This window comes from Archocentrus centrarchus, chromosome 1, assembly GCF_007364275.1.
Source record: "Archocentrus centrarchus isolate MPI-CPG fArcCen1 chromosome 1, fArcCen1, whole genome shotgun sequence".
In the NCBI taxonomy this organism is placed as follows: domain Eukaryota; kingdom Metazoa; phylum Chordata; class Actinopteri; order Cichliformes; family Cichlidae; genus Archocentrus; species Archocentrus centrarchus.
In genome coordinates, this window is record NC_044346.1 from 28,008,677 (window position 1) to 28,297,034 (window position 288,358).

General features: G+C 39.4%; 2 protein-coding genes across 4 annotated transcripts; one reads left to right on the top strand and one right to left on the bottom strand.

Moving 5' to 3' along the window:
- Positions 1-7,540: 7,540 nt before the first annotated feature.
- sgcz (sarcoglycan zeta) lies at positions 7,541-188,462 on the top strand. Of its 3 annotated transcripts, XM_030738415.1 has the most exons (8): positions 7,541-7,585; positions 11,115-11,324; positions 66,046-66,147; positions 100,679-100,766; positions 127,036-127,158; positions 129,559-129,631; positions 161,985-162,108; positions 188,244-188,462. In XM_030738415.1, the coding sequence occupies exons 1-8, from the start codon at positions 7,541-7,543 to the stop codon at positions 188,448-188,450; spliced, it is 972 nt and encodes a 323-aa protein (XP_030594275.1). In that variant the 3' UTR covers positions 188,451-188,462. The 3 variants fall into 3 exon arrangements, with proteins under 3 accessions (XP_030594275.1, XP_030594291.1, XP_030594282.1); XM_030738431.1 differs by lacking the exon at positions 127,036-127,158; XM_030738422.1 differs by lacking the exon at positions 66,046-66,147.
- A 56,379-nt stretch (positions 188,463-244,841) lies between these two features.
- LOC115778244 (intraflagellar transport protein 140 homolog) lies at positions 244,842-247,275 on the bottom strand. Its single transcript, XM_030726307.1, is given in 3 exon segments — positions 244,842-246,393; positions 246,395-246,944; positions 247,215-247,275. Coding segments are annotated over 3 exon segments (2,163 nt in total).
- Between the last annotated feature and the right edge of the window lie 41,083 nt (positions 247,276-288,358).

Sequence of the window (288,358 nt, forward strand, 5' to 3'; positions counted from 1 at the left end):
TGTCACCAGAAGATTTACACACACACACACACACACACACACACGTGATGCACTTACAGCAGGCGTCCATCACATCTTTCACAGTATGACTGCCCTTGGAAATTGTCTTTCTCTCCCTCTTGTTATTGTTATTCCTCCTTGTATTTCCTTCTCTAAGTGTTGCTATCTCATTCACACAGAGTGGTCTACACCATTGTTATACCCCCTCTTAGAAATAACACAGTGGGAAACAGAAACAGTTTGTTTTTTTTCTTGTCCCTTTCTCAAAGTCACAGTGATTATCTTCCCGGCTGTAATGCCACACACAGAGACATGCACACAGGATCCTTAGCCTAAACTTACCATGTTACTGATGTTACTGAAATATGACATCCCTTTTTTAAGCACTGGGGCAACATCACTAGCTTTTACAGTGACTTACAAAAGTGAAGATTTTAGTGTGCCAAGTGTTTTGTAATTGACTAATGAGACATGAGAGTTGACCGTGTGTGACAGTGATGATGTGAGTTGACATGCTTTTGTGGCGTTTCTGAATGGGTTGTATAACTAGGATGACAAGTAAGTCCATTTGCTTGCAAGTTAGATGTCTAATCGCTAATGCAATTAAATTGCATTGTCATATAAAAAGAGATTTTTTTTTTCATTTGTTAATGTGTTTTTCAACAAATTAATATTTTAGTTCCTTCAAAAGGAACTTAATTTAACGCTTACTGTTCATATTTCATGCCTTCACAGTATGGTCTGGGTTGAGATGTGTGTGCTTCTTGAACTCTGTGAAGCATTCAGGTGGGCTCTTATCTGGGGTGCTGTTAACTTGCGGTTTCTGAGGCTGGTAACTCTGATGAACTGATTCTGTGCAACAGAGGGAACTCTTGGTCTTCCTTTCCTGGGGCGGTCCTGATGAGAGCCAGTTTCATCATAACGTTTGATGGTCTTTGCGACTGCACTTGAGGAGACGTTCAAAGTTCTTGAAATTTTTTGGATTGACTGACCTTCATTTTTAAAGTAATGATGGACTTTACTTAGTTTTTGCCGTAATATGGATTAGAACATTACTCAAACAGGGCTATTCACTGTATACCAACTCTACCTCTTCACAACACAACTGATGGTCTCAAACACATTAAGAGGGCAAGAAATTAACTCTTGAGAAGGCACAGCTGTTAACTGAAAATCATTCCAGGTGGCTACCTCATAAAGCTGACTGAGAAAATGCCCAGATGTGCAAAGCTATTATCTAAGCAAGAGGTGCCCACTTTGAAGAATCTAAAATATAAAACATATTCTGGTTTGTTTAACACTTTTCTGTTTACTAAATAATGCCATATGCATTTCTAGTTTGGATGACTTTAGTATTAATCTACAATACACCTTTAAATAATGAAAAACCACTGAATTAGAAGGTGTGTCCAAACCTCTGACTGGTACTGTACATTTTTTTAATATTTTCATTTTTATGTGTTTTGAGACACCTTACGAAAAAGTCATGAAATTTCAGGCTTAAAGAATGAAATGTTGGGTATTTGTACTACTGTAAAATGTCAAAATGGGTCAAACCTAACAGAATGTAAGGGTTAGATTATCTGTAGAAGTAGGTGTTCTACATTGTCCATGGCACAATTGAAGTAAATCATTCAAAACTTAATAATAATAATACAATGATATAGTAGTACCCACAGTTTCAAGTTTTCCTATAGTAACTGTATTTTACTGTAATCACTGAAGAGAAAATGTACACTTGTGATCATTTAATAAAAATAGTGTTAAATTGACATTTAGTTGAAAAATTGTGCGAAACTGAAATCAAGAATTGGTGAATCATGCCTAGACTGTGTAAGTGTGATCATTTCTTCACATTTATTTTATGTGATGAGCTACTGAGCTAAAAAGCAGAACCAAAAAAAAAAAAAAGCAGTATAGTCACTCATAACCTATTTTGTGGATTTCAAAGAGCTTTAATAAAAGAGGCCACATTGCCAGCAAAGTCTCTTTCCAGGAAGCTTTCCATCTATCGCCTCATGAAGAGAGAGAGGGGAAAAAAAAAAAAGATCGAGTTGAGGTCGGCTGTTGGTGTTGGCGGTGTTTAACAGTGTTCGGCTTCTTGATTGACAGATACTGACTCAGCAGGAGGCAGCATGCCAGAGCGAGGGGGAAAATAAGGGAGGGAGGAAAAAAGAAATCAACAATATATTGGAAGAGCAAGAATGGGGCTGGAAGACAATTTAAGTGGAGAGAGGCAAACATAATGACAGAAAGAAACAAAAGGAAAACAACAGTGTGCTTTGCAGATCTTACTCACAAAATGACAACCAAAATAACATTACTCTTATTTTACAGAGCACTGCATTCACGCATGCACGCATGTACACATGTGTATACAGTCTCAGTGCTGGACTGAGCTTCCAAATAACTACATAAACAGGTTTTGATGAGCAGATCTGTCACTTTATGTACCTGTATGTTATAAACAAATCATCACAATATGAGAATAGGATATTCTATTTCAGCATTATGGCGAGGTCTTTTCTGTCTAGCACTACATGAAACTGCAGAGCTGTTCATGCCTCTGAAATAACTGCTACACAGACTCTACAGTATTCTGTGTTGACAATGTTTTGGCCAGGGTTTTCACAGTTTATTTATTTATTTTTGATACAGAAACTATACTGCAATAATAAATATTGTTCAGCGTGAATGCTCAGCATCTGAAAAGTCATGGTGTGTCATGATGAATCAGTGTGAGGGGAAACTTTACCAGCTGCCACTGAGTAAGAGAGGAAATGATGATCGTTGAGCCTCTAAACTACAATTCACAGGTATTGTCTAACCAGCTATCAGTCTTACTTTGTTCCTAATATTATTACAAAACTGTCATTAATAATTTACAGATACTGGAGGCTAGAGCAGATACTGCAGAACAGACAGCATTAAGTCAATTTATAAGGCTTTAAATGTAAGGATATCATTATTTGCAGTATGCAGAAAAAAAGTATGCTATATCCTTTCAAATATTTAACTCAAAATGTCTTTTTAATAAAGATGATAAGTTAGTGGGCACCTTAGCTCCTATGTCTAAGAATGCTATATTTTAAAGCTTGTGTAATTTTGTCTCTGTCTTAGCTCTGCTGCTTTAATGAAACTAAGATTGATTCTAAAACATCACCCTACTGTGCATCTTCTGTTAAACGTTTTTGGTGCAAGCTCGCAGTTAAGTCTGCTGTGAGTATGAGGCAAAAGATAAAAAGAATTTTAACCATTAATTTAACAATTTTGAGTACCCAAACATTCATTCAGCTCCCTGCTAATGCAAATAGTCTTACACCACGAGAGGACACCTGTTCCGCAGTGGGGAAACATCCCACACAATCAGGATTTTTTTTTCTTATTCTCTACATGCTCTTCTTACCTCTCTTTTTTCAAAATATCTAACTTTTTTTTCTCTCCAGTTTCTCCCATTTTCCTTCTCCATTTTAATCATCCACTAATTAGTCTCGTGGGTCCTGAACAAATGAAAGACATCATTCGAGGCAGATAAATCTAGACAGAGACAAATCTCTGTCTAGAGACACTTTTGCTTCTATAAATAGAGACGACAGTAAAGCATCCCTTTAGCTCCAAAGCAGGGTTTCAAAAAGCATAAACATCAGAACAACAGGAAAAGCAATAATGAAGGAGACTAGGGGGGAAGAAAGAAAAGGATGGTTTCTCTAGAGTTGATAATCCAATGTTGTTATGAACTGTGGCACTAAATGAAAACTTAAGTGTTTTAATTTGGTGCCAAATGGTGAAGCCAAACGAACATGGTGGTGGGGGTGGGTTAATGTGTGTGTAAAGCATTCACCTTCAAAACAGACTGGGCTCTGAGCCCATGGAGTAGGTGCCTTTTTTTTAGGAAGTGCACTTCTCCCCAATGGTGCTATCATGGTGTCCTGTTCCTCTGTCCATCACAAGTAGGTTACATGGGGACAGCTGTTTGTGTGTGAGAAAGACGAGAGCAAGACTTCTCCTTTTAATTCTTCTCTTTTTACACTAGGCCTGTAGTAGCACCTCGTAAATCTGCTGGAATACTGAACAGCTCACTGCAAAAGAGCCCTGTTTGTGTGTCTGAATATATTTAGGTGTGAACACATTGTTTATATTTGAAAACATCCCTTTGTGTTTGCTGGTGCATGTGGCTGCAGTGTGATTTTGTGATTGTCTGCCCAAATGTGTTTACTTTTTTGGTCTTTATATGTGTGTGTGTATGCGTGTGTGTGTGTGTGTGTGTATGCGTGTGTGTGTGCGTGTGTGTGTGTGTGTATGCGTGTGTGTGTGTGCGTGTGTGTGTGTGTGTGTGTGTGTTATCCATTCCAGTGGCTGAACACCTGAATGCCCACAGTGACAGAGAAGAATAACAGGCTGTCCAAACCAACAGCCAACAGAAAGTGCTCCCAATTCAGTTGGCTTAGTGTTTTATTACACTGGTGCAAACACGCTCGGACAAACACATGAAAATAAAAACAAAGCAAAAAAAAACAAAAAGCAAAAACAAAACAAACACAGAGCACCGTAACTCCAACAGTTTGTTGCATGTGTAAGCATTCAACATGAATCCCCCGTGATGTTTCCGCCACACATCATAACAACTGATGCCTACTGTGTTGCTAGTGATTTTATTTGTGTCTTTAGTAAACCGAGAGAATTGACCCTGCACACTACACAGTGACATTACACTGCATGTCATTTTTTTAAAGGTAAACGAGTCTGAGATTTTTAAATCATTGTAGTAGATGATATTATGATAATGGTGCACCCAAACAGATTGCAATAGATTGAAGAAATATATACATGTTTTTTAAAATTTAAATATTTATTTTTAATGGGCAACAATTTTCCCCACCATTTATCACAAAAAGAAAAAAAAAAATCTGAAAACCAAACACTGTTTTTGCTCAAATTGTGAGGTCTTTTCAACTTTTATCATTGTTTAGACAGATAGTGCTACCATACCATGCCATGCCATACTACACCATACTATTTCCATATTCAATGGAGTGCCTGAGAAGATTGCGATAATTATACGGGAGCTATACCATGGTTTTACCTGTAAGGCTATTCATGATAGGAGATTGTTGCAGGGGTTCCAGGTGTTTGACGAAGGCATCAAAGCCAGAATCAAGAAAGCTCAGCAAGTTTTTGCTGTCCTTCACCTGGTGTGGAGGTCAAGGGCCATCTCTACAAAGACAGAACTTCAGCTGTTAAACTCCAATTTGAAAGCAGTATGCTTTGAAACCTTGTTGTTGTACGGCTTAGAAACCTGGAGAGTGACAAAGTCCAGCTCCAAACGCATCCAGGTCTTTATCAGTAAGTGCCTTAGACAACTCCTCCACCTGAAGTGGTTTGACAAAGTGCCAAATGAAGCCCTTTGGATGCAAACAAAACAACAGCTGATGGACATCCAGATTCAAAAGCGAAAATGGCAATGGATTGGGCATACTCTGCAGAGAGAGTCTTCCAGCATCACCAGGCAAGCACTTAAATGGAACCCCTCGAGGGAAACACAAGCAAGGCCACCCAAGGGAGACCTGGAGATGCAGTTTGATGAAGGAACTGGGGACGTCAGGACCGACCTGGGACGAAGTCGCACAGACTGCCAAGGATCTCAAGAGGTGAAAGACGACAGTGGAGGTCCTATGCTCCACCAGGGGCAAAGCAGAATAACAAACCATATTCAATTTACACTTAAAGGATTCATTCTCAGAAATGCAGTGCTGGATCTTTGAACTTAAATGTCAAGTGTTGAGTGATATTGAAGCTGAGGTACTGTTGATTCTAAGCTCATGGGTTGCTCTCTGACAGATACTCTAGATTGCCCACAGCACTTGACATTGCACAGCAGCAGCACCAATCAGCTATGCACGCATGTTAAATTATGCTTTGATCTGGATTTCAGCTGTGAAACAAAATTCCCATGTTTCCTGATTTTCCTTCGGCAAGTCCATCCATTCACCCTTCTGTTCATTATCCACACTTGCACCCCCATCAAATCCATCTATATGCACTTGTCTATCTGCACAGCTTTCCCATACAGTTTATAATCAGGATGCACACATCTATTCCCAGTCTCTGCCTTCACATGCACAGTGTAGTAAAGTGTTCCTGACTTGAATTTACATTCCACATGCATTAAAATAATTTAATTACATAATAGCAGAGCTTGGCACTGCACATTTGTGTTCATTTCCTTTGAAATTACTGGACATTCAGAAAGGCTTTATAAAAAAAAAAGAGTGAAATTTAGCCAGAAGTGTACAGGAAGGAACAATAAAAAAAAAAAAAAACTTATAGTGAAAGCTATTTTTGCTATTATTAAAATTACATTTTCCATCATATTGCTTTCAGTCTGAACTAAACTATGATCTGTTATCTGCAAGGGGCCCATAAGACCTCCATATGAAGACAAATTTGTGATTGTCTATTTGTCATAATGGATTGTGAAAGTCTTTTTTTATGCAAAATGTCACTGTTTGAAAGATGAAATACAATATCATAGGAAGATTTTTTCAAGTACTATCTCCTGTCCTCTAATTCTTATTATTAGCTTTTTGTAAACTAATGTTGTTTATTTTGAGATTCTTCTTCTGGGAGGTTGTGGGGGTGGAGATGTCACATGGATGGATCACAATCATATTTTTCTCTTCTTCATTTCTCTCATTTGTCTCCTCTTCTCCCCACTGTTCCTATCCATGTCTCATCTCCTGTCAGCTTTCTCTTGTATTTTCTGTTCTATTCCCTAAAAAGCGGGGCTTCATGATGAGATAATATAAGGGTTATTGTAGACTGATCTTACTGTAGGTTTGTCATATACACCAAATCAACCACACCAACCCCATCATGCCGGCAATTTTGTTCATTAGCGTGCTCCCTCTAATAGCTGTAGATGAACTTGTATTAGTGAATATTTGTCAATAATAAAAGTCAACGTTTAGAAACCTCAACACCACATACAACATAGTGAAAATTAAGCAGACTAACTGAACTGATTGAACTCACTAATGGTATGCTGTAATGTATCAACAGTGATGTGGCTATAGTACTTTTTTGTTTTTACAGCTGTCATGGCATTATGATATTAATAAAGTTAGGTCACACTGCGCAGGGTCTCTAGGCTGTGGTGCACTATAGGATTGATTGATGGCTCTCTTGTCAGTTCAATCTACGAAATGCATTAGAAGAGAAAGGGAAGGATGGATGAGTGTAGAGCAGAAGAAGTGAGGGAGAGAAAAGGAGAGAATAAAATTGATTGGTTAGCAACAATGAGAATAAAACAAGAAAAACAATGAAGTGAGCAAGAAAAGGAGGAAAATAATGTGTGAAATTTATTTTTTAATAATAATAATCTATTTTAATAAATATATAGAGCATTTTAATAGGTTTATATATGTCATAAGCTTAATTTATGCTGTTTTGCTTCAAATTATTTACTAAAGCAGGAAAAGCACATTTAGCTAGGATAATACAAAAGTATGAGTGAAGGAGAGGTGAAGAGGAGAATAAGGGCATGGACAGAAAAAATAATTTAAAAAATGAAATGGAAGAAACAAAGGCCCAATTTTCTTTTGGATTTTCTGTAACAAAAGGCCGTGTGGGTGGACAAAATATTTTGTCAGAGTTCCGAGTTAGACTGATAACCTTGGACAGCTCTGAGTGAAATGAGCAATAAATACAGCGTAAAGACAATGAGTGAGTCAGTGACAGAGCGTATTGGAGGGCGTTTACAGTAAATCATGCAGTGATAAATTACACAGTCACAAAACTGGCCACACACAATTAAGGAATGACATTGTGCAATTGACTGCCACCTGTTGATTGAAGAAAAAAAAAAACAAAAACCACTGGTTACATTAGTTCTTTTACTAAGTGACAGTGTTGCCCCAGCACGATGAAACACGTGCAAAACTGATACATACACACCCACATTCAAAAATATCTGTGTGCATCTATTGATTCTTATTGTTGATGCATGCAGGAAAATGATAAGCATTCTTTGTCAGCACAGAAACCTTCAGCATATAACAAACATATCAGCACACAGCTACACACATTGTGCTATTGATTAAGTGTGGAATTCAGAGATAAAATGATCAGCAGCCCATTCCTCTCTCCTATTCTACAGCAATGCTCTGCTATTGATTCACATGCATTGTGTCTGCACAGACTGAATAGATGCACCCAAAAAGAGAAACAGCTGAAACTACTAAGGCTGTTGCAGGAGAATTCCTTCACTGGCTAAATATCTTTAATCAATTAGCCCACTTGACAAATATTAAGCCCTCATTGCACTTGGCATTAAAATTTGCATCATACCCAAATTGTGCTCAGATATGAATCAACTGAGTTACATTTTGATAGAAACTTGAATGCTCGTTTTGTATGCACATTCAAAGTAGCTTCAGCTTTCCTTTGCCAAAAAGCAGATTGCAAAAAGTATCACATCCTTTCATCACCTCATTGAAATCTGGTATTCAGTAGTGTTTTTATTATTTTTTTTTTCCTCCATTCTAGCAAATGTTGGCCTTTCAAATAAAAAATAAAAAATCACACATGGAATACCCACTTTAAATCCTTGCTCTGTATTTAATGGTGCCAAAAGCATTTCTGCACATTAGTCTAAATTTTTGTTGAGTTGCTCTTCACTCGATCTTGGGTGCCTTTCCACCTTAATTTGACATGCTTTTGCTCTGTCTTATCACAGTTCATTCATGCAGTATTTTTGTTAATTCAGGTGGAAAAGGAAAACACACATATGAGACAGAATGATGTTGCTGAAGTGACACTATTAGATTTCAGTAAATTACAGCAAGAGTTTAGATCGGATTGGTTAATCTCAGTTTGGTTAAAAAAAATTTTTCAGAGAAAATGATATCCTAAAATTTCACACTAACTATAGGCAGGTTAAATTTCCATTTACGATAATCTCAAAACTCTTACATATCTATTGGATGTACTATTTTTTTTTATGTATAACCTTGGATAGGCTGGAGTTGACTGTGAATCCAATCAAAATGCTATTTAATGAATAATGTAAATTTCCCTTACACTTCATCTTTACCTTTAGTAATCTCTAGCAGCTTGAGAGGCAAGACCATATAGCTCTCTATTAACTGGAGTCTAATCCTTAATGGAAAGGGAAAGAAAATAATGCTGTTTCACAAGACTTCAAAATAAGTCTGAGAAGCTGGAGCCTATCCCAGCTGTCAGAGGGAGCCAGGCTGTCATATGGGGAGAACGTGCAACCTCCACAGAGAAAGGTCCCGGCCAAAGTAGATTCAAACCCATGCCCTTCATGCTGTGAGGCAACAGTGCTAACCACTGCTCCACTGTGCTGCCTATCAATCCCTCTTGAGGCTGATCTGTTAGATTTTAAGTGGTTGCTAAGGTTTTGGGTTTGCCTCTTTGGTGTAAGAAACAGGACCCCTGTGGAGACACCAATAACAAGTTGGTAGTTTTAGACTCCTGCCCCCAAAAATGAAACAATAAAACTTAGATAAGCCAAGCTTGCATTTCCTTTTTTTTTCTGCAGGCGAGGCAAAAGTCAGCATTTTTGTTTATCATCAAGGCTTGTTGGGTGTCATCATGTGAGACCATATAGAAAAAAGGCATTGCAGGGGGGAAGAAAAATCAACAGTCAGTGAGGTGTTAAGGTCATGCAGCCTCAGCAAATAAAGACTTATAATGTGTGTGCATGTAGGTGTGTGTGTGTGTGTGTGCGCGTGCATGTGTGTGTGTATTTGTGTCCATGTGTGTAAAGAGAGAGACTGATAAAGAGGAAGACAGCGATGTGCAAAAGTGAGATAGGAGGTGAATTAGGGAGAAAGTAGGAAGGAACCAAGAGGGAATCTGAGGTATAGAGTGTGGGGTAAAAAGAGTGAGAGAGTTAGAGAGTCAGATGGACAGAGATAATAGTGCCTTGCAGCCAGTGTCCATATCTCTTGCCACCAATGACTCCAATTGCTGCACTACAACTAATGGACTGTCCTCCTGTACCATCTTATCTCCCCTCTCTCTCCATCCTCCCTTTCTATCTTTCAGCACTGAATGCTCTGCTATCTTTCCACTTTACAGCTCCACCTCTATCTCATTTTTATCATGCTTTGGACTTACTCTTTCTCTCCCCTGTTATCTCACTCTCAAAACTCTCAACTGCTTCTATTCTTCTTCTTCTTTCCTGTCTTATGTTTTTCATTTTTTCCCATCATTCCTTCCTCTAAAACCTTGAAAGTTTAGCTTCTCCTCTCCCTGCCTTTTCTTAGATGCCCTACACAAGATGCCCACTTGTGTCCTATTAATATAATACGTAATAACTATTAACATTTTAAATTATTACTTACATTCTTTTCCAGCTTTATTCATAGAGTTTCATAACTTAGGGTAAATTTTTTTAAAACGAGCTGCAGTTACAATCAATACGAAATCTGATGTAGAACATGTGGATAAGCCCAGAATACCTTTATTTTACAGGGTAAACTGTTGAGACCATTTATCTTATATATTTGCTTGATTTGATTGTATTTTAGGGTGCACCTGTACACATGAAATATATGGTTATATGGTGTACTACATAATAGTATGACTGTTGTTAAGTCTTTAATTCTGCCTTTTTTGTTAATCAACAAAGCACTGGGGGTGGGGGTTGGGGGCAGAGTAAATAAAGTGGACATCTGGAATTTTAATGCAACAAAGTAAGTGTCTCTCCAACTGAAGCCATCTGATATATGTGTAGCTTACCTATGCCTTAAAAATGGCCGCAACAGCACTGACTGAAAAAGGGAGGAATATATGATTGCTTCTTTCAGACCATTTCTTCCTACAGTCATATGCTTTCTCTGTAGTGCTTGTCTAGAATCTTTGCAGAGCTGAAGAAATGCAACCTTCACAACAAAAGGAAAAATGTGTACAATATTCTACTGGGGTGTCTTTAGCTGACAAATAGTGGCAATAAAACTTGTGCATTTTCATTCCTTAAAAAAATTGTCAGCATAGAGATAAGCTTCAAATAAAATGTAAGAATGACAGAAATTTCTCATGAAGATGAGTTAATGTAACATGTATTATTAAATTTGTGTCTCTCTCAGATGACCCAGGAGCAGTATATCCTTGCAGCACAGCCCAACCCCCTCCACCAGAGAGGGGCTTCAGTTTGTGGTGCACAGGTTTACCCGGCAGTGGGAATCTATGGCTGGAGGAAGAGATGCTTGTACTTCTTCATCCTCCTCCTCCTCGTCACCATGATTGTTAACCTGGCACTGACCATCTGGATTCTCAAAGTCATGAACTTCACTCCGGTAAGAGGCGTGCGTGTGTTTATATCATTAAAGTGCCAGGATGTTATATGGGCTTGTGTTTATGTGGGGGTTTATGTGAAAAATCTGCCAGAGTTCGTTTGAAAGGCTTGCTGTAATGTATGTAATGTAATGGAACATGGGAGTGATGGTAATTTACAAGAATGTGTGCATATGCGTGTGTATGTGCGGAGTTGTATTGTCTTGTTTTTGCTCTTGACTCTATATGTAGTTTGTTTATTCAGACCTGTACTATATTGGTTATTTATTTCAGTTCTATATTGATTAAATTGAGATTCTCTTTCTCTTCATGTTGCTGTGACCTGTGAATGTATTCAACCATCACCCATTTCTGTGTCAAAAACTGCCAAAGTCTGATCTTACTTTTTCAAATCTGCATCAAATCTGCATCTCGGACAAATCTCGGACAAGTTTGCACTAACACGACATATTTGAGGATGCGCACTCATCCACTCATCCCCTGAACATGAAATCTCCTGGACCCAAAAGAACCCCTGCATACTGGCTAACTCTAAAACTATAACACTTTGGATTTCGTGTTTGAGCAGGGGCTATTATGCCACTGTGGGACAACACAGCAAAGTGATCCAGCATAATTAGTCCAAACATTCAACAAACACTCATCCCCAAACCTGTTTTTATTCATTATTTATTCAGTATAGCTGTTATTATACTTTGCTTTCATTGTGTTTTATTAATCCTGTTAAGATCTAGGTGCCGTTTACACGAGACCGTTTTCATTTTGAAACGGTGTCGTTTTGATGCGTTTCGGCCTTGCGTTTACACGACAACGGTGTCGTTTTGATGCGTTTCGCCCTTCTGTTTACACGACAACAGAGTGAAAACGATGTGTTTCAGAAACGGGGTCCAGAGTGGAGCGTTTCAGAAACGCACCGGCTTGCGTTTTCGTGTAAACACTTGAAACCGGGGTGATTTGAAAACGCTCGACTCGCACATGCGCACTATGGTTGCGACGGCCAGTTTTTCGCGCACGCGCAAACTGATAAACAGTACTCGCGGATTCACGAGTGCTTCTTATGCTCTTCCTGTGTTTTTACCGTTTTGTAATTCAGCGTTGTGTGCAGCAGCGATCCAACCTCATCATCGGTCCACACAAAACCTCTCACATTGGCCGTTTTTTAAGTAATGAACAATTTGCCGCACTACCTACTGTGTCACTCCACGCATGCGCGTCTTGCGTAAACAAACTGCAAAGAGAAAACCAACGCCAACTTGTGGCCTGGCATGGGAACTACATCGTTTTCATCGTTTCACATGTCCTCGTGTAAACGCGGATCGTTTCTGAAACGCCATCGTGTAAACGAAAGGCTGAAACGCATCAAAACGACACCGTTTCCAGTGAAAATGGCTTCGTGTAAACGGCACCCTAGGCTTTGCCTCATGTCTTGCTTTGTAAACACTTTTTCAAGGGCTTACAGCATTCATACATGTAATATCCCTTATTGCCCTAGGGCTGAAGAAACTATACTGTGATAGTAGAATGCAAATGAGGCAGAATTTGACCCCTGTAAACCTCTCATAAAGTCTTTCCACATCATGCCTTATGTTTCAACAAGTAACTTCAGAATATTAAGATGGAGAAAACGGGGACTGGGAGTGCAGAATGGTGAATGGGTAAATGATATGCCTTAGGGTACACAGCAAGCATGAAGCATACAAGAGATGAAGATATGTCATAGGCAATATAGTGTGAAAAAATAAATACATAAATAAAACAGAGGCCGATACAAATACTCTCCCACAGATAATCTCCAAAGACTTCTACTTCAAAATAAATACACATAGTCTCATAGGAAAATAATTGGTTCAACTGCCTAAATCTATGCATTATCAGCTTAGTTAGCACCCATGGTGGGTGCTAAGTAAGCTGATCTCTGATTGGCGTCATCTCAGTGAATCTGAGTCAATGAGCTGGACCCGGGTGGTTAATTATGCTAAAATCCATCCCAGATGGCTGTGCTCCAGTTCCAGTGAGGGAAATTTTTATATTTTGTTTATATGTAGCACTAATTATCGAGTACATGGATATATTGTACTTGAGAAGCTTGCTTAAAATTCACAAAGGAGCAGATGACATCATAGTGGCAGTGTGCATCTTTTATATATCATCTATGAATGATGCATAGGGGTTAAGTGGAGAAGCAGGTTTTCTTGGCTCTGAGTAAGTGAATGTAATACATTAAACACTAATAAGAAAAAAGGTTGTTAAAAGAATTAGAAACATGGATGTTGTGGAAATGGGAACTATAACTGCATTTGCCAGTCTATGAATGTCATGTGAAAATGGAATCTGTGAAATGCATTATGTTTTCTCCAAAATGTGTTTTTTTTTAATTATATTTTTATTTTAAATGCATGATTCTTGAAGGCCCTGGAAACATGTCTATTCCAAAACTCTTGCTGGGGAAGTAGGTGGATGAGTTGACACATAACATCTAGAGTCTGATATTTAGTCACTGATGCAAAATTTGCTACCAAAGTATACACTAACATATACTAGCCTCCAATTCCAATCAGAGACTGAATTCTTTTGGATCAGTTCAGGTCAAATTTTAGCAAAAAGCAGCAAGAGAAGAGCTGAGTAAAGAAGGGACAAATGTGATACTTAAATCTGTAATTAAATAATACAAACATAGGTTTATGCAACATCCAGGCTAAGACGTAGTGTGACTGTGTGCCTCATTAGTGTCTGCTTAAAGAAACAACAGGAGCTAGAGCAACACAGTGCATATACAGTATTTTTCAGAAGTAGCTGCAGTATTTATTATTTTATCCTTTTAAAATTATCACAGTAAACATGAATGTATCATTAAGCAGATTCAGAAAGAGTATATATTAACTTGTTAACCCACTGTTACAATGCATTGGCTGTTGCACTTTTCCTTTACAGAACAGTTCAGTAAGTTTGTGATTGACCTAGAGAGAGCGAGAGCCACGGTGTGACTTCACAGCGAAAAGAGAGGCGCTTTGTAATTGGAGCGGAGGAAGGTTACAGTTAGCAATTTAGACTATGAAGCATCAGTCTAACAGCAGTATGATTTCCCTGTCAGCAGCCAGCTTTAAGCTGGTTTCTTCACTTGATTTAAAGGATATAGATCAACATATGAGTTGGAGCAGAGTAAAGTTACAGTTTACACTGTGAACTGTCAGTATTATCTGCAGTTTTGAAGTACAGTAGAAGACCTCAGGCTCTTGCTAATTTCCTCTAAAAGCATTATAGTATATAAAGGAATGTACAGTGTAGAAGTTGAACTATATAACCAACTAAAAATTCTTGCAGTGGAGAGGATTGTTGTATACTGGAAAAATCAGAATATATTTTTGGAATTTATAATGATTTACTAATTTCCCTGCCAACAGCAGTTGGTTCAGAGATATGGCTCAACATATCAGATTGGAGTGAGCAGTTTGTTAGTTTATAAAATAAAGGAATGATATAATAAAAAAGCAGCAACATGGTCATGCAGCATCATTTTTCATGATGACTATAATTTATTTACAGGAAAATCATTTTCTCTATCTTCAGTTCTGTATCATATTCCGATGCTTACTCGAAGATGGGTATCTACTGTATCACAGTACCTCACTGGAATTCACTGAGCTCCTGAGAATGAACCATTCTTCAACTAATATTTGTAGAAGCAGTCTGCATGGTTTTATACACCTGTCACCGCAGAAGTGATTGGAACACTTGAATTCAGTGATTTGGATGGGTGAGTGAATACTTTTGGCAATATAGCATAAGTTCAGAAATAACTAATACATATCATTCAGCCACACCATTAAAATCACTGGCCCAATCTTGCATAGGTCCCCCTCGTGCTTTTCTGGAGGTGTCCTGTGGTGTCTGGCAATGGGACACTGGCAGCAGACTGTCTGGGGTGTTCAGGTTGCAGGTTGGACCTTCTGAGGATCTAGCTCATTGTTTTTGTTGCAAAACAAAAATAAAATTGTGACTAAAAAGATTTTGGAACCACTGTTTTAAAGAAACTGAAAAAGACCTGTAATATACTAGTATTCAATACAAATTTTAAGTAGCCAAAGTGAATTTCAGACATCTAATTGAGCTTTTTCAGCCCCGGTTGAGTGCTTTTTCATTTCAGATTAGGTCAAAAATCAATTTGAGATGTCATTCATGTGCATCATAGAACATATACATTCACCCTAAACCTTCTTACTATGCTGCTGCTTTGCGTCTTCACACCACTGATGCACAAACCTCTTAGTATAGCATTGTTTCCATCAGAAAGCAGCTCCATTGTGTTTTGGAGCATTTGCACAGCTGAATATTGCAAAGGCTGCTATTATTTTAAAAGGTATATGTGATAATAAAAACTCCTACACTTACAAATTCGGAAAGATCAGTGCACAGCTATATTTCCCTTCATGATTTCAAACTTCAAATCTGGCTACAGGGAGCTGCTTCCTGTGTGGCTCAGTGATTGCCATTTCCACCATCACAATTCAAATCACATCTAAATGGCCACAGTATAATGATGGCCTTTCTCAAACTTTTTGTTTTGTTTGGAGTTGCCAGATGTGACTGTCATTGTCATGTTTTGAGGAGAAAAAAAAAGAGATTTGCTTCCAGAGAGACAGCTTTGGCAGTAAATTGGAGAGCAGGGACTGGTGGGGATAGAAGTTTGTGTGTGTGTGTGTGTGTGTGTGTGTGTGTGTGTGTGTGTGTGTGTGTGTGTGTGTGTGTGTGTGTGTGTGTGTGTGTGTGTGTGTGTGTGCGCAAAAGAGAGAGAGCAAGCAAGGGAAGCTGGGAGAGAAAGAATATGCGCATGTGTTTGAGTGTGTGTGCCAGCAATAATTCAGCAATTGTTCACGCTCATGTGTGTATGTTTGATGTCTGTGCCTTTTCATGCCTGTGTGTGCTGATACTCACATGTGATTGTGTTTATGTTCTCCCCTGAGTCCTTTGAGCCCTCATGGCAGAGAAATTCAATTTCAGTTGTCACTCACCAATCAACCTGCCTAATTCCTGTCTGGACTTGAGTGTGGTGTGTTTGTGTGCCTGTGTCTGTGCTAGAGTGTGCACTGTGTAGAATTTTTTATTAACTCAATACCTGCTAATTCTACAATGCCTTGTCTCAGCATAATGTGATTTGTAGTGTGATGCATTGTGTGTTTCCAATGACATTTTATAATATTTGCATAAATTATTAAAATACTCCAACATGAAGTCATAAACCAGATGTGATTTTGCAACACTGAGAATTGCTTTTTAACTCAGGCCTTTGCTCAGTGTGTATGTTAAAATAACAGAATTTATTGTTATAGTGCAATTGAAGCTCCTGAGCTGAAACATTTCTATGTAACTTTGGGCAGCAGCTTTATTCTTTAAGCACACCGAAGAGATAAATAGCAGATGAATAACTATAAAACTGTCAGTGGTCTCTAGTTTGTTTCAGCATTCATATACACACACAGGTTATAAGCTTTTATGATGGTAAGAGTTTACTGGCAGTGAGTGCAGTGGGCTTTTATTATTTTTAAGTCCTGATTGGCTGCCAATCAGTGGGAGCATAAAATAAAACCGTATTCTTGTGGTACTTCCCAGATTAGTGTCACAAAAGGTTTTAAAACAACAATTGGAAAATCGATAAAAAATAACCAGCATTAATTAGCAATGTGGTTATAGCTGCATAAACAGTTTCAGACAAAAGAATACAACAGGGAATAAAATCGGCCAAAACAGTTCTAGCTTATGAGTATCTCGTAAAACTAAGGGAACAGACAGACTATAGGTCAGGGTTATCAGCTTTCATTGTCTTTGACTGGGCTGATGTGACTCCCAATAATGGCTTAATTTTGTTGTCCACTTAGCCAATTTACTTTAACCCTCTGTCATCCATAAGAGCCCAGCCAGTCACTCTGCAGTTCTCCATAAAGGCCTGCAGCCAGCTGGTAAGTTTCTGGTTTATGTATACACTATATTTTATACCTAAATAATACTTGGCAATAAATCAGGAATTAAAAACAGATACGTGTCAATTAAATATTTTGCAGTAGTTTACATTTTTGCCTCCTATTCACCTCAAATGTTCTGGCTATCATCTGTAGTAAGTGTCCACTGCTGTCAACATGCTAAGTGTGAAGCGTAAATGTTTATTTACTCTTGAGAAGGCTGTAAAACATTGTGAAAGGAGTTTGATGCATGTCGATGAGTTAATTAAGCTCACGTCTGATCAATTACAGTAACACTGAGGTGAGTTGTTGAGGATATCCTGAACTCTTCTGTCAGGAAGTGTTTTTGTCGGTTCTAGCCGCTGTTAGCAGGGCGTTACTGAGACTTTCTATCAGGACACCCATAACCATGCTTATACTAACAGTAATATATGGCAAATATGAAGGCAAAAATGTGAAAGGACAGGGAATGGCATGGTTATTGTTGGAAGCTCACAGGTTTATATGTTTGCAGTTTCTTAATACTGTACTTGCATTAACCTCAAATATATTGCTATGACAGACCTGTCGATGCCCTCGCACTCATTGCATTCTATCAGCATTCTTTCTGCTCTGCTGCTTGCTTATTTTACAAAGCAGTATAAACAATTAATATTTCCTGAATTCAAACTCAGGCTCAGTCACTTTTTCACATTACTTGGACATTGATGAGATTCTGAGTTTTCTGCTCAGTTTTTCATCTGCATTCCAACTCTTCTTTATATATGAGCTCTTTGTATCAGACTCAGAGATTCTCAGCCTTGATGTCACCCTTTCATGAATGTGTGCTGTATACTGCTTTAGCGTGAATTCCAGAGTGAAGATTTGAGCAAGTTTCTTCATTAACTTGAGTTTTAGCTGCATACCAAGAGAAATTGTTTAAGCCCTCATGTTTGATGCTGATATCCGTACAATGAATTAATGTAAGACATTTTCAAAGGGTCTGATGTACAGTCAACATGTATATCAGATTTTCTGAAAGCTTGTGGAATGTAGGATCACCTGTAATGCTTGCAAATACAAATAACTGCACACACTTCACATATCTTTTGCATAATTCCAATTTGTAAAACTGAGTATTTCAAGTCTTACTGGTTTCATATTGTATTATACCAAATTCCCTTGAATTGCATGCTAAATACTGTTTAATGTAAATATAGTAAATAAAATGTTCTCTGTTCAAAATGCATTTCTGTTCGTCTACAGTAAAACACAGCACATGTGTACAGTAGGTGTTTCTCAGTCAAAATACTAATAGAATGCATCACTTGATGCTTTCAGATTTTATTTGTTACATTCAGTCATGTGTATTCATTTTATGTCACCATTATTTCTGAAAAAACTTTATTACTGGCAAATTAAATCTGAAATTTTTACTTAATCCAGAAGTCGAAGTTCCTATTTCCTTGCATGAAAACAAAGGTACCAATGTTGATACGTAAATAAAGATGTGTTGTTCTATGCCAAATGAGATTAAAGGGATGAGAGAGAGTGGAAAGCTTTCTCTGTCTGAAGCATTTAGTCAGTGCTCTTTAGCAGAATGTTTTGAATTTGTCATTTCCTTCAGGCAAACACGGCAATAGGTACATGATCTCAATTAGTGGATGGGTGGATGGATTGCTCTTTGCTGTCACAGCTGCATTGCAATTTATGTTGATCAGGTGTGTGTGTGTGTGTGTGTGTGTGTGTGTGCGCGTGCATGTTTTTTCAGACAAGGGTTGATATTGAAGGCTTAAGTTTCTTTACAAAAAACTAATCTGAGTGATTAGTGTGGTAAAGAGAGAGGAGAGAGGAAAACAAAGGAAGGTTTGAGTGAGAGAGGCAAGAAGGGAAGATGGTGAATGATGTATGGAAGAAGACAGAAAAAGGAAGGAGAGGGAGTGAAAGGAGTAAGCATGGGTTCGTGTGGCTTAAATAGTGTCCCATCATCCATTCTCAGCTTCTTTTTCCTGTCGGCTGCTTCTGAGGTCCTTTGGGACTTGGAGAGGTGTCTGTTTCACTATCTCATAGAATGGAGGGGAGTGGATCATGGGTTGACAAAGACAGATGTGGGAAGCTTGATGGCTGGCTGTTTAGGTGTAGCAATGTTTGATGCTGATATATATATATATATATATATATATATATATATATATATATATATAATATAGTGTGTGTATGTGATCAAAAAGTTCAGAGAACAAGTCCATAAAAAGCAAATGCCTCACCTGATATATACTACATTGCCAAAAGTATTTTCTCATCTGCCTTCACACGCATATGCACTTGAGTGACATCCCATTCTTAATCCATAGGCTTTAATATGATGTTGGGACACCCTTTGCAACTATAACAGCTTCAATCCTTCTGGTAAGGCTTTCCACAAGGCTTAGGAGTGTTTTTATGGAAATTTTTGACCATTCTTCCCAAAGCATATTTGTGAGGTCAGACACTGATGTTGGATGAGAAGGCCTGGCTCGCAGTCTCCACTCTAATTCCTCCCAAAAGTGGTCGAGGTCAGGATTCTGTTCCACACCTAACTCATCCAAGTCTTTATGGACTTTGCTTTGTGTACTGGTGCACAGTCATGTTGGAACAGGAAACCGGCCATCCACAAACGGTTCCAAAACAGTTGGGAGCATGAAATTGTCCAAAATTTCTTGGCATGCTAAAGCATTAAGAGTTTCTTTCAGACAAGTACCATTCTCCTGGCAACTGCCAAACCTAAACTTGTCCATTGGATTGCGAAATGGAGAGGCGTGATCATTACTCCTGAGAAAATGTCTCCACTTCTCTAGAGTCCAGTGGCATCTGACACATTGCATTGCGCTTGGTGATTTAAGGCTTGAATGCAGCTGCTCAGCCATGGAAACACATTCCATGAAGCTCTATATGCACTTTTCTTGAGCTAATCTGAAAGCCACATGAAGTTTGGTGGTCTGTAGTGATTGACTCTGCAGAAAATTGGCGACCTCTCCACACTACGCCTTGTGTATCTCTGGACCATTTTCTGCATAAAATCTATTTTTAAATCTCTTAATGAAAGTCCTGTCATGCCCTCTGATACTTGTGTCTTGGCACTGGCTCTCCTCCACTGTGACAAAACAATGATCCTTCAACTTGAGATGAAACCACAAGGAGGTAAATCTGGAAAATGATGCAGTTGATGAGTGAAGAATGTTTATGTGATTAAAAAACTCCAGTATTTTCAGTGCCCTTGGAGGTGGCACAAGATGGCATGCTGGCATGCACCACAGTTAATATCGTTTACTCTGAATGTTCTCCCTCAAGTCCAGTGTCACCCTAGGAGACCACTTCACGATGCACAACCCAGCAAATGGTGAAAAATATAATGAGTACTCTCCTGGTCTCACTCCTCACCTGAGGCGCTGCCTTTGGCCTTGGAAACTGTGGACTCTGTAAGAGAAAACTGCTGAAAACTGTTTGAGCGGAACCTCCACACAAAAGTCGACTTAGTAGGAAGTTGTTTCTTTTCAGCACAAGTTTAAAGTCTACTGTGAAATTACAGAGTGCACAGTGCAGAGGGAGAGATCTAAAAATGGCAGTTAGGCAGGAATCTGTCTGGACATGTTCAAACAGATGACCATGAATGGGAGATTAGGTACATTTAAAGCAAGTAAAGCTTTACATTTTCACGACCCTCTTGTGTGGGGTAGGTTACAGTTGAACCCACATGAGCCCCCAGACCTGCTGTATTCAGCTCCTTGTTTAGACCACCCACTATCATTGTGGCTCTTCACACCTGCACTCTATGGTCACACACATATAGTCACACATGCATGCACACATTTTTCTCACTTTGTCAGTAACAGTGCAGACCTCAGATAATGGAAGAGTCCAGCATGAAATACCTTGTCATATGGTGTCACAAAAACCTGCACACACAAACAAAGAATAGAGTTAATGTGGCATATCCATCAGACAGCTGCCATACCTGATGTTTATCTCTCAAATGGCCAGTACACACACAAATCCACATACTGTACACATCTCACATACAGAAAACATAAGTAGGGTTTGATAATTTGGCTATTTTTAAGTATATTTTGCCAAAAAAAATCACTGTAAAAAACAATAATCATAATAATCAGATTTTTTCCTGGCTCAAAGTAGGCCTTTGTAGGTAGGTGTAGTAGGTGTAGTAGTGATTGTAGTAGGTGATTACGAACAAATTCATGATTGGCCCTCATAGATAACTCACTTAACAGGGGTCTATGCATTTTTGAGGGGGGATTATTTCTAGCCATTTAATAAATGAACTCTGTGCAACATAATGGTGCAAAACTCCATTTTCCAACTCCAAACTGCTCAGAAACAGCTTGTGAAAGACATCAAAAATCCCTGAGTGTAGACTTACCCTTCAAAATTGCCAGATCCTAATCTGATTAATTATTCTCAGGATGCAGAAGAACAAGACCAGTCCACCAGGGCCCCATCCCTGCAATTTACATAGCCCAAATGATCACCTCTTAACATCCTCGTGCCAGACACCACAGGAATCATGTAAATACCAATCCATTTACAGCAATAGGGAACCTGCACAATATTAGGCAGATGGTTTTAAATGATAAATGAAATTTGTAATGTAAGTGATGAGATTACATGAGCATCGTGAGGCACTGTGAACACAGAATAGTGATACTCAAACTCAAAATTTTAACAGAGCATCTTAGCATTGTCGCCACACAGTTTGACAATTTCTGAGAAAATCACTTCAACAATGAATGCATAGCACCAGGGGGAGGGGGGAAACAAGAGCAAGAAGACAAAAAGAGTCTCCTTGATTACTGCTTTAAATCTCTGTCTGGACAGAACAAAGATATCTTTTTATAGAGTCAGCAACATTTTAAGTTTAAACTCAGAGAAAGGCAAGAAGTTTAACATTGAATCACTGTGATGTGTATTTTTATGCATAGACCCAGGGGCATTTTTGCCTGTTCAAGAAAACCAAGGAGTATCTGGGTGTGTATGTGACATTTCAATGTGAATCAGTCAGCAGTTTAGTCCTGGTATTTCCAGTGGCAATATGTCAGACAATAAAAAAAATAAAGAATATGCACACATAATCACTGGAGACCTCTTGGTTGTCTGTCGAGCTCTATAAGCTCAGTATGTGAGCGTTTGCACAATGAAACGTGATTGTTCCATTTTAGTGTGTAAGTGTGTCTGTATTGTATGTGAAAGCAAAATGCCCATCAGTCAGCAGTTTTAGCCTTGTTATCATAGCTGGCAATCTACCAAAGATATAAACAATGATAAATAATGAACGCACACTCATCTTAATGGACTTTGTTTGAGTGTGTGTGTGTGTGTGTGTGTGTGTGTGTGTGTGTGTGTGTGTGTGTGTGTGTGTGTGTGTGTGTGTGTGTGTGTGTGTGTGTGTGTCAGAAGGAGAGACTGAAATGGCACATTTGTTTGTGTGTATCTTCAGGGAGATAAAGGTTTGCTGTTAACGTTTATGCTGACATGCTAGGTTGTGTGCATAGATGTTTGTACTTTTAATAGCACAAGGAGAGCTGGAAAAGACACTAAAATCTCTACATTCACTGTGAGCATCTTTTCTGTTTCTTTTGTTACTCTTGTTTACATCTGCAATTACAATTTTCCACATGTATATTTTTAATATCTTTCTTATTGTGAGATAAAAGAGTATTTGTGAATTAGGCAATGGGAGCAAGGGGCAGTCACATATAAGAGGGGGAAAATGGCTGAGATCATTTTAGGTTGAATCTCTCTCTCTTGCACATTGTGTTGATAATGATTGCAATAAATGCATAGGCATGCCTGGGCATATTGTACTAGCCTCCAAACTGAGGTTATGGAGAGATGCTACCCAATACACACTTGTAAATAGGCATTTACTGTGGCTGTGGCACTGCTGTTGTACAGCTGTTACTCTGATTCTGCTCCCAGGGTTAAAAATCCCCATCGGACTAAAAGCAGAGAAGTTAAAAAAAAGGCAAAGAATAAGAAAAAAAGAGAAAAAACTCTCAAACTTTTTGAAATAGGTTATATGTTTTGCAGTGGCCTATGACTGTGAAAAAAATCTTAAAACACATAGTAGCTGAAAGTATTAACAACAGACCAATGCATTTATTTGTAAATTAACTGGTGTCATTTTGTTGTATGTAAATGACCCCTCATATTGCTTCTCATTACCTTTTAATGAATTTCCTAACTTAATCAATGACAAAATAAACCAAAAAAGGACATAAACACATTTTTCTCACTTTGTATGTAATGTACGTAAGCACCATACTTTGGTGATTATGACTGATTGTACGCCTCTTCATAGACAGACACAACCTTTGGATGCCTGCGGAGGAGGATTACGCTGTCACTCAAACAGTCCACAGGTTTTGTATGACATTGAAATCAGGGCTCATTGCTCTGGCAGCTTTTCTGGTGGTCCACCCTGCCTCCAGCATTCCAATGGCATGATCCAAGTCAGGTTGCCCTGGTCATGGCATTCTTATAGATGTAATTTTCTCCAAACCTGTGGTGCCTTCTTATAGGGTTGTTTGACAGAGGAGTGGCCATTTGGGATTAACTGGATCAAGGCATTGTGACTTCTTCCCCCAGATTGTGTTTTGAGACATGGGACAATAATCAATCAGGCGTGGCCAAATCCCACATGTTGGGAATTATTATAAAGGCAACCCTACATGCATTTGTACAACAAGTTTTCATAATAGAGAAAAAAAATCCTCTTCCCAAATTGGGCCAAAAATAGAGTAGGTCATTATTAAATCCTCTTTGGCGCGTGGGGGGGCTCTGCCGGGTGTCGGGCTGCTCTCGGGCGCTTGGGGCCTCGGGGGCCGCATGCCTGGCTCGTGCTGGGGGTGCCGGCCTGCCGGGGGGGGTGGGCTGCCCGTCGTCTCTGGCTCTCTGGACTCTAGCCCCTGGATTGTGGGGGTTCCGTCTGTAGCCTCCCTCCTTCCTCTTCTGGGGAGTGTACGCGGTTGCCATCGGGATGTGTGGCCCCAAGTCTTCTGGGCTCCTGTGCTGTGGATAGCCTGGGTCCCCTGGGTCCTTCCCTATCTGCCTCTGGATCGCGGGGGGCATGGTTACAGTTTCTCGCCCTCATTATCGAATACATTGCATGACAAAGGCGCATACACACACATCACTACAAACAATAAACTTGTGTGTATGTGTGTGTGTGTGTGTGTGTATATGTAGGTGCATATGGGTGTGTGTATGGATGTGTGTGTGTGTGTGTGTGTGAGTATATCAACCCCTTTTATTTATTTATTTATTTTTTTTTTTTTTTCTATCTCCTTTCTTCCTTTTCTCCCCCCCCCCCCCTTTTCTCCCCCCCACCTCTTGTTCTTGCCCCTTCCTTGTTGCCTGTCAGACTTGGCATGAATAACTAAATAAAAAGATAAATAAATAAAAATAAAATTGCAAACATTAACAAGAAGAGCCTATAGGAAACATATAGAGCTGTTCTTGTCAAAGCAAATATGTTTGGTACATCAGTGCATTCGGATCATCATTCCGATTGTGAAAGATGCCAGACATGACAGGCTAAAAAAAAAAAAAAAAAAAAAAAAAAAAAAAAAAAATCCCTTAAGTGTATATTAAACAAAATCAGCTCTTTTTGAGATTAGTAATGGATATGGACACCAAGCAGTGCAGGCTGAGGGCCATGAAGATCCTAAAACAGCCCAGCCTCCCCGGACACTCTCTCTTCTCCCTGCTCCCATCAGGCCGGCGTTACCGCTGCCTGAGGACTAAGACTGAAAGGTTGAAGAAGAGTTTTTACCCACAAGCCATCCGTCTGCTCAACTCTGAGCCCTAACTGGACTATTATTGCACAATGTAAATATTATAATCTATAATTCCATGTAATTACTTATTTGTATTTTTATTCTTCTTATTTATATGTGTGTTTTTATGTGTGTATATATGGTTGCAGGTACAAAATACATTTCACTGTGCATTGTACTGTGTATAACTGTGCATGTGACAAATAAACACTATCTTATCTTATCTTATTGAGTCTCAAAACTGAGTGTAAATACACAAACTGTATATCATCACACCAGGTTTAGATTGCCAGTTTTACACCTTTAGGTGGTGGGAAAAAAAAAAAAATTTTTATGAAAATATTTAATTTAGGGAAACATTTAACAGATGACCACATGAAATACTCCTAAGAAATCTGGGTGAGCCTGGTAAGTGAGCTGCACTTTAGCTGTCACTTTGCAGTAAATTCCTGAGCCACTAGTCTGCTCAACCGTCATATGTCTTTCTTTATGCATTAGCAGAAAAGAGATAGATGTGATATGATGGTTAACTGGTATGGCCTTAAAAGCTATCATGAATTGGTGTCAGATGTATTCCACATAGACTGAACAGATGCATTCTCTGTTCCATTGTGCATTAAATGATTTCCAGAGGAGATGAAACTTTAAAAATCCCCAAGGGGAAATTGGATCATTGCAGCGGCAAATGAGATACAGCAAAGGAAAAATAGGGTTATAAATAAGAATAGAGCCAATTACATGATATCAAATATAACATAAGATAAATGCAGTGCCTGAGCATATTCAGCTCTGTCAGGTATAATACAGTAGCAATTATGGTGTTACCAAATATGCCACCACAAAACAAAAAAAACCCAACTAATTTTATATATATATATATATATATATATATATATATATATATATATATATATATATATATATACACACAGTGGGGGAAATAATTACTTGATCCCCTGCTGAATTTGTAAGTTTGCTCACTTGAAAAGAAATAAACAATCTAAGTTTATGGCAGTTTCATTTTAATGGAGGGACAGAGAATATCAACAACAACAAAACATCCAGAAAAACAAATTACATAAAAGTTATAAATCGATTTGCATGTCATTGAGTGAAATATGTATTTGAACTGTGGCACACAAAGATTGGTTGTGTGCTTGTGTGGCACACAGCTATCAATCAATCAATCAATCAATCAATTGTATACAGATACTCCTGATCTCAACTCATTATTTATATACAGTGCACAGAATCAGTTTCTTCCATTCCAACATCTCCACCACCATGGGCAAGACCAAAGAGCTGTCAAAGAAGAAGAAGAAGAAAAAGAAGAAGAAACAGCCTTTATTGTCCCACAGAGGGGAAATTTGGGTGTAACAGCAGCCGCAGTTATTATAAAGGATTACAAAGGATATTACAAAGGATGTCAGGGACAAGACTGTAGACCTGCACAATGGCTGTAATAGGCTATGAGGTCATCATTAAGAAATTTGGTGAGTAGGAGACAATTATTGGTGTGATCATTCAGAAATGGAAGAAATATAAAATGACCATCAATCATCATGAGAAAGGTGGTGGATCAGCCCACAGCTACAGAGGAGCTTGTTAATGATCTGAAGGCACCACACTACGCTCGAATGGATTGAAATCTTCCAGCGCTCGCAAGGTCCCCCTGTTCAAGAACGCACATGTACAGGCCCACTTGCCAATAAACATCTAAACGATTCAGAGAAGGCGTGGAAGAAAATGCTATGGTCAGATGAAACTAAAATTGCGCTTTATTGCATCAGCTCGACTTGCTGTGTTTTGAGGAAGAGAAATGACCCAAAGAACACCATCCTCTTCTGTAAAGAGGAATGGGCCAGAACCCCTCTTGAGATGTATGCAAACCTGGTGACCAATTACAAAGCTTTTACTCCTGTGCTTGCCAACAAAGGTTTCTCAACCGAGTCATGTTTTCGCAAGTCATTTATTTTACTCAATGTTACGCAACTCAATTAATAACTTTTATGTAATTTTTTTTTTTCTGGATTGTTAGTTGATATTCTATCTATGTCTCTACCATAGAAATTAAAGACTATTCATTTCTTTGGAAGTGAGCAAACTTGCAAATTCAGCAGGAGATTAAATAATTATTTCCCCAACTGGATGAAAACATAAGTAAGAACATATACTGGCAGTGTGAAATTTACTTTCCATCTGATAACAAAATCTGTCAAAACATTTCCCACATTGAATATACTGATTAATGCTGCCGAGAGAGACTTCACTTCAATATATGTGATCAAACGTGGTCAAAACATATTAACAGAGTGCTCCAGGGCGAAGGGGGATATTGTGAAAAAGACATGTTTTACTGATCTAGCATTCCAAGTTTTTAATTTGGTCTTTTGACATTTTCATGTTCAGTATTTGCTGACCCTTAAAACAATATACTATTTAAAAGTACATGTCATCGGTATCATCTATTATATTTACTCACCAGTGATGAAAGTCTGGCCAACAAGTTTGTACTTTCAAATGTACTGATTCATACCTTAGGTTTATGGAACCCTTTTCTGCATTTTTACTCTCAATGGTGCTGGTGGAGGATCAAAGTGTGGACTTCGGGATTACTAAAATCAATGCACACGTTAGCTCACATTCTCATGCTGTATTTCTATATTTCTTTCATCACTCACCCTGTATGATTTCTTATTCATGATGTCCTTTGATTTCTCTCTTTGTTCTTGCGCAATAAGGTGACTTAGAATGATCTTTGAAAGAAAAAAAGGTTTGACTTTCTGCCAAGTTTAAATGATTTGTAATCTTTTTTAAACTTTCTTTTTCCTTCTTTTCGTTTTCTAAGAAAACTCGGATGTAGGTGTCTTTTCAATCATGGTGCCTTAATGCCTTAATATTTGGACAGATACACAATACTGTGGCTCTTCAAATGTATACTGGTTTGGCTTTATTTTAAATGGTACTTGTATTTAAAAGCACTGTGCAGAAGTTACATAAACAATAAAATAAGATAAGATGACAAAGCATAACGCAACATAACAAAGTCACATGATGACAGAATCATTTCTGAGTTTTAAAAAAAGCACAAAACTATTTCACATCTAACCAAGTCAAGAACACTGGAGGAGGTAGATGTATCATTGTCAAGGTCTACAATCAAGAGCCTTCAGTAATCCAAATACAGCAATACAGCAAGGTTTACAGCAAGGTTCTGAAAAGTATTTGTTGCTCTGATTAAACCAAAATTAACTTGTACCAGAATGATGGGAAAATCATGGAAAAGGAGAGAAACGGCAAATGATCTGAGGCATGCCACATTATCTGTCAAACATGGTGTAGGCAATGTTATGGCATGGGCATGTATGGCTTCCAATGGAACCAGTTCACTAGTATTTATTGATGATCTGACTGCTGATAGAAGTAGCAGGATGAATTCTGAAGTTCACCGGGCTATACTTTCTGCTCAGATACAGCCAAATGCTGCAAAATTGATCAGATAACACTACACAGTGCAAATGGATAATGACCAACGCATACTGCAGAAGCAACCTGAGAGTTTCTCAGAGAAATGGGATATTCTTAGATGGCCAAGTCAGTCACCTGATCTTAACCCAATAGAGCATGATTTTCAATTATTAAATACAAAACTGAATGTATAAAAACCCATAAACAAGCAACAACTGAAGGCTGCTATAGTAAATGCCTGGCAGAGCATCTCAAAGGAAAATGATGGAATGTGATGTCCATGGGATCTAGACTTCACAGTCATCCAAGTATTAAAAACAATCTTTATATTTAAAATCACATCAGTTTATCTAATTATTTTTGAGCCTCTGTAAATGGGAGCTGTGTATAAAAAGGGTATTATTATTATTGCTGATTTTCTTGGCCAGGACTCCCTTGTAAAAGAGATTTTAAATCTCAGTATTATTTTCCTGGTAAAATAAAGGTTAAATAAAAATAAACAAAATAATTAAAGCTGAAAATCTGCACTTCAGTCACATATAGATTGATTTAAAATTCACTTTGGTGGTATATAGAGGCATGATTGTAGCTTTGTTCAAACACATTATGGACATAACTGTCTGGAAATTATGAAAAACAAACAAACAAAAAATCCAATCCTACTGTGCCGTTTTTAGCTACCCCGGGTTAGTAATAATCAGATTAGAACACCATCTAAATATGAACACCAATTTTCTTTTTTTGTTTTCTTTTTTTTTTGTTTGTTTGTTATGCATCTCGCTCTATGTAGTGCTGACTAGGGGTACATTAGCCATGACTCTTCCCCTAACTATTCATTCAGTCATTTTGCAGTGTTACAGTGGTATGCAAAAGTTTGGGCACCCCTGATAATTTTCATGATTTTCCTTTATAAATCATTGGTTGTTCGGATCAGCAGTTTCAGTTAAATATATCATATAGCAGACGACCACAGTGATATTTGAGAAGTGAAATGAAGTTTATAGGATTTACAGAAAGTATGCAATAATTATTTAAACAAAATTAGGCAGGTGCATAAGTTTGGGCACCCTTGTGATTTTATTGATTTGAATACCTTTAGCACTAATTATTGGAACACAAAATTTGTGTTGTAAGCTCATTGACCCTTGACCAACATACACAGGTGAATCCAATTATGAGAAAGGGTTAAGGTGGCCAATATTATGGTTTCTTGTACACTCTGTGCTGGCGACAAAGTGCTATCTAGCTTCAAAAACACAACATCAAATTTGAATAAACATTTGGAGTTGCAGCACGGCACAGTCAAACTTACAGAGCGAGTCCCACCAGGTGGTGTGAACCCCCCCCCCCCCCCCCCCCAGCACCCACTCTGCCAAAAAGCAATTTTTGGTATTTGCCAAAAAATGATTGCCTGTATTTAAATGGCTGTAAATGACTTGTTGACCTATAAACGCGTCAAACATATCTCTCATGGATGATATTGAGTCATTCTGAGTGAGAAAGCATTTCTATCACGAGGTAGAAGCTGCAATCATTGATATTAAAAATTTATTTTAAATATAAATCTGGTTCAGAAGGCTGCAGAAATTGCAACAAATATAACATCACAGTTCTATAAAGATATTTTAAGTGGCCAAAAAGCACAGGGTAGGTTATAATGTATAAACAATAACACAGACTCCTAAAGATGGTTGAAAAACAGGTTATTTCTTCTTCTTTATATATAAGCCCTTCATAAATCATGCTGATTGCACTCTATTTACCAATGTAAGCAAAGACATTACACATAAAAGCACACAGAAACATCACAATCACTTTATGGCAGATGATCACTTTTTGGCGCAACACCAGCAGCTGTTGAATGTAACTAATAAAGTAACTTGTAATCTAACTTAGTTACTTCAAAAATGAAGTAATCATTAAAGTAACTAGGTTACTTTTTAAAGGAGTAATCAGTAATCTGATTACTTTTTCAAGGTAATTATGCCATCACTGTGCATTATATAGAACACAACTGAAGTACAGTAGCACACATATAGCATTTAATACTATATTAATTCCTACTGGAGAGTGTCCTAATTTTAAATCAATTTCATGTTTAAAATGAGGGAAAAAAATGAAAGGATAGAAAGGATGCAGAGTGACTTATTTTTGAGTGACTTTTACCATCCAAACAAAACTTTTGTTCATTATTTTACTGCTGGACAGACATTTTTGAGTTGTAAATATGAGTCAACAACTCTGAAAACACTTAGTTTTCCCTACTTTTTTGGTGTAGAGTTTAGAGTTGCATAGCTTTAAATACAATAAATTGTTTGTCTAGTCCTGCGCAGCAATGCTTGTCTGGACATTGTTGGTCTGTACACTACTACTACACTACCATCATTTCATTTGTATGTATAAATACAAAACCACATACTGGGTTAATGTTGTTTACATCTATGTAAATTTTTAAAAAATCCTCTGCTGTGGTTCTAATGTTTGAATATGTATTTTTGCTGTCTGTTGTCTTAACTATTAGCCCTATTGATTCCACATCACTCTCCCTTCTCGTCCCTACTTCCCTCCTCTCCTCTGCTACTTCTCCTCTTCTCCTTCTTTTCTGCCTCCTTTCTGGGGCTCTTGATTCCCATCTTTTCCTTTCATGTTTAATCTTTCCTTGTCTTTTATCCATATCCCTAGCTGCCTTTCTCTCCATTTACGTTATTGTCTGTGGAAGCTCCAAAGTCTACCGTCTTTGTGGAAAATCTATCAGTGTGTGTGTGTGTGTGTGTGTGTGTGTGTGTGTGTGTCTATATAGGACAGATTGCCAGACTTCCTGCCTGAAAACAGTGGGGATCAAAATAGATCAGTGATTTTTTTTTCTTTCAGTCCTCCTCCTGTTTTTCCACCGCTACAAAGAAGAAGAAGATTGGAGAGTGTTTTATATTCTTTGTAAGATGCCCTCTTCTGGTAGAAGACAAAAGTGAAAGAAGAGAGAAAACATATGGAGGGTTGATGCTTAAAAGAAAATAAAAAAATCACTGTTATTGAAAAGAGGAAGTAGGGGGAGAGAAGTGAGGAATAAAAATGAGGACACAGGGAACCAGAAGATGATATCAAAAAATAGATATCAAAAAATAGAGAACGGGGAAATGAAAAGAACAAATGATAATTGGTGGTTGAGGAGAGACAAGAGTAGATGAAGTTACAATATAAGATGAAATTATGAGGGGAAGAGGAAAAGTTATAAAAGTGATCTGATTGCATCTGTTGTATCAGCGGAACAAACCCGGTGCGAAGATTTCAAAGCATTTGATTTGAACTGCTTCTGTAGTCAATTTCCTCTGTGCTTCTTTTGTCTTGCACACACGCACGCACACACACAGACACACACACAGACACACACACACACACACACACACACACACACACACACACACACACACACACACACACACACACACACACACACACACACACACAAGCAGCTCCCTCGTTAGATCATTGGTCATGAGTAGCAAATTATTGCCATTATTGTGTTTTCACACTGTGGGAAATTAATTTTTAATGGGAAAGTAGTATTGTATTGGCTACTGTGTAAATCCAATAAATAGTTGCTCAGACACAGACGGCCTTTAACATGTCACTGTTGTTCAAAGCAGAAAGAAGGTATTAAACAGTGCAAACAATACCTCTCCCTAATTTTTGATTATTGTTATTGCGTGCTTCTCTTGAGTATTCTTTATTTATTATAATAAAGAAGACGTGTGTAATACGTCACAGAGGTGGGAGTCACGTAGTCTTGATCTCGAGCGGTTCTTGTTTAAGCTCAGAGAAACGTGGAGCCAAACAAGCTAAACATTTTCCTTGCAAATGTTCACATTTCTGGAAAATTGACCTTATCCAGGTGCTGCATATCGCTTCATTTGCACACCTGTACTGCTAACCATGACCTCCCGCAGAGCTGGAAAGTGTGTGGTGCAGGGTTCCATTTGTGACAAGCATCTCTGGAAAAGTTGCAGCTTCGTTTCAAAGGGTGCACAAATAGTTGGCTCACTACAGCATCTATTCCTTGAAGGCTAACGAAAAAAAAAAAAGAAAATCAAAGTTCTTTGACTTGCCTCCCAGTTGTCTGTTAACATGTGATGATCAATTCTGCGTGCCACAGTTAGCAACGTTAGCAAACTCTGTCTTCGTCTCGGGGCACATGCGTTCTGTGTCATGGTCCTGGGCCACTGTTTTTTGTATGAGGTTCTGTTTTTGTTGTATTTCTAGTTGTGTTTTTTAGTTGAAATTCTTGGTTTGTTCTACTTCTGTATTCTGTTTTTGGTTAAAGTTATTTGCGCTATATTCTGGTTTCACTTTGTTCTTGTCTTCCACGTGTCTGTGTACCTGTGTCTGTTTTGTCCCTGTGTCTTGGCCCTTTTTTTGTGTTTAGTTTCCCTTCCCGTTGTTTCCTTGTGGTGTTTAGGTTTCTTCTCCGGTAGCTTTAGAGTTTAGTTCTCCCTGTGTTTTCCCTTAGTGTCCCTCCCTTATGGTGTGGAGTCTCTTGTGTCTGTTTTCCCCAGTGTGTATGTGATTCCTTGTGTGGTATCAAGTCTGCATTTGTATCTTGCTGGGTCACTTCCTGTTTTATTTTGACAGTCCTGTGTTCCCTGTGCTTTGTGTTTGGTTTTGCTTCCTTTGTGTTATTAGTTTCATTTGGTTCACCTGTTGTTTCCACTCTCCCTAATTTCCTTGTGTGTATTTAAACCCTCAGTTTTTCCTTTGTTTTTTTGCTGTGTTGTCATCTGAGTTTGTCCTAACTGTGTGTTCCCCAGTTTACTGTTTTTCCCCCCTTTTCTCCCAGGCTTGCTATTTTGTTTTCAGTGCCGTGTTTAGCATTCATCATAGCCACTTCATCGCTTGCTTCGATGATGTTTTCATTTCACTCACTGGCCCATTAAGTGTCAAATAAGCAGCGTACACCTGCAGAACACTCTGTGTCATGTATGACCCCCACCTAAGCGGCATCACACAGCTGTGATTGGTCAATTATTCAATCTTCTTCTTTTCCACAACATGAGTTAAAAGAGGAACTCCATGCTGAGTTGTATTCATGATTGTTCTGGCGTGCCAAAAAAACTTTTTTTTGACAAAATACGTAAGGCATATAAAATCCAAGTTTGGCTTTGGACAACCCTGAGCTAAAGTATATGCAAAGTTAAAATGTTATGCAGATTTGTGAGATTAAGCAGTGTTAAACCTGGAAACAAGAAGAGAGCGCCGTGGTTAGGTTAAAAAGGTTTTTAATCTTTAATCTAGTCTTCAAGGCTCAGATTTCTGACATAGATGAAATAATCCACAAGTGTTTTTTTTCCCTTCTGTCCTGCAATCTCCAGAGTGAGTCCCAGTCTCACGCACTGTATCTGTTGCAGGTGTGCTGAAGAGAGGAGAACAGGTGAGCAGCTAAAAACACAATAATCCTTGAATGAGAAAGTTTAGAGGAGCCACAAAGGGCTGGACAGAAGCAGTTTTAGTTGGGAGACGTGTAAGGCATTGTGAATCCTCTTCCTTCTAGGGAGCATAAGGCGTGCAGTTACAGGATTAATGAGTCAATTTCAAAAGGACCGATAAATTTAAGTAACAGTTGTTTCAGTTTTTAATGGAATGTGTTTAGCAGACAACCAGACCTTCTCACCTGGGGCATAATCTGGGGCAGGAGCTTGATGACAGACACCTTTCAGTTCTGTTCTGCCATCAGAGAGAGGGCTGCCTTGGTGGTCCACCACAGCTGACAGCAGCGATGAAGGTGGAGCTGGATGAGGGACCCACTAGTTCCCTCTCCTGGGCTGAAAACAGGGGTGGCTGATACTCTAGGAAGGATTCAAATGGGGACAGGCTAGTAGGAGAGGACATATTCAGCCCATGCCAGGTGTGTGTTCCAAGTCGACTGGTTGAACTGAACCATGCACCTAAGGGCAGACTCCAGCTCTTGACTCGCCCTCTCCATTTGGTCGTTAGTCTGTGGGTGGCTCCGATGGCAGAATAGAACTCCTTCTAAACCAGCAAAGTGAACTGTGGCCCACAGCCTGACAGAATGTCAGTGGGTATCCCATAGAGACGAAACATGTGGTCAGTGGCAAGCTGAGTGGTCTCCAATGCTGAGGGGAGTTTTGGAAGAGCCACAAAATGCACAGCCTTGGAAAAATGGTAATATGGTAGTGTTACCTGCAGATGGAGGAAGGTCCAGCGACGAAGTCCAAGGCAATGTCGGACCAAGGTTGACCTGGAACAGGCAGAGGACTTAAGAGTCCCACATGTGGTGAAGTTGAATACTTCCTCCGAGCACAGACTGGGCAGGCTGAAATGTATTTCCACGTATCCTGGCTAGGTGTGGCCACCAAAATGTCCTCCAAAAGAAGGTGATGGTTTGGTTCTGACCAGGGGGACAGTTAAACTTAACAGTGTGAGCCCAGTGAATTACCTGAGAACGAATGGTGGTCCACCCTTGGGATTGGGTGTTGTTTGCTGAGCCGCTTTGACCAATGAGTCGATCTCCCAAGTACTGCTCCAATGACACAGGTGGGTGGCAAGATGGACACATTTTATACTGTTGAGACAGAATGGCTCCAACCCCTGTGTCTGAAGCATTGACTTCCATGATGAATTGGTTGGATGTTTCAAGTTGGATGAAGATGGCCGATGATGTGAATTGCGTGTTTGAATTAAGTGTTTGACCTGAGCCCACCTGAGGGGTCTGCCCCTCAAAATAATGACAAGGTAATTTTAGCTCCATCAGAAGAGTAAGTGTGGTTAAGTCACCTGAAAACTAAGGAACACTGAGTGAAAAACCCCTGGCACTTCTCCCACTTACCCAAGAAGACTTCCGGAGTTGGTATGAAGTCTCTCAACTGGCCAGCAGAGAAGAGGAAATAGATTCTGTCTTTGTTTGTGATCCTTACAGGATCTGCATCCACTATGTGTATTTCAGGCCAGATCATTCTTTTAAGCTCCACTAAACCTGGACACAAGCGCAGGGCACTGTGGTTATGTTAAAAGGGTTTTTATTGTGAGCCCCAGTCTCACACACTGTCTGCTGATGGCGTGCTGAAGAGAGGACAGAACAGATGAGTAGCTGAAAACACAAAAACTGCATGAGAAAGTTTAGAGGAGCAGAGTTTGCGTTACTGCTTGTGGTGCAACAATCTGACATTGACTTGGGAGAAGCTCGTTTCTTATAGTCAGAAATCAGTCAACTCAACAGCAAACAGATGTGTGACTGAAGTGCAAGTGTACTCAAGTCAAGACCTTCTACATACTCCACTTCTGAAACACAAAACAGTCTCCCATACACTAACACAGACAGGGGAGGAAAGAAAGCGCAAAAGGACACAGGACCCTGACAGAGATGTGATAACGTAAAGAAAAACTCTGTTTTCTGGTCTGTTCACATTGAGAACAGAAGCCTCAACATTATGGATTAGCCTACTTTTGATGCCTTCCAACCAGTACAACCTGAGCTGAGGGTTATCATTTGATTTACAAAATTAAAGTATTGCGCTGCCACTGAAGACGAAAAGATAAGCAAAACACGGATGGGTTTTCCCAAGTGGGCCTTCTGCACGTGAGTGGAATTAACAGAGAAAGATCTGAAAAAATACCCCACCCCCCCCACCCCCACCCCTTTCAAAAAAAAAAAACATGAGAGTGAAACACTACTTTAAAGGCATGCATGGATAGAGTGCCTGACAAAGGATTTGGTCCCAACACAACATCCTGCTGCACCTCAGACCCAACATTTGGACAAAAAAGGTTTACCCCAAGGATAGAAAACCCAAACACAATGTTGTTCATGCAGTCCAATGCAAGGAGTAGTGGGTAGACCTATAGGGAATCTAAATAACTACAAATACATGGCACCACATAGGAGATCCTGTTGAGTACTCAGCAGCCTGCCTACATCTAAAGGATAAGGGGTACTCCTGTGAGGGCAGCAGTGTGAAAGAGGCCAGGCATGTCAAAATTTAAACAAAAAAAAAAAAAAAAAGCGGTGGCATACAGCACTAGCTGTGACCCAGAAGTTGTTTCACCACCATTCTCACCTTGAATCACTGGAGTATTGGATGGTAAAAAGCTTTGATTTACTTTTATTCTTGGAAATATTTTCTAACTCTTAGCCAGCCAGTTAGAACTGAGGAAGCATCAAAGTAACAGAATAAAAACCAAGTTCAGGTGCCTTCTACTTAAACACTTAAGACTATGTCAGGGTAAAAAATAGTATTTTTTATTCAAAGCTCCTCAACGATCACTATATCTGGTATAATGTTTTGCTTCTATATAAGATGAGATAAGAGATAAGAAATGCTTTTTTAGTTTTTCCATATTTGGAAAATTCCTGTGTCTCAGCAGTTGAAAGAATAACGTGTGTTAATATACACTTTAGTTATAAAGTGGCCACTTCTAAAAGTTTCTGTACAGTATTTTTTTCAGCTACCCATAAAAAGTAGCAGTAAAAAGTAACAGTCAAGAAGCAAGCAGACATGTTTTTTTTTTGTTTTTTTTAATGGTGTGAATCATTACAGAGCTAGGCATGAAAATTGCTGTGTTTTGTGAGTTTTTTAACATTATTATTTTATTTAGCTAGAGTATCCTGAAGCAGGTGATTAAATTTCAGTCAGTGTTAATTGTTAAGATATCTGCTTGTTAAAGGGTGATGCGGGGCTGCTATTTCAAGGTCAAAGTCTATATTCTGAGGATTCCATTTTTCTATATGCTGTGTTTTGATCTATGAATCGATGGTATCCCAGAAACAAATAATTTAACTATTTAGAAAAGACCACTCACTGTCTGACCAACTAACATTTTGGTATGTCTCATGTCTCTGTTGATTGGCCGCTTGCAGATGTGCCTCACTGACTCACCCCATATTGAGGGTACTTTTACTGGAAATAATTAAACCCTCAGCCTAAAACTTCGAAACAACACTGGCTGTACTGCTGTGTTTATATTGGTCTACTGACACTTCTGTAGCCTGGCAGATCATTACCAACTAGCATAACTTCAACTTTGTAAGTGCCCATTTCTATGGATGGCTATCCTTCATTATAACACCCAGGACACTTATTGTTGTGTTAAGTGAAATATTTAAGATCTCTTTCAACCATAAAAGGTGACCAATTTTTTATTTTATTTTGAAATTTCAAGGAGTAAACAGCGAATATGTCAGACCTTAGTAATTTATTCCCACAATAATGCAGTAAGTCTAATGACCACATTCTGAGCGATTGTTTCATCTGTGACTGATGGAAAGTGGTACTCTGACTAAGCAGTACAGTATTACCAAAAGTATTGTACAGTATTACCAAAACACAGTCTTTGGTATAGTTTAAAAGTCAGAGGAGCTGAAGAGAGTTTAAAACAGGGGTTTTACAACACGTGGACCATTTGTGAAAATGTTGATCTCTCATTGTGATGATTTACTCCATTCCATTTGAGTCTCAGTTGTATTTATAGAACTTGTAGTTAAATGAAAAAGTAAATTTTCACAAAACTCTGTAGTTAGTTGTAGTTGTGGTGAGTAACAAAGTACACCTTACTGCTTACATAGGAATTAAGAGGGTAAGTAGTAGCAAGGTGCTGTTAATCGAACACTCTAGATTAATTGATCATCAGGTTATGTGACTACTAGTATTAGGTACCTTTGACATTTGAACTGGTAGTGATGGGAATTCCGGCTCTTTTCAGAGAGCTGGCTCTTTAGGCTCGGCTCCCAAAGAAGAGCCGGCTCTTTCAGCTCCCGAGTGGCTCCTCCGATTTTACTGAAAAAAAATGTGTAAAATGAATTACTAATGTAAAAACATACATTATATCAAATGTTTCTTTATATACTCAACATAGAATAGAGTGCTCCAAATACAAATTATAAAACAAAAGACTGACACTCAGAAAAACCAAGGGCCTTTGAGGGGTTGATCCCATTTCTCCTACCTGATATGACCTGCCCTGTTTTGTTCTTCTAATTGCACTGATGGATGAACAGTTCATATATGTCTGTGCAGGTTGTTTGTGGAGCCTGCTTGATATGAAATTTTAAATTTGCAGTCTACACTCTGCCTGTTTATCACATTAAAATATGTCCCAACTTTACTACGTTCTCTGTCACTCATTTTCCTCACCGTTCCCGCGTGTAGCCTCTATGTAAAGCATAACTTCCTCTAGCTCTTTCCTGTCTTCGAGTGAACTTTGCGGGAACCTCTCCCTCTCTGGTGTTTGTGTACTCACTGTGCGGTGTGTCCATGGCCCCTCCCCTCCTGCTCAGTGTAGAGAAGCACAGATGCTGCCACTCATCTTAACCAATCATGTGCGGCTTCCACAAAATTAAAAAAAAAAGAACGAAAAGAAAAAAGAAACTGCTCACAATCAGGAGCCAGCTCCCGTCGTTCACTTCAAAGACTCAGCTCTTAGAGCTGTGTCATTCGTGACCGACCCATCACTATGAACTGATACAGTACCATTACCCAGTGGTAGTTTCTTCTGCACTTTGCTTGCTCCAAGATAATGTATGAAAGATGCTGAATATGGAGGAGCCAGGCAAGAGGAAAAAAAGATCACAGAGAAGATTTATGAATGTAGTGAAGGAGGACATACAGAGGGCTGGTGTACCAGAGGAGGATGCTAGAGAAAGGGGATAGGTTGCAATGGAGGCAGATGATCTACTGTGGTGACCTCTAAAGGGAAAGGCTGAAAGGTGTAGAAGAAGATCTTTTTGTCTCACAAAATAAATATTTGTTTACAATATGTCTGTGATGTTGACATTCCTGTCACAGTGCATGCATACTACAACATTAAATAGTAATGTTAGACTATTATTAACTATAGTTACATACTGTGGCTTCAGATATACTGTCTCATATAATATGTTTGTTTACTGTAAACAGCAAAATGATAAAGAGATTTCAGCAAGTGTAAAAGTGCTAAGGTTAAAACACCAACCTAGTGAAAAAAACTCCATTTATGCAGCAACTTATCCAGCTACCAGTTTAATTGCCTGAAGGTTTCCTCAGATTGAATGTGGTGCCATGGCCAGCCTTACGTTTTGCATTGCAAATGTTGCCTGCACCGACTTTTGAAAAGTTTAACCACACCCAAGACTACTTTCAGCTCTCCACTGCCATTGACCTGGTTGGATGAGTGACATCACATGGCCTTGCACTCTGTTTGGCCGTGATGCACAGTGCCATGTTTGATGAAAAAGAAACAGAGCACATCAGCAGAAACACCTCATACCAGCACAGTAGTGGAGCAGTGATAATGCGGGCCTGCTTTGCAGCTACAGGACCTGGGCACCTTGCACTCAGTGAATCGACCATAAGCTCCTTTCTACATCAAAATATTCTAGTCAAATGTGAGGCCATGTGTGTAACAGCTAAAACTTGGCAGAAACTGGGTCCTGCAACAGGACAATGATCCAAAGCACACCAGGAAATCTACAACTAACTGACTGGGAAAAAAAACAAAAAAAAAAAAAAACATACCAAGGTCAAGAATCAAGGTGTTGCAATGGCTTAGTCAAAATCCAGACCTTAACTAACTGAAATGCCTTAAGACAGAGAGGTGAGCATAAACACATTCCCACAAATCTAAATAAACTGAAGCAATATTGTTAAGAAAAGTCACACAGAAAATGCTTACATCATGTTATTGCTGTCAAAGGTGGTTCTAGAAGCTGGTGACTCATGGGGTGTACTTATTTATTTTTTTTTACAAGACTTTATAGAATCCTGTGAAAAATGTATTTGTCACAGGACCGTAAGTTTCAAGATGTTATAGGTCACATTCATCATAGCTTTAAGAGAATTACTCTCACATAATGTTATTACTTTTACTCAGGGTGAGCTATTGCAACACTGATATTATATAACCTGAATTTGTGGGTGTACTGTGTCATGACAAATGAAAAAAAAAACACATGATTAACCACTGAATGGCATAGCACCTAATGAAACACAGCAAACCATGAATTATTAGTTCTTGGAACAAATGTGTCACCTATCAGATTGCTTGGATGTAACTGTCTAAATTATATTACCAAGTTAAATATGCCTTTATAGATTTGTTTCTGTGATACTGGATGCATAAAGTTAAATGGAAAAACCACTGTTTACATGGGAGGTGCTCATGTATTTAACAGGGATCACAATTGCTTTGTCTTTGTCATAAACAATGAATTGGCAGTTATTGAATAACTGTCTGTTGAGGATTCTCTTCATTTTACCTCCATTCAGCATCGTTACCCATAGTCATGAATTAGAATCCAATGAAGACAAAAGACCACATTCATCTAAAATTCATTTTCTGTTATAGCTGATTTTAGTGTCATATTGTTACAGACACTTGATAGGAAATTTAATAAGAAAAATTGCTCTAACCATGTAAATGCAATACAGAAGGCTACAACGCAATGTAAAGACATTAAAATGAAAAAGTTATTGGCCAAAAGGGGTTCTTTAACACTTAATGGGACATAATAAACAAGCTTAATATTTATTTATTTAATTTTACATGTTACTGGGTAGAAGTCTGTTCTAGTATTTTCAGCTCTTCTCTCACCTCATGAAAATGGAGTTTCTTTTCATCTTGTCTTGAAACATGATAACAAGGAATCCGATTAAATCCTCCAGTGGCGTTCTTGTTAACCCTCCTCAAGTGACACCTTTACTCAAAGGCCTGTTCTCCAACAGTACTCAGTGAATCTACATCAGTGAATCTAAGATAAACTCACTGACTGACTTGATCAACATTTTGATTAGCCTGGTTAAGCCAGTCTGATTTGTTCAGCTCTTCAGAAAGAGAGCATGAGAATTAGTTACAATAGTTGTATTCAAACATCAGAGATGATTCAGTCTTATGGAAGCTTGTTTCTGCCACTCAAAATTTTGAGTTAATAGGTTGAAATTTTGAGAAATAAATTGAAATTTCGAGTTAGGTATGTCAAAGGTTTGAGTTAATACTGTAAGTGGCTTTTTTTTTTTTTTTTTAGTGGCAGAAACATGCTTCCATAAAAACCAGCTACCTGCACTCATGGGCACATGTATGGATACCTGAAACATGATAGAGCAATTCTACAGTTGGAGCAATGACAGGTGGAAGTGCTAAAAATGTCACCCTAGTGGAAGAAGAATTTCTGAGTAGTGGGCTAGGAATTTAGCCAAGGTGTTTTGTAATAAAGGTAATATCACAAAACAACTGACAGATTAAGCATGTATGCAGTCCCCGTGCCATTAAAAAGTAGTTCTTAATTTACTTGTCTTCTACGGCATGGCAATCCGAGATATAACAGAAAAAGTGAACCATATTTCATCAGCACTAAAGTACAGTCATAAAAATCAGAAGACATTAAGGTTGGGCCAGAAAAAGGAAGATGCAGAGGGGACAAGGGGGCTGACTTTTTGTGGGGTAAAAAATAGCTTGGTGCCACATCATGGAGCTTGTGATGTAGCCTAATTTCTTTATTTTGCCCATAAATGTCTGAGTGGTGTTCGAGGAAATGCCACACTTGGCTCATAATATAGTATCATGTTGTCTGTGTAGATTCTCAGTCATCCAGGTCATAGTAGTCTCTAGTAGTAGTAGAATAGTATCATGTTCCTCCCAGATGAAGTCACATCTCTCTTAAAGTAATAAATCAGGTTATGCTAAGGGATTATGATGATTGTGCAATATTCTCTCTATTTGATACACTGTAACTATACATGGACAAATCACAGGTTCCTCTTGCAAGAATGAAGCAGCCGTGGTTGAGTGGTTTCCTAAAACAATGCCATTTAGGTCCATTATCCAGCTAGCTTGCATTGAATTAACCTGCTCCTAGGTTGGTTTGACCTTTTGTCAGATACTTTTAATTCTGTTGAAGTTGTTTTTATTTTTTTCTAATTAGTTTTATCGTTTAGTAGCTTGGATTTGTATCAGAAAAAAAGGTTTGCTTGCCTTTCTTGTATTGTCAAAACCATGTTTGCTTTACTAGGTTCCATAGTGAAAACCACACAATAGGATTATACATCCTGACCAGCCAGTGATGTACTCATATTTCAGCCTCACTGAAACAGCCTCTAGTGTGAGAAGTTTTTGATGTCTTACTGCTTCTAAGTTGCCTGTGCCACTTTGACTGTATTGCAAAACAAAAGAATATATGGCAAACCGTACATTGCATGTCATTTGGAACTCGGCCTAGAGACCAGAAATTCACATTTGACAGATATAGGTGATAAAAAGACATCCCTCTGACATCCAGAAGAGAGCAACTTATCATTATTTTTTTCTCCTTTAGAGAAAGGAAGGAGAATCCTTTTGACATTTACTGGCATCATATTTGTTTGCCTTTATGCCAGATGGAGATGCATCGTAGCAGAGTAATGCAGTGATTGAGGTAGCATAAAAGAAAGACAAAACAAACAAATAAACAGGATTGACACAAACAGTAAGTAGAAGTGTTAGAAACCTTGCAGAAGGCATGTTGCCATGTTGATTTCTTTGAGCCAGAAATGCTTAGTATAGGTGCAACCCACAGACACAGATACACCTACTAATTTAGTACAAGTAAGTTACTAATAAAAACATTGCAATTTTTCTTACCAGAACTGGAGCACAAACTGTATGGACTACACCTCTCACTAATTTTTGTTAGATTATTCTATTTATTTAATTAATTTCTGAATTTCATACCTGAATTTGAGCATTCTAACATGGGAGTCTATTGGAACTGAACCTTTTCTGGAGTCAGTTCTAACACTGGAGGAACCGCAGTTTCTTATACTTCTACATCAGCTTTTTTTTTTTTTTTTTCCTTTTTTCTTTCAGGTGTTACTTAGTGAAAACTCCAACACTTATCATTAGAATCACCAGAGCTCCTGCTGGAATCGACTCAAGTATGCTCAAGTAAACTGTATATAACAGCCCTGTAAGCCTTCAGGGAATTTAATGTTCTTTCCAATCTGCCTGCCATATGCTTGAATAGCTTGAGAAACCCCGTGATTTCGTATTCTACATTTTAAATATTAAGTTTAGCAAAAGATCAGGAAAGTAACAGTCCAACTGCATGAGTTGGGATGCATTTTTTTGCACTAATATGCCATATTCCTGCCGTAATCCATATTCCATATTCCTGCCATATTCAGTGTCCATTGGCAGATGTTTATGTTCTGAACACCTGGACTATGCCTTCTGTTTAGTTTGTATATGTCAAACACCTGTTTGTTTGTCTATACAGACTGTCACAGTTGAATACCATCAGTATTTGAGAGGAACCCAAAAAAAACAATAAACAAAGTAAGACACTAATTTAGATCAACTAGACATTAATTCTTGTGAAAAATAGATCTTTGGCACCTAGGAGGAGTGAGCAGATATAACTCTATTGCCCACATAGTTCTTTGTATGGCATTTGAATATGAATCTTCTTGGTATCGTTTTATTTTCTCAGCCATTCTTCAGTAGCTAGTGAAGAGTGTCAGGAAGAGAGGGATGTTTCACTGCAGAAGTCGTGAATCGCTCTATAAACTTTGGTGTCATCAATCTGTATTATGTGCCTTTTAGGGAAAAAAAATGCAATCCTGCTCAGTCTGACAAAACATTCTGCTAAGCCTGCAAGGCTGAATATTTTTGCTCAGCACCCATTTTAAGCATTTACTGCACATTAATTCTGTATTTTTGTTATGATTTCTTCTGCAGTGCTTGCAATAATCAGCCTAATCAGGAAGTCGTACAAATATTAAAGCAAAGCATTTTTCTTCAATTGTCAGTCAGCCACACATGCTAGAACACATCAAGATACAGGGTTTCTGAATATTTGAATTTCAAAGCTGAATTTGAGCATGGTTGAAATGGTGAAATAGATAATGATAGGTAATGAATGCTGAGGCCAAAGTAATAATACTCTTATTGAGATAGAGAAATCTGGAGGACAGTGAGACTGTGGTGGTTGTTAAGTAAGGCAGATGTGTCCCCAGAACAGTGAAATGAAAGGATGGTGTGTCATGTTTAACATGATCTATTCAGCTTCTGCCCAAGCTTGAAAATGGCCTGGATAATACAAAAGGACACACAGGACAACTATTTTTTTTTCTTTCTTGCCTTTTTTTTTTTTAAATTCCCAGGCATATTTATGGCAGTAGTTGATTATTTGCTTACTTAGTTATTTAATTAGGTTGATGACCTTTAATGAAGGAAAAACATATGCAATAATCTCATTACTCTTAAGATTCCTGTTTTAAATAAAATATACAAACTTATTGTATGTTTATTGTGTGACTTTACTTTAGTGTCACACAGTACACAGCTGATCTGACTTTATCTAAAAGACTTTCATTTCCTTCTTCCTTTCAGATCTTCAGAGTTGGTTTCCCTGTACCTTGGTTTTCAGTTATCTGAGGTTTAACACAACAGTGTGCTTTTAAATGATATAAAATAACAAAAGCATATAAATGCAAAATAAGATAACTGTATTAAGCCCAGAAGAAGCTGAGGGAAATTGCTCTTGAAGATGAGAACAAATTGGCAGCTGAATGACCTGTTTGATAAATGTGCAAAACCAGGTTACGGCAGAACTGGAGACCCCTAGCCTGGTTTAACCTATGATTGAAACTACAGTAGAGTGGTCTGCACTTGTATCTAAAAGTAAGAGGACAGAGCAGTTCCCTGAGTCAACAGCTGGTAGGAGGTCATTACTTACTCCCTGTAATGCACACTCTGCACTGTGAAGAGCTTTGAAGCCAGCTTTACCCATGATGAAAAACAGCTGAGAACAGGACCTCTTTTTTTTTTTTTTTTTCTCCAGAGTTTAGAAAGAAAATGGGATTTAGAGATTGATCTGTATTCAACAGTGAAGGATCTGTTGTCCAAGTGTTTGGACAGCTGCATTTTTGAAAGATTCTGGAACATAGCCAGTTAACAGGGTTTTTGATGATTTGCACAATTCCAGTAATGCCAAAATAGGAATTTAGTTTTAATTATGTTGAGGGAACAGCTGAAGGTCTTAACTCTAGATATAATATGACAAAGTGCAGACAGATTGACGGGGTTAAAGAATTTAGAATTGTAACTTCAGAGGTGATAGACAGACTACTGACCGATGGGATGGGATGAAAAGTACTTTATCTTAAAAGACATGCTTGAATTTGGTTCTGGTTGGAGTTTTATGCTTCTCTCTAACCTGCTGACTGACCCACCTCTAATGCTGATGATTATCATTCATGAAGTTAATGTTAAGTTATTGTGATTATGATATTTTACTAAAAAAGAAAAAAAAATCCTTCTTTATTAGGTACTGATAGGTTTGCAGCTGTATATTTTCCCCATTAAATCAAAGGGAACATTTTTCGTTTGTTTTGTTTGTCCACACACAGGCATAGACAATATGAGGAGGATTACTGCAGGTTAATTGAACATGTAAAGGGCAGGCAGAGCTTATACTTCTGGCAAAAGTATGCTGATAACAGCCATCACTCAGCCAACATGTGTATGTGAACTTGTGCAAGTCTGTAAATGAGAGAAATACAATGACAAATGCAGAAAGAGAAGGCATGTCCTCTCCTGTCACTTCTTTGAACACCCTCCTCATTATTGCTTCAAAGGTCTTTCTGGTTGTTTTGTTGCTTCATTGTCAGTGGAATTGACTCCAGGCTGGATTGAACCAGCCACGGCCTCCAACAGCAAAATTGCATGCTGGCACGATTTTATTTTACAATCACACTGAAGGACAAAAAAAGGAAATTTAATACCATCATCCAATTGGTTTTCGTTTGTCAGAACATCCACAGTGTTACAGCAGATTTACTCATTCTGCAGAATTAGTTGTACTGTAATTTATGTTTAACGACGGTAGAAATGATGAGTTTTCTTTTCTTTTATTGAAATAATGTGAATGCCATTTGTTGTCAAGAAATGATCAATCTTTACATATATTTCTCTTTATTCCACTGGTAGAAAATAAAATGTGAATATATATAAATCATAAGTCAGTCATAAACACTACTGAGTCCAGCTGAAGCTGGGCTGAAGCTATTTCAAGAACTGCCTCTCTTATCTTTATTTCATTTTTTCAAACTCCTATAATAAGTTAATAAGTTATAGTTTAATTTCCCCCTATGGAAATTAATTTATGTCAGAACCTGTTACCCAGCAGCACCTGTGGAACTATTACTGACGTAATAGACAAATCAGTACGTGTGGGGAGAGGGATCAGGCGGTCTTCCTACCAGTTTTATTTGATGCTCCATGTGCCAGTTAATCTCACAAAAGTACTAATCCTGCACTGGACTGAATCCCTCTCCTAAAATTGCTGTTACTTTGTACCTGTTCTGCTTCACTTTATTTTAATCCAGGCATAAGTTCTGTGTAAATTCTCTGTTACATGAAATTCTGACAAAAGGAAACAAACAATTGGGAACATCAGGTCATCCATGCTCATAAATCATTATAGATTTAAAGTGTTTTATATTCATGTGGTCTATATTGAATTATTTAACGGGGTTTATATTGTTTAAAACGTTCTCTTAGTGCGCACTTGTACAAACGCATGTGGCAGCTTTACACTAAAGCTTGCTTCTTGTAAAGTGACAAGTAGACCTTGGGGAAAGAATCTTATAGCACCAAGGTGATGCTACATTTGTATACGTCTGTGTGTGTATGGCTTCAGTGCACATGACTCATCATTTATAATGTACAGAGTGCACACCCTTGAGAAACCCTCCTTCCCACTCTTTCTCTCTCTCTCGACATTTTTGCTGTTGCACTCTTTGCCACTGATGCCCTTTCTTTCTCTCTATTGCTCTCTCCCTGCAGCTCTATCTGTCTCCAACTTCCTTTGTGTCTCAGTTTTTCTTCCTCTTTTCTCCCATGTGTATATCTCCTTGTTTCCTTTCATCTCTTCTTCCTTCCTACCACATCTTTCTGCATCTCTCCCAATTTATCTCTCTTGCGTATTGTTTACCCAGTGGCAGTCTGCAGTGACTGACAGCATACAAACAAGAGTTTTTGGCTGTGGGCTAAAGGCTACACACAACCACAAACAAGCTCACTCACTTAGTCTCACTTACAAAGATGACTATACAAGTCATGTAGGAAATTTGCACAAATCCATCTGCTCACTGACACTTAAATTCACATTCAGAATTTAATACATATCATTGTCACCTCACCGCAAGAATGGTTGGAGTATGAACCTCATGATGTGGGGCATTTTTGCTTGTACTTTGCATGTACTCCCTGTACCTGTTTCCTAGGCACACTGGCTTATTCCCACAGGCTAAAGATATCAGGATTGTAAATTGGCCCTGTTTGATCCTAATTTGAATAAAAGGTTAAGAAAATGGATGGATGAATGTGAGTGCTATGCATTCTGTACAAATGCACACATTTCTCTATCAATCTAAATGCTGCACTGTTGTATTGGCTAGAAGCATACTGTACGCAGACATACACTTATAATGAAAATTACACATGCAGAAGCACACTGTTTCACTATTGGCTGCTACATACACTTTGATGATAAATAGACTTAGATCTGATGACCTCAGCACCTAATTTCAGTTAATGCTCAACAGCTAGGATATTTTTATATGCAACATATTCACTATTACAAAAATAAAGGAATTCAATTTCACATGCATATCTAATAGTTAACCAGGTGCAGTGGAAATCTAACAATCCTTACAATTTTGCTCTAAGGTTTGACTCGCATAAGGTCACTTTTGTTCATTTGTTTTTGCTGCCACCTGTTCTCATTCAAAATAACTTTATTGTAACGTACCATTACTGTGAACATCACATGTTTTTAATCTAATGTCTAATGTTCATTAAATGTTATATTATTCTGTCAAATGTTTCCTAAACAAAAAAAATGCAGAAAACTCCAGATCCAGCTTTGACTCTGTGTGCTGGCTGGAGATTTTAAAGTTGCATTTTTCTTTTTTTTTTTTTTTTTTTTGGACATGCAACTGGGACACACAGGCTGTTGTCAGTTTGCCCATAACACAAGATGAAGGACATGTGCAGAGACAAATAATACATATCTGGATATTAACATGGACAGTAGCACACAAGCATCTACTATAACTTGTCCGTCAGCGGTGAAGCCAGTAATATTTTCCACTCTGTTTGATATTCAGGTCATGTCAGTTCCAGGCAGACAAGTGACCAAGTAGCAGGCATGGGATTTAAGCCATATCAACACTCACTTGTCAAGATAGCCACTGTCAGGCACTATTTTTGTTATGTTGGAGTAGAGACATGTAACATGTTTGACGCACACTGGCTACACGATTACATAGCATGCCATTACTAATAAATGTTTGCTTACAGATAATTTATGCACTGTTATACTTTATTCTGTTGTCTTATCCTCTTCTTCTTATTTTGTTATAGCACCAGTGGTAGACAAAGAAATGTCTCAGACAGTTGGGTTGGGGAAAAAAAAAATAGGCAGTAGCAAAGACTGGGCAGAAAGGAAGGACAGAAATGGATGGGTGATGGATGAAACCAGACATATTTGTCACTTACACACTGTGTCACTCAAAAATGTGATGCATCACAGATAGTAAAATACTTAACTTTGTCCCTTTATTTTCTGCCTGTTTGCCAACAATGGATCAATATAGACTCAGTGGATGAAAGCAGATGTATTTTTGTTATGCTTGTCACTCAGAAAACAATCCCAACAGTGGAAGGAGACATACTCTCTGTGTGGGTGCTCTTTGGAGGCAAATGATTGGCAGACTGGGGAGTTGGTGGCCATAGGATCCAGCAATGATGATCTGTCACCCACAAACCATTAAACCAGTCACATATCTGGTATCCGGGATAGGATGTCTGTAGGGTCACCTAGTTAATTTTTGGTCCTCATGTGAAGAGTATGAAGCAGTATAGACAGACACAGTGGCTCTTCAGACATCATCAGTTGCTAATAATAATTTAAATGAGGTGATGCAGATGTAATGTCATTCATATTCTAGCACCAAAAAAGAAAACGAGAAAAATGTGGTTGGAAAGTTTTTAATCACATTTTCATCCTTTCGGTGGTGGTTGTGTTCTAGTAATGCTTGTCATCTTGTGAAGACTAAAACGCATCACTCAAGCCACATAGGGAAATTACAAAGTGGTTTTACTTTTGAATTCTGCCTCCACTGAAGTGAGTTAGTGACAGATGTGATTAAATATGACACAGTTTTGGCTTTGAGTAGCATATGGCTTTGCAGCTTCAGGCAATGGATAGATGAGGTTTCAGTTTTTGTAATACAATCCACATCATACAACATCACATCACGTGTGCATCAAGTGTAATTCACCAGTGTGTAGTGGATTGCTGCTTAGTCAGTTGTGACATTATATTGACATGATGTGGTTATTGCAGAAATGTATTAACAATTCCCAGTGTTTTGAACTGAACATCTAAGATTTGATGAGAATATCTAACATTACACACATTTTTTGTTCCATATACTCTGAACTGTACAAAAGTTTCATCTGCTGGTAAGCTTGGGCTGGTCAAGGCTATTGACGTGAATAACAAATGACATCTAGCGGCTCAGATCAGGCTAGGATCACCAAACAGGGACTACTGTGTAAAGTATATAAGATAAAAGAGTTTGATCTATAGTCGTAGTGGTGGCTTCTCTCATCTGTACCAGTGAGGGCTACATTTATCATTCCTAGACTTATATAAGGCTTCACTCGACTGCAAGCAAGCTCTCAGCAGTAAGTTGACATGCTTATACCACAAGTTCTACTGGTCTCTGGTTATGTTTTCATTTTGGGATTTTGACTAGCATTCCCTACAGTACTTTGGCCCTCGGGCATGTTTTCTTGAGCAAACTCTGCTGAAAATAGTATTTGTGTCCTCAGGTATTCAGGGAGAAGGATTGAAGTCATGCCAGTAGATTCAATAGTAGGCATCAGCCAGGTACAGTTGTATAGATAGATAGATAGAAAGAAAGAAAGACCTTTGCTGATTTTGTTCAAGTTGAAAATAATTTATGCCTTAGAGATGACTTGTAAGCAGTGCCAACCAGTTGATTCTGGATTTGAATCTGTTGCAGCAGTACAGTACATTTCAGTCTTCTGCAATCTACATGGATGCACTATTGATTAAACATGATTCCTGTATTAAGAAGGGAAATAAGTGACTGCAGTTGTTCTGAATATCAGAAAGTCAATATTAGCAGTCCTTTGCTTCTCACTTGGCACCTTTAAATAGTCCCTGTTCAAACTATTTAGCTAATGCAGTACATGAATATGGGGGCTGAACTGCTGTTGGGATTTGTGTGTTGCTTTCATGATGTAGGCTTTACCCTTGAAACTGAGTCTCTGTGGATTCAGAAAGTACGTGCGTCTACCACTCTCCACCACTCTGGTAACTTCTCATTTGAAATTAAAACAATGTTGGGTTGCCAGTGATTGTGGAAACACCCTCACAGTGACTGCAGTTTTACCTTATACACTATGAATGAATGTATTGAATGTGTTTAACAATTGAGAAGTGAGATAAAACATTATGTCTCTATTATTAATGTCACAGTGTTGGGTCATGCATCTGGTGCCATTTGAGTCCCCATGACAGAACTGAGTGTATTTTGTATAAAAATGAGCCAGTCCTTATTTCTTACTGTCATGTGTGAGCGGTGTGGCGAGCAGGGTGGACCCAAATGCAGAACTCTGAAGGGAGGACTGAATGAAAGTGATGACTTTATTTACAGAAAGTAATCCAAAATATACAAAACTGAGGTTGCCAAGCAGACAGCAAAACAGGAACAGACCCACACCTTCACGAGGGAGGACGCGACAAGGAACAGAGCAAACACAGGGGCTTAAATACACACAGGAGGTAATGTTGGGAAACGAGAAACAGCTGGGGAACACAGGGCACAGGTGAACAGAATCTAACAAATTAAACAGGGGAAGCGAATCTAAACATGATACACAGGGAGCACTGGACTGTCAAATTAAAACAGGAAGTAAACAAAGACACAAATGCAGACTAAGCGCAACATGAGGAAATAACATAGACAAGAGGCCAGTAACTAATAAACGCTGAACACCGAGATGTGGAAAGACAAGAAAAGGATACAAAACCCTAACTAAACTCAAAACCATAACAAACTGAAGACCCACATGAAAGAAACCAAATAATCAGAGATATAACAAAACATAACCAAAAGAACACAAAACACTGGGCCACCGGCCCTGAATCATGACACTTAAAGCATGTCTTACACTATACACTTACACTAATCTCCCCTGCACCACAGAATACAATTACATGTATCCAAAATTATTTATTTCTACAATTATCACAGATTTTTTTAATTAAAAGTATCCTAAAATGCCATGTCCCCAATCATCTTTGTTACCCATGAGTTAGAAACATCCAAATAGTTTTTTTTGTAATTTTGACCATATGGTTGATAAACATGTTAAAAATCATTTTTGTGGTCTTCATGTGTTAGTCTGTTTTGCATCACATGACTAATAATGGCTGATTTAAGCATAAAACCTCTCTGTTAATGTCCACCCGTTACTCTTTTCCACAGTAACAGGGTGGACAGTAAATCACACTGGCAATACAAAATACACTAATGTGGACATGAGACTTAAATAGTGAAATTCAGTCGGTGGACTGGTGTACCTTCCATGTCAAGTAGTATAACCAGTGTAAAATTAGAAAAATATTAACTTATAATAAAAAAAAATCTTTATTTCATTTAAAATTTATATGTACTGTATGCTCATGGTACCAAACCCAAAGGTTAATCCAGGTGGCCATAAAAAATTCAGTTTAAACTGAACATAGGTCATATAAGTCAGAACATGTAGAACTTATAGAACATATAAGTCAGGTGGTACACCTTCAAGAAAAGTCACTTCATGAATTTAATAATGATGAAATCAAATCAAAATTGCACGTTTGCATTGGCTTAGTACAGGGTGGAGTAAGCCTTCACTGGTGTGATGTCACCCTTGTTATTTCCTGTCCACCTTGTATCCTGTGTTTGTGTGTGTGTGTGTTTGCTTGCTTTGTTTTTTTAACTGTTTTATTCAAGATCTGTCTAGTCATTATTTCAATTTAAACACATGCTAGCAGGATGCGTGCAATGCTAGCTGCATGTGTGTAAATATAAGGTTAAAAGTGGTTTAGAATATCTAGGGTGATGTGCAAATATAATAATGGAATGTTAATTAGACATTTGCTCAGATATTGGAGCTTTGTTCTGTAAGGTTAATGCCTGGTTGCAAAGTGAGACATTATGGCAAAAGCAGCAATTTAAAAAGATAACTAAATTCCAAAATTCTTAAGTTTTTCATTAAATAAAGAGAAAGGAGCTGTTGATAACAATTGTGCACATTAAAGTTTATGTTTGTTTCTCTCATGTAAGATTCTGAACCTGCTATATACAACTATAGCAAATAAAATTTTAATAAACAAAGTAAAACAGAGGGATGAGTTAAAACGGGTGATATGATTTGGAACAGTGTTCTCGCACCTGAGTAATTATTAATTAAACAGTGTAATACAGAATAGGCTGCTGTCAGGCCAGATACATTTTCATGGACTGCATTGCTGTGGTCCTTCTATCTGATTTAGTGGAGTCAATTTTTCTCAGTTGCTTTGGTGCAATTCTCTCATCAGAAACGTCATTCTCATTACTCTTAATGGAGTTCTCAAATCAGTAACACATTTACCCCACACACATTAGCCTTTTTTTTTTTAAATTATGTGGATATAGTACATATGTAGCATTCATTTCATTGTTTGATAAAAATTTGTTTAAATGTTTAGTAATAAATATGAAGAGGAAAAAATGTTTTGAATCACAAATTTATTTTGTTTTGCAAAAAATACTTATTCAAGGACTCTGTTATGTAATGCACATAACAAAGTCACATTCAAGTCAAATAGCTCTATATATTATTATCACTTTGACCTTCAGATCAATCTATTGACCTTGAAGAAGATGAAGATGATATTTAAAATCTTTATGCAGAACTTTCTATAAGTTCACAATACACACCACACTTGTAGGAATAATAGTTTCTAAGCTTACAGGGCTTTTTATCAATTTTTGACCAATAAATCATTAAGTTGACCTTGAAGACCTGGTGGATATAAGCCAAATTTTAATGGATTGTTAACATGATCCCACTCTATGCCCCTACAATTTTATCAGAATTCATTCAAAACATTTTGTGCTGTCATGTTTAGACAGACAGAATGACAGAATGCATGCATGCAAACACTGGCAGGCAATAAAGTTACACTGGCAGCACTTAAGCGTCTAGCTAGTTCTACTTAAGTGGAAGAACTTTTTAAGTAGCAAAATAATTTCAAAAGCATCATTTTAAACACAAACTGTTTCTGTGCAGTGCAGCACACAGTCTGTCTGTTATAGATACTGTTACTGTATTTCTCAGGGAGAAAAATCCAGCATACAGATCCAGGCACTGGTTGCCAACGTGATCTTGTTATTTCACAGAGAAATGCATTTGGCAACAAATTAAATGATAATAACTTCACGTTGTTCAAATTTATAGTGGACAGTAAATGCAGGCTAAGCCGGAGAGTTTATGTTACGTCCTGAGTAGCAGCGGAGATATTATAAGAGAGAGACATGCCACTGAAATAATTTGGAATTAAAACTTATTAATCTTGCAACAGTAAAGATGGTGCTAGAAGTGTAACTTTCAAGGGTAAAAGCTTTTAAAATCTTGTCTGTGTTTCTGTCATATGCGATTGGATATTCTGTACATGTAGTTTTTGTGTCATCTTCACCTGAAAGCTAATTTAGATACTGGTTATAAAACAAACAAACAAACAAGTGCCTATATGAGTTTCAATATAGTGACTGTATAATAGGAGTTGCTTCTGCAACTTAATCAATTTAAGCTGATGATGTTCTTTAGTAACATTTGCCTAATTCTGTATTCTGGCTTGGGTAGTTGGAAAGCAGCCATAAGGGCCCATGTAATACCTGCTTATATACTGTAGGATGCATTTGGTTAAATCAACAAAGAGCAGTAAACCTCAGAGCAGCAGTTGGGGCTCAAAGTATAAATTATTAGGTGACTCATTTCTAAATTGAGTCAGATTTTCCATCCTGCACTGCTACACTGGAACATAGGTTTCCCTCACCTGCCAAATTCCCCTTTAACCCATGGGATGGGCATAACAGTCATAACTCTGTTATAATTGAGCTTAGACTGTTATGATTCATGTTCTGTGCTATGAACACTATTCTTTCTTTAAGTTTAGAGGGAATTAAACAAAAAAGATAAGGAGACTTGTTCCGATACTGAAAACAGGTTAACTGATGATTTTCTAAAACTATGAACAAGTTGAGCTCACACTCATTAAACCTCAAAATAATAAATGTGTGCTTTGACTAATGTGTGTTTTAGGTGCTTCAACATTTTGAAGGTCACTGGTAAGCTTTTTGAATTATTTGTCCAATTGAGAGTGGCAAGCATTCATCTAACCACTGAATCTTGCAGGATTACTTCCTGTCTCTCCCCATTGACCTAACACTTTAAATTTATTTTATTTTTTTACAACATAAGTGAGTGGGGTGACAGCAGTGGAGCAAGCAGACAAACAAATCTGAGAAGGCATTAAACCTTTCTTGTCATTTGCCATTCAGACTGTCTCACAGGCTATAGAGGTGAAGTGGTGCACAGCTGTGGGTGAAAGCAAGGTGATGTTAACTGCACTTGTCAGCTTGTCCCTTTGTGATACCGTGTGCAATTTGTGTGGATGAGTGGCTTGTGTGGACTGGGCAAAGCAGCTGGAAACTCTTTCCTGTCATTTGTCAGTCAAAGGTGACTCAGGACACAGGTGGTGGCTCATACAAAGGAGACAAGTGAGTGGATCATGTGTAGCTGTGGTCAACACAACCTAGTAATTTAGAAAAGTTAATATTTATCATCCTGTGTCATGGAGTCTCCCCCCTGTTCAGAAAGTTCACTTGCTAAAGAAAAATTAAAAGCCCCTCCAAATAGTGGGGGATACACTCTGAACAAGCTGACAGTCCATCACATAGAGACAGACAGACAACCACACACATGCATCCACGCTTAAAGCCAACTTAGAATCTAAAACACTTGTCTTCAGGGTGCTGGATGAAACCCATTCAGACACAGGAAGCTGACCAGGAGCTTTGGACCTACAAACCTCTTGCATTGAGGTAACAGTGCTAATCACTGCATCACCATGCATTTAGATTCCAAAACTTGAAAATATGTCTTAATTTAGATGCCATGATTTAAGTTTGTGATACTGCTGAATGAGGGTGGTTGGAACTTTCAGTTCAAAGTTAGTGCAACTATCTGTTTCTATGCTCGGTATTGATCTGGTGCCTTAGGTTATATTAGAAAACTTTCTGTTCCATGTGTGGGTGTGAATGATGTTAAATGGTCAGTTTCAACTCCATCTTCAATATAAAGTACACAACTAATGCAAAACAAACCTGAAAGACAGAATTCATATGCTGAGAAAAACAATGTTAAAAGTCAAGCTGTCTAGCTTGATTCTATAGCCTCTCAAAGCTGCAGAAATGCCAGCATATTTTGAAGGCACTGGCTCTTGAAACAATACCATGTACATATGTATATGTATATGTGCTGTATAGTAAAAAGGCACAAGTGGAAGGAGAGCAAGAGCCAACACTTTATTATTCATTTATTTCTTTTTATGTACAATATGGACAACGATGATTGAATAAGTACTCCTCATTGGCTGCTTGGTTGCTTAGGCATTGTGGACACTACCTGGATGCCTTTGTAACTTATGACATTAAAACTTTATTTTAAACATCTTTTCAGTTCATATATACAAACCATTTTAAATTCTTGGTAAAGGAAACTACTTTGGCTGCACAGCGTCACGTTTTTGGTTTAACCATTTTAAACTCCATCCTTTAATCCAACTCTGGCAGTGTTAGGGCTATGCTGGTGCACCATAAAATCAAGTGAGTTATGTAATATGTGGAAAGAGCAAGAAAGAAAGGTAAGAAGTGCAGTGGAAAAGTGAGAGAAGAGAAAGATAACCAATAAAAATGCTATAAATTCAGAAGTTTTGGCATTCATTCCTGAAGGAGTTCTGAAGCTACTCTCTTTCTGTGTCACATGCCTCATGTGAAAAACTGGAAAAAAAGAAAAAAAAACTGTCAATATTGTGAAATTTTGTAGTTTATATTATATAATTTCCGAATTATACATTAGTCCAAAATTATGACCTAAAATAGAGGAATCAAACAACAGTCACTATAGTTAGTATGGTTTGTTGCTGTTCCAACATTCTAGGGTTAAACTATGAACTTGTACTTATTTTTAACAGTGAAACATTGGCATTAACTAAGCTAAATACATTTATTTGTGTTGGATGTCATCCAATCAAAAAATTTAATTAAAAGTCCCAAATTAACTTCACTACCTTTAAAAAAAAAAAAAAAAAAAAAAAAAACTGGAACCCTCTCACAATGTTCAACAAGCCAAGGAGCAACTAAAGGACCTTTATGGTTTCCCAATTTGTGTATTCCTTAAGCAATATTTCCAGCTTTTTTTTTTTTTTCTTTTTTTCTAACCAAAGGTGACACTGCACCCACTTGCTGTTGCTCTCTCTTTTTCTCTGGGACTATCAGGTGACATAAAAGGTTGTATGAAAAATTACAACACTCCTGAATATTAGAAGTGCCTGCAAAATACTTTCCAGCCTATCCATCATCACAGGGACACATGGGCCTATTATGTGTCTGTGCACGTGCATGTCTGTGTTTGGACACTGAAAAAGTCATGGTGATAATAGTTTGTATATGATTGTTATAGGTGTACTGTCTGCATAACCTTGTATATGGTATGCTTTCATCTAATCAGACAGTTTGCTAGTTAACCTCACCATGATGCCGGAATCCATCATTCTCTCTAAAGGTAGAGAGGACTTCCACTAATGTACACATTCTGTTTGCCTTACACAACAGAAACACAAACGCACTTGACTGCATAGCTGGCATTCAGGTTTACCTTGCATGGATGTCCTTTAGATACAGTATTGAGCTATGCCTGATATATAGTTAGCATTGAATAAATGGTATTGAGGGAGCGAGCTGATTAAGCACAAGGAACACAGTGTGATTTTTTTTTTTTAATGGATTTTACTCCAAAATGATTTTTACAAAAAGTCAAATCATAGTTTGGGGCAATTCAATTCAATTCAATTCAATTTTATTTATATAGCGCCAAATCACAACAAACAGTCGCCTCAAGGTGCTTTGTGTTGCGGGTAAAGACCCTACAATAATACAGAGAAAACCCAACAGTCAAAAACGACCCCCTATGAGCAGCACTTGGCGACAGTGGAAAGGAAAAACTCCCTTTTAACAGGAAGAAACCTCCAGCAGAACCAGGCTCAGGGAGGGGCAGTCATCTGCCGCGACCGGTTGGGCTGAGGGGAGAGAAAGACATGCTGTGGAAGAGAGCCAGAGATTAATAACATTTAATGATTAAATGCAGAGTGAAGTATAAACAAAGTAAATAAGGTGAATGAAAAGAAACAGTCTATTGTGGGAACCCCCTCAGCAGCCTAGGCCTATGGCAGCATAACTAAGGGATGGTTCAGGGTCACCTGATCCAGCCCTAGCTTGATCAAAAAGGAAAGTTTTAAGCCTAATCTTAAAAATAGAGAGGGTGTCTGTCTCCCGAATCCAAGCTGGAAGCTGGTTCCACAGAAGAGGGGCCTGAAAGCTGAAGGCTCTGCCTCCCATTCTACTCTTAAGTATCCTAGGAAACACAAGTAAGCCAGCAGTCTGAGAGCGAAGTGCTCTGTTGGGGTGATATGGGACTATGAGGTCTTTGAGATAAGATGGGGCCTGATTATTCAAGACCTTGTAGGCGAGGAGAAGGATTTTAAATTCTATTCTAGATTTAACAGGGAGCCAATGAAGAGAAGCCAATATGGGAGAAATCTGCTCTCTCTTTCTAGTCCCTGTCAGTACTCTAGCTGCAGCATTTTGGATCAGCTGAAGACTTTTCAGGGAGCTTTTAGGACAGCCTGATAATAACGAATTACAATAGTCCACCCTAGAAGTAATAAATGCATGGATTAGCTTTTCAGCATCACTCTGAGAAAGGATGTTTCTAATTTTAGAAATATTGCGCAAATGCAAAAAAGCGGTCCTACATATTTGTTTAATATGTGCATTGAAGGACATATCCTGGTCAAAAATGACTCCAAGATTTCTCACAGTGTTACTGGAGGCCAAAGTAATGCCATCCAGAGTAAGTATCTGGTTTGACACCATGTTTCTAAGATTTGTGGGGCCGAGAACAAGAATTTCAGTTTTTTCTGAATTTAGAAGCAGGAAATTAGAGATCATCCAGGCCTTAATGTCTTTAAGACATTCCTGCAGTTTAACTAATTGATGTGCGTCATCTGGCTTCATTGATAGGTAAAGCTGAGTATCATCTGCATAACAATGAAAATTGATGCAATGCTTTCTAATAATACTGCCTAAGGGAAGCATGTATAATGTAAATAGAATTGGTCCTAGCACAGAACCCTGTGGAACTCCATAACTGACCTTAGTGTATAAAGAAGACTCCCCATTTACATGAACAAATTGGAGTCTATGAGATAAATATGATTCAAACCACTGCAGTGCAGTACCTTTAATACCTATAGTATGCTCTAATCTCTGTAATAAAATGTTCTGGTCAACAGTATCAAAAGCTGCACTGAGGTCCAACAGGACAAGAACAGAGATGAGTCCACTGTCAGAGGCTCTAAGAAGATCATTTGTAACCTTCACTAATGCTGTTTCTGTACTGTGATGAATTCTGAAACCTGACTGAAACTCTTCAGATAAACCGTTCCTCTGCAGATGATCAGTTAGCTGTTTTACAACTACTCTTTCAAGAATCTTTGAGAGAAAAGGAAGGTTGGAGATTGGCCTATAATTAGCTAAGACAGCTGGGTCAAGTGATGGCTTTTTAAGTAGAGTTTTAATTACAGCCACCTTGAAGGTCTGTGGTACATAGCCAACTAATAAAGACAGATTGATCATTTTTAAGATTGAAGCCTCAATAATTGGAAAGACTTCTTTGAACAGTCTAGTAGGAATGGGATCTAATAAACATGTTGCTGGTTTGGAGGAAGTAAATATTGAAGTTAACTCTGAAAGATCAACTGGAGCGAGAGAGTCTAAACAAATACCAGCAGTGCTGAAAGCAGCCGAACATGAAGATAAATCTTTGAGATAGTTATGAATAATTTTTTCTCGAATGTCTAAAATTTTATTTGTAATCCATGAAGTCACTACTAGTTAAAGTGAAAGGAATACTTGGCTCTACAGAGCTCTGACTCTGTGTCAGCCTGGCTACAGTGCTGAAAAGAAACCTGGGGTTGTTCTTATTTTCTTCAATTAATGATGAGTAGTAAGATGTCCTAGCTTTACGGAGGGCTTTTTTATAGAGCAACAAACTCTTTTTCCAGGCTAAATGAGCATCTTCCAATTTAGTGAGACGCCATTCCCTCTCCAGCTTATGGGTTATCTGCTTTAAGCTGTGCGTTTGCAAATTATACCACGGAGTCAGGCACTTCTGATTTGAAGCTTTCCTTTTCAGAGGAGCCACAGTATCCAAAGTCGTACGCAGTGAGGATGTAAAACTATTGACGAGATAATCGACCTCACTGGGAGCAGAGTTTAGGTAGCTGCTCTGCACTGAGTTGGCACATGGCACTGAAGAGCATAACAATGAAGGAATTAGATCCTTAAACTTAGTTACAGCACTTTCAGAAAGACTTCTACTGTAATAAAACTTATTCCCTACTGCTGTGTAATTCATTAAAGTAAATGTAAATGTTACTAAGAAATGATCAGACAGGAGGGGGCTTTCAGGGAATACTGTTAAGTCTTCAGTTTCTATGCCATATGTCAGGACAAGATCCAGAGTATGATTAAAGTGGTGGGTGAGCTCCTTTACATTTTGAGAGAAGCCAATTGAATCTAACAATAGATTAAATGCAGTGTTCAGGCTGTCATTTTCAGCATCTACATGGATGTTAAAATCACCCACTATAATGATTTTATCTGAACTGAGCACTAAATCAGATAAAAAGTCTGAGAAATCAGACAGAAACTCTGAGTAAGGACCAGGTGGACGATAGATAATAATAAATAAAACAGGTTTTTGAGTTTCCCAATTAGGATGGACAAGACTAAGAGTCAGGCTTTCAAAAGAATTAAAACTTTGTCTGGGTCTCTGATTAATTAATAAGCTGGAATTGAAGATTGCAGCTAATCCTCCTCCTCGACCTGTGCTTCGAGCATTCTGACAGTTACTGTGACTCGTTGGTGTTGATTCATTTAAACTAACATATTCATCCTGCTGTAACCAGGTTTCTGTAAGGCAGAATAAATCAATACGTTGATCAATTATTAAATCATTTATTAAAAGGGACTTTGAAGAGAGAGACTTAATGTTTAATAATCCACATTTAATTGCTTTATTCTTTGGTGCAGTTGATGAAGCTGTATTATTTATTGTTTTTGAATTTTTATGCTTAAATAGTTTTTTGCTGATTTTAGCTTTGTTTTTTGGTGGTCTGGGAGCAGGCACCAACTCTATGGGGATGGGGTTTTGGGGGGATGGCAGGAGGAGAGAAGCTGCAGAGAGGTGTGTAAGACTGCAACTCTGCTTCCTGGTCTCAACCCTGGGTAGTCAAGTAAAATAGGTCAGTTAAGCAGAACTAAATGTAGGTTGTAATGCTAACATAGGACAGCAGAGTAACATGGAAAAACTACAGTAACTGCTCAAACAAAACCAAATTCAAGCAACACTGACCCAAAACTGACTAAAACTGACCAAAAAACAAATGATGAAGTGGTAACACACAGAGGAACATCCATTAACATATTATGTAATAATACAGAAACAAAATCTGCAGCTAAATAGTAAATTTGGTTCCAGTCAGCACTTTCTGTATTTTATTTTACTGCCTTTCACTGCAGCAGGCCGATCTCCAGCTTCTGCTAAAATAAGAAAAAAAAAGAATGAATACAACATAAAGTAACAGTGTTGAATATATGAGAGCTATTGGTGTCGAGAGTGCAACTTCCACATGTTGCATCAACCCCCTAGCAATGCTCTATTAATGTTACAGCTATGTATGGGGTTATGGACAGGATAGATAGTGATTGCAAATGAGGTCATCATCACACATCACACCTCTATTAAACTCTAGTACATCTAGAAATACAGGTTATACATGTTATATATAAATCTTATAAATACAGGTTTTTTTTTTGTTTGTTTGTTTGTTTTACTTTTGGTGGTATTTGAAATGCTGCCACACTGTTTCCATGGTTTGAGTATTTTAACCTTGAGTTTTCAAGGTTAAAACTTTTCAAAAACAAAAATCTATTGATCAATCAATATCTATACATCTGTTTTGTTCAGCTGAAAACATTTTTCTTAACACACACAGTTAACTGTTTTTGAATGGCACAAGGACATCTTGTTCAATAAGAACACACCTATGTCCAAACTCAAAAGAAGAAGCTGTTCTTAAAACTAGGTCAGTAAAGTATAGAGTAAAGTAAGGGATATGATGAAGAAAAGCCTGTGTAGGTGTGTGGACCTCTGCTAATTTTTATGCTAGGAAACTGCATTACACTGTGTGAAAATGCTGTCAGCTTGTGCACACAGAACTCCTAGTAACCAATGCACCGTGCTGGAAAAAGCAGTGGTTGGGTATTATGTTTTGCATTGTATGCATGTGTACCTCAAAAAAATTGAAGGGATTTCTTTAAATGTGGCACAATCACAAACCTAGACAGATATGATGAACGTATCTGGACTGTTATGATGAGACAAGATATTCCAAGGATGCTTTGAAGGAATTGCTTCATTTTGGGCACAGGCAAAATTTTAGTCTTCAAAGGTAACAGTAACCCCATTAAAATATATTCTGGGGCATAACTGAAGAAATCATATACTAAATATTTAAAAAAAAATGTTGACAGAGACATACAAACAAGAAGATGTCAATATTTATAAAATATCTTACTATAAGATATGAAATCTCTGCCTGTTATAAATTTTAAATTTATACATTTACAACACCTTATAAAAGCATTGTATCATTTTCATTTCATGGCCAAAAGTACAAACATGCCAAATAATACTGTAGCATTAATAGTACTAATAAATAATAATTTTTGGATAGATTACATAATTATATTCTGATGCTATCTCACACTGTGCACCCTGAGTTGAACCTTGCACGTTATTCAGATGCAAAATAAATAATTCCCAGACAAAGTATATGACAGGGCTTGAAAAAGACCAAGTTTCACGATGTGCAGACTGTGGACTGTTAATAAAACATTCAACCTTTTGAGCATAGGAAAGGTAGTGCTAAATAGCTATGCTAAAGAGCCAAGTACCAGGCTGCTGCTGCATGTAGATCAACTTTCATCCCTGTCACTGGCTTTTTCACCTGCAAAGAGCTGCATTTTACATTTATACTGGTATAAATGTGCTTAATTCATGAACAGTGATTTTTTTTTCCCCCATCTATCCTCTTCTGCTTATCCAATTCAGGGTCGCGGGGGCCACAGAAAGGCCCCAAACAGATGGTGGACTTGAACACAGGACCTTCTTGCTCTGAGGCAGCAGTGCTAAACACCATACCACTGTGCTGCCCTGTTTCTATTTTGTGATAAATCAAAGGTTGTTTATCGATATCTAATTTTTAAATGATAGAAGCATTATCTACTAAAAAATTGTTGCACTGGAGCTGGTTTCCCAATAAAGCAGAATTCAAAGTCAGATAAAAGCTCAAAAAGAGTTGCTCACAAGACTATGATTGATGTAGTTACTACTCAAATGTCATATGAGTCACAGTCTGAATGAAAGAAAATCTATGCCAGTCAGGACTGTATCATCTACAAACATAATAAGTGAGGCCTGGGATTGTTACAGATGAGTGAATAAGCAGAGAGATTTACACATTTTCTTCAGTTTTCTGATGAATTCCTGTTTTGTTTTTGGGTTTTTTTGCTTTGGTAATATTGCTCATATATATTTTATGCCACCTGAAAATGAAACAGAAACATGAACAGCGCTCAAGATATAAAGAAATATGGCGCACTGTTGTGTTCTGTCAGAATGAGGCTGGGACAGTGCAGCAGTGAGGTGGAATGAAACCACCTGATTAGTTTGAACATAACCATCTTCACGTTTTTGGAATTGAGAGACAGAGAACATGGGAGAGAAACAAGGAGCAGACATTCATTGCAGGCTACATAGTGAATTTGACTTTGTTTGGACTTAGCTAATTCTGTATGCATGTCATGTTCCCTCAATGTGCAGGGGTATGTCCTGCGAGAGTCTCTATATAATAATATATATATTCCAGTGCTTGGGTGTGTATCTATATACAGTAAATATATATAAGTGAAAGTGAGTTTGTGATTTCCTTTGCCTGTTGTGTTATTGCCTCCTGAATAAGCTCCATGCTCCACTGTATAGTCACGGATAATGGATGTAACATGTAGAAATGAAATAAATCAAAATAACAAAATACAGAATTAATCCTTCACTGTAAATTCAAAAAGAATGATGGAAAAAGTTACTTACTCACTGACTCTGGTCCTGCTATGCCTGTGATTCACTCCTCTTGCCTAAACGAGCCAGTTATCATTCCTGATGAGTTATGTGTTAACCCAACTCTAAAACACAGCCCAATCACTGTAGGGGGGTCCATAACTTTGTAAAATCCACATAGTCTTTTCAGGGAAACACACTGATTTGATAAGATCAATATATTGTACTGGACAGAGACCTCAGATGTACATGGGATTTCATGAACCAGCTCTTTCAGTTTGGGGTCATAGCCTAATTTTACCACTGGTACCGCTTTCAATTTCACCTTTCACATCTGTTCTAGATGTTATTTCAGCTCTTGGTACTTTCTGATTTTCTCATGCTCCTTCTTGCTGATGTCACTTTAAGCTTTCAGGGATTGCCATGCCATTACAACAGTTTTTGCTGCTTTTCAACCACCATTATTCTTGTTGGATAGCCAGCATTTGTTTATCTCTGTAACTTGAGTTTTCATACTACAAATATACAGCACACATTTTTCTGTACACTATCTGCCCACTTGGTTTAGCTGCTGATCACAGCCTGCCACCTCTCACTGAAGGCAACTCCAGAGTGGAATAAAGTCCAGCCCCCCGTCAGGAGACTGGTTGTAGAATCCAAGCTGTACGTTGAGCTTACATCTACCTACATCCACATCTCACACAGTAGCTATAAATGCATGTACCTTAAGCTAAGGTACACTATATGGACAAAGGTAGTGAGCCACACCTCTAAATCTTTAAATTTAGGTGTTTTCAGTCATGTTTCCACAGGTGTATAAAATCAAACACCAAGTTATGCAGTCTGCCTTTGCGGACTTTTTTGGAAGATTTGGTTGTTCTAAAGAGCTCTCTCAGTTTGAGCATGGCACGATAACAAGATGCCACTGTTGAAAAAAAAAGTCTGTTTCTGGAATTTCTTCCTTCCTAGAGTTTCCACAATCATTACCACGGCCTCCTATAACACTGTGAGAAATCTTATAGTCATTTTTGACTAGGATATGTCCCTTAGTGCACATATTAAACAAATATATAGGACTGCCCCAACCAGTCATGGCAGATGACTGCCCCTCCCTGAGCCTGGTTCTGCTGGAGGTTTCTTCCTGTTAAAAGGAAGTTTTTCCTTCCCACTGTCGCCAAGTGCTGCTCATAGAGGGGCATTTTGACTGTTGGGTTTTCTCCATAATTATTGTAGGGTCTTTACCTTACAATATAAAGCACCTTGAGGTGACTGTTTGTTGTGATTTGGCAGTAGATAAATAAAATAAAATTGAATTGAATAAGGATAAAGCAACTGTTGTGTTAACATTGAAAAATTAGAGCTCTCATAAGAGTTTTACAGTGTACCATGAGCTAAGACTGCAAATACTGATATTTATAGGAATTGATGAAGAAAACAAACAAAAAAGAAAAATACTTTTATTTATCCACTCCATATCGCACAGCAGCATTTTGGAAACTGATTAATTATGTTTGTTTTCATCAAACATTTAACTATTTAAATAGATAAGATAAGGCTGAGAAGATGAACTACATGAATTCCACTCTTCTTTAAATAGACATATGGACTGTTTTATTGTGCTGTGGAAAAACACTGCAACTGTGCCAACATTACATCACAGCATGACAAAAAAAAACTGTCTAACTTGTCAGTTATCTGTGTGTGTGTCTCTATGATTGTACCCTCTAATAATATGTTGTTGTGCCACTTTTAAATATAACTAATAGAATACTCCTAAAAATATAGAAAAGCAAAGTAAATCACTGGATGAAAATGTCATTTGTATTATTCTTGTTTGTCAGTAACTCTCTAACAACTGTATTTTTCTATCGTATCTTTTTCAGGATGGTATGGGGAATCTGCGGGTGACCAAAGAAGGCGTGAGACTCGAAGGAGTGTCAGAATTCTTATTGCCTTTATATGTGAAAGAGATCCAGTCTCGTAGGGTAAGAACACGTCCATTTGTGTGTGACTGTTTCTGTATATATATGTATGTATCATGTTATATGGGTCTGTGGTTGAAAAGAAAACCCTGCTGCGTTAGAGAACAAAGGTGTATGAGTTGATTGCGTGCCTCTGTGTGCACTTCTGTATTCCAGCCTCTATAATTAGCAGACATCAAATGTTGTTCCCTGCAGTCAAGGTCTATTTGTTATGTGTGTAACATAATATAGCTGTACGTATGAACCAACACTCTTTCCTGTCTCCATTCATCACGCACAGAATCATCATCAATCTCAACAGCTGAGGCAACATGGACACTTTCTTACGCTAGTACAACCCTTGTGCCACAGTGTCCATAAATGTGTGTGTGTATGTTTTTTGGATGAATTCTAGCAGGGGGCTTTGTCATGCTGCAACAAACAAATTGTATGGGTGTATTTGTGTTGAGCGAATGGCATTTGTTGTTCAGTTGCACAATGAGATTAATGATATGGGGAAGACGGACAGAAAGAAACAAAACAATGCAATACCCCAGTACAGTTTTTTTTATTATTATTTTATTACTGTTCAACCAAAATTCTTGGAAGATAAATGTGCATAATCTCTACATTGCTCAGAGATGTTCTATTTCCCAGATAAAGCTAATGGTTCTTCACATGAAGTGTGACAAGTGAGGTTGTAGAATGAGTAAAGGCAGATGAGCACCAATGAAGGAGAGAACAAAGTAATTAGAGGAGAGAAAAAAGAAGAGAAGTGAAGTGAAAAAGGCAGACATGTCACAAATGTTTTCAGTTGGATTTGAATACACATTGCTGCAGAATATGGCATGATAGTTACAAGAGAATCAAGAGAAATGAATGAATTTTTGTAACAAAAATCAGTTTTTTATTGCTTTAGCATATATATATATAGTATATATGCTGAAGCATTAAAAACCTAGGCTGTGGCATTTAAATAACTGTAAGTCAGAACTAAGGGGCCCAAAGTGTGCCAAGAAAATCCCCACACACCATTATGCCATCCCCAGGCTGAACCATTGATACAAAGCAAGATACAGCCATGCATTCATGTTGCTTAAACTGCTATTCAAATGTCTCAGCAGAAATCAAGACTAGTCCCATGTCAAAGATTGATGTGCATTCTCATCTGCTCTCTTCTGCATAACTTGTTGTAACAAGTAGTTATTTGAGTTACTGTTGCCTTCCTTTTGGTTCAAAACAGGCTTGCCATTCTCTGTAAATTCAAGAGATAGTTGTAAAAGAGTAATAGATCAGCAACTCAGATCTGCCTGTACTGTATGCCACCAACAATCACGCCCTATTCAAAGTTATTTGAAACACCTAATGGTTTTCTCCAGCCATCCGTTCTCTTCTGCTGGAGCCTCAAGGCTCAAATAATTACTCGACTTGTGTCCCTTAGCTAGCATTTGCTAGCCATCAATAGGTTTCTGGCATAATTCTGGCTGGATATTTGACCAGTCTTCTTGGCAGAATTGGTACAGTTCAGTTAAATTGGTTTCCTGTCATGGACCTGACCTTTAATCATAGACCCCAAATTTTCAGTACAGCTGGTGTTTTGGAAGGCCATTATAGAAGCTTAATGTTAGCCTGCTTTATCCATTCCAATATGTGTTTCTGATGGTGTTCCAACAGGCTCACTGTCCTGTTGGAACATCCTGTTTTGCCCAAGTTTTAACTGCCTAGCTACTGATTTGAGGTGAATTTGAAGAATTTAAAGGTAGTGCTCCTTCTTTATTATTCCGTCCACTTTGTGCAATGTACTGACAACAAAACAGCTGCAGAGCATGATGCTACCACCACCATGATGCCTCACCTTTACTCGTCCAAATATACCTTGTGTCATTGTGGCCAAATAGCTCAATCTTTGTCTCCTCTGGCCATTTTTTCCCCCCAGAGGCATTTGATTTTTCCGTGTGGACACCTGTAAATTTCAGCTAAGCTTTAAGGTGTTGATTTTGGAGCAGGGGCTTCTTTCTTGGTCAACACCCTCTCAGTCCATGGTGATGTAAAACTCACTTCAATGCGGATAGTGATGCTGGTGTTCCAGCAGTTTTTAGTTCATAGCAGTCTTGAGCCTTGGTAGCTCCTGGGCTGTTCCTCGACATCCTACCCACTTTCCTCTCATATAATCGTGACAGCTTGGGTCTTCTTCCAGATCTGTGGTGACACATTAACAGTAACAATAACAATAACAGTTGTCCAAACTGATCATCTTGAAATCTGCAGTTGTTTAGAAATGGGTCAAAGAAACCTTCCCAATTTGTGTAAAGCACACATCTGTGTTCCACACCAAACCATGCCAGCTAAAATGAGGGGCTATGCCATTCCATATGTGTACAGTACCAATTTTAGGCAATCTGGTTAAAAGCCCCACAAAGGCAGGCTGGCTGGCAGGATCCACCATTCTCACCCATCCCTTGGTTGCCCTACCTCCCACATCCAGCATCATACCCGCTCTGTCCAGAGTAAGGAGATGACACTGCAGACAGAAATACAGAGCCCTCACATTGGTGCCATGTCACTCCACAATGAGTCACCAGGAGAGGCTTCACCAGGCCAGCCTTCATCCCAGAGAACCACAGAGGGCCAGACCCCATGAACATGGGTACGAGGAGACGCAAGGAGTCAATGGCACAGTTCCCACCCCCCAGGACTCATATATAATATACAGCATATATAAGCCATTTATTTAAGAATGATTTAAGTATGTCCCTCAATTTACCAATTGGGGAACATGTATAAATTATTATAATTAAATGTATTTTCCAAATATCTGATTGGATTTTCTTTTAAAATCTAATTAGTGTGAGCCCCACCTAAAGTGTGTAGAGGGATTATTAAGTTGCATTAAAATTAAAGGCAGGGGGCCAGTGATAATATTGCCAGGCAGCCAGACCTGCAATATGACTCCCCAACACCATCCCGGCCAACCCCCAACACCTATAGTGAGTCCTGTTGTGCTCTACATAAATATAGTTATCATAAATCTTATGTATGAGTATATGCTAGGATAGTGCTGTGCATTAAAAGAAGCGAGACATGTAAGGCAAAGGCAGAGCCCACAACCCCAGAGCGCAAACCATCCCATCCCACAAACTCTGCACCCAAAAGAGGTTTTAGTCCACAGTAGCCCACGCAGGGATCCCCAATGGGGCATAAACCATGGAGTCAGGATACCACTGATGGTGCAGAGGGCACAGAAATGTCCACAATCAGGGCTAGTCACCAGGGCAAGATGAAAGCAAATGACTGGAGAGAGGCGGAGCAATAGAGGAGCAAGTTAGGGTGTGGCATCAATGATGCACGACAGACACATGGCCAGGATTCACGCATGCAAACTGCACAGAGACCAGCCCGTGTTAGGCATAGGCAGCCACAATCAACCCATCCCATCCCATCCCAACCTCTCCTCAACCCCAAGAAAGGCCAAAACCAAAAGCATGGCCACCCAACAGGTGTGAATGTAGCTTTAGCTTGTTTGGATTGAAGATTGATTTAGGTTATGTCACTGTGTAAGTACAAATGAGGATATAATTGGATTCTGTAGCCAAAATCCTAGATTTTCACTGAGTTCCATTGTTCTGAGTATTGGTCAACCCAATGAGTGCTGTCAAACAAATTCTTTTTATGCTGGCAAAGAGAAAATACCACTACCATCACTAACAAGAAGTTAATAGGCTTTGGTCATCGCTAAAAAAGCTACATTTTGGTAGGTAGCTCTCATGTTTGGTTTGATGGATTTTAACACTGGATACCCTTTCTGAGACAGGCCTAAATATAATATGAAAAATTCAATCATATTACTCCAACAAGTTCCATTGCTTTGTATTTTACTTTGAAAACATAACTTTTGACATCTGACTGTAGTTTGCAAAAATACAAATGTGTTTTAGGATATGTTATACAGTGAAATTACAGTGTGAAGCTGAGGCATATTCAACATTTTCTTGATACAACATACATATACATAATCACCATACACTTTTTGCTCTGACAACATTGCTTTTTTAGTGTGTATTTGCTTTGCTGAATGAAATGAAAGCCCATAAATGTCTATGCACCTGGAAACTCTGCTCTTTAGTGGACTTTTTAATGCTTATGTCTGCACAAGGTCCTGTCACTGGTGTTTTCACCAGAGCTTTCCAAACTAGACCATCTCATGAGGATATTCCATGTCTGTGCAATGAATGCAGTTAGTAATGCACTTTGTCATTAATTATTTTTCTCAAACACTTAGGATTGCTCTCGGGTTTCTGTTTGTCAAAATACAACTTTTCAGCTGACAGCATACCAATATACACAGTTTTCTCTGGCAAAATGCTTGCATTCTATGAAATATAAGTGAGTGGTCAAGAAAAGTACAGATACAATGAATTAGGACTTGTTCATTAAAGTGTTTAATTTAGCCATCTGAACTTAAATGAGTAGTCAGCTGTTTGATAAAACTCCCTGGCAAACATTAGAGAAGTCAAGTCTTGGCAAATAAATGTAACAGGGTAGGAGCTTACTGCATTAAGTGGTACTCGGAGGTTTTGATTTAATGTGCTATGATTTGCTTGATACAATATTAACCAACTAGCCTACAATGGAAAGAAAAAAGAGGTTAAAAGAAGTGACAGGGGAGAGAATAGGTAGCCTATGTTTAAGGCATCAGTGGGAGGTATCAGTTTAGACATTTTGCTGTTCACCTGAAAAAGAAGTGGGGAGGAAGAACAAGATCCAAAGAGGAAGAATAACTTATTGTAATAAAGAGTAAATTTAGAGTGAAATAGGGCTACAACGATTCCTCGAGTAACTCGAATAATTTGATTATAAAAAATCCTCAACACAAATTTGTTGCTTCAATACTTCATTTAAACTCTGCAGCTCAGGTGCCTCCATGTAAGTGTTTCACCCACATGAGCAGCATTAAAGTTCTCTGTTTTGAAAAGTGACCCTTTAACACCGAGTGGATCATCACCGACAGGTCTTTCCACACCTCCACTGCTCTCTACACTCATGTTTCTGTGTGCGTGTGTGTGCTACTGGAACGGATCGCTATAACCACATTTTGCTAGCGGGCCCCCATTAGCACTAGCGACCGTTCATTACAGACCCCCGTCACCTGTTCGGTACTGAGGAGCTCTGTCAAAATATTTTTTATGCTTTAATCCCTGATTAGTGACTAAAAATAGACCTGCAATAGAAACATCTGAGTGTTTTTCAACAAAAACACTTACTGGGTATCTGTGGACACTCGGCAAGCGCAAAGAGGCAGAGCTGTTATTGACGGTGAGCTCAGGTGGAGAGAAAGGAAACATTTTTCTAGCATCCAAAGCAGCAGCATTTGTTCCTGTAACCACCATTAAAACCTTTACTGGGAAACAGCCAGAGGTCCTTCATCAACCACCTGATCAGCAAGCGTCAACATGAAGAAAAGAGAACTGTCAGGGCTCCATCCACCGCTGTTTGTTTCACACAGCGAAAAATCTGCAGTAAATCTACACAAGTTAAAATATGCAGATGAACTGTTAATAAGACAAAAGTGTGTCTTATCTGATTACTTGATTAATGGATGAAATAATCAATAGAATACTCAATTACTAAAATAATCTTGCAGAATGAAACAGTGGCAGATTTATTTTTCACTGTATGATCAGTGCCCATATTAGGAGCCTAATTTTTGACACAATATCTTGGTGTCCCCAGTGAGTTTAATGCAGTCTGATAATCTTCAAAACAACAAAAAATAAGAAAACTTTAATATCTCTTTAAATTTTACAAAAAAATATGATGTAAAGAGATGTAAAAAAGCAGAGGAAAAGGATGAAGATGGCATCCCTCCTACACAGCTGTATTATGTCTTGCTCAAAAAAATCATATCCTCACACACAAACATTTTGCATAATCGGGGCCATCCCCCAGCAGTACATTGTGGGAGCAGTAAATGGAACATTTTGACTCCAAGTGAGAGCTAAAAACTGCATATAAACCGCACACTATCAGAAACACAGACACAGTGAGAAACTAGATTGGAGGAGTGGGTTGTATAAGCTGAGTGGAAGAAAGAGAAACATAATTGTGGATAGAAAAGAGAAGGAAAGGAGGTCACAGTGAAGTAAAGGGGTAAGAGAGAGGCAAAGAGATGCATGCAGGTATAAAGAAGTATGGAAAATAATAATAATAATACATTTTATTTTTAAGTGCCTTTCATGATACCCAAGGACACTTTACAAGGGTTAAACATAACAAATCACATAAAGCACAAACAGAAATTAAAATGACCAAAGGAACTCAAGTGAGTATGCAATTTTGAACAAGTAAGTTTTGAGTTGTGATTTAACAACATGAAAAGAGTCAATATTGTGAATGTCTGGTGGGAGAGAGTTCCACAGCTGGGGGGCAGAGCAGGAGAAAGCTCTGTTCCCCATGGGCAGAGGGCATAGTAAGGCGGATAGAAGAGGAAGACCGGAGGGTGTGGGAGGAGGATGTGATGTGAAGAAGTTCGGCTAGATAAGGAGGGGCGAGGTTGTGGATGGCCTTGAATGTGTACAGGAGGATTTTGAACTGAATTCTGAACCTAACTGGGAGCCAGTGGAGTTGCCGTAGGACTGAGGTGATGTGATGAAATGAGGGGGTTTTGGTGATAATGCAAGTGGCTGAGTTTTGAACCATTTGAAGCTTCTGGAGGGATTTGTGAGGGAGGCCAACTAAAAGAGAGTTACAGTAATCAATACGGGAGGTAACAAGACTATGAACAAGGATGGAGGTGGTATGCGGGGAGAAGGAGGGGCGAAGACAATTTATGTTTCGTCAGTGGAAATATGCAGACCGGGTAATATTATTTATATGGGAGTGTAAAGATAAAGTGCTGTCAAGGATGATACCTAGACTCTTAACCTGAGGGGAGGGGGGAACTGAGTAGCTGTCGATTGAGAGGGAGAAATTGCCAACTTTTAATAAGGTGGATTTTGTTCTGACAAGGAAGAACTCAGTTTTATCGCTATTTAATTTAAGGAAGTTTGAAATGGACCAGGATTTGATTTTAGATAAGTAGGTGGTGTGGGAGGAGGGTGGGAGGGAAAAGTTAGGTTTGGTGGATAAGTAGAGCTGGGTGTCATCCACAAAGCAATGGAAATGGGTGCTGAGTTTGCGGGAGATATTGCCAAGGGGAAGAAGGTAAGAGATGAAAAGGAGGGGTCCCAGGAGAGAGCCTTGGGGTGGGGGGGGGGGTTAAAGACTTAGGCTGGATGAACTGAGTGCGGGCTGAGACCAGAAGACTGAAAGTAGCAGATCTAACAATGACAAGTTTAACATCCCAACATGAATTGCGATTTTTGGCATTTTGTTTGTAGAGTTCTGATTGTGTTTCACCTTGTTTATTTAAAATTTTTGGCCTTGAATTTCCGGCCTTGAAGTTGATCTGTGTTGGTTTAATTACAGTGTTGTTTTGTTGTACCTGCCTTACAGGTAAATAGATTACTGGCAGTTTAAGTGTGAGGTCAGATAAATCAACACTGCTCGCAAATTTAGCAAAATAAACCTTGCTGCAAACCAGTTTGGTTTTCTTTTTGAGCCAAGTTTGATGATGTGCTCTGAGATTTTCAGGGAGGCAGTGCTGGAGGTTATGCTTTGTGTGTGTGTGTGTGTGTGTGTGTGTGTGTGTGTGTGTGTGTGTGTGCATGTGCACTTGTAGGTCGTAATAACATACCAGATGGATAAATGTGGGAAAACAGTGCATAATACCCAGAGCATAACTGACACAATCACCATACATTCCCAGTGTTTGAGTATTTCCCTGCTTACTTGTAGCGCGTACCTAGTGCATATGAAAGCTGTGGAGGCACAGAATGAAGCTGATAAGCAGGCAAAATAGGTGCCAGCCATGCTTGGAAGACACCAGACACATTATTTTGCATAAATTCTGACAGTGAATGTAGAGCTGTGTACTGTAGGACATTTTATTTGCTGTTTTCATTTCAATTTAGGGGTTCACTTTCTCATACATATCAAATATGTTAGAGATCAAAAGCTTTGGATTTGCAAAGAACAGGCAGGGGAAAAGGTCCTCGCTGTTCTGATCTGTAGGCTTCTTCCTGGAGCTGGGCAGTTAATCAAAAATTAATCAAAACTGACACTCAGAATCGCTAATACATCTTGCATAAGTAGGTTATTTATTTCTTTTTTAATATATATTTTTATATATTCTGTTAATATTTCCCCCAGTGTGTGCTTATGTTCTGTCCCCTTAACCACATGTGTCGTCACATGACTCCACCCCATCCAGTCTGCAACATGGAGAAAAACACTGAGCTGATGCCACAATTCAAACTTCCTTCTTTTTCTTCACTCGAAATGTCAGTTCAAATACAGTTGTACATCTTTAGTAAATGGCTTGAGGTGGTGTAAATGCTAATGGCAATTGGATGAAAGCAAAAAAACAAACAAACAAAAACTAACAGTACTCCACTTTTTGTAAACTTATCAATTCACTCCAACCTCCTCAATGGGCAGACGTTGTCTATGTCCCCTTAATTCTTCCTTCCTAGGTGTTTAATGGACTATAAGTCAGGAGCTCTGGGATGATTTTAAAAGCATCTTTTGGGGGGTATTTCATAGTGTATTGGTGTATTTTAACTTTTGATCCTTCTGTATCTCACTCCTCTTTTATATCCACAAAGATCTTTCCTTGGTGACACACACACATGACTGCATGCATTCACATACACGCTCAAACACTGACTCTTGCCTCTAGGTCCTATAATTGTCCCCACAGGGACCCCATGAGGACCTATCACCGCCACAGGAGGCACACAGAAAACTTCATTTATTCTGTTCTTGCTGTCCTTCGCTTTTTGATTCAGCTTTTCTTTTATGTGCCTCTGTTCCCTTTTATTAGGCCTTTCTCTCTCTACCCCCTGTCTATGACATCTCTTTCTCTCTCTCATTGTACCCTTCTTGCTATGTCAGTTCTTGGTCTGTATTTCTCTCTCAATCCTGTACTGATGCTGGCTCCCTGGAGACAGGCATGTAGTAGACTGCCTGGATAGGGCTTCACTTCCCGGGAAGGGGGGCAAAAAAAAAAAAAAACCCTGCACACACAGTGGAGATATCCGTGTAAAGGGAGAGAGGTAAGATGTAGAAAAGGATGTCTTAGGGAGTGGAACCTAATAAACAGCCAATAAAAAAACTGAAAAAGAGATGTATGAGATTGAAAAAACAGTAATGGCCATATAAAATCACAATGAAAAAGTTAAAAGCAACAATCTTTTAAGAACTCCGGTCATCCATATCCTGTACTGCAGCTTCAAGGAATGCTGAAACGTACAGGGGATGGGTGCCATAACTTTATTTTTGCTGTTTGTCAGTTTTAGATTTATTACTCCTTCTTTCTGCCTCATACTTTCTCCGTGGTTCTCCTCTGGGGACCTGAGCAAGCTGAAACTTCTTCAACTCTGGAGCTGTAATTGAATAGCAGAGAGTTCTAATGGAACATTAGGCTGTTCCTTCTTGGCAGGCCCTATTGATTTTGACTTTGCAGCATTGTAAACAGTCTCAGATAAATGTAACTGAACGGATGCAGACCTTAGTATAGACTATAATTCTGAGGCTGTTGCTGTGGGACTGTTGCGCCGTGGCTGGTTTACCTGATATTGCGTGGTTTTGTTTGATGTTGATAGCATGTGACCTACAAGAGCTCATGATTGCAACTTTCTCTAAAGAATAACTGCATGTAATGTTTTATTCGTTTGTTTTTCTGTTTATATCTTTTGTTTATGATTAAGAAAATGTTTCAAAGCTCAGCTGTCAAGCACACTTGATTTTAATTGCAATCACCTGGAGAGCAGGGTGTGGGCTGGTTTCTTTCTAGTTTTTTCATGATGTTATTTGGAATAGAGAGTGGCATGCTTTTATGTCTACAGCACTATTTAGCTTTCTTCAGTGTCGTTCTATCAAGTTGTCACCTTCCATTAAAATGACTAAATACATCTGGTGATATAATTTGGCTACACTGTCATTTCCAACTGCTAGAAATATTCTATTTGAAATTTTTTTTTGTGATATGCTTCATTGAGAGTGAATAGTGAAGATGCTAAATGAAGATTTAAATGCTTCAAAACAAAATGAAGTGTTGCTTTATTTCACAGTCATTACATTTTTTTTGTACCAGAAGAAAATGTAATACACAGCTTGTACCATAAAAGAACACTCAATCGGTATATTAAACTAATATTTCTATAGAGGTTTTCTTACCCTGCCTAAAAAGTAAGTGCACACACAAAATTAGCACCGGATTTATGAAAAATGTTCACCAGCAAACTTTATTCTTACTACCGCGTTATATTAGTCAATCAGAATGAATCTAAATCAGTGGGCTCATGCTCACTACCTGAAATTTGCATAACATAAGATAATGTCTATTCATTTAAAACAAACAAAAAAACAAAAGTAAACAAACAGTAAAGCTTGCACTTTTTCGGCTTTTGTTATTGTAATGTAATTGCATATGCTATGATTCTGTGTTTAATTCTGATTCTAAACATTTTTGACTTATGGTATTTAAAAAAAAAAAAAATATGTGTGGCTTCTCCAAGTCCAGCAAATTTAATGTGTATTTCATTTAAACAGCTTGTCCGCTTGGTGGGTAAATATCTGTACATAAATTTTTTTTTCCAGCCTTCAGGCTCAAAAAAGTATAGCTGTCAGAAGTTGAGAGTTCCATGCAGTCATAGGTGTTTAAACTTTTCTGTGTCTCCATCAACATAAAATGCATAAGTGAGTGAAGCTAATGAAGCTTCTGAAGGTAAACAGTAGAAAGTGCAAGTGTCTGCCTGACTTGTCTGCATATGTGTCTGTCCTGTCTGGACAAATGTCCAAATTCCTGTGTGTCCACTGTATGAGTGTCTGGCATGTATGTGTGTCCCAGATGTGGTCATGACCTATGTAAAAATAGACTCCATTAACATTTAATAGCATTTTTTAGAATGTCAGTAGAATGAAAGTCACATTGGCCCTAGAGAGGAGAGAGGAAATGAGACAAAATGAATAAGAATATTAATCCCCTGCTCTTAAAGATCATTCCATCTCTCCCTCAAGCTGCTGTCTCAGAGGTCACATCATCTAAAAGCCACAACAAATCCCCTCATCACAAAACTTGACTGGAGAGAAAGGGCACATCATGCCATACCATGTTAAATCTAAGAATTTTAATAATGCTGTCATTAAAATGAAAATCGCTTGACCCAAAGTCCATCAAAATACTCTTCCAAATTTCTTGTCAAGTAAAATTGTAACTCTGCCTTTGGCAGCAAGCCAAAACCCTGCATTAGCCAATAAGATGGTGTTGTACCATCAAGATGATTTATCCTACATATTTACATGGGCAGCATCAAAGTGAATTAAACTAACTCAGCATAGAACTTTTAATTTGTGTGAACAATATTCAGCTCTACTGTATTTTCATAGTCACAGAAACTGCAAGGATGAATATCATTTAATTGTTTAACCCTATTTGGCTCCATTATTGAAATTGTTACAAAATGTAAGCAAAAAAGTTTGGAATCTTTTTTGTTTCTTTTTCTTTTTTTAAGCCTTTTCCTTTCTAAACCTGAGACAGCATGCTTACTGTAGTAAACTAATGTTAAAACAACAATACCTGCTCTTGAACAACTCATTTTCTTCTAACCAGTCCTGGCTCAAGGCAGCACATCCCTCGACATCCATAACTGCTGCATTGCTGGCATAAAGACAGTAGTAACTATTGAGCACAAGGCCATCAACTCTGTGCCAGCACTCCAGTTAACATCTGATTAAGTGAACTACACACGCTCAGGGTCATTCATAGCTGGCTGGTCTTCTTCTTGATTGCTGTTTTATTTTATATTTTATTACCTAAACCAAAACTTAGCCCCATTTAGTACTTTGCTTGTTCTATCATTCAGTAAATTCCATGACCTCAGATATAATATGACAGCCACAATTTATGCAAAAATATGAATTGCAATGCTTCACTTTAAAGCATGAAGAGCTGATATTTCTCTGTATATTCAACTTCGAATACCCTCCAATCTTGGTTTCTGTGTAGTAATTGGCATAGTGATCAGGCAAGCAGATAGCTTTGTACAGTCAAATTTATCTTTTAGCCCACAGCTATTTTCAGTGATAGCATCAGTGGGAAAATGAGGGCCTATATTAGGTAAAGGGACAGCCAAGATAGAGATGTTTCATTTGCCACCAAGAAGCACCCGTTTACTGAAGTGTTTTAAAGCATTCATTCAGTGTACCAGGTCATGTAGACCGTATGATCTGACATGAATGGGATTCATGTAACTGCACATCGCATGAATAAAGCATGGTGACTGTTAAAAGATAAAGATAAGCTAGTTTGGTATGGCCAAAGCTGTAATACCCACTCCCTTACATCTCTTCTTTTAAACTATCCTATAGATTCTACTTAGCCAGTCATCATACAGCACTTTTTTTATACCCACATCTTTTCTGACAGGGTAATGTACATGTAAAGTAAAATAAATGTGAAACCTCACCTTTCATAAACAATTCCATTTACACACACTTCCACATATATACATACACTATATTGCCAGAAGTATTCACTCATCCATCCAAATCATTGAATTCAGGTTCCATTCACTTCCATGGTGTATAAAATCAAGCACCTAGTCTTGTAGACTGCTTCTACAAACATTTGTGGAAGAATGGATCACTCTCAGGAGCTCAGTGAATTCCAGCGTGGTACTGTGATAGGATGCCAACTGTGCAACTAGTCCAGTCATCAAATTTCCTTGCTGCTAAATATTTCAGTGTCAGCTATTAGTGGTAATATAACAAAGTGGAAATGACAGCAACTCAGTCATGAAATGGTAAATCACAGTGCTAGGTCATTATATGCTGAGGTACACAGTGTCCAGAGGTTGCCAACTTTCTGCAGAGTCAATTGCTACAGACCTCCAAACTTCATCTGGCCTTCAGATTAGCTCAAGAACAGTGGAGACGTGTTCCCTGGAGTGACAAATCACACTTCACCATCTGGCAGTCTGAGTAAGTCTGAGTTTAGCGGTTGCCAGGAGAACGGTACTTGTCTGACTGCATTGTGCCAAATGTAAAGGTTGTTGGAGGGAGGAATAATGGTGCAGGGTTATTTTTCAGGAGTTGAGCCCAGCCCCTTAGTTCCAGTGAAAGAAACTCATAATACTTCAAGCATACCAAGATATTCTGGACAATTTCATGCTCCCAACTTTGTGGGAACAGTTTGGGAATGGCCCTTCCTGTTGCAGCATGACTGCACGAGCGCAGAAAGCAAGGTTCATAAAGACATGGGTGAGCAAGCTTGGTGTGGAAGAACTCTTCTGCACAGAATCGGGACCTAGAACACTTTTGGGTTGAATTAGAGTGGAGACTGTGAACCAGGCCTTCTTGATTCTAGACGTGTTCTCTGGAGTGACGAATCATGCTACTCCATTTGGCAATATGATGGACGAGTCTGGGTTTGGTGGTTGCCAGGAGAACAGTACTTGTCTGGCTGCATTGTGCCAAGTGTAAAGTTTGGTGGAGGGGGGATTATGGTGTAGGGATGATTTTCAGGAGTTGGGCTCCTAGTGAAAGGAACTCTTTCACATACCACAACATTTTGGACAATTTCATGCGCCCAACTTTATGGGAACAGTTTGGGGATGGCCCCTTCCTGTTCCAAAATTACAGTGCACCAGTCAAAAAAGCAGGGACCACAAAGACACTGATGAGCGAGTTTGGTGTGGAAGAATTTGACTGGCCTGGACAGAGTCCTGACCAGATAGAACACTTTTGGGATGAATTAGAATGGAGACTGTGAGCTAGGCCTTCTTGTCCAACATCAGTGTCTGACCTCACAAATGCACTTCTGAAAGAATGGTCAAATATTCCCATAAACACACTCCTAAACCTTGTGGGAAGCTTTCCCAGAGTTGAAGCTGTTACAGCTGCAAAGGGTGGGCCAACATCATATTAAACCCCATTGATTAAGAATGGGATGTCACTGAAGCTCATATGCGCGTGAAGGCAGACGAGCAAATATTTTTGGCAATGTAGTGTACATATCTGCCTACACGCACAACTGGCATTCATTCATACAAGTTCTCTCTTTTGATATGCTTGTGCTGAAAATACTCTCTGTCCTGCCCCCTTAAAGTACACTTAACTGACAGTCATTGTGTTTCCACACACCCCAGCACACACTTTACCCCTGCAGGTATTATGTTTTCACACGTTGTTTCCATGGGAACGGTCACAATCCACTGTGTGAAATTAATTAAGGGTGGACATTTGAATTAATTAACCAAGAGTGTGGCATTACACTCCTCTGGCCTTATGACATTAAACACACTCACACTCATACACACACACACATTCTTGCAATAAGAAGACACACACACACACACAGATTAGATTTAATTACCAGTGCGCAGATCACTGGTACAGTGTGGATCATCCTAAATTACATATTGTACTATGGCTGTGTGTGTGTCACATTAATGTGAGTGCAAAAGTATAAGCTAACTTAGCTAACACACAAATTTCCAGAAGGTAATATTCAGCCAAACAGCTGCTCTTACCCCTATGTGAACATCATTCATGCTTACCAACTATTTTTTTTTATTTTCTTATTGTTCTATGTAAGGAGATTATGTCTTAATTATTAATCCCAGTAGCAGAGATCTGAGTGATAAATTGTTGTTTACCGTCTGGGAGAAACTGAGCATGGCTTCACTTCTTTGAATCTCTTGAAGAAATGCATATTATTTAAGATATTTGAAACCACGCTACAACATCCAAGGCTTCCATTTTTTTTTTTTTTTGCATTAATGTGAGCAGTAAGTTATGTTTATTGCACACCATTGTAAAGCTTATATTCAATATGTGAATAGGCCTTGAGCTGCTTATAGTGACACCAATTGCAAAAGTGAGTGACAGACCCCTTTAATCTTAAACACAATAGTACCATATTTTATTACTATGTGCAAGAAGGGGAATAGGGTTAATAATATTTTTGCTAAGACCTCCTGTAAATTACAGGCAGCAAATTTCCTGCCATGATAAAAACAGCCTGAGGGTGAGTATCCTAATACATTTATAAATGCATGTGCAGAACCCTTTGGGACAAACTGAATGGACAGCAGTTAACACTCAAGGTGTAATGAATAAACTGAAGAAAATCAGTGTGCGGGATTTGTTAAAGTGTTGAGCACCACACTCTTTCACTCTATGGCATCTTTTCACTGCCCTTGCCAAAACAGTGAAACTTCTGTTATTGCTACTTTGCTATTTTGAGAGTGTTGGTTTGTTGCAGTTCTCCAGTATATCAAGAGATGTTAGATGAGCCAGCGCATGCAGCTTTCCTGAAGTCTATTCAACAGGTGATTAAACGGATTGTATCTAATAATTGTTTCTAACTCAGCCCAGAAAGTTGTAGTACAGATGCAGTCAAAGTATATACATAAAAAGCTATACATTTAGAGGAACTTCAGATAACCTTTTAGAAAATAATTGGATGATAGATAGATAGATAGATAGATAGATAGATAGATAGATAGATAGATAGATAGACAGATAGACAGATAGACAGATAGACAGATAGATAGACAGATAGATAGATAGATAGATAGACAGACAGACATCCAAGAAAAGAATCTCTTAATTTATTTAAGTTTTTGAAGCTTAACAGAACAGTTTAGTTAACTTGATCTGTCTTCAATTGTTGTCAAAAGGAAAATGCCTCAACCACTTTGATGGTCTCCTCTTTTTTTACAACAATAAACACTGTAATATGAAAGATTAAGGTTGGCCTGACAGACAGATCACTATTTCGGGATCCAGCGCAGTGACATAGCAATAGATCTTCCACTAAGAGAATCCCTATGCTGTACTCAAATGCCAAACTGGTACATCTGAGGTGATAACTGAAGATATTCTTTTCCCTCAAGACGCTGGAACTTGGTAAAACTATAATACAGGAAAGCCAATTAGCAGAGCAAAACAACAGAAAAATTCTATAAGTGTGCTGCTCAAACGATGACATTCGGGAAATTCAGCATTTCAGCCAAAAACATCTTGTCTGAAATTAAACTAGAGCTTAGCCAGAGGATACTTCCATATGCCCCAAACCTGAATTCTAAAGTCACAGCACATAGGAGAATAAATGAAAATGCCCTTAAGCTAAAGTCCAAGGGCCAGAGAAAGCAAGACACTTGGAAATCCAGTGCATCTCATTAAAGCCTACCAGGTAGGCATATTTAATGATCTGATTGAACTCTAAAACAATCCTCTGTAGTTGGCTTAGATATTAACACCAAGTACCAGTCATATCTGGGAGAACTGTACTAATGCTGATATGTGAGATTTAACTTTCAGAACGCTAGGTTCATGATTGCTGAATCATTTCTATATGACAGAGGTTTGCATACACAAATGGCAGTCTCATCAGTTTACAGTTTGCATAAAGGGAGAAGAAAGACTCAGCAGGTGCTAAGAGAGGCTGTTGTTATTCATCATGAATAGGATATTCATAAACAGTAATGCATAAACAGCCACAACAACTGGTGGTTAGGTTTCCAGGAGGATAAAGAACCAGATTAGAGCATGATAGGTTGTAGAGTAAAAGTATAAAGAGCAAAGACATAAAACTAGAGAGAGGAATACAGAGGGACAACTTAAACTCTTAAGACAGCATGAAATCTAGCTCTCTATCTAAGATTTATTTATATAGTGCCAACAACAGTCTGCTCAAGGCACTTTATATTGCAAGGTAAAGACCCAACAGTAATACAGAGAAAACCCCCAACAATCAGATGACCCCATATGAGCAAGCACGTGGTGACAGTCGGAAGGAAAAATTCTCTTTTAGCAGGAAAAACCTCTGGCAGAAACAGGCTCAGGGAGAGGCAGCCATCTACCACAACTGGCTGCAGGTGAAGGGAGGGAGGCAGGACAAAAGAGAGCCAGATATTAACTAATGATTAAATGGAGAGTGGTGTAGACACACAGAGTAAAACAAGGTGAGTGAAGAAGAAACACTCCAGGGCATCATGGAAAGCCCCTCAGCAGCTTAGGACTATTGCAGCATAATTAAGGGAAGCTTCAGGGTCACCTGATCGAGCCCTAACTATGCGCTTTACCAAAAAGGGAAAGTTTTAGCCTAATCTTAAAAATAGAGAGGGTGTCTGTCTCCCAAATCCAAACTGGGAGTTGGTTTCACAGAAGAGGGGCCTGAAAGCTGAAGGCTCTGCCTCCATTTTACTTTTAAATACCCTAGGGACCACAAGTGAGCCAGCAGTCTGAGAGCAAAGTGCTCTATTGGGGTGATATGGTACTATAAGGTCTTTAAGATAAGATGGAGCCTGATTATCCGAGACCTTATATGTGAAAATAAGGATTTTAAATTAAATTCTGGATTTAATAGGGAGCCAATGAAGAGAGGCCAATATGGGAGAAACATGCTCTCTCTTTCTAGTCCCTGTCAGTACTCTAGCTGCAGCATTCTGGATCAACTGAAGGCTTTTCAGGGAGCTTTTAGGACAACCTGATAATAATGAATTACGATAGTCCAGCCTAGAAGTAATAAATGCATGGACTAGTTTTTCAGCATCACTATATTTAAATTTAATTTTCTAATTTTATAGTGCAAATCAGTCCTGCATGTGTCTGATGGCTTCCTGGGACTGGACACCTGTGGCTGCCTTCTTGTGGTGTCTGTGTGCTTGCCCTGGTTGTTGTTGTTGGTGGGCTTGGGTGGGTGCTGCCTTGTAGTTTTGGGGTGTGGGGCCTGGGGTGCTTAGGTTGGCGGGCCCTGGCCCTTGGCTGGGTAGCTGGCCTCCTCTGCGGGGCTCGGGTTGTGGGGTCTGCGGCAGTGGGGTCGCCCGTTTCCTGGTTGGGTCCCTCCCTGTGCAAGAGTGGTCTGTGCCATCCTGTGCGCTCCACCGGGTGGGGTGGGTTGGCTGGCCCGCATCGGGATGTCCAGTCTGCACTTCAGGGATTCTGAAGTGCCTGCAGGATAGAGGGGGTAGGGCATTCAGGTGAGGGACCAACCATCATGCCAATATGGGGTAGTTAGGGTGTGCTGGGGGGGAGGCGCCATGTTTCTGACTCAGGCCAGTTTGTCTTGTCTCTTGTTTGAGTCTGTTGTCAAGTGAATGGGTGTCTGGTGTTGAGCAGGCTACCCTTTGTGGTTAGGGTGGTGGTGCTGACTTTAGGAGCGGTGGTGCACTGGGGTGTTGTTGCTGCAGGTCCCAGATCCACTTCTCCCTGCCCTGTGCTGGGGTGTTGGAAATTGGGGTGCCTACTTAGCCAGGTAGCAGGCTCTATTCTTCCTTCCCAATCCTTGGGTGTCTTCAGCATGGGGAGGGCCCTCTGCTGGATGTAGGGTCATTCTCTGGGGCTCTTGCCCCTTGGCTGGGGGGAGCTCTGTCTGGGCCTCCCTCTCCCTTCTGCTGGGGTGGGCATATGGTTGTCATTGCAATGTGTGGCCATGGGTCTTCACTGCTCTTGGGAGGCTGTGGGCGGCCCGGGTCTCCTGGGTCTTTCTCTATCTGCCTCTGGCTTCTCGAAGGCGTTGTTGTGGCTTTCCACACTCATTAAGTACATTTTGTGACAGAGACATTCACACTCTCTTACTCACTCACACAAACAAACACACCAAAACACAGCAAGACTGTTGGTTTGTGAATCCATGTTTTTTCACATGTAATTTTTTTTTCCAGGTACTGTTTGTTTTTTGAATGTTTTTTCTTCTTTTGTTTACAGGTGCAGCAGTTGGTGAACCATTGACATTTTCTACTTGTGCTCTGTCCTCTTATCTTTTTTTTTCTATTTTATCCCCCTTTAAAAAAAAAAAGAATACTCGTCTCAACAGAGTTCTAATTCTTTGTCAGTTTGGCTACAGTGCTGTGGTTGTTCTTATTGTCTTCAGTCAATGTTAAATAGTAAGATGTCCTAGCTTTACGGAGGATTTTTTTTTAAAAGAGCAACAAACTCTTCTAAGATCTTCTAAATTAGTGAGACTGCATTTCCTCTCCAGCTTATGGGTTATCTGCTTTAAGCTGTGTTGTAAAGTTGTATGCAGCAAGGATGTAAAGCTACTGATGAGATAATGTGTGGGTAGAGTTTAGGTAGCTGCTCTGCATTGTGTTGGCACATGGCATTGAAGGAGATAATAATGGAGAAAATATGTCCTTAAACTTCTAGACTTCTACTGTAATGAAATTTATTTCCCACTGCTGTGTGATCCATTATTGTAAATTTAAATGTTGTTAAGCAACGATCAGACAAAAGAGGGTTTTCAGGGAATACTGTTAAATGTTCAGTTTCTATGCCATATGTCAGAACAAGATCCAAAGTGTGGTTAATGTGGTGGGTAGGCTCATTTGCATTTTGAAAGAAGCCAATTGTCATCTAATAAAATAAATGCAGTGTTGAGGTTCATTTTCAGCATCTACATGGATATTAAAATCCATCCATCCATTCTCTTCCGCTTATCCGGGGCCGGGTCGCGGGGCAGGAGCCTAAGCAGAGAAGCCCAGGCTTCCCTCTCCCCCACCACCTCCAGCTCATCCAGAGGGACCCCAAGGCGTTCCCAGTCCAGCCGAGAGATATAATCTCTCCAGCGTGTCCTGGGTCTACCACGGAGCCTCCTACCGGTGGGACATGCCCGAAACACCTCACCCAAGAGGCGGCCAGGAGGCATCCTAATCAGATGCCTTAGCCACCTCAACTGGCTTCTTTCGATGTGGAGGAGCAGCGGCTCTACTCTGATCCCCTCCCGGATGGCCGCACTCCTCACCTTATCTCTAAGGGAGAGGCCAGCCACCCTTCGAAGGAAACTCATTTCTGCCGCTTGTATTCATGATCTTATTCTTTCGGTCACTACCCAAAGCTCGTGACCATAGGTGAGGGCAGGAACGTAGATCGACCGGTAAATCGAGAGCTTCGCTTTTACACTAAGCTCCCTCTTCACCATGACAGACCGGTGCAGCATCCGCATCACTGCAGAAGCAGCCCCGATCCATCTGTCGATCTCCCGCTCCCTTCTTCCATCACTCTTGAACAAGACCCCGAGATACTTGAACTCCTCCACCTGGGGCAAGAACTCGTTCCTGAGATGGAGAGGGCACTCCACCCTTTTCCGGCTGAGGACCATGGCCTCAGACTTAGAGGTGCTGATTCTCATGCCGGCCGCTTCACACTTGGCTGCGAATCGTTCCCCTGCAAGCTGGAGGCACCCCCTGATGAAGCCAACAGGACCGCATCATCTGCAAAGAGCAGAGATGAGACTCTGAGGCCACCAAGGAAGAAGCCTTCCGCCACCTGGCTACGGCTAGAAATTCTGTCTGTTTTTATGGATATTAAAATCACCCACTATAATTATTTTATCTGAATTGTGCACTAAATCAGATAAAAAGTCTGAGAAATTAGTAAAGTAAAGGCCAGGTGGATGATGGATAACAATAAAGGCAGGGCTAAGAGTCAGGCTTGCAAATTAATTAAAACTGTGTCTGGGTCTTTGGTTAATCAATAAGCTGGAGTGGAAGATTGCTGCTACTCCTCCTCTTTAGCCTGTGCTTTGAGGATTCTGACAATTATTATGACTTAGGGGTGTTTATTCATTTAAACTAACACAATCATCCTCCTGCATCCTGGTCTCTGTGAGGCAGAATAAATCAATATGTTGATCAATTAATAGATCATTTACTAAGAGGGATGATCTGTCTGTCTGTCTGTTTGTTTATATGTGATCCAGCATCAGAAATTGTATATGGATGACTGAAAGTTGTTCACTTCATTATTCATTAATGCTCTGTTTAGATGTGAAAGAGTAGTAAATGCACAGTCATGGTGTGAAGAAAGGAAAGACAAGCAACAACATAACACAACAAAGGGAATTAAAATTAAGGGCTAAACATTACATACAGATCAAAGAAGTATATATCAAAGAAGTAAATAAGCCGAGGGTTGTCAGTTTGCAAAACAACTTTTTAAAAGCTAACTGAAGAGAGGACAGTTAAGAGATTGGTGAAAAGTAAAAAGAAGAGAAAAAGGACAAAAAAGTTTGCCTTTGAAAATTGTAGATATGATATGCTGGAAAGTAACCCATAGTGTATTTCCTACCCCAAATGCAATTTGTTAAAAAAAAATAAAATAACTAGAAGCACTCAGAGAGCGCAAACCTCCACCAAGGCCATAGGGTCACTGACGCTGTAATACATGTATCTAAATGTTGTGAAATAATCTTGCATCTTTCCCAGACGCTAGGATCATCTGAGCAGTAAACGATAAAAAAATGATCGTCGCCTCACTATGTTGTTTGATAGAACATGTGACTATGTTACACTCTAATTTTTTTTCAGGCTTTTGTGCCTTGTGTTTCGGAGTTAGAAGCTAAATTATTAAAATCCCCCTATCCTGCAATAGTGAAGAATCCTTAAAAAAATTCCTGGATCCAGATCGTGATCTGGATCACCGCCAAAATGTAATCACTTCTTCCTCTTGTCATTTCCAACCACTTCACAAAATTTCATCGAAATCCGTTCATAACTTTTGGAGTAATCCTGCTGATTAACAGAGAAACAAACCAGCGCGACCGAAAACATAACCTCCTTGGCGGAGGTAATTATAGCCTCCACAGGTCAAATATGAAAGGTTTCAACAGTAAATTTTACAAGAAGATTGTCTTCATGTAACGGGTTATTAAAACTGCATGGAATTTTGCTGAACTTTGATCTGAGTCAGTCATCAGTCAATACTAATACTATACTGCTATTTATGTACTGTATATTCTTGAGCTTAGCAAAGCTATATCCTTTGTTTAATTTTTGGAGCATATTAAAATAATCAGTAATCTGTTTTCAATCCAGAATCATTTTATACTCATCAAACCATTTAGTGACTCCTCGTGCCTTATGGATCAAGGCATTGCAATTCTCAAGGAGACCACTCCCTTTAGGATAAAAATGTTTTTTCATTTGTTTTACAGGATCCCCAATACTAATGCAAAATACTGCCCATCATCAAGGGCAAATGAAGTCCAAGTCACTCTTGCATTACTCTGGTACCTGGATGGCAGGCAGGAATTGATGCCTTTTCATTATGTGATACCTTTTCATGGTATCACATAATGACACATCATGCTCACTGCATGTTACTGAAATGAATGATTTTCAACAGGCTTATTAGTTCCACGGGTTGGAATCACATTCTGTCCTTTTTGTCGTCATCATCTTATATCTCCTCAATTCTTAAATTCCTACTTGTTGCTCTCACACTCCTCTCATCTCTGTAAACCATTCCCATGTCCCATTTTATGCAATGTTTTGCCATCAAGAGAATCCACTTCATCTCTCTTATGTCCCATCCTTGTAAACCATTCCCAGTAATTATGAAGGCAGCTACTCGACTGGGGATTTCATCACATGGCTGAGAGCTCTCCAGAGAGGCCAACATCAGGAAATCCCTGTCACAGCAATGAGACACTAACAACTGCAAGATATACTGAATTGCTAGAAAATGAGCTAAAAAGCCCAGAGGAGCTCTGATTAAAACCTCAGTTTGGAAACGAAATACAAGCACAAAGGTTGCCCCAGTAAAGGATGTTAGAGATGGTGTTTGAAAAAAACAATTATTTTCCTCCCTTGATTGTCTTCATGCAAAGAGTGATAAAATTGCATGGAATTTGCACGGCTAAACAAGCTTAGCGATTTATCATTTTGCAGCCAAAGAGCTAATTGTTACACTTAATTGGTTTTTGGCACAGAATAAATTATACAAATCCTATAAGACAAACACTCTAAAACTTTGGTCCATTGAAAAAAAGTTCTGAAAAATCTCACAAATTCTGCCCGATTCCTTCTTCAAAGCATTTCTAAGCAGACAAATAATTGGACAGCATTTTTCTTGTACTATTTAACAAGCTTGGGTCTTTATAGAAAATAGGAACATGAAAATTCCCACCAGCCTCAAGCCCCCAGTGAATCAGAGTATTAAATTTGAAGAAGCCATATCCTTCCAACACTGCTTCTCTAGGGTAAGTGCGAAAGGCCCAGCATACATTATTCAGTGGTTATTACTATAGGATAGTGGGGTTGAGCTGGATAAAAGTAAGTAGTGAGGTTAAAGTGAAAGACATTTAACTAACAAGTCACTTTGGAACACATGCCTCTGTAAATTGCATGCTCTGAATGCTTACATCAATAACTGGAAAAACAAAAATGCCCAGCTACAGTCAGTGTTAGTGGTATTGCTTACTTCTATTTGAGGTTTAGTTAGGTTTAATTTACTACTTCTGTAATGCACATTAAAGCTTAAATTGGATAACCTTGAGGGAAAGGATAAACTAGCAAAGATAACTGATATAGATTAGCACTGAAACTGCAGCCTGTAGGCTAGTCATAGATCAGAAATATAAGTATTATTTATTTCTGGTAGTTATGAGAGCTATCTGATCTGCCCTGTTTTGATGGAATGGATTGTTCTGACTTTGCAGGGGTGACAGGGTTAAAGAGAAACTTCTGTGTGGCCATTAAAGAAAAAAATGGACTCTCTCCTGCTCTCTCTCGCACGCGCACGCACACACACACACACATGGACATGCACATGCGCACGCACACACGCACACACGCACACACGCACACATAGCAGAACCCACATACTTGTGGATTCAGCACAAATGAAAAAGGATCTGTTATGATCCCTTGGAGAATTGAGTTGAACAGGGACAGCAAGGAAACCACAAGAGGAAAGAGGGATACCAGAGCAATGAAATAGATATAATGATTGGTATGAAATCTTCAATTATTTTTTTAATACAGTTTCATTTGTAAGATTGCTGTGTAGAATCCATGACTGCAGAACGAAACTTAAAACTAGGCATTAGAAACTATCAAAGCACAAGCCCCGTTGAGTGATGAGTGGGGTAGAAACTATATAAATAAATAAATCCAGGAGTAGCCATATTATATTGTTTTTAGTAAAATTATTCAGAGACTACAAGTCTGTGTGTAAGTGTGTTACCGTGTCTACCACTGAAGGTCTCAGAAACTGACCCTAATCAATAATCTATTAGCACCAACACATGCCTGTGTAGGTAGGCATGAATACACATAAACACATCAACAAGAACACATACATTAGAGACATTCTTGTAAACAATATAAAATATATTGTCATGGACCCATACCCGTACACTTCATGCACATATTGACTCAAAGGACTGTCACCATCATGGCTTGCATACTTTTACAAACAAAAACTTGTACAGTTAACTTATTTCTGTTTCACCTGAAGTATTTGAATCACAGGGGAATATTTTGTGGCAAACGAAGCACCGCAACTTTATCTGCTCTGTTCTCCTCTCCGCCTCCATCCTCTCCACTTATCTTTTCTCTTTCCCTGTCCTCAACCGTTCCACAGGACACAGGACTTGAGGGAGAATTTACTTATATGGCCACGATGTAACCAAAGACATTTGTCAGTGCTGATATGGCTGTTCTGTCTGTGTCTCTAAATGAGATTTCTGAATTCAGTTCTTAAAGCTTATTAATGTTTGAACACAAATGGTATACTTAATAAAGGTTCATGAGCGAATAATGACTTTGATTGTGAGTACATGTATTGTACAGACCAATGTGGAGACTAAAAAAATAAAAATAAAATGATAAATAATAAATAAATCTGTGTATGTAGATAATATAACACTACTGTAAATAATACCAGTCAGATATGTATTATTATGGTGAGCCAGAAATAAGTAGTAAACGTTTTTCTTTCTTTCTTTCTTTCTTTCTATTTGTCTTTCTTCTTTCTCTTTCTTTCTTTTTCTTTCTTTTTTTTTTTCTTTCTTTCTTTCTTTTTCTTTCTTTTTTTTTTTCTTCTTTTCTTTCTTTCTTTCTTCTTTCTTCTTTCTTTCTTTCTTTTCGTGCGTGTTGGGGTATACTAGATGATTTGTTAATTAGTATAATATTTGCATAGTTTGTATACTTAAGATTTTGCAATAAAGAAGATTGAGTCTTTTCGTTCTTTAAATTACTTTTTGATTATTATCATGGCAATCCCTCCAGCAGCACTAACAGTATTATCATATTGTTGGCTTAAGACTATTATATTAATAATATCTTAAATTGATTTTCTGAATGATTATGTATGAATCCATCAGATGGATTTAATACCACATCAAAGTTTTAGAACAGTTTGAAACAAAAAAAAGGAAACTATAAGCAGCAACTCCAGAGGCTATGAGTATCATATGGTTAGAAACATTCAGAAATCATTCAAGTCAAATAGAAGCTACTACCATGCACAAATCACAAACTGAGTACGTTGCTAGATTCACATTATAAAAGTCTATGCATGTTTTGCATATATTCCTTAAATATTATTTTCCAGGACAACCTGAAGTGCACATTATGAGCTCCAGTTGTAAGGCAGTATTGTAAAAGTAGCACGTCAAACTTAAGTCTTCTAAAGTATTTCTTTCTCAACTGGCATTTTATTTTCTTTGAAGTGTGACTTTGTTGACTGGTCGTTTAAGCACCATACATTATCATGAAGAAGCAGCGAAAGCAGGGGGCTGACGCAGCGACTTGGGTTATAGATCTATTTGGTGTGTCTATCTCTAAAACAGACTGCTCTGGTGTTTAGTCTACCCTGCCTCCCATCTCTATCTTTCTCCCACACTTCTTTGTTCTCTCTTTGCTCTTTGTAAGATTTATCCACTGTGCAACCCTGGAGCTGGGAGGTCCCTATGTACACCTCTTGTCCCTCTGTACCTAGTATACCTCTTGTTCCCCACCTTCTGCCATTTTGTCAGTGTTCATGAAGCCCACCCTCTGTTAGTTTATGCCAATATAATGGGACTCAAACTTCCAAAAACTCCAACTTTGTCTCATCAGTCCACAGAATCAGAGTCTGGGGATCATCGAGATGTTATTTGGCAAATGGGAGACGAGTCTTTGTGTTCTTTTTGGTCAGCAGAGGGTTTTCCCAGTCTCTTTCTTATTGTTGGACTATGAACACTGACCATAAGTGAGGCCTGAAGTTCTTTAGATGTGTTCTGTGGTCTTTTGTGACCTCCTAGATCAGGGGTGTCAAACTCACAGAATAGGCCAAAATTAAAAACACAGTCGCAGGCCAAACAGGAAACCTTTATTGAACAGTCTAAAACTGAAAATATTTTCATCAGCAATATGAATTTGAATGGCCATGATAAGCAGCGTTTCCCTCAACACATTAAATAAAATATAAACTTATAATTTACTTCAAAAATATCAGGGAAAATGAGAATATTTCAAGCTGATAAAAAATTGCAAATTTTTCAGATAAAAACTGTGATGTGATATCAGCAAAACGTCCAGATACAAGAAAAAAAACAAGCTATTTAGTTCATCTCTTATTCCATTTCTTTCTTACTTTCTATGAACTGACAAATTTCCTCAGCTAGCTCATCGCACCTGAGTGATAAGGCACGTCACCAAATTTAGAAGGCATTTCCTGGCTGAATTTGCTGGCTCAATCTCATGCTCATATTGAGATTTAACTAAATTAAGCTGATCTCAAACCTTTAAACAAAAGTCTTGTACAAAACACTGATGACATGCTAAACAGATGACAAGACTCATGAATGGACATTAAAACCTTCAACATATTCAATCCGAATTCCCAGAGTATATTCAAAGGCACTGCTGGTTTATTGTCACTTGTTATATGGTTGTGGGAACAGAAAACAGCACATTAGCACTTCACACCACCAAGCACATTATTTAATATGCTATGCTAGATAGCTGAATTAAATTTGAAAGAGGAATTGGGGAACCCCACAGGCATTTTATCATACAGTGTTTGGTATTATGTTTAGCCCTGAATGGTTTACTATATAATTGACTTAACTGATAAATTAAAACAATTTTATATTCTTAACTCCTTCAACAGCAAAGCTTTAGATGACTTTTCTAATGAGAAAGTTCCTCACATATCAATAAAGAGACACTTATATTGAGATGTTAATTTTCTACAAATGGTTTTCCTCATATGTTGTCCCACATTCAAACAGTAACATCACTGATTCCTAAAGGTTTGAATTTGAGTGGTTATTGTACAGGTAGAGTCGTGGAAGAGGTAATCACTTTGGATAGTTGGAGAGACAGGAGAGATTAAAGCTTTTTATTACCCTGACCACTAGAACTATCTCCTGTTCAGCATACATCCATAGCCATTTAAAGAGACATTCTGTTAGTGAGTCAAGCAATCAGAGAGACAGTCAGGAGAGCTAAAAGCTGTTATTATGCTCATGGCAAAGACAGATCAGTCACATGCATTTTGGATGAGGCTTGACTATATTGCTATTGAGGCAGCTAATGTATGAAGTCAGACAGCTTGTGAGACCGATCATAAGAGACAGACAGGAGAGTTGAAAGCTAGAGTGATAACTAAATAAAAATCATTTTGAACCTTGTGTCCAGACCAGAATAGTCAGACAGTCAGTGACATACCAATGAATGAGGCGAGCTGAGAGCTGTTTTTAGGACCCATCTGTACTGGAAGCTGGAGGCTGTGATGATGAGCCACCCGTCTACAGCTTATTATTACCTGACTAATTACATTGGCTACCTCAGGCTGGCAGCCGTGTGCCTGTATCCATAATCAAAGCAAAATTAACTATTAACTTAATTAATGGTGCAATGGTGTATGTTGTGTCAGCTCACAAGAGAGAGCATGATGCGTGTGACTTTATTTGTTTCTCAGTGCATATTTTACACTATGAGGAGAGATTTATGAGTGAGACACTGACAACAAAACAAGAGGGACAATGATGAACGGACAACGCAAAGCATATCTGAGATATGTCTGCATTTGCACTAACACTGGCGTATGCATTGTATATATATATACAAAATGCATACAATTCCAGGTACAATAGTGGATACAGGAACGACATCCAAGACCTTTGTCCAGAACAGGTGTTCATTTTGACAGCAAATTTTATTTAGTTTTAGTCATGGTCTTTTGACAAAAATGTAATTTAGTTTTAGTCATAATTTAGTCACCTGAATAGTTTTAGTTTTAGTCGATTAATTATCATAAGAATATAGTCAACTAAATCTACAGTCGATTTAATGTAAATGCTTTTTCTTCAGTTCCCTTGAATAAGTCATTATACACACTTACACAAAATGAAACATTTATTAAAAGTTATGGAATATTATTAATAATATTAACATTAGCGTTTCACCTGCTTGCCACACACCTGATCATTAACACCACCTTACTGAGATAATATGAGCGTGTTACAGCAGGACACGCTGTATGAGCCACATACAGGTACAGGGCAGTGTTCAGGACTAAGATTAGGAAAGGCTAATCCACCGCGGCGTGGAGATTTTCTGTAAACACAAACGCTAAACTGGGAACAACACTTTACCCTGCGTGACATTAAAATGCTGACCTTTGCAATGGAGATCTGGGTGACTGGTTTGCAGATGTCGTTTAAGATGTGTCGTGTTTTTACAGGAGATAGTTGCCCCACATGGTTACACATCATTTTGTTTGTCACAATGTCAAAGGGACAAATGTGTCCATACATCAGCTCTTCTCTTTCTCCCTGCTGACCTTGTTACATAACTTGTTTCTATCGGAAGTAAAGACAAATCACAGGCTGGTTTGGCCTTTCGGTTTAGAGCAAATTGTGTAACTGTGCGTTTCCTAACTTGTCCCTGCCTTTCACAAATTAAATAAGTTCTGATTGGATGTCGTCCCCACCAAGCATTTTCGCCTCGTTTTCATTCGTTGACAAAAGTGTCAATTAATTTTGCTATCGTTTTTATCCTTTTAGGTAGTTTTTATTTAGTTATCGTCTCGTTTTCGTCATGAAAAAGAGTCGCTGACAAAACTATGATTAAAATATTTTGTCAACGAAATTAACACTGGTCAGAAGAGGGCAGTCCTAGGAAGAGCTAAGATACTGCACAGGACCCTCAAGCTCCCAGGCCACTGAAACCAACCAGCTGATCTATACCATGGCAACAGTGATCCTTGAGATTGCTTGGCTATAAGATGAGCAGCCACAAGGAGCAGTACTCTCATGGAAAAGAAAAGGTCAAGATCAAGGCAGCATAGCTATGGCTCTCAGAACTGCAGAAAGGTGTGATTATTAGGCCTTAGAAACTGCCAAGCCTTACAGCCTTACAGCCTTGGCTAACTGCTTAAAGAGGTATACCAGAGAGATAGAAGCCAGGAGAATAAACCAGATGTTCTCCACTGAACCATCCAAGGTGTACTCTCAGTGGCAAGGGAACAATATGAGAACAGCACCCACACCAAGTTTGGAGAGGGAGCAATACTGGATGAGCATATGAGAGAAGCAACACAACAACAATGTTCAGTGGCTAGTGCATCTAAGAGCAGACCACAGCAACCTCACAGAACACGCTCCATCACAGTGGCAGATATAGAGTTTCAAATATGAAGAGCAGGACAGCACAAGACCTTGACATGATTCACACTTACTGGATAAAGATGGTAACTGCACTCCAAGAGTGCCCGGCAGGACAAATGAACCAGCTGCTAAATGATAAGACACACCCAGAATGGGTGACTGAAGGCCGGATGGTCTTTATTCCCAAGAATCCCCAGAAGGGACCGGTCCCATCCAACTACTGGCCAATAACCTGCCCCAGCACAACATGGAAACTCCTGTCATATCAGCTAAGATGAACAGACAGATAGCTCAATACATGAGCGGGGCCCAGAACGGAATTGGTACTAGGGGAGCAAAACACCAGCTGCTGGTAGATAGAACAGTCACTCAGTACTGTGCGACAAGACTGACCAACCTGTGCACCACCTGGATTGATTACAAGAAAGCCTATAATTCGATGCTGCACACATGGGTCCTGGAATGCTTAGAACTATACAATACAAGATCAACGGGACCCTAAGAGTCTTTATAAAGAGTTCAATGGGAAGAACAATGGGGAGAACAACATTAGAGGCCAACTTCAAGCCAATTGCACAAGTCACCATCAAGCCTGGGATTTACCAAGGAGATGCTCTGCCCCCACTGCTGTTCTGTATAGGCCTGAACCCGCTCAGCCAGATTCGATTCAATTCAATTCAATTCAATTTTATTTATATAGCGCCAAATCACAACAGTCGCCTCAAGATGCTTGATATTGTAAGGTAAAGACCCTACGATAATTACACAGAAAACCCAACAATCAAAATGACCCCCTATGAGCAAGCACTGGTGACAGTGGGAAGGAAAAACTTCCTTTTAACAGGAAGAAACCTCCTGCAGAACCAGGCTCAGGGTGGGGCAGTCATCTGCCACACCGGTTGGGGCTGAGGGAGAGACAGGACAAAAGACATGCTGTGGAAGAGAGCCAGAGATTAATAATAAATAATGATTACATGTGGAGTGGTGTATAAACAAAGTAAAAAGAGGTGAAAAGAAATACTCCAGCGCATCATGGGAACCCCTCAGCATCCTAGGTTTATAGCAGCATAAGTAAGGGAGGGTTCAAGGTACCTTGATCCAGCCCTAACTATAAGCTAAATTATCCTAGGGACCACAAGTACACCAGTAGTCTGAGAGCAAAGTGCTCTACTGGGGTGATACAGTACTATGAGTTCTTTAACCCTATCACACTGGGCAAATGCCGCTGATGCACCTGTGACCTGCCCTTACCTGCCATGAACAGCTGGTTAACACGTCTGATCAAACGCACTTTGAATTACCGTATTTACATGACCGTTTGTCCTATCAGAAAATTTCAATGGTTTCTGAGAGCTGAAAAGCTGCGCTTCACAGCCAATATAGGGTTATTATGATAATTGTTGCAAGAAGTCCGCAAATAGTGGGAAATTTGACCCACGCTGTGTCCCCGAAGACACGTTCGGCTTTATCAGGTTAAGATAAGATGGGGCCTGATTATTCAAAACCTTGTATGTGAGGAGACAAATTTTAAATTCAATTCTGGATTGAAGAGGGAGCCAATTAAGAGAAGCCAATATGGGAGAAATATGCTCTCTCAGCATAGTTGGATGGTAACAAAGAGTGGGAAGGTAGTCAGAATTGAGGGGATTGCACTACCAGAAGGTATCACTGCAGACATTGAGGACAGCTACAAGTACCTTCAAGTCCCACAGTCAAATGGGACTCATGAAGAGGCCACTAGGAAAGCTGCAACCACCAAGTACCTCCAGAGAGTAAGGTAAGTCCTGAAGAGTCAGCTGAATGTGAAGAACAAGATCCAGGCAATCAACAGCTACGCCCTGCCAGTTGTCAGATGCCTTGCTGGGATAATAAGCCGGCCAGAGGAGGAGACAAGAAAGCTCCTTACCATGCATGGAAGGTTTCACTCCAAATCCAGCACCCTGAGACTGTATGCTAAGTGGAAGAAAGGAGGCTGATGACTAGTTAGTTTCATAACCACTCTCCTAGATGAAGCAACAAAGATCCATGAATACATCAGGAAGATGGCCACAAATGATCACATGCTTAGTGAATACCTCATGGCAGCAGAAACCCAAGAAAGAACAGGAGAAAGAACAGGAAGCATCGTGGAAGGACAGGCCCCTGCATGGCATGTACCACCGGCAGATAAAAGAAGTGGCTGATGTCGAAAAATCCTACCAATGGCTGGGCAAATCTGGACTGGAAGATAGAACAGAGGCACTAATCATGGCAGCACAGGAACAAGCTCTAAGCACATTATCAATAGAGGCTGGGGTAAACTTTTTGGTAAAAATTGCCAACTTTATTAAAATTATTTTTAAATGCACAAGCTTTATGCATGTGTGTCTATGTACCTCTGTGCTCAATTGTACACTTTAAAAAGAACAAAATTTATCTCAGGATAAATGAGTGTGTTTGTCAACACTAGGAACACTATCCATCCATTCTCTTCTGCTTATCCTTTTCAGGGTCGTGGGGGGCTGGAGCCTATCCCAGCTATCATAGGGCGAGAGGCAGGGTACACCCTGTACAGCAGGGATCCTCAAATCCGTGGCCCAGTGTCCTGCAAGTTTTAGATGTGTTCCTGATCCAACATACCTGAACCAAATGGCTGAATTACCTTCTCAGTATGCAGTCAAGTTCTCCAGAGTCCTGCTAATGACTTCTATATTTGGCTCAGGTGTGTTGAAGCAGAGACACATCTAAAACCTGCAGGACAGGGGTTCTCGAGGCCTGGATTTGAAGATCTCTGCTGTACAGGTCGCCTGCCTGTCGCAGGGCTACCACAGAGAGACAGTCGACCATTCACACTCACATTCACACCTATGGGCAATTTAGAAACACCAATTAACCTAACTCCATGAACTGTAGGTCTTTGGACTGTGGGAGGAAATCGGAGTACCCGAAGAAAACCCACGCAGACACGGGGAGAACATACAAATTCCACACTGAAAGGCCCTGGCCAAGGTGGATTCAAACCTAGGCCTTCTCACTGTGAGGTTTTTGTGTGCAAGTGGTAGCTTAAGTAGTATGCATACTAAATATGAACTATGATCCTTGAAACTGAATTTCCTCTGCAGCACTCTCATAGTGACTTTAAGGGAAGCAAACAGTAACACCAGGTAAAGTATTCATTATGCAGCTGCCAGGGCCTTTAATTATCTGATGATTGTGTCTATAGCCCATTCTTCACATGGTAGGAACATGCTCTGAACTAGCAGAATGGGCTAATGCATCATAATAAATTTCTCTTTATTTTTTACAGTGATAATAAAGAACTTAAGATATTAAGATCATTGGGGTATAGTGTGCCAACATGAGTGAATACAAGATCTTACTTTAATAGAATTAGTAATCCAAGTGACAAAAAGCTCTTTATTTTCAATCTTTGATTACTGCTAATGTCCTTTTGAGAGAACTGACAATTTTCTCATCAAGAAGGACAAGCCAGTATCGTTAATTTTTCTCACATTCCAGATAACCATTCAGATTGGTTGGCTTTATCAGTTATTATATAAATAGACATCAGCAACGGTTTAACGTGCCGTAATTATTTGGACCCATTATATCCATGCATTTGTATATAAATGCTTAATCAAATAAGACCTCTCATCGATGGTTGCACTTCAAAATGACAGAGTTTTGCCTTAATAGAACAAGATCAGGCATGTTCATGCATACCGCCCATTGAGCTGGAATGATTCAAAGCACATTACATCTGTCATACTTTTCAAAGCACCCTTCACTTTTAACAGAGTGGAAAGATAATACAGGGAAGCCTATCATACACCCTGTTGAAAATAATTAATCCAGCATACATGTGTTAGGAAACAGAAAAGACATGCATTGCACAATAAAATGAGTGGAACACTCATTTGTTGTTTGGCAAATTTGTTACCTGCGTCTGTATGACTAGATTATGTGTGTCTGTGTATGCATGCACAAAAGCTGGAGTTCTTTGAGCTGTTCCTAAGTGCCCTTTCAGGTGTTAATGTTTGTATGTGTTCACATCAAGAATATGTGTTTATCAAAGTGTGGATCTGAGGTGCCCACATCCTGTGCAGTCAGACGCAAATGCTGTTTGCCACATGTTGTCTCATGTATGTTTATACTTCAGAATGGGCGGGTGAATGAGGGAGATTCGGTTCGAAGAGGATGGAAAGGGGAAAAAAGGATTTTTTTTCCCCCCCATTTCAACGGATCAACGACTTTCCAATTTTAACACAATGCTCATTTGGAATTCAGACTGGAATGCAGCAAGATATTAATTTGGGGAAATCAACAGAGAAATTGGGTCACCTGTGAGCTATTCATTTCATGCAGCCAAAACAAATAAGCAATTTAAAGGGTAGAGTGAGAGAGGCGGAGAAGAGAAAGAGAATAAAAAAAGAAACTGATGCAAGTGCAGAGATATAATGAGAGAAGGGGAAACTTGGTTAAGTATATAAGTGGGAAGAGTCAGCAGACTGAGAAAGATGGGAGGGGTGGTTCTGAAAGTAAGAGGGAGAGAGTGAGAAAGAGATGTTAGATTGTTTTTGTAAGCTAATGAAAATGGCAGACATCAAGTTTGCATTCATTGCAACACATATCCACTCAATGTAAACCAAAGTCAGCAGCATGTGGCTCAGTCTGACTTTTAAAAGGAAAGCAAAGGTCAGGGTCACAGTTGCATTTACAACATTTAGGTTGAGAATAATTGCCTTTTCACAGACATACACACAGATACAATTCAAACCAAGCAAACACAATCACAAATGGATGGCATTTTGAATGGATTATGCAAATTAAATGCAAAGTATGTTGTGCTGGCAGAGGAGAGGGAGGTAAGAGTAAAGTGTGACAGTTGATACAAGTGGAAACAGTATTGTTTGGTTGGTTGAACAGTGTCCAGAGAAGTGAGAGCCCTCAAGGGACAGAAACAAAGTAAAGAAAATAGGTGCATATGGAAACCATGAAGCTATTTTGGTATTTATGGTTATGTTGAAATGTAAGAAATATACAAGTTGCTACTCTCTTAATCATCTTTCTCTCTGCTGTTTCCTTTAGGACAGTCCATTGATCCTCCAGTCAGACAGAAATGTGACTGTCAATGCTAGGAATGAACAGGGACAACTGACTGGTCAGCTAACCGTGGGTAAGACACACACCAAAGACACATCCACAGATACAAAATTGTCTCTTTAAGCAACCTCCAGACCACAACATTTCTCTAAGACAGTTACATATTTTACATTGTTCGTGCTTGAATTCCAAAATACAGTCCACTGCTTTCTGTTTAGCAAACTGAAAGCTATATGTTTCCATTAGTGTATTTCACTGAGGCTGAGAGCTGGGGTTTTGGGCTTTTGTCTTGACTATATCATCTTTCCAAGCTCTTATTGGGTTAGTGAAGGCACAATGTCCTACAGAATAGAGCACTCAAAGGACATATAGTCTATATGGCATATTTTAGATAGGGCTTACTAAAAAGGTCATGAATGAAAAGATGTGGAAGACCATAACCATAAACCAATAAGTTAATACAGAAAGATAAACTTTGTGACAAATATGTCTTTTTAATTCATTTTCTGGTCTGTATGTCATATTTTTCTTTCTGTGGCTGACCACTGTAGAGAGGTCAAGGTCAATGTAATGTCTTTAAAATAATTAAACGAAAAACAGCAGCATACTTAGAAACACTTGCCATGTGTGGATCATACAGCACAGTCCTGCTGCAGACTCCATGTGAGAAAAATCTAAATATATAAATAAATACATATTTAAAAAATGGTCTGCACACATGAAAGTGTTGATGGCTTGTTAGATAATTGATCTCCAACGTTTGTCATGCTGATGCTTTTAAAAGGAAAAGTCTGGCTGAAATTCGTGCTGCCTAGCAGCTTACTTATCTTGCTTTTAAGTGCTTGCCATATAACTTCCCCAGCCTTTCATTATGTTTTTTGTCACTTTCATTTTAATATTGACCCAAAATGAGTTCCCAATGGCTTTACCCCATGGCATTTTTATCTCCTAAAACAAGAATAATAAACAAGAATAAGCATACGTGCCCCTCTTCCGTGCCTGTAATTTAGTCTGATTTGTTTATATGAAACTGGCTGTGTACTGATGCATTCAAAGACATAATCTGATGTAGCATGTGACTGGCAGTAATTTCATGCTCATGCAGTGTGCAGCTGACGTGTGAAAAATGTGGATGCATTGCATTTGTTTAAATACAAAAATCTGCGAGTTTCATCAGCCATTGTACATAATATCATTAAATGATTCAGAGAATAAAGAGAAGTTTCTTTAGGGACAAGGCTGAAAAGAAATAGTGATATTGTCTTCTGGACCTTCTGCAAAGCTGCATTAAAAACAGATATGATTATTGAGTGGAAATCACTCCGTGGGATAAGGATCACTTCTGAAAAGAATAAATATTAGCAGTGAACACAGTTCATCCCTGAAACTTCAAATGTTAAAAAACAAAAACATACAAACAAGTAAAAAAAACATAAATACATTTGTAAACAATTTCTAGAAAGCTATGTTTTCTGGAGTATTAGCTAATTTAATATAAACTGAGGCAAAGTGGAAAATTTTCTCGTGGTCTGAAGAATTAAAACCTGGATGTTGCATTCTCACCTGAATTATGTGCACGTGGCATGAGCAACTCGCTTGACCGTCAAGGCACTATTAATGCTGAATGATATACACTATACACTATATTGCCAAAAGTATTCACTCGTCCATCCAGACAATTGAATTCAGGTGTTCCAATCACTTCCCTGGCCACAGGTGTATAAAACCAAGCACCTAGGCATGCAGCCTGCTTCTACAAACATCTGTGAATGAATGGGTCACTCTCAGGAGCTCAGTCAATTTTACTGTGATAGTGTGATAGGATACCACCCAAATTCATATATGTGGGAAGGCAGACGAGGCAAATAACTTTTGGCAGTATAGAGTCTATGAGATTTGGACCAACATGTGCTACCATTCAGATGATTAGAAGGCCAGATTTCCAGGAAGGCCTATTATTAGCAGGACAATGTCAAAGTGCCTACTGCACCGTTTACAACTGCATATTCTGTGGTAAAAGCACTGGTGGTAAAAGTACAGACATTATTTACTTAACTACGTAGAAGTAAAGATACTTGTATTAAAAATACTCTGGTAAAGCTGAAGAACTGATTCAACTTCTTTACTCAAGTAAAAGTGAAAAAGTAAAGACTGTGAAGTGTACTCAATTTAAGAAAGTAAAAGTAGCTCTTTGAAGGACGTTTCAATCTAAATTCTAATTCTAATGAATGTACTCAGCTTGAACACTGTTATGTATGACATGAGCAGAGGAAAAAGAAGGAGAATTTAAAAGAAAAAAGTTCTATTTGCTCTTGCCTATAATGTAGATGGATGACTGCCTCATCACCTAAACAGAAAAATGAGTACAGTCAGGAGTTAAAGTGGGATTCGGCAGGTGGAGAGAAATCAGTTGTAGTGGCTCAGGATGGGGAAAAGAATCAAAACTCACAACAATTTTTATTGTGAGCTCCAGTAAATTTTCTTTGTGTGAAGGCTGTGATCAGCTGCTGCTGCTCTGATGTTTACTGCTCTTTGTGGATTTACACAACTGAATTCCACAAAATGTAAGCAGATGTTCCATGAGCTATCTTAGCCGACTTACATCTCCTACGCTGACACTATATGGTTTATACTGTCTTTATACTGACTGTACACAGTTGGAATAAAGGTTGAATTCAGTGAATGAATCTAAGCATCATGAGTTTAAATTCAGACTCATCTCTGATACACTTGATGTAACCTAACTCTGACCATGAACACCACTGCTGCTGTGCTTTACTGTAAATTCACCACAGTATGACAAGCTGGCCTGTTAATCCTGCACTAAACTGCAGTATTGTCATGCAACCTTTGAATAACACAGTTAGTATACCTCCGTTTGTTTTACAGGGCATTTCACAATATGAAAAAACATAACTTCACATCATATAAATATCCAGTTTATCAAATGTCACTGAGCAGTCCTTACCTTTAAATCTAACCTCTCTTCTTCCTCTCCTGTCCTCTTTCTTACATCTTTCTCTGAGTGAACTTCTCTCTCACTCTTTTCTCTCCCTGGAAATACAGCAGTTGGACCTTTAGCAGACACACTGTGTGACAGACTGCACACAAACCATTTGTGTGTTTGCTGATATTTGTTCAGCTGATAGAAACGTTGTATTTGAAATTACATGCCACAACACCTTATTCCCTTTATGGTCCCTCTGTAGCGCTAGCTAGATACTGAATTACCGTGACCACAACTTACAGACATCTGCACCACAAACGCTGTGCCTGATCGTTCCGGCCCACTGTAACCCCTGAGTACAGTGCTATAAATGATGCATAAATGATATGGTTTTGCCTTTTTCATTTATTTGTATGCGATAAGCCCAGGTGAATGATATACCAATATCCATCTTTTATGTGTTATCATTCCCTCCATTTAGGCTCAGATCGGTTTGATGTTTGAAGGTGCAGTGATGTGAAATAATAACTCCCCTCAAATGTGCTAGACCTAAAGTAACGAGTCTGTTTTGACAATGTTAATAGAAAGTACAGATATTTGCTTAAAACTGTAGGGAGTAAAAGTAAAAAGTTGTCAGAAAAATAAATACAGATACCTCAAAATTCTACTTAATTCTACTTCCCACCTCTAGTGAAAGCTAAACCTGCTTCTGCAGTTGCCTGCTGAAAATATTTGGCACATGGTTACATTAAAAATAGATTAAAGAAGGCCCTGGTCTGATAAATTTGCATACCTGTAGAGTTTTAATGGTTTGCAAATCTTGGCCTTATTCTATATTTTACAATGTCTTCACTTTTTTGGATTCAATTATTTTTGTTATATGGTTCTGGGACATGAAAAACACACTTGGATTGATATTTATTTATTAATTTTCAAAAAATTAAAGTATCTTTCCCATTTCACAGTTCTTGGTGTTTTTAAAACCAGATGTGAAGAGTGAGGGGTGGAACCAAAGAAAACTTTATGCGTCTATGATGACAATCTAGACCTGACTTTAGGTGGTTGGTGGTGAAACATCATTGGCTTGTAGCATTTGCAGTCTGACAGTCAACATGAATGGTATTTTGAGATAGAAGAAGATAGAAGCCTCCCTTCTAAAGGCTTCCGTTTGATGTTAATGCAGCGTAGATAGATATTCATCTCCTGTAGGTTGGCCAGGCACTTGCAGTATCTTTATACACAGACTTTCCATTTCTGACACTTCAAGGGCTTGGAATTCCTGACAGCTCACCTCCTCCTGTGAAAACTCCCCCTAAAGCTGCCTTCCTCACTAAGAAAAGCATTTAATGCTTATGTGTGTCTGAATGAGTATCTGTGTGTTTATCTTGCAGTCAAAAGAATCTGGCACTTTTAAAACTAAACAGCTAGATAGCCCACTACAACCAACCTAATCAGGCTGTATCAGGATGACATAAAGAGCACTGACTTGTTTAGTCAGACATATGATTCCTTTGAGGAGAAAAATGGGTTGGTAACAAACCGCCAAATAGCTTGCGGTTACACAAACCCTTACTATCTGTTACACACTCACAGTTAAACAGAAGCTACAGCTTAGAGCTTAGACTCTTTAGACACAGGGAGCATGCAAGTACGAGTTCCATCAGTAACTAAATGACAGACAAAAAATTAAGTAAATAAATAAAAATAAAAAGGCATGCATATGTTCACACTGTAAAGTGCTCACAGACTTCCTGACCACATTAAGGGGGACAGAATGAATCCTCTTGAGGAGTTTCTTCTGTCTGGCAGCAAAAATCCTTTGGTCTCTTCCTGCTGTTGCTTCTGTGCTGACTCAGCACCAGAATTAACACAAAACACACAAACAGAAAAACCAAACACTCCTGCTCTCTATCCTCATTTTCTCATTGCTATCTTCATACGGATTCTCAGCAATCCTCAAAGTAAGGCAGTTATTTTCCATCACCAGTAACGTGCCACATCTGAAGCAGAAAAGTTCCACTTCAGTAACCTGCTCATTAGTATTCATCACTGAAACTCACCAGAGGAACAGCTTGCTTTAGCTTGTACAAGAGGTACAAGCTCATCATGGTTAGTGGTATGGAAAGGTAAAATGGCCACAAATGTTTGGAGTAGTGCATTAATATCAAGACACAAGTGCACTGACACCCCATTACATACTGGATTGTAAAATTAGTTCCAATTTGAGCTGAACAGAAGAAGAGGAATAAGAAAAAGCAAAAACAAGGCTCCAAATCTTTAAAATGAAAAGGTGACTGCCCATATGTTATATTAAAGGTCTGATACAGTAAATATGATTATTAAGCAACATCACTTACTATATATGTCACCAAAATATCACCTCCAGACAAAAAACAAAAACTCTGATCTTGATCTTTTTACTCTGTACTGTGATTGATGGTTAAAAAAATATTTAAATGACAAATACTGTACAAAACACATAGACCTTCTTCTGCCTTTCACTTAGGTCCTCCTGAGGGCTCATCTTTTGATTGAGAAGATCTGAGTACATTTGTTGGCCTTGGGCTTCTCATCTCAGTTTTATTGCTCTCTGTCTTTCATCCCTCCATCCCCTCTCATCCACCGTGTTGCTGTCAGCTCGTTAATGTGAGTGAGAACCTGTCATCTCTGTCTTCTCAATGGCCAACCATAAAGATGATGAGTGAACTTGGAGTTCTGAAGCCATACCCTTTCACCCACCTAGGTGATGATGTCCCAGCATTAGAGGCTGTGAAGTGGTATCTAAACAGCATTTGTTGCATGAAAGTAGGTGTGCAGTGTGATATATATATCTGAGTATATTCTGAGTGGTTGAGCTAACTTGAGAATGTGTAAATTACTTTACTATAAAGAAGATAAATTGGATGTAGTTGGTCTATTGCAAAAAAAAGAAGACAAAAATTATGCTCACATTATTATATATATTATGTAGAACCAAATCTTTTAATTACCCCACAGTGGAGGTTATGTGCGACTCATAGTTCTACTAGGCATGTTAATACACATTAATGGACATCCCACCTCCCAGTCTTATTATTTTTATTGTTTGGGCTTATTACTGTTATTATTATCTTGGTCATTTGCAGTCTGACAGACAGTAGGTTCATTTTAATTATGGTCTGCATGAGTAAAGCTCACACAGGCACTTTGGGCAGCTTAGGCTTTCTTTGAGTGGGATAAGGAGGGAGGGGAGGAGGGGCCCGCAGAGTGTGCCCACGCTGTACTAATGGGCTTGTGTTTTTGTATTTCCAATTAGCAAAAATTGTGAAAATGTGTATAAATATTGGGAGACAGGTGAATAATGAATATGTTAGACCAATGCACTACCAGGAATGTATGTATAATGTTCATGTTGGAGTTTTGGAAATTTAAAAAATGTACATGACATATTGTGCCAAATAGGGCTCCACCTAGTAATTCAGTAATAAGGAAAATCAGTAGTGTTATCACCTGGTTCCTGCTACTTTATTTTCCAAGTTTTGTAAGTGGGCAGAATATTGTCAGTGTGAATGTGTTTGGAAGGATCTAGTATAAGAGGACATTTTATGATTCATACAGCTTTCAAAATGTTCATGAAGTGTGTGTCATTTGGTACACAGCCTTAGGAATGCAGCCAAGCTGCACTCTGCAGGCAGCTTGTTTCTGTTTCCTGAACAAAAGGAAACAAGTAAAGGAGTTATTCTAAACTCATGCATGCCTGGAAGTCACTTTTTGTTCACGTGTACGACAATTACAATTTACAACTTTCATTAATCTCTGAAATATTATGCATCGCTCTTAAATGTCTGTTAATCAAACCTTAAACACAAGTAAAACAATGTATTTGGAATACCAAAGAATATAATATTGAGAACTACATAAACTGGCCAGCTCAGTTATTGTTCACAGTCGATTTCCCATTCCCTGTCAATTTACCTGTGTGTCTGTCTGTTTGCAAAGCTAGCAGTCATTACAACTTATGTGGGTATGCATTTAGGTTCTGGTTATTGACTTTTCATTTTTCTACATGTGTTTTGCTGATAATAAAAGCTCTGTTTCGCTAAGCTGCAGAGGTACTGGTAGTACTCATTACCATTGTGGATGCATGCCTCTATTTCTATTTTTTTAGACACACACACAGAGACGCACACACACACACACACACACACACACACACACACACACACACACACACACACACACACACACACACACACACACACACACACACACTTAATTATCAACCTTTGCTGTTATCCTAAGAGCAAAAGTGACTGGGAAAATTTGCAAGATGGTAGTGAGACCTCCCATGTTGTAAGGTTTGGAGACAGTGGCACTAACAAAAAGACAGGAGGCCCAGCTGGAGGTGGCAGAGCTGAAGATGTTAAGATTTTCATGGGGAGTGATGAGGAAAAACAAGACAAAAATGAGTACATGAGGCTCCACAGAGGGTTGGTGAGACTGAGGCAGATCCACTGTGGCAACCCATAAGGGGGGCAGCCAAAAGAAGAATACATATTTAGTTTAATTTTTGTTTTACTAAAGATCTGTTACTATTAGGTGGGCTGGACATATCGAAAGGCATATTATATTATATTATATATATTATTAAAGATGTTATTTATAATTACTATCAATAGAGTGCTATTACCAATATTGTTATTTATTCACAATCAGTCTTGTGAAAAGAAAAATTAATCAAGATTTAGAGAGATCACATTTAAAAAAGAAAAAACAGTTCTGCTGGTGAAAAGTTGCTACCATTTGATGGTACCATTTAAATGGTAGCAACTTCTCAGAATGGGAGATGTTACTTCAAAAACTTTAGAAGTGACTTTCAACATCAAACTCATTTCTTTCCCTTTCCCTTTGCAGCCTTTCATTCACGCACACATTCCTCTTTCTGTTGCTGTTCTCCTTCCCTTTTCTCGTGTCATTTTTACCTTTTAAGTTTTAGACATGCACAGACTTCAGTTCATATTAAACCAAAGATTTCCCAGCTGACCTCCTTCTAAACTGAGACTTGCACTTATCACGTCATTATCTTTAAGTTCTTATACTAATTATGTTCCCTTTTATCTTACCAGAATCACTCTGGCATTTGGCTGAAGTAGCTCAAAAAGTGGCTTATCAAAGCAGTAAAATTAGAGGGCTAAAAGGCAAAGACCATAAAGAATATTAATGATAATTAATGATTTGTAGTAAAATTGGGGTGAATTTTGAAAGAGAAAGTAACTTTTTTTTTATGCGTTGTTGCACTTAGCTCTGCATTATTGGGCAAAAAAAAAAAAAAAAAGAAGCTTTCATTCATTCTTTAGTAACATGGTGTTTCCATGGCAGTTAAACAGTTGAATGCCAGCTAAAATTGGTTTCTGATTAGTGTGTGGAATGAGAACTTGCAAAGCCTTGCATAAAATTTAATTGTTCCATTACACACAGTCTAATTATAAATCTACATCTTTTCAAATCCCCCTCTGAGAAACAAATGACGTACATAACAATCATATTAAGCAGGGATCATATTATCAGCTGAAGAGAGATCTTCCTGGCTTGGCTGGATGAGAAATACAAAGATACCAAATACTTTATTTCTGCATATGACTTTCCCTCACCCAACCAGCAAAGTTCAGACAGCACGTCTTCCTCATTTTATGCTGCAGCTCGAAGATCAAATCAGTGGTTATAATGAGGCAATTAAAAATACATAGAGCAGCACATTAACAAACTGTAATACACTAAAGGGGCCATCAAGGACTCAATAAAGGCATGGATTTACTGGCATTGTTGTCATTTATCCTTTTGATTGCACTTTAATTGCACAAAGTGTAATTGTCTGCATACAGTTTGGGCTGCAATATGGCAAATATTGTTTTCGTAACTTGCTCATATGTGTAGGCATGCCCTGAGGAATGGACTTAATGGACCATATGAAGTCATTCTTCTGCACCAGTGAATTATGGCCTTCATGCTGTTGGTGGTTGGACACAATAATAAAATAACAGCTATGTTGTACTGTAAGCATGAGGCTTCTCTCCTTGCTTCCAGCATTGCAGCCTTCAATAATGTTTCCAGCACTCAATAAAGATGTCTTGAATAGATGGTGATTTTTTTTTTCCCATTATAATAACTTAGAGACATTTTTGCAACTTAATAAAGACACTTAGTAATCAAAACAATTTAAACTGTTGTCTACATGTACAACACTACTATTGCTAGTGCTGTGATCGCAAACTGCGTTTCATAAGCCATTGCCTACATAGTATTTGCACTAAATGAAAACTTCAAACAGCTTATGATGCTATCTGAGGGGTGCTATCCCCTCCAGATGCTATCTGGGGAGTGCTGATTATCACAGTGGAGATTTTAAAGAAAAGTCAGCACTGTAATGACATATTTTGTGATTTTGTTTACTCAAGTATAGTAGACATTTAAAAAATAACAGGAAACTATAATGATATCTGCAAAACACAGACTCACTGCCTCACTAACTGCCTGATGGGCATATAGTAAAAACTGTAAGACCCTTTCTGAGGGAGAGAGGAAAAAATAGTCCCATCTAATAGTGTGTAGCGCTGTTTTATTGGGATGCATTATATTATATGGCATGCTTTTTTATTTTGTCCATGTTATGTAGCTACAACATTATGGGTACTGGAAAATGTTTTCTCTGATAAACTATGCCTTGAAGAGAACATTGTAAAAGATACAAGATTATTTTACTGTTTATGCACTGGAAGGAGTTATACAGCCATAAACAATAAACATTTCTTATTTGTGTTTAATAACAGGACATTAAAATATCAACAAAAAGCTGCTTGGTGGCATAAACCAAATGAAAAAAGTATCCCTTTAGGCAATAATTAAAAATTGATGTGTGTTATATGTGTTTGTAGGCTTGGGATGTAATTGCAAGTATTTCTTTATTCAGTTTTCCTTAGCACACATTTCTCCATCTGGACAAAATAATTTCTAACAGAACTGATGTGTTTCTGAACAATGACATGGCTATGGCTTTCATTCTTAAATGTGCCATCACCTTACTAAAAAACATGCCTTCTTTGTTCCTTTGGTTAGACATATATTATCAAAAGCATTTTGTTTTTTTGCAAAACTTCGTGCATTTTAGTCAACAGGAATACAATATTCAAAATTTCATCAAGACTTCTATTCTGTTTTGAACACCAACATCCTGTTGGGCAATATGTAATTATATTAACATTGTTATGTATAGTATAAGGCAACAGGCAGATTTTTTAAGGGATTTTGAATAAGTGTAAATACTACAAAACAGTTAACATGTATGTTAACATGTATACATATTTGTAGATGTGAGTTTTAATGTGAGAAAAAAGCACAAGAAACATACATTTCTGTAGAAAGGGACTCGCCATGTTCTGCTAAACGAGTTACTAGTTTACCATTTTTTCCCCTTGTTTTTATTTTTTTGTTTGTTTTTTCTGATTTATCAGAAGTGATCTTCTGATTTAATCCTATACAGCACGAACAAGGATTTAATCAAGAGTAGCCATGGCCCCAAAGAGAAAAGCAAACATTTGGGAAGATGAGATCAATGATCCAATAAAGCCAGGCCAGCCATGGTTACTGCTATCTAAATGGGCACTCTGTTGTATTCTGTTTTTAATTAAAATAATTTTTTTACAAAGTCCACCCCAGACTTGTGCACATATGTGTCCCAAACAGGAGTTCTCCTATAAAACCAGCGAGAGGGTCACATTTCTATGCAAAAGATAATTCTATATTAAAGTACATTTTTATAAACAGTTGTTTATATAAGGTTTTCTGCTTCAAAGTTGATTGTGAGTCAGTTTTATAATAGAGGCCCCAGGTCCTTATGTTTAACTGGTTAGTGTTATAATCTAGATGCCCAATTGCACTGCAAGAGTTTCTCTAACATTGTTTCATATGGGTCTACTGCCGAGTACAGAACAACTAATGAAAAATAAGACACAGTCTTTTCTTTTAAATTAAAGTATATCTATATGAACATGTGCATTTAAAGTCAGCAGTAGAGGTTTCTCAAAGAATAACTGGTCCTGCACTTGAATACAACATGAAACCATTATAAAGAGAGTCCTCCATGAAATATTATAAAGTTAAATGGCATGAAAATGATATAAGTTTGTAACTCGAGTGTGTAAGTGTTACACACCTTTTTTTAATGAAACCTTAGCTCTGTTTATGTTAAGGTAGCTGTCAGTTAATTGTTATTGTAATTCTTCACACTATGTGTGTCAGTGTGAAACTCTCTGTGACCCTGGGAATCATATTTCAACTTCACACCTATGCCATATTCACCTTGATCTGTGTCTTATTAAAGTGATGAACACATAATTCATAGATCATATTTGATTTACACATAATTCTTCAAAAGAGCCTGATGCACGACTCACTGTGACGCCTTTACTATACACATCATAATTTTATAAAGGGACCAACCAAAACAAAAAAAAGAGAATAATGACATTTTTTTTTGAAAATTCTTTATTTATATGATGCAGAAGAGAAGAATCAGTTGATCTTTTGCTGAGTATAAAGTGTAGGGTATATTAGTTATGTACTGTTTACTGAATAATGAGTTCTGTTTTCACTGATAGGATGCCCCAAGCTACTAATATCAGTAATTGTGTTAAGGCTGGCAGTAGCTGTTTGGTTGTATTTGAAGCTTTAAATTATAAAGAAATATGTACAGCTGTGTGGCACAACCTTTGCATGTCTTTTCATCAGCACTTCTACCACTTCATCTTCCCTCCATCCCACAGCCTTGACACCAGAGATCGTGTTGATTAATGCAGATAACAAATGGCACTCATTTATCTCTCTCTGTCGCTTTCTCTCCTCTCTTACTATATTAATGACTATAATCAACTCTAAATAAATAATTTGTGTCCCTCCGTGCATGAATCTCATCCTCCCACCTGTAGCAAATTCAGAAGTTGAATTAAAAACTGCTTTGCAGTGCAGCTTTCTTCCATTCTCTCTGGTACCTTCTGTATTTTTCTTTATCAGTGTCTGTTTGTTCTAAAAAGTCTGAAAAATACCTTGAAGAGATTAAAGGTGTGCTATGGTGCACCAGAGGGCCTGTCTTTGTCTTTGACTGGTAGAAACACTTCAAGTGATATGGTGACCCTCTTGTTTCCTGCTGTTGCATCATGGTCATGTTGCGTGCTGTTTACTTTCAAAGGGCCAAAATAATGCAGCTGCTTTCTCTTTTGCCTTCTTCTCTCACACTTCTGTTCTCTCGCTCCTCAAACACTGCCACATATTGCTTTGCATATCTCAAACTTACAGTGGCTGACTTTCAATTCAAGGTAACCATATTTATTATTATTTATTCATTTGTTTGCTAACTAAAACCTGCTTAAAATGTATTAAAAAAATTTGCAACACTGCTCTAATCTGAAAGTAGGTATTAGGAAATTATATTTTTTCCAGTCTAACTTGACTTGACGTAATAAAGAGAAGGTCTGTGGATAAAGTGTTGCATCGGTTTTGGACAGATTTACTCCTCTGTTCTTCGTACAAAATATCCAGATTTCCATATTTGTTAAGTCAAATTTAAGTATGCGGCACTTTGGTTGTTTAGTAAGTTTTTTTAGGTTACTTAATAAAAAAAAACTAATAAATACTCATAAATAAATAAGTACTCATAAATATACATAGATTAGTGTGTAATTACATTTTCCAACAAATTGATGCATTCTCATAAACTTAGAATAAATCCATTAAAAATACATAGGAGTGGGCATGCGTTTGTGGGAGCTGCAATATTCCTCCGCTATATTTGAATACAGTGGCCGGGAAGGACATCTCCCTTCCGACTAATTCCATTTTAGATATGTGGCTACAGACTGGCCGCATACTGTATGTAGCCAAAAGTGGAGGAAAAGAGAACTTCAGGCATTCATGTGCCATGGAGGGACATTGAAATTCATGCCTGCACATTCAGACTCAAGATATGAAGGATCATACCTACTGTATGTTTTATCATTGGAGAAGTGGTCTCCTTCACCAAAGAAGCAAAAATGCAAAGGAAAGATACAACGCCGCCGGCATCTTAATAAAATATCATCCTTTTTGTCCTCACCACAAGCATCATCTGTCATGATCCTGGGCTGGTGGCCCAGTGTTTTGGTTTCTATTTGTGAAGTTCTGTTCTATTTCTAGTTTTGGTTATAGTTTAGTATTTGAATCTTAGTTTCTTTGTTTTCTGTTTTGGTTTTTCATGTTCTGGTTTTCTGTACTCCCATGTGTGTAAGTCATGACCCTCTTGTATTTAGGTTCCCTTTGGTTTAGTTCTCTGTGTTTCTTAGTGTCTCTCCTTTGTCCCAGGTCTGGTTTAGTTGGTCATGTTCTCACTCCCTTTGTCAGTCTGTTAAGTCAGCATGTTTGTGGTTAGGTCACTTCCTGTTTTATTTTGACAATCTCGTGTTCCCTGTGTTTTGTATCTAGTTTTGCTTCCCCTTTGTTATTAGGTTCATTTGGTTCACCTGTCGTCCCCTGTTGTTTCCACTTGCCCTAATTCCCCTGTGTGTATTTAAACCCTTAGTCTGCCTTTGTTAGTTGTTGCGTCGTCGTCATTGTTTCCCCCCCAGTGTTCCCCTTAAGCTGTGTGTTTTGTTTTTCGTGTTCTCCCAGGCTTCCGGTTTGTTTTGTGCCTTGGTTGAGATTTCGAGTTTTTGTATTTTGTATTTTTGAGAATAAACCAGTTTTAGTTTACGTCTGTGTCAGTCCTGCATTTGGGTCCTCTCCCGCCGCACACAGCCCCTCATCGTGACATCATCTCCTGAAGTCATGGCTCTAACACACGGAAACGTACATAAACATGCTTATTTACTCCCAATATTGTTTCAATTACTCATTGTCATCAGATTAGACATGCGACCCTCCCATCTCTGGCCAGCTGACAAGAGCTGACTAAATAACTAAACTAACATGCCAGTTTATCACATTCTTACAGAGAATTTATTCACTAAGTGTCAAAGTTCAACAAAGTTAGATCCATTTCAAAAACAGTTTTCACTAACACTGGCTAACAGTCACAAACAGATGCTAACAGCGGCAAAAACCTCTGCGCTTACCTGCAGAAAAGTTTAGGATATTATCAACAATTCCCCTCAGTATCGATGTCATCAGTCATAAGTGAGCTTTACTAACACACCGACTCACATCAGACTCCTTTCATAAAGTTTTACAGCCTCCTCCAGACTAAATAAAGGTAGATGCTTCTCACCCACATCGACAGCTGAGGTTAACATGCCTGACAGCCTACCCAGATAGCAAAAGACCCCAGGGTGGATCCGCTCCACACTCACTTTGCTATCTTTGCTATCTGAGTACATTCACTATAGATGGAATTATTTTATTGCACCAAGTGAACCTCAGATAAACTAAAGACAGTTATCTATTACTATATGACAATAGTGATCAAGAATGCTGCTTCTATGAGACCCCAACCTAACAAATGGAAATTTTTGAATGAGCTGGTAAACAACATGTTGTTGGTTATAGGCATAATTTATGATAGGCCAGTATGTCCACAAATACTATATCATAATAATGAATGAAAACTGCTGTCTGTTATAAAATGTGATGAACTGGTTGACTTGCTTGAGTCAGTGTAATTGGTGAGCAACTTTTATGCTATTCCACTGCAGTAGCTGAGATATGTAGAGCATGTTGTGTCTTCTAACCCTCCCAGTGTTGAACCCAAAGTGTTAAAGAATAACATTATGGAGGAAATGAAGAGCTCTGATTTTATCACCATTCAAGCAGACATCCACTGCTGGTTGTTTTTTGTGCTCTATTTCATCTGTGCCAACTGTAATATCTAGGAGAAGTTTTCTGAGTTCATTATCATCCAGACCACAACTGCCAACTCTAACTTTACTGCAGTTCTGGAGAGCTTGAGTACAGTACTCCCAAATGAACACAAGGTCAAACTCATAGCACAAGCTTGACAGGGCAACTGTAATGAGGGGAGCCATTGGATGTCTAATGGATATCTATGAAAATGCTCACTTCGTCCAATGCTATGCACATCAACAGGACCTTATCATGCATCAAGCAACATTGCACATTCCCATGATTGGAACATATATTTACAACCTTGGTTTCCTGCATTCTTTTTCCTGCAACCAAGTTAATTGCTGTTTTTTACTCAGTAGTTGCCCATAGATTCACCAAAGCCTCTTCAACACAGTGGAAGCTCCACAGTCGTGTTGTAAACACTGTGTATGGGCTGAAGGATGACCTGAAAGAGTGTTTCCAGATGATCAGACACTGTGAGAGGCAGAGACTGAAGACTTTGTGAGGATGCTTGATTTTTTTTTTTTTTTTCCTTGTCATTGTTCCTTAAGTTCATGCCTGTTCATGCATTCAACCAGCTACAGAACAGGAACACCAACCATGTCTTCATTAATGTACTGGTCCACCGGTTAAAAGACAGCATGCTGACGATCAGGTAAATTACAATATTTAATATAGGCTAACACTAAACTGCTGTTTTTAGAAAAATTAGTTTTTCATTTCCAGCAGTCTGTTAAAGCTTGAATCAAAGCAAAAGTCAAAGTTATTAAAGAGCACATCACAGTATATTGTTTTCAGTATTTGAAAATCCAAGGATATTCAGATGTGGATAGCAATAATGTTAACTAAAGCAGTTTTTAAACACACTTTGTAATTAAAGATTAAACTGCATACATACTGGGAGTCACATGTTGCACATCACTTTGGAGCTGCCAGCTAAGATAAGCTGTGATGATGCGTTGCTGAAAAAAACAAAACAACAGCAACAAAAATATTTGTTCATTCTGTAGAATTCAGATTTATGAGCGAGCTGTCTCAAGCAATATCATTATTTGTTCATTTTCATACTCAAGATAGATATTCTGTGTACAATATATCCTAGGATTTAATAGAAAAATGGTTTAGTTAATATAATGACCCTGTAGTCTTTGATTTATTAGTGAAATCAATATGGAATTAAAGGTTAAAAAAAAAAAAAAACAGTGGCATGCTATAAAGTGCAGTTAGGGATAATGGTGTTTAAACCTTAGCACTCATAGACTTGGCTAGGATATGAGCATGTGTTCAGTTAGAATTCCTTCCATCCAAACAGCGTTAATACATATTTAAGCTTATGGTGTATTTTTCATAGGTGTGTGACACAGTCCTGAAGCATGCCAAGGTTCTTCGTTCAGCATGGAGAGTTGCTTTCACAACATAGTGAAATCAAGAGTTGCAGTGTTGCCATGCCTCTGTATCAGTTTTTCATGGAGAACAACCTACAGAACACTTTCACAGAGACATTCGGTCTTCTCAAGATTCTCCTCACCACACGCATGACAACAGCTGAATCCGAGAGGTACTTTTCTGCTTTGAAGAGGATCAAGACCTTCCTGAGAAACACCATGACACAGGATCGTCTTAATGCTCTGGCTGCGCTCTCCATGGAGTAGAAACTCGTCAGAGACATGCCTGACTTTAATAAGAAGGTCATCTAAAGCTTTGCCTCTGAAAAGGCAAGCAGAGTAAAGTTTCTGTAAAGGCAGTCAAAAAAAGTTTTCTGTGGTTTTTCTAACCACATTGATTTTTTTTTTTTTTTTGTGCATAGTTATTGATTTAATTCAAAAGTGTATGACTAGTTTAATTATGAGACAATATATATAAATATTCTTTATTCCTTGTTTTATATTATAGACAATTCCTCAAATTAAGATGATCATTTTGCATTAAATCATACATTGAATTTTGGTGAAATTGGTTATTTTTTCAGTCCAATCTGGAAAAATGTACTTTAAAAATTTAAATTACTAGTATCCATGTAATAGCCAACATGGGTAGCCCTCTAGCAATAAGTATTTGAGTGCTTTGTCATGCAGAATACACTGATACTCAGGTATATAGTGTGTACTCTGATCTCCCAGTTGGTGCACAAGATGTCTGATATGCAGCACACAACACAGTGCTGCACAATAGTCTACAACAGTGTTGTGTGTGACTTATAACCATTTGGCCAATGCCAGGTCACAAACTTGTCTAAGCATCGGTTAACTTAACAATGGCAGGTGAGTTGTTAATAGGAGCAAAAGTAAGGTCAAACTAAAGTGTCAAGCACTGAAAGAGAAAATGTTAATAAAGCCTATTCAATGTAATTCGCAGCTGAAGAGCAGTAACCTGATAGGACTTGAATGACACAAAAAAGCCAGCAGCAAATACACTTTGAAGGAGCTAGAGTGTGGTTCATCAAGTGAATATTAGTGTATAATACAGGTACCAGATAGAAGCATTTATAAATGATTATAATGGAAAAAGTACTTTAGTAGTACAAGGATACTATTTAAGGTCACATTCAACATTGTTCTTTTAACATTCCAGTTTTTCAGTGTCTATAATAATAATAATAATACCGAAAATATTGTTTACATGGGGCCTTTATTTGTCCTCCCTTGATAGTTTTAAAAAGTGAAAGCCTATGTTTGTAGTCACCAGTTGGTAAAGGATGATGAGTAGAAACTAATTTTCTTGGTAAAAGTAATGAAGTTTTACCTGCTGGTATGGAGCTAAATACACCCTGTCAGTGGATCAATAGGAATCAGGTCTTTGCTACGTCTCATTAGAATACAGAGAAACATTTGGCAAGATGTGACTAAATATTTTTACACATGGGTCATATGTTGCTTAATGCAGACTGCAAAATTCCCCCTTTAGAAGCATTTCCCTTTGCAGTACTCACAAAAGGACCCACTGGGCTTTTGAATATTCATTAAATTTGACATTCCAGACAGGGGGGGAGCTAACAAGCATATCAGCGTGACTCACTCAGTAGAATGTTCATCTTAATCCACTGATAAGTTGTGCCATGTCTGAATAACTAATAAGTAAGTTATATACCTGACACAGAAGACACATCCATTTATTTCTGCAACTACTGTTTATATTCATTCCTGTTTATAACTACATTTTGGTGTAGGGTACAATAGATGTAGCAGTGTTTTGGATTTTTTTTGTTTTCTTTTGTTTGGTTGGTTTTTTTTAGACATTGCCAGGCTCCCAAGGCAATAGTGAGGGTGTGCTGGGAATGCCTGGCAGAGGTCCCAGTCCATGAGATCTTCAGCTCCCATCTCCAGCAGAATTTCCATCAGAAGCTGAGGACATTGAGTCTGAATGGAACATATTCCGCACCTCCATTGCTGAGGCTGCTGCATACAGCTGTGGCTGCTAGATGGTTGGTGCTAGTCATTGTGGTAATCTCCAAACCAGATGGTGGACACCGGAGGTCCTATCGGACAAGTCCTATTAGGCTTGGTTAACCTGTGGGACTGGGAGCCAGCTGACGAGTGCACTCAGGTGGTGGCTGAAGCAAAAACTTGGGTGTAGGAGGAGTTCAGTGAGGCCATGGAAAAAGACTTTCAGACTGCCTTGAAGTGATTCTGGCAAACTGTCAGACAACTCAGGAGGGGAAAGTGGTGTTCTATCCACACAATGTATAGTGTGGGTGGGGTTCTACTGACTTCAACTGAAGCTATATTTGGGTGGTGGAAGGAATACTTCAAGGACCTCCGTAATCCCACTTACATGCCTTCTGTAGAGGCAGCAGAGTCTGGGGATGAGGGGGATGACTCGCCTATCACTGGAGGTGAGGTCACTGAGGAAGTTCAACAATTCCTTGGTGGCAGGGCCCATGGGGTGGATTCGATTAGCCCTGAGCTCCTGAAGGTTCTGGATGTTGTAGGGCTGTCTTAGCTGAGATCTGGTGGTGCCTCTGGTTTGGCAAACTGGGGTGGCCTATCTTGCTCCAACTATCGGGGGGATCACACTTCTCAGCCTCCCCGGGAAGCTCTATGTGCTGGAAAGGAGAGTGTCATGGTCCTGGGCTAGTTGCCCAGTGTTCGGAGTTTTTTTGGACATTGAGTTTTGCTTTGTAGGTGTGTTATGGGTTCTTGGTTTGCTTGGGGTTATGTAATATCTTGTATAAGGTTTTGTTCAATATAGTTTGTTTTCAGTTGCTCAGTCTGTTCTCCCTCAGTATTCCTCCCTCCTTTGTCAAGTCTTCAGTGTTGTGTCATGTTTGTGAATATGTTACATAAGGTCACTTCCTGTTTTATTTTGCCAGTCTCCTGTTCTGTGTGTGTTGTGTTTAGTCTTGCTTCCCCTTGTCTTGTTAGTGTAATTCTGTTCACCCGTTCTCCCTGGATGTTTCCACTCTCATCTCGTTACCTCATGTGTGCATATATTGTTTGTTTTCCCTTGTTTTTTGTCACATTGTTGTCTTTGGCTCCCTGCCTGCTGTGTGATCACCCATCTGTCTGTATCCTTGTTTAAGTTAGTGTTCTAGTTTTTGCTGCTGTCCCCATCCAGCTTTGTGAACCTGTTTTGATCACCAAATAAAGCTAAAGTCTAGCTTCATCCTGTCTCTGAGTCCTGCATTTTGGGTCCATCTCTCGCCTGCTACACAGCTAAATTTGACAGAGAGTTTGTCTGTTAGTCAAACCTCGGATTCAAGAGGAACAATGTGGCTTTTCCTGGTCATGGAATGCTGGATCAGCTCTTTATCCTCTCAAGGATATTTGAGTGTGTGGGAGTCTGCATCCAGCCTACACGTGCTCCGTGGACCTGGAGAAGGAATTCAAACACGTCCCTCCGGGCATCCTGTGAGGGGTGCTCTGGGAGTATGTGGTGTCTGGCCCATTGTTGCGAGCCATTCAGTCCCTGTACAACTACAACGAGAGTTTGGTCTGCATTGCTAGTAATAAGTTGACTTGTCTCTGGTTGGACTCCGCCAAGGCTGCCCTTTGTCGTCGGTTCTGTTCATAATTTTTATGGACAGAATTTCTAAGCATAGCCACCTTGCTGGCCTGAGAAGCTCATCTCTGCTTTTTGCGAATGATGTGGTCTTGCTGGCTTCATCAGGTCGTGGCCTTCATCATGCATTGGAGCAATTCGCAGCCAAGTGTGAGGCTACAGACATGAGAATTAGCACCTCTAAGTCTGAGGCCATGGTCCTCAGCTGGAAAAGGGTTGAGTTGCTGTTCCAAGTGGAGGAGTATAAGTATCTCAGGGTCTTGTGATAAGAGAAGGGAGCAGGAGAGACAGATGGATTGGGGCTGCGGCTGCAGAGATGCAGACACTGCACCGATCCATTGTGGAAAAGAGAAAGTTGAAAAAAGTGCTGATTTACTGGTCGATCTACGTTCCCACCCTCACCTATGGTCACGAGCTCCGGGTAGTGACCAAAAGATATCTTCTTTGGACCCTTTCACATCTTTCACATGTGCTCAGGGTGAACCTGCTCTCATCTATGAAAAGAATACCCCCCCTTTAATCCTTTTCTTTTTTTTTACAAATCATTACATTGAGATACAGATTGCAATAATAATGTGTGTGTGTGAAAGGAAAAGCAAACACAATTTCCTTGTCTTGTACCTTATATTATTGGACAAATCCTTCTGGGCCAGGTATTATGGCTTCCGTTTTAGTAGATTTTCCTCTGCTGCTGAAAATGGCTGAAATTTCTCTAACCTTAGTCTAGACTGTGTAGCTGTGGAACTCGCCTGAAGATGAAGTGAAAAGTGATTTATTCAATGGCCAGAGCTTGGCAAGCATTGAATGTGACCAAAGAAATATTAAAACCATCCAAAAAATACACATTTAAACAGCAAAAAGACACTTCTGGCATACTGCCAGAATCTTGACCAAAAGAAAACTATTGTGATTTAGCAATGATCACCTTTCTCTACAAAACCATGGGACAAAAACAGTCTAATTTTAGATGGATTTCTTCACTAAAAAAGCTATTAATACTTACATAATCACATAGTTAAATCTGTATAGCCCAGGTTGTAGGACAAAAAACTTCTTATCAGACTTATGTGATTGCACATCTCTAGTAATATCAGCAAAGAACTGTAAAGACAAGAAAGTTGTGGAGTAGAAAGGAAGGATGATGACAAAAGGTACTGAAAGTGGTTTTAACTAAAAAAAAGATCTTCTTGACCTGCCTGGGAAAATTAATCATGCATGAGTGTTTGCTTGGCTATGCCATACTCTTCTTTGTACTTATGCCCCAGTCCTGTTACAGTTTCTTTTTGCACTATATCATTTCATTGCTAGAGGCTCTAATTTAAAGCCTTGAATTAAAAATCCAGGAGAGTAAATCCATATAACTTTATTATAGCTTCAATGCTATTATGTTCAGTAGTAAAAAAAGTTATGCAGGCACCTCTTTAATGTGTCCCATTCATTAATAGCTGAATACAAATTGGGAACTCAAAATTCTACTACATGGAACATTTATTATTTTTTTTTTCTTTTCTTTTTTTTCAAACCTAAATCTGGACTTCAAAGACAGTACAATGAACTAACAGTTACAGTGAAAGAACCCTGGAAAAATCCTGGTGGGTATTGGAGATTCATTTTATTTTATCCCAGACCCCACATTGTAAATGACATTTGTGTGCTCAAAATCTCCCATACGTGTTCAACTGAGTTACAGTATAAGCTGGTGACTGCAAAGGTCATACCATATGATTCATATAAATTTCAGACTTAAACCATCTAGTGGCCTCTGGTGCCTTATGGATGGGGAATTGTGTTACTGGGAGAAACCACTTTTATCAGATTATAAATGTCTTACTATAGGATAGAGGTTATCATTTCTAACAAGTTTGTAGTGACTTGCACACTTTTTGAAACTGATTTATCTTTTGTCTGAAGGAGTAAGTGGACCAAAACCATGTCCCCTATTGCATAACAGAACCACCTTAACCTCCTCACCGTTGGGGTGAAATATAATGCAAAGCCACTAAATACCAGTGTCCTTTCATTTCTCTTACATTTTTAAATCCTTGCTGTTATTTGTTATTCCTATCTGTCTCCTACTTGCTGCGGTGTTGATAACACACAGTACTCTGTGGTTTAACCATTCATTCATTCAACTCAAGGAATTGCTGTTTCACCATGGTTCTCAACATTAAAATGTCTTTTCTCAAGTCAGATATGACTCAGGAGCACACTTATCACACATGCACTGCTTCTTTTTTCCACTATTTCATTTGTAGCACCTCTTTTCATCAGTGAGGTATTCTTTAAGCATTATTATTGCTGAAGGATCCTGCTGAGGGAGGCACTTGTGACAACAGAGGAGATCCTGTCAGGAAGTGATTATTTAAATCAGTGCATCAGTTAATATGTCTGCCTAACGAGGAGTCGTGCTGTTATTGGTGACAGCAGAATTACTTTAGCATTATCAGTGGGAAAGACATTTGTAGGAGCAAATTAATTGTCCAAAAGCACTTCATTTACACAAAATTAACATTTTCTAGCTTGGGATCACTAACAAGATGAGCAAAAAATATATTAGCTAGTTAGAAAACTATTCCTTATGTTGTTTGTAACTAAAATATTTCCTCACTGGATGCTTCTGTTTGTTACCCGAGGCCTTAGAGACAAGTCTGAAAAAAGCAAGCACACCACTAAAGGAAAAAAAGAAATAGCATTGGCTAATACCCTAGCAGGTTAATGCAAAAAGCTCATGTTATTTCAAAGTGTTTGGAAATAATCAGAAGTGCTTGTTTATGCTTTAGCACCTATGCTGCTGCCAGTCCTAACAACCACTAAGAACATGTATGAAAACTGACTACATCTTTAATAAGCATTTCTTTCATTTTTACAGTTTAGGGTCACTGAGTGGCACATCAATTAGAACTGATTTCAAAAGGTTTTACAGCAGAAAAGAAGTTACAGTAAACACACAAACACATCTGCCATACTATTTTGCTACACCACATCTCTTTTGATTTGCATAAAATATGACTGGTCAGTAGAGGTGTCTCCGCAAGCTATCAGTCCTCTAAGCAATCATTTGAAATGAATAACCTCTGGCTACTTTGTCTTATCATGTTGTCACATTAGAGCTTTAGAATGTCACTATGTATGTTTTTTTTTTCTTTTCTTATTAAGTTTACTTCAAACCAGCATTAATATCACTGGGCACATTTACTGTTTCATTTAAACCAAACTACTCTAGCAAACTCTGAAATCCTGTCATCTCACTGCTGTCACAAAGTATTTCTTACTTTGTTCTTATCATTTTCTTAGAAGTGTTGACTCAGATCTCATCCACCAGTTCATCAGTGGTTGCTTTTCATCACTTGATCACCACCACCACGGCCTAAAAGACACCAGCAGGTTTCATGCCCAGTTTATGTAGCCAATTTCCTGAATTTCCTCTGTGGAAACTGCTTCTGTCTAGTATTATTTCCCTATTTGAACAGAAGTCTAACATTGGCTAATTGTCAATAGCTGTAAATAGACTATAATCTCAGTTATACCTCCATGTTGTGTTTTCTGGTGCAGCTGCACTGCTACAGTCTGTTAGGTATATTAGCAGTTCCTTCCATTTCCTTTTCACTAAGTTTTGCCAAGTTCTCACAATCACTGAGCTTTCAGCTTTCCCATCTCCTACAATTTCAGACTCTTTCATACACCCCTACTGAGGAGACAGGAGTAGAAATTTCTCTGAATAAAACACAAATCTCTGGAAATATGCTGACCTGTGCCCATGTTGGAAATTGGCACTACAAGATGTATTGTAGAGCAAGCGCTGAAGAGTGAGAGAACTAGCTAGATGCTTGAGACAGCAACTAGCACAGCACATCTCCAATTTAAACTAGCATCATTTTCTAGTCATCTTTCCATCTCAAACATAAACCTTCCTTTTCCATCCTTTGATTCCTATCTCAGCATGCATCTCCCACCTCTAACTGTCAACTTCCCTTCTATCTGCGAAGTCTTTGGATGTATTTGTAACACACTCATACACACCTCACTTTGGGGTGAGCTTTTGACAACACAAACCTCAGTTGCTTTTTCACACAGTCACTGGAGGAATGAGACGCTTAAGGAGATGGAGTGGGACAGGATAAAGGCAGTCAGAGCAAGATGAGAAAAAGCTCAATCCCAGATTGATAAGTGCTAATAAAGTTTGATTATGACTGACAAGGCACTCTGACTTTCTAACTGACACAAAATAGCCAGTGTGCCCAGACACTGAAGAAAGGCAAATGAAACAGAGACAAAAAAACCTCTTTATAGAGTCAGCAGGAATGGAAAGCTATCCAATCACCGGCCAAATCACAAAATGAAGGGACAAGTATTCAAACCATAAAGCCGACTAATTAACTGCCAATTATTTGTCAGCTTTACCTGTTCAGATTTTTAAATCTCTCTTAAAAACCTACTTTTAAGTAGCTTTTTTGGTTTTGGTTACTGTTTCTTAAGTATTGGGAACAATATCAGCATTTTTGTCTGGTTTTTTATACTGTCAGTATGTTATACTGTCAACATTTTATACTGTCAATATTTGGTCAAGTTGCCACATATTGAAAATATTATTGTTTATATGACATTAGAATAATTGTTATTTTTGACATTTTGTTGTGTAACTATGAGAGCTAATTGTTCCCTCCTACATATACATTTTTTACAGAAGGAAAACTTTCATACAATGTATAAACTTTATCAAGAATTTCAAAGAAAATGTATTCAAGGTATTCAGAATTGTCTTTGTCACACTCTACATTTCTCTTCAAAGGATATTTTGTCCTCAAGGCAAACTCATAAAAGAAAATTAAATTTAAGGTGCAAATTATATTTCTCAAGATGAATAGTGACTGGGTGAGCTCTAAATACAATACAGTCTCGTCTGACTATTTACACCTTCTTTGTTACATTACATAAAATCACCATATTGGTAATCGGCAATGTTTTCAAATGATTTAAAGTAAATATAAATTTAAAAATCTGGGTTTTTTAAAAATAAAAACAGGTTTTCCTTATATCACTGGCTCATAGATTAAAAGCTGTTACAAAGAAACACAGCTTCACTCTTGTCATATTTGCCACAGATATGACATTACATATTCCAATGTGATATCCTGCAGTGGTCCTAAGAGTTTAAACTGCAGAAAATGTTTGATTTATATAATGAAATATAATTAAGGAGAAAACATCTGGGCCCTAATTTTAACCACCGCGTAAGCACAAAAAACAGCATTAAAATGTACATGCCACTTCACACCTGGGATCTAAAAGGACAAATATGATGGGAGAATATGCGCATGTATACAGAAACTCTGACTTGTGTACAACCATTTTGGAGACTGCGGAAATAGTTGAGACAGTTAGTTAGATGGTGAACTGAAGCTAGACTGAGCAAAAAGTCATTGGACAATTGTGTCATGACTTACATTTCACGTAACTTCTTATCATGAGTTTATCATTAACATTCAAAGCGCCAGCATTTGAATGACTTTAGTTGTGATCCTAGTTTTCATTTAGTTTTTGTGCATGAAATCAATGACTAGAATGTGACTATGTCTCAGGTGCACAGCTTTGTCATTTCTTTGCTTTGGTGTGCCATACAATCTTAAACGCTTTTAGTGGCACTCAAATTCCTCACTAAACTAGAAAGGGGAGAAAGGTGTTCTGGTGATGGTAGAGGTGGGAGTGTGACAGCCTGTTTACAGATTTTAAATGTCACTTCATGGCAATCCTTTCTGAGCCAACCCATGGATTGGGCTAGCAGAGCACTTCAGCCTTAGGAAGCCAAACTCTGCCTTAAGACCATGACACCTGGAGAAAAGAGTGGCATGCACACAGAGAAACAGAGAGAAAAAGGAATGAGAGGGCACTCTTCAACTACTCACTTGAAACTTTAATGCACAACAGTGAAATGGGAGACAGCAGTGTTTGCTGCATGTGAGTCTCACAGCACAGGTTCAGTGCCCCACACCACCACCACCACCACACATACAAACACACACACACAGAAAAACATGCTTAATCAAGGTGAAGGTGAGCTAGTAAAAGAGGTCTCCACCATTGAAACATGGCATAGCAGCCTGGATTGGATTAGGCTATACTCACACTAGTCATGGTTCTGTTGCACCATTCCAGAGCACAATGTCCCTCCTACCCACTACCCACTAACCTGCACTGACATTACATTTAACGTTCCAGGTCTGCTGTAGTTTTGTTTTACTCCACTGGTGTTTTCCCTGCCTTTCCTTTCCCAGTGTGAAAAGAGCACTGAAATTCTTTCTCTCTCTTTTATACTCATGAAGACCTCTAACCAAGACGTGGCTATTCATGTCAAAGAAAAGTGCAGTTACTGCAAGAGTTCACTTCAAAGTTCAAATCACTGTGGTTTCTCAAGCTAAACTAACAATTCTTTTAGGTGTTTTGGATATATACAGATTGGTACCGGATGGTAACTTTTATGAGCTGTGAGTATTTATTTTATATATATATATTTAAATTTTAACCCTGACACTTTCTGTTTTTCACACTGTCTCAGGTTCAGAAATGGTGGAGGCTCAGTGTCAGAGGTTTGAGGTGAGGAATGCTGATGGAGAGAGAGTTCTTTTCTCTGCAGATGAAGAAGAGATCAGCATCGGAACTGAGAAACTCAAAGTCACAGGTAGGGATACACATAAAGAGCATAAAACACACTTTACACACACAGTTATTTGTTACCCTTATTTGCTGTTTTGTTTTGGATTTCCTTCTATGGGTGGGTGGGTGGGGTTCAGGATTGTGTGGTAATATTACGTTTTTTGTTTGTTGTTAAATAATCAACAGATCTGACTGATAACTCTATAGTTATAATAGAGTTATAATAGTAATATTATTATCTTTTCCCTGTAATTATAAGGGCAGTACCTGCATACTATACTATGACATATTAAACGTAAAGTGCACAGTCTGAAAGACTTCCAGACGCTGTCCTGCATTCATGAGGAAATTGTTTTTATTTTTTTCATGATTGTCTTTAGTGGTGAACAGTGGACTCCGACTCATTTATGTTGAGTAACAAGGTTACATGAAGATGCACACGTACACACAGTGTAAGCTGTTAAACAGAGTGATCTTGATGAGTGCAGCCAAACAAGATATGGGTCAGCAAGCAGAGCAGTTTTAGCAGAGTTGAGATCGGGGCCAGTGCAAGACAGTTTAAAAAAAAAAAAAAAAAGACACTGACAGAAGAGGGAAAGGGGCAGATGGAAGAGAAATATGTGGCAAGGCATGCAAGTGTCACTAGGGGGAAAGTATTTTGATTAAAGTGAAAAATTGAAACGTAAGAGGTGAAAATACTCCTGGTTTATATCATCTGTCTGTTTCACATTTATTTGTTCCTTTTTTCTTGATAATTAAAAGTCAGAAAATCAAATAGAAGCTGACAAGATAAAAAAAACTGTGTGTGTGTGTGTGGGGGGGGGGGTCATCCCCACAAAAACAAACTACTCGCACTCACCATCCTAAGTAATTTGTTCATTAGAGGCACTCTGAAAGAATGAGTGTGCAGAGGAACAAGGGGAGGGTGAGGAGATCGAGGTCTATAGGTCACTGTTGCTGTCATTTGCTGTTTGATGGAGATGAGCAAACAGAGTGTGTACAGTGCAAAGAATACAAATATGAACACATCATTTATTCAGCTCATGCTCTGAGATCTGCTGGGTTATGCTGTGCTACTTTTTATATTTTAGATTTATAGATTGATATTTTTTTTTAATGAAGATGCATAACATTTCCACATATCGCCGCTCTTTGCAGTAGTAAGGTGTGAATAGATAATGAATCAGCAAGTGCAAGCCAGAACCATGGCACCAAGTCTGAAGTGATACCAAGCTTATCCTCAATTGCCATGTGTGAAACTGTAAACCCAGTGTGAATTGTTGGTTCCAGTGCACTGACTCTGCTTTGAAAGTACTTCATGTGCCAGAACAAGTGTCACCAAACAAGGTCGTGAAGTTTTCATGTACACAGCAGAGCAGAACAATAGCAGAAAAGATAGAGTAGCAATAACATGCAAAAGTAATATTAGCCAAAAGCTGGGGCATGTTTAAGGGGTTGACTAACAACGCAAAACAAGGTTTGCCCTCAACTGCCATTTTACCCATTATTTCCTTTACTTGGCAGTTTCATAGACATGCCAGTTGCAGTGTTCCCTGGAATGAACCACAGAAAGTGAGATTTTACTGAAAAATACAACAGTACACAATAACGTCCAAGTTTAGGTCTTATGAGGGTTCAGTTGTACCGTTTTGGAGATGTGGTTTTCATCCTACCTACACGACCTCTTTGAATCTTCTGGAATTAAACTTGGCATATGCTGCTTCAGTATCAAACAGTTCAGACTATGCAGTTTCTTATCTGTGTGTTTGCCAATGGGAAAGACAGCTTCATGCAGTATTAAATTTGCAGCAGTGTTGAGATTCCAACATGCTGTCTGTGGTCTCAGCAAGAGCCAAGACCGAGCATCTGTTCACAGCTGCAAAGGTGGCTGCTGGACACGGGGGGTTAAACATTGCATTATATCAGAGCCAACCTTTTCTTAGCAGGAAGAATTATATGTGTGCTGTATGCTTGCATGTATTTTGCATTAGGAAATTTTGTTTTCGAGTCATCTGGTTAACATTTTTATTAACCTACAGTATCAGAAAAATACTGAACATATTGCAAAAAGATGATTGAAATATGGGTAAATGCTACAAATGACTTTGTTAAGATTAGAGAAATATGATGCCTGTGGTTAAATATTTAAAACAGTAAGTCAGATCTGATTTACATCGCGAAACAGAGCGTCACTCAATAGTTAAATTAGAATGTACTACCTGCCTTCCATCCATCACATTCGCATTCATACTTTCTAACACTGACAACTCAATGGTACTTTGCTTTTACTGGAAATAGTGTCGTATACGAACATAATTTCTCACACAGAAACTCTGGAATATGACGCAAGATTGTGTTGTGTTTAACACTCAAGAGTTCAGTGGTTATTTCTCTTTTTTGTGAGTCGTTCTTACTCTCTCTACAGGGAATGAAGGAGTAGTGTTCAGCCATTCTGTAGAGACATCACATGTAAGGGCAGAACCTTTCCAGGACCTAAAGTAAGTACTCTAAATAATTTTGTGAGCATGCATTTGTATCGGTGTGTGTCAGACAAGCAGTCTGGCACATTGGTCCTCTTAATAAATTTCCCTTGTTAATATTTTAGTTGTGCTTTATTATTCATGAAGCCTATGTTTTTGTGAGTAATTGCTAATGCTAACACCACAAATAACAATTTAGTGAAAATGTGGTGTTATTTAAAAACTTAAGTGAGTGACGGGTAGCAGCATAGCATGTTGCAGAACGATGTATGCTGCTGACTGGCAGTTTGTCAGACCTTAAAGAGACAGCAAAAGCCCTTTGGGAGGCAGTGAACAAGGGTGAGGCTGTAACTACATGGAGTGTTTCTCTGATACATGCGCGGAACACATGTAGTGCAAAGTATATCAACCGAGTTTATTCCTATATAAAATTTCAAAAGATCACAATGAGGCTGATGATGAAGTTGAACTTTAAATGCAAAAGCACTTTGTGAATTTTGACGGAATAAATGTAAATAGATTTTTTAAAATATTTCCTTTTTAGCTGGTTCTTGTTTAGTTAAGGCAAAAAACAAACTTTACCTGCAAGACACTGACAGGCAAACCAGACACAGGGATCAGACATAAGTGAATCACAGCCAAGGTAAAAACAAAAACGAAAAACAAACAAATAAACAGAAAAGAAAAGAAAGCATTTGCACTTGGCACAAAGTCACGATCTGGCAAGTGAAAGATGGCAATTGGTGAAGTAAAATTGAGAGTTGAATGGCGACAAGGGGCAGATCAGGTGACTGTGGTGGGAAAAGACAGACAGCTGGGAGTGGCAAAGTCTGAAATGACAAGAGAGTTAGGGCACTGGAGGACAGAAAGCAGATTGAATGACTAACTGAATGAAGGAAAATCAAAATGATGACAACCTGCAAGTGTTGCTCCCTTTGCCACTGCATTTGTTTGGGTCACACCAGCTGCATATCTTTTTCTCATACCTTCCTCTGAGGTGAGTTTCAGGTGTTTTTATTACTAGTGTCTTAGCCTCATTTGGGAATTGTCAGAGAGGATTAGACTGAAGGGGCTTTTTGCCAAAGCAAACAGAGCGGGAGAAGGTGAAAGACATTGAGTCAGAGAGGAACGATGTAAACTGAAGAAGAGATAAGGCACGGTGGAAACATTAGAGATTCCGGATGAGATATAATTGACTGGACAGATGATGTTTGATGGAAAAACATTGAGATTAGACATTAAATAGGACAGGTAGAGGGTGAAGAAAGCCAGGTAGGAGTGATGAAGAGAATAGTCAAAAGACAGAAGAAAAGCGAGAGAGAGTATAGAAGAGGTTGAAAGGGGGAAAGAAATAAGGAGAGGCAGAAGGAGAGGATGGAACTTAGGCTCTAGAAGAATAGATAAAATCAAACCAGCTCTGGCAGGAAGACTAAGCTGTAACAACAGCAGATAATGGGATACAGCAAAATATGCAAGTTTTCACAGAGTGCAAAATAATGACCTTTCTTTTACATTAGCAGTATAAAGAAGTTAAAGATACTGAATCAGAGTAGGAGACCAGCTTTTAACTAAAAAAAAAATTGCATGATTAGAATTTTTTGTCTGCCTTTAAGAAGTAATGATTATTAAAAGACAACAGCAGACTGATGACATAACACGGCAGCTAAAATTACTTTTCAAATATGAGAAATTTGCTTGGTACAGCACCCATTCCAAAAGAATTGTGATGCTGTGTAAAATGTAAAAACAGAACGCAACGATTTGCAGATTTCACAAACCCATATTTTTTTCACAACAGAACACACAAAATATATCAAATATTTAAACTGAGAAAAGGTATAAGAAAGAAATAAGGTCATTTTGAATTTGATGTCAGCAACACATCTCAAGAAGGTTGGGACAGGCAAGGTTTACTGCTGTGTAAACCTGGCCCTGTATCCCCCCGTTTGTGGACAACAGTCCATAAATTTCTGGGAACCGAGGAGACCAGTTACTGGACTTTTGGGAGAGGAATGTTGTCCCATTGTTGTCTGATATTGGATTCTAGCTATTCAGCAATCCTGGTTTTGTTGTATTTCTTGTTTCAAGATGTGCCAAATGTTTTTTAATTGGTGAAAGGGCTGGGTGGCAGACCAGTTCATCACCCTGTCTCTTTTACTACGAAGCCATACTGTTGTAATACAGTACATGTAGTATGCAGGTTAACATTGTCTTGCTGAAATATGCAAAGCCTTCCCTTATAAAAATGTTGTCTGGATGGAGGCATATGTTCCATGTGCCCACATACCATCAGAAATATAGGTTTTTGAACTGTGCACCGATAATAAGCTGGATGGACCCTCAACTCTTTATTCTGGAGGACATCTATGACATTTAAAATAATTTTAGAACAGTTTTCCACTTTGCTTTGGTAAATTTTAAACAAGGTTGACAGAGAGAAGATGGTGGCATTTTTGGACCATGTTCACACTTGGCTTCTTCTTTACATGACAGAGCTTAACCTGCATTTGTGGATGGCACAGTGAACTGTGTTCACAGGCAATAGTTTCTGAAAGTGTTCCTGAATCCATGGAGTGATTTCCTGTGACAGAATCATGCCTGTTGTTAATGCAGTGCTGCCTGAGGGCCTGAAGCCTTGACCCTTGCACACAGATTTATCCAGAGTCTCTAATCTGTTGATGATATCATGTACTGCAGATGATGAGATATTCAAAGTCTTCACAATTTTACATTGAGAAACATTATTCTGAAAATTGTTCCACAATTTGTAGTTGTGTTTTTTTGCAGATTAGTGAAACTCTGCCCAAGATATTCTTTTTACACCCAATCATGTTATTGACCTGCTGCTAAGTAACCTAATTAAGTTGCAAAGTGTTCCTCCGGCCGTTACTTTTTAGCGCTATTCATTTTGCCAGCCTTATTTCAAGTCTTTAGTTTCTCTCGTCCCAACTTTGGGGTAGATGGACAATATAGTTGGATGCAAAGCTAAATTTGTAACACAAGAAATAGGCCACCATATTTCTTGGGAATCAAAAGAGACCAGAGAAGATGGGAGGAATGCTGGGGTGGGTGAGGCTAGATTAAAAGGAGTTAGATTAGCTGAAGGAAACTGAGAAGTGATATAGGGAAGTGGTGGGGTTGGGTGGGGATAGAAAGACGCTGAGAGAAGGAGGACTGAGAACACTGGGTCAATGGATGGGTCAATGCAGACGAGTAAGGCGAAGAAACCTGTGATGGAGGTGAAGAAAACAGAAAGTAAGCCAGCATGTGATGTTATAAATTCAACACAGCAAATCCATTTGGGCTGTTTTACCACACTGTGTGTAATTAACAGGATATTCATGAAACAAATTATCACTGTTAAGAAACACTTAATGCATTAGTGTTGCTTGAAGTGACCTTGCCATCATCAGTGTCACCTTAGTAAACAGTACTGTAAATACACTGACACTGAAAACAATTAGCACACACATTTACCCACGTATGCACACACAGCACAATGGCATAAACTAAAAACATCAATACGCACCTCCTATAACACATATACAATTAACAAACGTTAACATAGCATTAAAACCCAAAATAAAAGCAGCCCACGCAATTAAAGTGCCTAGTTTTACACACACACATAAAACACGTATATATGGCATGCATGAAGTGAAACCATTTATCACCTTCACACAGCAGTTCAGCCATATGAAAGCGCAGACTATTCATTGCATCTACTGAAGGGTTAATGGAAGTCAAAGAAAAATAACACTGAAAAAGGGTGATTACATGCTTCAAATACTTCCCCCCTCTGTGCCATCATTAGCTGTCAAATGGTAGGGAAAGAAACAAAGTGCTGAAGCAGAGAGGTGTATTCAGTATGAGCAGATCTTTCACATTACTGCTAGAGAGGGTATCAGCGCACAAAGAGACATGCAGATTCTCTATTCCTAATTCATTTTTTTATTCAAGATTTGAATTCCTTGTTGGTTATAAGTATCAGTATTTTTATTCTTATCAAATCATATCTTTGTCCACATCTTCACATCTCCTAAATGTGTCCCCCACCCATCACCCATTATTGTTATGAAAAGAGAGCGTTCTGCAGTGAAGGTAAATGGGATATGTAATGAGCAGACTGAAGTCTATTTAAAGCTAATGATCTATCTTACAGTTTAACAGCAGGATAGGGAGAGAGGGAAAGAGGGAAACCCTGAAAAACTATATGGTACACACTTTTCATGATTAATGCAGGTCAAGAAATCCCTGTCAATAAAAAATATATATCTGCAATTATTAGTATATAATGCCTGAAGTTTAATATTTTATGCACACACATGGTCATTTGTGAATAACTTAGCTCCTGTGGACAGAAATACAGTATAGCAGACAACACAAATGGGTGAAAGATTAGATGAGATCCATACTGTAGCATGAAGTTGGCACATTCAATGTGTACCTGCTCACTACTACAGTCCTATATTTAAAATTTGCCATCTTATGATCAAAAGGGGAAAAATGTAGCATTTGTATTTGCAATCCACCGCTAAGCCACAGCTGAAGTAACTGTTGATAAACTTGAAGTCATGTAAAGTGCCATCACAGTGACCACAGTGGAACGCAGTAAAGATTTCTGTCTGCGCTGTTTGCGTCAGGACGCTTTCAGTGGATAGCAGATGTGACTGCATCTACAGAGACGACACACAAGAGCAAGAACTGGGTTATGCCAGTGGTACAGAAACAAAATGCTCAGAAGCCTACCTGCCAGAGAACACTCAAGGAAAGCTATGCTGTGTGTTTTCAAAGCCTTTAGTGTGTTCACCACTCTAAGCCATGTTTCCACACTTTTGCTTTTTTCAAACTGCATTTCCACTTTAAAGCGTATGGAAACGGAAAACAGTTGCTTTGGAAAAAGTGCTGTGCCTGGCATCTTTTTAAGCTTTTTAAGTTCAACATCTTATAAAAGCATTCATGACACTGACTGACTAAATACCGTGAAAAAGGAAGTTGGGACTGGCAATTTGTATGCAGCTGACAACAACAACAAACTGAAAATGGAGAAAGTAACTGTAGAAAAAACTGGTGAATGTGTTTTGGTTTTTTTTTCCCCTCTGGTGGAAGCACATTGACTGTATTGTGGGAATTTCTAAATGTTTAAGAGCTGTAGCTGGTACAGTTTACTGATAGAAGCAGAGAGTCACTGTGATAAGAAAACTGCTTTTCATTATCAGCGCAGCATGTAGCTGAGGCAGCGCTTTACCTATAAAAACCACAAGAATACAAGCACAGCCTTAGATGGATGGGAAAATTTCTCACACAAAAACAAGGATGGCTATGTAAAATGGCAAAATTGTTGAATGACTGTCTACAAAAATTCATTTTCATTTTTAGTGTTGATTAAGTCTCAGTAAGATGGCTCTGCCTTAGCAAATGATAAGCTTCACCAGCTGAATATTCTATATTCCAGTGAATCAATATCTGTAATCAGATAATGAGATCTATTACCACTACTTGTTTCAGCAGTCATAATAGAAACTCATTTTGTACCAACTTTTTGCAAATGTCACTGCTTTGAAAGTATGTATGTTTAATGTATGATGGTGCACAGTAAAAAGACTTGTCAGTAGCAGTTGCATTCAACATACTGTAGACAATATTTGGTTTTTCAGTATTCCTATTTTGATATTTTGTATTTTTATGCCTGCTAGCCTTGACCTAAGGCATCATGTTTTCAGCAAGTCTGAGTGATTGTATTTACAAGGATGGGTTGGTAGTTTTTGTGTATGGGATATCTCAGCAACACTTACTAGAGGAATTGGCCTTAATTCAGGCACAAATGTTCACTGGCATTCAAGTGCATAGGTCAAGGTGTAAGGAGTGATCTCACAAAATATCTTCACTTAAAAATCAAATAGGACCAAGTCCAGGCCCAAAAGAAAAAAATCTAAATAAGTGTGGTTGTAGTGGTCAGGAGGAGTTTCTACTCAACTGCAGTTCAAAAAAAAAAAAAGTTCTATGCAGTGCCATCATCTGAGGAAGGCTTTAATCAAACAAAACAAGACCAAACCTATCTTTTTACAGCTGATCATTTTGATCAAATCAACTGAAATCAAGCCATAACAGAACTTAAGTCATTTTGCTTGTTATCTTTGAAGTACTTCTAAAGTTTTGATTGGTGAGTATTTCCGTGACTTTTTGTGTATGTGTGCATTTGCAATTTAAATCCAACTTCTGGTTTCCTTCTGTTTTTAGCCTCAAGGGATACTTTTGTAAAAAATAAATAAATAAAGTTGGTTCTTTTTTTCTATGTATTTAAAAAATCATAATACATCCTACCATTCTTATGCAGACTGTACACAGTTGTGTTTATCATTTTCTTCTAATGATCTAATGCCTGTTCCCAAATAACACGTTGCACTGGTGACATTAACTATTGGATGACTAGGAACCTTATAGTTCATAAAGCTCAGTGGTTTGAGTGCTTCTCCCCAGTGCATCTCTGACTTGCTTAGTGCCCATAACCTGATTAGACCTCTCAGGTCATTAGGTGCAGATATTTAATTATTCCAGAATTAGATCTAAATGTTCTGAGGGAGAGTTCTCTTATTGTAGTCCTCTTCTTTGGAATAAGCTGCCCGCTGACCCGAGGTCATTTAGAACTGCGGTTAACATTCAAAAACAAACATTTTACTCTCACAGGCTTGCATTAATTACTTTCTCTCACAATAATGCATCTATGGCACGTGTGTGGTGTGTGTGTGTGTGTGTGTGTGTGGTGTGTGTGTGTGTGTTGTGTGTGTGTGTGTGTGTGTGTGTGTGTGTGTGTGTATTTTATTTCTTTATAAAGTTTGTTTTGTTGTTTTTATTGCCTTAAGGCATAGTAGACCTACATAGGTTTTTTTATATTTTGTATCTTTTATATTAAGTACATTGAGTTTTTTGAAATGTGCTATATAAAAAAATGTCATTCCCATTCTGGAGACTTGCTGTTGGATGCCTTTGTGATGTTGACTGGTTCTTCTTCTGGGAGGCTGCTGTGATCTGCTTTTAGGTCCACTTGAGAAAATGGAATTGATGGGAATCTGGTGGCATGGGGGGTGTTAGTTTGAGTTCATTTGCCAGGCTAGGGAGCACTGACAAATGTATGTGAAAAGGTAGTTACAGTAATCCAGACAGAAAGACAGAAAGTTAAAGTGTGTACTAAAAGTTTGAAGTTATTTACTGACAATAAAGGTTTAATCTTTGCAGTGATTGTTACATGAAAGACAAGACTGGAGAAGCTTAGAAAGGTCATTCACAATTCAAATGCCCATCAAAAATAATGCCAAGAGTCTTAGCAGATGATCTGATAGTGATGGAGAGAGGACAGATGTAAATTACTTCATTATAGAAGCTGTCAGGGCTGAACACAAGAACTCCAGTTTTGCCAAGGTTGAGAGGAAATCTAAAGGCATCCAATTAGTAATATTAGTGAAGCAGTCAGTGAGGTAGAAAAGACTGTTAAGGTACTTATGCTTAACAGAAAGGTATAGTTGTGTATCATCAGCATAACAGTGGTTTGAAACACCACTGAAGATGTTAAGTAGATGATCCAGGGGAAACATATATAAAGAAAAAAGAACAGATTCAAGAATTGACATATGGGAAGCCCACATGGGAGAGGAGCAGATGTAGACATATGGATATTAATATGAATTCAAAGGTGTCTGGTCATAAGTTTGATGAAAACCACTTGAGATCAGTACAGTGATCTCTCTGTGAGAATGCCTCGATCTGTGGTGTCAAATGCCACAGATAAGCCAAGCAGATCTAAAATAGAATAATCGAGAGCATTTATACCCATTATTAATTTCTGAGTATTGTAGTTCTTGTGCTGTGATTTTGACTGAAACCCAGATGGGAATTTGTCAAAATATTGTGTCCATCAAACAAATTTAAATTTAATGGAGAATAAATAAATACACTAACAATTAATGTACCAAAAGTCTGAAGGAGTCTAATGCAGCAAAATTACCATGCGGATTCTAGCTGACACAGGGTTACTGCTGGTCTCGAGTATCATCTAGTTGGCTCCACAGCAGAGAGAAACAAGCTGCTGCAGTCAATATCTCCTTGTTTCTGTACACCTTTCATCCTCTTATCCTACCATCTGAGCCATCTTCTCCTCTGCCCAAGTCCTAGGGTCATGAGGTAGCTCCCTAGGGAGAGTTAGCCCTAACTCAGACAAGGGCATTGAAAAAGGATTTGTGCTCAGTGCGCCTTCTTCCTAGCATTGCTTTATTTCGATACATCTATCTCTACCCTTCCATCCAAGAAAGTGAAGGAGACTGCAGTGGAACTCAGTGCCCTGTCAGGCTAAGGGGTATGGGAAAGGATTTTATTTAGAATTGATTATATAGAAAAGATAAGATAGGCAGCAGTTTAAAAAGTAGACTTTGGCAGCAAGTTCATCAGGCACAGGACACAATGAAGTTATGTACAAGAACAACAGACACAACGCTATCTACTATACTGGCATTAAAGATGTCAAATAATTAAAAAGCTCTTTGAAAACAATGGTTTTTCATACTACTGCACTGGTACCATGTTACAGTTGCAAATTTGAAAAAAAAAAAAAAAAAAAGATTTTTCTTTTGAGCTAACAGTAATTATGCAATTATTATCTTTACACTCCAGACAGAGTAAAAATGTCAGCAGATTGAGAACTTTTTTTCACAAATAGAAAAGGCAACCCACTATCCACATTTGAAAACAGGTTGTAATTAATCCAGATTTAAATTTCTGTTTCCATTCAAGGGTCTGTGTAACATAATTTTACTCAAGAGCAAATAGAATCACTTGTTAATGAAACAATAAGACTGTAAACCTCAGTTAAGACCATCCAGTTAAACTCTATCATACCTGAAAAACAATGAAACAATCTTAGACGTTCAAACATGAGGGACAATGATTTATGCTTTGGCAACATGGTAAAGGATAGTTTCTTCATTTTAATGCTGAGTAAATGAAGGAAATCATTTTTGATTTCAGAGCAAGCAGAAAGTCGTCACCAACAAGTCCTCATTAATGGGCGCTGTAATTAAGTTGTAGATGAAATAGAAATATTTAGGGACAGTGACTGATTCTTGGTTCTTCTCTTTCAATCCTTATTGGAGGGTGTTCTGTTTGTAGTGACTACCAGTGAACTCATTAAGCTCGTAAAATTGTCCAGCAAGATCACAAGGCAACAATAACACAATTTGTCAAAAGCATTTTTTGTTTTGTTTTGTTTTACATTGGGTTAATTTGACACAAAGGTTAACTGAAAGTTTGTCGGGAAAATAATACTTTGTTTGCATTCACTTCATCCTTGTTTGTATTCTTATATAAATTATTTTCAAGTTTTCAATCATGACCACCACAAGCAGTGCTGTCTTCAGAGAAAGATAATATTTGTCTACAACTGTGTAGCTGATTGTAAATCAAAATTATTCGATTTTTGTTCATGAAGCCTATTTTATAACAGAATTGGTGACTTGTTGTGAGGTGTCCTCTCAGTTAGGGTAGCATTAGCATTAGTAGTCAATCCACCCCAAGCCTTTCTCTGAAACACTAGAGTTGTTACAATCAGGTAAACAAAGGCTACTTTTGAGTTCCTTAAAGACAACACATACACTTACAATCTGCTGTCTTGTGATTGAATTTTGGATGCATCAATCACCTTCTTTTCCTTGGTACAACAAAGACAATTAGCCCTGCCCTGCTGTGATCCATTTCTTATTGATTAGACACACAGGGAAATAACTGAGAACAAACAGAGACAGGGAAGGCTAGCCAATTTACAAGCGAGGATGGTTATGGGAACAATCCATAATATATCTGAATTTCTGTATGTTGGTTATATTGCCATGTTGTACAAACTGAAGAAGTACTTATTTTTCAACACTAATGGCATTCAGAAAAAAGTTGTCCTAAGATTGTAGAAGAGAGTCAGATGTTATAATGATGTGGCTAGGGGCAATGTACTGATTAAATTTGTTGTTACTTGAAAGTCACTACCATAGACCTTTAGTTAGTGCCAGAGCAAGTTTGAAGCCCAGATTTTTAGTTCATGGTCATAGCTGTTTGAAGCTAAGAAAACACATTGTCACTGCCAGCTAATTACAATTTGACATGTGGTCAAGACTCTTTCTCTTGGCATCCCCTTTTGATTGCACTGGGTATCCTTTAGCATAGGTTTTTGACATGTGGGTTACCATCTTGCCAGATAAGTTTTATCAGTACAGTATATAATTACTGATAAAAGCCCACGTTAGAAGCTAGGACTCCTGCTTTTGGACAAGGAGTCCTTATCAAGCATCAGTATGTGATGAGATGGGAGCGTGAACTTCCTCACCAGCTCCTTCCAACTAAAGAATGATAAGTGTTGCCTTTCACACTCAGGATACATGTAAATACCTCACAATGAAGCAAACATCAACTTGCTGGAAACAGGACTGACTCCACTCATGCATATGTCAGTTACTCCATGCTATCAAGATAATAATAAACTACTAAAGGCAGTGAAACAATATGATAGGAATGTGTAGAGCTCTTATTATAAATCTTTGACCCCCAAGCATTAGTGGTGGGTGGATCAATCCAAATATCGATAATATCGATTGGTATTGATGTTGATCAATACTAGTGTAATAAGATCAATACTTTAGCTTAAGTTTCTCTCCTGTAAGCAGTGATGCGGTTTCATCAAAGATGCGAGCTGACTGTCTAAGTTTTACTTGGGAAAAAAATTCATTTGAAAGCACTCCCGGCCCGCGGGCCACTTCCGGCCCCGCCCCCTGCTTCTGGCCCGCAATTTGGCTATTTTTTAATTACATTTTTGTGTTATACTTTCTGAACACTACCTGAAAAAAGTTTTAATTTGTTCTTGAATGATCAATTCTATTCTGGTTTTAAACTAATTGATGATCCAAAGTAAAAAAAAGAAAAGAAAAGAAAAGAAAAGAAAAGAAAAGAAAAGAAAAGAAAAGAAAATCACAAAACACTTAAACTTCATGAAAATTCTTCATACAGTAATTATTAAAAAGTATTGGTATCGGTATCAGTATTGGCGATACTGGCCCTGTATTTACTTGGTGTCGAACAATACCAGATCTTGCAGTATCGTACACCACTACCAAGCACAGCTGTATTTTTAGGGGAAAAATAATGTTGGTTTTCTATAGGATTTTTTTCCTGTCAGTAAATTATTGTCTCACACTATTGCGTGAGACAGAACGAAAGCCCCAGTCTGCAACCCCCTGATAGCCACAGGTCATTAGTGAAAAATGTGTTTTCCCCAACTGGTTGGTAGTTACTGGATGTTCCTGATTCTCATTAGGTGAAATAGTTGCAAAGAGGGAGCTACACCAAAAGACTCCCTGTGATTGCTTTGGTTGCCCTTAGTTTGGATAGAAGACACCAACTTGTGTACAAACTCTCTTAATCACTCTTAATCATTACCATCAACAAGTTTCAAAATTAAACCTGCTTCAAAACATGTTTGTGGCCAGTTTTATGTAGCAACTGCCAGCAACCTCCAGCAACCACTGGCAACCACAACCTGTGCCAAATGTCAAAAGCTTATATAAACAAGGCAATTAAATGTGACATTCTGCTTTATATTTGCTATACTGTAAATGAAGAGTGCAGTATTTATTTAACATGGATTCCTTTCTAACTGTTAGAGCATTTTTTTTTTTTAATTATTATTCTGCGGCAGAGCTTTGGAGCATTTCCTTGTGAACAATGTTGTACTGTCGTTTGTCTTTACTGATTAATTGTTGTTAATTGTTGTTTATCAACTGCTGTTTATCAGTGGTTGCTGCTGTAGACATCTTGGGGGGGTATGCAACAGCAACAACAAGTAAATATTCAACAGTCTCACCATATTGTAACACATCTGTTCCCTTTCATGAAATTTAAGTGTGTGTGTGGTGTGTGGTGTGTGTGTGTGTGTGTGTGTGTGTGTGTGTGTGTGTGTGTGTGTGTGTGTGTGTGTGTGTGTGTGTGTGTGTGTGTCAGTGCAAGCAGCTTAGTGTGTGTGCATTTGTATGTGTGGATTTCAAAGATAGATGGTGTTTAATATCTGATTTTGCGACAGAGCCAAATGTTCCACTGTGGATAAAAATTATTACAAATGGCTAGAGGCTGTTTTGGCTAGACACTGAAATCAAAGAAAATACATAACATTAGAAATTACTGAACTTACACACACATAAATGCACATCACAGACATCACAAATTCAAAAACTTTAAATGCATACAAAAGTTATTGTGTTCATGATTGAGATTTCAATGCAGGAGAATACATTTCTTTAAAAAGAAGGCAAAAAGAAGGATGAGAGGAAGACATCATGACAAAAATCAGCCTTGGGACTCTGAAAGGTATCAGCCCTTATGTAGCTGTTAGTAGAACTAAAATTTAAAATGGTTGCATTACCTTGGCAAAAATAAGTTAGTATCTTTGTGATCACTACCGTGTAATTTGTCTGTTTGTCAGCATGATTATGCAAACACTATCAAGCTAAGTTTCATGAAACTTGGTGAAGTAGTGGAGCATGTGGGGGGGAAAAAATGATATTTTTCTGCATATTCGGTTGGCTTGAAATTGCAGAATAGGGCATTGGCCTCTGTGAAGGATGTGCCCTCTGAGATCCCATGTAGCTACTGCTAATACATTTTTGCACTAGGCCCTCCAACAAGTACTAAAGTATGTACTGTTTTATGGAATTTTACAACTTGACTTTGAATTCATTTTAATATTTAGATTGTGATATAGTGATAATATTTAACTGGGATGCATTTTGAAGAAAAAGTGGATTTTGTTTTACACACACGCACACACGCACACACACACACACACACACACACAACACACACACACAGAACACAAACTGGATGTACATTAAAAATTGTCACCATGGCAAGATTCATGTAAATACATTTTTTAAAATAAATTACTTAATGAAAGGATGTTTAAATTAGTGGAATGTTCAGTGAGAATAGAGGAAGTAGAGGAATATATTCCCCAAAATTGCAGGCAAGATCATTTTTACTTACCAACAACTCTTATAGCCTTAAATTAAAAAATCTCTTAAAGCAAAAATTCAGCTGCTATGGATAACATGCATATGTTGAAATACTGCATGTAAGACTGAAAAAGAATATATAAGAAGAAGAGAGGAAGATGAAGAGGTGGGAAGGTGTGGCATTTTACCACCAGGACTTCTCTGTTTGTACATTTTAGCTGAAAGAGAGTGAGCACAGCCAGAATCCAGCCAGGAGGCAAAGGACGAGGAGGGAAAATGAGAGAAGCAGTGATAGCATGACTGTAGGAGGGCAGGCAATGAGGCAAAGAAATGAAGAAAACTAAGTACAGAGTTGATCTTATGATTGTTGTTGCCTTTTTTGAGGATCTTTGTTCTCCATTTCAAAGCATTCTCTTTTTTCCTTCTTCTCTTCCCCACGCTTTGGATTGACTCCTCATGCACTTTCTCTTTCATGTCTTCTTTTCCTGTCCACTAGGGGGAGGAAAGTATACTCTCCGTGTAGCTTTGCTTTGAGTCCTTCCTTCCTTTCCCTCATCAATCCATCAAGCATATCTTTCTTTAATCAGTTTTCCATAAAGCCTGAAAGAAAAATGCATATTGCTAGTGATATCCATTTTAGTTAAAACTTTGTATTAAATATTACCACTCGGGTTTGGAGTTCCCTGAACCTTGAAAGATGTAGAAGATATGTCATCTTAACTTATTACACATTAATACATCTGCATTATTACTAAACAGACTTAAAAGTTTTTTATTTCACCTCAGTTGTTTACCATGCATTTTTATAATTACTGAATATAAAAAGGTACTATACAGTAAATGTCAAGAGTGAATTGAAAATAACGCAGTGCAAAAAGGAAAATGTATTCATAATGTTAAAAAAAAATGTGAATTCTCTTGGCACCAAAAGGGGGGAAAATGTGATGCATTCTTTTCTGTAAATATGTGTTTATTTTAAATAAAATTCAGCACATCATCACTTTCTGGTTAGCCACTGTAACGCAATAAATACACACACTCTGCCGAACGCTGTGCTCTTATTGTCACTACCAAAGGTCAAGGCAGTGTTTTCTGTACATTAAAGTGGAACAGTGGGATTAAGTACCATCCCAGGTGCACTTGATCAGTTTTTATGGGAGCAAAGTGACATTCAGTCTCATACCCAACATATGCTATTCCATCGATATAACTGGCAATGTTAACAGTCAAAGTCACACACTGCAGATACACCTCTGACCTGTAAATTCCTTGGTGAGGACACCCTGTCTTTTCATCAGCTGTCTTAATTCCAGTGTGTTGTGCTGTGACAGGTTTTTATCAAATTATCTTCAGTGCTCTGCATTTGTGCTATTCATACCTATTTCTCAGTGCTGCAGCAAATACCCAGCTTCCCCATAGGGATAATTAAAGTTTCATCCAATCTGTACAAAATACAAGATTACATTTGCAAGGCACACTGAATAACAAGGACTGAAATACAATAGCTGCAGATGTCATTAATGCGGCAAGGGATTGTAGCCTCTTAAAATGATGTCTTATTCCAGCTGTCACACTGAGCCTTAAGTCCGCTAACATGATTTGTCTCCACAGAAGCAACTGTGTGAGTTTCATTTTTCTTTTCTTTTTTTAGATAACAGTACATTATTATTTTTAAAAAGGCTTATTTTTATGTGAAATAGATGTACTTTTCTTCGAAAATATAAAAAGATACATATCTTTTGCCCAAACATGAAGACATTGTACTTTCACTTAACAGCCACTTCCTTAAGTACACCTGCTCACTTGCTCACTAAGGCAAATATTTAATCAGCCAATCACATGGCAGCACCCCAAATGCATTTAGGCATGTAGACGTGGTCAAGACAACCACCTGAAGTTCAAACAGAGCAACAGACAGAAGAAAGATGGTTTAAGTGACTTGAATGTGACATGGATATTTATGCCAGATGGGCTTGTTTGAGCATTTCAGAAACTGCTGATTTGCTGGGATTTCACCACACAACCATCTCAAGGGTTTACAGAGAATGGTCCATAAAGGCAAAATATCCACTGAGCAGCATTTTTCTCAGCAAAGTACCTTATTGATGTCAGAGGTCAGAGGAGAATGGCCAGGCTGTCTTGAGATAATAGAAAGGCAACAGTAACTCAAATAACCACTCGTTACAACCAAGGCATGCAGAAAAGCATCTGTGAATGAACGATGTATCAAACCTTTGGAAAAACTGCATTTCTGCTGTACTTCTGTCACACAGGCTCACCAAAACTGGACAAAAGAAGTTTGGAAAATTGTTGCCTGATCTGATGAGTCCTGATTTCTTGTGTAACATTTGTATAGTAGGGTCAGAATTTGGTGTAAACAGTATAAATAAAACAGATCCATCCTGCCTTGTATCAAAGGTTCAGTGAATGTATATTGTTCAGTCACATCACAAATTACAAATTTGCCTCAGGGCTTTACAGTCATGGTATACGACAGCGTGTCTCTTCTTAGGACATCTATTTGGCTAAGGACAAAACAAACAAACAAAAAAGGCCAACAGTTTAAAAAAAATAGTAAAATTAAATAAAACTAAATAAAATTGTTAAATATTAATATTTTAACAATTAGCAAATGATAATTAAATATTATTTATCAGATCTATCAAATTAAGAATATGACCTATGAAACTAAATTCTTGTTCTTATCTGAGAAAAGGTTACTTTTTCAGTTGTCAGCATGTTGCCTACTCATAATTAAAAAAAAGGAATGTGGCATTACAGAAGGAATGAACCACGGAAGGCTAAAGACAACACACATTACAAAGACTGAATGCACTATAGTCTTTTTATTGCTTTTGTGAGGCACTCTAATGTTTCTCTGTGTTGTCTGTCACACTCTGCTGTTTGGAATACCGAGACAGTAATAATGAACCAAAGCATATACGGTCACGTTGTTTTTCTGAGCTTATGTCTAGTCTTGAGAGAGAAGCAAATGCATACACCTTGCTGCTTTTGTTATGTCTTTAGGCATCAAGGAAAAACAAGGCTTCTTTGGGTTCTTTTTTTTTTTTTAAAGCAGCAAACAATCATGTGGGTTTGCACTGTAATAACTCAGTAGTGTAGTTCTTTTTCTCATGGGGTGAATTAGTTTATATTGTTATATAGATATAGATATAGTATTCCAACACGTAAACAAGTAAAACTTTCTTCAGAGAGAAATGGGCTTTAGTGTACAGGCAAAGTTATATATAGGCGTTCCAGTTTTCTTTTTCATTGTTCACATTCTATAAGTTGCGTATATTTTAAGTTGAATATTCACAGTGAAACCTTGTCGTGGTTTCCAGGTGATGCACCCATAAGGGCATAATTTCTGCAGGTCACTTCTCTTACTTTGTCATAAAGAAAGTAAGCATGTCAGTGTGGAAATGTACAATAATGTTAACAATTACTGTTTTCATGAATCAAAAACATAAACAGCATTACAAGATATTATTAGAAATTTTTGTTCATATTGTGTAAGACGGACGAGTATTAGTATTTATGGAGAGACACAATGCACATTTGTTTTAACCTTTTCATATTTTTCTTTTCACATATCCATTTCTTATCTGCCCCTCCTCTCTCTTTCTCATTTCCTGTCTTTTTATGTAATTTTTTGTTTCCAGTGCTTCTTTTTTCATTGCAAAAACAAGTCAATGAACAATGGATGGAATTTCTAAAGTTGTGGAGGAGTGAAGCTAGTCTTTCACTACTGATTAAATTATCAGCTTGGCACCCCATCGGAGGCACAAAGGCATGAAATTGCTTGACATTTTTTCTCCCTGTGCACTCTGCCATTAGCCATTTCCTCAGCTACATTTCACAGCGAGGAGGACAACGAGAGCCTCTGAAAATCATTTTCAGTAGTAACCTAAGGATTTGTCAGGCAATGTGTATCATGCATAGGCACACAAAAGTATGAGACATCATGATGAGACAGCTGTACAAATGTACAAAGTTCTGGGAAGTATGCAATGAAGTGGCTGCTTGTAAAGAGACCAACTGAAAATAAATAAGCTAACACCCACTGCTAAATCTTTGTGCGTTTATTCTCACAATATGTACACATATAAACTTTACTAAAACTTTCTGGATATCCAAAAGCAAATGCACTTATTCATTATGTTTGTCAGGTTTATAAAACCATGCGCACACATGGTGCTTTTCAATGAATCTGTTGTCAGCTGTTCAACAATAGCAGTCATCCTTATGTTGCACAATTATGCACAGCAGCAGCTATTTTTAACACCCATAGTTAACTCTTTCAAGAAATAAATTAAATGCAATATAAATGAATCATTTATGCTTATCCAGCCCCCACACAACCCTGAACTGAATAAGTGGAAGAAAATGGATGCATGGTTGGATGGATCATTTATAAATTAGTTTGTGAATGCTGTGTTGTAAATATAACATGTGAATGTGAACAGAGAAAAGAAATGAAATAAAATTGCTGATGCGGTGAAATCCATTGTTTTGATGTCAAATTCCATCCTTTCATATTTTCCATCTCCATTGTACTATGTTTTTTCACTTCCTCTTAAAAGATATTTTGTATGAAGTACACATGAGGATTGAACATCATCATCATACATTGTTTCTTTTTAAATACACATTCAAATGTGGGAAAAAAGTGCACACGTGGTTTATATACATACAAAATGTTTATACATCCACTCATCAGATTTGCTGAGATATTGGATTCGCTCTTTATTGGTCATTGGGCTCCCTAACACTGAACTCTTGCACAAGAAAACACACTATCATACACACACACACACACACACACACAGAGCTACACAAAAATTTCTGTTTCTTGATCTTTCTTGCACACAAACATACACACACACACACTCTTTCCACAAAGACAAATGTCTAATGTACCTTGACTTTCTCCTGTCCCACCTCAGTAACTCAGTAGGGACTTTTATAACTTTTTAAAACACCTCAAGGCTTTCTCTTTCCACTCTTTTTTTTCACACCTGCAGGATTCATGGTGCGATTTAAACAGGCTGCATCACCCTCCCTCACCCAGACTCACTGAAAAAAAAAAAAAGGTTGAGAGCCATTAGAAATGCCATGTTTCTGCATTCTACCTCAATTTAACTCTCTAAAAGTCAAAGACTGACACTTTTCCCCATCTTCAGTCCTGTCTCAATGCATCACTCAACACCACTTTTTAAAATTTTTAAAGTTTTTAAAGTGCTTCTTGGATGGGGTTGGACCACGGCGACAGGAGCACTGAGGCAAATGATGGAGCATTTACCGTGAAAAGGTTAAAGGTTTGCGTCCCAAATGGCAAGGTGGCGATAAGGTGGTGGCCTTCATAGTTCTGAAGAGGAAAAGGGCAGGATGAATGTCAGCCAAGTCTTCTGAGAAATATAAATCACACTAAAAACCCCAAACTTGAATATTATTTTGCACAACTTCACACTTTGCTTTCAGAAATGCACCATGTTAGGTAATTTGTCTTAAAATGCAGATTCATCTAAGACACTGGATAGAACTTGTAGGCTCTATGATCTCAAAGAAATTCCATCTTGTTGGCCTTCTTGCACAAACAAATGCATGTTTTGGTTTTTGTTTTTTTATATACTTCAGGAAATTATTCTTGAACTGGCCAGAAATTCTCTTACCTGCTTCATTCTTAATATAGACAGGTATGCAGTTAAACAGAATTTCATTTCACCAAACTTACAGTTATTTGCACATTAACAACATATAACATCAAATCTTACATATATCCACAACACAAATCCCTATCCTTATAAGTAAAACATACATCTTTATTTAGTATTTAAGTATGCTACAAAACCAACAGAAAAGTTGTTGAAAGCCAGTCCAAAGACCACTTTACAAAAAAGAAATGTTGTGAAAGGAATTCTATTGTAGAAAAAAGATATTTTCTTAACTTCACTGATCAAAAAACTTAATCAGAATATAGCATCAGGTTAGTTAAACTTCTGGGAAATTGATCTAATCCGTTAAATAGCAGAGGGGGTTGTTAATCATTTTCAGCTGCTTTAGTATTATTGAAGTAAACAACAACAGGTGCATTAGAGGGGCAACAATGAGACATTGCTGCCCCTCTAGCAATGTCTCATTCAGGAGACAGGCAGTTACTCTAAGAGAGCTAGACAGGGCCATAGAAGATCCTTAACCCATCAGGAGGACCAGTATCTGCTCCATTCTGGAAGGAGGAACAGGACACTACAAATTTACAAACTTTTGTCTCCAACCAAACTATCAGAAGCTGACTTCATGTGGGTGGCCTGATGTCCTTTAGTGGGCCCTGTGCTCACTGCCTGGCACTGTGGAGCCCGTCTGGTATTTGCCATAGAATACCAGAAGAGAGACCAGGTTCACCCTGAGCACGTGTCATGAAAGGGTCTGGAAAAGTCATTTTGCCTGTAACATCATTCAGCGTGACTGGTTTGGTGGTGGGTGATGGTCTGGGAGGCATATCCATGCAGGGACACATAGACCTCTAAAGGCTAGGTAACAGTACCTTGACTGCTGTTAGGTATAAGGATGAAATCCTTGGATCCACTGTCAAACCCGACACTGGTGCAGTGGGTCCTGGATTCCTCCTGTTGCACGACAATGCCTGGTCTCATGTGGGGAGAGTATGCAGGCAGTTCCTGGAAGATGAAAGAACTGATACCATACTGGCCTGACCTAAATCCAGCAGAACACCTCTAGGACCCAGTTTGAGCATTGCTGGTGTTCTGTGGGGTTTTAGCTACTAGCTTTGCATTAGCATGTTGCCTTTGCTGATACTTGGCTCTCAATATTTGATAGCTGTTTCTGGCCTGGTTAACATTTTACTGTGATATTCTTGAAGTTATTAAGTATATTAATTTGAAGAAATAGGCATATCTCTATCCCTAAAAAATACAGTTCATGTTGATATGTTTGTGCTATTTCTTGTCTGAACTGAGGTTAGCCATTGTTTGCTAACCTATGTATGAAAGCATATATTTGATTTTTGCTTTCATTTTGTTCATAGAGGTTTTTGAAAAAGGCATTATTACTAACACATGTGATTACTAAATTTAGGAACACTAATGCATTACTTTACGGCATTACAGGCAAATTACTTTGTATGGCGTCACACCAACCACTGGCCTTTTCAGCCAAAATGCCACCTTGATAGTTGGCAATGGCACTTGAAATACAAAGTGCTTTAACATGTGGTTTTCAAATACTTTTATAATACAAGATTCGTAAATGGATTTATGTTATGAGTGCTCAGAATACAAGAAATTCAATGTTCCAACATCTAGTATGGAGTCGAAAAAAACAGAGAAGTAAATAATTATGAGGGCTGAATTTCATTTAGCTGATCCACTTTGCATTTTTAATATTATAAATGCTGTCTCACTGTGCGCACTCGAACACATAGACTGGAGATATTGTTTATAGGCCTGCAATTATTTTTTGCTTCAGTTTTTTTTTCTTTAAATGACAATTTGTACTTCAATCAATAATTCCTATAACTTTACTGTTTCCATAGCCAAATTATTGAGGGATTTCCTAATGTATCTCCTACTGAAGTACTTACAGACATCGAAAGTCAAACCTACTCTTCTATTTCTGTTAGTGTCAAATATTGCAGATGAAAATTAGCATAAATTAGTTTGTTCTATTATTTCCCTTCATTTCTGAGTGCCTCATTGCCCATCTTATTTTTCACATTTTTTCCCCAGAAATTTGTTAAGATAAAAGCAATTTCATGTTGATATATTTCTGTCCTGCTTATCTTGTCAGATTGGACAAATATGGACGCTGCATTAAAAATGACATTGTCACAACTGAAGGTCAAAACAGATCTATGAGAGGCAGGAAGGGATTGCTGCAAAACAGTAGGGGGAAAAAAGAGAGGAGGACTATAAGAAATGGAAGTTAAGAAGGAGGATAGGCAGTTTCGTCTAATAATAATGAATTGCAAAGATAACAGCTTAGCTGCAGACTCCAGTTAACTGCACCTTAGGGGCCTGACCAGAAACTTTATGCCTCTGTGTGTGTGTGCGTGCATGCGTGTGTGTTCTTCAGGTGGATTAGAATAGATGTGAACTGGGGGCTTTGTGAGGGTGTATTTACGCAGTGTGAAGCATGGCAGCATGCTTACAGTGGCAATGTTAACATGCTGATGTTTAGCTGGAACAATCATTATGATCATCAGTATCTTAATGTAGCATATTAACCCGCTGACATTTGCCAGTTATACTTTAAACAAATAAAGCTCACGCTGATAGAATTGGGTAGCTTTGGGAAGTTTTTTCATTTTACAAAAAAGCTTTCACTAGCTGATGGTACTAGATGAAGAGGTCAGTTGAACATCAAAGCTGTTACAGTTTTGAGAGAGACATGGAAGTTTGTACCAAATACCAATACAGTAAGTATAAATTTCACTGAATATCAAAATGTGTGTACAAACGTCAATAGTAATTTATTCAATAGTTGCTGAGCTTTTTCACTTTGGTTCAAAATAGAGGACAGAAAAATAATATCTTGTCAGCAGCAAAAATGTAGGTAAGGTAAATGGTCAGTCACATAATTGATAATCAAGCTATGAATCCTGGGGAATAATTTAACTACTAAAATAATAACCGAAAATTAAATTACAACCTTTCTGTTACTACCGATCTCTGCATTTTGAGATAGACAATGAGCTTTTAGTATAAAGATGGAATTTAAAACGGGGGAAAAAAAAACCTTCATGGCCACCCATTATTTGTCAAAGATTTTTAAATTCACAGAATGTCGATGGCCAGTGGACACATTAATAATTAAAAATTGCCCAGCATTTATTTACAGGTATTGATAATAATGAGAGAGGTGCAAAATCAGAAATTAAGCCCTACTGACACACAAGTATAAGACACATTCATGAATAAGAAAATTAATTTTCAAAGAGTAATTGACCTCCAGAATATCCTTTATTACATAAATTATCCTTGGTTAATCAAGTTGAAATTTGTATGAAATCTCCAACCCAATTTTTCAGCTGTCATGGCAATTTTATTTTGAAACCCATCCATCCTGGTCATACTCACAATAATGCATCTATGGCATGTGTGTGTGTGTGTGTGTGTGTGTGTGTGTTCCCAAGTGCGTACGTGTGTGTAGTGAAGTGAAGTGGGGCAGGGGGGGGTTTTGTCGTAAAATTGACTTGTTCTTGTGGTTTGTAAACTGAACACATAATCATACAAGTTACAGCAATTTACACCTGGGCACTCCTCCATCTTCAAGGCTCCCCACACTGCCTGCGATACATTTTACTGTTAGTAACAAAAGCGCTGCGCAACTTTATTGCTAAATTTAATTTTAAAACCAAAGTTTTTGGCTGTTGAAATGTCTGACTTGTTGGCCACCTTGTGATTTATACACATTCTACTTAAGAGTAAATGGATTCATTTAAATGGGAAAGAAATTAGATTCAAAAAGTACTTTTTAAAATAAATAAATTCATACATGGGGTGAAAGGGCTGAAAGAAAACAGGATATAAAAGAAACGGGTGAGAGTCAGAGTGATAGTACGTAAGCTTGTGCTTGTCCATTACAGCTGGTTTCAGCGTGCAGCAGCATCACTATAATTGCTTCAGCTGTCAAACCAGCCAAAGATTTTCGCATCACTGCTGTTGACTAGGACTATTTCTTTCTCTCTCGCTTGCTGTCTGTCTCATGTTCTCTCTCCCTCTCTCTCTCTCTGTTACATATACAGATATACCATCGTATATCACGGTCTGTCTATTGATCTATTTGGTTTTCTGCCTTTCCCTCCCTTTGTTTCTCCTTTTCTCAAGCTATGACTGAAGTAGTATATACTCTCTGTACGGATCAATAAGTCAGACCCAGTGTGAAGTGTCTGCTTCCAACACTTTTTATATCACTTGGATGCTCAGTACTGCACAGCAGCAAACCTCCCATCACATTTAATCCACCTCATGACTCCTCTTCACCTGGAATACCTTCACCTTCAACTAGGGCCAGAGTAGAGCCCATTTTCAGCCTAAAAGGTTTATGTTCAAGACCAGCCCTTTTTTGAGGTAAAGGAAGCTGTATAAATTAAGCCAGAGCTCACTTCATTCCCTTCTGTGGCTTATATTGACATGTTCATTATCAATCTTCTCAGGAACATTGACATCTGTTTGTGGCTCAGGGATCTTCTTCTGGGTTACTGTTGTCTGACTGTGCACTGTTTGTGTCCCTTTCTTTTCCCTTTTCTTAGCCTCACACATATCTGTATTGAAAGGAAGCCCAAGATCCATAGGACTACTATAATTTCATGGGAGTAGAAAGTTATAAGAACTATTAATTGAGCAACTTTGATTTTAATTTATTTTTCATGCAGCACATTCAGTGTGTCTCTGTTTGCGAATGCATGTGACAGTGAATGAGAAAGAGAGAGAGTTGATGTTTAGAAATTCATTCATGCCTAGATATTCATTAATCTGTATTTTTATTTGCCACATAGTCTTCTGTTTTACTGAATTTACTATGTAAACATCAGAGTATTGAATTCTTGTTTCCCTTTGACTTTCGGCCTGTACATTGGAGGTTTCACCGGTGGACAAGAGGGTTGTGTCCCTCTGCCTTCAGGCCAGGGAGTGGGTCCTGACAGTCAGTTCAGAGTACCCAGCCTTCTCCAAGTTGCTGGGAGGAGTGCTCGAGGGTGCTCCATCTGGTCACTCTCTATTTCTACATCTTTATGTTCTGGACTCTCGGATGAAGAGAGAAGCTGAGCTGTCAGCTGATCACCACCTCACCTGGAGGTGAGTTGAATCAAGTGGCAGAGGAGGATGCTGGACAGACCTGGCACACCTAAATGTATAGTGAGGGTGCAGTGGAAATGTCTGGCAGAGGCCCGAGTCCACAGGATCTTCAACTTCCCCCTCCGGCAGAACTTCAACAGCATTCTGAGGGAGGCTGTGAACATTCAGTCTGAATGGTCCATGTTCCACATTTCCATTGTTACAGCTACGGTTGCAAGGTGGTTGGTGCCTATCGTAATGGTAATCCCGAAACCAGATGGTGGAAACCGGAGGTGAACGAAGTCATCAAGCTGAAGGAGTCTTATAGACTTGATTAACCTGTGGGCTTTCAGAGGCAATTCATGGGTACAAGATAGCTGTATTCATACTTATACAACCTTAACTAGACCAGCATATGCATTTAAAATGTGTTTACAAAGTATTAAAAGCAAAAATACACAAAGATTTAACTCTTCAACATATGCAGTATGTTGCTAGATATTTGAGTAAGATGTAATAATTAAATAATTCTCCCAGGTTTGTGACAAATAATAGTAAGCCTGTCAGACCCTGTATCTTTGCAAAGCAGTACTAAAATCAGATTAGAGGAAATGCCAACAACCTAGTCATCCAACCATTAAACTACAGTAACATGGGCGAAGCAAATCAGTGGATCTTGTATACCCTGTGCTGTGCCCATTTGATTTATGTTTCCAGCCCATTTGCTGTAGTTGAGTTCCATCATTCAGGTCTAAGTTGGGAACTGTTCGGTCAGTTTCCAATGTTGTTCTTGCTGACATCCAGGTCCAAAGAAAAGTGGGGCTTCCTTTGTTGTCCATGGAAAACTGTCTTGTTACTCTTGCTAACTAGAATTTTTAACCTTCAGCAGACTCTTTCGTTGCTGCATTTAGAACATTCATGGTGTCTTCATGGCATTCATGGCAGCCTATATTGCTTTCCATTGGAATATTGGTTTAACAGTTAAGCGACCCACTGGTAATGCTCCCAAGGCTCCAGACTGGCCAGTCATGCATTGCCTTCAACCCAGACTAAATACCAAATTTACCTCAAATCAACATCTAACAGTTCTGACAGAAGACACTTAATCATTTAAAAAGACTTTAATGGACTGCTACATCAAGAAAACTATAAGCACTTTTTTGGTTGTGATTCCATTACAGAGTCAAACCTGAGAACATTTTAAATGCTAATAAAAGTCTGATTAAATGTAAACAACCAAGAAAATACTGTGAAGCAATGACAGTTTGCTCTAATATAGCTTTCCATTACATCACACAATGGGCACAGCACACCAGGAGTCATTTAGTCTGAAAAGTACTGAGTAGTAAATTGTGATGAAATTACTTAATTCTGATGCAAATCAGCCTGTTTCAAGCATTTTTTTAATTCAAGTGAAATTAACTTGATGCTTGTGATCTGCTCCACTTTAGTGACTTAATGAAGTAAACATCTAAAATTAATGGAATTGAGACAATTAGTTGTTTCATTTTGTCTCTAAAAATGTGTTTAGAGAAGCAATGTCCAACTAAAATAACTTCTCCAGGAATTATTTTAAAAGGACCACTTTTTTAGTTACATAAACAAACTAATAAAGCATAAACACCCTGAATATACACCTGATAAGAGACCAGAAGGAATGTTCAAACAGACATATCTTCTAAATGTTCATTATTTGAGTGCAGGCAAACATGAAAACCCTCTGTTTGTCATAATGCAGTGGACTAGATGACAGAGGTTTTAGTTAGGACATATGGCAAGTGGGGTGAATTCTTATAGCCTTGGGAAGCTTTAGAAAAGCAATAGTAGGACTGATTATTCTCTCAATAACAAAAGGCCCGATAAAGTGGGCACCAGTTTCTCAGAATCACTTCTGACTGGAATATCTTTGGTGGAAAGCCAAACTCCCTAAACTGGGGTGTAGTTGGTGGCCAGGGTCCTCCTGGGGTTGGCCAGTTGTTTGCTTCGCTCTGCTGTCTGGAGAATTGCAGCACTCCACACTTGAGAGATAAACCGAGGGCCTCTGTTGGAAACAAAGTCACTAGGGATGTCATGGAAGCAGAAAACATGGTGAACCAATAAATTAGCAGTCTCTAAAGCAGAGGGCAATTTGGGAAGGGCAATAACGTGCACTGCTTTTGAGAATCTGTCTACAACTGTAAGAATTACTTTTGTTCCCTTTGGAGGGGGGGGAAGACAGGTAACAAAATCTAATGTGGGATCAAAGTTTGGTGGGTGGGGCTAGAGGTTGTAACAGGGCTGATGGAGGTTGTGAGGAGGGTTTGTTTGTTTTTGTTTGTTTTGAGCACAGATTGAGCAGGCAGACACATATGAGTGGATCAAGGATAGTCACCAGAATGTTTGTTTTGTTAAGGATATAGTTTGACTTACTCCTGGATGATATGCAGCCTCCCAGCATGGGCCCAGTCCACCTGAGAGCGGACAGAGGAAGTGACACAAGAGTCTATAAATAGACTCCCAAAGAGTCTGTTTCTTGTTGCTGAGTTTAACAAACCATATTTTCAATCTCCCATGCCAGCTTGCCTATGACACAGGTGGGAGGGAGAATTGTCTTTGGAACAGCAGAAAATTAATTGGGAGAGAACTCATGGGACATGACATTTGGCTTTATGTCTCAATAACAATAGGTGATGGGGAAGTTAAATTGCCAAAAGAACACTGCCCACCTAGCCACTTAGAGCTTAGAAAGGAGACAGTTGAGTATGGTAAGAGGAGTCACAATCCTACTATAGTCATTCTGTAGAAATAAATGTTTGGTAAAAACTGAAAAACCTCAGGAAGCACTGAAGCTGTTTTCTGGAAAGGGAATTGGCCATTTAGCCACTGCTCTTGTCTTTTCTGAATGTGCCTTCACCTGCCCACTCTGATTTATATAACCTACCACAAAAATGAGACTGAAGAGTAGGGTTTAATATTTTTCCCGAAAATGACATGAATCAAATCCCGGGAAATGACGAGCCATTTCCCGGGAATCCCGGGAAAAAGTTTATTTATTTTTTTATTTTAATTAGGCCTTCTGTAGCCTGTGTCGGCCTTAACCTATTCTGATATTGTAGAGGTAGCTTTCCAGCTATGTCCTGTTATGCCCAGTAGGGGGCAACGTCGGCTTGATTAACGCAATAAAACCTACATCTCGGCATTCGAGTGCTCGAGCTATGCGGTGTTGTATCGTTCCTCAACACTCCCTTAACAAATATAATTCGAATATTCCTCCATTGTACATGGAATTATACCAAGATATTTTACAACTGCTGGTGCAAAACAATACGGTTCATCTCCACAGCATTGATAAAGGCTCAGCCACGCTGTCGTGGCGACATCTGTTGCGCTCCACCATCTCCACCACTGTAATAGTCATTGAAAAGTTAACTACCGTACTACACTATAATATGGCATAACACAGGGCCTTGAGTAATGCACTACGACTTGGTCATTGCCATTCTGGCAACAGCAAATTTATAACACCGTGTCTGAGGGTTAAAGTAGGTTCGCTGTGAATCGTCTATTGAAAAACTGGCCAATCATTATAGCCTAAAAAATATACATTTTACTCAACTCCATTTTAAAAGCGAAATATGTTAAAGCAATCTATTTCATGATCATTTCTTCACCCATTAGGCCCGTATCCTAATTCATGATTGTTAGTAAGCGGCTGCAAACGAGGAAAGAAACACTCGAAGTTAAACAGATATTTCTTTATTGTTCAGGGCAGGCATATTTTATAGGCTATATAATGCAATATAACAATATATAATAATATAAAATTATATAATACAAAATACCTTAGGGTAAACACATTGCCTACGATTTCAACAAATTAAAGAGGAAAAAAGTACAACTGTGTAATACCTCTATTAAAACGCTTGAGATGAAGGCTGAAGCCTTAAACGGAGGCTGAACGTGCCTGAAATGAAGAGTAATGCTTTTCGCATTAAACGAACCCTTCTCTCAATATTTCCTTTAAATTTAACATTCTGAAGCTTTCTTTTCTTTCTGAAAGTCAAATCGACGCGCGCGACTTTTTTCCCGGTTTCCCGTCTAACGTTTCCCGGGAAACGGGAAATGGTTCTGATCGCATTTCCCGGGAATCCCGGATCCCGGGATTAAACCCTACTGAAGAGATATGGAAGTCACACTTTTTTTTTTGTTCTGATGTAGAGTTGGTTTTCCAGGAGCCTCTGTAATCCCTTCCTCACATGCTACTCATGCTCAGCTTAATCCCTGAAATAGATGAGAATGTCATCAAGGTATATAAGCACAAACTGTTTCTCAAAGATCACAAAGGATGTCATTAACAAGGGTCTGAGAAATTTCTGGAGCATTGGTTAGTCCATGACTAGATATTCAAAGTGTCCCTCATGAATTCTCTTTCATGTCTAGTGGATTGACATTTGCCATAGAATACCAGAATTGGTGGGTCCACCACTGGCGCCCTATGCTTTTCACGGATGAAACCTGATACAACTTGAGCACACGTGACAGACATGAAAGGGTATGGAGAAGTCGTGTAGAATGTTATGCTGCCTGTAACATTATTCAGCATGACTGGTTTGGTGGTGGGTCAGTGATGGTCTCGGGAGGCATATCCATGGAGCGTCATGCAGACCTCTGTAGGCTAGACAATGGCACCCTGACTGCCATTAGGTATTGGGATGAAACTCATTGTCAAACACTACGCTGGTGCAGTTGGGTCTGGATTTCTCCTAGTGTATGACGATACCTGGCGAGAGTATACAGACAGTTCCTGGAGGATGAAGGATTTTATACCATTGTCTTGCCCCCATGATTACCTGACTTAAATCCAGTAGAGAACACCTCCGGGACATTATGTTTTAGTCTATTTGATGCAGCCAGGTTACACCTCAGACTGTCCAGGAGCTCAGTGATGCCCTGGTCCAGATCTGGGAGGAGATCCCCCAGGACACCATCTGTTGTTTCATTAGGAGCATGCCCCAATGTTATCAGTCATGTATACAGCTATACAGGGGCCATACAAATACTGAGTACCATTTTGAGTTGCTGTAAGAAAATTTCAGCCAAATGGACCAGCTTGCCACATTATTTTTGCACTCTGATTTTTGACGTGTCTTTGAATTCAGCCCTCTGTAGGTTGATAATTTCATTTCCATCAAACAATGTGGCATTTCTAACACATTACCCAGTTCATATCAGTATAGATATCCAGCATGATTTTTTTCTCATTGAGATCTGATGTGCTCTCAAAGTATTCTTTTAATTTTTTTTGAGCAGTGTAGACGATAAGCATTCCTGAGTTCCAACAAACAACTTTTTATTGTCACATACACATGGATGTAGTGAAATTAAGTCTCTGCATTTAACCAATCAGGCATGCAGCACACACACAGCACAACATGCGGAGCAGGGGGCAGCTAGAAGGCTCAAGGGCCCACAGTGGTGGAGACAGGCAGCACTTCAACATCAATATTCCAACACCAGTGCCAGTCCAAGGGTGCTCTGGGGCTTTCCCCCCAATGGTTTGGATTCCAGATGGTTTTCCATCCATTTCAGTCCATTCAAGGGTGAAAATCCCATTTTTCCAGTACATGCCAGTCCAGGGATTTGAACCAGCATCCTCACACACACAGCATCCTCTCAGTCACAAACCGCACTTTTCTCCACCACTCCCCCCGAGGTCCAAATTGGTAAAGATGGTGGCTTCCTCCAGTGGCTCAATTACTGCATTGATTAAAGGCAGGGGATATTTATGCTTTACTGTGATCTGGTTTTAGACCTCCATAGTCAGTGCAAGGGTGGAATGTTTTGTCTTTCTTGGTGACAAAGAAGGTGACTGAGGTCAGATGACAGACAGAATGGCTGACTGAAGGCATGTAAAAAGACAAGTTACACCAACTGAGAATCCTTCCAAATTTCAAATCTATCATTACATTATGCAAGTATAGGCAAGGATACCCTGGGATCAGAGGAGTCTGGGAGGAGGAAAAAACAGAAATGAAGATACTCATGGTGGTTGCCATAGTTCAGGGGTGGCCACCTCCAGGCCTCGAGGGCCGGTGTCCTGCAGGTTATAGATGTGTTCCTGATCCAACACACCTGAATCACATATAGAAGTCATTAGCAGGACTCTGGTGAACTTGACTGTATACTGAGGAGGTTATTCAGCTATTTGATTCAGGTGTGTTGGATCAGGGACACACCTAAAACCTGCAGGACACCGGCCCTCAAGGCCTGGAGTTGGCCACCCCTGCCACAGTTAATTAATCACAGGTTCCATTTGGTGGATTACACTTGCCATCAGAGTTCCACTCAGACTACTGGCTTTACACTTACTGGCTCTTCCAAAGGTCTTACTGTAATTCCTAAATTTTTAATCAGTTCATTATCCAAAAAACTCTTCTGGTGATCTCTTTAGTGGCTAAATCATCTTTAAATTGATCATGCAAACTTCAAATAAATGTCTCAGAGAGCTGAATTTCCCCACCCTGATTCAGTGGGCCAGTATGGGAAAATGTCCTGAATAATCACTTATGCTGCCAGAGATTCAAAAGTCTATGGACAGCATTCTCCCAGGGTAGGGGGGTAATTAAGCTCAGCTAAGAAATTTTTGAAAGGCAATGTTTCAATATGTCTAGTGGCTAAATACACTTTTGCTCAAAAGGCTAGCCATATATGATACCTTGGCACAATCTGTAGAAAAGGTGTAGGGTTGACAACCAAATTCAAGCAATCACTGGAGCAAAAACCCACTGCACCGATATAACCCCCTCTCAGCATGCCTCAGACATGGGGGATGAGGCATCCCTGAAGGGAGGTGGGGAAGCCAGTGAGGCTTCAGCAGGGATTAGAACTGGTGACTGAGGCAAACCTGACAGAGTTCTTGAGGGGGTTGACGATTGGAGGAGACTTCTGATTTAAACAATTTGTTTTGGGGTTTCCTGATGTTGTTCCAGCAATGTGCAGAGAATCTGTTCATGTCAGCCTAGGATAATCACTTGGTTAGTGAGAGCATATTTGAACTGATACCAATTCTACAGAAGCCCATGTCTGGCCAGATCATTCTGTCATAATGAAATCAGAATGGATAAATCCACATGCAGAAGACAACAGCAGCTCAAAGGATTTATTAACAGAGGCTAATCAGAGCTGTAAATAACTGCTGCAGACAACTAGTGAGTGGGCAGGTAGGTCAGTTGTCAACGTCCAGTTCCAGTGAGATTAGGGGGTCCACAAAACCTTTTCAGGGAAGCCTTGAAGATCTGAAGGAGTTTTTTAAAGATGGAGACAACAGGTAAGTCACAAAGCATGAGGCGAACCCTGATGTTACTGCTACTGTAGCTGAACAATCTGGCAAAGGTGGATGGAAGAAGGTGGTCCTTATATGCACAGGAGAATGATGAATAATGGAAGTCAGGTGTGTACATCCAGCTGCCTCCCAGTCTTGATTACCTGCCACAGCCCAGGGCAGCAACCTGCCATGCAATCACATATGAGCAAGGGAGAAAGAGCGAGAGCAAGCGGAAGTGCAAGTGAGAGGGAAAGAGCAAGAGAAAGCATGAGGCACTGAATGCATGGGGCCCATGACACTACTAAAGTAGTTTTTTTTTTTTTCTGTCTGTTAATCTTTAGTTCTTCAGACTGACATCATGAAATGTCGAATTTCTTCCAACCAAAGTGTTTGTGAGGAGTAAATAAACTTTCTTTTGAGTTTCAACACAGTGAGAGAAATTGACTTTAGCCTGGGGACTGTAGTCTTGTGAAGGACATTAAGAAGAAATTTGATATCGTCACCAAAGTACCCTTGGCCAAGGCCTTCTTTTCTTTTTCTTTTTTTTGTTTGGTTCTTTGCCTGCTCGTTTGTTTGGGGGTACATCCATCTGTATTATGAGCACAGATCTGACAGACATCGTGAGTTCAGTTGATCTAGTCTTTGGCTTGAATGCATTATCCTTACATCCTCTCAGTAGGGATTGGGAAACCACATTTTTTTTTTTTAAGTACCCTTGAGCAAAGCTTGTCTGGAAAACTTTCCCTATACTAAAGCATGTTTGTTATTTCATCTTTAGTGTGCATATGCTGTTTATATTGTTATACTTCCACTTCAAAAATTGTAATTCTTTCTGCTTTGCTGAAAAGGGCTCTTTATTTAATTTCATTTGCCAATATGCCCTTGAGTAAAGCATTGTGCTTATCTTACTCCACCAAGCTGTTTAATCATCTGGTATTATTTTCAGCTTTGAGTCACAACCCTAGCTACTGACCCTTCAATGCACCTAAGGTCTCTCAACCAAAAAACGAAGTTTCTACACAGTAAAAGTAAATCAAACACTGAAAATGGGTGTGTTGCTCTGTAACCATTGTATTCTGCTTATGTAAAAATATGTATTAAAAAAAAACCCAATGGTAATTGAAGCATCAACCTAAAACCACCTTCTTCCTGTTCATACTGCAAATCTTTACAGGTGTGTTCATCCATTCTTTCCACTGCTTCCAGCATAATTAGAGTGTGTTTATGGTTCTCAGGCTGGAGTCCCCAACTCGAACCCTAACTCTAGAGGCCCCCAGAGGTGTGGAGGTCAGCGCTGGAGTGGGAGACTTTACGGCGTCTTGTAGAAAAGACCTCCTCTTGCAGTCCTCAGAAGGAGAAGTAAGTGTGTGGTTACATTTTTATTCCCATTTGTGTGTGCGTGTGTTTGTGAAAGTGTTTGTGTTCATGTATTGTTTTTTTTTTTACTTTAGTGTTTGGTTTCTGTAAGTATCTGGGAGAGAAATGGAAGTTAGAAGCTGACAAAAATAGCTATATTTTTGTGTGAATACAGGACAACACAAACCAATAGGGTATTTGTGTTAGTGTGTGTGTGTGTGTGTGTGTGTGTGGTCTTTAGACTCTGTGGCACTCTATAGTGTTGGGCCTGCTTCATTAAAGTACCTTATTAGGCTAATGAGCATCATCAATCCATGCGACCTTGTCCTCCTTTTTCTCCCCTCCTCTGCTCATCACTCCTTTCTTCCTCTTTTCTATTTGGGAAAAGTGACTTCATTAAAGCTGGTTTGATGAGGTTCCCTGTCAGTTGTTGCTGCTGTGTGTGTGTGTTTGTATGTGTAAGTGTCATTGTTAGCCTGTTATCTCACTGTCAAGCTCTTTGCATAGCAGCCTGCCACATTGCGTGAGCACCGAAGCAGACTTAGCCATTATCCTTATGTGTGGCTGTAAGTGTGTGTATATGTAAGTGTGTATCAACCTGCCATATTGCATGTCTGCTGGAGCATAGTGTGTCATTAACTTACTAATTAACAGAAGAATGACCCCCTCTCGTTGCACTCACTGTCATTGTCAGTCACACTCACAAACTGACTTCTACCGCGCGCGCACACACACACACACACACACACACACACACACACACACACACACACACACACACACACTCACACCAACAGACAAACAAGTAAAAGTTGGGTGCTCCTTCTCCATTTCTCATTTCCTGTATTCTATCACAATCTTCTCTCTTCATTCTTCTCTTTCCTTCTGCTGCTGTTGTTTCTTACTGCCTTATTCTCATTTCCTTATCTTTGTTCTTCCACTGGGTCTTACTTGTAAAAAAAGAAAAAGAAAAAAAGAGTACACAACAAAAGGTGCATATAACTTGATACTGACTCGATACAAACAAAGAGCTATATGTATAGACACAAAGAGGTCTCTAAATTCTAGTTCTAGCATACAGAAAAATTTTTTAAAAAATGATAATAATAATAGTAATAATGATATGGTACAGCTAGGATAATAACTAGAGGGTGAAGCCAATATATTTATCCATACAGACTATACAGGAGTGTAGTTGATTATGTGTAGAGGGCATGGCAAGGTTTAGTGCATTGTATGGTAGTTATCGTAAAAAATGGCATAGTAAAAGTAAATGAACATAAACACCTGTTTTGCAGACAGTGTAATGTGTGTGTATCTGGACAATAGTCCACTTGTCTAAATACTAATTCTATATCAGGCTTTGACAAATTATACAGATATTTTCCACAGTAATGTGCTTTACTGTGCAAATTTTGAAGTCATGTTTAATGATGTATGAAAAATATAGTGTGGTCATCTTTTTAACTGCGCAGTCGTAACAGTGTCTATGTCATTCTGCAATACTATTTTTATTGCTTAGACTAAATTATTGAAAATGATTAAATCTCTGACTAACTGGAAACACTGTCTCTTCAGAGATACCAGAATACGTTGTTTTATTCCAACCTGGCATATTTTCAGTTGTTTTATTCCAACCTGGCATATTTTCAGTTAATGAGGCTTTATGGTTTATGATAACTTTAACCCCCCGTCCACCACCACTGTAGGAATTCAGGTTAAAGACTGGCTGTTCTGAACCACATTTACTATTGATTTTTTTGTTTGTTGCCTGGTCTATCCAGCAGAGGTTCTCAGTGTTTTTAACCACACCCAGTGTTCTATCTGTAACTCCCACATCACCTCCCCCAACTTTCCCCATCAGCTTACTTGTTCCACTTATTATGCTTGGAGCCTTCATACTCTCATTTCACCACATCATACTTGGTCACTCAACTTGATTTTAATGGCACTGTCTTTTTGTCTAGCCTTTGTTTTCGTTTTTTGTTTTTTTGTATTTTTGTATTTTTTGTTTGTTTTAATAGCTTCTACAATTGGGGAAAAAAAAATTTACCTACACTCAACTCTTTTTACTTTGTAGCAAATAAACAAGTCATAGATATGACACAAAAATTTTTTTTTCCTAATAACTGAACATTTTGCCCTTGTGAAAGACACCACAAACAAATTTAATGTTTTTCTTTTCCAGATAAAGTGGAGAGAATAATTATGGTATCACCTTGTAATTTGCATTTCTAATACCAACACCTGCACGAATCTAAATATGCAAAAATAGTCTGCATTTAAAAGTAAGAGTCTGCGGACCTTCTCAAGTGGTTGTACCTTGCTGTTTGAAAGAAAGCAACAAGAGACTTGTCAGGTGAAACAATGGAAGGGATTATGCAGCTCTTCCAAGAAGGAAATCCAGTATCAAAAATCAATGTCTTTTCGCCACACAGAATCAGTTTGGTCTATGATCTGGTACAAGTACAAACAAAAGGAGAGTGCTATAAATGGAAAACATTCAGGTAGACGAAAGATGTAAAAGCACCAGGACAGAAAATTCAAATCAATATGAGAAATGGGCTGAATGAAATAGGATTTATATACAGAAAAGCCAAATCAAAAACAGAACTAGCCTAGAGAGAAGAAGACAAGGGTTACAGTGGACTAAACTGAAGCAAGTGTGTTCTGTGTACGACCGGATGAAAGTGATGTTTACTAGTGATGAATAACAAATCTTCTTTGGCCAAGGAAGTGATGCTGAAACTTGTGCCTGTTGCCCTTAATGCAACATATAAAGCTGACTGAAAAAACAAATTTTCTCACTCATTTATGATGTGGTCGTACACCAGGTAAAGGACCAGGGGATGTGGGAATGCACAGGGGTGTGCGGAAAATTTCTCATTCTGTCAGACTATTTTCATTAGGTTTGGTTTGGTGAAGATGAAGGAATTTTACAGTATGATAATGCCACCAAGGAAAGAGTGTAAAAGGTTTTCTTCAAGAAAGATATATCAGCTCGGTAATACGTCCAGCAATGTCAGTCTGAGTGAAAATTTTAGGTGGAAATTGAAAAAGGGTATGGCTCAATCCTGTAAGCTGGAATCAGTTATATTCCTGACTCCATTTTTTTTCCTGTATGTCATCTTTTTTTGTTTTTGTCATATTTATTTATTTATTTTATTCTCCATCATTTTAGCCATGGGTTGTAACTTCCACTCCAAAGAGATTTTCTGAGCATGTGATTTTCACTTGAATGACAACAGTGACATACGGAGCAAGCTTACAAGGAATTCTATAGGAAGTTATGAACTTCTGAAGTGTTCAAAAGTATTAAAAATCCCCAAGGATGGTCTGGTTCCAGTGAGTGGGTACTCACTCAAACAGTGAAACGTTTCTAGAGACAGAGGGTGTGTGAGTCTGCAAGTTGGATGGCATTTGTTTTTATCCTGTTTTCTGGATGTGTGTCATGCATGGAAAAGAGGCATTCAGTCACCTGCTTAGCAGTGCACATGATATATTAAAGTTTATCTTTTAACCAAGCTCATTGTCAGACAGTAACTTGAAATTTGTACTGCTATACAATTTTGAATGTGTGCATAATTGTAGTGTCTTCTAATGTGGCTTGTGTGACTACCATGTCATTATGGCTGTACATTTTTACAGCTTCAAAGAATAAAAAAAATTATATTTTCACAAGTTTCTTTCCCTCTCATTTCATCTTCTCCCCTCCAACTTTACTCCTGAGCATGTCTCTCATTCTCTGTCATTTAATTATTACCTCATCTCATTTTCCTTTCTCTCCTCATTTGTCTCACTCCTCACCTTTCTTATGCCCTTCTCCTCCTTTCTCTTCTTCGCTTGTTTTTTTGTGTAACCTTCTCTTTCTACATCTTCTTCTCATCCTCTACCTCCCTCTTCTCCTCTGCAGCCTTGCAGTCCTTCATCTCTCAGTAACCCAGCCTATCTAATTAACTTTCCACTGCCAGGGTTATACATCACTGTAGCTGTCACTTCACAAGGGAAGGGGAGGGGAATTTTAATTCTTACCTCTTTTCTGTCATCTCTTCCTTTCTCTCTCACTCCCTCCGTTTCATATGTTTAGTCTTTGGTCTCTTTGTGGTCTTTGTTCATCCATTATCTCTCTCTGTTTCTGTCTCCATCTCTGTCTGTCATCCCTGCATAAATAGATGTCTCCCTATTGATGGTGAACATCAGCATGAGGCAGAGTGTAACAAGGGTTGTGGTGTGGGCCTTTAGCAAGGCTTGATACCATTAAAGGCTTGAGAAAATGAAGGATTTGTGGTGCACTGCTTCTCAACCTCCTCACCCTTTATTACAGCACTTGTCAGCTTTAGATTAACAGAAAGAAAAACCTTGTTCACCAAAGGTATAAGTTTAGAAATGGCAAAGAGGGCTTATGTGAAAAGGTTTAAGTTATCCAAATATAGAAACGCACAAGGTCACACTTGAAAAGAATACAGCCAATAGAATATAATCTGTTACAGAAATGGCTGGCAGTAGAAGGTATGAATGAACCTAAGAATAATTACTGTGGAAAAAAGCATTATCATGGCATGAAATCTGAGCTCCAAACAGTTCCCTTAAGAGAACAATCTGAAGCTAAACTTTTTACTACTAGAGTGCAGGAGCATAAGTTTCCAAATGGCCAGGAGGCTCAAGCAAGGAATTCAGGCTGTGGCAGTTTTTTTTTTTTTTTTATACATTTCTCAGGAGCAACTGATGGAACACATGTTCAGCTGATCACCCTATCTGAAACTGAGCTTGTTCCACAGCAGGAAGCACACATACTCCATCAACGTCCAAGTACTGTGCAACTCCACAGCTCTAATTACCAGTGCCATGGCTAAACACCCAGGATCCATTCACAATCCCTTTATTTCAAAATATCATCAACCTTTTCCAGAAAATGAAGGATGGGGAGTATGATGATGGCTTTTTTAATGTGATTTTTTTTTTTTTCCATGGGATTACCTCATAATGCAAACACCTATGACGTTTGTATTTGTTTTCTTTGTTTTTTTTGTTTGTTTTTTTTTTTTTTTAATTTTGGAACATTATATTTGGGTTGTGACTCTAATCAAATCAAATACGTTGTTGCTTCATGTCATCCTTTTCATGGAAAAATTGGAATTCCATATGAAATCTTCCACTTCATAACATTCAGGCTCTTTATTAATCATAGGTCAGTACCACTGCATACCATGTTTTCCTCAACTATTAAGGGAATAAGTTTGCCTTAAGTGATTTCTGTCAGAAACAGAGTGCTGTGTAAAAGTCTTAAACCTTTATATTCTTGATATTTACCCACAAAAACGGGAAACACATAAAGCAATTTAATGAAAGTCCAAGCATACGCACTATGGGATTATTGTCATGCTGAAAAATGAAGCTTCCAATCAGACACTGGTATTGCATGGGGCACTTTTCTATGTTCATAATTCTGTCCCTTTTGACAAGATCCCCAACACCACTGGCTGAAATGCAGCCACAAACCATGGCACCACCATGTTTTGCAGTACACACTTACTGTTGTTCCTCTCTCCTGATCTCCTCCATACATGTTGAAAACAAAAAAATTCATTTAGTTTCACCAGTCTGTAAGACCTGTTGCCACTGATTTTATAGTCCAGTTCTTTTGTCATTTGACATACCTCAGCCTCCCAGTTTCTCTTCCTTAAGAATGGCTTCTTGATAGCCACTGATGAGGTTTTGGTGAACAGTAGATGGATCAGGTGCATCCCTCAGGTCCTGTGTCAGGTCTTTCCTTGTTTGCTTAAGGACATGATTTTCAGATACTCTTCATTTGCTGCAGATGTTTTTAAACCTGCAACTTCTTCTTTTGTTCTCTACTTGTTCACTTTCCTCCAATATTTATTTACTGTACACCAGACATGAGCTCTTTGGGAATCACCTTGTTTCTGCAAAACTACTAGTTTATGTCAGACTGTGTTATGTTTGGGATTTTTCAGAGATTCAAGTAAAAAAAAATTTGCGACAGGCTTCTGGTAACAAAATGCCTAAAGAAAGTTGTCTGTTACGTATAGACACAACACTGGTTCATCCCTTGAGTTAGGGCCTTTTTAATGTTTGAATGATTCATAGGTCAGTGTTAAGTGGCTTAACAAACAAAAAACATTCCTCTGAAAATGGTCAGGTACAAGGACTGGACTAAAAATGAGTGAAAAAGCAGCCAGTTTCCAAAGAAAACCTTTGAAAGACCTTCAGAAAACAACTGCTGAAAGCAAAACATAAAGAAATAAGGGGTGGCTTGAGACTTTTGCACAGTAATGTACTCCATTTGAATTAAACTTCATAACTTGGTTAAGGTGGATACAGTATGTGGCTCAAATACAGAACTATCATTTAGGAGACTATAGTTATAAAATGAAGACCAGTCTGGTTTGAACAAAAATAAAAGTAACTTTTCATTTGGGGAAATTAAACTTAAGTACTATATTATGCTTCACTGAGGATCTGAAAACGTCTGCCACCTGTTATATTACAATCTCATTATTGGAAATCATATATCATATAGAGAACTGAAATGTGAGTAAATTATCAATTTTATCATGACTTATACTATTTAAAATAAGGTTAAAAGATCTTTCACTGTTTTAACATAGATTATGAAAAAAATGTTAATATGAAAAAATATATATCAAGCTGCATATTAAATAAACCCAAAAAGGCAAAATATGATATGAAAAAGAAAATTACATTGCATTTATCTTTGCCTTTACCTTGACCCTAGATGGCCTTTTTGGACACTGACATGCTGGTCATCCAGGGCATATTCACCCCCTTTTGCTTGTGGGGTCTCCGCTGTCATCCTGAGTCAATCAGGGATTCATTTGTGGCCTGTTGAGACCAGAACACACACAGGCATAGCCAGATCTGCCATTGCTCTGTCATGCTGTGTCCTCAGTGTGGGTCAGAAGCTTCTTCTTTTTCTTTTTTTTTTTGTCACAAACTCTGGTTCCAAACCGTGAGCATCTGTCAACATTTTAAAATCATGTGAGCTTGATAAATTAATTATGATGATGTTTAACTTTTTAAATATAGCCTACTTTTCCATTACTGCATATAGCCTAATCATTGACCATGAAGAAAATCTACTGAAATATGTTTTCTGTCTGATTTACACTGATCCCTCTTGTTCTAACAAAAACCACTGCTGTACTGTTTCTTCCAAATAAGTTACTCTGCAGGATCCTAACAATTATTCTTTACAATCCTTAGGACAAGCCTTTTTTTTCCTCTATGTAACACTGACCTTTCCCACAATGATGTTCCTCATGTCCCTTTTGTGAGCAGTTTGTACTTGCAAAGTATTTTTCTGTACTTTCTCTTTTTGATGTCTCTCCTTGGTATGTGCTGTCATGCTGCTTCCCAAGAGAAGCACATCTGTAAAATCTATGTCTTTATATATTGTGAGATTGCTCCCATTATCACATCATCAGACCTCATGTTAATTTGCCCTTGTAAATCTGGCCCCTAAAGAGACAGGATAATAAGCAGCTTGAAAGGCAGAAAAAATAATTTCAACAAATGGCATTCAGGGTTTTCTCTAAAGATCATACTTTACCCCTGAGCCATTTTATCACAATGAAGCCCAATGATGCAATGTCTAAAGCAGTTCCTTCATCAGACAGTCCATTTGAAAATGGTTCATTATGAGGACATGTGTTATCCATACAGAGGAACATCTGATTGGTACCTAGATGATAGATTCAAGTCCACACCATTTTTGTGACATTTATGAATGTTGCAATCAGTGGCTTTTTCTCATATAAATTGCACGTTCTTTCACTGCTTGATTTAACAGTGCTTTTGCATTTCACATAACCTTTTGCAGTTATCCTCAGTTAACCCCATCCATCTCAACATCCCCCTTCAAAATAGAAAGATTTGTCTATACTAGTTAAAATAACTGGGGAAATTAAACCCATATTACAGTTTTTTTTTTATATCCACATGAATCACATGCATTTTGACTCAACAATATATTTTTTCATATAATTTTTTTCTAGATTTGAGTTGCAAGCTTGTTTTCACACAGAATTTGGACTTACTTTTTTTTTTTTAAGCAAACATATTCAATGAGTAAAGATTTTAAATTATTAATAATTAACCATCAGTTTGAATGTCCTTCAATAGGAAATAAAAAATAAATAAATAAAGGAAATGAAGGGATGCTGTTTTGTTTAGATGTCCTCCTTGTAAGTTTAACTACTTACTAATGAACATTTAGCATAACCCCTATTTCTCTTAGTGCTCCATTTTGGGCAAAATAAAAAGGCACCACTGTGATACATCACAGAAAAAAAGTAAAAGAAATTAGAAAAGAAAATTCTCAACTACAGTTTTCAAAGGTTCACTTCTGTATGCCAACCGAGCTTGTTTAAAAAAAATGGAAAAAAAAAATACATACATTTCTAAAAAGAAGACTTTATCCAAAAGCATTTCTTTTCATCCAGTCTCATACAAGCTTTCCCCGACTGCTGACACCATCAAATGAACAGAGAAGAGCGGATGAAGGGAGGATAGAAGGAGGATCGGATGAGCAGGAGGTGGAGGAGGATGGCAGAAAATAGATGTTTCTGTCGATTTTGCAGGAGAAAATAAAGGCGTGCGGGACAGCAAGGCTTAAAGCCAAATCAATGTTGTCAGCAGCTGGCACTTAAGAAGGGGCCATTAAAGTTTAAAAAGTTTGGAAAGCAGTGCTGGAATTAGGGCCAAATGGGTTAGAGGTAGGGGAGCGCTGGCTTCCATTAAAATCAAAGCCAACGAGAGCTGACAGATCCTCTCAGGATTCTTGCAGTCCTCCTGTTTTTTTTTCTTTTTTTTATTATCATCTCCCTTTTTCTCATCATCTCTCTCTCTCTTTCTTTCTTTGTCTCTCTCATTCTCACTCTCTTTGAGGACATAATTTACTCTATGGGGGCTTTCCATTCTTTTAATTAATGCTTCTTTCCACCTTTGCTTCTCCCTAACCCAGAAATTACTGTCCCTCTAAAATAACCACAGACTGTATGCAAAAGACCTTCTGGGTCTGAAGAGGGAACTCCCTTAAACCTGCATTATGGGCCTGTCGTCTGGTTGCAAAAAGAATTCCAGTTGGATAAAAGTATTTTGGAAAATGACGCTTCAGCTCCCTTGTATGTGACCTTGGCAACAACTGTTCTGAGTTTTGGGGCTTACTCAGTTACTAGTTTCAGTTATTTAAAACAAATAGATGTCCATTTTTTAAATAATTTTCCTCCCATAAAAGGGTAATAGAACAGGGTATAATTTTGATGGACAAATCAAATATGAGTTTGCAGTGTCAGTCAGTTTTCTCAGTCAGATCCACCCCATCATCACATCTGGTTTCATCAAGATGATGACCAAGAAAAATGCTCAGGACTTCACAAACCAACAAGTGACATCTCCATCCATCTTTTATATACAGTGTATAGTCATATTTGAGATTGTTTCTATCCTGGAAAACGCAGTGTCTACAATAATGAGCTCATTGCTTGAAAAAAAAAAAATGCTGCAAGTAAAGTATTCAAGTCGATTCTTACACAAGTTACCCAGACACTTTATTATTACTCCTCTTATCTCCTATTATAGCCCTTTTTGGGGAAACATAACAGTTTAGGGGCTTTTCCAGGAGCTCCTAAAATCCTTATTTGGCAGGAGCCAAGAGGAAAGGAAGATAAAAGTAAAAGATGCAAGAAGACACCCATGATATGTACCTTCTTTATTGTTTGTCTGGTGTCTTTTTTTATTTTTTTCTCCTCCTTGGAAAAGAACCATGGGACTTTTATTTCCTAAAAGTAATGTATCTGTATTACCAATGTGGCTCTTTATATCTGGATGACTGCTTTAAAATTGCATTTTTTGTCACAAGATTACAAATATGTTTTGTAGGTGAGTATACAGGTTGATATGTGAGTTCAGTAGCTGAGACTGCTTATTAAAAATTGAGCACAAAGAAGACTGCCAAATGACTACATAAAGAAAGTGAGAAGTGGCTGAAATAAACAGAGTTTGCAGTGAACAAAGTCACTGGAGATATTTGTACTACATCAGGCCGGCTGATTTAGAACAAGTGGAAAGACAAAGTCTGACAGAGAGTTGGCGGTTTGGTAGGAAGACAGCAGACGCAGAGTGGGCAGGTGGGGAAAAGAGCAGATGAAGTCGAGTAACCAGTTAGGCAGGATTCATCATTTGACACTGGGAGAATTCAGTCAGCAGGAGTAAACAAATGAGGAACCAACAAACTTGATTAAAGTAGCCAAGTTTGCTACCAAACAAGCAGACAGAATAATCTAGCAAGCGCTGAATAAACACTGGAGTAGATATGCTGCTGAGGCTGATTGAGTGATTAAATGTGTGTGTGCCAAACTGGTGGTTGCCAAGAACTCGAAGGAGGTGCCACACCAGGCCAAAAACAGGCCAAATACAAACACAGAGCAAATCAAGAAGAAAACGAAAGGAAGATACAGGGAAAGACACAGGAGGCCTGACAAAGACTATGCTACATAGTGCTGTAGGTGAGCAAAATGAATAAGACTGAGACTCTTATTTACAGTTTTGTTGTGAAGTAAAAAGCATAGAAATATGTTTCAATGGATGAAACTATAAAATGCTTAGAAAATGCTGTTTTAATGCCCTTGAGTAAGGCCTATAAGTTCTAACTGTAGTACTTTCCCAATGAAAGTACCACTTTATAAATGTAACTCATAGTGTAAGCAAAATCAAGCACAAAAAAAAAGCTAAATCAACTGTGTAATGTGTTTTTCCTAAATGCAAGACATGCAAATTTTATGATGACTTCCCCATCTGTGTGCAGGGTGTTAGTCAGGGCCGTTTGTAACAGCTGATTACATGCAGATTGCAAATGTTCCACAAACCCTTGTAGCTTACAGACTAGTTTGCGAGCATTAAAGTGCTTTTGCATGCTCATGCATGGGTGTGGAGTTTGTTTTCATTTGCAAAATGTGTAATAATGAGAAATAGAAAATGACTTTATATTGCATAAGGCTGCTTGGATGTTGCAAATTAGTGCTTATTTGAAGACTGCATTTATTCTATTTATAATGTTGTGAACATGGTGCACATAACTTCACACTTCCCCTGTCACCAGGATGTGGAATCCTATGGAATTATATTTATGTCAAAAGTCACATGGGAGTAAAAACATGATCATGAGCAAATGATTTCATTTCACAGGTGAAAGTATTCATTGATACTTGCGCAATTAAATTCCTCGCACGTAAATTCAACAACCCACAAGGAAGCCACTGCACACGCAAGCGTGTCAGCTGCAGTTTCACGATTTTAAAGATTTATACAGTATTAAAGTAATCCTGTGACAGTTGTCACGGGACAACTGTCACTGGACACCTGGAGGGGTGTGATTTCCTGTGTTTCCACTGCTGCCACTGTGTAACACAGTAACCTGAACTGTCCATCAAAGTGACCAGCCTCATTAGGACCCCTCTTCCTTTGGGTGCCGCCCTCCAAATAGTCAGGATTCAGCTTCAAACACAGAGTTACCCACGAGAGCGTGAAACTACAGCAGCCCGTGCAAAGCAGACACTGACGTGCATGATGGCTTGTGTGTGTGTGTGTGTGTGTGTGTGTGTGTGTGTGTGTGTGTGTGTGTGTGTGTGTGTGTGTGTGTGTCTGCTGAGTTCTATGCGCACGAGTTGTTGAATTTATGCGCGAGGAATTTAATTGCACGAGTGGCAATAAATACCTGCACCTGTGAAATGAAATTATTTGCTCGGGATTATGTTTTTCTGATACGTGACTTTTGACAGAAATATAATTCCACAGAATCCACAGTGCTGTATTATCAAATTGCTGGTCCAACAAAACCATTGGGTCTTTATTATGATTGTTGTTACTGTATTACTATAATCATTATTGTTACGGTAATTGTAAATTTTTTTTTTAATTATCATGGTGATAATAAGTTCCGTCCATCCATGTTTAAATACAGTTCAGTATAACCTCTGTAATTGAATTAGTCATACCACATGTTTTTCAAGTGTGGGCTGTGTTTTCTCACCTCAGAAACAGGAGTTATTTCTAAAGACTGACGTTAGTCTTATTCCTGAAACCAAGAAAATGAAAATAAACAAAGGAAGACCAAATTCTCTAACTGCAGAATTACACCTTATAAAAACCGACAATTTCTGCCACTAGCAGCCTGTTTGGCAAATGTTTCCAAACATTCAAAAGTTATCTGTAATACACAATATGGCACATTTACATCTGTGTACTTTGCGCTGCTGACTTAAAAGAGGTGAAATCAGGTCAGCTTACACAAAGTTTTTACAAAGTTAGGTTACCATGGAGTTTTATTGTTTGTTGACACAATGATGGGACTTATTAAGAAACTGTAGCCTGGGGGTATTGTTGGAGTGGTACACTGGGACTATTTTTTTTTCCTCACTGCTTCTTGTTTTACTTTAAGGCAGAATGCTAAGTGAATTAGAATGTTGGCAAGGGGTAACTCCCTGTTGTAAGTGATGCTGTGGAAGCCACACAAATGTATAACTAAACACACACACAAATTACAGAAAACATACACACCCAAAATTTTCAACCTACAAATGAAAAGACACGTATGCATTCTTATGCACTGATACGCACACATACACACAAACATGAACTCAAAGGGCATGCCCACAGCTGCCCCCTTGCTCTCTCAGTCTCCAGAGCCCTTCTGTTTACTTCTAAAACTTGTTTTCATCATCAAGCGCCATTCTCTCAGAATGTGCAGGATAGATTAACAGATAGCTCTAAGTAGTGTATGTTTTTTCAAAGGTGTGATTAATGGAAATTTATTAGCCTACTTCACACTCCCTGAGGTGATCATCATAGATGTGTTTGTTTTTTTGTCACTCTCAGTCTCAGTTTTTCAGTGTGTGTGGGAGTTTTCTCTCTTATTTGTTTTACCGTCTGTCACTCCATATGTTTGTGTGCTTTTTTTGTTCTGCAGCTCTTATTTCCTGTTTTGCTGTGTGTTTGTACGCATCATTTTTATACTCTCTGTTCTTGTCTACCTGTAAAAGTTTTGGTGAATGAATTTGTCTATGCCTGCACTTGTGTGTGTACTGAATGTGTTTGTTTGTATGGTACAGTAGAGTGGGCTGATATTGCTTTATGTCCCTGCTACATCTGGGTTACTAAACTTTCAGTCTTTCTCCAGCCTCTGTCATTTAGTCCATTGTTAGCTCCCATTCCAGTGTCCCTCCATTCAACAAGCCTAATGGTCTGTGTAATACACTCAGAAAGCTTCACAGCCTCCCACCTATTTGTGTTGTTGGTGTGTGTGTGTGTGTGTGTGTGTGTGTGTGTGTGTGTGTGTGTGTGTGTGTGTGTGTGTGTGTGTGTGTGTGTGTGTGTGTGTGTGTTCCATGTCTAAGTGCAGGGGGAGCAAGAGAGGAAAATAAAAGGAAAATGGGAGGCAAGGTGAGCTAAGACTAGATGAACATAGAGGTTGAACTGAATGTATTTGTGTGGGCAGAATTCTGTGTGTGTTGTGAAGTAGTACTAGTGTCCTTTCAACCTCTATGAAACCTCTCTTCTTCTACACCTCTACTCTTTCATCCTCTCTGTCAAAGATTATCAAGTCAACACACTTTTTAGTATATTTTAGGTCCTGGTACAGTTTAAGTTGAATGATTACATTTTGACACCGGAAAATATGCTTATTCAGTTTTTTTTTTTTGATAAAAGGTTGTTAAGACGATCAGTAAAATTCTCACATCTTTCAAGAAACAAACATCTATCTGTGATTCCGTGAACTCATCAGTTTCCATATTTTTCAGTACATGATTGCTTCCATATTATTCCAGGGTCTTTTATACTAGGTGCCAGACAGAACTGCAAAATGAAAGTGAGGATTAAAGGGAACCAATCAAATGCAGATTAGTCCATAGTTATTATACTTACTTCATGAAAGAAAAAGCAACTTATGTATTACCATTTTCAGAGTCTATATTTTGGATGAAAGCAGCTATATTGTTTACATTTTCCCAATAGCCTCAGATCATTTCTCCTTAGGTGTGTTATACATTATATGAGCACTCTTGGGTATGCAGTAAATGAAAATAAAAATGTGTGTGTTGGACGGCAGTCAACTGAACACACAGCTCTGGAACCAGTCTCTAGTTGCCCTCGGTGAGAGGCAGCAGGCTAAATGGTAAATAGATGGTTCTTATATAGTGCTTTTCAACTCTGCATGTTATCAAAGCGCTTTATACAACATGTCTCATCCGCCTATTTACAAACACATTCATGCAAGCATTTCCTACATCTAAATGCTTTCTATCTAATATTCACACACACTCACACTCCAATGAATAGCCCACCCCACCCTGGGGTGGGTATCCTTGTATGCCCTTGGCTTGCAGCCTGTACATTGGGGTTTTTACTCATGTTGTTTCTCTGTTACTTCTGATCTGGGAAAAGGTCCTGGTTATTTGTGCTGATGCACTGAACAGTAGTTCAGTATACCCAGCCTTCGTGGAATCACTGGGTGGGGTGCTTGAGGGTGCTCCATTTGGTGACTCCATTGTCCTAGTGGGAGACTTCAAATCTGACATGGGCAACACCAGTGAGATCTGGTGTGACTGGGAGGAATGGCCTGCCTGATCTGAACCTGAGTGGTGTTCTGTCTTTGTACTTCTGTCCAAATCACACTTTGTACATAGCAAACACTTTGTTCGAACATAAATGTGTCAATAAGTGCATGTGGCACCAGGACACCCTAGGTCACAGGTCAATGATCAATTTTGTAATTGTATCATCAGTTCTGCGCCCATATGTTCTGGACACATGGGTGAAGAGAGGAGCTGAGCTGTCAACTGATCACCACCTGGTGGTGAGTTGGATCAGGTGGTGGGGAGAATGCTGGACAGGCCCGATGCACCTAAGCATATTGTGAAAGTGTGCTGGGAACTCCTGGCAGAGGCCCCAGTCCCTAACATCTTCAACTCCCCTGCCGGCAGAACTTCAACACCATTCCGAGGGAGGCTAGGGAGATTTAGTCCAAATATTGCTGAGGTCGCTGCATGGAGCTGTGGCTGCAATGTGGTTGGTGCCTGCCGTGAAATTAATCCCTGAACCAGATGGTGGACACCTATTAGGTTTGGATAGCCTGTGGGACTTCAAAGGCAGCTGATGGGAACAAGCAGGCAAAGTGTATCGTGCGAAAACTCGGGTGTGGGAGGAGTTTGGTGAGGTCATGGAAAAAGACTTTCCGTCTGCCTTGAAGCGACTCTGGTAAACCATCAGGCGACTCAGGAGGGGAAAGCTGTGCTCTACACACACGGTGTACAGTGCAGGTGAGGCACTGCTGACTTCAACTGAGGATATAGTTGGGCAGTGGAAGGAGTACTTTGACAGTCTCCTTAATCCATCTGACACGTCTTCTGTAGAGGAACCAGACTCTGGTGATGAGGGGGGACAACTCACCACTTACTGGGGGTGAGTTCATAGATGCGGTTCAACAACTCCTTGGTGGCAGAGCTCCTGGGGTGGATGAGAATTATCCTGAGTTCCTTAAGCCTCTGGATGTTGTAGGGCTGTCTTGGCACGCCTCTGCAAAGTCATGTGGCGATCTGCGGTGGTGCCTCTGGATTGGCAGCCTAGGTTGGTGGTTCCCATCTTTAAGAAGGGGGACCGAAGGATGTGCTCCAGCTATAGGGGGATCACACACCTCAGCCTCCCCGGTAAGGTCTATGCTAAGGTATTGGAAAAGAGAGGTTGTCCATTAGTTAACCCTCAGATTCAGGAGGAACAATGCTGTTTTCATCCTGGTCACGGAACGCTGGACCAGTTCTTTATCCTCTCAAGGATATTTGTGGGAGTTTGCCCAACAAGTCTACATGTGGACTTGGAGAAGGCATTCGACCTCATCCCTCACGGTATCCTGTGGGTGGTGCTTTGAGAGTGTGGGGTGTGTGGCCCATTGTCATGAGCCATTCACTCCCTGTACAACCATTTCAAGAGCTTGGTCAGCATTGTCGGCAACAAGTCAGACTCATTTTCGGTGGGTGTTGGAACCCCACCAGGGTTGGCGTTGTCAACCAATCCTGTTCGTAATTTTCATGAACAGAATTTCTAGGCATAGCCAAGTGGTGGAAGGCTTCCACCTTGGTGGCCTCAGAAACTCATCCCTGCTTTTAGTGGATGATGTGGCCCTGTTGGCTTTATCAGGTGATATGTTTCAGCTCGCACTGGAGTGGTTCGCACCTGAGTGAGAAGTGATGTGTATAAGAATTAGCACTTCCAAGTCTGAGGGCATGGTCCTCAGCTGGAAAAGGGTGGAGTGCCAACTCCAGGTCAGGGATGAGTTGCTGCCCCTGTGGAGGAGTTTAAGTGTCTCAAGGTCTTGTTCATGAGTGATGAAAAAGGGGAGCAAGAGATTGACATACAGATTGGTGCCATGGCTGTAGTGATGTAGATGCTGTACCATTTCATCATTGTGAAGAGTGAGCTGAGTGTAAAAGCAAAGCTGTCAATTTACCGATCGAGCTACATCCCTACCCTCACCTGTGGTCACAAGCTTTGGGTACTGACCAAAAGAATGAAGTCACAGTTACAAGCAATGAAAATGAACTTTCTCCAAATGGTGGCTGACCTGTGCCTTAGAGATAGGGTGAAGACTGCAGACATTTGAGACAGGCTAAGAGTAGAGCCACTACTTTTACACACTTAAAGGAACCAGTTGAGGTGGTTCAGGTGCCTGACTTGGATGCCTCCTGGGCACTTCCTGGGTGAGGTGTTCTGGGCATGTCCTACCAGGAGGAGGCCACGGGGTAGGCCAAGGACATGCTGGAGAAATGATATCTCTTGGCTGTCCTGGGAGCACTGGATGAGGTGGCCAGAGAGGTCTGGGTTTCTCTGCTTAGGCTGCTGCCCCAGTGGATAAGTGTAAGAAAGGGTTGCAAAAGAAAGCCAATTCTGAAATTGCCACTTGGCATTGTGGACATGCCAACAAAGAGCCAATTCACTTTTTTTTTTTTTTTTTTTTTTTTTTTTTTTTTTTTTTTTTTTTTTTTTTTTTTTTTTTAGCCTGTCATGTCTGGTAGATCTTGCAAGCAGAACTGTGATCTGAATGCGTTGTTGTGCCAAACATATTTGCTATTTCAAGATGAGCTCTATAGGTTCTCAATAGGCTCTTCTTGTTGTTGTTTTAACCCTTTATTTTATTTATCTGAGTTATTTTTCCACATACTATGTAACAGCCAGAGCTGACAGGCTGAAGAAGAGGAAAATAAAGAGAAGAAAAAGGGAGAGAGAAAGGGAGCAAAAAAAAAAAGGGGAAAGAGCACAAGTCTATTAATCAGATAGTTCATCACTTTAACATATAAAAAAAAATACTATCAATACTTGCAAAAATAAATTTGTGTGTGAAAAACAAAACTAACAAAGCATGTTACGCACACCAACAATTTTGTTGAGTTGTGATTGAGTGGGCGTTTGTGTCTGTGTCATGTTTGTGTCTGTGTCATGGAACGTACTTACCAATGAGGGCAAAACGCTGCAGCTCCACCCATCAGAAGCCAGAGGCAGGTACGGAAAGCCCCCAGAACCCCAGGCCACCAGCAGCCCACCAAGGGCCAGGAAGACCCCCGGCCACTCAGTCCAAAGACAACCGCACACCTACCCCAGCAGACGGGAGAGGGTGGTCTCAGACGGAGCCCCCCCAGTCGAGGAGCGAGGGCTCCAGGGAACCCAAGGCGATGAGAAGCCAGCCCCCCCCCAGCGGCCAGCCCCCTGCACTGGCCGGCGGCAGGGCTCCCGGGCCCACGGCACCCAAGGACCGCCCGACCCTCCACAGAGCCCCCCCCCACGCCGAAGAAGCCAACGCAGCCCCGCACCGCACCCCCAAGGGGGGCAGGCCAGTACCCACGCCAGAACACCCAGCCCCACCCAGGAACCCCGAGGCACCCCCATCCCAGGGGGGCAGGGGGGAGGAGGCAACCAGCAAGGAGCGGCCAGGAGGCAAGGCACAAGGCCCAGACCCAGGTCCAGCCATACATACAAACACACCCAGACACCCGTGTACACATTTATACACAGATACTCATACATGCCCATACATACTTACCCACACACAGATATGCCATACATACACATTCACTCACCCACCCATACTCACGGAGACGGTGACAAATACACAAAGACACACATTCATCCATAGCTACCCACCCTCTGAAGGCGGGGCAAGTGGAAACCACCCCAGGGCCAACAGCGACCCCAGGACGCCACCAGCCCGGTCCCCAAGGAACCACCCGACCCCTACCCCGGGCGAGACGCAAGAAATCGGGGTGTAAGATGACCCATCCACCCCTCCTCCTCCCCAACTTGTAGGTCTATGTGTTAATGTTTGTGAGTGAATGAGGTGTATAGGGTGCAGTTAAAATTGAGGGGACAGTTATGCCACAAGCGCCAACTGTTGGTCGTCAGCGCTTGCCCACACTGCCCCCCCAAAACCCTCCATGTCTAAAGTGCAAATAAAATTTGGAGACAGACAGTGACGAGGATCCGAGTGGGGCCACCTCAGCGGCCCATCTCATCAACCTCTGAGTAACATGCCTGCCCCAAAGGTCCTATGTGTATCAGGGTGTAAGTGTGTATGTGTTGTGAGTTATAATGACTAAAGTGCAATTAAAACGGAGAGGCAAGTGGTGGTGCAGCTCTCCACGTGGCCTCTCCATCCTACATCTGTGAGTGATGTGTATTCTGTGTGTGTGTGTGTGTGTGTTTGTGTATGGGGAGGGGGAGGGGGGGGGGGGGCATATGACCAGGAAAAATCCTGGAAGAAGAGAGCCAGCTGGCCGCTGGCTCAATAGGCACCCCGACCTCCCACACCCCAGCACAGGGCAGGGGGAGGTGAGCCCGGGGCCGCGGTGACAGCATCCCGGAGCACTGCAGCACCCGAGGTTGGCGCCCTCGCCCCCACCGCAGAGGGCGGCCCGCTCCTCCTAGATGCCCATTCACTCAACAATAGACACAAACAGGCGACAGGACATACTGGCCTGGGCATGGAAATGCAGTGCCCAGTCCCCCCCAACCACCCCACCGCGGCCCCATCCCCCACCCCACCCCCCTGCAATGCAGGCACCCCAGGGCCCCAAAAGCGTAGACCGGACATCCCGACGTCAGGCCAACCCACCCCACCCGGCGGCGCGGCCGGGACAGCAGAGGCCCCCCCCGCGCCGGGGGGGGCCCACCGGGAGCCGGCGCGGCCCCAGTGCCGGGGCCCCAGACCCCAGCCCCCAAGCCATACAGGGAAGACCAGCCAACCGACCGAGGGCCGGCACCACCCCCCCAAGCACCCCGCCCACACCCCAGGACCGAAGGCAGCACCATCCAAGCCCCCACCACCATCAACCAGGACAGGCACACAGACATCACCAGAAGGTCGCCCCAGGACCCCAGCCCCAGGAGGCTACCAGCTACCCAGGCCCCCGGAGTCCCCCCCCACCCCCCCACAAAGCACATCAGGAGCAGAGCCCGCAGCCCACCACCCCCACTAAGTAATGGAGCTGAGCAGTGGGAACCAAAGAGAGTCAAATTCCTCCAATTTGTTTTTAGAAGAAGCAGACATTCTCTCTAAACTAACATGATCTATTAATAAATTTCTGTACTGAGTAATACATAGTTTATTTTTTGTCTTCCAGTTCATGAGGATCATCTTCTTAGCGATGCACAAGGCAGTAAGAACTATGTGTGATATATTTAACTCCATAATTAATTCACTGACATCACCTAAGATGCATAGTCTGGGGGAAGTTGGGATATGACAGCTAAACCATGTGGATAGATCTTCACAAATCCTCTGCCAAAATCTCTGAACTGGTACACAAGACCACAGAGCGTGTAGATGATTATCCTCTGAATTGCTTGTACAGTGGGTGCATATGTTTGAGTGTGTAAGGCCCATTTGGAACATCCTTTGTCCAGTGTAGTATGTTCTATGGAGAATCTTATATTGTACAAGTTGTATTTGGGGTCTTTTAGTCATTTTGAAGATATTTAAACATATTTCTGTCCATAAATTTTGATCCAGGTTGACAGAAAGATCACGCTCCCATTTTGTAATTGGGAGGGAAACTGAATCATCAGTTTTTATTAATAATTTATATAATTTTGATAACAATTTTGGGGTACAGAGGTTAAGAAATTCTGTTACCCAAGTAGGCATTTCTAGATTCAATTGATTAAGGTTAAATCTTCCCTGTAGGACGGACTTAACTTGTTGATATTCCAGAAATCTACCGTTGCCAATTCTATATTTTGATATAAGTTCTTGGAACGTGATAAAATTTCCATCTTGGATAATATGTTCTAAGTTATTTATACCCTTATCACGCCATAACGGAAAATTCAGCATTTTCTTTTTCTGACAAATATCTGGATTGTTCCAAATGGGTGTTAGTTTACAGGGGATGAGTGAAGACTTAGTTATTTTTAAAAATTCCCACCAGGCTGTCAGAGAGGTATTTATACTAAGGACTTTATAGCAGTTATGATGTTTAATACTGGAACTAATGAAAGGTAAATCTGAGATTTTTATTTTTCCACAAAACGCCTGTTCTAGATCCAGCCATGGGTTGTCTAATGAGTTGGATTTGATCCACTTTGAAATATACTGCAATCTACTGCTTAAGAAATAGTAATAAAAGTTTGGTAATTCTAGACCTCCACTGTGTTTTGGCTTTTGTAAAGTTTTTAAGCTTATTCTTGACGGTTTGTTTTTCCATAAAAATTTTGAGATGTTTGAATCTAGTGACTTGAACCAAGGAATAGAAGGTTTATTAGGGATCAATGAAAATAGATAATTAATTTTTGGTAAAACCATCATTTTAATGGCAGCAACTCTCCCCATAAGTGATATAGGTAAACTGTTCCAACGTGTGAGATCATCCTCTATTGTTTTTAATAAGGGGATATGATTTAATCGTACCAAGTCTGAGAGCCTGGCGGAAAAATTCACTTTTAACAGATTAAAAAAGTGGATAAGAACAGCCAGGAATGATTTTTTTTTTTTCCAAATTGTGGTTGTGTAAAATATTTTAATATAATTTGACAGCTGTTTTGACTGTAGTGCACCAAAAACTGTATTTCTGTACATTTTTAGGACACTGACAATGTCTTCTTAGGTATTTGTAATAAATAAAATGTGACTAAAAATGAAAAATGACATTGTTTGCATAAAATGGAAAACTCTATGATGGTACAGACATTCCTCCTTGAAAGCAGCCTTTTTTGTGGCTTTTTTTTACTCTTACCTGTGCTTTTTTTTTGCAGATGCAATTCCACACCCATTTTCTTGTCTGTAACTATACTTCCTACTCCTGGTTTCTTCTTAAGTACATTCACATTGTCTTTTGTCCTGTGAAACAATTCCACTGCATATGCAGAACTATTTTTCTTTCTCCTGATCTCTTCCCAGAGACTTTCTAACTCTGGTCTGTCCTCTGCAGTCTTGCTCTCTCCGCCTCCCTTCTTTTTTTCATCCCTGAAAAATCTTGTCCTTTCACCACCACGTCCACCTTCTCTCTTACAGCTAACTTGCTTTCAACCCTTTTGTGTGTTTCTTTGCTTTGCCAAAGGAAATCGTCCATGAAAAATTTTTTTGAATCTCCATAATTGCTACTTTCTGCATGTTTCTGTCTCCTCGATGTCAGAGCCATGTGCTTCCTAAACTGCTGCTGGAAAGAGATGGTTACAGACACATTTCCATTCATACTGTATGCACATAACCATCCACCCACATAGATTTGTATGTTGTATATCATATTTGTGCTAAAATATGATATGCATGGGAGTAAATATTGTTTTATTTGGGTAGCAGAAAAAGGACATTTTTAGACCTTTTGATTAAATCCTGTGAGGCTACTGTTGGCCAAAGACAAAAGGAACAGAAGAGGAAGAAGACATTTTCAAAGGCAAGAGAGAGAAGGAAATGCGGGAGTGGGAAGGCGAGAGTAAGTCTTGAGCAAGTGCAATGGATTTCTTTGTCCTTATTCACTCATGTCTCTTTTTTGGGAGCCATATCATAATGTGGCAGTGGCGCAGTGGGTAGGTGTTTGCCTTGCAGCTGGAGGTTGCTGGTTTGAGCCCCTGTCCCTGCGCTGCGTTGTGTCCTTGGGCAAGACACTTAAACCACATTGCCTCTCTGGCTGCATGACCGCAGATGCTTGTCTCTGGATGAGTGATCTGGAACGATCATTTCGTTGTGTGCCTTGTGCGCACAATGAGTTCAATCTAACATAAGCCATACCTTAAGTACTTTTGCTCACTTATGAAGAATACAGTAGCAATAATGTTATCAAAACAAGCAGTAAAGTGGCGTTAACACCAAAGTACTGTGACACAGAGTAGTGTAATATTCTCCCAGTAGAAGGCATTCAGTGAATCCATGTTTAATAAGATTTATTACCAGGAATCCAGCTTAGGGTTGTTCAAAAGAACAACTTTAGACATGAATTTATGTGTGATACTAACCAAAGAGTCAAAGCTAGACATAAACCGTGATTTTTCAGTCAAAGAAAATGCTCTTTAGAAACTTACCTTAAAATATTTATTTGGTTTAATATTTGAATAAAATTGTTAATTTGATTAAATTATTTAGAATCAGCTTTAATTAAGATGTAATGTTATCAAAGCCATGTGTACAGTTTCTGTGTGGAGTCATAGCAGTAATTTCCGTGCACCCCAGGAAAATTCCACTTACAGTAACTGATACGCTACTGCGTCTTGCACCCTGAGTACAGAGCACCTAACATAAGAGAAATATAGGAGAACATAAATATTATAATCATAAAAACAATATGTAAAAGACACATTTTAATGCCATGCAGGCTTGTCAGTGAATACATGTATAAATAAAAGTCAGTTTGTACCTTATTCACACACACTTGCTCTCAAGCACACACCCCTTCACATATACATACAGCTAATGACAGGCCACCAAATACTTAGACACTTTCATTTAGAATGAATGTCATCCCTGATCTGATCTTAAGCTTCATCAGATGACTTCCTCCCCTTTCCATCTACCCATCTATCTGTCCATCCACAGTCTGTTGTCTTTATTGCTTCGTATAATCACCGTACATACATTTCTATCTTTCTTGAATTTCCATCTTCCTCTTACCTCTCGTTTCCTTTTTATTGATCTGTCCTGTGCTCTGTCCTTCCATTGTCACCTACTAATTGCCTTTTTGTCTTTCCAATATCATATCATCTTCTCCCCTTGTTTTCATCTCCATTATATCCTACTCTTCACCTCTGCTTCCTCCAAGTTTATGTTCTCCTTCCCCTTCCTCCTCTATTTGTATTGTCCTAGTTTGTTGCACTGATGTTTCTATTGTTTGTAAGGGAACCAGTAATTACATTTACATTTCTTCTCATAAACATGCATGCACCCATCTCTTGTCACTGCCACATCCAACTGCCATGTTCATTTTAGATTTAGGTTTCTATTGCTATGGCAAGCAGGTTGTTAGAATTAGATTTGGGTTATGTTGCCAACCGTAACTGAGTCATTTTCCTGTAAGGCTGTACAGTAACTGAGCCCTGGCAGCTTTTGTTGGGAAGCCAAAGGGAAGATGACAGGTGTGCACCAGGGACCTGTTAAAGGAATACCTTGACATTTAGAGGTGTAGTGTGGTATTTTCTTTTGCTCTATACATAAGTAGAGAAGTTCAAACATATATATATATACACACACACACACACACACACACACACACACACACACACACACACACACACACACTAGCTGCATCTGCTTTTCATTATTAATGTGTCATTAAAACCAATAGGCATGGGAGGCTAATGAGATAGCTCTACACAGTTTTAAAGAGGCTGACCTGACCATTTTATTTAACACAAAATCCTTTTTTTTTTTTAATTCTACAGAGACAGAAGTATGATATTAGTCACATCTAGTTTCTGTTAAAGTAATTTTATCTACACATGTTGGAAACAAAGCAGTTTGGAGCTGTTGCCATTTTTGTGTGAGCAGTTACCATGGTTACAGTTGTCTACCTTGTCTTTAATGTTAGTGGAGGAATCACTGTACCCTTTTCCACAAGTACAATGCCCATGTCAGTTTGCCCCACAGCAGCAGAACAGACTGACTCTCTGCTTGTAATTTTCAAATTATATGTCTGAGTGGAACCAATCACTCTGCACTGTCTAAAGCTTGACTCTTGACTGCAGAGTTACTGAAAAAGAAAAACTTCTTTTAAATAAAATGAAATTATTAAGGGATGCTGAAGCCTATTAAGTCACGAGGCAGCCACTCGGGCTAGAACCAGGATTTAGATAATCTGACTGTTAACACACTGAACAAGATTCATTTCTTATAAGGGAAGTTGGGTGTGAAGTTAAATATGCACTCTTGTGTGATACAGAATTGATTTGAGTATGGCTTCAAAGTAAGTGGCATTGTTTTCTGTTGATTCCCAGAACCTGTAAAAATAAAGGAAATGTGGATTTTTTTTTTTTTTTGGAGGGGGGCAATTCCTGCAATAGCGCCCCCTTTGTCTGTTGTGTATAATATTAATTATTTTTTTTTCTCTTTTTTTTAGGAATTTGAGCATCTTCAGTACCAAAGAAATCAGTGTTATTAACACCCAATTACATCAGTCTATTTTAAAAGTTTTGGTTACCTGCATATTTGTCTTCATGCTTTTATCTAAACAGATATGTAAAGGAAGCATACACTGCACCTCTGCTCTGCTCCATTACACAGAGACAAGATTCACTTCAGAAAAAAGTGTGTGTGTGTGTGTGTGTGTGTGTGTGTGTACAGCTGTGTTGTTTGTACAGCTCAAGATGTGCCCCGTCAGCCAAAGTGAAATCATTAGTTATACTAATTGGTTCCTCACTGTTGGCGTGTCTGAATCCCTCATTCCTCTCTTCCATTTTAATCCTACATTCATCTTATCTCCCTTCTTCTATTTCCCCTATCTTCTTCAGGCCACTTCTGATTTGACATTTTGTCTCTCTCATCTGTCTCTCATCCTTTTATCTGACCCGCCTTTCCCTCTCTTCTTCCTGTCTTTTGCACTCATAGCTATTTTCTACAGACTTTTTCACTTCCCCCATCCTCATTTCTAAAATGAAGTAGACAGAGAGAGAGAGAGACAGCAAAAAAATAAGCAGAGCTTCCTTGAACATTAGAGAGTAAATAAATATGCAAGTGAAGCAATCAATGGAAACTAAGATTGAGTAATGATTATTGTTTAAAAATCACCTTGTATCATCTGAAGACAGGACAAAATAAGGCTCAGGGGAGATGGACAGAGCAAAGAAAAACATAGCGATAACAACTGTGCTTCTTTTAAACTGTCCCCTAGCTGTAATTAAGGTTAATAACTCAATAGCTGAAATTAAAATTGTTTTTGTTTTTTTTATTACTGTAATTTTTGGAGATTCTATTTAGCATATGATTGTAACTGAGAAGGCACATTACTGTGCAGCCAATAGTGGACTGTGTGTTTCTGCCAAACCACAAAGTACAGTGAACATTTCAGAACTTCTGTAGCCTCTTTCCTCACATCTGTGCATCATTCAACAAATGACTCATTTTGACTAAGTGTATTTGATTTGAAACCTAGTCTGTCAATGTCTGTACTGATATAATAATTTCAATTTAAATCATGATTTAAACCAAAAAGGTTTTGTTTGCTTTTGTTGAATTTCCCCTCTCTCTTCTCCTACTGATTTCCTTCCCTTTTTCACATTCTATCTTGCCCTCTGCCTCATTCACTCCCACTCTGCCTCTTCATCAAAAGAGACCTGTTCTAAATAGGAATTCCTTTTCTGTCTCCATAGATCTTTCTTGATGACAACCCTAGTCAACAGCAAGTAGTAGTCATTGCCAAAGGCAATGTGACCACTTTCAATGCGCCAAGCATCCTGGGTTTTCCACCCCCCACCCCCCCACCCCCCTTTGTTTGTACATTATTTTCACCAGCAAGACCATGTATAAAAGCTTTTTCCCCTACAGCTGGATTCTTTGTACCTTTTTTTTTCTCTCCATGTTTCATCCCTGTTAAATCAGTGTTTTCTAAATCATCTTTCTTTTATGTTTGCAGATCTTTCTAGATGCCAGCACTATCAGACTGGGCAACATCCCCCTTGGTAGTGCTGTGGATCCCCTGGAAGGAGCGCCTGCAGGTACTACCTACACCAAACAGACTGTGTACGAGCTTTGTGCCTGCGCTAACGGCAAGCTCTACCTGTCCCCTGCTGAGAAAGGTTCTACTTGCCAAACCACCAGTAACTTTTGTCTCTGGAGCTGAAAGTGGGAGGTCAAAATACACACAGGATATATGGACGATTGAGTTTGAAGCTAATGATAGCCAACAGACTGAATCACTATGGATTTATGGCTTGACGAGAAGCTTTTGCCAGCTAACAGACTGAATCAGCATGAACTTTAACATGGTGAAAATTTCATGTCTGTTCACCAATCAAATAATATGGATTACAGCTTGGCAGGAAGCTAATGGTTGCTAACAGACCAAATCAACATGGACTGTAGCTCGGTATTAAGCTAATATCAGCGAAAGGACTTCTTGAGTGCTTGGTAGCAGCTTATACCAGCTCACTGGCCAAATTCATGTGTTGGTGAGTAACCAATGCCAAGAGCATGAAAAACTTGGGACACAAAAGCCAACAAGATCAGCTGGTGGGTTTCATTCTTGGACCACTCATGGACATGCGTGAGCAGTCTCAGTCTGGGGCTGTTGTCTTTCCCATTGTTTAATTGCTGCCAATTATGGTTACTGAAAGTCGCAAGGACCTTGGGGGTTTCTTAGCAACAGCAAACTTTGTGTGTTCAGAGTATGACCAGCACGTCCTGAAAAAAGATGCACTTATTGGTCTAATATGATGATGGAATGCATACTTGGCAGTGACGTGGATATGGACTCCTGGTTATCAGTTGGCTAACAGACATCGATGATAACTTTTGTTTACCCCAGTGGGTAGCTAACAAGAAAATCAGAATATAGTTTTGTCTCTAGGGAAGCTAAGGCTAGCTAACGGACCAATCTATACCAGAAAGGCCTTCCCCCTCTACTTCCCCTCCAGCCCTCCAACTCGAACATTGACATGTGACTCTTCTGCATTAATCTGCACCTGATCTTTAACCCATCTTTTCATAGGATGACTAATGCAAATTATTGTGATTCAACCTTGCATTAACCAGCTTCTTCTCCTAATTTTTTTTTTACATTCTTCATATCTAATTTTGCTTTCTTTTAGTTTCTCAATCAAATCTTCTACTTCTTATCTCATTTTTTTTTTTTTCCTGATCAATGTTTCTGTATTCCTTTATCTTTTTATATTTTGTTGCAGTGCCCCTTTTATCATCTCTCCATGCTTTTTTTCTGTCTATGCACCTACAAGCACTGTTCAGGTAAGAGAAAGGCCTATCCATTTCTTCCAGCATTATAGTTTTAAAAAAGGAAGAAAAAAAAAACAGAAAAAAAGAAGACATTGTTTTCTTCTGCTAGGCAAACTTTATCTGTATGCCAGATGCAGACTTCTCTCATTTCTCCCCCCACTTTCTGTTCCCACATCTTTTGTTTAAGTCTCTCACAAGTCATTCTCATATGAGGCTTTTATGAGTGACTACAGAAAGCAAATGGAACATGAAAAGGGAGGAGAAAGTGAGATATTAGTTTTAGATTATACTCAGGTAGGTGCTGTAGCAGACAGACCACTTTGTGGTATGGGGCCAAACTTCCAGTCAGGCACAGGCAGCAGTCAGCTGAAGGCCAGACCAATTTTAGTCCTCTTATGGAGTATTATACATCTTCATCCAGGGAGTCTTGTCTGTCATATTGTTTTTTTCATCTTTTTTGCATGACCTTTCTGCTCTTCTTTCCAAGTCTCTGCTCTTCCTCCTCAGTCACCGAGAGACATTTCCACTCTTTGTGTTCACTCTCTTTTGTTCCTTCCATTTTTACTGCAGCATACTTACGACTCACTATTCATTGTTTATCCTCCAACTCCCCAGCGGTTAAGAAGCATCTTCCCTTCTTATCTCATTTTCCATCGCTTACCAATCAGTCATCAAATGACATATCTTGATGTTGTTTCCGCATCCTATTTGTTATTTCCTTATTTATTCTCTCTTTCCAGTCTCAGCTCAAATACCACAAAAATGTTCCTCTACTCTCACAGTGTTCTCCCTTTCAAAATTTCTGTAAATCTGAGCAAGAGAAGGTAAAAATGCTGAGAAATATTATTTTGGAGTGTATTTTTTATATTATTCAATCAGTCCCAGAAGGATGATTGGTGTGAATGGCCTTGAGCTCATTAACCTGGCACCCAAAATCTATAATGGCTGGAAAAAAAATTAATCACAAATCAGCAAAATTGTGTGGTAGAAGTCCCCCTTGAAGAATTGATGGATGTATCTGGTTTATATGTGTATGGACTCAACTAGAATAAGGCCCTGCGGCTTACTTTCTTTTTTAAACAAAGCGATACACAGGTGCCTTTGCTACTGTTGGTAAAAGCACATCACAGTCTGAACATTCACACTACCCTCAGTGGACCATCTGCAAGTGTCTCCAAACTATCTATTTTATCAGTCTACCTATCTAGTTTGTTTTCTGTCTCTTTCCACCTCTATTCTCCTGGTTTTGTAGAACTCTCAGTATATCCAGCTGAAAAATGAATAATTCAGTCATTTAAAGTTTAATTTTCTGATGTGTTCCCCTATGGTTTATTCTTGATAATAAAAAAGCACAAATTATGCCATGTATATAACAATACCAATAAAACACAAAATAAAATAATATTGTTTTTAAAAAGAATCTCTGGAGCCAGTGTTGTAATTAGCTTCCTAACAGTTTGTTTTTTTTAAGGTGCTTCAATGTATACAACATCAAGAACCACTCAGGGTCGGACTACAGCTCAAGCATCTCAGAACGAAACACCCAGAAAAACTAGAGTCAACTTGAAGCTCCCAGGACTCATCATCTTGGGAAAGATAGACCATATTTAACCCTGGTCTATTCCTTCTCTTGGTCTGCTACCTTTTACCCAAAGAATCTGGTTTCTACAGTGGCAGAAGTATCTGGAAGATTGCCTCCAGCTGTACCCTCGTGATTGCATTCTGCCAACTTACTTTAACAATGCATTGTGGGAGGTTGCTCTTTAGTCCATTTGTATAAGCAGAAAAGTTAGTTTAAAAAGAAGGGGCTCGCACTAAACTGCAAACATGATCAGAAGCGTTACCAAAGAGAAGCTGAGAATCTAACTTTGTGTTAAGTGCACCATCACTACGACACATCATTACAAAGCAAATCATATTTTGTTGCAATATTAATTTTAAAAATATTAAACATGAATAAACAAAACACATTATTTAAAATGCACAAATTAACAGATTTAACTTTTAGATTCTATTTTACTATTTATTTTTGCAGTAGCAGTTGCTCCATTGACATAATGCACTACAGCTTTTCTTCTAATCAAAGAGATTAGCAGATCACTTTATTTTAAAGCAGCCTTCAAGAACAGCATATAATTAAAAATCATCCAGTTGTTGCTAGATTTTAAGTAAATACTACAAAATTGAGCAAAAACTAAGCCAAAATGAAAAGGAATCTGTGAGAAATAAAGTGCACCTCATGATTCAATAGCTTGTAGACCCACCATTACCAGCAATAAAAACAACTGAAGAAATTGTTCTTTGTATGACTTTATCTCTCATAGCACTGTGGAGCAATTCTGGCCCACTCCTATTTACAGTGTTGCTTCAGTTAATTGGGGTTTGCTTGTATTCGTTTATGTACGGCTCTCTTAAGGTCCAACCACAGCATTTCAGTCAGCTAGAGGTCTGAACTTTGACTGGGCCATTGTGACATCTTGACTTCTTTTTCAGCCATTCAGTTGAAAATCTGCTTAAGACAGATTTGACTCCAGAATAAAGAGTTGTTCATGGTCAGCTCAGTGACTGCAAGGTATCCAGGTCCTGTGGCTGCAACATAAACCCAAATCATTGCCCCTCCACCACTGTGTTTCACAGTTGGTATGAGGTGTTTGTGCTGATCTACTGTGTTTGGTTTTGCTACAGTGTCCGCTCGTGGGAAGACTGGCAACTGTCTCGAGAGTTTTCTACTTGAAAATAATCTTTCTCACTAACCTTTCCCAGACTGACGGGCAGGAAAAATTGCTTCTTTAAGATCACTGCTGATGTATTTCCCCCTTTGGAATTGTGTTAACACACAGCTAAATGCTCCAGCAGCAGTGATTCTATGATCAAACGTTTAGGGGAGCAAAGGCCCAATCATGTTGACTAGAATTTTCCAAAGTAAATTAAATAACTATTTGTAGCAAAGCAGATAAGAGGAGAAACATGCACATCATTGTTTCAGGCTCTTTTTTTCAGTGTCTTAATCACATAAAGGCAGTCCCTAAAAAAGTAGCATTATTCAGTGCAAACATTAAAAAAAAAAAAAAAACACACAGTGCCACTCCATACACCTGGACAGCAAACCAAACTGGCAGTAGAGCTGCTTTTACATTAAGGGCTTCAGATTCATACAAGCCCCCTCTTTATTGTGCAGAATCAACACAGGATATCAGATACCCAAATAAAAGAGTGGAGAAAATATTTATATATCTCTCACTTCAATGTTGCAGCAGCCATCCTATTCAAGCCATGTTTAGAGTAATATGAATCCTGTTAAATGCTACATCCATATCAATTCTATTTAGAATGTGAAATCATCATCAGTGAATGCGAGCAAAGCAGAAGAGACCTCGGCTTTATAACTTTTGTTGACTCTTACCTGTTTCTTTTTGCTGTCTCTGCTTTTGCCATCTTCATCCAGCTCTCCTTTCTTCTCACCCTCTCTATCCTCCCCTCTCAATCTTTGTGCTGTCACCAAAAGGTGAAAACAGAGAAACATAATTTACAACCCAATAAAAGGCTGATTTATATTCCTTTATAACAATTTTCTAATTGAATATGGACTGCTGCTGGCCATTGACAGGTAACATCCCTCTGACTTGCTCTCTGGAGCTCTGCTGTACTGTAAACAAAGTCCAGTTTGACCAGAATAGGAGTAGTAAACCTTAACAAACTGATATAATAAAGTGCATCAGCTCCTTGGCTGGCAACTTGGCAGCAGAAAGCTAAAATTAGCTAATACTCTCTAGCGATCTAGCCTACATTAGCTAATGTTTTTGATGCTATTTAGAGAATAAATATACATAAGTAAACACTTTCTACGTCACAGCAGTGACCCTGCATTATCAGAGCAATTTGCACTTTTGCTTGCTAATGTTCCAAATAAGTATGTTTTGAATCTGCATCACTGATTTGTTTCATGAAATCTTCATTCTGCCACAGCAACACACATCTTATTTAGGCACAGCCATGATATTGAAACATCATTATGACATAAAGAACACAGAACACTTAAAATTGTTTTTGCTGTTTCTGCAGTTTATATATTTTTTTTTTAAATAGTCTAATATGTAACATTCTGTTGCACAAATGAGGTTTTATTTACCTAATAAGACCTGCGAAGTAGGGATGCGCCGATCCGATATTTAGTATCGGTATTGGTCCGATCCTGGCCTAAATTACTGGATCGGATATCGGAAAGAAATAAAAAATGCAATCCCATCCGACCCACATTAGCTGCATTACGGTTTTCGGTCATCGTCTTCTTCTTGTGGGTTTGCCGTTGAACAAACCAGCTTAGAGCTACATTACCACCACCTACCAGAATGGAGTGGGGGATCATGAGTTAGGAAAAAAACCCTCCTCAGATTCTATAAAGTTCTCCATCGCTGCGACGGATTTCCTTTGACACTGAGCGATCATCGCTGACATGTTTTTCCGCCTCCACCGCTCTCTGCTGTGTTTGTGTGTTGTGCTCGCTGTGCTGAGAATTTTAGCTGTTATTTCTCTCTCTACTTCAGTTCCCGGACATATTTCTAACGAGCGCAGCTATCCACGGGTTTCTGGAAGCGCATACGTAGGCTGCCATGACAGACTTCTACTTCCACTGTACGGTTTTATACTTCCGGTTACCCAAAGTTAGAGCCAGAGTTAATGACAAAATTCGGTTACTTTGTGCTGTAACGGGCGGGTTTATTAGTTGAAACATGAGCTCGGATTCAACTTGTGCTGTTGTCGGTTGTCACTACATCAGTCTGTACATTTTTTCCAAGTTATTTTATTCTGTAAATTTGTTCTTTTTCCGCCAAACTATACTACCCAGTTGCACATCCTATTACCATATTTTTTCCTTATGTTTTAAGTTTTCCTTTAATATACAGCCTCTTATTTTTTTACCTTATTTTACTTATAGTGTGGCACTACAGTATACAGCCTAGACAAAGCTTAAACAATGCATGCCTTCATGTAAACACGTAGCAGTTAGCAAGATGACAGCTACGTGTCTCCTCGATCACAGCCTTCGGCCAGTCCAGTGTTTCTGTTTCAGTGATCTGAACATTCTGATATCCAGATAAGTGATATACCTTCTACAGAATAGCTGCAGCATCACTACATGATTTCCCTAATCAGCAATACAGGAACAGCTGACTGTCTCCTCCACTCCACTTTCCCTTAGCATGACCCATGCTAAGTGTTTAGCTTGGCCGATGCTTTGGCTCTACAGCTGCTTTAAGGAAAACAACTTTACCTCGTTTGTTAAGCATTACTTTATTGATTTTATTGCTTTGAAGGTAATCTGGTGCTCTTAGAATTACATGATTCCCGTCATCAACACCTTCGGAAAAAACAAGGTAACTGATAATGTCGTAGCTGACTTCGGGCCATAATTTCATGTCATTTACACAAGTGACGGCTGAGGCACTGTTACGTCGCTGCTTTTTAAAACATCTTTGCAATGTATCCACCTCCAATGTGGTACCATTTAGGCCAGGTAAAAGAAACTGCAGTGTCAAAATGTTTAAATGAACGGCAAGTGTGTAAGCCCGCAGCTGTAAACAACAGGGAAAACGGAAGTTTGGGCTTCTGCTATGAATTATGGGTAATGGCGCGAAGTTAGGAATACTGGTGACCGTCCGGTACCGGAAGGACCCCTTCCCCGTCAAAATATTTTTGATACTTTAATCCCTGATTAGTGACTAAATATAGACCTCCAGTAGAAACGTATTTAGGAGAATGCTTGTGAATATAAAGCATTACAAGATTACGCTCACGCAGCCCCTAGTTTTTCAACACAAACAATGATCACACAACAGCAGCAGTCAGCTGTTTTACCTGCAGTCTGCACAAGCGCAAAGAGGCGGAGCCGGTGAGCTCAGACTGAGCGGACTATGTTTTTCTAGCATCCAGATGAAGCTTTTCCCTCTGTAACCTCCATTAAACCTTTACTGGGAAACAGCTGGAGGTCCTTCATCAACCAACATACTGTAAGTAAGTGAAGAAAAGAGATTTTTGTAGGTAGGTGCTCCATCCACCCTGATTGTTTCACACAGGGAAAAACTGCAGTACAGAAGTTAAAATATGCAGATGAACTGTTAATACGAAAAAAGTATGTCTTATCCAGTTACTTGGGTAATCAATGGAATAATCGATACAATACTCGATTGCTAAAATAATCAATAGTTGCAGCCCTAATGAAATTTGCAACATACCATAAGCCAATGCATCACCTTCTCAAAAAGGAGCAACAGGATTCAGGTGACAGAGCGATTGTTTTAAGTAAGTAAAGTTTTTTTATATAGTGCTTTACACAGACAAAAAGTCACAAAGCACTGTACAATAATTACACAATATAAAAAAAAACACATAAAACACCATGTTAAAACATAACATTACCATATTAAAAGAATAAAAACAAAGTCAACAGAAACTCTGGTTAAACAGAAAAGTTTTCAGCTGTTTTTTAAAAGATGCCACAGAGTCAACTCAATGGAGAGGTAAACAGTTCCAGAGCTTTGGTGCCACTGCCTGAAAAGCTCTGCCCCCCTGGTCCTTAGTCTTGTATGTGGGACACCTAAAAGATTTCAATTTTGTTGTGTGAGAGACTGTTGACTTACGAAAAATTGATCCAGGCATTTAAAAACAATTTTTAAAAATAATAATATAAAAAAGATCGGATTTGTATCGGTATCAGCGATATCCAAATGTAAAGTATCAGTATCGGACATAAAAAAGTGGTATCGTGCCATCCCTACTGCGAAGGACTAGGTAATTTTTTTATTATTATTGCTTGATATGTAAATATTTAGATCTGAAAAGGGTATACTTTCATGTTTTGAGGGAAAATATAACTGTTCCCTGGAGTGAGTTTACTCTTTTTTGTTTGTTTTCTTCCAGTTAAAAATTGATATATTGATATGGTACCAGATGCAGAATATTATTAGACATACTAGAAAATACAATATGTCGGACTTGTTAATACAACAAAAGCAACGCAAATTAAGTCTTGGAGTTTTAATTAAATGTTAAAGTAAAAGGCATTATTTTTTGAGTTACATCAGTTTGGACTTTTTAATATTTAACCAATATCAGAGTCTTTCCCTAAATTTAATTAAAATGCTTTGAATCGATTTTCATTTTTTAAACAGAATATGTCAGGTAAAAATTAATGTAGAACTATTACAGTAATTTCCACTATACATTGTAATAAGAATCCGTATCAGCATTTTCTTTCTTTTTTTCATTGCAACAATTATTAAACACTCACTAAAAACATTTTCCCATTATCTTGACTGAAGATGAACTTGTGGCAGCATTAATATTTCTCAATATGTATTTCCTTTTGCATCACTGTATTATAGTACATAATTTCTATGACAATATTTAATGACGATATTAGTCACCACCCGTATGTTCCCAACAGTTCTGGTATTACCTCCTGGACTTTTCTTTCTATTCTATCTTTTTGATGACATTTTAAAATGCTTCCTCTACAGTAATGAAATGCACTGAACTCTCTTATGTTTATCATCTGCCCTTTAAACACAACCAGCCAAACAAGTACTGGAAAATATAAATGCATAAATCTTCTGGCCCTAAAAAGCTTATATTGTATTGATTTGTAAAATTACAGATCACCTGTGTAGATAGAACATTTTTACCATAACCTTGTATCATTTTTCTACTATTGCTCTCGGAATAGGTCACTTTATTCTGCTCAGAATATTAATAATAGGTCTCAAAAAACAACTTATGGTTATGATGTTTTTTTATCTGCAGCAGTCTTGACCTGATGGGGATTTTCACTCTCATCTTGATAGTATTAATTTTTCTACTGAAAAAATCATTTATGCAGCATTACATACATTACATAATTTCGTAAGTTTTCTTTCACTAAAACTTTTTCTAGTATTTTTTTTATATAATTTACTAGAATTTAGATAAGCATTCAGTCAAGCTGTCTTTTGACTTTATTTCTTCTGACATAACATTTAATTCTGTTTTTATTATTTGGCTTTTACGTCTTTGTTTTCATGGGAAAACATGAAAACAAAGAAGTGAAACACAAAGATAAAAAGCTGAGAGATGGGAAAACAAATATACCTTTATATACACACACACACACACACACACACACACACACACACACACACACACACACACATAACCGCAAGGATGCTTTAGGGTATTGTAGGCAGAGCACTCACTCATCAGCACATTCTATTGTCATAGTACTGGAAGAACCTGTGTGTTCTAGCCTGTTTTATAATTACAGGTGGAGCCATTTAAAAGATTAGCCTTTTGATCACATACATAAAGACAAGTAATTCAGAACCTTATTTTATAGCGATCCAGGATACATTGAGGATTTGAGGGAATTAACTCTATTATCTTGCAATATAGTTTGCAAGATAATAGGCACTTGTGAAAAATGTGGCTCATAAGGGCCGAGATTTACTAAAAGTGAGTCAAATCAGTGTGAGGTCAAAATTGCAAAAAACAAAGTTGATGGCAGTGTAAAGTTCTGTGTGTGATCCAGTAGCTGTATGCTTATTTATAAACAAAGACATAGCCAGCTTATTGGAATAATGATCCGCATTCTACCAAGAGACGCTCAAATCAGTGGGTTAAAACTAGGGATGGCACGATACCGCTTTTTTAGGTCCGATACCGATATTTTAGCTGCCGATACCGATACAAATCCGATCTTTTTTTAAAAAAAACAAAAAACAAGTGATTTCAAATGCCTGGATACATTTTACATACGTCAACAGTGTCACACACAACAAAATCAAAATCTTTTAGTTGTCCCACGTACAAGACTAAGAACCAGGGAGGGGCAGAGCTTTTCACGCAGTGGCACCAAAGCTCTTGAACTGTTTACCACTCCAGCTCCATTTAGCTGACTCTGTGGAGTCTTAAAAAAAAAAAAAAAAACAGGCTCTCTGTTGACTTTTATTTTTATTCTTTTTCTTTTAATATGCTAATGTTAATATGTTTTTAACATGGTGTTTTATCTGGGTTTTTTTTGATATTGTGTTTTAATTATTGTACAGTGCTTTGTGATTTTTGTCTGTGAAAAGCACCAAATAAATAAACTTTACTTACTTACAACAATTGCTCTATCACCTGAATCCTGTTGCTCCTATGTGAGAAGGTGATGCATTGGCTTATGGTATGTTGCAAATTTCAGTAGGGCTGCAACTATCACTTAATTTAGTAATCGAGTATTCAATCAATTATACCATCAATTACCCGAGTAACTGGATAAGAAATACTTTTTTCACATTAACAGTTCATCTGCATATTTTAACTTCTGCACTGCAGTTTTTCCCAGTGTGAAACAAACAGGGTGGATGAAGCAACTATAAAGTTCTCTTTTCTTCACTTACTGTTGATGAAGGACCTCCAGCTGTTTCCCAGTAAAGTTTTAATGGTGGTTACAGGGAGAAAACTTTCTTCTGCTCCATCTGAGCTCACCGGCTCCGCCTCTTTGCGCATGTGCAGACTGACTGCACGTAAATCAGCTGACTGCTGCTGCGTAATCTTGTAATGCTTTATATTCACAAGCATTCTCCTAAATACGTTTCTACTGCAGGTCTATATTTAGTTACTAATCAGGGATTAAAGTATAAAAAAATATTTTGACGGGGAAGGGGTCCTTCCGGTACCAGACAGACAATCACTAGCTCGCTAGCAGTATGTCCGGGAGCTGAAGTAGAGAAAAAAATAACTGCTGAAATTCTCAGCACAGTGAGCACAACACACGAACACGCAGAGAGCGGTGGAGGCGTGGAAAAACATGTCAGAGATGTGTTAAAGGGAATCCGTCACAGTGACGGAGAACTGAGGCGGTTATTTCCTGATGCCCACTCCATTCCGGTAGATGGCGGTAATGCAGCTCTAAGCTGGTTTGGTCAACGGCAAACCCACAAAAAGAAGAAGACGACTGAGAACTGTAATGCAGCTGATGTGGGTCGGATCAGATCGGATTGCGTTTTTTATTTCTTCCCGCTATCCGATCCAGTAATTTAGTCCAGGATCGGACCGATACCGATACTGAATATCAGATCGGCACATCCCTAGTTAAAACCAAGCAAATCTAAAGAGGGTGAACGTAATCTGCTGGCCAAAAGAAAACAGTGTAATTGCAGGATCTACACGTGGAAACACTGTGACAATTCGGATCAATAACAGGCAGCTTTAGGAGAATCCTGTGGTGCGCCAGTGTTCAGAGTGATGCTGGAGGAGACCCGCTCCCCCATGCACACAGTCTGTGGTCTCCTGGTGAGGAAGTCCAGGACCCAGCTGCTCAGGTGTGTGTTGAGGCCCAGGAGGTCCAGCTTGGTGGTGAGTTTGTGGGGGGGAGATGGTGTCAAAGTCAACGAATAGCATCCGCACAAAGCTATCCCACTGGTCTAGGTGGGTCAGGGCAGAGTGGAGGGCCAGTGACACAGCACCCTCTGTAACTTTTTAAAGCTAAAAGAAGATTGTGCGCTGGTGCAGACCAGTGATAATTTTTGCCCATATAGAATCAGTATTAGTTAAACTACAAAATATGTCCATTTGCGTAGAAAATTATGACTTTCTGAGTGACACAATGAACATGATTTGATGGAGTTTCAACAGCTTTGCTCTTGGAGCAGTATTCATCCAAAGAATCAAACTGTTCAGAGATTCAGCAATATTAATTTTATAGGTGCAATTACATTTAAAAATAACCTAAACTAGTAGATGATTTACTTTTTTTGACCACCCTCATTATCAGAATGAATGCTGAATAAATACCAAAAAAAAAAAAAAAACAACTTTAAGTAGACAAATAAAATCTAATTAAATGCACACCAGAAAAAGAAAAATTTCCTTTGGTAATTTAGAGACTTTTAACAGATCCCACATCTATATGTGTGGACTATAATAAGAAATTCAGGTAAACTCCAACTCCACATGGGTGAACCAAGACTCAGTGTTATTCAATATTGTTGAGGGTGATGCAGCAATATTATTGTAGTGTTACCTCTGAAATCCTTATTTGTGTAGACCAAAAGTAAGTGTGTGTGCTAATGTTAAGTAAAATGAACAAGTCCTGAAGCCAAACAGTCATGTCAGTTGTTTGCTCATAATGTGTAACAACTCTTAAATGACATATAAGGGTGTTTCCAGTTTTACACCTGTAAAGTCTGAACCATTAAATAATTCCCAGAAAATTCAGATTTTTTTTTAACTCACGTGTTTATTGAAGCTTCTGACACATCAAAATAATAATAAATGAATATCATTTTGCATGAGTTTTAATTTGTATCATATTTGCATTTTTGTGCAGTTTATTGCTTATAAATGTGTGTGTGTGTGTGTGTGTGGGGGGGGGGGGGGGGGGTCACACTAATGATGTAGAGTGTTAAAGAGTAAAAATGGTCAATATGGATGCACTTGAGGTTCCTCATACACTCCTGCCCTCTGACCAAGAGACTGGAGTTTAAGTGTTGCCTGATTGAGCATATTTCTCGTGCACTTATTTCCCCAACCTATTTGTCACTTAGTTTTGAAACACAATTGTGTCTCAATGAATCTTTTAATGGGCTCAGTGGACAATGAAGCTTTCATGATTTATTACCATGTCTGAACTTGCTTGCTTAAGCAACATAGCAGAAAAAAGTGGAATGGGTCATTACAGTAGCCTTTTTCTTAGTTTACTTAAAGTAATCTCCCTAGATATTATATCACTGTTAATCTTAGATATCACCTCTTTCTCAGACCATGCTGTGAAGAAGACAGTTTTGAATGGAGTATCTTGTATAATTCTATCGAGACATTTTACTATTAGTTGTTGGGGTGGTTCCAAAGTAGTGTATGTCACCGATTCCTAATTCCCAAAACACTTTATTTAAAATGGTGGCAGAAAATTCAAATACAGACACTTAAAATTTAGATTGAGCCAAATGTGTCATGTGTACTATATGTGAGGTCAACAAAGTGCTAAATGCAAGTAAATTTTCCATTTGGCAAGTAAATCTTGGAAGGCCACACTGGAAGATACAGGCATCAAGACAGTCATGAAATAAAAAAACTCGTCTTTACTGTGTTTTGACATCATTTATGCTCATTTCTTTTCTTTTTAGAATTTTGTTTTTTCTTTGTCAGTTTGTCTGTGTTCCTTGGCTGTATCGCTCCACTGCTTTTGTTTTCCCTTTTCAAGGATTCAATGATTATTTATCGTCATTCACATCGCATTTCCTACTTGTGTGTCTACCAGGCAGGGTTGGACCCAAATGCAAGACACAAGAGTCAAAGTTGAACTTAACAGAGCTTCAATGTTGAGGTCTTTCACAATATTCCGAAACACAAAAATGCTAAATTCAAATCTAAGGTAGCAATCAAGCCATAATGCAAAAACTCAGCAGGAGCCCACACACGCACGCACACAGCATAAGAGGAATACAGATGACAACACAACAATGAACAAAGAACTGAGGGTTTAAATACACACAAGGTAATTAGGGAGAGTGGAGACAGCAGGGAAGAACAGGTGAACCAAATTAAACTAATGACACAAGGGATGCAAAACTGAACACAAGGCACACGGGACAAGGGACTGTCAATATAAAACAGGAAATGACCAACCATTGAAACATGCAGACTTGACAAAACATGGAAACACACAAACACAAAGGGATATAAACATACAGCCACTCAGACAGGACATAAGGGGAACATGAGGCAGGTAAAGAAAACTAAACTCCAGATAATACAGAAAGAAATACAAAGGAGCAAAGCGAAAGCATAAACAACCTAAGAAACAAACTGAAGAAAAACCAAAAGACCAAAAACACAGAACGCTGGGGCAACCCCAGCATCATCACACTACCTTTGAACTGAACACTACATTACGTAACAGACAGACTCGCCATGTAATCAAGTGGCAGCATTCATTGAGGTGACCTGACAAACCTCTTCTTATCAATGACACTAACTCTACATACGCAGGCACACACACAAAGAAGAGGCCTAGTATTGTCAGTGTGTGATAACAGTGTGTACTTGAATGTGAAGCACTGTCAAAGCCAAACAGAAGAGCAAGATAATACTCTAATTTCCTCCTTGCACATTGAGACACATTACTTAGAAGAGGAGAATGGTTGGCTTAATCATTACATATGAGAGAGGAAAAGCAGGACAGTGGAGATGAAATGAAAAGAGGAAGAATGACCCAGGTTAGATAAGGTCCTCTGTTTGCATCAAAGGGGAGCATATTTTTGGTCATTTCCTCACCACAGGAATTATCAAAGTGAAGCCTGCCTTCAATCATGTCTGCTTTAATCAGCTTTTTGTTATCCTTTATAAATATAGCAAACCACCATAACATACTGACAGTCTTAAAGGAGCGTCCCAACTGACTAACCTAAAAGATAAACTTAAAGTGGAAAAAAAAAAAATGTCCCATTGTGGTCTCAGAAATGCAAATAAGATCGTTTTACGGCTCCCAAAACACACCACAAAGGGCTATTTATGCTCCTTTGTAGTGTAAAAACACAAATTGAGTTTCCAAAAGCCAGTACACTGTGTTCTGTGTGACAACAGGCATCAACAACTCTGCTGCAATTCTGCCTATTTTCATGTTTGATTAAGCTTTTTTGATGTTAGTAGGCAAATAAAAAACACTACAATTATGCGACTAATAGGAAAAAGGAATTATCTGCTTATGAATGCAAAAGCTGACATCCCAAAAATAATTCTACTTACATGATTGGCACAGTGATTTTGTACTTAGTTTGATTATTCAAATAGACTTATGGAAATTTTTTGTTGTTATAAAAAATATTGTGTTTCCAGAAACCTGTCTTTTTAAATGAGAATACTCCAGAGTGACATAATTGGGTGACACTGATTAGGAATGGTTATACATAGACATAATAAAACTTTCCTGATGGTCTGTGCACTGTGTGGTATCCAGAGAATGTGTCTGTATTCTGTGTGAATGATGTCTCCAGAATTTTTAATAATGTTTATTTTATGAAATTCTGTATAATTTGGTGGCATTAAAACTATTCAAAATGGTTTGAAAATGTCTCACCATCTAAGCAATAAATAGAAACTCTAAATGTTTTAAAAATCACTTGGCAAACAATTCTTATTCTGTCTTAACACATCAGTCCTTGATCACTCCTAGGTAATAAGTGGAAAATCTGTCCTAAGCATTTGGTTCACATACTTCTCATCCTCATTAGATGGATGGGCAACTGCTCTTCTTCAATAGATGGGGCACTGCCATTCTAGACAATAAGAAAATTCACCTTTCTAGGGAATCCTGAAATAGATGATCAAACAAATGGTCGACACTCAGTAGGAATATTTTCATTTCTCTTTTTATTCTGAAATAATGTTTGTGACTTAAAGAAAAGTTAGACCAGAATGGATGATCATTCCCCTCTCTGAAGTAGTGTCATTTCTATCAGGATTGCTGAAAGTGACTTTTTCTGATGAGACTGTTGATTGTGCTGTAGACTGTTTCAAGAGTTGTGCTAAAAATCAGAGATGGGATAAATTTTTACATTTTGACTCCTCCATTGGGGATAAAATAAATCTGCATCACCCCCAAAATCACAAATTGCTTATATAGTTTGCCACATGTTAAAATTACTTATTACTTTTCAAACTTATATGTAAGTGACCTTTATGCACAATTTTGAGTTTATAAGAGTGATTCTCTGTCAGTGATTCAGTGTCAGTGATTTGCATTTCATATCACATTACCGTATTTTCCGGAGTATAAGTCGCACTTTTTTTCATAGATTGGCTGGGGGTGCGACCTATACTCCGGAGCGACGTATATGTGACATTTATAACACATGAACCAAAATACTCCAGCCACTTGACATCTCCGTGAACTGCAGCTTTAAGGCAGTCTTGCGTAATCTGTGGGCGCAGTGGATGATGGATGGAGAGCACAGCTTAACGGCAACTGGGAGAATGCGCCACCCAACTTTCCTGGAAGTCATTGGATGGATCAAGAAAACATGGGCTTCAGTGACAAACCATCCTGTTGGGATTCAGAAAGGCTGGAATAATTGGAACTGCAGCTGACGACGAGTCTGACTAACGCGACACAGAAGAGGAAGCGGCGCTTCGTCTACGGAGTGTACGGAATTGTTTAGAAGTGACACCGAGGATGAAGAATTCAATGGATTGATGGTTTGGTTAACTTGTTAGTATGTTCTTTATGCTATGGTTATCTGAATAACTTAATGTTACGTTAACATACTGTAGCGATTCTCTTAGTTAGAGAGCGTGTTGATGTTGTGGGATTTCGGACTGTTCGGGAGGTTCGTGAAGGCAGCATGGAGAGAGAGAAAAAGACCGAGAGCTTGCCTGTGTGTGTGTTGCTGTTCCGCTGTTGTAGTTGTGGTTGGCGTGGCTGTGGCCTACAGCAGCCGTTTTTCTGTTAATAAAGACGACCTTTGTTGTGAATATCGCCGACTTTGGAAGTGTGTTTACAACGTTACAATACCGAACACGTGTTCGTTGTGCGTCATGTAGCTGAATGTGCTACGTTAGCATAACGTAGGTGTAACCGTGTTCGTCCTGTTCTTTAATCCATTATTATTTTAAATTGCCGTTCAAGATGGAATTTGTGCTCTGAGTCTCGGATTCTATCAACACCCCCCCCCCCCCCCCCCCCCAAAAAAAGTGCGACTTATAGTCCAGTGCGACCTATATATGTTTTTTCTTCTTTATTATGCATTTTTTGGCTGGTGCGACCTATACTCCGGAGCGACGTATAGTCCGAAAAATACGGTACATAGTATCACAGGTGAAAAATTCAAACAAACAAAAACAAAAAGAAAGCTTATTGCTTCACTGTAAAAAAATAAAACAATGAAAAGAAATTCAAAGTTATGCTATAAAAATATCCAGTTTTCTAAAATAAACATTTATACATTTTTCATTCTGATCCTCAGATTTCAAGTCTGAACCATAACTTCTATTAAAAAAAAAAGAAAAATGTGGTCCCTCTTTTATAAGCAAAATGCAAAACAACTCTATGTTCCCACAGAGTAAATGTTTTAATCAAGTTTACAGCAGTCCTAACCAACTGTGAGGGTAAAGCACCTCACACAGCTATGTGGCCACTCTGATTGATCTGAAGTGTTCCCCTTTGTTTGATTAAATCCCGAATGTGTGTGTGTGTGTGTGTGTGTGTGTGTGTGTGTGTGTGTGTGTGTGTGTGTGTGTGTCTGTGTGTGTGTGTGTGTAAAAAAGGGGAGCTTCTAGGCCAGAAAGGGTAACAGAAAGGGGAAGTGCTTATTACAGAGACTGAAGTGAACTAACTTTCATGCTTTTCAAGGTTTATCATTTATATATCTCATTGTAACTATGATGAAAATGTATATATCCTTTATTTTATTTTTTTTTAGTGAATTGACTTTTTCCTTTTTTTCTCACTATTTCCACTTTTTTGTCTCAGTATAAACATGTGCATAAATGTGGTAGCTGTCAACTAAGGTTTGCAAATAACATAAAATTCATATCACTATTGATAGAAATTTAATATTTGAATGAATGTATTCAATGACACCACTTATTTTTTCATTTATTTCTGCTTGTAGCTCTGAATATTTTGGACATAATTACACTCAACATACAGAGGGTTCGAGCTGATTACTATTACAGTAAAAATAGTAAGTATCTATTACATCTCTTCAGCTCCACATTTGAGCCCATGCAAAGGGCAGTGATTTTCACCAGACTGGATTTGCGAAGTGCGCATCACTTGGTTCGGATCAGGGAGGCAGATGAGTGGAAGATGGTGTTCAACACTCCTCTAGGACACTTCGAGTGTTCAGTCATGCCGTTGGACCTCACCAACACCCCCACAGTCTTCCAAGCCTTGATCAGTGATGTTTGGGTTTGTCTGTCTCAATAACATCTTGATTTTTATTAGATCCCCTGAGGAACATCGTGTCTACATTCAGAGTGTGCTGCAGCACCTACCGAAGAACAGATTGTATGTCAATTCTGAAAAGTGTGAGTTTCACATTTACAGTTTTTGGGCTATGCATAGGCGTAGGAACCGGGGTGGACAGAGGGGATGTGTCCCCCCCAATATTGGAGACAGGCGCGTTTGTCCCACCCAAATATTACACCTCGGAGGAGAAAAATACTTGATTTTGAAATCTTTAACTTGCGTGCTTTTATTTTGCAGGCGCAACATAGAGTCATGTCATTGCGCTTCCCCGCCTCCCTCTGAACGCTCTGAGTGTTTGGGAGGCGGAGACAGCGGCAGGAGTGAGAAACTCTTTCGAAGGAGGTAAAACAGACTGTCGGAACATTGCCGTGAACAGAGCCGCCCGAGGCGTAGGCGCTATGTTGCTGCCTAGGGCCCCCTGACCACCAGGGGGCCCCCAAGCTCACATACATTTGTAATGAAACTTTTGTTAACATGCTAGTGCACTAGCAACATTTGTTTATGCACTGGTAACAATTATCTGTGCACTGGTAACAATGCACTGGTAACAAATATCAATGCATTGCTAACAATTATTTATGCATTAGTAACAATTATCTATGTATTGGTAACATTTATGTGTGCATTTGTAACAATTATCTCTGTGTTAGTAACATCTATGTGTGCACTGGTAACAATTATTTATGCATTAGTAACAATTATCTATGTGTTGGTAACATTTATGTGCGCACTGGTAACAATTATCTATGCATTAGTAACAATTATCTATGTGTTGGTAACATTTATGTGCGCACTGGTAACAATTATTTATGCATTAGTAACAATTATCTATGTGTTGGTAACATTTATGTGCGCACTGGTAACAATTATCTATGCATTAGTAACAATTATCTATGTGTTGGTAACATTTATGTGCGCACTGGTAACAATTATTTATGCATTAGTAACAATTATCTATGTGTTGGAAACATTTATGTGCGCACTGGTAACAATTATCTATGCATTAGTAACAATTATCTATGTGTTGCTAACATTTGTGTGTGCACTGGTAACAGTTATTTATGCATTAGTAACAATTATCTATGCATTGGTAACATTTATCTATGTTCTGGTAACATTTATCTATGCACTGGTAACTATGCACCGGTAACAATTACATAATTGGTAACAATTATCTGTGCTCAAGCCAGTTTGCCCAAGTCTTACGATTATAAAACATATACATATGTAAATTATACATGCAATAATATAGGTGTAGACAACACTATTTTTCCAAGAAACATTTGAAAAAGATAAAAGTTAAAGCCCAAATACCATTTTTTTTTTTTATGCTTTGCTCAGAGTATTCGTGGATCTGTCAGGCTTCTGATATGTGTCCCCCCCAATAGTAAACTCATTCCTACACCCCTGGGGCTATGTGTTCAGGGGGACATGGTCAAGACTCTGATTTGCCAACTTCTTTTTTTTTTTTTCTTTTTCTTAAATAACCTGTTCTGTGCAGCAACTTAAGCAAGCAAAATTATGGTCTGCATGCTATGTTGACTCAGACACATTTGCTTCACCAAGAGGGTCTTTAAAAAGGCTCCTCTTCTTAGTCAAAGAAGGGAACAAAAAGACAAAGGAAAAAGTGTGTGTGTGGGGGGGCAGAGCACAAATAATCAGTTGCCAACTGCTGCATCTGTAAAAAAAAAAAAAAAAAACACAAAAAAAGAACAAACAGCACCTGAAAGAAAAAAAAAAAACAAGCACACACTCATTGTTTGTTTGTTTGTTTGTGTGTGTGTGTGTGTGTGTGTGTGTGTGTGTGTGTGTGTGTGTGTGTGTGTGTGTGTGTGTGTGTGTGTGTGTGTGTGTGTGTGTGTGTGTGTGTTGATAATGATGACTAGTGTTCTGTTTCCAGGTTGTCCTTGGTTAAAGCTGGGGAGGTAACACAGAGAGACAGACATCCATTCACACTCAGTTTCTTCCTTTTTATTTCAAAAAAGAAAAAGAAAATTTCTTTGTCAAATAAGACGCAACTTAACATCTTAGTTTATAGATGTATACTGCATTTGTGGTTTTCAGGTATCAGTTCATCAGATAAATATATTATTGAAAAATGAAATAAAGAGTTAAATGATTTTACAGTAAAGAGGCTGTGCTTAGTATGATGGAGTGTGATGAAGAGTTTGTTTTGAATAGCTTCCTTTTTTCCCCCTTTGGCCAGGGAGTGTGCCATATTTAACTTTTGGTGTCATTGCCAGCACAATGATGATAACACTAATGGTCATGTTGAAGTTTATGAGAACTGTTCACACACACACCATCACAGAAATTTTGCAAACAACATGTGACAACATTGATACGCCCTTCAGTGTAATCAGTTATTATTTCCTGCTGTATGTGTTTGTAGAAATTGTCTCTCCACAGGAAGACACACAGGTGGTAGCTCAGTTTGCTTTTCATTTTCTTTAAATCTTTTGTTAGTTTGTTTTTTTATGTTGCACTGAGCACAGATGTTGTATTACATATTATTCAGTTAATAGTTTTGTAATTCCACCAACAACATCTATTGAAGTAAGACGTTACAGTTCTATCCCTCCAATATTGGGGTCAAGTTTGTCACTTATCTCTCTGGTTTGATGTCGATGTTTTCATTAAATTCTCCTGAGCTGAATCCACAAATTAAACTATAGCAAACATTTAAATATAACACAGTTAATCGATGTCTGTGGGAGCAGAGTTTAGGTAGCTGCTCTGTGTTGTGTGTTGGCACTTTCAGAAAGACATCTACTGTAATGAAATGTATTCCTGACTGCTGTGTTATCCATTATTGGAAATTTTTATTTTTATTAAGAAATGATCAAACAAAAGAGTATTTTCAGGGAATACTGTTAAATGTTCAGTTTCTATGCCATACGTCAGAAGAAGAGCCAGAGTGTGATTAAAGTGTGGGTGTGCTCAATTATATTTTGAGAGAAGCCAAGTGAGTATATATAATAATAGATTCAGTGCATTGTTGAGTCTGTCATTTTCAGCATCTACATGGATCACCTGCAATAATTATTTTATCTAAGATTCAGGCTTTCAAAACAATTAAAACTTTGTCTGGGCCTTTGGTTGACTAATAAGCTGGTGTGGAAGATTTCTGTTAGTATGACTGTAGAATGTTGATTCATTTTTATTTTTGTTATGGCAGTGGCGCAGTGGGTATAGGCACTCGCCTTGCAGCTGGAAGGTTGCAGGTTTGAGCCCCTGTCCCTGCACTGCGTTGTGTCCTTGGGCAAGACACTTAAACCACATTGCCTAACGGTAGCGCTGGTCTCTGGCTGCATGACCGCAGATGCTCATCTCTGGATGAGTGATCTGGAACGATCATTTTGTTGTGTGCCTTGTGTGCACAATTGCTGGTGTCTCTGGCTTCACGTTTCTCAAAACAGAGCCACCAGTAACCAGAGTTTGTTCCTTGGCAGGTCTGACGCCGAGTGGGGAAAAATGATTAGAGTCGTGAACAGATTCAAATTAACTTAAAATTCTGCTCACCTGCTAAAAATAAACAACAACAATTTACGTGAGAAATATTATGAGATTTTATTACGGTAAATATTCATCAGGGTTCTAGTGAAAGCACCACAAGTTATTTAGGAGTGCATTTAGAGGATATAAAGACAACCAAAAATCTAATGGTCAGGTACACACTTGCCTTGTTAAATGGAGGAAAATATAAATATGAGAAATGTTGCAGTAAGTAATAAATGATTAGGTAATGAAGCAAAATGGCCAATTAAGGTAATGTACAACCAGGTGTTTAAAATTTTTTATGAATTTCTGCTGTCTTTTTCTGCCAGTATGTCCTTTTTACTTTCACTAGATTCATTCACACACAGAGAGACAGCAGAAGTCACCTTGGCAGCGGCAGCGGGTATGCCCTCCAGTAGCTGATCTTGTCAGACTCAGAGTGAGAGCAGCTTGATGTTGTTGTTATTGTTGTGTACATCACCCACTAGGAAAAGACTGTGTTGGCCTGGGATGTTTGCTCTGTTATCAATGACAGTCAATGACACTGCTACTAAGTGAAAAGGATTAGCCATCTGTTTCTCTCTGTCTTTCTCTCGCTCTCAGTCACTTCCACACATACACTATACTGGTTTTGCTTGTAGAAAGGTCCTAGGAAACTTAAGGTAGACTCGTGAAGTAAATGAAAACAGCTTGAGGGTACACATTGCTCAATAAAATTAAGGGATTAAGGGAAATGAAAGTGACAACAGGTGCACTGGAGAAGCCACCATAGCTATCGCCTTGACTATGGTGGTAATTAAATTGTATTTATTCATTTTTTAAATGTATTTTTATTTATTTATATTCTTTGGAAAAATTACTATACTTCTACAGACTGTTTTTAGGAAGTATTACATATACATTCAGTTTTTTGTTTTTCCCCCACAGCAGTGTGGCTAAATTATCCTGTCTTTATGCCTTGAGTACATAAATACGTTGTTCAAAAAAATGTAAGAAACACTTTGAAAGCACATCAGATTTCAATATCGAAAAAAAATCATGCTGGATGTCTCTACTGATATGAACTGGTAATGTGAGGAACCAAAGGATGCTGCATCATTTGATGGAAATTAAAAGTATCAACCTACTGAGGGCTGAATTCAAAGACACTGAAAAATCAAAGTGAAAAAATGATGCAGTAGGCTAGTCCATTTTGTCCATTTTGCAATTTCATTGCAGCAACTTAAAATGGTACTCCGTGTCCTGGGGGAGTTCCTCCTAGATCTACACCAGGCCATCACTGAGTTCTTGGACAGTCTGAGGTTAGGGTTAGGATAGCATTGGATGGACTCTAACTTATTGTCTCAGAGGTGTTCTGGATGTAGGTCAGGGGCGCATGGAGGACAGTCAATGGTATCAGTTCCTTCATCATATAGGAACTGCCTGCATACATGCCACATGAGGCATTGTCGTGCACCAGTCCAGAGATTTAATCCCAATACCTAATGGCAGTTAAGGTGTCATTGTCTAGCCTGTAGAGGTCTGTGAGACCCTCCATGGATATGCCTCCCCTGACCATCACTGACTCACCACCAAACCGGTCATGCTGAACGATGTTACAGTATCCAGACCCTTTCAAGTCAATGGCATGTACTGATGTGCCATCCTGGAGGTGTTGGACTTCCTGTGCAACCTCTGTAGGGTCCAGGTATCACCTCATGCTGCCAGTAGTGACACTGACCCCAGCCAAATGCAAAACTAGTGAAAAAACAGTCAGAAAAGATGAGGAGAGAAAAATTGTCAGTGGTGTCCACCTGTAAAACCATTCCAGTTCTGTGGGTTGTCTCGTTGCCTCTGTAGTGCACTTGTTAATTTCATTAGCACCAAAGCTGCTGAAACTGATTAACAGCCTCCTCTGCTACTTAACCGACCGGATCAATATCCCATTACTTTGACTGACTTGATGCTATATTCTGATTAAAAATTGTTCCTTTAATTTTTTGAGAAGTGTAATTTGGTATTCAGCCAAATAAACACCTTTCCAATCTTTGCTCTTTTTTGGCACATGTCTTTACTCTGAATCTTTTTGTGAAGTTCAAATCCTGTGATTAGCAGCTACTCTATCAAAGCCTAAATATGGCTCCCTACTTCCAACTCCAGCTGAGGCCATGCAGCTACTCTCTCATCAGAATCCTTCACTTTAAACTCAGTTTCACTGAATCAAGATAAAGATTACACACAGGTGCCACGTGTCATCTCAGCTGTGTGGAGCAGTAATATAGAAAGTTTCAAACTTTGAAGTTTGATCTCATGATTGATGTGTAATGACCACCATGGTCAAAAAATAATGTAATCAATGTATGCTGTAAATAGCTTTAGTTTTGATAAAGCCTCACTCACACCGGAGTAGAAATAGGATGGCAACCTCCTTGCAGCTAGGAAGAAAACAGTGATTGCTGAGTGACTGCATTGATTTTTTTTTTTTTTTTTTTTTGGTCGGCAACTGATTGCAGTTGAGTAGTTGAAGTGATCAACTGGTAGCCCAGAGTTTCAGACTTTTGGTCACAAGGCAGTTGCACAGGTCACCTGGTGGGAGGCAACCTGTCTCCAAACAATCACAGTTCGACAGATTGGTGAAGGTTTGCAAATTGTTGCTAATTCATAAATGCATATAGATTGTCAACACGTTGCAGTCAGTGTCAGTCTGTGCTGATGAATGCAATCCATTCATTTATTTGAAGCAAGACGGGGAGATGTTTTCAGAACAAGTGTGTTACTGGCATGGCTGGATGGCTCAAAGTTGTGAGGATTGTGCTAAAACCTTGGTTCTGTCCTGTATCTCTTTACTCACTCAGAGCCAAGCCCCATAACAGAGCAAAACTGAAGTGAACATAATGTGACCCACTGAAGGGAAGAAGGATGAGAATTCCGACACAAGACGCACACAAGGCTGCATCTTGTTTTCCTCTTTACAGTGAGCAGAACAAGTTCCTGTGTTTCAGGTGTTTAGTAACATTTCTGTACGAAGATCGGTACACAATGAAAACATCTTTCCCTGTTTCCCTTCTCTCAGCAATGTGCCCGTATACACACACACACATACACACACACACACAAGCTTCCATCTTTCTTTCTTTCTTTTGCTTTCCTAGATAGATGCTATCACATAACATAGAAATATTTGATACCATATGTCTGTCAAAATGCAGCCATTAATGGGATGGCGTTAGATTAATGTCTGAATGTTACTGTCATGGTCCTGTTTTGTGTTCCTATTGTATAGTTCTGTGTTATTGTGGTTTCTGTCTCCCTGTGCTATTGTTTATCCATACAATGTTAGGTTTCTTCCTGTTTTATTTTGGTAGGTCTTTGGTCGGTGTGCTTTGGGTTTAGTTTTGTTTCTTGTGTTTCCCTCCCAGCTGTTTCCCATTTGTCCATTACCTCCTGTGTATATAAGTCTTGTGTTTGCTATGCCTTTTGTCGTGTCATTGGTTGTTCGCTGCTGTCTTGCATGTTCGTCTGTTCGAGTAAAGCCCAGTTAGGTGTATGCTGGGGAGAGCTCCTGTGTGTTTGTGTGTTTGTGCAAATAAAGCATGTGAGTGACTTACACCCATTCTGGAGTTCTGCATTTTGGGGTCCTCCTTCCTGCCTGCACAGCGGCGAGCCGTGACAGTTACAATTGTAATATTGACTTTAATAAGTGCATACAGTTTCACACAGCCTGCAGAAAAACCTAGAGTGATGCACGCATTTACACACCTGGCACAGTAACAATATCTTTAACACATGGACAGTCAGGATCTGACGGTAAATTATATTTTGTATTCTTCTACTCATTGTCTATGTCAGCTGTTACACATAGATTTCAGGGATTTTTTTTATGAAGGAATATTTTGTAATAGTTTGTTTAAACAGTAAATCTGGCCTGATGTTTGGATTCTGTGTGGTCTGTTTTCTCATCAGATTCATGGTTCATGTCAGGCCAAAACAACCCTTGAGGCCACTGGGAAATATCATAAAATATGTTTTCTGACATAAACAGTGCAGTGCTTCACAAATAAAATAGCTTTGGTTTTTGTGATAATTTAAAGTATTAAATCTTACCTCATTTACCTCATAAAGCCTTTCCTTATGGCCAGTCAAGAAAATGTATATTTATGTGTTGTTTCAGACTATACTTCTCAAAACTGAAACAGATCTGTGGACTAAGGACAGTCCACAGGTGTCTGGAAAACACCAGCTTGATTTGAGAAATGTGAAAGGGTTAAGGGGATTCAAAAAGATTTAGAGAGCTTTACATGAACAGAGAATGGTTTGATAATTTCCTAAATGACACATTTATAAAGGAGAGTGTTTTCGAGAGTCTTTAAGGCAGTACCTTAAATAGAAAGCCACACTTTCTGACCTTGTAGCTAGCGTAGGGCCAGGATCCTCCTATGATCAGCTTTTTTGTTCAGAGCACCACCTTAGTCTCCTTCCAAAGCCTATTGCAGCAAAGGAGATGATGTTCAACTGATGGGACCGCTGTTTCCTCCTCCTGTGAAGGAAATCATGATGTCTGATACCCTAAAGAGGCTTCAAAAGAGGTTAAACCTGTAGCATTTGCCCACCTGCCTGCTCACTATGATGAATCCCAAAAAAGAAAACAAAGAAATGTAGAATTTGTGCAGAACTCATTCAGCTTTGACATGCAGTTTATTTTCACGAAAGCTGAAAACAGTTGGCAAACATGGATGAGTTGTTCATCGAGGTCTCAGGAAAAAAAAGAGAATATCATCAAGACAAAACAAAACAATTAAGGTCGTTTCTGATCATGTTTTTAACTAGTGCTTGAAAAATAACAGGAGCATTAGGAGCATTGTGCAAAAGGCACAATTAAATACTAATAATGGTTTCTTTTGGTTATAGTGTCCTGTTCTGTTTAGAGAAAATAGTGGCCCAAGTGATGAGATTCAAAGGGTGAACTGATTAATGGTAGAAAATATTAACAATTTTTTTTTATTATAACCAAGATAGATAGTAACCCAAGAGGTGAGGACAAGGGACACATACCTACTATTAGAGAATAAAGTGTACTGCTCCATCGCTTCATGTTCAGTGCATGATAAAGCTGGCTGGAGGAAAACAGAGTTCCAGGGAGGAGATCTATGGTGCAATCATGTGGACTATGGGGAGGTAACATCAGAACCCAACCCTTGTTGAAGGCCTCTTCATGGTTGTGATATTCTGAGGAAGGTAACTACTCAGCCCAAAGATTCTTTCCTGGAGGAAAGACAGACTGCAAACAGGTAGAAAGAAAGAAATTACTGCGCTTGCCAGCTGATTAATTAATGACAGGCTTGTGTTTTATATCCACGGGTGATCGAGCAGAAGCAGATTCTGAGGTAAGTAAAAACCAAAAACCTGACTGTACTCATGATGATTTCCAGATATAATGAGCAGCGTAGTGGGTGACACCACAGTCACCCAAAGCCAAAAGTGACAAGGATTTACAGCCTGAACAGAGTTGACAGGAGAAAGGGCAGTAAGTTTATTGGAGAACCGCAAACCTATACTCCTGCCATTAGTGATGGACGCTCTTTTTTTTAGCTTTGGTGGGAAAATAGCCAGGAAATTCTGACACAATAAGGGCACTCACCTGCTTGGATCCTCCACTGATGTTCAAAAGCAGAGAGGCGAGCTCTCTGCAAACTGCATTGACTCCTCTCACTGATCAACAGGGGCTTCAGCAGTGGAGAGGGAAGTTTGGATCATGGAAGAGTTGACTTTCACTGGTGGAAAGAAACAAGGGGGCTGATAGCACTTTCAGTTGAGTCATTGTCTTCCGAAGATGGTCATCGGTTTTAACTTCTTCATTTAATCATTTAATCCCACAGTCAGAATGCCTTGATATCAGGGCATCTCTGAAGAAATGTTACATGTATGATTTGTTGGTTTTTGCAACTGATGGTGCAGCTGCTGGAGAGGAGCACTACACTCCTGAAAAGATCAACCCTACCCTGGCTGCCATTTACTGCATTATGCACAGTTAGAACTGGTGATCCACGATGCTGTAAAACATGTTACAGAGATGAACCATCCATCCATCCATCCATCCATCCATTCTCTTCTGCTTATCCGGGGCCAGGTCGCGGGGGCAAGAGCCTAAGCAGAGAAGCCCAGGCTTCCCTCTCCTCAGCCACCTCCTCCAGCTCATCCGGAGGGACCCCAAGACATTCCCAGGCCAGCTGAGAAATATAATCTCTCCAGCATGTCCTGGGTCTACCGCGGGGCCTCCTCCCGGTGGGACATGCCCAGAACACCTCACCCAAAAGGCGGACAGGAGGCATCCTAATCAGATGCCCGAGCCACCTCATCTGGCTCCTTTCGATGTGGAGGAGCAGCGGCTCTACTCTGAGCCCCTCCCACATGGCTGCACTCCTCACCCTATCTCTAAGGGAGAGACCAGCCACCCTTCGAAGGAAACTCATTTCTGCTGCTTGTATCGTTCCTGAGCCGGAGAGGGCACTCCACCCTTTTCCGGCTGAGGACCATGGCTTCAGACTTAGAGGTGCTGATTCTCATGCCGGCTGCTTCACACTCGGCTGCAAACCAGTCGACTGCGAGCTGGAGGCCACCCCCTGATGAAGCTAACAGGACCACATCATCTGCAAAGAGCAGAGATGAGACTCTGAGGCAACCAAGGAAGAAGCCTTCCGCCACCTGGCTATGCCTAGAAATTCTGTCCAAGTTATGAACAGAATCAGTGACAAAGGGCAGCCCTGACAGAGTCCAACACTCACAGGAAACGAATCCGACTTATTACCGGCTATACGGACCAAGCTCTCACTGCGGTTGTACAGAGATTGAATGGCCCGCAACAACGGGCCAGACACCCCATACTCCCGCAGGACCTCCCAAAGGATACCCCAAGGGACACAGTCGAATGCCTTCTCCAAGTCCACAAAGCACATGTAGACTGGTTGGGCAAACTCCCATGCGCACTCGAATATCCTTGAGAGGATAAAGAGCTGGTCCAGTGTTCCGTGACCAGGACGAAAACCGCATTGTTCCTCCTGGATCCGAGGTTCGACTAACAGACGGACCCTCCTTTCCAGCACCCTGGCATAGACCTTACTGAGGAGTGTGATCCCTCGAAAGTTGGAGCACACCCTCCGGTCTCCCTTCTTAAAGATTGGGACCACCACCCCAGTCTGCCAATCCAATGGCACTGCCCCAGATCTCCACGCGATGTTACAGAGGCATGTCAACCAAGACAGCCCTACAACATCCAGAGCCTTCAGGAACTCAGGGCGAATCGCATCCACCCCAGGGGCCCTGCCACCACGGAATTGTTTAACTGCCTCAGTGACCTCATCCCCAGAGATGGCCAAGTCTTCCCCCTCATCCCCAGACTCTGCTTCCACTACAGAAGGCGTGTCAGTGGGATTCAGGAGGTCCTCGAAGTATTCCTTCCACTGTCCGACTATAGCCTCAGTTGAAGTCAGCAGCACCCCACCCGCACTATAAACCGTGTGAGTGGAGCACTGCTTTCCCCTCCTGAGTCGCCTGATGGTTTGCTTCGATGCTGTCCGAAAGTCTTTTTCCATAGCCTCACCGAACTCCTCCCACACCCGAGTTTTTGCATCAGCCACTGCCCGAGCTGCATTCCGCTTGGCCTGTCCATACCTGTCAGCTGCCTCCGGAGTCCCACAGGCTAACCAAGCCTGATAGGACTCTTTCTTCAGCTTGATGGCTCCCTTCACCTCCAGTGACCACCATCTGGTTCGAGGGTTACCACCACGACAGGCACCAACCACCTTGCAGCCACAGGTCTGAGCAGCAGCCTCAACAATGGAGGTGCGGAACTCAGTGTCCTCAGCCTCCCTTGGAATGCTGTCGAAGTTCTGCCGGAGGTGGGAGTTGAAGATCTCCCGGACTGGGGCTTCTGCCAGGCGTTCCCAGCACACCCTCACAATATGTTTAGGTGCACCAGGTCTGTCCGGCATCTTCCCCCGCCGCCTGATCCAACTGACCACCAGGTGGTGATCAGTTGACAGCTCGGCTCCTCTCTTCACCCAAGTGTCCAGAACATACAGCTGCAGATCTGATGATACGATTACAAAATCGATCATCGACCTGCGACCTAGGGTGTCCTGGTGCCATGTGCACTTATGGACATCCTTATGTTCAAACATGGTGTTTGTTATGGACAAGCTGTGGTTTGCACAGAAGTCCAATAACAAAACACCATTCGGGTTCAGATTGGGCAGGCCGTTCCTCCCAATCACGCCCCTCCAGGTCTCACTGTCATTGCCCACATGAACGTTGAAGTCTCCCAGCAAGACTATGGAGTCACCAGATGGGGCACTCTCCAGCACCCTGCCCAGCGACTCCAAAAAAGGTGGGTACTCTGAACTGTCATTCGGCGCACAAGCGCAAACAACAGTCAGGACCCGTTCCCCCGGCCCGAAGGCGCAGGGAAACAACCCTCTTGTCCACCGGTGAAAACTCCGATGTACAGGCAGCAAGTCGGCGGGATACAAGAATACCCACCCCAGCTCGCCGCCTCTCACCGAGGGCAACTCCAGACTGCAACAGAGTCCAGCCCTTCTCCAGGAGACTGGTTCCAGAGCCCAGGTCATGCGTTGAGGTGAGCCCAACTATATCTAGCTGGTATCGCTCAACCTCACGCACTAGCTCAGGCTCCTTCCCCACCAGAGAGGTGACATTCCATGTCCCAATAGCCAGTCTCCGCCCTTGGCCACCGCCCGACACACACTGCACCCGACCCCTACGACACCTCCTGCGGGCGGTGGGCCTACAGGAGGACGGGCCCATGTAACCTCTTCGGGCTTCGCCCGGCCGAGCACCACGGGCTAATGCCCGGCCACCAGACGCTCTCCCTCAAGCTCCCTCCCCAGGCCTGGCTCCAGGGTGGGGCCCCGGTAACCCTATCCCGGGAAGGGTAAACTGTTCCCTTGCTGTTATAAACATAGGGGTCTTCTGAACCGCTCTTTGTCTGGACCCTCACCCAGGACCAATTTGCCATGGGAGACCCTACCAGGGGGACAAGCCCCCGGGCAACATAGGTCCTGGGTGAGGGTCCAGACAAAGAGCGGTTCAGAAGACCCCTATGTTTATAACAGCAAGGAAACAGTTTACCCTTCCCGGGATAGGGTTACCGGGGCCCCACCCTGGAGCCAGGCCTGGGGAGGGAGCTCGAGGGAGATAAGGTGGCGATTCACTGAGGAGATGTTACAGAGATGAACCATTTCCACATATTTATTTGCTTTCAAACTGTCTGCTGATCTCAGTAAGTGGAAAAAGTTGCCTACTTCTCCTTATTGATATTTACAGAGGTGTGTTAAAAAAAAAATCAAAATTAAAAAATGAAGGGGTGTGGGGTTGATTGCAGGAAAGCAGAAAAAATCCCTCATTAGAGCAGACTTTTTTCTTAGGAATCTACTGTGTGTTATATTTATTTTCTTAAACTGACAGCATTTTGTGCTGTTGCATTTCAACATTTTTTCATATTAAATATTGATGTTAAGTAGCACAGCCCACAAAAGAGCACTAAGTGGACGGGGGATTAAATTCTGGCATGTTCAATTGTTTCTATTGTTGCTTTTGACTTTGAGTCTCTGAAGAGGAAAGCGTGAGACTGGGAATATTATGCATGTTAATTTAATTAACCTAACATACTGTAACATTCAGACATTATTCTAACACACCTGCTCACTGTAAAAAGGAAAAAGAAGATGTATGCATCTCATGTCAGAATTCTCTTCCTCCCTCCTTTCAATGGTCTGTTAGGTTCAGCTCAGTTTTCCTCAGAGCGACCACTGAGTAAAGAGTTACAGCACAGAGCCAAAATTTTCGCACTGGGCTCACGGCTTTGAGCCATCCAGCCATGCCAATTACATATTTGTGCTGATACCATTTCCCCATCTCATTTCAAATAAATAAAACTTGCTACGGTAATTATCACGCACATATTGAGCACAAAATAAGACATGCTTTTCTGTGTTAATTTCAGTGCTTGTTACAGTAAATTTCCTGCAACAAACCTTAGTAATTCAGGTTTGTGTGATTCATATATTGTTTTTTCACTTAGAGAAATAAATGATAGAGCAGATGAGTTGCTCATCAGCGCAGACTGATTGATTCCAACATTTGGCTTTAAAAATTAGTCAGCTGGGTGCCGAGGTGGCTCAGTGGTAGCGCAGGTGACCACATATATGCCGTGAGGCAAAAGCTGGCAGCGCAGGTTTGAGTCCCGGCCTGTGCTCTTTGCCGCATGTCTTCCCACATCTCTTCTCCCGCTTTACTGTCATAACCTATACTATCAATAAAGCAGCTGTGGCCAAAAAAAAAAAAAAAAGTCAGTTAATTGCAATCTGTCTGAGATTGATTGCAGTCAGTTCAAGACAGGTTGTCTTTCACTTGGCAACCTGCAAAAGAAATGTGTTGCCCAGCGGTTCAGTGTGCAGTGCTCCCAACCTCTGATCAACCAACTGGTCACTGCAAGTATTTGCAATCAGTCCCAGAATGCAAAATAAATTAACTGCAATCTGTCACCAACCACTGTTTTTTCATGGTTGCTTGAGATTGCAAACCTCTTTTTCCTCTAGCGCGACTGATGCCTAACACTCTTTTTGAAGCTTTTTCAGAGTCAGAATCTTTTTTTAGTTTTTCCTCAGACTTAAGTTTCTGTGTGTGTGTGTGTGTGTGTGTGTGTGTGTGTGTGTGTGTTAGAGAGAGAGAGAGAGAGATTGTCGTTGTGACATGTTGTTTTTAATGCTACTGCTAGCTGCTAAACTATTTGGATGGATTTGTGTTGAGGAGCTGGAGCAGGTTGCCTATCTGAGTTAGATGGTGATTAGTGGATTGCTGCTGTTCAATTCGTAATGCCTGCTTGTGTCAGTCTAACAGAATACCTTGATTAGGAAGGATTTGGTTCACTGACACCATGTCTACTGGGTCCTGTCTTTGGTCAGATTTTTCTGTCATAATTAAACCAGCCCTGTGGATCCAAATGCAGATACTGAGACAGAGGAAAGGTTTTCAATTTTTATTAACAAACACAAAGGGCAGACTTGTGAGAGGGCCATTGTAGTACAAACCTGTTTTAGTCATCCAAGAACAATCAAAAACATTAAATTTAGACTACACTCCATAACAGTCACAGCCAGCCACTTTGCATTTTCCCATAATGGCCACAACCAACCAGCGTGTTTCTACTACTGTTTGTGTATAAAAACACTTTTGTGCACATGATATTTTGTCCTTCAGCCCCTATCGTTTAGTTTAAAGCTGCATAAGCTTCTGTCAGTAATTAAAACTTAACACAACTCTTAAGATAAGCCCTTCCACAAAGTCGTTTTGTTATTGTGCTAAACTTTTATGCTCTTTTGCAGACTTGTTCACACTGTACTCACATTTAAATATTGTACTCATCAACATCCAGTGTGTGATTTAAGTTGAAAATCTTTAGTGACATATAGTACCAATCAAAAGTTTAGACACACTCACCCATTTATATGAATGGGTTAGTGTGTCCAAACTTTTGACTGGTACTGTACCTTGTACAATTTACAGACAAGAAAATCATAAAAACGACTGTCAGTGAAAATAAAAAAAACATTTGAGGACTGGTTTCCAAATCAAACCAACAATTAAAGTTAAAAACTGTTTAAGTGCTCCCTTACTATTATTATTTTTTAGCAGTATTTTTTTTCCAAACAGAAGCACACTTACAAGCAACTTGTGTTTCCCATTTTGTATAAAAGAAATGACACGGTACTGCTCATTAAAAGCACCACAGGAGTCCCTTTCATTTGTTTAGATTGTTTGTTGCATTATTTTAAATGAGTTGATTCCATGGCCCCCTATGGTGAAGTGCCTTGCCGGTAGAGCAAACTGAATTGCTTGTCCACTTTACCATTCAATTGTTTTTTTCTTGTTTCTTTTTTTCTTTTTTTGAAGTGCAGAGACTTAATGTTGAGCTTGCACCATGACTCACCCAGGGCTTTGCAAGTCATACTGTGATACCAACCTTTGCTCCACTTTCATCATTTTTCTCCATAGGAGGTAATATAAAAAAACAAAATGAGATGTTTGTTAAGCAAAAAGCCGTTGGGGTGCCTGCTTTTGTGGGAGTTTATTCCTTTTGAGGGAGGTGTCAAAGCAGCAGAAGGGTGATGTTGGGTCTCCATATTCAGTTACTCACCTCCAGGGGGTTTGTTAGTGTCCCTATTCATGGTTTTAATGTAGTTATAATTGGCTCTCTACCATGTGTAATTCACTTCCTATGTACCACAACTGAATACTAATTACCTGTGTTTGTATTTATAATGACTTTAAGCTTCATCCCGTGAAGTTTGAACCAGTTTGGATGGTGTTTCTGATTCATTTCAAGTACATCTGCTGGTGACCAAATAGCCATTTGAGTTTTGATCTTTGGGTCATTAGCAGTCATCCGGCTTTTGGTTGATACCACTGAGCAGCGGCACACAGAGGACATCTTCTCCAGTAAAAACAAAAAAGTTTACTTTTACTTGCATGCAGTTGTTCTTCCTGTAAAATATGATTAAATTGTTTGAATTCTTTAAGTACAAAGACTGAGGTCAGGTTTTTTCTTTGAAAGTAGAGGCCAATATTCCCCCCAAGCTTTTCAACCATGAGACAGTAAAATTATTTATATTTCACATTCATCCATACATACATATACATTTTGATTTCCAAATTTGCATGCTGGAACTACTCAAGCAAATTTTTGTTATTTTAATTCTTAAGGTGAGGAATGTGATTTATTTGGGCTTTCTACTTAATATGCAAATAATAATTTGGTGACTTTCAGAGAGAGAGAACAGAAACAAATTCTAGGTAGACTAAAGTGTTTGTTTTTCTTTTTTTTTCTGTTAACAAAAATTTAAATACAAATTACCAGAAATGGGAAAATAAATGGCATGAGGTGAGAGATCGCAGGTGACCAAAAAAAAACAGGGGGTGGGGGGGAGACAAGGATTAAAGCTGATAAATGCTGTAAAAGAGTAAAAGGTAAGGAGAAATGATGATAATGAAAAGTGTTTCTACTCCAAGAACTCTTATTAACCTGTCCCCTCCTATGCAACCCTGAGCTTTAAGCATTACACAGGTAAGAAAAAGAAACGATGAACTGAAAAGGAGGTGAACAGAAAAAGAAAACCCTTCACTTAGTCTCCCTTCTTATCTCATGAGGAGAAGAAATTGGAAACAGAGACATGGCTCTTGGGACCCTGAGGAAATTAAATACTGAATTCAATGGGCAGACTGACTCAATCACACCACGCTTTTGGAAAATGACTTGGGAATTGAAACCCTTACCGTTTTGCTGTGGATGCTCTTGTAGATATTTCTGTTTAACTAGGCTTGGGCATAAGCCAGGTCACACACACGTACACATCAATTTAGATAAAGATGCATGAAACAGTAAGACATACACCACAAATACTGACCACTTTTAGGTGTACACACAAACACAGATCTTCCAGGTGTATCAGTGCTTACTACCACAGGTACACATTTCTCAGATGAGAGGCACATTTGTGAAATCAAACACTCAGTCATCTATTCAGAGCATTAATAATTATAGTACCAGTACAGTACAGTTTCTTTGACACTTACCATCACCATAGACATGAAGTGTTTCTCTCTCTCTCTCTCTCTCTCTCTCTCTCTCTCTCTCTCTCTCTCTCTCTCTCTCTCTCTCTCTCTCTCACACTCACACACACACACACACACACACACACACACACACACACACACACACACACACACACACACACACACACACCTTCCTTAGGAGAAATAAGGAGAATAAATCAATATCAGACAAATCCTCTGTCTACTTTGAGAATAATAGTTGGAACACAAAAAGAGTAAGAGTTAAAATAACCGAGCTGAGACTTGAATTTGATCACTGAGACAGATTTCTGATACTGTGCGGCCTCATTTACAAGCCAGTCAAGATTTCTCTTTTGGATATGACTATTTATCTGAACAGCTGTTTATTTCAGACAAATACAGATCAGTAAAGAAAGAAAAAAGTTTAAGATGGGCAGAAGCAAGAGGAAGGTTATCTCAGGAGCTGAACGAAATTTAAGAAGTATAAGGAAATAGTCAAAAGCTTACAGTGATGTGAAATTTAGAGTGGATATTGCTAGAAAAACCTACCTTACCCAAAGCATAACATTAGTCTAAAATCATAAGTCTGCACCCTGAAATTTCATGATTTACCATATTAAGTGTGGTATAGTGCAGCAAAAAAGTAATGTAATACAAGTACACACACACACACTTTTTTTTTTTGCCTGAACTGAAACCAGACACCTACTTAGATGTTCATATCACAAAAAAAAACCTAAAAAAAAACCAAAGCAGAATCCTCAAATAGCTCTGGGCCTGAGTCCTTATGAGAACTACAAAGAAAAATAAGAAACGTAATGTAAAACATACAGTTCAGTTTTATTATTTGCGTTTAATGATACCTTCTGTATTGAGGAGTTATTCTACTTTCTCTGCCGGGCCTCTCAACAATGACCGGTGAGTCATACAGCCTGAGGGTAAAATATATTATACATCCCCTCCTGTTTATTCCTACGTAGACAGCTATAACACAAAATACATCACTCTGTATGCACTTCTTAAGGGTCATCTGTATTAAGCTATTACCTACTCCTGATTTGCTTTATAATACACATCTGTAAACATTTCAAACATGATATGTAACACAGACAACAAATTCATTCTGCTGAAACAAAGACACAGTTAACTCATTCAAATTGTAAACAACTTTTAAGAAAACTTACTTAGAATTTAATTATTGCTTATTTTTGTCAAGTGACTTTCTACAAGAGAAAGAGCATACTGTAGGTTTAACTGAAAACATTCAGACAATTAATTTCTGTTTTGATGAGGTAGTTTAAAAAGTATTGTATGCATTAAAACCATGCCACAAGTAAGCTGGTATTATTATTATAACGGAAGAATAGGGCGTCGGGCGTACAGTATACACATCACATTGGAGAGAATCAAGTCTGACAAGAAGCTGTGGAGATTAAAATACAGCCAGTTTCATATATTGCATTTCTTAATATCATTTAAATATTTTTTTTCTGCTTACAAGCACAGCTATATTCATTCACAATCAGTCTGGTAAATAATTAACTATGTATTGAAATTTGGCATGCCCTTATTATTATTTTCATATTTACTTATTTATTTATGTAATTATGACTGTGCTAATATGGGTGCAAGAAATTCTTGCTGTTGGCTGTTCTGGCTTTGTTGGAGGATATTGCTAATATGTTTGTGCTCTGACCATTTCTGTTTTTTACTTCCCTCAGTGTCCTGACCTTGCAGAGTTGATAGCACGGTTTAATTTTTTTTTTCCATACAGTAGTTTTGGGTTTGTTTCGTAACTCCATGAATTTGGCAATCAGTGAAATTATGCTACTTCTTTGCTGTTTTTTCTTTTTTTTAATTGCCATATCTAATAACTTACGGTAAAAACAGCATCTGCATTTACAAAAGGACTGTTTCCATTCATTCATGGCTAAAGACAGGAGTGGAAACATATGAAAGTGGGCCACATATATGCACAGTTTTAGAAATATGACGAAAATATGACATTTCTGCCTTTGTGTGTGAACACAGTTATAGTCTAGTTTTTAGGCATGCATTTGTGTGTGCTTGCTTCTTATCATGACTTAGTTAATGGAGCTGATCCATTGCTAATTAAATTGGTTTTAGTTGTGTTTTTCCTGCACTGACTGGTCAGTAAGTTTGTTGTGAAAACAGATTTACAGACAGTGCAAACAGAGCCAAGGGAGTGGAAAAGGAGGAGATTTGGCACATTTTTTTTTTTTACTGGATGCCCTTCCTGATGTAACCCAGGCTTGGGACCAGCCTTAGTGGTATAATAACTTGTGACCCCGTGAGGCTGAGTTTGTGTCACCTCCTGATCTCAAACCAGGGATCGTTCGCATGTAAAGTGAATTTGTTAATGACTGTACTGGAGCCACCCAACTACCACAAAAAAGTGAAAGGCTAAAACTCCTGTCAATCAAGACTTTAAAACTTAATCAGCTCTTAAATGACACGATAAACATGAAAAAACACATTTAGAGTCACAAAATAACAAAAGTAGCTGAGACCAAAGACTTTGTTGAGGTGAGAAAAAAATAAAACATATTTTTGGTCCCATGAATTTATTCTTTTCAATACATAAATAATATTACACATAAATAATAAATAATATTACACTGTCATTAGACTAAAATAAAACATATTTTTGGTCCCATGAATTTATTCTTTTCAATACATAAATAATATTACACTGTCATTAGACTTGTACACATTTAGATACACTGTAGCTGATGTTTTTCTAGGTGGTTGAGTTCCATCTCAAACCGCTCTTACGGTGTACTCACAGTAGGTGATTGGTGCTGTGTTTAAGGAAGTTTGAGCCCCCAGAGTCCAGTTCCTGATCACTGAGTACTGTCCTTGAGTGCATTTAAGCATGCCATTCCTCAGCCCGCTTGAAGAGGTGGGTATGCAGTGCAATCACTAACAACACTCAAGAAGGGAAAGTTCACTGCTTCCTCAACCACAGCTTCCTTTGCAAAAATCACTGCACCAAGTAATTAACAGGAGGAGACGATGATGTGCTGATACTGAAACTGAGGTATACTTAGCCCAGATCGTTAAACAGGCCAGCCAGGGCGGGTGGTGGTATTACAAACTGTTCTTACAGCACAGCACAAGTCAACTATGCCTTGTGTGAATGTAGCCCTGAAAACTATCACAGTAACATCTAACACAAGGTATTGAACAATTTTCTTTTTAAATGCCATCATGTTGTCAAAAATTCTTCAATCATTTGCTAAATTATGTGGTCCCAATCATAAAAATTATATGCTGCACATCCACAACAACCACAGCAGATTCAAAAAGAAACGATCAGTATGCGGTTGAAATGAGTGTCAGCTTTAATTTTACATGTTGAACAAAAATATTGCATTAACTGTCAGCCATTTTAAACGCAGTCCTCCATTTTCAGACTATTAAATACAACTGACTAAAAAGCTGTTTCATGGGCAGGTGTGTGCAATTCTTCATAAATTAGACCGGTAAAAGGTCTGGAGTTGATTCTAAGTGCGGTATTTGCATTTGGAAGCTGTGGCTGTGAACCAAAAATATTTAAATGCAAATGAAGGTAATCCTTAAACTGCAAAAACAAAACAAATTCATCAGAGAGATAGTGGGAGTATTAGGACTGGGCAAATCAACAGTTTCGTACATATTGAGAAAAAATACACTGATGAGCTTAGCAACATAAAAAGACACAAATGTCTGTGAGGTAAAACAGTGCTGGATTTTCTCAGTATACTTTTCCTTTTTCTGATGAAGTTTAACAAAAAAAAAAAAACTCTTTTCACAATATCCAGCCAAGTGAAGAACACTGTTCAGGAGATATGAATATCATTGATCAAAGGATCAACAAAAGATGCAAACCTGGTATCAATCTGAAAATGAGAAAAGTCAGACTAGATATTGCCTGTAAAAAAAAAATTCAGATTGCTTTGGAAAAAAAGCAGACAGATAAAGATAAGATTAGAGGAACAGCCTATGAGCCAAAGTACGTTAGATCACCTGCAGACATGGTGGAGGACGACATGGGCATGCATGACACTAAGTGTTACACATACTGCAAAAATATTCCAGGGAGTTTTTGAAGGCCGTGAAATGGAATGCAATGATAGTGTCCACCACCTGATCTCAGTGTGACTGAGCATGCATTTCACTTGCTGAAGGCAAAACTAGCCATAAGTCCCACAGACAAGCAACATAAAGCAACTGCAATGAAGGTATATTAAAGCATCACAAAGTACCAGACTTCAGGCCGTCATTGTCTGCAAAGGATTCTCAACGATGTGAACATAATCCTTTCCTACATGATAATATCCAATTACATTTAATTTCCCTTAACTACACTTCAGCTGTATCTTCATTGATTCATTTCAAATATATTACAATGGCAAACAACATGAAATTTATGAAAATTGAGCCACTAACCAAACATTTCCACCCGTATGAAGTAAAGACAATAACCACAAGTAGAGGAAGGTAAGAGTGGATTATATGATAACAGAAAACCCTATAAACATTTAGCATCAATTAACATTTCACACAGAAAGTGAGGGACAGAAGCTTTAGACACTTGTGCTCCTGGTTGAAAAAAAGAGCAAAATTTCCACTGGCTTTGTTGTTAGACTCTCAGTGAGGTGTTGTTTGAACAAGAGATTGTTATGGATTGTTGATGCGTGTTTGAGTGTGTTTTTGTCACATATAGTATATGAGAGTTTTGTCTCAAATATGTTCTGGTAGAGTGAGAATAAACAACATGAAAGCATGGACCCATCCTGCCTTGTATCAGTGGTTTAGGCGGTGGCTTTGTTGCTGACATGTCCATCTCTTTATGTCCATGATGTATAATTTCACTGCTACTATATATATATATATTTTTTTTTTTTTTTTTCATTATTAAAAAAATGTCTGCATTGTAAAAAGATCCAAACTATGAACAGATGCATATGGAATTATTTAGTACACAAAAAGTATTAAACAATCCAGAATATGTTTTATATTTTAGATTCTTCAAAGTAGGCACCTTCTGCTTAGATGACAGCTTCACACATCTTAGTTTTTTCTCAGTCAGCTTTATGAGGTAGTCACCTGGAATGGCTTTCAGTTAATAATTGTGTCTTCTCAATAGTTAATTCCTTGAATTTCTTGCCCTCTTAATGTGTTTGAGACCATCAGTGGTGTTGTGAAAAGGTAGAGTACAGTGGTACAATGAATAGCTCTATTTGAGTAATGTTCTAAATCCATATTATGGCAAGAAGGTCAATCAATCTGAAAAATTTCAAGAACTTTGAAAGTATCACAAAGACCACCAAACGTTATGATGAAACTGGTTCTCATCTGGACCACCCCAGGAAAGGAAGAGATAAGAGAAACCTAACTGCTTCACAGAGTTCAAGTAACACACATATCTCAACATCAACTGTTCAGAGAAGACTGCATGAATCTGGACTTTATGGTTGAATTGCTGCAAAGAAGCCACTTCTAAGGAAGAACAGCAAGAGGAAGAGAATGGCTTGGGCCAAGGAACACAAGGAATGGACATTAGACCAGTGAAAATCAGTCCTTTGGTCTGATGAGTCCAAATTTGAGATTTTTGGTTCCAAACTAAATGTCTTTGTAAAATGCAGAAAAAAGTGAGCGGATGGTTCCTACATGTGTAGTTCCCACTGTGAAGTATGGAGGAGAAAGTGTGATGATATGGGGGTGCTTTTCTGATGATACTGTTGGTGATTCATTCAAAATCCAAAGCACACTTAACAAGCATGGCTGCCACAGCATTCTGCAGCAACATGGCACCCCATCAGGTTTGCTCTTAGTGGGACCATCATTTGTTTTTCAACAGGTCAATGAACCCAAACAGACCTCCGGGCTATGTAAGGGCTATTTGACCAAGAAAGAGGGTGATGGAGTGTTGTGTCTGATGACCTGTTCTCCACAATCACCTGATCTAAACCCAGTTGAGATGATTTGGGATGAGTTGGACCGCAGAATGAAGGCAAAGCAGCCAACAAGTGCTCAGCACCTCTGGGAACTTCTTTAAGACTGTTGGAAAACTGTTTCAGGTGATTGCCTCATGAAGCTGATTAAAAGAATGCCAAGACTGTGCAAAGCTGTAATCAAAGCAAGAGGTGCCTACTTTGAACAATCTCAAATCTAAGACATATTTTGCTTTGTTTAAGGCTTTTAAGTTTACTAGATTATTCATTACATGTTCCTTCATAGTCTACTTCAATAATAATTAACAATGTAGGAAAAAAATAAAAACACTGAATGAGAAGGTATATCCAAACTTTTGACTGGTACTATATACTGTATATATATATATATATATATATATATATATATATATATATATATATATATATATATATATATATATATCCTGTCAGCACTGGACAAATGTCTTCAGAGAAAATATAGAAAATACAAACCCAGTTTTCACTGAAGAAAGGAAACTTCAACTCTTGTTTATTTCTTTCTTCCTCCTAACTGTTGATAACAGCAACAACATATCTGCAGACAAACTCAAACCCAAGATGGCAGCAAGGGGGATTTGTGTTACAGATTGAGTTTCCTGTTGGCTTTAGGATCGTGTGTGTGTGTGTGTGTGTGTGTGTGTGTACTTGCTCTCATCTGGACCAGTGCATCCTCTTTCCAGAATAAGCTGCCCTAACTATCAGGGGGATGTGATCAACGTGGCCACCATATGGCGAGGCTAATGATTAATGTTTACCAGGGCCAGAGCACACACACAGGTTTCTAGACACACATCCACATATAACTCTAGCAGATACTGACGCTCATACACTAGAATATACATGTGCCCCTAGGTTCAAATATGCACAGATTTCCTACATCTTGTAAACACTGTTGGGTTCATCAGAAATGAGATTTCCTTCTGTTTGCACTGGTGAGCCCAGTCTGAAAAATTAATACAAAAATAAAGTTTTTCTAAGCCCTCCTCTGGTGCTTTACTGTAGGCTAGAGCACATCAGTGAAGGAAACTTCTCAGGTTATTCAACACATTTTAAAGTTTCTTTGAGTATACCAGCAGCTACTGCTCAAGTTTGTTTATCCTTCAGATTTTGTATTAGTACCACATCACAGTCTATACAGCCAGCATACTCACTTTGATTTTTGTTTCTGCATTCACCTTGGTTTCTTTCTACCAGCTGATTAAAAGTGAGGCGAACAAGGCACTAATTAGCCTTTACTTGTCAATGCAATTGTGATAATTATGCGATGACTGGCAAACAGTCAGTGCTGCCCTCCAATGAGTATATCCTGGAAAGACTTCAGGCAACTTGAAAAGAAATGGATGAATATTAAAAATTAATAAATGAATCGCCCCCCAAAAAAGAGGTGCAGAAGATCAGTGGCTTAGTCTGTGATTCTCAACCAAAGACTTTATACTAATGATTCAAGCCCAAACTAGATCAAAAGTAAATTTTTCCAGCATAGCATAACTATGAGCACAGGTAGTGAGCAAACACAGAAAACATTCAGTTACATCTTATTAATGTCTTTACTTGACTCCCTTTTTCACTGAATTCCATTAAAAAACAAAGAAAAACAAAAACTACCTGCTTATTTATTCTTCTCAAAAGATGTCATTTTCATATTCACACTTTAGTCTCTGTCTGCCTAGTTCATCATTGTCCTTACTCAGTGTTTTGTAACACATTATCACATGATCTCAGAGACTTTAAGACACAGACAGCTCTAACAAAATCAGGGTTACATGAGAAATTACTCCCCCCCAAGTCCAGCAAAAAACACCTTTTTTCTATATAAAATGCTTGGCTGATCTTCTTAGCCTCTTTCACCTCTTCACCTATGCTTATCCTTTCTGCCTGCCAGACATTACCTGCAGTGTTACCAAACACCCATATCCACATGCTCACATATTGTCACAGTGAGGGCATAGAGAGGTTGCCTTCCATTTGCATGTGTTTTATAGTAAGCTGAAAATTACATTTGTTGATGTTCTGGGATTAGCTTATTTAGGATTTACTGGAAAGCAGTGGGTTGTCTAAACAAGCCAGAGAGGATTTGGGCTATGGAGGGACTGCGTGTGTGTGAATGTGTATGTGAGTGTGTGTGTGTGTGTGTGTGTGTGTGTGTGTGTGTGTGTGTGTGTGTGTGTGTGTGTGTGTGTGTGTGTGTGTGTGTGTCTGTGTGTGTGTCTGTGTCTGTGTGTGTGTGGGTGCATATTAAACTGCATGTTCAATGATGTGCCTGTGTTTACCTTGCTAAGTTTGCACTCTTTGAGTTTACCTTTATGTATGAGTGTGTGTATCTCTGTTGATGTGAGATTGCATTTGCGTACATATCTCTATGTGCATACGTATGTGTGAGAGAGAGAGATAATTGAAATGTTTATTCTGTGTAAGTGTGTGTGTGTGGCTGTGTATCATTCTGGCACAAACAGAAGCAGTGGAAAATTTGGCTAGGTCGTGTGCATTTTTCCCCAACACGCCTCAAACTTCTGTAATCTTCTGTTAACATTTCCTAACACGGTCTTGGCTGTGAAGGCATTGGTGAAACGTGACGAGTTATTGTGATAGTCACAGCCATAGACTGTATAGAAAAGAGGGACATGGCCACCATTGCATTACCCATTGGTTTGTGAAGGCCTGTTTTGATGCAGAGCCAGAAGTAACAGCCAGAAGTAACAGTAACAAACCCTAACAAGCAAAGTGCATCCAAGATTACATAGAAATAAAATACTGAAGCAAACCAGGAGCAAAGATTTCTTTAACACCATGTTTATACAATTAACACACTAACGTATATTATTTGTTCGAAAATTGCATTAAAATGCACCAAAAGGCACCAACACTGCAAACAACATGCACAATTTAGCAGAGATGAAGCAGTACAGATAGCGGCTGGTTACACCTGTCAGTCAAAGAAGGCATGACCCTAACTTTAAGTCTTAATAATGTTTCTAAGGGTGCAGGGGGCAATAAATTCACCTCCCACAAAGTCCCTATGAACGAGTAAATAATCTATAGATACAAAAACTGGTTTGTACCAGGCTGTAAACAAGGTTGTTGTTGTTGTTTTGTTTTTTTTTAAACAGTATAATGTGATTACACTATTTATAAAAATAGGCAAGTTTTAAAAACTAACAAAGCTCTGAAGCAGCAGCAAAACTGTAAGGGATGACAGTAACTTGGCTACAATAAGATTAATTATTGAAATGTAATCCCTCTCATACTAAAGGAGCCAGATCGATTAATATCAACAAAGGAAAGTCACAACTCCAGTTAGGCCCACAAACTGTCGCCTTGAGGCGACAGTTTGTTGTGATTTGGCGCTATATAAATAAAATTGAATTGAATTGAATTGAATTGAAAGTTTTCGAAAAATTCTAAATTTTTTTGTAATTTTGTCTCTGTACACCAACACTGTGGATTTTAAATCAAACAATCAAAATCTGACTGAAGTTCAGACTTGATTGCATTAATTGTTTAGAAATTACAGCCATATTTGTGCATACAGTGCTGTGAAAAAGTGTTTGCCCCTTCCTGATTACTTATGTTTTTGCATATTTGTCATACTTAAATTTTAATATTAAATAAAGATAACGAGTAAAAAAACAAAATGCAGTTTTTAAATGATTTTGTCATGTCCTGGGCCGTTGGCCCAGCGTTTTGTGTTAGTTTATTTCCTAGTGTTGTGATATGTCTGCGTCTCTGTCCTGAGTCTGTGCCTGTTCCCCGTGTTTAGTCAGTATGTTCCTTGGTTTGTCACTTCCTGTTTATTTTGACAGTCTGGTTTTCCTGTGCTTTGTGTTCAGCTTTGCTTCCCCTGTGTAATTAGTTTCATTTGCCTCACCTGTTGTTCCCTGCTGTTTCCTCTTGCCCTGATTACCCAGTGTGTACTTAAGCCCTCAGTTTTGTTTTGTTCTCTGTTGCGTCGTTGACGTTGTGTGTCCGTGTGTTCCTGTATTCCTGTGTTCTTGTGTTCCTGTGTTCCCTGGGTCTGCCCGTCGTCTCCCTTCCACGGTTTTTGTATTTGTTTTTTCCCCGTTGAAATAAATCCCTTTTATGTTACGCTGACTTCTGGAGTCCTTCGTGTCAGCCATTCCTCGTCCATTTCCTCCCCGGCCATGACAGAACGACGCAACCAAACTCAAGACCCTGCAAGCTCCGGCTGCTACAACGGCACTCGCCTGGCGCTGGGGGGACCAGCTTTTTTGAACGGTCCCCGGCGACGCCGCTCACCGCCCCCGCCTAAACCGCAGGTCTGCCGCGTGGGCGGACTGTTTTTGGCGCCGGCCGCTCCCTCACCTGTCACTCCGCTTGCTGGTCCCTCCTTTTCTCAGCAGTCACCGCAGCCACGGAGGACGAGATACCGGAGGAAGCGGAGAGACGTTTTCCTGGAGCCGGCGCCCGGAATGACTCCAGAGGAGTCATTTTTCCGATTCCTGGGTCACAGGGGTCCTTGGCCTCCCACCACTTCCGCGTCACCACTGCCTGCTGCTGACGGAGGAAGACCAAGCTCCCGGCAGCATCAGAGAGAATCGCCGCGGGAGCAGAAAGAGCAACTTCAGCCCGTCATGTACTCTGCTGCTTCCTCCCTCTCAGAGGAGAGCAGGAAAATTCTGATCCGAAGAGTGGACCGATTATGTTTGGACTTGTTATCTGACCCGTGTAAGGAGGAACAGGAAGCCATCACCACCAGGCTTCAAGACCTGATTGCCAGTTTCCCTTGGCTGTTGGACTCCTTGCACGGGTTAGTGAAAGACTTTGTAATCACCACCCTTCACCTACAGCCAGCACCACAGACCACTGCTGCAGCCTCTCAGCCACTCCTGTCAGTTCCCTTAGCTTCTTCCCAGTGTTCCCAGTCAGCTGTAGCTTCAGCTCCCCCTCAGTCGCAGTGTTCCCAGTCAGCTGTAGCTCCAGCTCCCCCTCAGTCGCAGTCCCAGACCCCTCAGTTAGCTCCAGCTCCCTCTGCTCACCCTGCTCCAGCTCCCTTAGCTCCAGCTTCCCCTGCACCCGTACCTGTTCCGCGGGTGGGGGCAGCCACGGACGGGCTGACCTCTGCACCCGTACCTGTTCCGCGGGTGGGGGCAGCCACGGACGGGCTGACCTCTGCACCCGTACCTGTTCCGCGGGTGGGGGCAGCCACGGACGGGCTGACCTCTGCACCCGTACCTGTTCCGCGGGTGGGGGCAGCCAGGTCCAAGCCTTCGCATCGGTCTTCTGTGTTAGCTGCAGCACCAGGGTCTCAGTCAGCTCTAGCTCCAGTCGCTCTCTCTCGCCTTCAGTCAGCTCTAGCTCCAGTCGCTCTCTCTCGCCTTCAGTCAGCTCTAGCTCCAGTCGCTCTCCCTCGGTTCCCCGTGTCAGCTGTTTTAGTGCCCTCTCAGTCAGCTCCCTCTCAGGCCCCAGTGTCAGCTAGCTCTCACCTCTCTGCTTCCACGCAGCCAGTCGTCTCCCGGCCTGCTTCCACGCAGCCAGTCGTCTCCCGGCCTGCTTCCACGCAGCCAGTCGTCTCCCGGCCTGCTTCCACGCAGCCAGTCGTCTCCCGGCCTGCTTCCACGCAGCCAGTCGTCTCCCGGCCTGCTTCCACGCAGCCAGTCGTCTCCCGGCCTGCTTCCACGCAGCCAGTCGTCTCCCGGCCTGCTTCCACGCAGTCCCCTCCACCTCGGCTAGTCCCCGAGCAGCCCCTGCTGCTCAATAAAGTAGCAGTGTGCCCTGTTCCGCGGTCCCAGCCTACGCATCCGGTGCCTCACTATGTAGGCCCCGTTCAGCCCATGGGCCCCGCTCAGTCCGAGCCGGTGGGGGTCCCCGCTCAGTCCGAGCGCCCCGCGCCAGAGGGCCCCGCTCAGTCCGAGCCGGTGGGGGGCCCCGCTCAGTCCGAGCCGGTGGGGGGCCCCGCTCAGTCCGAGCGCTCCGCGCCAGAGGGCCCCGCTCAGTCCGAGCCGATGGGGGTCTCCGCTCAGTCCGAGCGCTCCGCGCCAGAGGGTCCCGCTCAGTCCGAGCCGATGGGGGTCTCCGCTCAGTCCGAGCGCTCCGCGCCAGAGGGTCCCGCTCAGTCCGAGCCGATGGGGGTCTCCGCTCAGTCCGAGCCGATGGGGGTCTCCGCTCAGTCCGAGCGCTCCGCGCCAGAGGGTCCCGCTCAGTCCGAGCGCTCCGCGCCAGAGGGTCCCGCTCAGTCCGAGCCGATGGGGGTCTCCGCTCAGTCCGAGCCAGGGGGTCCCGCTCAGTCCGAGCACTCCGAGCCAGGGGGTGCCGCTCAGTCCGAGCGCTCCACGTCTCCCGAGGGTTCCCCACCAGAGCCCGGGGTCGCCCTTCTCCGCCGCCGCATGCCCCGCGGTCGGCCTCCAGTGTCTGCTCCCCGTCGCCGCCGCCGCACGCCCCGCGGTCGGCCTCCAGTGACCCCTCCTCGTCGCCGCCACCGCTGGGAGCGCGGTCGGCCTCCAGTGACTCCTCCTCGTCGTCGCCGCCGCCGCTGGGAGCGCGGTCGGCCTCCAGTGACTCCTCCTCGTCGTCGCCGCCGCCGCCGCTGGGAGCGCGGTCGGCCTCCAGTGACTCCTCCTCGTCGTCGCCGCCGCCGCCGCCGGGAGCGCGGTCGGCCTCCAGTGACTCCCCCTCGTCGTCGCCGCCGCCGCCGGGAGCGCGGTCGGCCTCCAGTGACTCCCCCTCGTCGTCGCCGCCGCCGCTGGGAGCGCGGTCGGCCTCCAGTGACTCCCCCTCGTCGTCGCCGCCGCCGCTGGGAGCGCGGTCGGCCTCCAGTGATTCCTTCTCGTCCTCGTCGCCGCCGCCGCTGGGAGCGCGGTCGGCCTCCCTCGTTGGGATTTTGCTTTGTGGCCCCTTGGCCTCTGCGGCCTCCTGAACTGTGTGTTTTTTGTTTTTGGATTTCCCACTGACTCCCCTGAACTGTGGACTGTTTTTTCCCCTGCTGTTTTTTGTTTTGTCATAGCTCCTGGACTGTTCCTTGTTTCGACCCCCTGTTTTGGACTGTCTCCGGCCTTGTGCCGTCGCCTTTTGTTCTGGTCCTGTGTTTTTGTTTTCTTCCTGTATGGGTTTGATTTGTTTTGTTCACGCCCTGTGATTTCTGTTTTGCTCCCTGTCTTTGTTTTTGTTTCGGGCCCTCCCTCCTGGTCCCCCGCCTCCCGCCCTTGTCTGGTTTTGTTTTCTGGTTTTGGCCGTCGGGAGCCGGCCTTTGAGGGGGGGGTACTGTCATGTCCTGGGCCGTTGGCCCAGCGTTTTGTGTTAGTTTATTTCCTAGTGTTGTGATATGTCTGCGTCTCTGTCCTGAGTCTGTGCCTGTTCCCCGTGTTTAGTCAGTATGTTCCTTGGTTTGTCACTTCCTGTTTATTTTGACAGTCTGGTTTTCCTGTGCTTTGTGTTCAGCTTTGCTTCCCCTGTGTAATTAGTTTCATTTGCCTCACCTGTTGTTCCCTGCTGTTTCCTCTTGCCCTGATTACCCAGTGTGTACTTAAGCCCTCAGTTTTGTTTTGTTCTCTGTTGCGTCGTTGACGTTGTGTGTCCGTGTGTTCCTGTATTCCTGTGTTCTTGTGTTCCTGTGTTCCCTGGGTCTGCCCGTCGTCTCCCTTCCACGGTTTTTGTATTTGTTTTTTCCCCGTTGAAATAAATCCCTTTTATGTTACGCTGACTTCTGGAGTCCTTCGTGTCAGCCATTCCTCGTCCATTTCCTCCCCGGCCATGACAGATTTAAATTTTTAGGAGGAAAAAAAAAGCTATCCAAGCCTACAGTACCTGATCCTATGTGAAAAAAAGTAATTGCCCCTAAACTTAATAACTGGTTGTCCCATCCTTGGCAGCAAAAACTGCAATCAAGTCTTTGTGATAACTGGCACTGTCACATCACTGTGGAGGAATTTTGACCCACTCTTTTTAACATAATTCTTTTAATCAGCCACACTGAAGGGTTTTTGATCATGAACGGCCTCTTTAAAGTCATGGCAAAGCATCTCAATCGATTTTGACTCCAGACTTTTACTAGACCACTCTCAAACCTCCGTCTTTTTTTTTTTTTTCCTTTTTCTTTTTAGCCATTCATTGCTGGTCTGTTTACTTCAATACTTCAAGTATTCAAGTAGTCCAGTGCAAATAGTGTGTTTGTCCAACTCATGACCATGACAGGCAAGTATGTATACTCCAATTTCTCCGATGGATGCCTTTCTTGCCCAGTTTCTTTCTTATTGTTAAATCATGACCTTAACTGAGGCAACTGAGGCCTGCAGTTCTTTACATGTGGTTCAGGGTTCTTTTGTGATGTCTTGGACAAGTAATTTTGGTAGGCTGGCTTTGTAACCTTTTCCAGACTGATAGATGTCGGTGACTTTGTTTCTCATCTGTTCTTGTCAGCCAGGTTCTACTGAAGTGGTTTCTTGATTCAACAGGTCTGGCAGTAATCAAGCCTGGGTGTGGCTAGTGAAGATGAACTTTCCAGCTTTCCAAAAGATGTGGTTAATGTGGCTAATCACAGTTAATTTAAATTAGATGTGATTAACACATAGGGCAATGTAGGTTTGGTTAACTTTTTTTCATCATTTAAAAACTGCATTTTGTATTTACTTGGTTTATGTTTGTCTAATATTAAATTGTTTAATGATCTGAAACATTAAGTGTGACAGATATGCAAAAATAAAGACATCAAGAAGGGGGGAATGCTTTTTCACAGCACTGTGGTGCCCGATTTTTCAGAGATTTTTAAAAGTATTATCGTATTGGAAAACAGTGCTATCCGCCCTATCTGTCTAACTAGGCTAGACAGAGGAATTAAACATGATAAAAACCTGGAGTTTATGTGAGATCACAATGCATTCAGACAATACTGACTGCATCAAACATATAAGGATAGCTATTCAAAAAAAAATGGAATTAAACACTGTATCTGAGAGCTTTGTTTTTCAGGTCTTCTGATGTGTTTGTGTACTTAGTATTTACTGTTTTATAAATGTATAGTTCTTCAGGACCACAGTTTGCTTCATACTTTGATTTCTTGGCCAAGGTTTCTGTTTGTAGCCTAGAGATAAAGAAACTAGGGCCCTGCTGCCACTCACTGCAGAGGTAGTAAATACAGAATTGGAATAAATGTAACCCAGTAATCTAAGACACTCTATATATTGTATATAAGTGCAACATCCATAATGTTGCAGGGGAAATTTGTTGGATGTTTAACATGTAAGTCTTCCAGCCACAGGAGGCAATCTATCAAAGCTGCTGTCTCAGAGAGAGATGTATTGGATCCCAACACTGAACACAATGGCACCTACTGGACTGAATGATCATTTTTAGTTTGAAAGGTTTCCTCTGAACAAGTCTATATGAAATATAGAAATACAGAATGTTTACTACTGATACTACTTTGTTTTTTATATATATATATGCAAATAGGAAGTGAATTACCATTTACCATGTCAAACTGCTAGATATAAATGTGTATGTGACTTGACATCCTTTTTGTTTCATGCTCTGATAAAGGCCATAAGGCCAGAAAAAAATTGGTGGAATCGAGGTTGGTGCTCCCAGTTTATCTTTGGGTACTTGATATTGGAGGTATATGATTTTGGTTTAGTACCATAGATGAATATACTTGGAAGGCACATCCTAGTAATGTCATGGGGGGACAGTGTAGCAGGCAGGGTTAGGAACCAAGTGCAGGACTCTGGAGATTGTCATAATGTTAAGAGTGTTTTATTGGCAAGTCCTAAACCAAAATACACAATCCTTCAGGAACTGAACCAGGCAAATAATCCTAAGCATGAAATCTTCAAGACGAGATACAGAACAAACAGAAACACCACTATGAAGGAAACAACAATGCGACAAAGAGCAAAGGGAGACTGAGACAATATATACACACAGGTAATGAGACAATAGGAAACACCTGAGAGGGAAACACAAGAAGCAAAACTAGACACATCGCACAAGGACCAAAGACACACCAACGTAAAACAGGAAGTAACTAAACACAAAGACTAGGATTAAGACACATGAACTTGACACAAGAGAAGAGGATAAACAATAAGCACACAACACCCGCTCAACCTGAGACACACAAATATCCACAACCAACGAAGAAACCAGGAATTAACCAGGAATCCAAACTATATCAAATATCAAAGAACAAAAAACACAAATGGCTGGGCAAACAGCCCAGGATCATGACAAGTAAAGCATATTACTTCTTTCTTTACTTCAGCAACTAGTTATACAGTAAGTACACAGTATTTCCCGGTGTTGTGTCATTGTTACAAAAAGGCAGTCAATACAAGACAAGAAAAAGTTTAGATGATGATGATGATGATGATGATGAAAACTGATGATGACAGAGAGAAAAGTGGGAACTTCTGGCAGCTTCCAGTAAAGGTCCATTTCTCGGATAATCCGTGCAGGTGTATTAACACACAGTGACAAATACAGATAAATATCTACATTACAAATATGGTCAATAAGCAACAATAATATTGAATAGTATTCTAAACTTATAAGTCTAAAGCTGCTTTTCCTCTGTATATTCTCCTGTTCCATTTCACAAGCCAAGTTTAAAAGTAAGGCTGGGATGATAACATGAGGAAGTCACTGGAGTAATACAAATCCCCAATTCAAAATCTCTGACTCTGTTTTGTCTTGGAAACATCATACAGTGGATTACTTTAGATCATAATAATGTACCCAGTACCCAGGCAGTAAATATTACAGAAACTAGACTTTTTATTAATCAGTTATTTATTATTCTCACTTAGTGAGTGGGCAAAAGAGAGGTAATGAAAAGCGAGAACCAGAGATAAAGGAGTAACAACTGTCTAGTAAGTTCTAATGTTTTTTGTTAATGTACCAATCCAGGACCTTTCAGCTAATAATAAAAATGTTTAAATGGATTTAGTGGATTTAAATTTGTGTAGGTGGGAAAGTTTGGAGTTTAGTTCTGGCCTATGCAACAATTTTCATTTAGGTGAACTGAGGAGTTTCTTTCATGTTGTCTTGAGAAAAGTAATTGAAAGGCACTTTGTTTGTCCTCTCTGCTTCTGCATTTTTCCTTGAAAACTCCCCCCACCATTCTGTTTCACTTGTGTTATCCTGCCACTAAATCCCCTTTTTCTTCTCGGGTGAAGAAACGAAGTGTGTCTCTCACCTCACATAACTCATCACACAAAATCACATCAAAAGAAAGAGAGAGCTTTGTGAATAAATCATACCTACGAGTGAACGAAACTACCAACATGGATCTCATCACATTTTACATTATTTAACACTCACTCCCTCTGTCTGTGTGTGTGTGTGTGTGTGTGTGTGTGTGAGAGAGAGAGAGAGAGAGAGAGAGAGAGAGAGAGAGCATGCTAAGCTGTTTGTCCTTCTTCTTATGGCCCATAGAGACACTTAGTGTTGAAGCCGGGAACCACATACATATGCCGCGTTGCAGTGCGGGCAGCACTGGTTCGAGTCCCGGCCTGTCGCCAATTTGCCCACATGTCTTCCCCTGCATTTTTACCCCATTTCCTGTCTCCCTCCACTGTTGATAAAAGCTGCTGTGGCCAAAAATGCAGAAAAGAAAAAAAAACTAATATATCAAATGATAATATATTACTTTATATATTAATTAGTTATATTATATATATTAATTTTATTTTACTTTACGAGAACATCTGGCCCTCTCACTGTCTGCTGAGAAAAATTCCGGCCCTTGGACAGATGACCCCTGCTATAGGATCTTTAACTTACAGAAAGTGCCTCTAGGTTATTGCTGTTGTGAACAGGTGCTATATAAATAAAACTGAAATGAACTGAACTGAACTAATATATTATAATAATCTTAACTATGAGAAGTGTTGGACACTTAGACATGTGAACTGTGACTATGTTATGTACTGTATGGGAAACAAAATGCTTTCATGACTCGTCAAAACCCAGTGTGTCACTTTAAATTATAGTTTTCATTTGTGTGGCACGGGGGATGTATTGTCTAAAATTTATCCCCCACCTAAAGAAAAAAGAAATGGGTAAACATATCTGTCAAATTAAAAGGACTTGAAAGAGGAGGTGTTTCTGGTGCCTTTGTAGAGATGAATCCCCTTGAAAAACTCCCCACTGTAATGTAATGGATTTGAGTTTAATTACAACCTTCTTCACACATTCACATACAGCAGTGTGCAAAAACACACACTGTAGATAAGAAAACAAACACACTCCTTGTTTGTACCGAAGTAAACACAAAGAGTAAATTCTGCCTCTATTTCCAAACAGAGACATAAGGACATCTATACACAAGGACACACACAAGCATCTTGGGAAATAAATCTGCAAGCATGCAAGTCCACTGATAGAGCAAGTGTGTCTAATACAGAGAAATTCCTGCAACATTTCTATGGATCACAACAAGATGTAAAGGCACTAAGGATCTTACTAATACCATTCATCCATCCATTTTCTTCCACTTATCCGGGGCTGGGTCGCCTGGGCAGGTGCCTAAGCAGAGAAGCCCAGACCTCCCTCTCCCCAGCCACCTCCTCCAGCTCATCCGGGGTGGCCCCAAGGTGTTCCCATGACAGCCAAGAGATATAATTTCTCCAGCATGTCTTGGGTCTGCCCAAGGGCCTCCTCCTGGTAGGACATGCCTGGAACACCTCAACCAAGACGCACCCAGGAGGTATCCTAGTCAGATGCCCGAACCACCTCATCTGGCTCCTTTCGATGTGGAGGAGCCCCTCCCGAATGGCTGCACTCCTCACCCTATCTCAAAGGGAGAGGCCAGCCACCCTTTGGAGGAAGCTCCTTTCTGCCGCTTATATTTGCGATCTCATTCTTTCAGTCACTACCCAAACCTCATGACCATAGGTGAGGGTAGGGACATAGATTAACTGGTAAATTGACATCGACCGGTAAATCGAGAGCTTCGCTTTCACGCTCAGCTCCCTCTTCCCCACGACAGACCGGTGCAGCATCCTCATCACTGCAGATGCAGCCCCAATCCGTTTGTCAATCCTGCTCCCTTCTCCCATCACTTGTGAAAAAGACCCCGAGATACTTAAACTCCTCCACCCGGGGCAGGAACTCGTCCCTGTGGGCACATGGTAGTGGACACTCCACCCCTTTCTGGCTGAGGACCATGGCCTCAGACTTAGAGGTGCTAATTCTCATGCCACTTCACACTCAGCTGTGAACTGTTCCACTGTGAGCTGGAGGCCACCGACTGATGAAGAAAAAAGCAGAGATGAGATTCTGAGGCCACCAAGGCAGAAGCCTTCTGCCACTTGGAAATTCTGTCCATGAAAATTATGAACAGAATCAGTAGGGAAGCCCTGACGAAGTCCAACACCCACAGGAAATGAGTCCAACTTATTGCCTGCAATATGGACCAAGCTCTCACTGTGGTTGTACACAGACTGAATGTCCCACAACAACGTGCCAGACACCACATACTCCTGCAACACCTCCCACAGATACCCCGAGGGACGCGGTTGAATGCCTTCTCCAAGTCCACAAAACACATATAGACTGGTTGGGCAAACTCCCACGCACACTCAAATATCCTAGAGAGAATATTTGGTCTAGCCTTCTGCGACTCGACCGCATTGTTCCTCTTGAATCTGAGGTTCAACTAATGGATGGACCCTCCTTTCCAGCACCCTGGCATAGATCTTACCGGGGAGGCTAAGGAGTGTGATCCCTAGATAGTTGGAATACACCCTGCGGTCTCACTTCTTAAAGATGGGGACCACCACCCTGGGATGCATATCACGTGGCACCTCCCCAGACTTCCACACAATGTTGCAGAGGTGTGTCAACCAAGACAACCCTACAGCATCAGGAGCCTTCAGGAACTCAAGCCAAATCTTGTCCACAACAGGTGCCACAAAGGAGTTGTTTAACCACCTCAGTGACCTCACCCCCAGTGATGGGCGAGTCATCCCCCTCATCCCTGCTACAGAAGGTGTGTCAGTGGGATTAAGGAAGTCCTCGAAGTATACCACCTGAAGGCACCTGACTATAACCTCAGTTGAAGTCAGGAGCGCCCCACCCACACTACAGACCATGTGGGTAGAGCACTGCTTTCACTGACAGAAAGAATCCATGGGCATCATTTTTATTCTTTAAGCAAAATACTGTGTCACAATATGATTGGGGGTGTTTTATATTTTGCCCTTGGTTTAAGTGAAATAAATTTGTGTAAGAAAGTGAGAAGAAATTAATATGTGCTATTGTAGAGGACACTAATCTCCTTTTCTTGAATTTCTTCACAAGAATTACAGTGCTTAATGCTGAACCCTCCATTGTTGTGTGTCCTTTGGTTAGCCTTGAAAGTGAAAGTTAGGGCTTGTGTATGTAACGACAGAACTTGACTGACTATAGTCAATTCTAAATGCTTACACAACTTCTCAAATGAGTGTGGGGTATGTGATAGAGGAGCACACCTAAGCCCACTAAGTCTCACACAGTTTACCACTGAAGAATCATTGCAAGCAGGTATTAAACAAGATAACAGGCATGATTTTATGCCACACCAATTTAAATTGATAGCTTTTTAACTCTTTGGAGAAACATTTTGTAACCAAAGTTATAGACAGAATAAATAAAAGAATAAATTTAAAAAAATGTGGGTTATTGGTTTAGCAAAATGTTTACTAGTAATATCATTCTGTATTTTCCTGGAAGTGACTGGCATCCTTTCTACCAAAATCTTATCCTTAACATAGGACTGAAAAACAGCAACTCTTCAAACAATCATTACATTTGAATATAAGTACATTTAAGCTCAAGTGGATTAAAAAAAAAAAAAAACAGTTATTTTCTGAATTTATGTTTATATGCTGCCACTGAGTACACGTAGAATATAAACAGCATGTCCTGTACTCTGCCTGTAGTCCTATAACTCACATAAGGTTTGGACTATCATAGTATAATTACTGCACTGTAATAATAACTTCTTCTGCTATCCAAAGGGATATATCTATTATATAGTACTACCTGGATATTCAAAAAGGGGCAGTTTATACTGAAGAAATGATTATATTGTGTAATAATGAGGAAAACATTTGCAAATGGACAGCTTGCCATGCATATTCTTAGGGCACAGCATATATTGTATACATTGCATATCTGCAAATCCCTGTTGTGGTAGCTTGCATTAATTTCAGTTCTCCCATTTTCTTTGTCCTTGCTGATATCATGTTGTTTGACCAAGAGGCTGAAGACCAAATACATCTCCAATCCTGACAGCAGGGTCCAGCTCTGGCTCCATCAGCAGGGCTTCACACAACCGCACCGCCTCCCCGGCATCCTCATTGTACAACCTTCGTATGTGAATGAATTTCCTGATTAAGGTGATCTTACGCTGCAGGACAGCCAGTCGTTCTTCCTGTTCTCCAGGCGAAGTGTCCTTTACTTTTGAAAGACACTTTGATGCCTCAGTCAAAGCATCCAGAGCCTTTTCATGGTTCTGGTAATCATCAATCTCCACCTGAGCACAAGCTTCATAGAAGCCAGCAAGCTTTTCGGGTGCTCTGGCTTTCGTGTAGAAACCAGTGATTTTTTTTAAGATATCTGGATCTTTTCGCCAGTCTAGAGTTTGGAGATAGTTGGCAGCCATGACGAAAAGCTCTTTCTGACGACTAACATTGGCAAAGAAAACGATTTTCTCCGTGTCGCCTGACCTGAGGAGGGCCCTCATTGCCTGGCGTTTGTTGCCTGCCTGTGTGTATTTCTTAGTGGCCAGATGGTAATTTCTCTGAGACATGCAGCAGTCAACAATCCTCTCCAGCAGCTCCTTGCGTGCCTCTTCAGACATATCCTTTGAATCAGTTACGGTCATTCTCTCGGCCAGATCCTCTGTAATTGTCAGATTCTGCTTCACGCACAGTTCCAGGGCTTGATGGTACTTCTTGGCTGCTACCAGTAACTCCACAGACTTCTCATACTTGGAATGTGTGCTAAAGAAGTCAGAGCAGCGCGCCAGGAGGGCTGGGTCAGAGCTGTCATTGAGATCCTCTGCGATCATCTCAAGTGCGCCAAACTGTTGGGTGGCGAAGGCCAGCTCAAGGGCTTTGGAGACATAGCCAGCCTTATGGTAGAGCGCAACAGCTCTGTCCATATGGGTGCCTTTCTCCTCGTAGTAACACGCAGCCTCCATCATGTCCTCTGGGTTGCTGAGCAGAGCCAGGTTCATCAACTGGTCATCCAGGCCGTTCTTACAAAGTCGTATAGCATTGTTGTAGGCCTGAGCTCGTGTGTAGAAATGAACAGCTTGTTTGATATCATGTCCCTCATAATGCCTGGCCAGGTGGTAAGAAGCTGCTCTGTCACCCGTATCATTGGCTATCTCAGATGCCTTCTGAATGTTCCCTCTGTAGCAGTAGATCCGAGCAAGAGAGAGATAATCCTGAGCACACTCGTAGAAATGTAGCGCAGAATCCAAGTCTGACTGGCTCTCCAGGTACTGGGCCCACCACTTATAGATGCTCTTGTCCTTCATTTTGTTAACATAAATCTCTAGAGATGACGTGTCGTCCTGGAGCATTCTGGGCACTTCAACCCTGTGTGTGTCTGATTTCTAATAGTAAGTGAGGGCCAGTGTCTTATCACCCATGGACTCCAGGTATTTGGCATAGTTGTAGTACGTGGTGCGCAGATGGATGCGATCGTAACTTTCAGCTGTTTCCAAAGCCTGCTGCCATTTACCAGAAGCCTGATAGAAATTGTTCAGCAGGTCATAGCGCATAGTGCAGATATTCTGCATCCTCCAACATGCCGAGCTGAACTGCCAACATCGCAACTTGGGTTTCTGATTCAGGCTCAGCCTCCGCCTCCTTTAGTGCTTTTGCTGGCCTGGCATTTCCCATATTCCCAAGGCACACGCGTGCCACATCCAGCCGACGAGTTTTCACACACATCCGTGCCATATTTTCCCACACCGCTTTACTCTTGATGAGCTTGATAGACTTAAAGGCTTCATCCATGTCACCGATAGTCAGGTAGAAGCTGAAGTTGACCATGGCGTCCCGAGTGGCCTTCTCACAGTTTTCCAAGCCTACAAAGTCTCTGACAGCTTGCCGGGACACCATGTGGGGCACCTGGGAAGGCAGCCCTGTCTTTGGCTGGGTTTGGTGTGATGATGCTGAAACCTCAGTTAACCCATGATCCTTCTCACCTGGCTTGCAGCTATAATAATAGTAGGGCACATCCAGAGCGAGGAGGGCCTGCATGCCCGGAGGTCTGGGGGAGCAGTCTTGTAGAAGGAGCCCATGCTCCTGTGTGAAGCCTATCTCAGATGCTGTAGGATGGGAGGCAGGGCACACCCTACACTAACTGCATGTCTTTGGACCATGGGAGGAAGCGAGAGTAACCGGAGAGAATCCATGCAGACATGGGAGAACATGCAAACTGCACACAGAAAGGCCCCAGCCAGGTGGTGAATTCAAACGCAGAACCTTCTTGCTGTGAAGCAACAGCGCTAACTACCCCACTGCCTGTATTAATGTATTTATTTAATTTTTTATATGTTTTTGTAGTGGTCTTCAGAAGATAATCATCTGCCTCCCACTGCTGTCTGACTTTGCTTTGTGGCCCTCCATCCCACCCTCAGTGGTCTCAACTGGAGACATAACTCATTGTTAGTTTTAAGGTAATGTTACAGAAAAGTGCAAATAGCACATATTATGGGGACTGTTTTCATCAGCAGAGTTGTACATGAATAATGCACATCAAGTATAGGATGGTGTATAGATTAACTATGGTGTGTAACTGCTACAGTAAATGAGCTGCAGAGCCATGTTTGCTCTCTGGCTACGCATGTCACCCTACAAAAGTAAAGTAAGTTTGATTAGTCAATTTTGGTTATTACTTGTGGCTGCTTAATTTAAAAAAATACAGAAAAAATACCAACTTTATCCTATAATATTAACATTTTAAAGCTTTCATTTTAAACATATGTAGAAAAAGTCAGCTTGAAACCTGCTGATTTTGGAGGATGAGTGGCTGTGTGCTTAATTCATCTTTCCAAAAGAAGGCATTTTACCCTTGGGGTTTTCCACTCAACTCCAATGTAGATGATAAAGTAAATGAAGCAAACCTCCTCCTTATTTTAACTTTTTCTTTGCTTTTTCTGCTTTCTTTTGCTAAAGGAAAAAGACACAAAAGCTTCTCATGTGGATATTCCCCCTACATTCAGCATTGATTTTTGTTTGAGGAAGCTCCTTCAGAAATGCCTGCAGGTGAGACTAAAAAGACAGAGGCTGAAAAGAAGGAATGCCATGAGAGCCTTATATAACATGCTCAGATGGTATTCAAAAAAAAAAAAGAAGGGAGTTTTTGTGAGGCTGACAGTTGTGTTTCCCAAAGTAGAAGGTGGTGTCATAACCTGATGGTAAGGGAATAGTCATAGGAGATACTCAAATTCTCGTGCAACTTATGTATAGTGAAAACACCAACATATAGAGATTCTCTTTCTTTCTTTCAAGCCTGCAGAGACACTTAAAAATGCTGTCAATGAGAAAGATGAGACAGTGACTTGATACTGTCATCCTCAGTGTGTGTATCTATGTATATGTGTGTACACGTTGTATGTGTGTAAGTCAAGAAATGGGATTTTTATGTCAGCAGCTCCGTACAATGTGTCACAACACATTGTGATCCAAATCCGTCACTGAGAATTCCTTCCCATCATCTATCACAGTCTTTGATAGCTCAGAGTGTGAATGGCTGAAAGGGTCGTTCGCTGCTGGCTGCCCTCCATCAAAGACCATACATGAAACAGGGAAAAGCAGAAGAGGAGGCTGCCTTCAGTTCAACATGAAAAGTATAGAAACCACCTCTTTTACTTTGTCTTTTTATCTTTAGTTCAGTTTTAAACAGCTCTATTTTTAGCAAAATAGGAGATACCCAAAACATACCAAGATTAAAATAATGGATCGATTATGTCGGGCTTTGAAAAGTTGAGGTCTGTGTGCAAAATTATTGTTTTCTTTTCTATGTTAACATGGCAATTAGTTTATTAAATTAACTGTAAATTGTTGTTCTTTGGATATTATAACAAAAATAAAATAAAACAGACTACCGGTAGTCAAATCCAATCAAATTGACAGAAATCAGAAATACGACAAAATGCAACATAAAAGGAAGTGAGGTCATGCAAATTAGGACTGCTAAGCAGTAATCTGTGCAAGCAGAAAAAAAGTCATCATTTCCATATATTTATAAGCATTTTTTCTGTTGCTGGTATTCTGACTTTACTGAGACTTTAAATGGCTCCTTATGTTCATTTGATAATTCTGAGCATCATCAATCTGATCTGCCAAGACAGTTCAAACCATCGGAGACCAGAATTTGAATAAAACACATTACTGTGCATCATGGAAATCTCTTAGAAGCCCTTATAAGTACTTCTCTCTGAAACACATAAAACCAAATATGCAAAGGCTCGTTTTTGGCAGACCACCCCAATGCTCTAATTTGCCCAAAAGCTGCAATACAAAGCCTTATAGGCACATGAAAAGAAACAAATAATGGACAAGAGCTAATGAATCTGATGAAGAAAAATCCACTTCCAGCAATATCGTTCACTCGGATTCAAACAAATCTGGAGACATCATCGAGAGCCATGACTTTAAAAACATTTCTGAAACTGAGTGTACATTATTTTAATGTTAAATTTATATGAATAATTTGATCTTTATCATGTAATGAGCTTGGTCCTCAAAGCAGTTTTTTAAAAAGCAAGTAAGATTTATATTTTCCAATCCACAAAGAGAAAAAAAAAAGCACATTCACAGAAAGCCTATCTCTGACAGTAACCCCCGAGGGCCACAGCGGGTAACTCTGCATGTTTGATTTTGAAGACTTTTTACACCAGATGCCCTCCCTGATGCAACCCCCAAGGGATTTGAGTCTCCTCATGGGACTGAACGAAGAACCTTTCACTTGTTAGGCAAACGTGTTAACCACTACACCATGGAGCCTGTTAGATGGAGGATAATTAGAAATAACTGTATTGCAGTATTATTCCATACTTCCAGCAGTGAGAATTTTTCTGCCATTTCCCCTTCTCCTCTCACTTGTTTTATACTAACTCATAAAAATGTAACTCACCCATTAAAAATATTGTATGCATGTAGATCAAGTCAGTCTTCTATCTTCAAAACACTTGTTAGATTAAATTGTAAATGTTCTAAAAAAAAATAATAACAACAACCCCCACAGATACAGATGCAGAAATCACACAAACACATGAAAGCAGCGCATGCTTTTTCACTCTGTGATACATTTCGAAATGTGTGAAGCCAAATGAGGGTATCCTTGTATGACTTTAGCAAAGCTAAGAGTGATCTTATTTCTCCCAGACTGGGCCAGATCAGAATAAATAGCAAGAGAAGGCATATTTTTATGGAAGTATAATGATGATTGTCTGCTCACCTAAAGCAGTCACAGAAAACTCAGTCTGTTAGTCACTAAAGCCCTTAATTCAGCAGTTTGAAACTAGGCCATTAGTGCATGAGAGCCTGAAAGAGAGTGAAAACAAGAACATGAAGGTGTGTGCGTGCGTGTGTGTGTGTGTGTGTGTGTGTGTGTGTGTGTGTGTGTGTGTGTGTGTGTGTGTGTGTGTGTGTGTGTGTGTGTGTGTGGCCTGCAGCTGAAAAAGAGATAGCTGCACAGCTAGGACAAGTTCTGGTAGTTATATCACCTTCTGTCCTTGACTGTAAATGTGCACATGTATGCACATCTGTAATGACAAGATAGGAAATGCTAAAAAATCAGTATGTTCCCGTGCAGCATCTTCATTGTGTATTTGTGGACCATCCTCACCTCTCCTCTCTTCCTGCATGCAGCATTTAATCCCCTGGATTGCTGTTTAATTTAGTGTATTGATTGCTGGCAAATAGGAGAGTGTTTGTCTTACTGTGGTCTGTCAGTCAGCACTTGTATGACGGTATCTCCTTTGTGTGTTTGTCTGTGCAGAAGGGATGATCAACTTATATTTTAAAAGCATAGAAAAATGTATAATTGGTGAAGCAGTGTGAAAGCAGGGATAACAAGGCAATAGTTTTCTCTTTTCAGTGCGTATTAATTTGCCTGCATGAGTCTGCTGTTGAGTGGGGTTTGGGGCATGCAACAGGATAGCAGAATAAAATTTGCAAAACCAATATTCCAAATGTCAGACTGTAAATAGAGATTAAGTCCTCAGTTACACAGGAATAGAGACCAGTCTATGCCTGTGTTTCCTATCCTGTCCACAGGAAAAAATAGCGATTGCCCAACCAGTTGGCGAGTGTTTGCTGGCTGTTGCTAGGTGAAATTAGTCACAAAGAGGGTGGTGCACCGAAAACCTGCTTGTGATTTTAACTACCCACCTATGGTCACTACCCAAAGCTCGTGACCATAGGTGAGGGTAGGAACGTAGATCGACCGGTAAATCAAGAGCTTCGCTTTTACACTAAGTTCCCTCTTCACCACGACAGACCGGTGCAGCGTCCGCATCACTGCAGAAGCAGCCCCGATCCGTCTGTCGATCTCCCGCTCCCTTCTCCCATCACTCGTAAACAAGACCCCGAGATACTTGAACTCCTCCACTTGGGGCAAGAACTTGTTCCTGAGCCGGAGATGGCACTCCACTCTTTTCCGGCTGAGGACCATGGCCTCAGACTTAGAGGTGCTGATTCTCATGCCAGCCGCTTCACACTCGGCTGCAAACCATTCCACTGCGAGCTAGAGGCCACCCCCTGATGAAGCCAGCAGGACCGCATCATCTGCAAGGAGCAGAGATGAGACTCTGAGGCCACCAAGGAAGAAGCCTTCCGCCACCTGGCAACGCCTAGAAATTCTGTCCATAAAAATTATGAACAGAATCAGTGACAAAGGGCAGCCCTGACGGAGTCCAACACCCACAGGAAACGAATCCGACTTATTACTATACAGACCAAGCTCTCACTGCGGTTGTACAGAGATTAAATGGCCCGCAACAACAGGCCAGACACCCCATACTCCCGCAGGACCTCCCAAAAGATACCCCAAGGGACACGGTCAAATGCCTTCTCCAAGTCCACAAAGCACATGTAGACTGGTTGGGCAAACTCCCACGCACATTCGAATATCCTTGAGAGGATAAAGAGCTGGTCCAGCGTTTGGCGACCAGGACGAAAACCGCATTGTTCCTCCTGGATCCGAGGTTCGACTAACAGATGGATCCTCCTTTCCAGCACCCTGGCATAGACCTTACTGAGGAGTGTGATCCCCGAAAGTTGGAGCACACCCTCTGGTCTCCCTTCTTTAAGATGGGGACCACCACCCCAGTCTACCAATCCAATGGCACTGCCCCAGATCTCCACACGATGTTGCAGAGGCGTGTCAACCAAGACAGCCCTACAACATCCAGAGCCTTCAGGAACTCAGGGTGAATCTCGTCCACCCCAGGGGCCCTGCCACCAAGGTTTTGTTTAACTACCTCAGTGACCTCACCCCCAGTGATGTTCAAGTCATCTCCCTCGTCCCAAGACTCTGCTTCCACTACAGAAGGCGTGTCAGTGGGATTCAGGAGGTCCTCGAAGCATTCCTTCCACCGTCCGACTATAGCCTCAGTTGAAGTCAGCAGCACCCCACCCGCACTATAAACCATGTGAGTGGATCACTGCTTTCCCCTCCTGAGTCGCCTGACGGTTTGCCAGAATCGCTTCGATGCTGTCCGAAAGTCTTTTTCCATAGCCTCACCGAACTCCTCCCACACCCGAGTTTTTGCGTCGGCCACTGCCCGAGCTGCGTTCCGCTTGGCCTGTCGATACCTGTCAGCTGCCTCCGGAGTCCCACAGGCTAACCAAGCCCGATAGGACTCTTTCTTCAGCTTGATGGCTCCCTTCACCTCCGGTGACCGCCATCTGGTTAGGGGGTTACCACCACGACAGGCACCAACCACCTTGCAGCCACAGCTCTGAGCAGCAGCCTCAACAATGGAGAAGCGGAACATGGTCCATTCGGACTCAATGTCCTCAGCCTCCCTCGGAATGTTGTCGAAGTTCTGCCGGAGGTGGGAGTTGAAGATCTCCCGGACTGGGGCTTCTGCCAGACGTTCCCAGCGCACCCTCACAATACGTTTAGGTGCGCCAGGTCTGTCCAGCATCTTCCCCCGCCACCTGATCCAACTCACCACCAGGTGGTGATCAGTTGACAGCTCAGCTCCTCTCTTCACCCGAGTGTCCAGAACATATGGCTGCAGATCTGATGATACGATTACAAAATCGATCATCGACCTGCGACCTAGGGTGTCCTGGTGCCATGTGCACTTATGGACATTCTTATGTTTGAACATGGTGTTCGTTATGGACAAACTGTGGTTTGCACAGAAGTCCAACAACAAAACACCATTCGGGTTCAGATTGGGCAGGCCGTTCCTCCCAATCACGCCCTTCCAGGTCTCACTGTCATTGCCCATGTGAGCTTTGAAGTCTCCCAGCAAGACTATGGAGTCACCAGATGGGGCACTCTCCAGCACCCCACCCAGCAACTCCAAAAAGGGTGGGTACTCTGAAGGCGCAGGGAAATTACCCTCTCGTCCACCGGTGAAAACTCCAACGTACAGGCAGCAAGCCGGGGGGATACAAGAATACCCACCCCAGCTCGCCGCCTCTCACCGAGGGCAACTCCAGACTGGAACAGAGTCCAGCCCTTCTCCAGGAGACTGGTTCCAGAGCCCAGGCCATGCGTTGAGGTGAGCCCAACTATATCTAGCTGGTATCTCTCAACCTCACGCACTAGCTCAGGCTCCTTCCCCACCAGAGAGGTGACATTCCATGTCCCAATAGCCAGTCTCGATAGCCGGGGATCGGTCCGCCAGGGCCTCCGCCCTCGGCCACCACCCGACACACATTACACCCGACCCCTGCGATGCCTCCCGCGGGTGGAGGGCCTACAGGAGGGTGGGCCCATGTAACCTCTTTGGGCTGCGCCTGGCCGAGCACCACGGGCTAATGCCCAGCCACCAGACGCACTCCCTCAAGCTCCCTCCCCAGGCCTGGCTCCAGGGTGGGGCCCTGGTAACCCTATCCCGGGCAGGGTAAACTGTTCCGTTGCTGTTACAATCATAGTGGTCTTCTGAACCGCTCTTTGTCTGGACCCTCACCCAGAACCAGTTTGCCATGGGAGACCCTACCAGGGGGACAAGCCCCCGGGCAACATAGCTCCTGGGATCACTGGGACACACAAACTCCTCCACCACGATAAGGTGGCAATTCACGGAGGAGCAGTTTTAAACACTCCCAAAAAATCTGCAGGACACAGAGAATTCACTTCCATGAAGTTTATAGGAATCTTGTGAAACTGTAACAATTGCAATAAAATGTTTGAATTATTAAAGAAATCAAACATACGGTATGCTTTTATATAACACAGCTAAACTAGCGTAGCCATGTAGCTTACATGATAAACACAATCAAGCTAATGAAACAGAGGCAACAGTGAAACACAAAGTAAACTCAGCTAGCACAATACTTACAGACAAGGCTTTAGCAAAGAGGGAGAAAGAATAGCTTTAAACTGAGATGCTGGAGATAGGATTAGCTCACACATGGATGACCGCATGGCCAATCTGCTTCCTATCTCCCAGCATGCACTTCTGCTAGAAATATAAACTATTTACAATGAACTAAGATAGCAACTCATTACCAATGGCTTAACAACTTGGTTGACTCGGGCTTTAGCAACTGATTTCACAGCTAGCCATCTCCAGCAACCACTCACCAGCTGGTCAGCAAATGTGCATTTTTTTTCCTAGCAACCAATAATTGCAGGGGGTCACCGACCAGTCTCTAGACCTGTGTGACTGTGACTGGGCTGTAACATTTGGAAAGAGAGCATATTTTTGAAAATGTCATAAATTCCAACAAATCAGTGACATCTACCTTAGTAGTCAATAGAACTGTATGGTTACATAAGAATTAACCTCAATAAACTGCAGTTTTTAATACAATTAATTCCCATACTCAACAACACACTTTTCTAAGAATAGCAGATATAACCTTCTTAAATTACCATGGCATTGCTTGTTGCCCATACATCAGTATTTCTATTCAGTCATATTTGTACCTGATCTCAGACTGGAGTTGCAAAATTGCACAAAAAAGACAATGGTAGCTTATCATTCGAAGACTCTCAGATACCACTGATACTGATATTTATTCTGTTTCATGAGTTTTTGTACAATAGCAGGGAACCACAGCTTCAAAAGAAAAACTTGCTGACTAAATTCAAGATAACTGCTATTAGGAATCATTACTCACTGTGCATCCAGTAAGTAGTGTGAGATGTTTTATATAATGACATTTTGAAGAAGAAAAAAAAAGTAGAAGAATAAAAGGAAAATGCACACTGGGAATGTCAAAACAAATGTAATAAGTGTGATAAATCATTCAACGATAAGCAATTTAATTCTGTTGGTTCTGCAAATGTATACATTTTCTGAAATTATTGTGCAACATTATTTTGAATAGCTTCTTCTTTAAATATATGTTTAGATCTTTGCACAACTTTAGCCAATGAGTTGTGCTCAGGTCTATAGGACCTTCTTTTAATATATAAAATGGTTCATTGACTTAATTGTTCTAACAGACGATTCGTTGGTCCTGACTAATTTTCTTATTAAATTATATTATGATTTAGTTCATTTAACTGTTTATTTATTTTCAATATTACATTTTGTTACAAAATGCTATTTTGCTTAATTGTTTTGGGGCCAATTGATAATTTTTAAAATTAAGTAATTTTGTTTTCCAGCCAGCCATTTATTTTTTGCTTTTTCATTTATCATAATTAAACATTTTGTAATTTTGTACTTGGATTGGCATCAAACTTCTAATTTCATCCATCCACTTTCTTCCACTTATCCAGAGCCAGGTCACAGGGGCAGATGCCTAAGCAGAGAAACCCAGACCTCCTTCTCCCCAGTCACCTCCTTCAGCTTATCCAGGGGAACACCAAGGCTTTCCCAGGCCAGCTGTGGTGTTGGATGTTTCAATATGTTATTGTCACTGCACACATAGCCATCAGCATGCACTGCCCACAGCATCTCCTTCATTGACAATTTCAGTCTCTTCTGGGAGCGCAGTCAATTCTCCAGAAACAATGGTACAATCCAAATGGACTTGGAGCAAGATGTCTTTCCTCAAACACCTCACATTGTATAATTCAATTGAATTCAATTTTATTTATATCACACCAAATTACAACAACTGTCACTTCAAGGCACTTTATACTGTAAAGACCCTACAATAATATCCAAAATTATCACTCAGTTACTCCTGTTGCAGCTGGTGAAATTGATTCATCACAGTCCACTCTGTCTCACCAGTCCCACTACTACTGACATTATCTGGGTCCTAATGCCAGCCCAACTTGATCCTCACTGCCTGTCATGCAGAGACAGGACTCTCTATAAACATATTGGGATTTATAATCTTTGCATAATATTTTTCCAATGTCTTCCTTTTACAACAGAGAACCAACTGTTTTTGATCCTTTGAACCCCTCACAGTTTACACTTGTTAATGCATCACCATAGAGCTCTATACACTAGCCAGCCATCCCCATCCATTCTATCCTTTTTCCTTTCCTCGTGGAAAGTAACAGACTGTTCTTTTTGCCACGGGGAACAAATATTTTCAACTGACATCAGCTGTCGATCTGCTCCTACTCAAGCTGGATTAAATTACACACTAAAAGAAATGGCTTTCTCAGTGCAAGATTTATGTCTTTATTAATTAATAATTTAATTGTCAATTATCAACTCAGCTTCTTTATGGTAACTGAGACTTAGTGGAGATTACTCCCCCCTGTAGAATTTGATGGCTTCCATCTTCCTCGACCCTGTGGAAGGGGTGGGGTTTAGCTGTGTTTTTTTGTTTGTTTGTTCTCTGAGTGTTCTTTTGGTATTTTCACTGCATTCAAAGTTCTTAGTTTTGTGATTAGATTGTGATCATGTGTTTATTTTAATTTACTGACTCCTACACAGTATTTTATTTGAAATTTATTTGAAATTACAATGTTATATTTATCTACAAATACTTAAAGGTAGGTACACTGGAATAACGGAGTAACAAGTGAGGTTTTTACAGGACACAAAGAAATAATTATACTGTAAGTAAATTTAAGTACTCCATAAGTGATTTTAAGTAGTCCACAACTGCATGGCAATACAGAAAAACAAACAATATTTCTGCTTCTTACATCATAATTGACATAATCAATGTCTTTCTCTTCTAAACTGTGTTGTTCCACTTAAATGCAGAAAGCCTTAAACTATTTCTCTCCCCTGGCTGAATGATTATACTCAATCACTCAACACTGCAAAAGACTATATATATATATATATATATATATATATATATATATATATATATATATATATATATATATATATATATATATATATTTAAGTATACTTCTCTGACATCATTTCCAGAAATAGTCACAATCCCAGGGTACTATTCTACATTAAATTCTGCTCTCAGTGGTCCTCCTCAGACCTGAATCTGACTGGCCTGAAAAATTTGCAGCACACTTTATTGGGAAAAATGAATCAAGTCATTCACAAATGACACCGGATTCATGTAATCTCATTATTTCAGTAACAACATCACTCTCACAGTTTCAAATCATCAACCACTCATCTCTAATCAAAATAATTTCTCAAATGAAGTCCTCCACCTGTGGTACAGCTATATCCCAACCAAGTTTTTTAAAGAGTTATTTCCTAAATTTCTCATTTAATTACCTTTTTTTTTTTTTTTTTTTTTGCATTTTTGGCCACAGCAGCTTTTTTTATCGGCAGTGGAGAGAGACAGGAAATGGGGGAAAGATACAGGGGAAGACACATGGGTGCGCCTGCACCGCAACACGGCATATGTATGTGCTCGCCGGCTTCACCACTAAGCCACCCAGGCACCCCGTTTAATGACCTTTTAATTATAAACAGCTTTAACTTTATCTTTAACTTCTCGTAATTTTCCGATGTGTTTTAAACACGCTGTCATTCAAACCTTACTTAAAAAGCCTAATCTGGGTCCCCAATAGCTTGATGATTACAGGCACATTTCCAAATTATCATTTTTATCTAAAGTCATTTCAGTGCAATTAATATATTTTATGAATAATAATAATAATATTTTTAACACTTTTCAGTCAGGTTTTAGAGCTTACCATAGCACAGAACCTGCCCTTGTGAAGGTTACCAATGATTTACTTTTAACAGCTGATAGAAGTGACTGCTCAGTCTTAGTGGTCTCAGATTTAAGTGTAGCATTCAACACAATTGACCGTTCTATTCTCCTGCACTGTCTTTAAACCTGGTTTGGGATTAAGGCATCTGATCTAAAGCTTTTGCAAACTTGCTCATCTAACAGAACCTCTAGTGTGTCCATAGTTAATTCTTCCTCCTCTGCTGCCCATTTTAATTGTGGCAGTCCTCAGGGCTCTATCCTTGGCATTTTTTTTTTTCAGTATACAGGCTTCCTCTCAGCCAGATCATTCATAGCCATAATATTATTCACCATTAATGCATTTAAAGGCCTTGCTCCAAATTATATCAAGGAATTGTTAGTGAATGGGACACTGCTGGTTATTCTAAGATCTTGTCTAGTAAACAAAGGTCAGCAGGCTTTTGCCATTAGAGCCTCCAAAGTAGTATCCTTGTTTGCATCGAAGATGCCAATTTGCCTGCAACAATGAACTGTAGTGACAATTGGCAAAGTCCAAGACAAACCAGAAACAGGGAAGGTTTGCTTTCAGAGTAAACATTGTACCTTACTGCTACAACCCAACACATTTCAAAAGGTGCAACTTTTACTTTGAAGGCCTATGGTAGCTTGCAAGTGTTTGCAGACACTTCCATGCAGACTACTGGCAACCATGACAACCTGCAATCAACCAAAGGAATTACAAGAAGGATTTCAATACAGAACCTCTTTGTGACTAATTTCACACCAGCAACCTTCAGCAATCATTTGCCAAAAATCACAGAATACACCCCAGAACTGTGTGATAAATGCTTCACTATCAGCATGATTAGTTGCTTTGTAATGAAAAAGGAAAAAAAAAAGTGCCATACACAACAAAATTTTTTTGCGTAGTTGTTCTGTTGAAGTGGCCCAGAAACAATACAATGTATGTAGAAGGGCCTAGATTCTCTCAACAGAAATGATCAAAGTTTAGAAAGTCAGGAAAATATGCTGAGGATACAGATGAAGAAAACAAAAGAGGCTGACACAGAGACAGAAGTACAGAGAGTCACAAATGCTATTAAAAGTTTAGAAAGGCAGACAGAATGAAACACTCCAGAAATTAGAATTTAATGAAGACATTTGGCACTTGTCATTTTTATCCATCTGCATCTCACTGTACCATTTCTATTTATCTCTTTTATTCCCTTAACCAAGTTTATACAGAAATATTACAACACAAAAGGATGCATTCACTTAAAATACACTCAGCACTGTTAAATTATTCACAAACACAATGCAAAGTGGAAATAATTACCCCAGCAATCACTGACAGACTGACGCTGCACAAACACCAATAAACCTGTTAGTGCTTCTATTCTGTAAACATGCACAGTACACATTGCATGCAAACCACACATATACATATGCACTTGTGAATGGCACAAATACATTTTTCTTCTCACACAGCCAGCCATTTATACACAAGTTTGTACAAATTTCCAATGCAGACACAAACAAACGTGAGATGTAAGACGCTCGTGTGCTCTACAGGAGCATTTTCAGTTTAATAACTATCGAGCTAAATTTCTTCAAAGGTTTTTTAAAATCATTCTCAAAGATGAAATAATGAGACAACATCACATACACCCAGAGACAGAAGTATGCACTATGTACACAAAGACAATTTTCATTTATCAGCCTCAGTGTTTCATAAGGGAATAAGAGCCTATTTAAATGAAAAACACCCCACATTGAAGCAGTGGCAGAACAATCTTTCACACACAGGTGTACAAAAGAAAGGAAGGAAGGAAGGAAGGAAGGAAGGAAGAAAGGAAGGAAGGAAGGAAGGAAGAAAGAAAGAAAGAAAGAAAGAAAGAAAGAAAGAAAGAAAGATTGTAGTTTGTGAAAGTACTTCAAACTAAAATAAAGAAAGACCACCTTTCACAACCAGAGACTTGGGGTCAATACACGTGTCTCTGATACCACATTTCTCTACAAAATTTTGATCATTAAATAATGATTAAGCAGTGATTTTGTTTCTCATGATAGAAGAAAATTCGTGTTACCCAGAGGACAGGGTAGGGTGTTGCAATAGACAAAGCACAGGTTAAAATACATGCGTTGAGAATGACTGAATCTCATTTAGCTGCGGGACTTTTAGAGAATATGCATTCTGGATCATTGTTACACTCTCATGGCTTACTAGGTCTCTTGAATAGAACAAGCCCATTATGAACGTTATTAAAGTTACAATAGCTCCTGTTATATGATACTTTTGATTTCTTTCTCTGAACATTTACTTTCACAAATGCAATGATGAATTAAAATCAACTTGAGAAGCAGCATGTAATAATAAGGACTCGATGTACTGAGTGTATTATTGACGGTGTGAAAACAAAGCCCAAGGCTCATTATTTCCCTTTCAGTGACTAGTAATGTTACATTAATGAATCTGTTTGGTTTACTTGAGGCTGCTCTGCCAAAGTTTCACTTGTCCACTGTGCCAATTGTTCTGGTACATGTAACTGTTAATATTTACTGTATGCTCTTCCAAATGCCTGTGAGTGCTGTCACAGTGCTATTCAATTATATTCTAGGTGTGTAGGTGTGTGTGCGAAAGAGAACACTGTCAGTCCTGCCATGTGGGGGCAGGGGAGGTTTTAACCAATTTGCAGTTACCATACATCTTCATGGCTTTCAATTTTTGTGCAAAAGCAGTTGTATTGAGGAGATGGAGAATTACTAGTTAAGCAGATTGAATGTTTACAATGTAGCGGTTTCAGTATTGTGAAATAAAAGGCACAAACTTCTTACTCTGCAAGAGTCACTAACGTTTCTGAATCGTTATCACCAAAATGAGTATTTTGGACAGGATAAAATCAGGATTCTCTGCTAATTTTAGCAAGAGTTTCTGTTGCAAACTAAGGATTAGATACTATAAATTTAGAGACATTTCCATTTTGGTGGCTTAAAAAAGTACAGAACATACCACACAAAACTGTCTAATGCAATGGTTGAAAATGTTTCTCCTTGGCAAGGTACCTGATTGCAGTTTGTAATGATGATGATGCTACAAGCATACTCATCCAGGTTTGGGTCTTGTCTGTTGCTTTTGTGTAGGTCAAAGAGAAAAACTGGAAATATCTTGCCATGTCCTTGAGTGTTTGTTTGTTGGTTTCTTTTTTCTTTGTTTTTTGTTTCTGTGTTTGTCTCACAGTTCTAGTTTCTGAATATCATTGGCCATGTCAGAGGCTATTCAGGGTGTTTCTTTGGTTTCCAAACTCTACCAACAAGCATTAACCATATTCAAGTGTTCTTGCAGCTGATCCAGTTGAGCATATTTCAAGTTCCAATAGCACTCAAGATTGGTCATTCCGATGAGCACGTCCCCACAAACTAGGCACACTGCCTTGGCCTTTAATTCAACAACAAAATAATAATAATTATAACCATTTGACCATTTCCCTTGGATAGTGAAATATTACTCATTTACTTTTCATTTCTTGACACCCATGATGTAGGTCAGAAATGCCATTTTCCACATTTGTATCTATTTGCATAACTCTTTGGGCACAGCAAGAGAAGGATTATGGGAATTCAGCCAATGCTGGGCAATGGAGGCATATTTGTGTCTTCTGAAAAGCTGACAGCAATTCACCAGATGTGACTATGCATACGTCGCTGTTGATTGGTTGAATAACTGGACAGTTTTTGATTTTGCCCCCAGAGGACCATACACAGTTACAACATGTAGATGTGGTCTGCACAGCACAGGCAAACATTTTTGTGTTTTTCTGAGTAGCCTTTTTTTGGGTTTATAAAATATCACACACACACACACACATAAAGACACACAGACACACTGTGCTTGATAATAACCATTTTTAGTAGTCTTTTTTTTATTGCAGTCAAAGAGTACTTAGATTGTACATGCTACGTTGTACACTACATTGACATTTAAAATGGCAAATCAGTTGTTAATATAATTAATTACAACAGCAAGCATTACAGCTATAATTATTGTGTTTGTTTAAACAAACATGTTGTTTTGTTGTTTGGGTGTTTTCATAAAGCCTTTCCATTTAATATTAATCTCTTGTATAAATAATGTGACCTCCTGTGTGGTGGGCAGGTTGCAGACCCAAATGCAGGACTCATGAGACAGGAATGTGAACTAAAGTAAGCAGCTTTAATGCTGAAGACTTTCCAAAATACAGAATACAAAATAATGCAGCTCTCAAGCCAAGAATTCACCAGGCAGAGCGCACAGAGCACACAGCATGAGGGAGGACGTGACAAAGAACTGAGGAAAACTGAGGGCTTAAATAAACAAGACACAGGTGAACAGCATTGAACTAACAAGACAAAGAGAAGCAAACATGAACGCAATGCACACAAGACTAAGAAAATAAAAAGGGGAAGTAACTATACACAGGCACAGCAACACAGACTTGACACAGAACACAGGACTATAATCACAAATTACAGATGGAAGCAGAACCAAAACCGAGAATAAAATCATGACGAGAAATAAGCTAGAATACAAAACTCAAAATGGCAAGAACTAAGAACAAACTAAGCAGAAAGCTGCAAAGGTGGAAATCTAAACCCTAAGCAAACTAAAAAACAAACTGAATATATTTATCAATAACATAACTTGAACTACCAAAAAACACAAAACACTGGGCAGAAGACCGAGGACCATGACACCTCCATAACATTAACATCCATAACACATGCTTCAACCACTGCACCATCACTACCAGCCTGAAATGTTGTTACAAGGTAGGATGGATTAATGCTTTCATGCTGTTCATGTAAAATAAAGTAAACCAAACTCATCAAACCAGACAACATTTTTCCAATTTTCTATTGTCCAATTTTGATGAGCCAATATGAATTGTAGACCATCTGCTTCAAGGTTTGGTGAGTTTTCCTTTCAGAGATGCTCTTCTGCTTTTCTTGGGGGTAATGAGTGATTATTTGAGTTACCTTCCAATCAGCTTGAAGCACTTAAGCCCCTGATCTCTGACATAAACAAGTAACCACCCAGAGAACTGCTGCTCACTGGATTTTTTTTTCTCTTTTTCAGGCCATTGACTGTAAACTCTAGAGATGATTGTGCAGGGATTTTCCTGTACAACCATCTGATCCCTGATCAGCAAACTCTGAAATGCTCAGACCAGCCCATCATGCCACATTCAGAGTTACTTAAATCACCTTTCTTGCAACTTTGATGCTCTGTTTAAACTTCAGCAGATTGTTTGATATGTGTACATGCCTAAATGTATTGAGTTGCTGCTATTTGATTGACTGATTGGATATTTGTGTTAATGTTAGCAACAAAATATGTTAGCAACTGGCTCCAAAGAGGGGATGAACCTGGCAAACTTTTTGGTCATGCGACAGGAATCACATAAACCTTTTATCTGCAAAAGCCAGAAACAGAATTACATTTTATTTGATCTAATTCACTATATGAACTTCCACTTTGTCTTCTTTTGTGTTCTGGGTTGTTCCCTCATCACTGAAGTCAAGTACAAGTGCTTGAATTTACACTCTTACTGTGTTCTCTGTTCTTGACTTTGGAATCAGTTTCTGCATGATTTTCATAATATACATTAAATTTTGTTAAATTTTATATTTCCAAATTTTATTTAGTATATACCATAAAATATAGTTTGATTTTAAAACTGAATTAAAATAAAAAATGAATCAGAAGTAGTGGCCACATACAGATTGAGAAGATGGGAAAGACAGGGAAGCTGGATGGAATGGCCTTGATAAGAAGGTGAAGCTGGATATCTGGGTTTGTGTTGCCACCTCATGGCCAGCAGTTGAAAAACAACATGACAAGGCAAATGTGTGACTGGCATTTGGGTAACTAAAATGAGGGCAGAAAATTGGCTTAGAACACACTGTAACGAGCTCTCTCATAAACCAAATTGCTTTAGGAGGTAGTCTGAGAATGCAGGGAAATACTGCTGTTATTGTAGGTTGAAGTGCAACTACTAGTTTGTTTGTTTGTTTGCTTTTTTTTTTTTTTTTTTGGGGGGGGGGGGGGGGGGGGGGGGGGTCCTTTGGCCCCATAGATTTCTACTGCCAAAAACCAGAAATCCAACTATTTTCTCTAGTGTAAATTCCAGTTAAAAAGATGAGAGTGATTGTAAGGTATTACAAAACCACTAAGCTCTGTACAGTTACTAACTGAGCCAACTGTAAGTTTGTAGTAGCTGTATAAATCATTCATCATCAATCAATTCCAAGAAGTAGAGCTGCACACGGAGTAAGGGTCCTTGGATTGTACTTGGAGTAGGTTTAGTAGAGCTGGAGAACTCTTTGACTCACACAAGTACTAATGTCATAAATTTACTTTCTAATTTAATAATTTTAGCTTCACTTTTTTCTATATGACAAAAAGAGATTCTTAATATAATGTTAAGCCTGAAGAAGATCTTTTTTTTTTCAGTTATAAGAACTGAAGTTGGATAAGGACACATCGTGTGGAGACGTCAATCATACAGGCACTCCATTTGAGAACATTTGAAGCCTAAGATTTGCATAAAGTTAACATAAGTTCCACTTTTAAAACTTTTCTCCTACTGCTTAGGCTTGCACATTTTCAACATATACCTTGACTAAATCCTGTAGAAAAAGTCTCTGTCTGCCTTATTAATACCAACAGTGAAGAACGGACTTCATACGTTGCAAATCAAAAGACATCCACTTCGATGCTTCCTGCCTTTCTCAAAGCTCTATGCTACTGAGACAGAAAAATTCATTGGTTTAATTCCTCCAATGTGCTCATTTCTGCATCAGGAGTAGTTCCTTCTTCCTGCAAATGTTTTTTGAGGTATAACTCCAACATGCTTTTTTAAAGATTAGGCTTCCAGAGCTACAAATAATAAATGGACAGTCTCTGCCTTTTAGCTTAAAGGTGGGATAGATAAAGGCCCTGTGGTTCAGTTTGGTTAAAAACACACACACACACACACACACACACACACACACACACACACACACACACACACACACACACACACAGTGTGAAAAGTGGATGGATAGACCACCTAAGTGGGTTTAGATTCTCAGGTACTCTGTGTCCTTTGAGTCCTTAATTATTGCACAAACTTGCAATTTGTTACCCTAAAGGAACATCAGGCTTACCAAGCTATTATCCTTGTGCATGTGATGTGCAGCAGTGTGACTTTGACTCTTAATACTGATGTGTTTGCCCTTCTATTTCCTGCTGGTTCAGTCTCCGTTGTGACAGTTTCACAGGCAAAGTGTTGACACTGATAGTGAAATTTTAAAAGAACTCTTAAATTGTAATTCTGTGCTTTCTGATGATTTTCTCTTATTGCTACATAGACATATCAATTTAACTGATAAGCAAAAAGCAAATGAGTGAAACTCTCACGGGAATATTTTGATTTACATTTACATTTGAAAATATATGTTATGTCAGGTGGTCTGTGATTTGGTCAAAGCTGTCAACACTAAGAAGAATATATTATTTGATTTCATACTTCTGACAAAAGTATAACAGCTCAGCTGTAAACGGAGGCATGCTGGACATTATTCAGAAGAGACCAAATGAAGGTGGGGGAAGGGTGTCGTATTTCAATCAAGGTTAAATTATACTTTTTTTTCAAAGGGAGTAGTTAGTAAATGCTGCTTTATGTTTAGTTTTAATCAAAGCGCCTGTCTGAAATGATTGATGGACTAGCGTTTTTGCCCCCACATACTGGTACATAAACAGATTGACAACTGACAAGGTCTTTATGAGGTTGCAGCATGAGTACGATCAGTGTTAGCTACATGTGATGTAATATTTATTCTCCCAAGTCTCTCAGATCCTCATCCTTTGTCAAGATGGAATGCTATTGTGATTGCAGTACATTCTCTAAAAAGACTCAGCCCTTACTCAAAGTATCCTCATTCCAACTCTTTTTTTTTTTTCGTCAGTTCCTTTTCGCTTTTCATAACAAAAAAAACGATGATAGCAGCTTTCATGGAACCACACAAATAAACACGCAAACACACAAGCAGGCTTTGCTGTGTCTCACATCTGCCGTCAGGCTACAGCTGCTGATGGTTTAGGCTCATGCCAGGTTGTTTAGCAAGAAATGTCCCTCCATTCGTGTGGATGCATGCGTTCTCCATGTGAATATTTTCCTGCCTGCTATGAATAATTAGTTTTGCCTTCATACTGTTTGTCACACTGTGTTTGTGTGCGCCTCTATTTGCGTGGGAGTGTTGGCAGAAATGTTCTTTTCCATTTCTTTATATAGAAGCACATCAAGCTCGCAGCTGGAAATTTTGAAGGAAGTCTCTGAGGTTCTGAGTCAGTAAAAAGTAGGGATAGATTGAAACATGTGCATACGTGTGTGTGTGTGTGTGTGTGTGTGTGTGTGTGTGTGTGTGTGTGTGTGTGCTTAAGCTCTCATAACACTACACAGGTGCAAACATGCACTTGCACATGCCACTTTAAAATTTGCTCTCTCCCTTGACAGTGTAAAACCACTCCACTTGAAGTTCCACTTATCCACCTTTTGTACCTCTTAGTAATTTAAAAGCTAATTGCCACTGTAATCAATTATTGGGTGTCATTCCACTACACGATGAGTGTACCAGAAACATATCCCCACTCGCCTGTCTCAGGGCAAGAGTGTCTTTGGAGTGGTGTCTTTATTTAGATAAATGATCCTGTACTAACTATTTAGACACATTATCAAATCCAGGACACAGGAACAATTCTAACTTTGGCCGTAAGCCAACTCTACAGATGTCACCTTGATCAACCCATCTTGATGAGTATGATACACAATCAACTTTCTAGCACAGCTAGAGCTGTTGACGGGAGGGAGATGCTTTTGTTATGTACAGTACAGTATATATATATATATATATATATATATATATATATATATATATATATATATATATATATATATATATACAGATTTACACCAATCAAGTATAACATTATGACCACCGGTCTAATATTGTGTTGTGTTAACATCTACATGGATGGTAGGACCCAAGGTTTCCTGGCAGAACATTGCCCAAAGCATCACACTGCCTTCACTTGCCTTCTTCTTCCCATAATGCATCCTGGTGCCAGGTAAGTGACACACATGCACCCGGCCATTCACGTGATGCAAAAGAAAATGTGATTCATCAGAGAGGCCATCTTCTTATATTGCTTCAGCATGGTCAGCATGGGCACCCTGACTGATCAGCGGCTATGCAGCCACAAATGTAACAAACTGTGATGCACTGTGGATTCTGACACCTTTCTAACCAGAGCCAGCACTAACATTTTCATCAATTTGAGCTACAGTAGCTCACCTGCTGGACTGGACCACACGAGTCAGCCTTCACTCTCCATGTGCATCAGTGAGCCTTGGCCACCCATGACCCTGTTGCTGGTTCCTTGGACCACTTTTGATAGATACTGACCACTACAGACCGAAAACACCCAACGAAAGCTGTAGTTTTGGAGATGCTCTGGCCCAGTCATTTGGCCATCACAGTTCTGGGCTTGTCAAACTTGCTCAAATACTTACACTTCCCCAGTTTTCCTGCTTCTAACACAACTGTGAGGACAGAATGTTCACTTGTTCCCTGATGTATCCCATCCACTAACAGATGCCATGACTGAATCCATGTTTTACACCCAAATTTGAGCAGGCACACTGGACTTCTCTGAGAAGTCAGATATTACTCAAGCCTAACATTCAACCTCTAAAACTAATTTTATTGTTCATGGTTTATGGTTCATGGTTCAGCATGGATCTGGCAAACTGGGCCCTAAACACCATGGATAGTATTTTCTCCACTATGAGATCATGGAAAGGGGAGCCCACATGTCCTAGTGGAACAGACCCGGTTGGACATGTCCTGGATTCATGGGGCATGTGGAGACCTCTGTGTCTCTCAGCGCTGTGGGTCAAGGATGTGGAAGACATATACATATTCGGCTTTTTGGTAACGGAATCTCTTCTGTCTGGGCTTGGAGGATACCTGATTTACTGGGAAATTAAGAAAATCTGGGCAGCAATTCAGCATCTGCTGAGTCAGCAGAACCAGATGGATGGGCTATGGAGGGCTGTTCAGACTCAGACTCAGAGCGTGTTGGACCTGAGCCACAAGCTGGATGCGTAGTCCAGTTGTGAACGTGCTCGCAGGCGAAAGGGATAAGAGCTGGAGATAAAATTAGGTTCTGCATAGCGAAGAAGACGATAACTGCAATTTGGACCATTTGGAACCCCCCCCCCCAGCTCTATTTGTGATTTGTGTGAGCTGGATCTGGCGTTCCAGGCCTGCTGACGTCCATCATTATCAGAGAACTGTTTTGGCTGGGAGCCGGGCTTTAAATGTGCGATATGCTTAGCTAAGGTGTTTTTTTGGACCCCGATAAATTTTTTTGAACCTAACTACCCTGTTGTGTTTTTGTTTTCTTTCTCTTCTTAAAGGTGGTGCTGCATAAAGGCTGTAAAACAGTAACATTGAAAATTCAGAGATAACAACAATGATTATATATTAGCATTAAAAATATCATTTTTATTTAAGAGATTAACCATTAATACATAAAAGTGTTAGTGTTAGTTGGGAATTACCAATGAGCAACATCATATTAAACAAGTTCTTCAGCTGTACTGACTGAGAGTATAACTGTTTTGCTGGTACAGTAGTTACAGTGATATTTAGGACTTTCAGATTTTATTAAATTACTTTTTGCCATTCATATGTAGTTAACTGGTTACACTACAATCAGTTTTAGACCATAAAAGAAAATAAATTATTTTCATTTGTGTTTTACCATTGTTTCTCAACTCCTCTCTCCTTTGACAAGCCCTGCTGCTTTTTTCCATGATTTCTGTGAATGCACCACCAGGCAGTCACGGGGCACCAGAAATGCTTTGAACAAGTGGGTACCTTTTGCTATAAACTCAACGCAGTGTCTTATCTGTTTGTTTGGAATGTGACTTTATTATGTTTCACTGTATTTTGTTGCAATTTTGTATCACATGTAAATTGTCAATTTAGCCTCAAACTACATATTTCCCTGGAGTAGATTTGCTTTAGTTTAACTGCTTAAAAGGTAAAGTCCTTTTTAGTTTGTAAAAACACATTTCAAGCTAGTTATGAATCTAACACCTAGTTCTTCACCCTCTACACTGCAGACTTCTCCATCAACTCCCCACGCTGCCATCTGCAGAAGTTCTCTGACGACTCTGCCATAGTTGGCCTCATCACAGGTGAGGATGACTCAGAGTACAGACAGTGGACTCAGGACTTTGTGGACTGGTGCCAGCGGAACCACCTCCTGATCAACGCCGCTAAAACCAAGGAGCTGGTGGTGGATTTCCGCAGGCGCAGACCCACCACACGGACACCGGTGAACATCCAGGGAGTGGACATTGAGATAGTGGACTCTTATAGGTACCTGGGTGTTCACCTAAACAATAAACTGGACTGGACTCATAACACTGATGCGCTCTACAGGAAGGGTCAGAGCAGACTCTACCTGCTGAGAAGGCTGAGGTCTTTTGGAGTGCAGGGGACACTCCTGAAGACCTTCTATGACTCTGTGGTGGCATCAGCCATCTTCTATGCAGCAGTATGTTGGAGCAGCAGCTTGTCTACAGCTGAGAGGAAGAGGATAGACAAGCTCATCAGGAAAGCCAGCTCTGTCCTAGGATGTCCTCTCGACTCAGTGCAGGTGGTGGGAGACAGAAGGACTCTGACCAAAATAACATCACTGATGGACAAGGTCTCCCATCCCATGCATGAAACTGTTGCTGAGCTGGAGAGCTCCTTCAGTGACAGACTGCTGCATCCTAAATGCACAAAGGAGCGTTACCGCAGATCCTTCCTCCCAGCAGCTGTAAGACTTTATAACCATCACTGCTCCCAACAAAAACCACAATAGCCTACACAATGTAGGATAATATATAATATACTGTAAATAGTCCGGCCTGTTAAGGTTCAACACACAGGCACATCATGTACATTGTATATAGTGTTATTATTAGTAGTATTAAGGTTAATATTGTTTGTTGATTTTATATATATTCTTTTCTTAATAGTGTGAATTATTATATCTTTATTTATATTTATAATAACTGCGGCTGCTGTTACACCCAAATTTCCCCTCTGTGGGACAATAAAGGCTGTTTCTTCTTCTTCTTCTTCTTCTAACATCTTTAACTGGAGAATGCTCAACTATATTCACTATAATTTGATCAGGCTTTTTGTGCATATGAAAACTTTTGTGTTGAAAACAATGAACCCAAACTGAAAACTGAAAACTGGTGGTAACCCCAAAACAAAGAGTTGAAAATGCTTAAACACTTTTTAATAATAATAGGTTAAAAGTGAGGAATAAAAATTACATTAAAAAACAGGTAAATAAAGGCAAATATAAAATAAATTGAAGATTATCACTATGAGTAGGTGGTAAAACAATTATGAATATATATAGAAATAACTCAAAATCGCAGCACAGAGAAAGCCTGCTTATAAAAATATGTCTTTAAGAGGGATTTAAAAGATGAAAGTGAACTTGCCAATTTGATCTCCTCAGGGAGATTATTACAAAGAATGGCTGCCCTGACAGAAAAAAGAAGCGTGGACAGGTCAAAATCCTCTGAGAGTTTCTTACTGCCAGTAACCTTTACAGATATTCGAGCAATTATTGATATTTTATTAATGTACCTTCACACACAGTATCAAAACATAGAAACACAGGCGTTACAAATGCCAGCAGCAACCACCACAGCAAGACAGTGATCATGAGCACGCATATATTTTTCCTTATCAAGGTCCTTTGGCATGGTTAAAGGTCAAATGGTCAGATCTGGATAAAATGCATTATTGAGCTGATTTAGCCAAATATTGGCAAAGTAAACAGTCACTGGATGAACTGAATAAATTGGATGGTTACAACCATGTCTGTGAAGTATGACCATGTAGAAGGTCTATAGTGTCAACCATTTTAAGACTAACAGCCCTGTGGTTTAGCTCAATAATGGCCTTGCAATGGCATCCTATTAAAGATAGTGGAGGAGTACAAAGCAGGAGGAATTGAGAAAAGGATCGAATAAACTGGAAAAGTTGGAGGTATGAGGATAACATAGATTAAGAGGAGAAGTAGAGGACAACAAATGAGGAGTATAGGGATGGGGTTGGGAGTGTGGAGAGAGACAAGGTGTCTAAAGGGAAGAATAGAGGGGCAATGGTGAGACAAGGAGCAAAGAGATGGTTGAGCGACGGGTTTAAAAAGGAAAGGATGGATAAGAGAGAGGAATCGGAGGGAAGAGAAAGGTGTCTGGGGATGCTGGAGTTCATTACAGAAGATTGTAGATGCCTGCACTCTATGGCAATTATCTAGATATAGTGTAAAGGAGGGGAGGTGGAGTTTACTGTGCCTCTCAGGGGGTTGGCAGGTAACTGATGCTGTTGTTCTCCACAGAGCACCCCACCAACACCCACTGCACGTGTGTGTGTGTGTGTGTGTGTGTGTGTGTGTGTGTGTGTGTGTGTGTGTGTGTGTGTGTGTGTGTGTGTGTGTGTGTGTGTGTGTGTGTGCGCACTAACAGGGTTTTACTGAACTTCTCTTAACAGCACTGCAGTCAGGGCTAATTGTCTAAAGCAGATGTAGTGTTGGACAGAAGAAGGAGGGGTATGGGGGGGGGAGACAATTAAAAGATGGATGGTTAGATTGGGTGCAAGTGTGTATGTGTGTTTTTCATTGGTGTCTTTCATAAGCCCTTCATATGAATCAAATTCTAAAAGAGAATTTTTGATCAATTCATACTCTTCTTAATCCAGCATGTTTGTAAACAGTTGCAAAAATGAAAAGTTTTACCCTGAAGTCTAAGCATGCACCTAAATTAACTTAAATCACCCCACTGGTCAGAAAAGATGCAAAGTACAAGGACTGTGTGAAAGACTTGTGTGTGTGTGTGTTGGGGGGTGGGGGGGGGTCAATTTATTGAAAATATAAATATTAGTATTAGCATATGACCACCTGAATTTTCAACATAGTCTGAACTGGCTTAGGCAAGCTTTTGTCATTTTTAAATTAGTCTTCAGAAATAGTTCTCCAAGCTGCTTGAAGGACATTCTAAAGCTCTTCTTTGGATGTTGCTGGATGTTGGCTGCTGTTTGTTCTGTTCTTTATGCAGATGATCCCACCCGGTGAGGTCTGGGTGGTGAGGTCTGGGGGGGCAGGCCAATCCATGACTGAAAGTGTTCCATTGTGTGTTTTTCTAAGTGTGATTTTATTGCATGGGAAGTGTGTTTGGGATCATTAATAATTAAAATGAAGCCGCTGCCAATCAGACACTTTCCAGGTGGTATTGCATGGTGGATTAAAATCCAACGATACTTTTCTGTGATCGACAAGCTCTCCAACATTACAGACTGAAATGCAGCCCCAAACCATGACAAAACCTGCACTGTGTTTTAAAGATGGCTGTAGACACTCACTGTTGTATTTCTCTCCTGAAAATTGCTCCAAAAATTTCAAACTCTATTCATCATCATTTTTGATGAGGTTTCAGCAAACAATATCAACTGAATGGCCAGATGCATCTCTCTGGTCCTGTGCCAGGTCTCTGCTGGATTTTTTTCCCATTTCTTAAGAACAGGACTTTCAGGTACTGTTAATCTCCTAAAGATAGTTTGTTAGGCCTGCCGTTTCATTTTTGTCCTCCACGTGTGTAGTTTCCTCAAACATTTTATGGACACACTGCACATAATGCCGTGATATGCCAGTAATAAAATAATACAGTCAGGGGAAGGAGAATGTGTTATCTTTAGGTATTTTTTTATTTTTTTGTAGATTCAACTAAAGAAAAAATGGGAATAAGTCATGGTTTTGCTGCAGCCAGCTAGTAACAAAGTGCCAAAAGATTAAAAATGTTTGGACACGCTCAGTGGTGAGTGTGTCCAAACATTTGACTGGTACTGTGTTTTAAAACTGGTTCTTTGCTTTGTTATATGTAGACACATCACTGGTTTATCCCAGTTTTGTCTCTATGAACACAATTCTCCATTCTATAGACAAATGCCGGTTAAGAAGAAGTCACATGTGAACGTGACCCAGAAATGCCATCGTCTTCTCTGGGTAAACACTCATTTAAAATGGACCAAAGCGGAAAATTGTTCTGTGGTCAGACAAATCAAAATTTGGAATTTTAGGGGGGAAAAAATGCACAAAACATCCAACTTGTTATCACAAGCTTTCATGTCTGATGGTACAGGAGCACATTAGTGCTATGGAATTGACAGATTGCACATTTGAAAAAGGCACCATTAGTGCTGAAAGGTTTATGCGTTCATCCAAACAATGTCTTTTTCAGGGAAGCTCTTGTATATTTCAACAAGACAATGCTAAATTGCATTTTAAAGTTTAAACATTTGATATGTTTTCTATTTTCTATTGTGAATAAAATATGGGTCAGATCATTGCATTATGTTTTTAGGCTTTGGGGTTGCACGTGTTTAATTGTTTTTGGGAGTTGACTTTTTATTATTCTAGTCAATTGTGTTTTGCAGCTGAATAAGAGATCCGATCAGAAACAAAGGAGAAAGAGCCAACACATTAAATAATTCCAATATTTGTGTTTAGCATGCTTTATAGAGAAGAGAAAAGTGATAACAGAACATTAAAGAAAGTAATGACAATGTGAAGATGGTGGAACAGCTAAAGTCCTAATGATAATGATACTATCTTTTGTTTATTCTGCTATCATCTGCCCATCATCCTTTCCTGCTCTATATGCCATCCACTCAAGTTTTCTCTAGCCATATGGAAATGTGCATATTAAAGAAAGAGTATTCTCATGGTGTGAATATGGAAGTTGTGATGCTAAGTTTAGTTATTTATGTGCATTATGTTTTCCTAAGGCCCCTTTGCATTTAATGGCTGCATTTTAAAATGCTATAAAGAAGAAAATGTAAAGTAGGAAATGTTAAATCTGCATACCACATATTTATTAAAAGAAACAGAGTTCTCACAAACTGTACCGACAGAATTGTGCATTAGAATAATGAGAATTAATTTATATCAGGAAAAAAAAAACTGACAATTAACTCAAAAGATGATTTCACATTGGCTTCTGCTGAAGGATTTTTCCCTTATTGCAAGTCCCAGCTGCATAAGATGACTCACCCACATTTTAATTTCCATTACTTTTTTACCTCTGACAAATGAATGGAGAAAATGTATTTCTTTTTGATAAAGCAACTGTTCTTGGGGACCAGGAAGCATGTGATATTTACTTCCTCTTGTGATTTTGTCAAAAATCAAAAGTAATTTGAATTTTGGCTCCATCTCAAGCCCCATAGCGCTAGAACTGGAGCTTTCAGGTTCTTAAGTTAGCATTGCTTTGACATTCATTATGATTAGAATAGTAATGTTGGCTCAGGATTTGTGTTGCATCAAGGGGAAAGAGACAAAGAGGGAGAAACAGAAACGGTAAGAAGAATCCTGCACTGGATTCAAAGTATAAAGTCAAGTCAAGGGTCAACAAGATTACTTTGAATCAAGGGAAGCCCTGAGGGGAGAAAAAACGTGTTGGTGAAGAAAAAGAGCCCCTCGGCAAGCCACTTTATCCCAGAGATCAATGCCTACGGCAGGATTCTTGGATTTTCAGAACCTGACAAGCACAATACTGTTCCAAAAAAAATCAGTCCTCACAATCAAAAGATCCAAACAACAAACTGCAATGTGAAGCTTTAGCAATGAAACTGAAAGTGTGCCATCCCCAAGGTTCAGAATGGTCAAGTCCAAGCCTTAACACATAAAACACAGACTACTGTGTGGTAAGTAGCATCCATAAAGCTACCATATAAAGAAGAATGAGACAGGCACTTTTTTGAAAATTGTATGGTTTACAGACTAAGACGAAAGGTGCAAAAAAATGTGAGTATTTATACAGTTGATGCTGACTATTTGCACAAACTCATTTCTAAAATTCAATCATGAAGGTAAAGTGGTCAAAACTGTCTCCTCCCTGCTGAAATCCAGATATAATTAAACTGTGTAAGCATTAAAGTTTGTTTGAGTGCAGATGGAAATGCAGTTAGTGATTTATTCAAGGTAGTTGTTGGAGATTAGCCAACACATTAGAGCAGATGATGCACTTTGGATCATTTTGCCTTTCAACTGTTTTCTTTTTCATTTTCACATGGAAACATCAGTCTCATTGTGCTGTATTTCTGTGTCCTTTGTCTGTATACCATTTATCATGCTGGCATGCTGGTTGCTTTTTGTCATGCCCTTGTCCACCAGTCATTGATCACTCTGTGACTGATTCCAAATGGGCAAGTCTTTCATGTTTCTGCAAGAGACAAGACAGGAGCGTTGTGATAAGGTGAAAGACAGTATTAAGCCTTCTCCCTAAAGGTCTCTTTGACAACTCTCTCTCTAGTCTGCTAATTTACCTTACATCCAGGCCCCGTGCAGTGACTCAGGTTACATTTACCTACAGCAACTCCAAGATATCTCCCAACCATTTGAATGTCAGACAGGTATGTATGGACGTGAATATATGCAGCCATTTTGGTACACCCAGGCAATGACACACACAAGTGAGCACACTGCCATGCTAAGAAGCACCGATATGCAAATAACCAAGTGATACCCTGACAGACTGTGGCACTCGGCTTTTTCTCGTGAAGAGGCTCACTCACGCTTAAGTGCATTCCTTTCTGGTTTATCAGCCTGCGCAGTGGCAGACTGCATCAGCTAAGTTGGGTCATTTACCGTCAGGCTTATTGACATTTTGGTGGCTAACAAACAGTTAACTTAACTGGTGATGATATAGCAAGCAGGTATGACTTGACTGATCTTTCATAATATAAACACACATCATGCATTAGGCTATGATGTGTATATATAATTATCTTTTTAAAAAGAATACACTGATTGTTGTGTCTCTCCTGCTGTACATTTGTATGTGCAATATGATTGATGCATCCAGAGAACAACATTTTAAAATTCAGTATTCAGATAGGGCTGTTGGTTAGTCCTATTATTTTACTTTGGAATCTGGATACGTTCCCTTCCAGATAAAAAATAATAGCCAAATTTATAGCTAGTTTGGTACCCATTATAGCAACACATTGGGTTAGCGTGTATGGGCCTGCTCAACAAAATATTTATACAAATTATCACTCATTAAAAAAGTAGGAGGGGAGGAGGCCTCGTGGTAGACCCAGGACACGCTGGAGAGATTATATCTCTCGGCTGGCCTGGGAATGCCTTGGGGTCCCCCCAGATGAGCTGGAGGAGGTGGCTGGGGAGAGGGAAGCCTGGGCTTCTCTGCTTAGGCTCCTGCCCCCGCGACCCGGCCCCGGATAAGCGGAAGAGAATGGATGGATGGATGGAAAAAAGTTATTAAATTGTTAAATTACTTGTTATATACCTAACCTTACTTGTGTTTATTAAGCAAGCTACATGTTGTATTTAACAATTCAAAAATTTCAGTTTGAATCTGTTTGATCTTTAATTACAATTTCACAATAAATCATCTTAGGGGATTTTATACTGTAAGACATGGACCGTACAATATGATACATAGAATATAATACCCAACAAAAGCCTTTAAGCAAGCACTTGGGGACAGTGGGGATAAAGTGCTGCTTTTTAACAGGAAAAAACACAATGGCAGCGCAGTCTTCTGCATAGCCTGGATGAGGTGACAAATCAAAGACAGGAAGTTATTTGTTCGTGGTTGTGAACAAAGGCAGGAAGAAAAATACAGATGCCACGTACATTCAAGATTTGAAAAGCATATTTCAGCTTTGTGAATATTTTATGGGGAAGGAAATACATCCAGCACATTTTTAAGACCTTGCGCATTTTGGTGAGTAACACTGAAAGCAGACAGATCTTCTTGTTTAAAAGAAAACTCCAAAGGGCACCTCCAAGTTAATAACATTTTAACATTTAGCTATCCAACACAAATAATACTGTTTCTGACAAGAGCTAAGATACATTTCTCAACACATTATAAGCAAAACCCAGTTTTCAAGCCTCAAAACTCTTCTGGCAACACAACAGCCAAACAATGTTTTCACATCATGCACATAAAAATCATACTTAGCATCCAGTACACATTCCACCAAAAGAAAAGAAAAGAAAAGCAAAACAGTGTTCAGGAGATATAAGTTAAGTGCTTCTGTCTGTAGTTGTTGTGTAATTATACAAAATTTCTAAACTACAGCAAAAGATGCTGGTATCAACCTTATTCTCAGTTCAACTTGCACTCTCTATTATGGCTCATATTAGTTTCATCATATTGTATATCATATGTGCTGTAACTGTCTAACTTCTGCTATCTGTGGTTTCCGTTACGCATCACATGTGAACCACTGTGCAAAATGTGTTTTAGTGAGTGGAAATGGGTTGAGAGCTTTGCAAAAAAGTGCAAATTACAACTGCAATTTGTATTTAATTTGGTAAAAATTGTTCAAGGATTAGCTAGATTTAGCCATTCAGACAAACAGTGATGTAACAGATGTTATGTTACAATAATACAACATGCATCTTCCTGTAGGAACTAAGACACACAAAGAGAAGATAAGAGGGGGAGATGTAGAGAAGGAAAAGTATCTTACAGCAGAGTTTGGCAATTAAGAGCACCTCATCAAGAAAGCTCTCAGTGACTAATGGGCAAAACACACAGGCGTAGACACACACCATAGGGGATGAGTGATGGCTAAATGTAGACATTTAGCAAATTCAGTTGTGAGAGCTTTGCATCCTTCCTCCCCTTCATTTTTCTTCCTTCTCCCCTCCGCCTCTCCCTATCTCCTCCACAGATTACAAATAATAAAATCTGGAAAAAAGAAAAAAATTGACCCTGTTTGCTGTTCCCACTTCTAAAGTTTTAACTGCCTATATCTGCCATAAACCAGGGTTTTAATAGTTTGGGATTTTACATTTTATAGGATCTTTACCTTACAATATAAAGTGCCGTGACTGTTTGTTATGATATGGCACTATATAAATAAAGTTTAATTGAATTATAGTTTGGTTTTATTTTATTGTAACTTTTTTCTCTATTTCAGTTAGTTTTATTTAATTTTTAGATTATTTTACTTGTTTTTATTAGTTTATTTTATTTATTTATTTTTTTTTTTTGCTTAATGCTCAGTTTTAGTTTAGTTTTCATTAGTCTAGTATTAGTTTTAGTTTTTTCATACTTTATTTGTCAGGTGCACAGTTCAAGGTGCAAGATATATATATATAGGTGCAATATATATATATATAGGAGCAATATATATATATATATATATATATATATATTCAACAACCAACTTTTCACAAGACAGCAGCATTGTATACTAAATGTGTGATACTCAGGACACACATGAGCATTGTGAGACATCAACGTGAGACATCAACAACTAAAAGAAAAACATAAACTCCCAAACCTAATAAACTCTCCAATAAACTCCCAATATTATTTCAAAAACAGAAAAATATTAATAAAAATATTTTTCTAAAAAATTAATTAGGAATAAATTGGACTGCCTAGCACTAGATGCAGGTACAGCTTCAGTTCAGTAGACTAACAATACCTCGCATGTGGTGTTTAACATCAGAACACTGTGAATGTTTGAAATTCTGTAAACCAGCCATTCCCAAAGTCAAGAGCGCTGTGGTCCACTTATAAACCAGAAAATCCCATGGGGCCCCACCCAATCTTAAATCTTTCTTTTAATCAAAATGCAAGAGAAAGTGATGTATTTCCTTGAAGATTTTATTCAAAAAAACATTTAAAAAAATACAGGCTGTTGACTATACATTGCTAATTCTGCCCAGTCATAAGTGCTAATGCCAATCTGTGACCCACAAATTTCAATACAAGGGCAGTAAATTTAGGTCAGAGTAATGAGTAATATTACAATCTAACCACTTCCTGTTATCAGTTTTATTTCACTTTTTATATAAATAAATACATTTATATAAATGTGTAACTGTACATACTTGTGAGTAATTTCAAACTGAATTTCTCTTATTACTGTGGCCCACCTGCAGTACCTTTGTGGTACCCACACTTTGGGAATCACTGTTGTAAACAAAAACAAACTGAACTCTTTGCATTTGATGGAATCAAAGCTCAAATACAGCTTTTCAAGATTGTGCATTTGTATTTGTGTGTGTGCCACAGAGGTGTGGACATCCCAGTCTCAATAAAAAAATTTATCGCCGCATCCTTCCCCACTTGCAGTGTTCTTGTGTTATTATTATTATTATTATTATTATTATTACTATCCAACAGTGAAAACGGTCCATTATGATTCTCACCTTGCTGCATGGCCCCGATGCTGATTCTCTGTTGGAGCTGGAGGAGCTACTCGGAGATACTACCTTGATTGGATACTCACTATTTTAAGCCTGAATTAGACCACTGCATTTGTGCAGGTGCATTGTGTGTATTAATTACCATGTGGTTGTGTCCCGGTGTTTTACATGCGGTGTCAGTTGGGACTTTTTTTCCCTCTTGGGTCCTCGCTGTTTGCTGTGGTCAGCTTTTTTAGTAGTTATATTTCTCGGGAGGTGAATGTCAGGTTACATAGTAGGTTATTGCATAGGGTTCAGAGGGTTTTCCATAGCTGCTTTGTGCGGGCTTCTCAAGTGGACTTTGAGATTGGTGGGGTTTGCCCCTTGAGAAGTGTTACACACATTTTGCCATCATCCACAACAAGACACTCGCTTCTGTCTTGCTATCATAGTCAAAGAAAGCCCATATGAAAATTTTTGTTGTTGCAATTATTTTGCAGACTGGCGCAGTTAGCACACACATACACACACACACACACACACACACACACACACACGCACGCACACACAGTGAAATGCCGTGTGGCGCGCCCAGCTAAAACTGCTAAAGCGGGGAAAAAAAGATTTCTTATCAATCCACAAAGCTTTAAATAAAACAACATACATGAAACCAAAGGACATTTAATCTATCGTTTCAGTTTGTTTTAGTTAGTTTTGTAAACACACAATACAGTTCCAGTTAGTTATCATCTTTTCCTTTTAATTACAGTTTTTATTTATTTCAGTTAACAAAAATGTATTTTCAATTTCAATCATTATTTCACTCATTTTCACTAACTATAATAACCTTGCCTTACACTCCTTCCTTAATATTGCTGAACCACAGAGGGTTCAGAGGTCCCCCCCCCCCCCCCCCCCCCCCCCTCCAAATGGCACTGGATGATAATTGGATCTAAGTTTTTAAGTTCATCACTACCAAGATATCCCAGCTAAATGCTTCACAGTGTGCCACTAATAACAGTGCTGCTTTTGTTTCTGCTTATGAAACAGTTTAATTTCATCACTTCTCTTGCAAAGAAAATCCTTAGTTAATGCCCATGCTCAATATCAAAATTTAATTTGGGTAAATAGGTTGCCGCTGCAGTATCTCAATTAGTGGGAATGGGATGCTTTGTGTTTCTGTGTGCAGACTCACTCTGTGATTTGGGCTGATTATAGTGAGCTTTTTTCCCCCAACAGCCTATTCCAACATCACAGCAGTGCCATGGTTGCTTACTGAATTTCAATTCCTGCTCTCTGTTTGTAATGTTGCAACTCCAATCTGAGTGTGGCTTGATTCCAGCTGGAAAAAAAAATCTTTGTTTTCGGAATAAAATTAAAGTCAGGTTCAAGATGTGTTTGATGCATGCTGCTGTCCAGTTCTGCCTGCTCTCCCTTCTGAGCACTGAGTCCACCAAGAGCTGCCCTCATGTTGTTACAATCAATTCACTCGCACACACCATGGCTTGAGGCATCTATATTTATACACAAGTCCTGTGGGTCACAGAGAGGGCCAGGCTGGGTTGTTTGTAGTCTGGAGATTGAAAAATCCAGCTTCTGATTGGAAGGTCACAAATGTGAGTCACAGTAAGGGATGGGAACATGGTGTGGAAGTTAAAGGTACTGTCAGTAAAATATGTCTCTTTGGGAACATCTAGTGGCAAATATTAGAAACACTCGCACTGTGACGGTTTCTTACTCTGTTTTATATTAGCTTTTATGTTTACATATTACAGATAACTAATAATGAACTCCAGAAAAGACTGAGAATGCATAACAAACTGAGTAAGGTCAAACTTTTCTTTTATTTGATGCTTTCCATTTATCCTTTATTCTTGATTTGTAGGGACCTTTTAATTGCTCATTTCCTGTGATGTTTTCAACATGACCCTCAAAACCCGCCCAAAAATTGCTAGTTAGCTAATCTAGCCAACATAAGAGTTACATCCAGTTCCTGCAACTGTAAAGCTATTTTTAGTCCTCAAAGACTTTTTTGTTGATCTGGATGAAAAAAATTAATCCTTGTTGCTGTAATTGCAAATATATTTCCTAATGCAATATATTTCCTAAGCATGCATGACAGCATGACAATGCGCTTTGCTCGTTTGTGTCACAAGTAAAATCTAAATTTAGACAATTAAAATATTCATGATAAAAAAGTGTTTGAAAAACATATTGTTACATGCTGTACTTTGTAGAGGTTGATTGCTTATCAAATTAATATGCTATTTCTACATCAGAAATGTTGTTCTTTAATTTTTAATTAATTCAGAAGCCACAGTGGTACAGCAATTATCGCCTCATGGCCAGAAGGTCCAGGATTTGAATCCACTAACCAGCTGGAGCTTTTCTGTATGGAGTTTGCATGTTCTCCTTGTACCTGCTTGGGTTCTCTCTGGGTGCTCTGGCTTCTTCTCACAGCCCAAAGACATGCTTTTTAGGCTAACTGGTGATTAGAAATTGCCTTTAGGCACAAATAGCTTTCTGCCCTGCAACACTCCAACGTATACCTCATCTTTTGTCCTACGAAAGCTGGTAGAGGCTTCAGGCTCAAAAGTGACCCTGAATGTGGTAAGCAAAAGAAAATGGATGAACTGATTTTTATTTAATTTTAAGTTTTATCCGTTCACAGTTCAAAGCAGTTTCCTTGCCTCCTCACACAGGAAAATCAAAGGGGTATATAGCATAAGGGCAAGACAAACAGAAAAGAAAGGAACAAGTGTCAGGTTTAGCCGTGCAGAGTGTGGTGGTTGCTTGAGGACCCAAATGGAGAATGCAGTAGATGGAGGCGAGTGTAAAGCTGAGCATTTATTGGAGAATTGACAAAAATAATTCACAGTCCAAAAACAGAAAAAATCCAAGAGCCATGTGTAATTACTGGGAAACACTGGGGAGAACACAGCTATACAGGAAAACTTGACAAGGGAGACATCAAGGGGAGACTGAGACGATTTATACAAAAGGTTATGAGGGAAGTGGGAACAGGTGGGAAACAAAGCTGTAGACACCAAACCAAACAAGACAGGGAGGTAAAACTCAACAGAAGACGCAAAGCAAAGCGTACTAAAATAAAACAAGAGACAGACAACAGAACGGGGGGTCATGACTGACTTGACGCAATAGGACAAATAGACAAACACAGAGATGGAGACTAAGCCAGACATGGAAACACAATGGAGGCGGGAATACCCAGAGACTCAAGAAATAAAATACAAACAAAAACCATGAACAGAACTACACAAGAAAGCCAAACTTCAAATATAAATACAAAGAAACATGAGTACATGGGAATAGAAAAACTCAAAACAAATGACTCACAAGAAACTCAAAACTCTGGGTCCAAGACCCAGGGACCATGACAATGAGTCAGTCATAAGTTAGCTGTACGTCTTATCCAAGAGTAATGAAATCAAATGCAATTATGACAAAAAATAAATAAATGTTGAATTATTTTAAATATAAAATTGTTAAATTGTGCACAATAACCAGATGAACCAGTGTAAGGCAGAGCTTTATTGCTTTAGGAAAGATTTTTTCCATCAAATATAGAATTGGGCAGTGTGTGTGTGTGTGTGTGTGTGTGTGTGTGTGTGTGTGTGTGTGTGTGTGTGTGTGTGTGTGTGTGTGTGTGTGTGTGTGTGTTGCAATAACTTAAATCGTAGCAGTCGCAAACTGAGAAATTGCTGCCATTGATCAGCAGAACTTACAAAGTCTCTCTTTTATAGTCACTGTGTGCAGGGGTATATTACAGATTGCACCTTTAGTTGGAACACATTCTCCCTGAACAACTTCTGAAATGTTGATTGTGGTGAGCTGCCACCAGCGGTAATTGCAGTTCCCAGGTGTGAGCTGAAACGAGGTCTGTAACTTTTAACAAGTTCAAGAAGCAATTGATGTGCTTCAGAAACTCTCATTGCAAAGGTATAAGCACTTTCAGTTCAACCGGTTTTTCTCTCATACACTGTATGATTTGACTTAAAAAAAAAAAAAAAAAAAAATTGCTTACATGTACCCGATGATTTCCAGCCATAAAAATAATGGCACTTGTGGCTGGCCAAAGAAACTGATGGGAAATTAGATTGGAGAGACAGAGATGGGGGGGTACTTGGATTGGCATGAAAATAATGTCTGGCTATGGATATACACCCAGCACTCTAGTTAAGAAAAGGAAATAATTTCTTTCATATCATTTTAGTTTTGATTTTGAAGTTTTGATTGAGTCACTTTCTCATCTGGTGACACGATTATATTTTTAATGGGAAACTAAATTGAGCTGAAATTGTTCCTTGCATTAAAAAGGAAGTGCCTGCCACTTTGATTGAAGAATAAAATCACATTTTCCTCTTCACGTTTTCCTCCTGCTTTTTTATGTTCACTCTACCTGTCTTTAGGGATTCATTTTAACTTGACACCGTTGTTTATATTCACACAGTCTTTTGTCAACTATGGCAGCTTTTGAAGTGGCAGTCTGAAATAAATGCAAGCACTTAGCATGCCTGGCAGATTAATCACTTCATTCCTGTGTTGGTGCTGTTGGTAAAGTTTTACTTCCTTTATAAACATCCAAGTTCTCATCATCAATAACAGTTGATATTGTTTTTATCACACCACTTTACAATATCTTTTTGAAACATGCACATATGCCACACTCACTTTTCACATCCCGCAACACCTACGGTGATGGATGATGATGGTATAGTGTGATAAGATAAATGATGATATGCCTGAACAGCCTAAAACAGGAGACACGGATAGAGAGAAAAAAAAACAAAGGTAATATTAGATAAAGAGAAAAAATGGTTCTGGAAAAGCAATAAGGAGGAGTCATGAAGAGACAAAAAGGAACATTAACAAAACGTATGTGCAGATCCTGAGACAGAAAAGATCTAGGATAAATCATTAGGCTCTCAATTTATGGATTATTTTCAGTTCAGCTTTTTTTTCATTCATGACTTAGATTAAAAGAAAACAGTTTTGAGTGCAATGAGAGCCGCATCTGCATCAATAAAGGCTCGCCTTTTCACCCGAAGTTCACGTTGTCTTGTGTTTGTATTTTGAAGAATGAAAAGTAGTTTCTTTTTAGTCTTTTAATTCACTTTTCATTCTTATTCACTTGGACCTAAATTCTTGAATTTATGTCTCCACGACTATCTGGTGAGCCAGAATAAGACCCCAAGAAAAAGTTAAGGGATTAATTAGGGAGAGACTGTGGTAGACCTAATGTAAGCATATGTTTGAGAAAGAGAGTTACACAAGAAATAAAGAGAGCAATACCCTTGTGAGACCCCAGTATTTACTGCACTGTTAAGCAGCACTCATTTATCTTATGAAAAAGCTCACACAAACACACACACACACACACACACACACACACACACACACACACACACACACACACACACACACACACACACACACAGGCTTATATAGGTGTGTGTGTGTGTCCTCTTTAGCTGTATATATAAATGGCCCAGTGAGGGCCTTATCCCCAGACAGCTCCTCTAATTGGCTTCATCTAAATGAATGGGTTGAGCCAAGTTCTTTATTTAATGGCCCTACTAATGCTCTGTATTTAATTGTGTCCTGCCACACACAGGTACATCCATGGGAGAGTGCATAGATCTATAAAGCACAAATGTCTTCATCAACATCACATTCGGTTTACTTCATTTGGACTTGTAGGAAAGAAAAGAAAATTTGTCACGATAAGTAAAACTAAGCTTCTGCTTCTGCTGCTGCTGCTGCTGCTGAGAAACACTCAGGATTCATGTTGTTTTCAAGAGTACTAAGAGTAACAATCCAAGCAATGGCTATGGACAGCTACACAAATCAAGAATAAAAAAGACAAAAAAAACTGTAATCACCCTGGACCATAAGGCAGGCAGGTAGAAGAGAGTAAAATGTTGTGGGGAGAACAGGAAGGAAAAAGAGAAACTGAAATAACAGAGGTAAAAATCTAAGGAGAAGAATGAATGGTGCACAGAGGGACAAAGAGACAAATAGAGAGTTTAGGTATATATTACAAAGCAGGACTAAAACAAGCATATTAAAAAAAAAAAAAAAAAAAAGGATTAAAAAAAAGGTAAAAGTAAAGTGTGTCTGACAAAGGGGACTGAAATCAAAGAAGGAAAGAAAAAAGAAATAGCCTCTGAATGGAGATGCGAGCAGAAGTTATCAAAGGAACACAGAACAGAGAAAAGTGCAGCAAGGCCCTAGCTCTTCACAGTCGTCTAGGATGCCTGAGTTAAACCATGTTTGTCAATAACATCCCACATATAACTGGGGAAATATTTCACCTATATTTGCTAAGGTAAACACCCAGTAGGAACAACAGATATAGACAAGAATAGATATAGACCAAGAACAACTCTTTTTCATCAGTTTCCAACTCCCCCAGCTAGTATTGCAATAACCGTCTTCTTGCTGCCAATCCTTTGTATAAAAGTACATTAAGTATGTTTTATAGTCAAATTAAGTGTCTTAACAGCTGCCCTGACTCCCATACAATGACAAGAAAGTGCTGACAAGGCACAAACGTTTATTCTTTAGTGGTAAACTGTACTGCATGTACTGTCTGTGTGTGTGTGTGTGTGTGTGTGTGTGTGTGTGTGTGTGTGTGTGTGTGTGTGTGTGTGTGTGTGTGTGTGTGTGTGTGTGTGTGTGTGTGTGCGTGTGTGTGTGTGTGTGTGTGTGTGTATTGCACATTAAGGGGACATACTTCCCTTTTGAGGCCCACAAGTCCCCATCATATTAATCATGTTAATGTCAAGTTACAATAAGGCTTTTAGTTAGGCATTTAGCAGTTATGGTTTGTGCCCATGAAATGAATGTGAGCCACTGCAATTTCCTATGAAGTGATGAAACCACATTGACAGGAAACTACCCAAACCTAACTCTTTTTTTAAAGCTGCAGCACCTGAAAGTTCTGGATTCAACTGCAGTTGAATCTTTATCAAAATTGTTGGGCAACAACTTTGATATAATCTTATTATTTGGGAAATACAGACAAACCATTATCAGACTTTCTCTTAATTTAACAGCTGTGTAAATATCAACAAAATATATCAATACAAAAACTGTGGGAAAAGAACACAAGCAACAAATACGCGTGAAGTTTGTGAAAAAGACCTGAAATTTCAAGTGAAGTTTATCAGTTTATTGAAGTAACTTGAAGACCTAAGTTCATTCATAACACATGCGTAAACAAGCTCAGTTTTAATGAGGACACAACAGCAATCCTTCCCTTCATAATGATCATAAATTCTTATTATTTCCTTCCATCATTCATCATCTAGCATTCATCACATCAATAAGTCATGTACATCATTTTTGGCCATAACATCACCCAATACACCAGCAGGGGAAGCAAGCTGTGAGAAAATGTGTGTACCTCTTCAAATATTTACCAGTGCAGTGTTCAGCAGCTGTTAACCTGTATCTTCTTTGTGGAGACATGCTGTGTGCATGTGTACGTGTTTGTGTGTGTGTGTGTCTGTGTGTGTGTGTGTGTGTGTGTGTGTGTGTGTGTGTGTGTGTGTGTGTGTGTGTGTGTGTGTGTGTGTGTGTGTGTGTGTGTGTGTGTGTAACCTGATTATGACTGTGATTACCTGCTTGAATGCTATAAATATTTTAGATGGTTCAAAATCAGTTCTGAAGGTCAGTGATGATGGAAATGATTATGATGATGGTGGCGATAATGATGATGATGATGACGCTATTTAAGTGATTTAATCTTGTAATTACTAATGGCATTTGCTGTCATTGCTTTTGAGTTTTTGCAGAAGTTTTCACTTAAATGTCGAATATGTAAATTCATTTACTCTGGAAGTGGTTGCTGTTGTTGTGCAATAGCACAGCAGCCGCTCCAGAAACTACATGGTGGTACTTTTGTTTTAGAACCATGTTTTCAGTACGTTAACTTCTATACATATGTCTGCAATGCAATTAAATGATGTCTTGACATGATGGTCATAACTATTAATTCATTTTTTAATTCAGTTTACACCTTTAATTTACAGCATTAATTTTTAAAAAAGTTCTCATGGTTTCAGATTGTAATAAATTGTAATTGTAATAAATTTTAAAAACAAAAGAAATAAATTGTGTTCCTGTGTTCCTGCATTAACAGATTTATTTCTTTTGGACTGATGGAGGCATAAACTGTGTAAATAAAATATGAAAACACTAAGGTTAAATCATTCTAATCATTAAGATAACTGGTAAAAACCCACTCATGGGCCTGTTTTACCAAGCCTACGTACAGGCGATGAACGTGACACGTGAAACAAACACAAACAGGATGATGAAATGAACAGAATACAGAAATCAAAAGAATATATACCAAAATCTAAAGAGTTGGGATTTGTAATAAATCTTTTTTACAAAATACATATAGACATTAGTAACTGCTGTATGTATCATGATGTTCGTGCAACGTTTCATTCAGATAATAATTGTAACATATGTACGTGTTTGTAGATAGATAGATTCGTCCAGTTTGTCTATCTATATCTGGAAGTCCCACAGGATCTTAGCTCAATTGTTCTCAACCACTCTTAGTGACGTATCCCATTTTGACCTTGGGACTTCCAGGTCGTACTCAGCACAGATGTTCCTGTATACTATGCCAGCCACTTAGTTATGTCATTCCACATATGCCCTGCCTGCTAGCATCTTGCACCCTGCTGTTATGTGCAGGATTGTCTCAGGGGCATCTCTGCACAGCCTGCACCTGGGGTCTTGCCTTGCCTTGTTCCCCTAAAAAAAGAGAGATAGTAAAAGTCAGTTTTATTTATATGGCGCCAAATTGCAACAAACAGTTGTCTCAAGGCGCTTCATATTGTACGGTAAAGACCCTGCATTACAGAGAAAACCCAACAATCAAAACAGCCCCCCATGAGCAAGCACTTGGCGACAGTGGGAAGGAAAAATTCCCTTTTGACAGAAGGAACCCTCCGGCATAACCAGGCTCAGCCATCTGCCACAAACAGTTAGGGGTGAAGGGAAGGAGGCAGGACAAAAGACATGGTGTGGAAGAGAGCCAGAGATTAATAATAATTAATGATTAAATGCAAAATGGTGTATAAACACAGAGTGAAACGAGAGAGAGATTGAAGATGTCAGTGAAGATCTCTGCGAGCT

Excerpts from the sequence above, each read along its gene's own strand:
- sgcz (XM_030738415.1), top strand. The coding sequence starts at position 7,541 with ATGGACAGAAAAAATAATTTAAAAAATGAAATGGAAGAAACAAAG. Across the intron at positions 11,325-66,045 it reads AAGTCATGAACTTCACTCCG|GATGGTATGGGGAATCTGCG; the intron begins GTAAGAGGCGTG and ends TATCTTTTTCAG. Across the intron at positions 127,159-129,558 it reads TGAGAAACTCAAAGTCACAG|GGAATGAAGGAGTAGTGTTC; the intron begins GTAGGGATACAC and ends CTCTCTCTACAG.